This window comes from Scyliorhinus canicula, chromosome 2 (genome assembly GCF_902713615.1).
Source record: "Scyliorhinus canicula chromosome 2, sScyCan1.1, whole genome shotgun sequence".
Classification (NCBI taxonomy): Eukaryota; Metazoa; Chordata; class Chondrichthyes; order Carcharhiniformes; family Scyliorhinidae; genus Scyliorhinus; species Scyliorhinus canicula.
This window is the reverse complement of record NC_052147.1, coordinates 141312747-141583535: the sequence shown is the minus strand read 5'-3', so window position 1 is coordinate 141583535 and position 270789 is coordinate 141312747. Positions and strand designations below refer to the sequence as shown.

At 49.1% G+C, this 270789-nt stretch overlaps 1 protein-coding gene across 2 annotated transcripts; it reads left to right on the top strand.

Moving 5' to 3' along the window:
- Positions 1–70767: 70767 nt before the first annotated feature.
- Positions 70768–212373, top strand: LOC119958718 (neuropilin-2-like). 2 transcript variants are annotated; one of them, XM_038787297.1, is made up of 17 exons: positions 70770–71690; positions 100971–101151; positions 111344–111525; positions 120497–120727; positions 122514–122669; positions 124357–124526; positions 126893–127048; positions 137603–137747; positions 141418–141776; positions 144795–144939; positions 164264–164380; positions 172408–172569; positions 174271–174533; positions 174647–174743; positions 177030–177077; positions 205066–205146; positions 208868–212373. In XM_038787297.1, the coding sequence occupies exons 1-17, from the start codon at positions 71612–71614 to the stop codon at positions 209191–209193; spliced, it is 2898 nt and encodes a 965-aa protein (XP_038643225.1). In that variant the 5' UTR covers positions 70770–71611; the 3' UTR covers positions 209194–212373. The 2 variants fall into 2 exon arrangements, with proteins under 2 accessions (XP_038643226.1, XP_038643225.1); XM_038787298.1 differs by lacking the exons at positions 205066–205146; positions 208868–212373 and adding an exon at positions 178266–179676 and having other exon boundaries at positions 70768–71690.
- The last annotated feature ends 58416 nt before the right edge of the window (positions 212374–270789 follow it).

Genomic DNA, 270789 nt, shown 5'->3' with positions numbered 1-270789 from the left:
TGACCATCCAATCACAGTATTCCTACAGTGCAGAAGGAGGCCGCTCAGCCCTCCCGAGTTTGCGCCACTTAGGCCCACCCCCGCGCCATAACCTCTTAACCCCACATAACCCACACATCTTTGGACACTTAAGGGCAATTTATCATGGCCAATCTACCTAACATGCACATCTTTGGACTGTGGGAGGCACCCGGAGGAAACTCAGACAACACCAGGGACCTGTGTTCAATTCCGACCTGTCCGAGGGAGTTGGGGCCGACTGAATACTTCACTGCGAAGATTTCCCAATTGATGAGTGCTTATGATGTATTTGCTGTGCTGGAACTCGACATGGCCAACAGAGCCTTGAGGTAGAAACTGCAACCGAATGAGCCACCTCGAGCGGCGATCATAGGGCTTCATAGTTTTCAGAAAAGGGAGCGGGTCCTGGAATGGGCCAAGAAAGCCCGTAACATTAACTGGGACGGCAACATGGTAAGGATTTACCAGGACATTGGCACAAATCTGGCGAAATGGCGGGCGGCCTTCAAAAAGGTGAAGACGATCCTGTTTAATCGAAGAGTGCCATTTGGGGTTGTGTGGCCAGCGAAATTAAGGGTAACGTTTGACTCAAAGGACTTCTATTTCAAAACTCCCGAGCAGGTGGAGGACTTTATCAAAGATCGGGGTCTAGCCACGGCTTGAAGGATGCGGGTGGTCGGTAGGGATGTTAATAGTTTACAGTTTTTATTAATCTAGTTCATATAGTTAAGTTGTTTGGATCGGGTTGTTTCCTCTTGTTTTTTTAACGATTATCCTTCTTTATGGGCTTAGTAGTTGCTGGGACGTCGGGGGATGGAGGTATCTTTCCTCAGTTTAAGGCCTTTGTTTATTATGGGTGTGAAAGAGGATCGGGGGGGAGAAGCGTGCTTGGGGCAGATATGAAGGTGATGGTTAAGGAATAGGTGGGACCTGGGGTGGGGCGGTCACCTTACTGTCATTGGAAAGTTAGCTCGTTAACGGAAGTCAAGTAAGGGATGGGTCTTCAACTTCACAGGCTAGTTTGGTTAAGCTCGATGGGTCAAGAGGGAGGGGAAGGGGAGGCGGTTAGAAGAGACTATAGGCAATCTGCTGACTGGAGGACATGGCTGGAGGGATGAAACTAACAGTGACGAGTTATCTTTTTCTACTCCACCATTTAGGTGGGGTAGGTCGCCAACTTAGGTGGGCCTGCAGTCTGGGAATCATCAGTGAAGCTATGACATTTCACAGTGGTAATAACTGACTCAAGGCTGGGGGATAGGTGGTCACCTGAAATGTGCAGGGCCTTGGGGGCCCGGTCAAAAGAGCACGGTGTGGTGATATACCTGTAAACAATATCATAGATGGATGGTGTGTGACCTCCAACCAGTAGGTGGCGATGCAGAGGCCCCATGCGGTCTCACACTTCCATATAAGTGGAGACACATCCGGCCATCGGCTGATAATTGTAGGAGTTGGTAGTAAGACATACAGATGAACAATCATGCTAGGTATAGTTCCAGTGGAGTACAAAGAAACTCCATGATAACTTGTTTTGCAACAGATCGCTATCTTACCACGTGTGATTCAAGAAAGATCCTGGTTTGGACCAGTCTAGATTACATAGATTACATAGAACATACAGTGCATAAGGAGGCCATTCGGCCCATCGAGTCTGCACCGACCCACTTAAGCCCTCACTTCCATCTTATCCCCATAACCCCTCCTAAACGTTTTGGATACTAAGGGCAATTCAGCATGGCCAAACCACCAAACCTGCACGTCTTTGGACTGGGGGAGGAAACCGGAGCACACGGAGGAAACCCACGCAGACACGGGGAGAACATGCAGACTCCACACAGACAGTGATCCAGCGGGGAATCGAACCTGGGACCCTGGCGCTGTGAAGCCACAATGCTATCAACTGTGCTGCCCTAGGTGGTTGGTGGATTCCTTTACAAGGTATGGAAGACCAAACACAACCTGGTACCACGAGTGCTGAAGATTTAAAGATAATGACGGCAGTGACAACATTAAGCATTCGTCTGACAGACTGATCTGGTGAACTGCAACCTGAGGTGACTCAACGCACTAGAAGATGAGAGAGTTCGAGTTGGACGGTATAAGGTGACCCCACCACCTCTGGTTCATGGGTAACAGAAAAAAATTGCCGTTTGTTTAAGCGGCAGTTCCAACTCTACCTTTTAGCCCTCGGCCTGCAGGCACAGCCTGTGACAGGCTTATTGCATTGCTGCTAGCGACAGCAGGTCCTCAAGAAGCAGAACTATATAATACATTTGCCTGTGTAACCAAAGAGTAGAACAGAAGATATGAATACTTTGAATGGTATTGTTCTATGAAAAATGGTGAAGCATGTAAACGTAATATAGTTAATACATGTATCCAGGAAGAAGATTTTCAATCAGACCACCACATTAAAATGTGTCTTGCGAACAAGGTGCCTGCACAGCAGAACAGCGGACTTCGCTCACATTATTTTGACACCATGTCAGGGAAGATGCCGCCGTCATCAGTGCTGTGACGCACATCATAAAGAAACTTGGGGCTTGCGGTGTCGACCATGGAGTGAGTGGTCACATACAGGGCAGCTCCTGCTTAAAGTCACAGAAAAGAACTCTTTTTACCCAATTTTGATGAAAAGACATAGGTGAATGTTGGAGGAGTACTTTCCCCTGGGAATGGTATGTCTGCTGGTTAGCAGACCCGGCAGAAAACAGTGAGAGATTAGGCTGAAAAGTTGGAGCAGACTTGTCCTGCAGCAACAGCCAGTTTAAACGTGGAGGCGGGAGAAGAGCTGATGCAAGCTGGAAGTCTTTAACTTGACTTGATGGCCTTTATTAAAGCTGAATTCCAGCAGCAGAGGGAACAAATGCAGGAGGATTGGGCAAAGGCCATTAAAGCAGCTGTGGCACTCCTGAAGAGTTCTTTGGAACGGGTACAGGAGTGTTTGGAGGTGCAGGTGTCTCAGATTCGGGAGACTAAGGAGTGATCTTGGACCACAGCGACCGTGGGGTGATGGGGCTCCTCAGAGACCTCTGTAAAGCAAAGGTTGAGAAGCAGCAGAATGCCTCGAGAAGGCAGAATTTGCGAATAGTGGGCCTGCCTGAAGGAGTGGAAGGTGTGAGTGCCACGAGGTACGTCTCGAAGATGCTGGTGGGGTTGGTGGCAGAAGGTTGGTGGCTAGATAAGGCTCCTGAAGTGGACTGAGCACATAGGTCCCTGAGGCAGAAGTCTAGAGCTGTGGAACCACCGCGGGCGGTGATCGTGAGGCTCCACAAATTTGAAGAGAAAGCGAAGATTCTGCGATGGACCAGGGAGAAGTGTACCTGCAACTGGGAGGGGAATGAGGTCCGAATTTACCAGGACATTAGAGCCAAATTAGCAAAGTGACGGGCAAGCTTCAACAAGGCCTAGGCAGTGATGTACCGGTGGCAGATCAGGTTTGGGGCTCTACCCGGCGAAATTATGGGTGACGTTCGGAGGCCGGGAGTATCATAAAGAAAAGTGGTCTCAGTGCGGGTGGCCATTATGAGCGCACCAATACGAAACAACAAAAGAAACGTGGTCTCCATGCGGTTGGCCATTTGGGTGACAAGCCCCTTCCGCCACCTCGTGCCAGAAGTGTGGCACTCGACATGGCCCACAGAAATGTCAGGCCTTTGAAAGAGTTTGTTGTAGGTGCGGCCATGATGGTTATTTGGTGAAACAGTGCTCCATGTGTTCTTCAGAAGCCCACGGTAGATCACTAGACCGGTTGCAGTCTATAAATGCAGCTAATGAGATGACCCTTGGTGACTTGTTTTTTGTGGATTCGATCTCGGCCACAGACAGTGAGTCCGACACTGGGTGAGACGGACATTTTAGTGACCGACTGTAATGACAATTATAGCTCTGCTTATACAATTGAAAACAGATGGACCGTTCCAAATGAGACAATGGTGAAGTGCAAACTTGACACGGGAGCGAAGGCAAACCACCTCAGCTTGCATGATCTGCACGGTTTGTGGGTGACACCGACAGTTGCAACTCGGCCGAGGATGCTACTCGACTACAACGGAAATGAGTTTGAGGCAATGGGGGAATGTGACCTAGAAGCGTGGATATACAATAAAAGGCATATTGTGGCCTTCGCCATTGTGAACACAAACCGTTAGTCCATCCTAGGAGCAGACGCGTGTGAATCCCTGAATTTTGTTGAGCGACTGTATCCCAGAGACGGCTGGCCAGCCGAATACTGCAGATCCCGAAAAGATATTACAGTGTGCACGGTTTATGTGGATTCGGAAGAAATCGAGGTGGAGGACAAAAAAATCAGATGAGGAGACGGAACATCCAGCGAGCATTCCGCAATTCTGGTTAAGTCTTCAAGAACGTGCATGTGCTCAGTGATCTGTTACAGGAGCATGACGAGCCCATATTAAAGCATCTGCAAGATCTGAGTGTTTAATGGACAGAGCATTAGAAGCCGTGGAGCTTCACTCTGGAGTTTAAATTCAAACCTAATGAGTATTTCACAAATGAGGTGATCACGAAAGTATATCAGCTGGATTCTCAGCTGCTCAAATCCTCCATTGATGAACCACAAATCAAAGGTTGCACAGGCTACAAAATTGACTGGAGGAGGGCAGAAATGTAACAATGAAAACCAAACCGTAGCACAAAGGTCGAAGCACTCGCAGAACAGTTACGAAAACTGTACCAATTGAACTGTTCTTTATTTTCTTCAGTCCTCCTGAAGTTCCACAGCATGAAATGTTAAACCTACATTCGGCAGCCAAACACAAGGCTGACTTTGAACTCAGCGGCCTACTGTGTGAACACATAATTCCATATGCAATATTATATTTTACAGAACGGATCATTGCAGACGATGCTGAATCTGATGATGACTACTACGAATATCTGCTTGAAGATTTTGACGATGATGCAGAAAGTGATGGCATGGAAGGTGAAACAGATGAAGACCAGAATGAACTACTTGTAGATCTGTTTCCCAGCAGCATAGACAGGTTTAATGACAAGACTCCAGAAGAACTACTCCGGTAGTCTGGAAGGAATGACGAGGTGGTCATGGGGGACGCCCAGGCCGAGCTGGACACTGAGAAGAGTGGGAGCTCGGAGATGGCACACTCAAGAATTAAAGTTGCAGCCACCACGGAGGATCAACCACTGAGGATCAGCCACTGACCGAGCCAGAGACGGAAGAAATCATCCCAATATTGGAGAAACTGGCCTCACAGATATGTGGTGACTGGATCCCAAACCATCAACAACACTGACTATGAATGAGAAGACATCAATGACGACTTCAATGACAGCAACTTGGATGTTGTTGTAGTAGGCAGCTTCTGCCTACAGTAGGAAAAGCTGTTGACAATCTCAATATGCACCTCCACAGATCACTCGCACATTCTTGAATTCAACCGAGATGACCCAATGCCTGAATCATCATGAACAGGGAGCATCGTAATCTCGAGTGATGAAGAACAAGTGAGCGATGCTCCTTCGAGCTAAGAAGGAGCGGAACCTATTGCCCCAGTTCCACCCTTTACCCAGGCACCAGAGACCGAGGCGCTCCAACATGTCGGAGAAGCCGCAGAAGTTGGCGTGGTCACACTACCCAAAGATGACGCGACGTCCCATCACGGTCCACCTGAAACTCTGCAGACCTCTGAGCACAGGGTAAAAACCAGCACCATACCAGAGGCTGCTAAGCCAAAACACAAAAGCAAGAAATACAAGAAACTATATCGTCATGTTCTCAAAATAAAGAGGAAAAGACTGGGAGAGCTAGCTCATCCGACTAACAAACCAGCAATGGAAACAACAAGAAGCAGCAAACAGCGTTGTGGCAGGAAGCACAAAAGAAAGAGACTGGTGATGCAAACATGGCAGTCATGGATACAGGCCTTCCAAATGCACAGAGCAAAGAGGAAAAGAAGCAAGAGGCTGGCACGTAAACCAGTCTTCGATGAGGCTGGCAACAGCTCGAATTATCACAGAGATAATCCAGTGAGGGATGCAATGATCTGTGCAAAAGAGACAGCCACTGGCCAGGCATATCATGTTTATGGACACCCCAAGTAAAACTCATTCACGCTGTTAGATAAATACCATGATTGTATAAAATTAAAAGATCAGTATTGCTTGTAAACAAATCTTAATGTTTTCTGAGGAAGGGGATGTAATAATAATAATAATAATCACTTATTGTCACGAGTAGGCTTCAATTAAGTTACTGTGAAAAGCCCTGAGTCGCAACATTCCGGCGCCTGATCGGGGAGGCCGGTACGGGAATTGAACCCGCTCTGCTTGCATTGTTCTGTATTAGAAGCCAGCTATTTAGCCCACTGTGCTAAACCAGCCCCTAATGATGTGGTGTGGTGATATGCCTGTAAACAATATCACAGATGGATGGTGTGCGACCTCCAACCAGTAGGTGGCGATGCATATACATCATGCGGTTTCAAGACCGTGGTCATGTGACCACAGACTTCCTTATAAGTGGAGTCACATCCGACTATTAGCAGATGATTGTAGGATTTGGTAGTAAGACGTACAGGTGAACAATTGTGCTAGGGTGAACAGTCGTGCTAGGTGTAGTTCCAGAGGAGTACAAAGAAACTCCATGATAACTTGCTCTGTAACAGATCGCTATCTTACCACATGTGATTCAATAAAGATCCTGGTTTGGACAAGGCTAGGTGGTTGGTGGATTCCTTTGCAAGGTATAGAAGACCAAACACAACACGCGGGATTTGCGCATTTAAAATAATCTGGGAGCCGATGTGACACTCCTCCAGGAGACCAACATGCGCGATTGAGATCAGGTGTGGCTTTGGAAGGCTTGAGTGAGCCATGTTTTCCATTCGGGATTTGACAGCAAGGCCTGGGGGTGGGTATCCTTATTAATAAAAGGGTCTGGTTTCGTTCAGAGAAAGTATTAGCAGCCGTGGGAGGGATGTATGTTATAATAAAGGGGGTGTTAGAAAGGATACCATTGGTGTTAGTGAATGTTTACACCCTGAATTGGGATGATACAATGTTCATGAAACGGCTGCTGGCAAGGATACCGGATCAAGATGCCTATCAACGTATGGGAGGAGACATGAATTGTGTGCTAGACCCGAGGATAGTTCATTTTAGCCAAGGTCGCTGGCCTTCGAGGAGCATGGAAAAGGCATTAATTGCTTTTATGGAAGAAACGGGAGGAACAGACCCTTGGCGGTTCGGTCACCCAGGGGGAAAAGAGTTCTTGTTCTTCTGCTCAATATGCAATGTCTTTTCCAGGATTGACTATTTTGTGACAAGCCGAGCGCTATGGTAGGTGTGAAGAAATCGGAGTATTCGGTGGTGACCATTTCTGACCATGCCCCACATTGGATGGACCTTGAGTTGGGGGTAGTTAAGGGCATCAAAAGGGGCGGTGGCTGCATGTGGGTCTGCTCACAGACATTAGGGTCTGTGCAAGGATCTCAGGGGTTATCCAGGATTATATATTGAACAATGACAATGGGAGGTCTCTCCCTAAACACTACGGGAAGCATTGAAGTTTGTAGTTATGGGAGGAATTATGGGCGCGATTCTCCACCCCCCCACGACGGGTCAGAGAATAGCGGGAGGGCCTTCCCGACATTTTTCCCGCCCTCCCGCGATTCTCCCCCCCCCCCCCCCCAACTCCCGACACGAATCGCTGCTGCCGTTTTTTTACGGCCGGCAGCGATTCTCAGCTGATAGATGGGCCGAAGTCCCAGCCCTTTACGCTGTTTTTACGAACGGCAAACAGACCTGGTCTGGCCATTCGTACAAAAGGCCGTAAAAACTCGCATTTTATAACCATGGCACCGATTGGCACGGCAGTACCACGGCCGTGCCAAGGGTGCCATGGGCCCGCGATCGGTGGGCACCGATCGCGGGCAGCGGGCCCGATGCCCGCGCACTATTTCTCCTTCCGCCGCCCCGCAGTATCCATTCGCGGGGCGGCTGAGGGGCATCCCGGCCCGCGCATGCGCGGGTTTCGCGCAAATACGCGATGACGTCATCCGCGCATGCGCGGGTTGGAGTCTTCCAATCCGCGCATGCGCGGGTGACGTCATATGACGCGTCAGCCGGCGCTAACTCCGGCAAGCGGGCTTAACGAAATTCGTTAAGCCCGTGATGCCGGAGCTTACGGCGTCGGGCTGCTAGCCCCGACCGGGGACCAGAATCGGTTCCCGGTCGGGAAGGGGGGGCGCTGGCGTCAAACCCACCCGGGTTTGACACCAGCCTTACGATTTCTCCCGTTTTGGGAGAATCGCGCCCAAGATCTTTTGTTTTTAATGCTTTTATTAAGGCATTTATATACATATATCAAACACAAGCAAAACCAAAGAGAGAACAAACAGGAAATCGACGAACAAATAAGTAACTAACTCCCCACCACTCCACCCTCCTTGCCGTTCCCTCCACCCACCCTGCCTCCATTCTTTTTGGTCCAAGACCAAAATTGCCAAGACTCCAAGCCGACCACCCCACCAGCAGAGTCTTATACATCACAAAGTAATCGATCCGTGAGTACACCCTATGCACATGGGAGAAGTACAAAAATTCCTTTGCATTCAGCCTCCCAAACTTCATGGGTCCACCCCACACATGCACACCCTGAACCCATTCGGTTACTTCGTCACCGCCGGCACCGCAGATTCAACCGGTCCTATCTCTGCTCAATAACAATATTAAAATCCCCCCCGCCCCATAATTGCCAGTGTGACTTCAAGTCTGAGATCTTCCCAAATAACCACCTCATGAATTCAACGTCATCCCAGTTTGGGGCATAAACATTCACCAGGACCACTGGCATCCCCTCCCATTTCCCACTCACCATCACAAACCTTCACCCCAAATCTGCTACTATATTCCCCACCTCAAACACTACCCACTTATTTATTAGCAGCGCCACCCCACGTGTCTTCATATCTAACCCTGAGTGAAAGACCTGGCCCACACCCTTTCCTTAACCTAATCTGGTCCCCAGTCTTCAAATACGTTTCCTGTAAAAATGCCACATCCGCCTTTAAGCTCCTCAAGTGCGCGACCGCGCACAACCATTTGACTGACCCATTCAGCCCTCTCAAATTCCATGTGATCAGCTTGATCGGGGGTGGCCCCCCCCCCCCCCCTCCCCACTCCTCCCATTCAGCCATAGCCCCTCTTGGGCCAGCCCGCATCACACAACCCTCCAGCCGCGTCTGATGTCCACCGTCATCAACCGCCTCCTTATCGCACTTCAACAGCCACACAGGCAGAGGGGGGGTCAGCAGTTCCCCCCCCCCCCCCACCTCCACCCTGAGCAACACAACAATCCTAACACCCCCAACCTCCCCCACCCAGCACTCTAACCACCTGCTCTCCCCCCCCCCCCCCAACTGCGCTCCTGTGAACTAGCTCGCCCAGTGTGTCCAATGTAGCACCTTAAACTGAATTAGGCTCAGCCATGCACATGAGGACGTGGAATTGACCCTGTAAGGGGCCTCTCTCCATGTTCACTCTCCCATTTCGCCCTCACCCCGTCTAGTGGGGAGGATCAGATGAGGGAATGTGGCAATATAGGTCTGAGATAGGCCCCTCCCAGGCTGAGCCAAGCATAGAATCCTCTTCAGCAAGAAGGACGATGGAGCCAATGGAAAGGAAGGGAAAGCCGTACGGGAGAAATCACAAACTTGAAAGTAGCGAAAAAGACTAGAGTTGTGCAGCTGAAATTTGTCTGCTAATTCAATAAAACTGGCAAACGTCCCCCGATGATCAGGTCACCAAAGTGCACAATTCCCTTTAGGTTCCATGAATTAAATGTTGGGTCCAGCCCAGAAGGTAAGAAAAGGTGATTATTACAGATAGGGGCCAGTGACGACAGAGCACAGAGTTTAAAATGTTGTTGAAACTTTTTCCAGATTCTAAGAGAGGAGACCACCATTGAGTTAGAAGAAAATGAAGCAGGAGCAAAGGGAAATGACACAGTAACTATGGCTAGGAGAGCGCGTGTAGTGCACGAGCGAGCCTCCATTTGGCCCCAGATTGAATCTGGATCACTGATCCACAATAAGCGCCAGAACCGTAGCGAGCAACTTAACATCCGCATTTCAATGATCGAGATGGGTCGGTAAGAACCACACTCGGTCAGGTCCTTGTCCCTCTTAAGGAGCAAAGAAATAGAGGGTTATGCAAAGGTCGAAGGCAATGAACCACAGGATGTGGAGTCAATAACCGTATTTAAAAACAAAGAGCTGTTCCGAGGATGCCTTTTAAAATTCAATCGGCAAGCCATCTGGGCCAAAGGCCTTACCAGCTTGCATCAGCCCAATGCATTTTAAAATCTCGTCAGTGAGTAACTCAAAATTCTTGTCTGCCTCAACAGTTGGGATGGACAGGCCACCCAGAATATCAGACTTGATCGACTCACCCTCAGGAGGCCCTGATTTATCTCGGTCGTTATAAAAGAATTTAAAGCTGCATTGACCTGAGAAGGAACGGATAAAAGGTTACTGCCTTGGTTGAATATCTGGGGGATCTGACAGGAGGCCGCCTGGTGTTTAAGGTGGTGAGCCAGGGCAGCATGATTACGCAGTGGTTAGCGCTGCTGCCTCAAGGCGCCAATGTCCCGGGTCTGATCTAGGCCCCGGGTCACTGTTCGTGTGGAGTTTGCACATTCTCCCCGTGTCTGCATGGGTCTCACCCCCATAACCCAAAAAGATGTGCAGTTGTGTCAATTGTCCACTCTAAATTGCCCCTTAATCGGAAAAAAAAGAATTGGGTACTTTAATTTTTTTTTTAACTGGTGAGCCAGAAGACAACTGGCCTTCTCTCCGTATTCGTACAAAATATCCCTGGAGCGCTGGCGTATTATCTTATTGGTGGTCAGTAGTTCAAATTGGGTCTGCAACATTTTTCTGCTTACGTATAGCCCTGGAGTGGGATCGAGTACTGGTGGCCCACCTCGGAAATGGAGTCCACCACCTCTGGTGCTCCAACTTCTTCTTTAGTATATGTCCGTTATAAGAAATAATTTCCCCCTAAGGATGGCCTTAAGAACCTCCTGCAATGGGGAAAGGGAGATTGAATCAAACCTATTTGATTTGATGTAGTTGTTAGTGGAGGTGGACAGGCCCTTGCAAAAAATTTTTGTGGTCAACAAAGCCGTATCCAATCTCCAGAGGGAGATGGGGCGGGACTCCAGCAACAATTCAACAAAATGTGGGACGTGGTCAGAAATTACAATTGCTGAGTACAGCTGCCACTACCGAATGGAGGAGAACCCTATCCAAAATGAAAAATGATGTGGAGATGCCGGTGCTGGCCTGGGGTGGGCACAGTAAGAAGTCTTACCAGGTTAAAGTCTAACAGGTTTATATGGAATCACTAGCTTTCGGAGCACAGCTCCTTCACCAGGTGAGTGAAGAAGTAGATTACACAAACACAGCATATAAAGACAAAACCAATGATGCAAGATGATACAAGGCTTTGCAGGTAATCAACTCTTTACAGGTCCAGAAGGTGCAACTGGAGAGAGGGATAAACACAGGTTAAAGAGGTGTGAACTGTCTCAAGCCAGGACAGTTGGCAGGATTTTGCAAGCCCAGGCCAGATGGTGGGGGGGGGGGGGGGGTAAATGTAATTAAATGTAGTGAGACATGAATCCAAGATCCTGATTGAGGACTTGCTCAAGCGTGCGGAACTTGGCAATGTGGGAATACGCATGGTGAACATGAGAAAAAAAGGTACAATCCCTGTCGTTCCGGTGCACAAAATGGTAGCAGACACCGTCATCAAACTAAAACTAAAGCCGGAATGTGGTGACTAGGGGCTTTTCACAGTAACTTCATTTGAAACCTACTTGTGACAAGAAGCGATTTTCAGTTCATTTAATTTCATATAAGAAAAAACAGCAGAAATCTCTCAAATACATCCAAAGCCAGAAAGAATACCCTCAAACAACGAACATAAAAATAAACCAAATTCAAAGTGCCTGTTCACAGAGCTGAATAACAGATCAAACAGAGCACATCTTGGGCTTTGGACAAAGGAGTCCGCATCATCTGGCTAGTTGGAAAAATAGTCCTTTTACTTAGAATGTAACTGGCAGGTGAGCTGCCAGTTACGTTCATCCCTAACTTGACTCCACTCTTGTACAGGGTGGATTTCACTCTATTAAAGGCGGCTCTTTTCTTCGCTAGGCCCACACTCATGTCCTGGTACTGCCCAGTAGAGTGTCCTTCCCACACAAAGTTTTGGTGCTCCCTTTCCCACTGAATCACCAACTCCTTGGCCAGGATTCTCCATTTCAGAGACTAAGTGTTGATGCCAGGACTGAATTGGTGGACTTCTACGACCACGGAATCGGCGTTGGTCCCAACCAATTTAGGATCCATTAATGGGCTACCACCAGTGCCACGAGGAACGAGGAACTCAAGTGATTCCAATGACAAACGATGGTCGATTCGCCGGGGTCGGGATTGCTACTTAAGATGCTGACAAGCCGCAGATGCATACTAGCACTCCGCTCCCCACACATACTCATCCAAGTCAACAAGATGGCAGCAAGAAGAGTGGCACCCGATTCGCAGATGCAGAGATAGAGACCCTGTTGGACGCCATGTAGGAGAGGCAGGCCATCCTGTTCCCAGGGTGGGAAGGAGGCTGCCACCTGCTGCCGCCGTACACTGGGCCTGGGTGAAGAGGGCAGAGGTCATGAACGTTGTGGGCCTCACCTCAAGGACTGGCCAGCAGTGCCGGAAGAAGCTGCACGACCTTCCCAGGATGCACAGGGTCAGTAGGCAGCACCGTGCACCTAGTATCAACCCTCGTCCTACACGCCCATAACCTCCGCCCACTAAGAGGGCCACCGAACCCGACCCAATGGCAGTCTGCTTGCACCACATGCCAACACCCATACCCCCGCCACAGCCAGTTCAAAAGGCCACCAGCGGCCCACCCCTGTGCCACACGCGTCCGACTGCTTAACTCTATGCACTTCCTGTAACCCCCCATCCCCCCGCCGCAAGGAGAAAGTGGTGCATAACCGCAGGGAGAGAGAAGACTGGAAGGGGACCTGCGGCTCCTCACCATCGTGGAGCAGCGGGCACAGAACCTGGTCGATGGACCTGGAGAGAGGGCAGTCGGCGAGGCTGAGGTCGGCATCGGGCAAGCAAGTGAGCCCCCCCCCCCCCAGAGTTGTGGGAATCCCTAAGGCACGAGTGGCACAATCCCCCACATCACCCCACTACTCACTCACTACCCGACAACCCCCACTACCGCCACACCACACCACTACCCCACACCACACCACAACCCCACTACCCCACACCACCCCACTACCCCCCACACCATCCCACTACCGCCACACCACCCCACTACCCCCCACACCACCCCACTACCCCCCACACCACACCACTGCCCCACACCACACCACTACCCCACACCACACCACTACCCCACTACCCCCCACACCATCCCACTACCGCCACACCACACCACTACCCCCACACCACCCCACTACCGCCACACCACACCACTACCCCACACCACATCACTACCCCACACCACACCACTACCCCACACCACACCACTACCCCACTACCCCCACACCACCCCACTACCCCCCACACCACCCCACTACTGCCACACTACCCCACTACCCCCACTACCCCCCACACCACCCCACTACCGCCACACTACCCCACTACCCCCACAACACCCCACTAACCCCAAACTACCCCACTACCCCCACATCACCCCACTACTCCCTCACTACCCGACAACCCCCACAACCACCACACCACACCACTGCCCCACACCACACCACTACCCCACACCACACCACTACCCCACTACCCCCACACCACCCCACTACCCCCCACATCACCCCACTACTCACTCACTACCCGACAACCCCCACTACCGCCACACCACACCACTGCCCCACACCACACCACTACCCCACACCACACCACTACCCCACTACCCCCACACCACCCCACTACCCCCCACACCACCCCACTACTGCCACACTACCCCACTACCCCCACACCACCCCACTACCCCCCACACCACCCCACTACCCCCCACACCACCCCACTACCCCCACACCACCCCACTACTCCCTCACTACCCGACAACCGCCACACCACACCACTACCCCACACCACCCCACTACCCCCCACACCACCCCACTACCACCACACCACCCCACTACCCCCCACACCACCCCACTACCCCCCACACCACACCACTGCCCCCCACACCATCCCACTAAGCCCACAACACCCCACTACCTCACTACCCGACAACACCCACAACCGCCACACCACTACCACACATCACACCACAACCCCACTACCCCCACAACACCCCACTAACCCCAAACTACCCCACTACCCCCACATCACCCCACTACTCCCTCACTACCCGACAACCGCCACACCACACCACTACCCCACACCACACCACAACCCCACTACCCCCCACACCATCCCACTACCGCCACACCACACCACTACCCCACTACCCCCACACCACCCCACTACCCCCCACACCACCCCACTACCCCCCACACCACCCCACTACCCCCACATCACCCCACTACTCCCTCACTACCCGACAACCGCCACACCACACCACTACCCCACACCACACCACAACCCCACTACCCCACACCACCCCACTACCCCCACACCATCCCACTACCGCCACACCACACCACTACCCCACTACCCCCACACCATCCCACTACCGCCACACCACACCACTACCCCACTACCCCCACACCACCCCACTACCCCCCACACCACCCCACTACCCCCACACTACCCCACTACCCCCACACTACCCGACAACCCCCACAACCGCCACACCACACCACTACCCCACACCACACCACAACCCCACTACCCCACACCACCCCACTAGCCCCACACCACCCCAGTACCCCCCACACCACCCCAGTACCGCCACACTACCCCACTACCCCCACACCACCCCACTACCCCCCACACTACCCCACTACCCCCACACTACCCCACTACCCCCACACCACCCCACTACCCCCACACCACCCCACTACCCCCACACCACCCCACTACTCCCTCACTACACGACAACCCCCACTACTGCCACACCACACCACTACCCCACTACCGCCACACTACCCCATTACCCCCACACCACCCCACTACTGCCACACCACACCACTGCCCCACACCACCCACTACCCCACACCACACCACACTACAACCCCACTACCCCATACCACCCCACTACCCCCCACACCATCCCACTACCGCCACACCACACCACTACCCCAATACCCCCACACCACCCCACTACCCCCCACACCACCCCACTACCGCCACAATACCCCACTACCCCCACACCACCCCACTACCCCCCACACCACCCCACTACCCCCCACACCACCCCACTACCCCCACATCACCCCACTACTCCCTCACTACCCGACAACCCCCACAACCGCCACACCACACCACTACCCCACACCACACCACAACCCCACTACCCCACACCACCCCACTACCCCCACACCACCCCACTACCCCCCACACCACCCCAGTACCGCCACACTACCCCACTACCCCCACACCACCCCACTACCCCCCACACTACCCCACTACCCCACACCACCCCACTACCCCCCCACACCACCCCACTACTCCCTCACTACCCGACAACCCCCACTACCACCACACCACACCACTGCCCCACTACCCCATACCACCCCACTACCCCCCACACCATCCCACTACCGCCACACCACACCACTACCCCAATACCCCCACACCACCCCACCAGCCCCCACACCACCCCACTACCGCCACACTACCCCACTACCCCCACACCACCCCACTACCCCCACACCACCCCACTACCCCATCCCACCCCACTACCCAATATCCCCACACCACCCCACTACCCCACACCACCCCACTACCCCACACCACACCACTACCCCACACCACACCACTACCCCACACCACACCACTACCCCACACCACCCCACTACCCCATACACCACCCCAGTACCACCATCCCACCCCACTACCGCCACACCACCCCACTAACCCACTACCCCCACACCACCCCACTACCCCATCCCACCCCACTACCCAATATCCCCACAACACCCCACTACCCCCACACTACCCCACTACCCCCCACAACACCCCACTACCCCATCCCACCCCATTACCCAATATCCCCACACCACCCCACTACCCCCACAATACCCCACTACCCCCAAACTACCCCACTACTTCCATACTACCCCACTACCCCCACACCACCCCACTAACCCCAAACTACCCCACTACTTCCACACTACCCCACTATCCCCACACCACCCCATTACCCCCACACCACCCCACTACCGCCACACCACACCACTATTGCCACACCACACCACACCACTACCCCAATACCCCCACACCACCCCACCCCACTACCCCCATCCCACCCCACTACCCAATATCCCCACACCACCCCACTACCCCCACAATACCCCACTACCCCCAAACTACCCCACTACTTTCACACTACCCCACTACTCCCACACCACCCCACTACCCCAACACTACCCCACTACTCCCACACTACCCCCACACTACACCACTACCCACCCACCACTACAGTACCCCACACCACCCCACTAGCCCCACACCAACCACACACCACCCACCACCCGCACACCACCCCAACCCACGATCCAGCCATGTGTTATATCTTGTGTTTTGCAGGATCACCTGGCGATGAGGCGGGCCCTACTGGTGACCATCTCCACCTCAGTATGTGGGGCGGCCAGCTCTCCGTCCTCACTGGCTGCCTCCTATTCCTCTGGGTATGTTCCTACCCGAGCAACTCCTGCTCATGCAGCCTCAGTGCATCCCCCAGGGCTGCGGCGATTAGGATGAAGACCACCATTCCTGGTTGGATTTCAAAATCCAATGTCTGCTGGGAATGAAGGCAGACATGTTGGCATGGTGCATACCCTCCGTACCTAACCAGCTCCAACAGGCTACACGGTGGCCCAGGCCTGCAGTGCAGCCCCTGCCCCCGGATGTCCATCTCCCCTACCCCCCTTCCTCCCCCATCTCCACATCCAACCCTGGCCATCTCCCCTGGCACTCTACCCTCCGCACCGCACCGCTGGCCCTGTCGGTGCCTTACACTGCGGGGGCCTCTGGCCCCAGCACCTGTCCCTGTCGGCAGAGGTACCGGTGGCCAGCGCTGCCCATGCCAGCGGTATGCTCTGTGGCCCAATCCAGTGCACTCCTGTAGGGACAACCATGGACGTTGCCTTTGGGTGGGTTGCGTGATGCCCTGCCGGAGGGTGGCATCCGCCTATGGGCGAGGAGGGGGTGCAGATTTGTGGGGTGGAGGGAGGGATTTAGAATGGGAGGGTTGGTGGTTGGTATCATCCATACGGCCGATGTCACTCTGCGCAACCACGGGCCACAGTGGGTGGTCAGTGGGGTGAGCAGCATGGCTGCTGCAATGGCAGTACGTGCCTGGACACCATCCCAATCCCAGGGGTTGTCCCAATGCCATGGCCCATCCCCTGGCCACCCATCGCTACTGCCTGCTATACCCCCTCTGGCCCTGGCAAATACCAGCCTGCCAGCTAACCAGGTCAGTGGCAGGACTGGCACAGTTGTGCCTCTGGAAGATGTCCAACCTCCTCTCTCCCTCAACAGCTATGGCACCCTGTTTCCCAATTATTAAAGCCACAAGTGGACTTTTGATAGTCTTTGTTCTGCTTTTCTGTTGTGTTCTTCTTTCTTGTTTTGGCTGTTTATCTTTATGTGTTTTTGTGTGAGGATGTTTGGGTTGGGGTGGTTTGGGGACATTGGTGGGGGATCTGTGGGGTTTTTGGGGATTAGTGACGTGGTGTACTGGATTGTGCTGGGAGTTTGGAAGGATAGGGTGTGGGGGGCAGTGACGTTGGTGTGTTTCTTTGGTGTGGGGGAGGGGTCTCTGGCAGGGGCTGCCACGCTAGCAAACGTAAATTGGCTGGTGAACGGGAGCAAGGTGGGCGGAGGAGCCACAGTCGTTGGAACCTGTGTGGGCAGGTTCAGATGGACTTGGCAGGTGTGAATGATGGGGGGATGGGGACGATACTGGGAGGGGTGGTTTCGAGAGGAGGTGGTGAGGGAGGTAATGGAAGGAGGGGTAGGGGATGGCGGCAACTAGTGTTAGGGCGGGGGTTTCGGGTGGCACCAGCCCACTTTAGGTATTTGGAAGTGCAGGTGACACTTTACACGTTTGGTGAGCAGTGCTTTTTTTTTAAATTTAGATTACCCAATTATTTTTTCCAATTAAGGGGCAATTTTAGCGTGGCCAATCCACCTACTCTGCACATTTTTGGGTTGTGGGGGCGAAACCCACGCAGACACGGGGAGAATGTGCAAACTCCACACGGACAGTGACCCAGAGCCGGGATCGAACCTGGGACCTCAGCGCCGTGAGGCGGTTGTGCTAACCACTAGGCCACCGTGCTGCCCTCGGTGGTGAGCAGTGTTAAGGAGGAGTTGCTGAGGTGGGATGGCCTCCCCCTATCACTGGCTAGCCGGGTACAGGTGGTCAAAATAAACATTTTGCCACGGTTCTTATTCTTGTTCCAGTGCCTGCTGTCTTTCTACCAAAGTCATTTTTTATGGGGGTGGAAAGGTTGATGGGTGGGTGAAGTGGCGAGGATTAGGAGGACGGTGGGTGGGTGAAGTGGCAAGGATTAGGAGGACGGTGGGTGGGTGAAGTGGCAAGGATTAGGAGGACGGTGGGTGGGTGAATTGGCAAGGATTAGGAGGACGGTGGGTGGGTGAGGTGGCGAGGATTAGGAGGACGGTGGGTGGGTGAAGTGGCGAGGATTAGGAGGACGGTGGGTGGGTGAGGGGGCGAGGATTAGGAGGACGGTGGGTGGGTGAAGTGGCAAGGATTAGGAGGACGGTGGGTGGGTGAAGTGGCAAGGATTAGGAGGACGGTGGGTGGGTGAAGTGGCAAGGATTAGGAGGACGGTGGGTGGGTGAAGTGGCAAGGATTAGGAGGACGGTGGGTGGGTGAAGGGGCAAGGATTAGGAGGACGGTGGGTGGGTGAAGTGGCAAGGATTAGGAGGACGGTGGGTGGGTGAAGTGGCAAGGATTAGGAGGACGGTGGGTGGGTGAAGTGGCAAGGATTAGGAGGACGGTGGGTGGGTGAGGTGGCAAGGATTAGGAGGATGGTGGGTGGGTGAGGTGGCAAGGATTAGGAGGACGGTGGGTGGGTGAGGTGGCAAGGATTAGGAGGACGGTGGGTGGGTGAGGTGGCAAGGATTAGGAGGACGGTGGGTGGGTGAGGTGGCAAGGGTTAGGAGGACGGTGGGTGGGTGAAGTGGCAAGGATTAGGAGGACGGTGGGTGGGTGAAGTGGCAAGGTTTAGGAGGACGGTGGGTGGGTGAAGTGGCAAGGATTAGGAGGACGGTGGGTGGGTGAAGTGGCAAGGATTAAGAGGACGGTGGGTGGGTGAAGTGGCAAGGATTAGGAGGACGGTGGGTGGGTGAAGTGGCAAGGATTAGGAGGACGGTGGGTGGGTGAAGTGGCAAGGATTAGGCGGACGGTGGGTGGGTGAAGTGGCAAGGATTAGGAGGACGGTGGGTGGGGTGAAGTGGCAAGGATTAGGAGGACGGTGGGTGGGTGAAGTGGCAAGGATTAGGAGGACGGTGGGTGGGTGAAGTGGCAAGGATTAGGAGGACGGTGGGTGGGTGAAGTGGCAAGGATTAGGAGGACGGTGGGTGGGTGAAGTGGCAAGGATTAGGAGGGCGGTGGGTGGGTGAGGTGGCAAGGATTAGGAGGACGGTGGGTGGGTGAGGTGGCAAGGATTAGGAGGACGGTGGGTGGGTGAAGTGGCAAGGGTTAGGAGGACGGTGGGTGGGTGAAGTGGCAAGGATTAGGAGGACGGTGGGTGGGTGAGGTGGCAAGGATTAGGAGGACGGTGGGTGGGTGAGGTGGCAAGGATTAGGAGGACGGTGGGTGGGTGAGGTGGCAAGGATTAGGAGGACGGTGGGTGGGTGAGGTGGCAAGGGTTAGGAGGACGGTGGGTGGGTGAAGTGGCAAGGATTAGGAGGACGGTGGGTGGGTGAAGTGGCAAGGATTAGGAGGACGGTGGGTGGGTGAAGTGGCAAGGATTAGGAGGACGGTGGGTGGGTGAAGTGGCAAGGATTAGGAGGACGGTGGGTGGGTGAAGTGGCAAGGATTAGGAGGACGGTGGGTGGGTGAAGTGGCAAGGATTAGGAGGACGGTGGGTGGGTGAAGTGGCAAGGATTAGGAGGACGGTGGGTGGGTGAAGTGGCAAGGATTAGGAGGACGGTGGGTGGGTGAGGTGGCAAGGATTAGGAGGACGGTGGGTGGGTGAAGTGGCAAGGATTAGGAGGACGGTGGGTGGGTGAAGTGGCAAGGATTAGGAGGACGGTGGGTGGGTGAGTTGGCAAGGATTAGGAGGACGGTGGGTGGGTGAAGTGGCAAGGATTAGGAGGACGGTGGGTGGGTGAAGTGGCAAGGATTAGGAGGACGGTGGGTGGGTGAAGTGGCAAGGATTAGGAGGACGGTGGGTGGGTGAAATGGCAAGGATTAGGAGGACGGTGGGTGGGTGAAGTGGCAAGGATTAGGAGGACGGTGGGTGGGTGAAGTGGCAAGGATTAGGAGGACGGTGGGTGGGTGAAGTGGCAAGGATTAGGAGGATGGTGGGTGGGTGAGGTGGCAAGGATTAGGAGGACGGTGGGTGGGTGAGGTGGCAAAGATTAGGAGGACGGTGGGTGGGTGAGGTGGCAAGGATTAGGAGGACGGTGGGTGGGTGAGGTGGCAAGGGTTAGGAGGACGGTGGGTGGGTGAAGTGGCAAGGATTAGGAGGACGGTGGGTGGGTGAAGTGGCAAGGATTAGGAGGACGGTGGGTGGGTGAAGTGGCAAGGATTAGGAGGACGGTGGGTGGGTGAAGTGGCAAGGATTAGGAGGACGGTGGGTGGGTGAAGTGGCAAGGATTAGGAGGACGGTGGGTGGGTGAAGTGGCAAGGATTAGGAGGACGGTGGGTGGGTGAAGTGGCAAGGATTAGGAGGACGGTGGGTGGGTGAAGTGGCAAGGATTAGGAGGACGGTGGGTGGGTGAAGTGGCAAGGATTAGGAGGACGGTGGGTGGGTGAAGTGGCAAGGATTAGGAGGACGGTGGGTGGGTGAAGTGGCAAGGATTAGGAGGACGGTGGGTGGGTGAAGTGGCAAGGATTAGGAGGACGGTGGGTGGGTGAAGTGGCAAGGATTAGGAGGGCGGTGGGTGGGTGAGGTGGCAAGGATTAGGAGGACGGTGGGTGGGTGAGGTGGCAAGGATTAGGAGGACGGTGGGTGGGTGAAGTGGCAAGGGTTAGGAGGACGGTGGGTGGGTGAAGTGGCAAGGATTAGGAGGACGGTGGGTGGGTGAGGTGGCAAGGATTAGGAGGACGGTGGGTGGGTGAGGTGGCAAGGATTAGGAGGACGGTGGGTGGGTGAGGTGGCAAGGATTAGGAGGACGGTGGGTGGGTGAGGTGGCAAGGGTTAGGAGGACGGTGGGTGGGTGAAGTGGCAAGGATTAGGAGGACGGTGGGTGGGTGAAGTGGCAAGGATTAGGAGGACGGTGGGTGGGTGAAGTGGCAAGGATTAGGAGGACGGTGGGTGGGTGAAGTGGCAAGGATTAGGAGGACGGTGGGTGGGTGAAGTGGCAAGGATTAGGAGGACGGTGGGTGGGTGAAGTGGCAAGGATTAGGAGGACGGTGCTCCAGAGAGGGCGACAGTCGGGAGGTTTGGCCCTCAGAAATTGCGATGTTAATACTTGGCGGTGAACGATGAGAAGGTCCAGTGTTGGAGTATGGAGTCAGTGATGTCGTGGGTGAAGTTGGAGGCTGGTTTCTTTTTCTTTATAAATTTAGAGTACCCAATTATTTTATTTCAATTAAGGGGTAATTTAGCATGGCCAACCCACCTACCCTGCACATCTTTGGGTTGTGGGGGTGAGACCCACGCAAACACGGGGAGAATGTGCAAACTCCACACGGGCAGTGACCCGAGCCAGGATCGAACCTGGGACCTCAGCGTGTGAGGCAGCAGTGCTAACCACTGCGCCACCGTGCTGCCTAGAGGCTGGTTTCTGTCAGGGGTTGGGGTTGTGGGCACTGGCAACGGTGCCGCTCACGTTTACCCAGGGAAGGTAGCGTGGTTGGGGTGGGGGGGGGGGGGGCATGTTGAAAATATGGAGGCAGTTTTGGCAGCACTTTAAAGTGGGGGCGGGGTCGAAGATGATGCCGATCCGAGGGAACCATGCATTCGAGCCTGGGAGAATGGACGCAAGGTTTCAGGCTTGGATGGAATGAGGGCTGGAGGAAGTAAAAGATTTGTTTTCAGAAAGCCGATTTGTGACCTTGGAGCCGCTGGAGGTTCTCGGGGGGAGGGTTCAGGTATTTGCAGGCGCAGGGTTTTGTTAAAAAGGTCTGCCCGATCTTCACGGTGGCACCGCCCTCCTCGTTGTTGGAGGGGGTGTTGTCGGTGGAGGGGATGGGGGGGGAAGGGGGTTGTCTCGGCAATCTATGGGAGGATATTGGAGGAGAATGGGGAGTATCAGGAAGGGGTCAAAGTCAAGTTGGAGGAGGAGTTGGGAATGGAGCTGGAGGAGGGATTGTGGGATGAGGTGCAGGAAGGGTAAATGTCTCAACCTCGTGTGTGAGGCTGGGGTTGGTTCTGTTAAAAGTGGTACTTAGAGCAGCCCTGACGCAGTCAAGGATGACTTGGTTGTTTGAAGGGGTGGAGGATGTGTGTGAGCAGTGCGGGAGGGGCACAGCCAATTTTGTGCATATGTTCTGATCCTACCCGAAGTTAGCGAAGTTTTGGGGGGCGTTCTTTAGCACCATGTCGGTGATCTTACATGTGGACCTGGAGCCCGATTCCCTGGGGGTCATATTCGGGATGTCGGAGCTGCCGGAGTTGCAGACGGGGGCAGATGCACAAGTCTTTGCCTCGCTGATCACTTGCAGACGGGTCCTATTGGTCAGCTTCTCCACTCTCTGCCCCGGTGTGGATGGGGGATTTAATGGAGCTCCTGGATTTGGAAAAAGTTAAATTTACCTTGAGGGGGCAAATGAGAGGTTCCACAAGAGATGGGGCCTGTTTATATTACATTTTGGAGAGCTAGTTGTCGCTAATGAGCAGGGGGGAGGGGTGGATGGATTTGTAGGGTTGCTTCGGGGTTATTTCAGTTGTAAATGTTGTGTTGTGTGCTTGTTAAAATGTTAAAATATGAGTGCATCATGGTGGCGCAGTGGGTTAGCACTGCTGCCTCATGGCACTGAGGAGCCAGGTTCGATCCCGGCTCTGGGTCACTGTCCGTGTGGAGTTTGCACATTCTCCCCGTGGTTGCGTGGATTTCACACCACAACCCAAAGATGTGCAGGGTAGGTGGATTGGCGAAGGCTAAATTGCCCCTTAATTGGGAAAAATGAATTGGGTACTCTAAATTTATTTTTTTAAATGTTGAAATTTGAATAAAATATATATTTTTTAAAAGATCTGTCGACGAGCTTTGTTGGTGCTTATTGAACTCTTATCGCCAAAGAAAGTGCTTTAGCCATTAGTGGAGTGCCTGGAGAAGAAGGTTGGAGACTCTGCCACCTTACCACCAGTTGATCCCTCAGAGGCTTCAGATTGTGTTGACGAGATTCAAACCAACTCCTTTTTGGTTTTGCCTCTTGTTATAACCACAATCCTATGGGCGTATGAGCTTCCCCAATGAGGGGGGCAGAGAAATCATTAGCAGACTCCCTGCATAAATAGAGCTGGCCAGTTTGGAATCAGCAGAGAGAGAGGAGTGAGCAGCAAGGGAAGTTGCTGCTGCTGCTGCATATCCTGAAAACTCGTGCTGGATTTGTCGTGGCCCTCACAAAACTGGCGACGAGGATGGGATGTTATAACCTGCCTGCTTACCATTGGCTGGGGACTAATGACAATCCCACAATCCTGTGGGAGTATGAGCTTCTCCAATGAGGGGGGCAGAGAAATCATTAGCAGACTCAATGCATAAATAGAGCTGGCCAGTTTGGAACCAGCAGAGAGAGAGGAGTGAGCAGCAAGGGAAGTTGCTGCTGCTGTTGTATATATATGTTTTTGTAAATAAATGTTATTTCTTTGTAACCTGAAAACTCGTGCTGGATTCTTCGTGGCCCTCACAAAACCTCTCTTGGGCATTTCAGTGAAGAGAGAATTCTACATAATCAAATTTCAGGATTTTTCCCAAGAGGTTGGAGACCCGCTGCTCCGGGAAAAAGAGTAAAAAGGTCAGGTTTCCAGCAGGAGCCACCTTTTACACATCATCCCCTCACATCGTCTGTTGCAAAATGAACTGATTTCTAGCAGATCTGGTCTCAAAATTCTACTAATTTAGTAATAAATCGGCAATCTCCCTGTGTAAGGCTGCAAAGGGGATTGAGATGTCCCCAGGTGGACTGGAAGATACCTGGGCTGAAGTTAATTTCCTGGTGTCTTTCTCCATACCTAACCATGTCATACCAAACTAGAAGAATTTGATGACACTCAGTGCCCAGAATTGTGCTAAATTTGACACTCAGCTCCCCAACACAAATTGCAATGATAGCACTGATAGCAAAATGGACAAGGATTTGCACAGAACACTGGGAGTGCCAGCCTGTACACTTTGTGCTCAAGTCTCTGGAGTGGGACATGAACCCTCAACCTTCTAATTCAGAGGAAACAATGCTACCAATGATCTGGCAAGTTTACATTGGGGCCAGCAGCAGCAATCCCCTGAAGGTCGGGGCAAAAAGCAGCTTAAAAACGAGGGCCGACTGCACGCAAACCCAGTTAGTCACGGTTTAATTTTAGGAATGCGATACATCAAAGCGAGTTTGTGTCGTTTCAAGAAAAATGAGTCTGACTTGAGATGCCCTGTAGTCAAAGCTTGAAATATTGAGCTACGGGAAGACTTCAAATACCCACAAGATGTTCAGAGGGTGATATTGTTCCTTTTCACAAAGCTCGGAGAGGAAGAAAATGCCTGACGCCAGTACAGAGGCAGTGTCGGCACATGGTGTCTGAGTAATTACTTTGGAAATGTTCTCTGTTCCCCTTATCCAGTTGCTGATCAGAATTTCCTTGCTGGAGACAGCTGACTTCTTAATCCAGTTCAGCCTGTGTGTCAAAAATAAAGTGTAGCAGTCCACACCTGGGAGGGGGGATTACAGTTAAAACCAGGTGTCTGCAGGAGATGGTGGCAGAACAGGATTGTGTCTCCTGGGGCTGGAGGTTTGAGTCACAGCATTTATTGATATCATAGAAAAAAAAGTTGCTGTGGGGAATTCCTTGTAAGCAGTAACCTACTCACACTGTCTATAAATCTCAGTCCCCTATATTTTTGTGATATTATGCCCATATTACACTTATCATTTCTAGTTTCTTCTTCCTTCTTCATCAGAGGCCCATTGTTTATCAGTCACCCCATATCTGCCTCTTCACAAAAATCACCTACTTCCACCTCCGAGATTTGCCAATTGCCACCCCTATCTCAACTCAACTGTTGCTGAAACCTTCATCCACTCCTTTGTTACTTAGAGGCACACTTGACATATCCCAATGCTTTCCTGGCCAATCTCCAAGCTTCCTGCCTCCATAATCTTGAGGTCATCCAAACTTTTTCTGCTCGCGTGCAAACTTGCGCCATATCTCGTTTACCCATCATCCTTATACTCACTGATCTACATTGGCTCTCGGTCCATCTCGATTTTAAAATTTTCTTCCATGTGTTCAAATCCCTCCACGGCTTTAATCCGTTCTCTCTATCGCAGTCAGCTCCTCCAAGCCTATAACCCTCAGAGATCTCGGCACTTCTTCAATTCTGGCATCTTGATCATCCCTGACCTCTGTTGCCCCACCATCGACAGCCGTGCTTTCATGTGCGCAGGGGATTCCCTCCCGAAACCTCTCCCACCTATGACTTTTTATTGTGTCTGATGATACCTCGGGATGTTTTACCATGATAAGGCTGTTTAGCACAGGGCTAAATCGCTGGCTTTGAAAGCAGACCAAGCAGGCCAGCAGCACGGTTCGATTCCCGTAACAGCCTCCCTGAACAGGCGCCGGAAGGTGGCGACTAGGGGCTTTTTTACAGTAACTTCATTTGAAGCCTACTCGTGACAATAAGCGATTTTCATTTCATTCATTTTCATATAAATACACATTATTGGTGTTGTTCAGACGTTTTTTGCAATGACATTGCTGTTTTGCAAGTACAAGAATACATTTTAACACCCTATATTTCCCAAATTTTGATTAGCCCTGTCAATTAAAAAAACATTCTCGGGATGTGCGTGGCAATGTCAGGGAAGCATTTATTTCCCAGCCCGAGGCAATGTCCTTTTCCCTTCAGTTTTCTCAAATCCCCCTGAAAGAAGGGAACACCATAGTCTACAATCCGGAATCATCCCAGATTTTAGTCGAGAAAATGTATCCCATGGACGGAATAGGTCAGTGCCAGAATTAAAAGAATATTAATATAAAGATCGTTGCACATCCTCTTCTTTAAATAATTGTAAATATATCTCTAAAATAATTGCATTTTGAGACGCCCTCAATTACAACTCGAGAGAGATGATTGGTAATACCAAGGCTTTAATTAGCAGAGAACCAGACAGCTACCGAGAAGTGTGCTGATTGCACACGGCCCACTGAACATTACCTTATATATGGCTCCCTGGGGGGGGGGAGCCAGAGGCGGAGTCCCCCAGGGTTCCAAACCCAGTCTTAAAGGGATCATTACATTAAAGGTGCAGTAATCATTCATCACATTCACTCCCTGTTTTAAAAGAAAACACAGAGTCCGTCGGGGGTGAAGTGGAATTACATGTCCAGTCTTTTGGGTGGTCTGATTGTCCTTGTTGACCTTCTCAGCTCCAGCGATGGTGAGGCGGACACGGGCATCTTCAGTGGGAGTATATCCGGGAGCATGGTGGTCTGAGCCTTTGCCCGTGTTGGAGCAGGGGGGGTATCCGGGGTGACTAGGGTGATTGGTGCCGGCGCCGGCGGGGGGAGGGGGCGCTAGAGGGGGGGGCGCTGCCGGAGCCGGCAGCTGGTGCGGGGAGGGGAGCGCCGGTAGAGGGGGGGCGTCAGTGGGGGAGCCAGCAGGTGCCAGGTCTCACAGGGAAACTGTGTCTTGCCTTCCGTCGAGGTGCTCGACGTAGGCATATTGGGGGTTCGCATGCAGCAGCTGGACCCTCTCGACTAGAGGGTCCGTCTTATGGCTCCTCACGTGCCTACGGAGGAGAACTGGTCCCGGAGACGTCAACCAACGTGGAAGCGAGACCCCAGAGGTGGACTTCCAGGGGAAGACAATCAAGCCATTGTGAGGGGTCTCGATCGTGGCCGTGCAGAGAAGCGACCTAATGGAATGTAGGGCATTGGGTAGGACCTTCTGCCAGCGGGTGGTTGGGAGACTTCTTGACCATAGAGCTAGAAGTACAGCCTTCCAAACTGTCGCGTTCGCTCCACCTGCCCGTTTCCCCGCGGGTTATAGCTGGTCGTTCTCCTCGAGGCGATGCCCTTGTTGAGCAGATACTGACGCAGCTCATCGCTCATGAACGATGTACCCCGGTCGCTGTGGATATAGGCGGGGAAACCAAACAGGGTGAAGGTGCTGTGCAGTGCCTTGATTACAGTGGCCGAGGTCATATCGGAGCAGGGGACAGCAAATGGGAAGAGGGAGAATTCGTCGATGACAGTGAGGAAATAGATGTTGCCGTTGGTGGACGGGAGGGGTCCTTTGAAGTCCACGCTTAGTCGCTCAAAGGGCCCAGAGGCTTTCACCAGGCGGGCCTTGTCTGGTCGGTAGAAGTGCGGTTTGCAGTCCGCACAGATCTGGCAAGCCTTGGTCATGGCCTTAACCTCCTCGGTGGAGTAAGGTAGATTGCGGGACCTGATGAAATGAGCAAGCTGGGTGACCCCAGAGTGACACAGGTCATCATGGATGGCCCGCAGACGGTCTTTCTGCACGTTGGCGCACGTGCCGCAGGGCGGGGCATCTGGGGACTCATTGAGCTTCCCCGGATGATATGTAATATCGTACGCGTAGGTGGAGAGTTCGATCCTCCACCTCAAAAAGTTATCATTTTTTATTTTGCCCCGTTGTGCGTTATCAAACATGAAGCCTACCGACCGTTGGTCGTTGACGAGGGCGAACCTCCTACCGGCTAGGTAGTGCCTCCAGTGCCGCACGGCCTCCACTATGGCTTGTGCCTCCTTCTCGACTGCAGAGTGCCGAATTTCCGAGACGGTGAGGGTTCAGGAGAAAAATGCTACTGGTCTGCCTGCCTGGTTGTTGGTAGCAGCCAGGGCGACGTCTGATGCATCGCTTTCTACCTGGAAGGGGATGGTTTCGTCCACGTGCATGGCGGCCTTGATGATATCGGCCTTAATACGGCTGAAAGCCGACTGGGCCTCAGCCTTCAGGGGGAAAACCGTGGTCTTAATGAGTGGTCGGGCTTTGTCCGCATATCTGGGGACCCACTGGGCGTAATAGGAAAAGAGCCCCAAGCACCGTTTGAGTGCCTTGAGGCTACGGGGGAGGGGAAGTTCCTTTAGGGGGCGCATGTGGTCGGGGTCTGGGTCTAGGACCCCGTTTTCCACGACGTAACCGAGGATGGCTGATGTGACCATCAATTTACTCGAGACATGATAGGAAGTAAACTCTGGCTTTAATAGACTTACAACTGAGCCTGCCTGCAACCAGAAGAACTGAGGGCAGACTCACAAGGCTGCAGCACTTATACTTCCGGTAGTGGGAGGGGCCATGGGCGGAGTCATGGGCGGAGCCGAGGGTGAAGCCCTGTACAAGCTCCTCATCTCCCCCTGTGGGCAGAGCCGCACAATGGCTTACAAACAGAGCCCACAAGGACACAATGCTATACAGTGTGAATTACATGATGTACATTCACCACAATGGCTAGTCGGGTTGTGTGGAAAACGCATTTCTCTTTGTTGTAGGTCAGATTGAGGGCCCGGGCGGTCTGGAGGAACTTTTTCAGGTTTGAGTCGTGGTCCTGCTGATGGTGACATTGTCCAAGTACGGGTAAGTAGCCCATAAGCCGAACTGGTCCACCATTTGATCCATTGCCCTTTGAAAAACGGAGACTCCATTTGCGATGCCAAAAGGGACCCTTAGGAAGTGAAAAAGGCGACTGGCTGCTTCTAAGATCGTGTAGGGGCGGTCCACCTGGCGGATAGGGAGCTGATGGTAGGCAGATTTTAGGTCAACCGTGGAGAATACCCGGTACTGGACGATCTGGCTAACCATTTCTGCTATGCGGGGAAGGGGGTACGGCATCGAGTTGCGTAAAATGGTTTATGGTCTGACTAGAGTCCACCACCATCCGTGTCTTTTCCCCAGACCGGACTACCAATACTTGTGCTCTCCAGGGGCTGTTGCTCGCCTCTATGACCCCTTTCAGCAACCGCTGAACCTCTGACTTGATAAAAGTCATATCTTGGGCACTGTACCGTTGACTCCTGGTGGCGACGGGCTTACAGTCGGGGGTTAGGTTCGTGAAGAGGGGGGGTGGTGCAACTTTAAGTGTTGCCAGGCTACATACTGTGAGTGGGGGCAGAGGTCTGCCGAACTTCAGTGTCAGGCTTCGGTGGCTACACTAAAAGTCCAGACCGAGCAGCAGGGGGGCACAGAGGTGAGGGAGGATATAAAGTTTGAAACGGGCGTATTCGGTGCCTTGGATCGAGAGATCCGCGATACAATACCCCGTGATTTCAACCGAGTGGGACCCGGACGCGAGGGCAATAGTTTGGGAGGCGGGATAGGTGCGCAGGGAGCAGCGACTTACCGTTTCTGGGTGAATTAAGCTCTCCGTGCTCCCGGAGTCGAAGAGGCAGGGGGTGTCGCGTCCGTTGAATTGGACCTGAATCATGGAGTTCCTTAGGTGTTTCGGCCGTGATTGATCGAGGGTGACCGCTCCCAGTTGTGGGTAGTCAGAGTCCTCAGCTGAGTCGGGCTCACAAAACGGCCGCCCAGAGTCACAAAATGGTCGCCGCCGTCAGTTGCCCATGTCGGATTTTAAAGATTGCCGCTGCCAAGATGGCCGCCCCCATGACTCGCACAAGGCCGATGACGCATCAGAAGGGGGCGTGTCCGGCCGGCGCGCAGCTGCGGTGCGGGGTCTGTGGACCTGGGAGCTCGATGTTTGGGCCTGATCAGACTTTTGTTTCTGAACCTTGGGTCCAGCTAGGCAGACCTTTGCGAAATGCCCCTTCTTTACGCAGTCGTTGCAGATAGCAGAGCGGGCTGGGCAACGCTGACATGGGTGCTGGCCTTGCCCACAGAAATAGCACAGTGTGCCCCCGGTGTGAGCGGGTCGGCGCATGGCGCAGGCCTCTAGTGTGGCCGAGTCTGGAGGGGACCGAGAGGGGCTCGCAAGGTCCGCGGAGTATGTGCGGAGATTATGGTGGGCCACTTCCAGAGAGGAGGCGAGCATTACCGTGCCTTGGAGGTCTTTTGCTCCGTCTTCGAGGAGTCGCTGCCTGATGTATGTGGATCGTATACCGGACACGAAAGCATCTCGGATGTGCAAGTTAATATGGACTTCTGCCATCACCTCCTTGTGGTCGCAGTTCCTAGCGAGCGCAGTGAGTCTTTCCACGTACTCGTCTAACATTTCCCCGGAGCGCTGCCAGCAGGTCGAGAGCAAATGCCGGACGTGTACTTCATTTATTGGCTTAACGAAGCGCTTCCGCAGGATTTCGACCGCCGTCTCGTACGTGGTGGCCTTTCGATCGCGGTGGAGAGTCTGTGGCCCACCCGGGCGTGTAGTAAGCTCAGTTTGCGAGGTCCGTCGACTGGAGTTTCTGCGGAGTTCAGGTAGGCCTCAAAACACCGAAGCCAGTATTTAAACATTTCTGCGGCCTCCGGCGACCGAGCGTCCAAATTGAGCTTCTCCGGTTTTAGACCGCTGTCCGTCTCGATGTAATCTGCTAATTAAATTGAGATGCCTTCAATTACAACTCGAGAGAGATGATTGGTAAAACAAAGGCTTTAATTAGCAGAGAACCAAACAGCTACCGAGAAGTGTGCTCACTGCACACGGCCCACTGAACATTACCTTATATATGGCTCCCTGGGGGGGGGGGGGGGTCGAGCCGGAGGTGGAGTCCCCTAGGGTTCCAAACCCGGTCTTAAAGGGATCATTACATTAAAGGTGCAGTAATCATTCATCACACATTTGAAAGTCACCTTTCATGATCTTAGGAGGCCTCTAGTGTGGCCGAGAATGCACTGAGAAGATGTGGGAGACAGATCTGATCATTCCTGATCCGCTGTGGTGGGATTCAAACCTGGGCCCCCAGAGCATTACCCTGGGTCTCTGGATTACTAGTCCCGTGAAACTACCACAAAGCCACTACCTTCCCTGAGGAGGGACTTATTTTCAGGAGAGCCTGCTATCTCCAGCTGGGTGGTGCTATTTTGTTTTGATTTGTTCACAGGTTTGGGTGTCGCTTTTATTGTCCATCCCTAATTTCAGAGGCATTTAAGTGTCGACCACATTTGCTGTGGGTCTGGGGTCACACGGAGGCTGATTTCCTCCCCTAAGGGACATTAGTGAACCAGATGGGTTTTTACGACAATGGTTTAATTCAACATTTAATTCAACATTACTGCACTGTAATGTTCGTTGTTCTAATGTTCTATGTTCTATGTTAATTCCAGATTTTTAGTGAATTCAAATTTCACCATCTGCAGGTCCCCAGAGCATTAAAACTGTGTCACTAGATTACTAGTAGCAGTGATGATACCACGACACGGGTGGCACAGTGGCACAGATGTTAGCACTGCTGCCTCACAGCTCCAGGGATCCAGGTTCAATTCCGGCCACGGGTGACTTTCTGTGTGGAGTTTGTACTTTTCCCAGTGTCTGCGTGGGATTCCTCTGGGTGCTCCATTTTCCTCCCAGAGTCCAAAGATGTGCAGGGTAGGTGGATTGGCCATGCTAAATTCCCCTTAGTGTCCGAAAGGTTAGGTGGGGCTACTGGGTTACGGGGATAGGGTGGAGGTGTGGGCTTAAGTAGGGTGCCCTTCCAAGGGCTGGTGCAGAGTCGATGGGCCTTATGGCCTCCTTCTACACTGTACATTCCATGGTTCAAACAGCTTGGTAAATGGCTTGCTAATCCTTCTCAGAGGGGAGAAATATGTGCAGAGAGATGAAGCAAACAATTAAGGATTTGTGTCCTCCTCCTCTCCCCCCCCCCCCCCCCCCCCCCCCTCTCCCTCCACTTGGATTTGAGGCCATAAGACGAAGTGGCAGAACGAGGCCATTCAACCCATTAAGTCTGCTCTGCCATCCAATGATTAAGGGTGGTATGGTAGCACAATGGTTAGCACTGCTGCCTCACAGCACCAGGGACCCGAGTTCAATTCTGACCCTGACCTTGGGTGACTGTGTGGAGTTTACACATTCTCCCCATTTTTGCATGGGTTTCCTCCGGGTGCTCCAGTTTCCTCCCGCAATCCAAAATGTGCAGGTTAAGTGGATTGGCCATGCTAAATTGCACCTTATTGGGGCGGCACAGTGGTTTAGTGGTTAGCACTGCTGCCTACGGCGTTGAAGACCTGGGTGCGAACCTGGCCCCGGGTCACTGCCTGTGTGGAGTTTGCACATTCTCCCTGTATCTGCGTGGGTTTCACCCCTACAATCCAGGTTAGGTGAACTGGCCACGCTAAATTGTCCCTTAATTGGAAAAAAATAATTGGGTACTCTAAATTTATTTTTTAAATAATAAATAAATTGCCCCTTACTGTCCAAAAAGGTAGGTGGGGTTACTGGGTTTACGAGGATAGGGTGGGGCCACAGGCCTAGGTCCTTACTGGCCCACCTCTTTTGGTGGGCCAGTAAAGACTTAATAGTCTTAATAGCCTCTCGGCCAATTGGCGAGCAGTCACATGACTGACCTCAGCCAATTGGCAGAGAGACACATGACCTGCCTGAGCCAATGGGCAGCGAGCCCTCTGCACCAATGGCAGCACTACTCTGAGGTACCGTAAACCTCCTAGTCATACCACCACACGTACGTTTTAAGTCTGCAACATAAACATGTCATGTTCATTTCCTTCTTGCATAATACTGAAGGAATATACTACGTACAGAGTTCTATATATATATATATTATCCTCCTCTTCTATTGAGTAGGCAGGATGAAATGAAATTCTGAAAAAGAAACGGTTTCTTTTAACAGTCTGCACACACCTGTGCTCAAACAATATAAATTCATGAAGCAATAGTGCTATCTTCTCGCTGGAACAACGACTCGCAGGAACTGAAGAGCTTTCCCCAGACTGTCCAGTCAACTTTCACACATACTTAAAGTACCTCAAGCATGACTAATGGCGCATAGTAAAGAATGAGAGTCATCACCTTTCGCGACCTCACAACATCCCGAAGGTTTACCAATGGAACACTTTTCGGAGTGCAGTCACTGTGGCAATGTAGGAAAATGGCAGCCTTTTAAGCACAGAATGATCCCACAAACAGGGTGACAGGAATACGTCAGCAGCCCCTCAAGCCTGTGGCATAATTGAACTAGATTGTGACTATCCTGTGTCTCAATTTTATCCACCTGCCTTGCTTGATTCCATAACTCTTTAGACCTGTACATAATAAAAATTAATCAATCTCAATTTCGAAATTTTCCATTTCTCCCCTCCCCCTGACTCCAGCCACAATCTTTTGAGAGTGTGTTTCAGATTTCCACTGCCCTCCTGTGTAATGTGATAATGGCCAGTTTATTTTCTTTTCTGTGATGTTGGCTGAGGGATAAAGATTGATATGACACGAGACACAAGTGCATGTTTGAAAGGGTATAAAACATACATACATATATACAGAGCAGAAGGAGGACATTCGGCCCATTGAGTCTGCACTGACCCACTTAAGCCCTCACTTCCACCCTATCCCCGTAACCCAATAACCCCTCCTAACCTTTTTGGATACTAAGGGCAATTTAGCATGGCCAATCCACCTAACATGTCTTTGGACTGTGGGAGGAAACCGGAGCACCCGGAGTAAACCCACACAGACATGTGGAGAACGTGCAGACTCCACTCAGACAGTGACCAACAGGGAATCGAACCAGGGACCTTGGCGCTGTGAAGTCACAGTGCTAGCCACATGTGCTACCGTGCTGTGTAGTGAGACCTTTCGAGCCGGCGGTTGTCTGGGCATCAGTTTAACATCACATCTGAAATGTGGCATTTCTAACAGTGCAGCACTCCCTCAGTGCTGTGCTGCAGATTCGATTTCACGCTCAAGCCTCTGACATGAGACTTAAACCCACTACATTCAAAGTGATGTGAATGCTGCCCACTGAGCTAGGGCTGACACTGGGCTATATATAGCTATATTGCAGGAATTTCTAAATCACCGGTTGATCCAAAACTGGAGTATTGTAACCCAATCTGGGCAACACATTACAAATGGGGTAGTGGAAATTCACTTGAAAGATACCAGCACTTTAGTGATATGGAGAGATGAATGAAGGTGGCATTTTTCAGAGAAGGTTAAGGAGGGATTGAGTCGCAGTATTTGAAGATATGAAGTGTTTTGACAGAATAAATAAGGATCAACTAAATCCACTGGCAGGAGGTCAGTATTCAGATGAAGGAGATTTAAGGTAATGAGTGAAATAACCAGTGCTGCGGGTGGGGGGGGGGGGGGGGGGGGGGGGGGGAGGGGGGGGGGGTGGAGAGGAGGGGGTGGCGGCGAGTGAGAGAGGGGAGGAGAAATTATTTCACACAGTGAGTCCTTATGTGGAATACATGACCAAAATGGATGGTGGAAGCAGATTCAATGGTAACATTCAAATGGAAAACAATATATACTTGCAAAAAGAGAGTGGGGAAAGAAAGGTGAATGAGTCTAATTGTATCTCTCTCTCAAAGAGGTGGCAACCACATGATGAACCAAATGGCTTTCTTCTGTGCTGTACGAATCTCCAGTTCTATGAATTGCGATTACTGGCATGCAGATCAACGGCACTGCTTCGCTGGAGAGAAGCTTCCCTTCCGACCTCGGTGTTCAGGGCTGTGGTGTTTGACTTGACCCCTCTACATTAGAAATGCGAGAAAACCACTGGACATCACTTGCAGAAAATTGCACAATGGGTGTTAACAGTATCAAATCCATTAGCTTAGTCTGAGAGTCCTGACCTTTCATTGCTACGCTTTGAGAGATTACTTTTCTTAGTGTACGTAATGTACTGTATTCAGTACCTCCTAGTGTGAACTCTTAGCCACGCTGGACAGGAAAAGCAGTTTTCATACAACTAAGTGCTTATTGGTGGGGGAGGGGGTGGAATTGGTTGAGATGGCAGGGGCAGAGCTGGTGGTGTTGGTTGGAAGTGGTTACATTTTTCTTCTGATTGATGGGAAAGGTTAATATTTAGAAGAAACGAGAGCAGTAGGGTTGCAAAATGAGATAAGAATTTGCCTGATTCTCTCCCTCCCTAATTGCGTAGATGTTAAAGAGAGTGGCAAAAGGCAGTAAGAAGGGGTTAAAAATTTAAGAAAGCTTAGGCGAATGAGAAAATTTAATTCTGAAGATATAAAAATCAATTGTCAAATATTCTGCAGACACATGAATAACAAAAGGGAATCCGGGATAGGGATGGGGGACACTAATGGATACAACAGTAAACTCACATGTAATGACAGAAAACAGCAGAAATATTGAATGGTTGCCTTGTCATAGTTACCAGGGTGACTAACAAGTTGGGTATGACATGAGAAGAAGAGAACAAAAAATATGTCAAAATATAGAAGATAGAAAGGGGGAAGATAATTGATAAACGAATCAAACTTAGAGAAGATAAAACTGCTGGTTTGGATGGATTACATATGCACATACTAAAGCAGTCAGGGAAGAGATAACAGAGGGGATTATTGTCAATTGGACTGAGGAACAACTAATGTTCTTCCTATATTTAAAAAGAACAATCAAATTGTAGGAGGGTCTCGGGGTAGTTATGTAGGTCTTATTATGTATTCGTAGTCTTAGATAGTTCAACAATAAGTATTAACTACTGTTACCACACCCTGGGTTAGTGCCTGGTCAATTCCAGCCCCACTTGACCCGGAGTCACAATACAATTGAAATTAATTATTAATTTTTAGAAAACACCCAAAGTCCCTGGTCTTTGCCTGCCCAATAATTACAGTCACCAGGTTTGCAATTTAAACACACTTACTTTTCATTAATAACAACAACTATAATTAATTAGGCAGTAAATACAACTCGTTAACTATTATCTAATTCCTTACTCCTCCCACCCCCGTTCTTTAACTCGCCTCACCTTCTACACACACACATAAGACAGACACACAGAGTAAAGAGGGGGTAAAGCAAAACGAATTATGCAAGAGTAAAAGAATAAAAGTCTCTGTTTCAGGTGGGCATCTTCCAATTAGATTCTTTTTAGCCCAGGCCGTCAGTTGGGTGTTCCTACTTTCAGTCTGTAATGGTTTTCACTATAGATTCATCAGGATCTCAAGACTTCAGAAACAGGAAGACAGGAAACCTTTTTTTGGTGAAAGAGCAAGAGAGCAACTCACAGCTTCTTCTCTCAGCATCCAGTCATGTTTTGTGTCCTGGGTTGCCAGTCAGAGTATGGTCTTTGACTAATCCATTGGCCACCAGCCAACCAATTGAACCAAATCCCTCCAATCCCTCAGGTGCCAGAAAGTCTCAGTTCTTCTGTTCAAAATCTAAATCTTCATAGCACAGTGTACCTCTTGCAACTTTTGAGTTCCTCATTTCCTTTACTCAGCTTAAAGATATATGGCCATTAAATATCCATGATCAAAAATGATAATGACAAAGTAAAAGAAATGGGAAATAAGGAATCAATAGAAAGGCTCCATACACTAGTAGAGATTTTATACATCGGTACAGTAAAGACAAAGGGCTGTCTCCATGCTGGCTTCTACACATGGCTCTGTCCAACACTTCACAGACCCCTAGGTGCGGCTCATGTGTTCTCTTACATTATTGTGTGGCCAGTATTGTACTCAGTCCCATGTTAACCCTTTATGAGCCAGACTTCAGACAACGCCTTCCCCTAGTCTTTCTCCAATGTATTTACAAGTTTTCCCAGTTTATCCCATGTATTTACATTATTACTACCACTCCATCTCTGCCCCACACCCCAAAACTCTGAGTTCATAGATTCAGGTGGATTTGGAAGCCATGTAACCTTTCCATATCTTATTCTCACTACTATCAGAATGAGATGGGCTCTGTCGCTGTAGATGAACTTTATTGAATCGGAGATTGTTCCAGCACGTTGGTATATTTTCATCCTCATTTTCCTTTCTTTGTCATTGAATCGTTCTTTGTCAAAACCCTGATAGTAGTGATAGATGTTGATTGTTTTTATCGTTCTTTACAGGATGGACGATCATTGGGCATTGTCTCGCCAATGTATTTTCCTCTACTTCCATTCTGCAGCTCACCGTGATGCACGCTGGGGTCTTCCTGTTGTTAGGGTGCAACTTGGTTGTCAGCTCACCTTTGTGTTCGGCTGTGTGGTGTGCTGTCATCAATGAATGACTCCGACTGGGTTCCAGCATCATCTGTGGCACTGTCATGCTGGCTGGGGTTTGCAGCATCTTCTCTGTTGTCTCAGGGCTTATCTCTCCAACTGGTGTTGGAGACAGAGGTTGAGCCTCTTGTTGCTAGTTCCTCTCTTGACTGTCATCTACTCGAGGTGCCATGCTAACCAGCACAGTGGTTGGCTGGTCTGACCTAGGAGAGGCTTCTGGCACCTGTGAGGAAATTGGACAAAATTGCTATGCAAGGAGAGAAGACAATTCAGGACCTCAGCAGAGGCACCTGAGCACGGTCTCCGTAACGTTCCTAGCCAGGGTCGAGGGGCTCCTGATATGGCTGGGGGTGAGTGTGCAGAGCAAGGTTTTCTAGCACAACCGACTCACTGGATGTCACTCTGAGAGAAAGCGGGACACGTAATGGTGGGGGAGGCTTGGGAGATTTGAGGGTCCCGGGAGGAAGCCCTAACTGATTGTCAGTCTCTCTCGTTCTACAATCCCGTCCAGATCAAACAATCTGGCTGGTGCTGTCAGTCCCGCAGAGGCTGCCCTCGCAGTACCCGGGAGCCCAGGTGGCCAGACGCCGGAGAAGGTGGCAGCAGCGTTGATACAGGATGTATGCGGTACCCAATGTGCAGGGGGCCTCCCCGTTCCCTGAAGACCCAACCACCAATCAGGCCGAGTGGGAACCCAGAGGGAACGCCAGCGACAGGCCAAGGTGTACAGGCATCATTGGTCTTTTGAGGAGATGACAGACTGCATTTGCCACAGGAGACTCCATCTCAACAAAGAGACAGTGCAGCACCTGCACCATGTCCTCATGGACATGTCACCCCATGGAGGGGAAAGACACCCGTTCCTAGTGTGAAGTTCATCGCAGCCCTGAACTATTATGCAACCAGTTCATTCCAGGGCTGGAGCGGGGTCTTGTGCGGCAGATCACAAGCTACAGCGAACAAGTGCATCCGCAGGGCCACGTATGCCCTGCATACCCTGGCATCAGACTATATTCATTTTGATCTGGACCAAGCCCATCAAGATGCCTGGTTAGCAGGATTCTCCACCACTGCCGGTCCAGGGGGTAATTGATGGCATGCATGGCACGGTGCCTTGCGCTCACCAGGACATCAGGGAGTGCCGTTCATTAACAGGAAGGGGTTCCACTCCCTGAATATTCAACTCATGTGCAACCAACACCTCCAGATCATGCACATGTGTGTAAACTTCTCAGGGAGCGTACATGACAGCTACATCCTGGAATGCTCGAAGATCCTCGGCGTCTTCGAGGACCATACCAGGATGACGACTTGGTTCTTGGGGCATAAGGGGTACCTGCTGGTGTCCTGGTTGATGATGCCAGTGTGGAGGCTGGAGACAGAGGCAGAGACCCGATATAACAATGCCCATGTTGTCACCCATGCTTTAATTGAGAGGTGCATCAGACTGCTCAAAATGTGGTTCCGATGCCTGAACCGCTCCGGTGGTGCCCTGCAGTACACACTCCCAGAGGGTCGCCCGCTTTGTGGTGGTCTGCTGCGCCCTCCAAAACCTGGCACAGCAGCAGGGCGACATGTTGCAGGATGAGGACGGACATGCAACCTCATGTGAGAAGGTGGAGAAGGAGAGGCCGGACCAGGAGGGGATGGTGGACGAGCCCGGGGAAGATCTGTAGGTGAGGCTGGAGGATGGAGGAGAGGTGGTGGCGAGGATCCGGCAAGCCTGGAGGACCAGGGAGGCACTTATCCTCACCCGCTTCTCATGGGACAAGGCTTTGTCCGTCACCTCACACCCCTCTCCCCAATCCCTCCTTCCCCCCATTTCCCTCCTTGCCCCCTCCTTCCAGTCCCCTCCTTCCCCCTCTCCCCCATTCCCCTCCTTCCCCCTTTCCCCCAATTCCCTGACCGTTCCCCTCCACCCTCTCGACTACGCTGTTCCACCCTCCAAGGGTCTGTTTAAATCACTCCAGGGCGATGAGTTTGTGTCAGGACTGTCAGCTAGTCACTATGCAAGGCAGGAGAGTGATGATAACTCACTTTGAGGAAAGCTCTGGTGCTCCTCAGTTTATGCCAAAGTCTGACTCCTGTCTTTCTACTGACAGCGCACTCATATCCATACTCTGAACAGGGTCTGCATTGGGGGTATTTGATCTTGGGTCACTGTGCCCAGGGGTGGAGGGGTTGTGGTTGTGTGTTGACTGGAGTGAGTGGTGAGGGAACATTTAAAAGCAGACCCACCTTGTTAATGGCAAGAGATAGAGGCACCAGTCCAGCGAATCAGACGGCGAACAGCCCGTGAAGCTCTGGCACTAAGTGCCATTAGAAACACGCCACGATCACGCCAGCGTGGCCATTGAAAAACACCCCAACAGTCATGCCCAAAATGACACTTAAAATTGGTTCTGTTAAACCGCGCCCCAGAAGTGCAAGTCAAAATCTGAGAATGGCATCAAACTGGTGGGGGGTGAGGGGGGCGGGGGAGGGGGTGCAGGGTCTTGTTATTACTAAAGGAAACTGGCAAAATACAAGAAGACTTTAATAAATTTGCAAGATGGGCATGTAATTGACAAAATAATTTAATGTAGCTAAGTGTGAGGTGGTGTCTTTTCGTAGGAGGAATAAAGAGGCCACATATTCCTTGGAAAAGGGAGCCTCAATGTGGTGGAGGAGTTAAGAGTATAAGGATACAGACTAAAGGATCATTAAAAGTTGTAATTTTATTTTGAGAAGAATTGAATTGAAAAGCAGGACGTTATGTTAAAATTACATAGAACCTTTTTTGGGAATACTCAGAGGACTATATACAGTTCTGCTCTCCATATTACAAAGAGGATATATAGGCATTGTAGATAGGAAATGGATTTACTATAATCCCGGAGATTATAAGGTTTAAGAAAGACTGAATAGGTTGGGTCTCTTCTCGAGACGAGAGAAGGTTGAGGGGCTGGGCTGATCAAGGTTGGGGGTTAACCTCCGAACCCTTGACTCATCTCTCTAGGCATGAACCCCCCTCCCGCCCACACACACACACACACACACACCCTGCCCGGGCACATTGCGTGCAGGTGATGGGTGTGAGTGAGCACACAGCAGACAGGCAGGGGTCAGACAATGGTATAGATTGAGGAGCACGAGCACTCAGCTCTCTGGTTTATCATCACCTCCCTGCCCTAGACAGTGACCCGCTGACAGTGCTGAAACACTCCCAGCACTCTGGAGTGATGTGGCACAGAGCCTCGAAGGGTGGGGTGGGAGGGTAACGTTGACAGACCAAGCAACGTCCTATGTGAAGTGGGAGAGTATGAGGGCCTCCCTGGCCCTCCGGGCTTGCCAGACTGGTTTAGCGCAGTGGGCTAAACAGCTGACTTGTAAACCAGAACAAGGCGCGCGTTCAGTTCCCGTACCAGACTCCCCGAACAGGCGCCGGAATGTGGCGACTAGGGGATTTTCACAGTAACTTCATTTGAAGCCTACTTGTGACAATAAGCGATTTTCATTTCATTTCAGACTCTCACCACTTCCGCATGTCACGCAGCCTCCAATTGGTCCTCCCTAGGATCTTCTCTAGCCCCTGCTTGCCTGGCACCTCATCATCATCCTCGTCCTCCTCCGCCTCCTCAGAGGTGGCCACATGCTCCTCATCCCCCACCTCTAGCACGTCACCTCGCTGCTGTGGCAAGTTGTGGAGGACACAGCAGACCACCACAAAGCGGGCGACCCTCCAGGGGGTGTACTGCAGGGCACCACCAGAGTGGTCTTGGCATTGGACCCACATTTTGAACAGTCTGATGCACCACTCAATGACAGCTCGAGTGGTTACACAGTCCTCGTATTGGGTCTTCACATCGGTCACTGGCCTCTGTACTGGCGTCATTCGCCAGGTCCTGAGTGGATACCCCTTATCCCCCAAGAGCCAGTCGGCCATCCTGGGGTAGTCCTCGAAGAGGCCAGGGATGACCGACTGCCCCAGGATGTAACCATCGTGCACACTCCCCGGGATGCGTGCACACACGTGCATGACCTTCATGTGGTGGGCGCAACACGAGCTGGATATTTAAGTAGTGGAACCCCTTCCTGTTAATGTAAGGTGTCCTGGTGCGCACAAGGTGACATGCATGCAGGGCCGGTGCTAGGAATTGCGGGCCCAATTAGAAAAGTGATGGCGGGGCCCCGACTCTACAAAAGTAAAAATTTATGTATGTTTATATTTTGTGTAGTATGCTCGTCTTTAACCAAAAAAACCCATTAAATGCTTGATATACTAAAATTTTGAAACTTACTTACCCGGGCGGAAGGATTTGGCGGCGCAGGGCTGAAGGATTTGTCGACGGTAATGCGGTGCGTTCCCCAAAAGTAAAAACTACCCTATAGTTCCTCTTAGAATACAGAAAAGGCTTCAAACGGTAACTCTGTCGCCGCTGGCACGGGGCCCCCTTAAGGTGTGGGGCCCAATTTGATGAAATTGGTCAAAAAGGCTTAAAACCGGCCCTGCATGCATGCAGTCTATCACCCCCCCCCTAACCTGGGGCATACAATGATGGCGGAGAATCCTGCTGCCCAGACATCTTGATGGGCTTGGTCCAAGTCAAAATATATATTGTTTTCTGTCTGGGCAAACAGGGCATCTGTAACCTGTCGGATGCACTTGTGTCTGCAGCCTGCGAGAGACCACACAGGTCCCTGCTCGAGCCCTGGAAGGATCCGAAGCGTAAAGTTTCAGGGCTGCGGTGACCTTTACAGCCACAGAGAGCGGTATCCTCCTCCGCCACTTCCTCCTGTAATGATATGTATATGTGTATATAACTAAAGTATTAATTATAACATCTAGCTGTAACACTACCACCAGAAGGCAACACTAGATCCCAGTATAAGTATCAGTTCCTTGAGGATCTTGGTCTCTTTCAACCCAGGAGTGTTTAGTAAGCAGTAGTGTATTTGCACAGCTCTCAGTATAGTTAGTATTTACAGTTGTGAATCAGTTAACACATCAATATTTAATTACTTGATTTCTAGAGATAGTTCTGGTGAGTGTCAAACTCAAATATAATTAATTGTTACTTAATAAATTAGTTTGCTTTAAGGTGAAGACTCGTGGTTTGTTCAGGATCACACCATCAAACCATTTGCATCAACAGCAACTAGTAACGGTATATATTACTGGATCCTGTAATATAACATGTACTAGGATTGGCTGCAGAAACTACCTGGAATAGAATAGTAAGATTAGAAAAGAAGAAAATAATTTTGCAGCTACTCGACAACAGAAGCATCACCTTCCGAAAAAACTTTGATGATTCCCAGCTCGATGGACAGAACACAAGCTCCTCGACACCTCAGAATCACTGGTAACTTGAAAATAAACTGGCTTTTGTTTAAACAACAATTTCAGCTTTAATTAGAAGCTTCTGACTTAAATAATGCCACAGATGCTCGTAAAATAGTTCTGTTACTAACTATGGCTGGTCCACACGCGATAGAGATCGACAATTCATTTCAATACACTGCAGTTCAAGACAAAACAAAGTTTAAAGTAATCCTTGAAAAATCTGATAGCTATTGTAAGATTCAAACCAATGAAACATTTGAGCGCTACATGTTTAAGAAGAGATTTCAAGGAAAAGATGAATCCTTTAACAGCTTTGTAACAGATCTCAGGCTACTAGTACAGTCCAAATAGGGCTTAGCATCACTGATGAACATCATTTAAAGGAAAGGTTACTAAGGCAAAAAGAATTGACTTTAGAAGTCACGCTAGAAATGTGTATGGTTCATCAACGGTCAAAAAATTAGTACCAAGAATATTTTCTCCAGGGCACAAAAATTCCCCATGAGGCAGAGTGTGTAAAGGCAGTGATGCAGATGAAGAAGATGCATGTTTTGAACAGCAGCCATCTTGCGCGCACGCATCCTAGCCCCATACATGTGCACTTCGCTCAGAAATACGAGACGGCTGAAAACCGATCTGCGCATGCGCGAAGAAGTGTTGTGCTTCATGACGTCAATGCAATGATATGTTCAAGGTGTGGAATCTCCCACTTTAAGAAAAAATGCCCTGCCAGAGGAAAACAATTCTCACAGTGTGGCAGACTAAATCATTATGCACAGTGCAGATCTACACTCGCACTTAGATCTTACAAACCGATTTCAAGGCAGATTAAGGTTCGAAGTGTACAATCAAAAGAAGAAGATGTTTCGATAGATTCAGATAGTTAATCCCTGGAAAATACATTCTTTGTAGGGGTCATTGAAAAATATGAAAACTTCACTGAAGTAACTTTGCCTACCAAGTCAATTAATTCCATTACTTCAGATACTGAATGGAACACAGTGCTCAAAGTAAATGAATGCCTAATCAATTTTAAATTGGATACAGGCGCACCAGCTAACTTGTTATCCAAGCTCGACCTCTCAAGGCTCAAGCAAACTCCTAAAATTCTCCCAGCTGCCTGTAAACTAACAGACTACAACGGCAATGCTATCTCGTCAATGGGATCATGCTATTTAGTTGTTTCCAACAAGGATATTGAAACAAAACTAAGATTTGAGATTGTCACGTCAGATAAATCGTCACTCTTAGGTGTACAAGCCTGCAAGGAGCTATGCCTCATACAGCGCATTTATTCTGCAACCTTGTCTCATCCTAATCTACAAAAGGATATCCAAAGAGTCCTTGATTAATATCCAGATGTATTCAAAAGCATGGGCACACTACCATTTAAGTACAAGATTTTACTTTGATCGAATGCTAAACCTGTAGTACATCCAGCAAGGAGAATTCCTGCTCCCCTACGAGAAAGTTGGAATTAGAAAGGCTACAACAGCAAGCTATAATATCAAGAGTCACTGAACTGACTGGATCAGTTCGATGGTTTGTGTGAAGAAACCATCAGGTGATCTGCGGCTATGTATCGATCCCAAGGATCTCAATGAGAACATCATGAGAGAACACTATCCCATCCAAAAATGAGAGGAAATCATCAGCGAATGCTCGCATCTTCACCAAGTTAGATGCATCGCAAGGTTTCTGGCAAATTCAATTGGAAGACTCGAGCAGAAAGCTCTGCACTTTTAATACACCTTTTGGCAGATTTTGCGATAATAGGATGCCTTTCGGAATTATCTGTGTCTGAAATATTCCACTGCATTATGGAACAGATGACTGAGGGAGTAGACGGTGGTCATCAACACCAGAAGAACATGTCTTCAGATTGAGATAAATATTTCAACGCATACATGAGTATGGCCTCAAGCTGAATCAAACCAAATGTAGTTTTGGCGCTTCTACAGTCAAGTTCCTAGGTGACCAAATTTCAGAAAAAGGTGTGTGACCGGACACTGACAAAATCGCAGCCATTCAAGGAATGAAAGTCCCTGAGGACAAAAAAGCAGTTCTTCGTTTTCTTGGCGTTGACAACTTCCCAGGCAAATTCATCCCTAATTTGTCCAACTGAACAACAGCTCTGAGAAACCTGATTGAGAAATCAACCCAGTTTGAATCGACGAAGGATCATCAACAAGAGTGGCTTGACTTGAAATCGCAACTCACCACTGCACCAATATTAGCATTCTTCGATCCAAGTAGGGAGACAAAAACTGATGCAAGTCAGGACAGAATTGAGCAGTTTTGTTGCAGAAAGCCGACAGCTCGTCTTGGAGTCCTGGTCGTGTATGCATGAGAGCGATGACACCAACAGAATGTCTCTACGCTCAAATCGAAAAAAAATGTTTGAGTCTACTAACCGGAATATTAAAGTTCCATGACCAATAATAATAATCTTTATTGTCACAAGTGGGCTTACATTAACACTGCAATGAAGTTACTGTGAAAAGCCCCTAGTCACCACATTCCGGCGTCTGTTCGGGTATACGTCTATGGACTACCCACTTTTACTGTGGAGACCGGCCACAGACCATTGGTGCATATTATTCAGAAGGATCTCAACGACATGACTCCACAACTCCAAAGAATTCTAATGAAACTCCGACGATACGATTTCGACCTCCTCTACACACCTGGAAACGATCTGATAACAGCAAATGCGTTATGAGACTCTATCACTTCACAAAGTGAACCACTGGAATTAATTGAACACATTGAATCTCAGGTACAGAGGTGTGCAGACAACATTCCAGCATGGGATGAAAAAATCAACTTAATAAGAGAGGAGACTAAAAAGGATGCATTGCTACAACGTGTCATTCACAACATCAATAATGGGTGGCCGAAAGGGTAGTGTCCCCAGTTTCGCAATGTTCAAGCAGATTTGGCGGTGATAAATGGTCTACCTCTGAGACTCGGCAGGATAGTCATTCCACTGCGTCTCAGGCCCATGATACTAAGTCAGATACATGAAGGACACCTCGGGATTGAAAAGTGTAAGAGACGGGCTGGACAAGCTGTCTACTGGCCAGGCATAAACCGGGACATCACTGACATGGTTTTGGGATGTGAGACGTATCAAACCTTCCAGCCTGCGCAATGCAAGGAGGCTTTACAGCAACACGAGTTGGAAACCTCTCCTTGGGCCAAAGTAGGTATTGACCTATTTCATTCCAATGGTCATGTCTACGTGCTCATTATCAACTATTACTCAAACGATCCAGAGGTATTGAAGCAACCTGATCTGACCTCCAAATCTGTGATAAAAGCGAGCAAAGAAACCTTTTCCCGACATGGAATACCAACCACTGTGATGAAAGACAATGGACCGTGTTTCGTTAGAAATGACTAGAGTTTGCAAGACTCTACAAAAAACACATAACATCTAGTCCACATTACCCACAGTCAAACGGGAAAGTAGAAAAAGGAGTACATATTGTAACACAACTGATTAATAAAGCTCTGAATTCTGCATCAGACATCCATCTTGCGCTGTTATCCTACCTTGCAACTCCATTATCCACAGGTCTGTCACCAGCACAAATGGTAATGAATAGAGATCCGAGAACAACGTTACCTGCGTTGCAGTTTCCAAATCCTGATCATCTTCCAGTGCTGCAAGAAATGAAACAGCTACGTGATCGTCAAAGATTATATTATGATATGCAGGCTACCGCTCTGGACTCATTATCTCCAGGTGATACCGTTAGGGTCAAAATTCCTGATGGAGGTTGATCTGCTCCTGCACAGATCATCAGACAAGCAGCTCCCAGATCATACATAATCAAAACAACTGAAGGCAACTTTCTGCATAGAAATCATAGACAACTCAAGAAGATTCAACCACAGAAGGTTTTCCCAAATCGACAAGCCCGTACCAGCCTCCCCGAACAGGTGCCGGAATGTGGTGACTAGGGGCTTTTCACAGTGACTTCATTTGAAACCTACTTGTGACAATAAGTGATTTCCATTTAATTTTTCATTTTCAACTACCTTTCAAGATACGCTAACCAACAATCAAAGCACCACTGACATGCAAAGAACTGTCAAGAAATCAGACTGACCACCTCGTCCACTAATAAGATCTATGATAAGAAGAAAGAAACCTAATCGACTGAACTTATAAATACTTCACAATTTGTGTAATCATTACTCATTTTTCTCTGTACAAAGTTATACATACCATAGGCGAGATTCTCCCGCAATCAGCGGGGTGGCCAACGCCAAGAGCGGCGTGAACCACTCCAGCGTCGGGACGCCCGGAAGTTGCGGAATCCGACGCACTTCCAGGGGCTAGGCCGGCGCTGGAGGGGTTGGCGCCAAGCCAACCGGTGCTGAACAGCCTCCGCCGGCCGGCGCGAGTTGGCGCATGCGCAGGACCGCCAGCGTGTTTCCTGCGCATGCGCAGGGGGTTTCTTCTCCGCGCCGGCCATGGCGGAGCCTTACAGAGGCCGGCGCGGAGGGAAAGAGTGCCCCCATGGCACAGGCCCGCCCGCAAATTGGTGGGTCCCGATCGTGGGCCAGGCCACCATGGGGGCACCCCCCCGGGGCCCCGGATCACCCCGAGGACCCCGCTAACCGCCCTCCAAGCCAGGTCCCGCCGGGATGGACCATGTCTAATCCACTCTGGCGGGACTGGCCGAAAACGGGCGGTCGCTTGGCTCATTGGGGCCCGGATAATTGCTGAGGGGGAGGGGGGGTGCCGTCCGGCGCGGTGCGTTCCCCGCCCCCGCCCAAAAACCGGCGGCAGAGAATTTATAGCTGTGAATCAGTTAATACATCAATATTTATTTACTTTATTTCTAGAGTTTGTTCTGTAGAGTGTCGAACTCAAATATAATTAATTGTTCCTTAATAAATTAGGTTGCAATAAGTTGAAGACTCGTGGTTTCTTTAGGATCACACCATCAAACCATCTGCACCAACAGCAACTAGTAATGATATATATTACTAGACCCAGTAATATAAAAGTGCCAAGTCCGCAAGGACATGGCACAGGTGCCACGCTATCTCCTTGTTTCGTTGAAAATAAAAATTTTCCGATGAAGGGGCAATTTAGCATGGTCAATCCACCTACTCTGCACATTTTTTGGGTTGTGAGGGTGAGACCCACGCAAACACGGGAAGAAGGTGCAAACTCCACATGGACCAGGGCCGGGATCGAACCTGGGTCCTCAGCTCCGTGATGCAACAGTGCTAACCATTGCACCACCATGCTGCCATCACCGTCTCTTTGTTGAGGCGGACACTCTATCATCTGCTCAAATGACCAGCTACGCTTGTACCATGGGGCATTGTGGGCCTCCCCCCGGTCTCACACTGCCCTGATGGGCGGCAGGAACCTCAGGGTGAGAGGCGGGGTCTGGCACATGGGCAGACGCTGCTGCTGGCGCCGTCTCAGGTGTATGGCCGCCTTGCCTACCTGCAGCATCACTAAAGCCTGTTCTGTGGGGTCCAAAATATCATCCATACTGTTCGATATCTGTAAGGAATTGGGTGAGGGTGTTAGACTGACAAACAGCAGTGGCTCCCACTCTGGGACCCTCCATTCCCCCATTGATCTCCCCCTTTCCCCATCCCTCCCTCACCCACACCAGGCATGCACAGTCCACGCACCCCCACCCCCTCCTCCCCACTCACTGGACCCACCCTCTGTATCCTGACACTCCCATATAACATTACCTGGACTGGGCGCTAGTCCTCTCCCCGTTGCACTCACCTACCCTCCGGCTGTGGACATCTTCCCGGTGCTGAGGTCCATTCTCTGGGTGTTCAGATCTCGGCTGCTGTGTGTGTGTGTGTGTGTGCCTCCCACAGTGCGCGATCCCTGTGAGTGAAGATGGCTACATACATCCTCGGCTCCCTGCAGAAGCCCTATGCCAGGTTCACGTTTTTAAAAAGGAGTACTAATCGGCACCAGTGTGACAACTTGCTAGAGAGACGGCTGGATCAGGGGAGGCTATGATCCAAGTGGTGATTATTGGCTTCTTGCCGATTTGGATCCCGATTTCGCCTATGGGATTAGGCCGGTTGCATTGAAGACGCTTTGGCACCTGGCGCGGTTCTCATTTTTTGGCTTCTCCTGCTATTCACCGGTCTCATCGCTCTCTCGCTCGAGAGCAACGAGGCCACTGAATCACACCCTTAGTCAATCGGATTCCTAATATCAACTTCACTGTGATATATGGCGAGGCTCACATTAGTTGTATGAACCAGGGATGTACTTCTGAGGCGGTATAAGGCTCTGGTAAGACCTCATTTGGAGTATTGTGAGCAATTTTGGGCCCCGTGTCGAAGAAAAGATGTACTGGCCTTGGAAAGGGTCCAGAGGAGGTTCACAAGAATGATCCCTGGAATGAACAGCTTGTCGTATGAGGAACGGTTGAGGACTCTGTGTCTGGACACGTTAGAGTTGAGAAGGATGAGAGGGGATCTTATTGAAACTTCTGGGCCGTATTGGCAGCTAGAGCTGTGAGCTCTACGCCGGCTCCCTGCTAAGCTAGCCCCCAGCAAAATGGGAAATCGGTGGCCATTTTGCCCCACTTTTCCTGGTGTAAAAGACCACCGATTTCACGCCAGCGTGGGGACTTAGTCTCCCAAACGGAGAATCTAGCCCATGATTTTGGTTATTTCTGCAGCTGCCAGTGTGTCACGAAAGCTTTGTAAATAAATTGACAAATGGCATGCAGTTTATGGGCACTTGTAGGGAGCTGAGGCTCTGGGGTGAAAGCAATTCAAAAAGCTCAGTCCCTGAGTTTATTGGAACCAGTAGGAGTTGCCTTTTGAATTAGCCTTCGAACAGCACACTGGAATGTTCATGCTCCACAACTTACTCTTGTAAACAATGACTGTCCTACCTCAAAGATAAGGGCCAGGTGGGTGATAGACCTTAACACCAGTACTATCAATACTTAACTCAGCTTGCTCCAGTTAGCTCAATGCCTCAAAGGAAGCCTTCACACTGTTCGCATTGTTGACCTATTGCAAGACAGCGGCATTATATATGCACAGTTACACTGCATTTCTGTATCAATGGGAAGCAGTATGAAACATGTATTCATGTGAGTGTGTAGCATCAGGTCCTGTCTGCATTGTACCTTGGATAATGCCATCCCACTCAGCCAGAAGTTTTCCTATATCAGTTTCAGCTTGCAAGTATAACTTAAACCTGTTTTGGGGTTTTATACAATTCCCCTCCCCTTGGTTCACTGTGGCTGAAAGGTCTTAGACAGCGACTTTTCCCCATTGCACCATTGCAGCACTACCCCAAGCTTTAGTACATCCCTCAGCATGTAGTCCTGGACTTTAGAATGTGCAAGTCTGCAGTACTCCATCGGGAACACCTCTTTGCACTGGAAGACCAACAGGATTCGGGCAGACCAAAGAGCATCGTTCATTGAGCTGATGATCCACCAGCAGCAGCTGATGTTTACCTCGGTGTGTGTGTCTGGGAATAAGGTCCTCAGTGCCGTGAGGCAGCAGTGCTAACCACTGCGGTGTGTGTCCCTGGGAACAAGGTCCTCGGTGACATGAGGCAGCAGTGCTAACCACTGCAATCTGTGTCCCTGGGAACACAGAGCCATGTGCTCTATGATTCGCATTGAATGTATACAGTGAAGATTACATGTATCACAATTGTATTGAATCATCTCAGAATGCAACATGATCTAGGTAGACAACCTAAATGCCATTACACTTTTTGTAATGACCATTTTGAAATGTCTGTAATGTTCTTTTGATTTTATTGAAGCACCTCAGAGTGCAACATGATCTAGGTAGAAAACTTGAATAAAATTGCACATTTTAGGATGGTTATTTTGAAATGTTTGTGATGTTCTTTCAGATATTTTACGAATAAAGTATATTTTTACAAAAAAACTTACATGAGTTTTGAAGCCATATATTTTTATATATTTTTTAAAATTCCAATTAAGGGGCCATATAGCGTGGCCAATCCACCTACCTTGCACATTTTTGGGTTGTGGGGGTGAGACCCTCGCAGACATGGGGGCAATGTGCAAACTCCACACGGACAGTGACCCGGGGGCGGGATCGACCTGGGGTCCTTGGTGTGTGTGCAGCAGTGCTAACCACTGTGCCGCCCTCTGTAGCCATATTATATTGAAAAATGGACGTCTGCTGCTGGCATAAGGTTTTGCTCATTTACAACGACTTGCATTTATACAGCATCTTTAATTAGTAATGCATCCCAACATGCTTCACAACAGCATTAGCAGATAACATTTAAGCTACATAATGACATAGTAGGGCAGGTGACAAAAAACGATCAAAAGAGTGAGGCTTTAAGGGAAATCTTAAAGGAAACGAGAGGTAGAGAGGCTCAGAGGTTTAGGAAAGGAATTCCCAAACTTAGGGCTCAGGCACCTAAAGGTATGGCCACCAATGGTGTTTCAATGTAAATGGGGAGTGCGCAGGAGGTAAGAGGAGCACAAAGATCTCGGAGCAATTTAGGACTGGAGGAGGTAACAGATAGAGGGAGGCGAGCTATGGAGGGATTCAAACACAAGAATGAAAATTCTATCTTCGAGGTACTGCCAATATTGGTCAGTGAGCACAAGGGTGATAGATGAACAAGATTTAAGATTAACTTCATGGAGAATGCACAGTGAGAGGGCATCTGTGTCTTTGCTGACTGTGAAATGAGGCAGTTTATAATTCAAACCAAGTTTCTCCTCAGCCTGGCCACATTCAGAGAAATTAAGCAATTAAATGATTGGATATCCTCCCTGATTATAGCACTGGATATTTTATGCATTTCTGTGAAGAATGTTTCTTTCTGATATCATGTAACAAAGTCGGCTCCATTCAAAATCACCTTCTCTATTTTATCTGAATGGTGTTGGAGATGGATTGTTTTTTAATAAATTCAGAGTACCCAATTATTTTTTTCCCAATTAAGGGGCAATTTAGTGTGGCCAATCCACCTAACCGGCACATCTTTGGGTTGTGGGGGTGAAACCCACCCAGACATGGGGAGAATGTGCAAAGTCCACTCGGACAGTGACCCAGGGCTGGGATTCGAATCCGGGTCCTCAGCGTCGTAGTCCCAGTGCTAACCACAGCGCCACATGTAGTCCCGGAGATGGATTGTTTTTTGTCATTTGAATTGTACCTTCAATATTTTGTATGTATTGCTTTGATCGTAATTTCCTGGCCTTGTTTAAAAAGGTGTAAGACAAGATTCACAACCCTCTGCATAAAGAAATTTCTCTTCCATTCAGTCCGAAATGGCCTTATCCAGAGACCTTAGTTTAAACTTTGAACAGAAGTAACAAAGAATAGGGAAAGAACTTGAATTTATATCGCACCTTTCACAACCTCAAGAATGCCAAAGCGCTCTGCAGACCATTGAGTATTTTAGAAGTGTAGTCATTATTGTCACATAGAAAATGTGGCCATCAATTTAAGCACAGCAAGGTCCCACAAATGGCATTGAGGCAATGACTATATTATCTGTTTGGGAGCTGTTAATTAAGGCACCAATAATGGCGTAGAACTTCCCTGCCCTTCTTCGAAATAGTGATGTAGACCTTTTACATAGATATCTGTGGCAGTCCCAAATTTACAAGAGACATTTTTTAAAATCCTAATTTAGAGTTGTGCATAGTTATTATCTACAACCCCTGCAAGCTTTCAACCAATGCTTAGGTTGCTTTTACAATGCAGGAGAACAAGCTTAAGTGATCCTTTCTCTAACTGGCATCCTAGTTTTATAACGTCCTCCTGTGAATCAGCAACATTGTGGGAAATGTTGGAAATGAATGTACATAATTGGTTGTAAAGTTTACAGAGGTCACGAAACACACGGAGAAGTCTTTTTTGCTTTTTATTTGCGCGCAGGCTGGCATGGACACTTTGGTCAATGCTGACGTGTGAAGCAGCCATGTCATGACATGAAAATAATGAAATATTTTTATATGAGAACTCCATGAGATGATTGTCAAAATGCATTTTCCAGAAAGACAACGGGAAGGCACAATGTAAACAGGCCACCATTACTGATGGTTTCACTCAACTTGGATCTAGTAGGCGCGATTTAACGTCAGTGTTGCGCTCAGCATGAATCCGTTCAAGCCAGTTAAATCGCAGGAGAGGCCGAAATCGGGATCCTTGCCTGCTCACAATCTAACTAGCTTGTTCCCATTGACAGGTTCTGTATTCCGCCCAGATGTGGCAAGAAACCAATTGAGACCAAATAAGAGCAATGTGCATCTCATTAGCGAGATGTAAGTCCAATCTACAGGAGCTCCGGGGACTAACTAATTCCAGAGCGAGAGATCACACAAGCGCCATTTAGCACTGATCACACAAACGTGGACCAGGCGTAACAGCATTTGGGGGAGTCTCCCAGGCAATTGGAGACACCTTGATGGTCAAGGACAAGGCAGTATGGTACCTTGGCTCTCCTTCTGGGACCCAGACACCTAGGCACTGCCAGGCTAGCAGGGGCACTGTCAAGGTGTCACTGCCAAGGTTCTCAGGTGGCATCACCAGGTTGGCAGGGGCACTGCCTAGGTGGCAGTACCATGGTGCCGGCTGCCACGTTGGCACTGTCAAGGCCTGAAAATGGGAGGACCCTCAGTGACCCCATAGCCGTGTTTCCTCACTTTGGGGGGTTTATAGGGAACTTGGGGGGATCCTCAAGCTCACTTAGTGACTTTGGCACCCTTTCAAAATGGCGGCCTGAGCTCTGCGGAGCCTATCTCACCATCCAGTTAGCTTACTGCTGCGGAAAAATCTTCGAGGGCTGGACCGGGAATAAAATTCTCTAAGTGTGGGTCAATACTGGAGTGGATCTCACCAAAAGAGCGGGTGGGAAGCACTCCACCAAACATGCCCGAAATGACACTTAAGGCTTTTCCGCTAAATTGCGCCCATATGTCTCTCCTGTGGGCATCGTGAATTGGATTCAATTTGAATTGGTTTTCACAGCAAGCAGGGACATGGATTAAAGATTTGCCCCGTCTACTCTGGGCACCGGCTTTATAATTCTGAGAAAGGAATAACATTTTTAAAAGTTTATACTGACTGTGGGAAACCTAAGCTATCGAAACCAACTGTAGAGTGGGGACAAAACTCGCATTTACCTGTTGCATCCTCAGGACATCAAGCACACTGACATGCAATGACAAAGCAATTTACAGAAATTCAAGTACCTTAGTTGTAATGTCAAACACTACAAAAGAAACAGAGTTTCCAATATTTTAGTGACTCATGGTGATAAATTGATAAATAGTTGTAATTCTGGCATAGTTAAAGGATCTGCTTCCATACTGGGATTGTCCAACACTTTCATAGGGTGTCTGGTGAAGAAAATCTTCACTTAGCTGCAATTGATCCCATGCTCTCCCACTACATACAATCTGTCCTTTTGGCATTTCCTTCCTCTCTGGCTCCTGAACCCTGAATCCCCACCTGATGCACTGTATGTGGTTGCTGTTCAGATCAGTAGAGTTTATTTTAGCTACTGTTCAAGGGGCACCATTGTTGAACAAAAAACATAATGTTCTTTTAATCCTTCCACATCGGTTTGTCAAAACAAATGGAGAATGGAGCCATAGTTTGCCTTGTAAACCAAGGGTGGATTAACCCTAAATTGCCCGTTAGCATCCAAAAGGTTAGATGGGATAGGGCAGGGGAAGGGCTTAAGTATTGGGTGTTACGTCGGAGGGTTGGCGCAGACTCAATGGGCCGAATAGCCTCCTTCTGCACTGTAGGAATTCTATGATTCTATGAATGTGCTGTCTGAAAGGCAGGTGGAAGCAGATGATATCGCCACTTCTGAAAGGGTTTGGATCAACACTTTTCAGGGAGGATGGCACGGTGGTGCAGTGGCTAGTACGCCTGTCTCATGGCTCCGAGGATCAATCCCGGTTCCGGGTTACTGTCCATGTGGAGTTTGCACATTCTCCCAGTGTCTGCATGGGTCTCACCCCAACAACCCAAAGATGTGCAGGTTAGGTGGACTGACACGCTAAACTGCCCCTCAATTGGAAAAAGAAATGGGTACTCTAAATTTATATTAAAAACACACTTTGCAGGGCTATGGAGAAACAACAGGGGCATGGAACTCACGGGTTTGCGCTTTCACAAAGCTAGCACAGGCAGAATGGATCTAATGTCCTGCCTTCTGCAATGTATGATTCCGTGAATGACACCAGATGGGCATGGGGCAAGAGCGAGGATGATTAATAGGAGACGCCACTCTGAAATCCAATACCAACACAGTGGCCAAGGACACGCAGCATGTTTGAAAATGTACAGTATCATGTAGCCTTTCCCTACATCATACTGTCTTATGCACATACTGTTACTAACACCAGATATGTTTGTAATTGCATAATGCAAAAATATAATTAAAGGGGTAAACTCTTAACCTTGCCTCTATGAGAAGTGTCGCAGTTAACATTGCGACTATAGCTCATGTTTACTGCATAATATTGAAATTTTACACAAGGATAATAAGGGAAAGGATTTAAATGGAGTGGGGACTGGAACATTGAGGAGATTTAGTGTTGAATTGGGTTGGCTATGAAGTGCCTGTTGATATTATTCTAATGCCCCACGTCCACCCCGCCGCCCCCACCACCACTCCATTTGTACTGAATAACACACAATTCTTTAACTGACAGATGGAGAGACATGACAAAATAATATGACAAAGTAAATACGATAGATCTACTCAGTTAAATTGGGCCTTCTTTGGAGCAAGTTTGTTGAGAAAGAAGCATGGGATCTGCCTCCTGTACAGATGGTGATAGACTGCACTCTTTCTCTGTCTCTCTCTCAGGAAGCGGAAAGGTGTTTGATGGTGACTTGTGTCTTATCTGATCATCCAGAGATATGGCCTACAAAGGAAGCCTCTTGTTCCCTCTCAGTCAGCGGAGTGTGATAAGAGTGGGTAAGGGTATATTGTGACATTGTCTCATCACACCACATTAAAGCCAGAGTGCCTTCCAAATAATTCCTTTACAACGCTCCTTTTGTTAAGAAGAACTGCTCCCCATTCTGACCTGAGATAAGGGCCCGAACTGCAATCTTACTTATTCTGAATAAAGGAACATGGGCGGGTTAACCCTTGGTTTAACCCAACACACCAACAGTGTAAATGAAAAGAGCTAAAATATTAGTAACAATAGCGCCCCAATTAATCTCACTAAGTAGTGGAAGTTCAAACAGTTTATAGGTGATAATGGACTCCTGTATTTGAGCATGAACAGGAAGACTAAGTATTCATAATCTTAATTCACATATCAAAAGGCCTGAAATAATCCTCCACACTATTGGAAAAGTTCTGCTTCCACATACCCTTGCTCTTTCCTGTCCGATTTTGAAACACTTCCAGCTTATTTCTGAGTTAGAATTGGTCCATCAGTTCTAAACCCAGTCCCACACCTGGGAAAAGAACTGACCAAGCCATCATTGTGAGTTCCATATGGACCTGTTACCGGCAAGTTGCTTCCCTAATGACAGTGGTTCTTAAGATAAAAAGATCATACTCCAATGTTTCCTGTACCCAATTGATCAGATCCCTTCGATTGGATTCTCTTTCTCCTTCTGGTTCTCCCTCAAAGTGAAGGAAAATATTTGTCACTGAGTGCCGCTTGATTGGGTTCATTGACATTCAGAGACATCCACTATTCTCCACATAAAATATCCAGAAGGCCAGCTTTGAAACTGGAGCAATGAAATGCAGCAAAGGACATCTTTGAGATCCTGTGTTCCCTCTAGGTCCCACCTAGGGGGAGGATGCCATATATCTGCCTCCTTATGTTTGCTAAAACCAGCCCCCTTATCCCAAGACTAGGTACACATTTGCAAGCCGGATCCCAAAGCCTGACGCTAGACAATTGTCACATCTGATAGTATCTTTGCCATGAGCTTACTGATGCTGTAACAGTCCCCCCAGTGATATCTAAAAAACATAGAAAGACCTGCATTTTGACAGCTCCTGTCATGACTTCAGGCTATCCCAAAGTGTTGCACAAACAATTAAGTACTTGTTGAACTGTAAACACTGTTGCATCTTTCCAAAATATTTGTACTCATCAAGATCCCCCCCCCCCCCCCCAAACATTGGGACAATGGTCAGCTAATCTGTTTTGAGTGATATTGATCACAGGATAAATATTGGCCAGGAAAAACTGAACAACAACAAAGACATCAACAACTTGCATTTATATAGCGCCCATAATGTAATAAACTGTCCCCAGGTGCTTCACAGGTGTATTATGAAGCAACGTTTGACACCGATTCATAGCTTTTTCATAGAATTTACAGTGCAGAATGAGGCCATTCGGCCCATCGAGTCTGCACCAGCTCTTGGAAAGAGCACCCTACCCAAGGTCAACACCTCACCCTAGCCCATAACCCAGTAACGCCACCCAACACTAAGGGCAATTTTGACACCAAGGGCAATTTATCATGGCCAATCCACCTAACCTGCACATCTTTGGACTGTGGGAGGAAACCGGAGCACCCGGAGGAAACCCACGCACACACGGGGAGGATGTGCAACTAAGGAAATACCCAAGCAGATGACCATAAGCTGGCCTAAAGAGATAGGCCTTGAAAGAGGAAAGCAAGGGATTGCAGTGGAGAGGTTTCGGGAGGGAATTCCAGAGTTAAGGCCCTCAGCACCTGAAGGCATGGGGACAATGGTGAAATTATTAAAATCCAGCATGTGCAAGAGGCTAAAATTAGAGGAGCGCAGTTATCTCAGAGGGTTTCGGGGAGACAGAGAAAGGGAAGGATGAGGCTATGGAGAGATTTGAAGACAAGATCAAGATCTTTAAAATTGAGACGTTGCTGAGCTGGGAGCCAATGTTGGTCAGCAAGCAGCACTAGGATAATGGGTGAGCGAGCGCGACTCGGTGTGATTTAGGATACGCGCAGCAGAGTTGACAAAAACGTACATCTTTGGAGGGTAAAAGATAACAGTCTGGCTAGGGTTGCTTTGGAATAATCAGGTCAACAGGTAACAAATGCATGAATAAAAGATTCAGCAGCAGATATGCTGAGAGAGGAGCAGAGTCAGGCTCTGTATTTAATTTTGGGGTGAGGTCAATTGGCTTAACAGCCAATAAAAACCAATGATTGAAAGGATCAGGTTTTGTTCAGATAATATTTCACTTCCTGCGGTACTTTAGTTTCTGCGAAGTTTATTTTAGCTGGTGCATGATATTTATAAATCAATCTGAGCAATGCACTTCTCATTGCTCTGAAGGGATTGTAGGACTGAAGCCCAGTCCTTGCACATTCTGATGGACGGACGATATGAATTGACACAAGGACATTTGTTTCCTCTCGGTAAAGTGAAATCTTTGATCCATTGGGATCAAATGTAATCTTTGGGCCCACAATAGCTGATAAATCCACAGATGTCCAAAGAAATGTGCAGGTTAGGTGGATTGGCCATGCTAAATTGCCCCTTAGTGTCCAAAGGATTAGGTGGGGTTACTGGAATCCAGGGATAGGGTGGAGGCGTGGGCCCCGTTAGGGTACTCTTTTGGACAGTCGGTGCACATTTGATGGGCTCAACTGCCTCTTTCTGCAACTAAAGTGATTCTATGATTCTTACAAAATAATCAGCTGGAAATCTTTAAAAATGGATGATGCTGGAAATGCGTAGCCAACCTCTGTGTGGGGATCTGGAGAAATTTCAATCCATTTCCAGTCGTTACTTAACTTGCCTCCTATTTTCAGTGTTTTTCTGTTTTTTTTAATGTATTTTATTACAAAGATGTATCAAAACAAAAAGGTACAGCACATAAACAACCCGGGACTGTCACTGGCCCTCCATTCCAGGTTCCTCCTCAGCCTGATGGGCGGCCGGGTCTTCAGGCTGTGCGACAGCCTCCTGCACATGAGGTGCCACCTACATTGTCACTGTTGCCTTCTACAGCATCTGCCCACCTTGGCTGCCACAAGCAATGCAAGGGCAGTCTCCTCGGGATCAGCTCCAGCAAGCATTGTTTTATCTGGAAGGAATTGGCGAAGGAGAGAGCTAGACAATCAGTTGGGGCTTCCATTCCGGGATCCTTAAATCCCCAGGCCACCCCCACCCTTACCATGATTCTTACCAGAGTGCCAGCCAGTGTGCCAGTTGTGCTGACAATCTTTGCTCTGCACACTCAATCCTGGCCACATCAGTTGCCCCTAAATTCCAGACCCCAGACCTCTGCTGGGGTATTAGGGAGATTGTGCCCAGCTGCCCTCCGCTCATCCATGCACTTGCCCTTTTTCGCGAGAGGATTCTGAAGCTCTGCTATTTAGTGTTGGCAGCTGCTTCTACAATGCTGCGCCCTAGAGTACTGGCACACTGTTCAGGCATCAAAGGTTGCTGGACATGCAGTGCACTAATCACCTTCTGAGACATGGCACGTGTGCACTCGAGGATGCACTTGAGAGTTGAGCAGCGTGAGATGCTCTCACAGCCAACAAGGCCTAGTCCTCATTTGATATATGCTTCAGCTGTGAAGCTAGAGGCTGTTCACAGTCAAAGGGAGTGAATTTCAGGATAGAAGCCACAGCAGGGCTCTGTCCTGGAAGTGTCTGGTAGTACAGACAGGCTGCAGTTGTGGTTGCCCCTGTTGTGGGTCTCTGCAATGTTTACAGATGGCTTTAATGCCTCACAGACGACCCCCGACCTGGAACACTTCAGGTCCCTGACCAGACCCAAGCCCCTGAGGAGTGTTCCCACTCCCCCGTCCTTCTATCCGAGCACTGGGGCAGCAGCTCCGGTGTCCTTGAGCTGCATGACAGAAAATGGAAATAGCTAGCCATCTCCTCACATCCCCTCAGTAGCCAGTGAACCGTGTTCCCATTTTTGAAAAGGACTACTGAACGACATGATTCCTGCTGGGGAGTTGGCTAATTCCCGGGAGGCTGCTGCATCCTGTCAACAAGATCTTGTTCTTTCTTTTAAACAGACAATGCTATTGTTATTGATTCTTTTAAAGTAATTTTTAATTTTATTTTTATGAGTGTTTATAGGTGGACATGTTATTTGTTTTAAAACTGTGAAACTATTTTAATGTACACTATATTATAATATAACTCTACGTGTGGCATGCTTTAAAATGTTTGTATGTTTTAATTTAGAATATGGCAACTGAAAATTTAGTTGAGAAGAAGTCAGAACTCCTCGGACCATTAACAATGAAGATTCTTCGGGCAGCACGGTTGCCTAGTGGTTAGCACAACCGCCTCACGGCGCTGAGGTCCCAGGTTCGATCCCGGCTCTGGGTCACTGTCTGTGTGGAGTTTGCACATTCTCCCCGTGTCTGCGTGGGTTTCGCCCCCACAACCCAAAAAAATGTGCAGAGTAGGTGGATTGGCCACGCTAAATTGCCCCTTAATTGGAAAAAATAATTGGGTAATCTAAATTTATTAAAAAAAACAAAAAAACAATGAAGATTCTTGAAGCAGGACAAAATGTAAATTAGGCCCTCTCCTTACAGGGGTCATAAAATGCTGTTACAAGATGGTTCTAACCTGGTCATAATATTGAAAAAATGTCCCCCAGGGATTTTTCCTTTGAGCTGTCACTATTATTGTAACATCTGATTTGTTTTATTTGTGTTTGTCATCTTTATATTTCTGCGTTGTTTACTTCAATTATCTTATTCATTTATAATTATGTCATAATTAAATGTGTTTTGATGTTTCAATAAGATATTTGTAGAAGTTCATAAAGTTTAATGGAAAACATTTATTAACAAAAATAATGTTCTGAATAAAAAACTTTATACCATGTGATATCTGCTGTATAGTTTAATAACCACCTTGATTTTTCCAATTTTTTTGCAATAAAATATATCTTTTCACTTCAACACAACAATCAATAAAATGTATTGTTTTACTTGAACACAATGGTTCTGTTATCTTTCTGTAACTGGGGGGGGGGGGGGGGGGGGAAGGAGAGCGAGGGGGAGGGGAGGGAAGAAGAGAAGGGTAGGGGTGAGGTGGGGGAGGGAGGCGAGGGGAAGGGGAAGAGGGAAGGTTCAATGTCCAAAAGCAGCATCTGCCAGGCAAACTTGAACTGTCCTTGCGTCACCAGGAGCCCGGGCTTGCACACCTCCACCTAGAGGTATGTCTGCATCAGGATCCATATTGCCCTCTTCCAGGTCCTCCACTTCTTGTGGTTCGTTATCTGAGGGTGAATGCTCAGTCCATGCTAAAGGGCAAAGTTGTGCAACTCACTACAATTGTCGAGAGTATCATCTTCACTGATCAGGCAGTGCACCAGTTAGACTTTGGCTTCAGGTCTGCCTACCCACCCTGGCTGCCCTGAGGAGGTTGTGCAGTGTTTTCCATCACGGCTGGCCGGTCTGGACGGTTTTGCCCACTGTGCTCACCGCCTCTGCCACCTTCACCCAGGCACGGTGAATGGCGGTGGCTGGCAGCCTCCTTCCCGGGCCGGGGTACAGTGTAAGGTGCCTCTCCTCCACCGTATCCAGGAGGGTCTCCAGCTCGGTGTCAGTGAATCTTGGGGCCACCTTGTTGGCTGGGATGGTGTGTGTGGGGGGTGAAGTGTGTCTATGCAGCTGCAGCTTGTCAGCCTCCTCAGTATCAATCATGGAAGCGGTGAATCCGGCACCATTTCTCATTAGAATCAATTGGGTTCCACGTGGTGCAGGTGCTAGCCCCTTAACAGTAGCAGAATCCGTCCAGCCTGTTTTGCTGTCGTGGAACTCCACGAATTCTGCATTGGCATCAACACTTCGGGCGGGTTTCTCCATTTGCTTACGCCGATTTCGTAATCGGCGATTGGGCGGAGAATCCTTTTTACGACCGATCAGGGGCAGCGCCAGTTTTCAGATGCTCTGCACCCTGCAAAACAGCGTCATGGGGGAGTACGCCGCATGCCATTGGGGTGGCCTCAGGACGTTATCTGAAGGCCCTCCCCTGATCCTCCACCCCCAATGGGCCAGCTTCCCGATGGCGCGGGACACATGTGCTCTCTGTTTTTGGGAACCCGGCGTGGTGGCTGCGGACTGCACCACCAGAGTCGGGGGGAGCCATGCCACTGGCCAGGGGAGCTTCGGCGAGGGCTGGGGAGACTGGTGGGGAATGGCCCAGGGGTGACGAGGGGGTGTCCAAGGGGGCCACTATCTGGCAGGTCGGGTCCGCATGCGGCCGGCACCGTGTTGCACAGCGTGACCGCTGCAGGTCGTTGACGTGCGAATGCGCGGCCACGGACCCGCTAATTCTCCGGACGTTTATTTCGTGAGGGCCGTGTGTTTTATATGGCATGGCTTCTAGCCCCTCACAGAGTGGAGGGTCAGTGCTGGGGCCTCGACAATTTTTTCATCGTAGTATGTCACAGTTAAATCGCAATGTGTATTACAGGTAAATCACAGGTTATATCAAAGTTAAATCAGAGTGATATGTCACAGGTAAATCTGAGTGTTCTTTCACAGGTAAATCATGGTACTATATTACATGGAAGCACAATATTATGCGACAGGAAAATCACAACATTATATCACAGGTAAATCACAATGTTATAGAATTGATAAATCAGGGCGTTACATTAAAGGTAAATTGCTGGATACGATTCAGCGGACTTAAAACAAAATCTGCATCGGGCACTTCAATGGGATGCTTCTCAGTGGGTGCATCATTGAAAAACACCCGCTATTCAACGGCACTTTGCCTTTTATTTTGGCCTGAGGGTTGAGGGGGGGGGAGGGGGGGGGGTGTTCTTCTTGACGAGGCTGCACTTAAAAAGATTCCTGCTGGCAAGCTGATCTTGCCAGCCGGAAAGGCTGTTTTCAGATCAGGGCGTGGTTTTGTCCGGAAGCCCCGATCTCCACCCCATTTCAGACCCCCCCCCCCCCCCCCCCTGCTTTCACCCACTCAACATTCCCAGGGCACCCGGGAATACCACCCGCGTGGTAAGGCCCCCTGCAAACCTGTCACCTGAGCACCCTGGCACTGCCAGGTAGCAGCCTGGCATGCCCCCTGGCAGTGCCACTTGGTACCTTGGCAGGGCATCCTGTCAGTGCCAGGGTGGCAATGCTTGGGTGCTAGGCTGGCAGTGCTAAGGTGCCCAGGTGCCAGTGAGAATGCCAGGGTGCCACGCTGCACTGAAAATGGCCTGAGAGGCCCCATCAAGTGCCGTTACAACTGGTCCACATTTGTGAATGGCATCATGGCGAAGTCTCCTAGGCCGGGCCAGTGAGCACCACGCGCCAGGTGAATGTCTAGGTATTTAAATGAGCCAATGGGGCTCATTTAAATATTCAGATCTGGATTTCGACCAGCGAGGGTGAGATCCAGACTACGCCTGGCGAAGCAAGTCGAGTGAATCGCGTTCAGCCTGATGCCCGGCACGTAGTCCAATTTGGGGCTCTCGCGTGATTCCCCCATTGTGGCAGGCGCTGCGCCAGGAGCAACGGGTCGCAGAATCACTGTGTTGTTTAACAGGTAAATTACAGTGTTATATCACAGTAAAATCACTGTGTTAAATCACAGGCAATCATGATGCTTTGGAACAGGTAAATCACAATGTAAGGTCACAGGTAAATCCGGGTTTTAAATTACAACTAAATCCGGGTGTTATATCACAATTAAATCCAGATGTTATATTACAAGTAAATCCGGGTGTTATATCACAAGTAAATCCGGATGTTATATCACAAATAAATAATGTCAGGGTGTTATATCTCAAGTACGTCAGAGTGTAATAGCACAGGTCAATCACTGTGTTATATCAGAGGAAAATCATAAGTAACTAGAGTGTTAAATCACAATGTTATATCTCAGGAACATCAAGGTGTTACATGGCAGGAACATCACAGTGTTACATCACAGGTAAATCAGTTTTATATCACAGGAAAATTATGGTGATACACGGGTAAATCAGCTTGTTACAACATAGGTAAATCACGGTCTTATATCACAGTTAAATGACAATGTATATTACAAATAATTCAGAGTGTTATATCACAGTTAAATCAGGGTGTTAATACATCTGTAAATCAGGGTGTTATATCACAAATATTATATCACAGGAAAATCAAAATGCTATAATATTGGTCAAGTGTTATATCACAGGCAACGCATGGTATTATATCACAGATAAATCACTGCGTTAGATCACAGGTACATCACAGCGTATGATTCAGCGACCCCAGCAGGAATTCCCTTTAACTGCGGCCTCGGCAGGAAGAAACGGTGAAGTGCCGCTGAATAGCAGGGTGATTCCCGGTGCTGCAGCTGCCGAAAATCACCCCTCCAAATGCACACGAAAGCATACTTAGTTTAAAGTCTGCTGAATCGCGCCCTCAGTGGTGTATCACAGGTAAATCATGTTGTTATAACGCAGGTGAATCACAGTGTTATATCACAGGTAAATCACGTTGTTATAGGTCCAATAACAACAATCTCTCCCTCAATATCAGCAAAAATAAAGAGCTGGTCATTGATTTCAGGAAGCAAACTATCATACACACCGCTGTCTGCATCAGTGGTGGCGAGGTGGAGATGATTGACAGCTTCAAATTCCTAGCTGTTCACATCACCAACAATCTGTCCTGGTCCACCCACATCGCGCTACGACCAAGAAACCACACCAGTGTCTATACTTCCTCTGGAAACTAAGGAAATTCGGCTTGTCTGCTCAACTTTGGAGAGACCAAAAGCAGACATTGAGTAAATTTGTGGAGAAAGACAGATTTTTAATTAGTAATGGGTTGAAGGGTTACAGAGAATAGGCGGGAAAGTGGAGTTGAGGCCAAGATGTCACGAACGTATTGAATGGTGGAGCAGGATCGGGGGGATGAATTACCTAACCCTGCTCCTAGTTCTTAAGTTCGATAACATCAATCCAAAGAAATTACTTCCTCCTGTGTGAGAATCCAGGAGACATGGGTGGCATGGTGGCAGGGTGGTTAGCACTGTTGCTTCACAGTGCCAGGGACCCAAAAACATCCTATCTGGCTGCATCACAGCCTGATATTAGGGGTTGGTTTAGCACAGTGGGCTAAATCGCTGGCTTTTAAAGCAGACCAAGGCAGGCCAGCAGCACGGTTCAATTCCTGTACCAGCCTCCCAAACAGATGCCGGAATGTGGCGACTAGGGGCTTTTCACAGTAACTTCATTGAAGCCTACTTGTGACAATAAGCGATTTTCATTTCATTTCATATGGCAATTGCTCAGCCCAAGACCGTAAGAAACTACAGAGAGTCATGAACACAGCCCAGTCCATCATGCGAACCTGCCTCCTATCCATTGACACCGTTAACGCCTCCCACTGCCTTGGAAAGTGGGCAGCATAATCAAAGACCACTCCCACCCAGTTATTCTCTCTTGTAAACTCCTCCATCGGGCAGAAGATACAAAAGTCTGAGAACACGCACTAACTGATTCAAAAACAGCTTCTTCCCTGCAGTTACCAGACTCCTATTTTAAATTAAGGGAAAATTTTGCATGGCCAATTAACCTCCATGCACATCTTTGGGTTGTGGGGTGAGACCCATGCAGACACGGGGAGAACACCACACGGACAGTGACCTGTGGCCAGGATCAAACCCGGGTCCTCAGTGACGTGAGGCAGCAATGCTAACCACTGTGCCACCCTTTACCAGACTCCTGAATTACCCTTTTATGGACTGAACTCATCTTCTCTCCTGTTGAGGCACTATACTCCATGTGCTTGACCCGATGTCCATGTCCATGTATTTACATTGTGTATTTATCATACTACCTATGTTTTTTCATGTATAGAACGATCAGCCTGGACTGTATGCAGAATAATACTGTACCTCAGTACATCTGATAATAAATCTAAATTTAATGCAAAATCTAATATCCGAGATAAATCATAGTGTTACATCAGTGTTCTATCACAGGTAAATAATGGTGTTATAGCACAGGTAAATCAGGATGCTTTATCACAGGTAAACCACTTTGTTACATCACAGGCAAATCATGCTGTTATATCACAGATAAATCACAGTGTTATGTCACAGGAACATCAGGGTGTTATATTCCTGGTGCCATTGAATAGCAGGGTAATTCTTGGTGCTGCATCCCCCATGGAGAATCACGTTGCCAAACATGCATGAAAGCGGACTTAGTTTTAAGTCTCCTGAATCACGCTGTCAGTGTTATATCACAGATAAATCACAGTGTTGTATCACAGGTAAATCATGCTGTTATATCACAGGTAAATCACAGTGTTGTATCACAGGTAAATCATGCTGTTATATCACAGGTAAATCACAGTGTTGTATCACAGGTAAATCATGCTGTTTTATCACAGGTAAATTACAGTGTCACTCTACTTAAACCCACGTTTCCATCTTATCCCCGGTAACCCCACCTAATGTTTTGGACACTAAAGGACAATTTTGCATGGCCAATCCACCATGAGCGGCATGGTGTTATATCACAGATAAATCATAATGGGTGGGATTCTCCATCCTGCCATACCCATTTTCTTGTGCGGCGTGCCCCCACTAGCAGTGGGATTCTCCATCCCGGCAGCTGCCCAATGGGGTTTCCCATTGTGGGCACGCCCACACCGTCAGGAAACCCATAGCATGAGCTGCCGGAGAAACGGAGGATCCTGCCAACGGAGAATCCAACCCTGTGTTATATCACACGTAAATCACGGTTATATCACAGGTAAATCTGGGTGCTATATCACAAAAAAATCACAGTGTTATACCAGAGGTAAGTCAGAATGTTATGTCACACGTAAATCACAATTTTATATCACAGTAAATCATTGTATTAATCATAATAATCTTTATTGTCACAAGTAGGCTTACATTAACACTGCAATGAAGTTACTGTGAAAAGCCCCTCGTCGCCATATTCTGGCGCCTGTTCGGGTACACGGAGGGAGAATTCAGAATGTCGAAATTACCTAAGAGCACGTCTTTCGAGACTTGTGGAAGGAAACCAGAGCACCCAGAGGAAACCCACCCAGGCATAGGGAGAATGTGCAGACTCCGCACAGACAGTGGCCCAAGCCGGCAATCAAACCTGGGACTCTGGCGCTGTGAAGCAACAGTGCTAACCACTGGTTAGATCTCTGTTAACTCTGGGTGTTATTTTGCAGATAAGTCAAAGTGTGATATCACTGAAAAATCAGGGTGCTGCAGCACAGGTAATCCACTGTTAAAGCACAATGTTGCAGCACATAGTGTTATATCACAGGTAAAGCACAGTGTTATATCAAAGATAAAGCATGGTGTTACATCGCAGATCCATTACAGTGTAATACCATAGGTAACTCAAGATGTTATATCACAGGTAAATCACTGTGTTATATCAGCACTGTAAATCGCACTGTTATATCACAGTTTGTTACATCACTTGTAAAACATCATTTTATATCACAGATAAATTACACGTTCTATTATAGCTAAATCAGGGTGCTATATGACAAGCTAAGTACAGTGTGATATCACAGGCAAACACATTGTTATGACACAGGTAAATCACACTGTTATATCACAGATAAATCAGTGTGTTATATCAATGTTGTATCACAGTGTTATATCATAGGTAAAACACAGTGTTGTGTAACAGATAAATTATGGTGTTGTATCACTGTGTTATATCCCAGGTAAATAACAATCACTTATTGTCACAAGTAGACTTCAATGAAGTTACTGTGAAAAGCCTGTAGTTGCCACATTCCAGTGCCTGTTCGGGGAGGCTGGAACAGGAATTGAACCCGCTCTGCTAATCTTATTCTGCTTTACAAGCCAGCTGTCTTAGCCCACTGTGCTAAACCAGCCCCTCACAGTGTTGTATCAATTTTATATCACGGGTAGATATCATAGGTAGATAGCACAGTGGTTAGCACTGTTGCTTCACAGCGCCAGTGACCAAATTCGATTGGGTCACTGTCTGAGCGGATTCGGTACGTTCTGCCCATGTCTGTGTGGATTTCCTCCAGGCACTCCAGTTTCCCCCCACAAGTTCCAAAAGAAGTGCTTGTTAGGTGAATTGGACATTCTGAATTCTCCCTCAAATGTACCCGAACAGGCGCCAGAGTGAGGCGACTAGGGGGTTTTCACAGTAAATTAATTGCAGTGTTATGTAATCATACGTCTGACACTAAGTTTTTAAAAATAAATTTAGAGAACCCAATTCTTTTTCAAGAACAAAATAAGGATCAATGTACCTGCAACCTTTGGGTTGTGGGGGTGAAATCCAGGCAGACACCTGGCGAATGTGGAAACTCCACACGGACAGTGATCCAGAGCCAGGATCGAACGGGGATCCGCACGGTGAGGCAGCAGTGCTAACCACTGCCCCACCTTGCCGCCTACTCGTGATACTAGTAAAGATTATTATTATTATATCACGGTGTTGTATCACACGTAAATCACAGGGTTGTATCGCAGGTAAATCGTGGTGTTATATCAGTCTTAAATCAGAGTATTATATCGCACGTAAATCACAATATTATATAACAGGTAAATCACGATCTCACATGTAATGGTCTTGTATTTCAGTGTTTCTATCTCAGATATACCAGTGTTTTATCACAGGTATATGATGGTGTTGTATTCCATATGTATCATAGAGTTCTGTCACAAGTTTGTACTGAGGCTGTCTTCTGGCTACATTACAGTGTTACGGAGTTCTGTAGAGACTTTGCAATGTTATATCCCCGGCGCATCATGGTGCCAGATCAGGGATCATAATGAATCTGCTGCCCCAATCCAGCAGCAAAGGAATCGGTTTCACAGCAGTTTATATCTGCACAGCGGCACCCGTTCACACAGAAACTTTAGTGTTTTTCCGTTGTAAATTACCCACGGTGGAATGAATGCCCCTCTGAGACTCCGGAGGCTCCCTCGGTGAGCCCTGCAGAGTCAGTGGTGGCGGGAATCTTGTCAAGTGCGCGCGGACCAGTTATTAACATTGGTCCAGTTGAAATAAACCATCGCGGTGGCGAAATCGGAAATTATTGAGAACACATAAACAGACATGCTTGGAGAGGGGGGAGGGGGGGGGGGGCATGTTGCTGCATTAAACATGTATGTGGGAGCGGACTCAGTGTAGGATTGTCAGCTGTAGGATTGTGATGCCTCCCGTGGTCAACCTGCCCTGGGCACAGACGGGGAGGGCCAGCTGGTTAAAGTGCACACAGGCATCGCATCGGACTCACCACTTCCAACTTTATCGCCAGCAGTAGATGTGGAGCACGTTTTGCAATCTCCCCCCACCCCACCGACATGTAGCGGCCGTTTGCTCAAAGGAGCGGGCTGTGCTGCTCAGATAATAAGTTCACTATCGGTGAATAGCTGTGTTCGCGGTGAAGAAATGGCACCAAAAAAACCCGATCCTTGTGAACACACAAACACACAAACAATCCAAAACAACGTGTTGCGCAAAATAACACGTCAGTGTTCGCGCGTCCTTACTGAAGTGAGGAACATTTTTGTAGCTGATTCTGGGCCAGGTTTATTTAAAACAGGGTTAGCGTCTGGCGAGTCCCCAGTGAGTGTGTGTGTGTGTGTGTGTGGGGGGGGGGGGGGGGGGGCGGTCGGAGTGTGAGGGGGTGCGGAGTGTGTGACGGGGGGGGTGCGGAGTGTGTGGGGGTGCGGAATGTGTGAGGGGGGACGGAGTGTGTGAGGGGTGCGGAGTGTGTGAGGGGGGTGCGGAATGTGTGGCGGAGTGTGTGAGGGGGGTCGGAGTGTGTGAGGGGTGCGGAGTGTGTGAGGGGGGTGCGGAATGTGTGGCGGAGTGTGTGAGGGGGGTGCGGAGTGTGTGAGGGGGTGCGGAGTGTGTGACGGGGGTGTGGAGTGTGTGAGGTGGGGTGTGGATTGTGTGAGGGGGGTGCGGAGTGTGAGGGGGGTGCGGAGTGTGTGACGGGGTGTGGAGTGTGTGTGAGGGGGGGTCGGAGTGTGTGAGGTGGGGTGCGGAGTGTGTGAGGGGGGGTGGTCCGGAGTGTGTGTGAGGGGGAGGTGGTGTGTGAGAGGGGGGTGCAGAGTGTGTGTGAGGAGGGGGGTGGTGTGTGTGAGGGGGTGGGGAGTGTGTGTGAGGGGGATGCGAAGTGTGTGAGGGGGTAGGGGAGTGTGTGTGAGGGGGTGCGGAGTGTGTGTGAGGGGGTGCGGAGTGTGTGTGAGGGGGAGGTGGTGTGTGTGAGGGGGTGCGGAGTGTGTGTGAGGAGGGGGGGTGTGTGTGAGGGGGTGCGGAGTGTGTGAGGAGGGGGGTGGTGTGTGAGAGGGGGGTGCGGAGTGTGTGTGAGGGGGTAGGTGGTGTGTGTGAGGGGGTGCGGAGTGTGTGTGAGGGGTGCGGAGTGTGTGTGAGGGAGGAGTGTATGTGAGTGTGTGTGTGAGGGGGTGCGGAGTGTGTGTGAGGAGGGGGTGGCGTGTGAGGGGGGGTGCGGAGTGTGTGTGAGGAGGGGGGTGCGGAGTGTGTGTGAGGAGGAGGGTGGTGTGTGAGAGGGGGGTGCGGAGTGTGTGTGAGGGGGTAGGTGGTGTGTGTGAGGGGGTGCGGAGTGTTTGTGAGGGGTGCGGAGTGTGTGTGAGGGAGGAGTGTATGTGAGTGTGTGTGTGAGGGGGTGCGGAGTATGTGTGAAGGGGTGGAGTGTGTGAGGGGGAGTGTCCGGACTGTGTGTGAGGGGTGATACCCGGGCTGCCTTTCCTTGCTGTTCTGGGGGGGTGGGGGGCGTGTAATGTGAGCGCACTTTTCCTTAATGCTTTCGCCATCCTCGTGCGTGTAGAGCAGTCGGAGAGGCAGAGAGATGCAGAAAGAGCTCACTCACTCACACTCACTCTCTGCTCTCTCTTACACACAGGAAGGAGATCAGAGGCGCCGCAACCCTTAAGACACAGGAGTAGGGGAGGAGAAACCGCACTTTCCGAGCTTCCTCCTTCAACTTGTGCCTATTTCGTGTGTCGGGGCGAAGTTGGAAGGAGAGGTGTTGGTGCGGGAGGTAGAGCGAGCTTGTGTCGCCTTTTTGACCGAGGTGTGATTTGAACAGCAAGCGGTCAGTCTGCCTGCCACTTGCCGAGCCAGGCGCCCGCCCCCAGCTGAGGAGAACCCTGTGTGTGAGAGTGGGAGTGTTTATTTTGCTCCCCACCTTCTCTCTCGGTATGTGGACCGCGGTTTATCTGGTGTTAGTCCATCCCTAAGGATGTAACAGAGAAGAGAGAGAGAGAGGAAACCTTGGAACCGGCTATCGGAGAGGAAGTGACACCATCTCAAGCTTAAAGAGGACGCAATTTTCGGACTGTTAATTGTGGTTTGTTTTGGAGAGAAAGAGAGATAGAAACTGTCGTCCGGGGAAGTAAGCCGAGGAGAGCGGGAGAGGGAATTGTGTTAGTGCCCGCTGCCCCTGTCCGTGTGTCAGGGAGATAGGATCGCAGAGCCCAGCAGCCAGAGGCAGCCAGCCCCTCCTGAGCAGCCAGGATATAACGGGGCATCAGGACAGAAGTGGATTATACAAACACACACACGCACACAAACTGCCCCTCCGGGGGTGGGGGGGGGAGAGAGAGAATACAGACAGGCGGCTTTGCGAGGAGAGATGTTGGCGAGAATGGCATCGGCCGCACTCCTGTGGATCACTTGCTGTTGCGTCTTCAAACTTGGCATTGCACAGAACGGTAGGAAATTTCTCCCAGTGAACTTTCGCCGCGACTGTTAAAGAGCCCGTTCCTCCAGGGGAACGGACTTAATGCTTCATTCTACTCCTTCTGGGCGCGCTTTTAATACCCACCACCGATTCAGTGCCACTGAATTGTTGCTCCACACATTCTATCAGGTGTTTCCAGTGGAGTTGCTACAGATTGCCGCATTGTAATGTGTTTTTAAACTAATAGCAGTATTTTCTATTCCCCCCTCCCTGCTGACAGATGTGGAATTTGGCGGGTGTTTAAGGGCACATCTGGATTAAATAAAGCGTTTAAAAAAAAACAAAGAGAGAGAGCTGAGAAGGAAAGGTTGAGAATAAGACGAATGGTTTTGCGGAGATCGGGCAGCTCGGTGGGTTCTGGCTGCCCTCCCAGGCCCAGGGCAGTTTGGTTCCCACTGCAGGAGAAGCACGGGGCACCGTGTCTCTCCCACAGGGGAAAACATTCAATTGAGCAGGACTTGATTTTGGGGGTTAAATGGGTGGTAAAGATGTGAGCGGGACTTCCAGCATCTCTCTCTCCCTCTCTCTATCCCTGCCTTTCGCTCTATCCCTCTGCTCTCTCTCTCTATCCCGGCCTTTCGCTCTATCCCTCTGCTCTCTCTCTCTCTATCCCTGCCTTTCGCTCTATCCCTCTGCTCTCTCTCTCTATCCCTGCCTTTCGCTCTATCCCTCTGCTCTCTCTCTCTCTATCCCTGCCTTTCGCTCTATCCCTCTGCTCTCTCTCACTATCCCTGCCTTTCGCTCTATCCCTCTGCTCTCTCTCTCTATCCCTGCCTTTCGCTCTATCCCTCTGCTCTCTCTCTCCCTCTGCTCTCTCTCTCTCTCTGTGGCCCTCAGTTCTCTCGCTATCCCTGCCTACCTTTCTATCCCTCTGCTCTCTGTTTCCATCTGCGCGCTTTCTCTCTGCTGTCTGTGTGTCTCTCTCTGTTCCTCTGCTGTCTCTCGCTCTCTGACCCTCTCTCCCGCTCTGTCACTACAACTCTCTCTATCCCTCTGCTGCCTCTCACTGCCTATCCCTCTTTCCCTAGCTCTGCATTTCGCTCTGTCCCGCTGCTGCGCCTGCCTCCCTCTACCTCTATTTCTCTCTATTTGTCCCTCTGCTGCGTGTATATGTGTCTCTCCCCATCTCACTCTCTATCTGCCCCTTTCTGTCTGCTCCATTGGGTATCTCTCCCTCTCTCTCACACACACACTGCGGTTCTCCCAGATTTCCCAGCCCCCTTTACGGAGAGCACTCTGGGGATGTATTTCACACGGGAATTCCAGCCTCTTCAAGCGGTTCCACAGAGTCCTTGGCTGTTCAGGGAGTGATGTTGAATCCGGCTCGAAACCTTCTCTCACCCCCATGTTGGCGGGACAGACACCCGCTCCAGACTGCTTCAACATAAAGCTGCCGACTGCGGCCACTTCCAGTCTGTTCCCCTTTCTCCTCTCTCCCTTTCTCACTCTCTCTCTCCCTTTCTCCCTCTCTCCCCCTTTCGCCCTCTCTCTCCCGTTCTCCTTCTCTCCCTCTCTCTCCCTCCCTTTCTCCAGCCCGCTCTGACTCTCCCCCATTTCTCCGTCTCTCTGCCTATCTCTACCTTCCTCAATCTCTCTGCCGCTCTCAATGCTGATGTCGCAGCGCCCCTTCCGAATCCGCCAACTCCCAGCCTGTTAGAGAGGAAACAACACCCGGACTGGGGATTAACCCGGGAGAGTGGGGCACCCGGACCGGGGGTTAACCCGGGAGAGTGAGAACCTGGACAGGGGGTTAACCCAGGATAGTGAGGACCTGGACAGGGGATTAACCCGGGATAGTGAGGACCCGGACAGGGGATTAACCCGGGATAGTGAGGTCCCGGACAGGGGATTAACCCGGGATAGTGAGAACCTGGACTGGGGATTAACCCGGGAGAGTGAGAACCTGGACCGGGGTTAACCCGGGAGAGTGAGGACCTGGACAGGGGGTTAACCCGGGATAGTGAGGACCTGGACTGGGGATTAACCCGGGAGAGTGAGGACCTGGACAGGGGGTTAACCCGGGATAGTGAGGACCTGGACTGGGGATTAACCCGGGATAGTGAGAACCTGGACAGGGGGTTAACCCGGGAGAGTGAGAACCTGGACAGGGGGTTAACCCGGGATAGTAAGGACCCGGACAGGGGATTAACCCGGGATAGTGAGGACCCGGACAGGGGATTAACCCGGGAGAGTGAGAACCTGGACCGGGGATTAACCCGGGATAGTGAGAACCTGGACCGGGGATTAACCCGGGATAGTGAGGACCCGGACAGGGGATTAACCTGGGATAGTGAGAACCTGGACAGGGGATTAACCCGGGATAGTGAGAACCTGGACAGGGGGTTAACCCGGGAGAGTGAGAACCTGGACAGGGGGTTAACCCGGGAGAGTGAGAACCTGGACAGGGGGTTAACCCGGGAGGGTGAGAACCTGGACAGGGGATTAACCCGGGAGAGTGAGAACCTGGACAGGGGATTAACCCGGGATAGTGAGAACCTGGACAGGGGATTAACCCGGGATAGTGAGAACCTGGACAGGGGGTTAACCCGGGAGAGTGAGAACCTGGACAGGGGGTTAACCCGGGAGAGTGAGAACCTGGACAGGGGGTTAACCCAGGAGGGTGAGAACCTGGACAGGGGATTAACCCGGGAGAGTGAGAACCTGGACAGGGGATTAACCCGGGATAGTGAGAACCTGGACAGGGAATTAACCCGGGAGAGTGAGGAACCAGACCGGGTGTTAACCTGGGAGAGTGGGGCACCCGGACAGGAGGTTAACCCGGGACAGTGAGGACCCAGACCGGGGGTTAACCCGGGACAGTGAGGACCCAGACCGGGGGTTAACCCGGGAGAGTGAGGATCCAGACCGAGGGTTAACCCGGGAGAGTGAGGACCCAGACAGAGAGTTAACCCAGGACAGTGAGGACCTGGACAGGGAATTAACCCGGGAGAGTGAGGACCCAGACTGGGGGTTAACCCGGGGGAGTGAGGACCCAGACCGGGGGTTAACCCGGGACAGTGAGGACCCAGACCGGGGGTTAACCCAGGAGAGTGAACACCCAGACCGAGAGTTAACCCGGGACAGTGAGGACCCAGACCAGGGGTTAACCCGGGACAGTGAGGACCCAGACCGGGGGTTAACCCGGGACAGTGAGGACCCAGACCGGGGGTTAACCCGGGACAGTGAGGACCCAGACCGGGGGTTAACCCGGGAGAGTGAGCACCCAGACGGAGAGTTAACCCGGGAGAGTGAGGACCCAGACCGGGGGTTAACCCGGGAGAGTGAGCACCCAGACAGAGAGTTAACCCGGGAGAGTGAGGACCCAGACAGCGAGTTAACCCGGGAGAGTGAGGACCCAGACCGGGGGTTAACCCGGGATAGTGAGGACCCAGACCGGGGGTTAACCCGGGACAGTGAGGACCCAGACAGAGAGTTAACCCGGGACAGTGAGGACCCAGACAGAGAGTTAACCCGGGACAATGAGGACCTGGACAGGGAATTAACCCGGGAGAGTGAGGACCCAGACAGAGAGTTAACCCAGGACAGTGAGGACCTGGACAGGGAATTAACCCGGGACAGTGAGGACCCAGACAGAGAGTTAACCCAGGACAGTGAGGACCTGGACAGGGAATTAACCCGGGAGAGTGAGCACCCAGACAGAGGGTTAACCCGGGACAGTGAGGACCTGGACAGGGAATTAACCCGGGATAGTGAGAACCTGGACAGGGAATTAACCCGGGAGAGTGAGGACCTGGACAGGGGATTAACCTGGGATAGTGAGAACCTGGACAGGGGATTAACCCGGGATAGTGAGAACCTGGACAGGGGATTAACCCGGGATAGTGAGAACCTGGACAGGGGATTAACCCGGGATAGTGAGAATCTGGACAGGGAATTAACCCGGGATAGTGAGAACCTGGACAGGGAATTAACCCGGGAGAGTGAGGACCCAGACCGGGGGTTAACTTGGGAGAGTGCGCATCCGGATGGGGAATTAACCCGGTTTAACTGGCCTCCAGCCCCTGCCGGTCCACATGGATCTTGGACCTGGGTCGGTCTGCGCCGCTGCTTTGAAACCACTTCTCATTTGAATACAGTGAACATTCCCAATCCCTGTCTCTGGAAACCTGCGGCAGTTTGCAATCTTAACAAAACTTCAGTGGCCTCTGGGAATTTGGATTTAATTACTTAACCCCGCGTTCCCAGAAAACAGAAAATATCTCAGCTTCGAGAGAGGAACATTCTTCCCCCTCTCCATCAGGGCAGGGGGCAAACAGGCTCTCGCTCACCCTTTCCCTCCTTCCCTGCCTCTCCCTCTCTCTCTTTCTGCCATTGCAAACTCCTATCTGCAGCCATCAATCCCTGTGAACTGATCAACCTTTTCAAGTCAAAGTCACAGAAGCTCTTTGATGGCCAGCTTGAGTTATTCACAGGAACGCAAACTTCAGAAGCCAGTGTGGAAAAGTTGGCATTCGAAACCTACTGTGAGAATTTTAAATTTAAAAAAAGCTTGTAAATAATGACAATGAAACTGGTCATAAGATATTGGGGTGCGGCTCAGAACTACCAAATAGTTTATTAATACCCTTTAGTTAAGGAAACCTGTTGCCCATATGGCCGTTATTAAATGCATGTATTGTGCATGGAGGTGGTGGAATTGTCACTGGATCAGTAATCCAGAGACCCAGTGGGTCTGGGTTGAATCCCACCATTGTAGATGGTGAAATTTGAATTCAATTAACATCTGGAATCAAAAGTCTAATGATGGCTATGAAACCCATCTGGTGCTTGTTCTCTCCTTTATGGGTGGAAGTCTGCTCTCCCTCACCTGGCCTGGCCTACATGTGACTCCACAGACAGTTTATAGAACATAGAACATAGAACAGTACAGCACAGAACAGGCCCTTCGGCCCTCAATGTTGTGCCGAGCATGATCACCCTACTCAAACCCACGTATCCACCCTATACCCGTAACCCAACAACCCCCCCCTTACCTTACTTTTATTAGGACACTACGGGCAATTTATCATGGCCAATCCACCTAACCCGCACATCTTTGGACTGTGGGAGGAAACCGGAGCACCCGGAGGAAACCCACGCACACAGGGGGAGGACGTGCAGACTCCACACAGACAGTGACCCAGCTGGGAATCGAACCTGGGACCCTGGAGCTGTGAAGCATTTATGCTAACCACCATGCTACCCTGCTGCCCACAGAGTTTATGTGGTTGACTCTTAAAATGCCCCAGCAAGCCTGTCAGTTCAAGGGCAATTAGGGATGCACCATACACGCTGGCGCAGCCAACAACACCCACATCCCCTGAATGAATTAGAAATTAGTAACGTCTATTATGGGCTGACCTTATGGATGAAGTTTGTGGAGGAGATGGTTAAAATAGAGGATATGGCAACAGTGGAGTTAAATTAATTGGGAGAAGCCTAGTTGGCTCTTGCATTCAAAGGCTGTTTCCAATAGCAGTCACTGGAGATGAAAACCCAGTAGACTTTCCTCTCTCTGGCACTGTGGGGGGGTGCCACCAACTGCAGCACCTCTCACAGTGCAAGTTACAAATTTAGCTCATCACACCCCAGTGATCTACACCAGTGATCTACCCTGACACCTTCTGGCCAGTATGGCTCAGTTACTCTGTGACTTAATCACTGGGATATTTGTGCATGTGTGCACTGTATCAGCGATGGGGATGCGCTAAATTTTTTTTTAATGTAAATTTAAAGTATCCCAATTTTTTTTCCAATTAAGGAGCAATTTAGCGTGGTCAATCCACCTACCCTGCACATCTTTGGGTTGTGAGGGTGAGACCCACACAAACAAGGGGAGAATGTACAAACTCCACACGGACAGTGACCCAGGGCCAGGATCGAACCTGGGACCTCAGCACCATAGACTGCACTACCGTGCCGCCCGGAATTCTCTTTTATTTATGTGATTTTTAAAAAAATCTTTATTGAGATGGGGACTTCACTGGCTAGGCCAGCATTTAATGCCCATCACTAACTACCCTTAATCTGAGGACTTGCTAAGCTATTTCAGAGGGCATTTAAGAGTCAACCACATTGCTGAGGATCAGGAGTCCCGTGTAGGCTGGACCAGGTAAGGATGGCAGATTTTCTTTTTTTTTAGAAAATATTTTAGTGAAGCATTTGTAATTTTCACAGTTTAACACATTAACCTTTCGTAAACAACCGTGTGGGCCGACACATGCAAAACACCTAAAAGACAACAAACAGTAAACAACGTCCCCCTACTACCCCTGCCCTATCCCCTAATTACCCGTATACTAAGTTCCCTGTCCTTATCTAACATTGCCATGCCTCCTGTTTCCTGTGAGTCCAGACATTATTCTCACTGAGGTGTGAGTCTAGACATTATTCTCAAGGGGGGAATCTTCCTGCCCCTCCCTCCATCAGGGTTTCCCAATCCCATTGAAGTAAATTGACTTTTCAACAGCTTGATGCATTGTACGCCACTGCTGATTTGGGGCCGTAACGTTCTACTCCCAAGTCTCTGGAGTGGGACACAAACTCAAAAAAAAAACCCTGGAGCGCTCAGGCATGTTGTTGCCTCTGATCTTCAGTACAGCAATAAACTTGTTATCATCAGTATCAGTGCACCTCCCTCACCTCTTCCCAACTCTACCAGTGGCAGATGTTGAAGGAAGATTGGTGTCGTATTTTTGTTTCCTGGTGTAACATTGCTGTGTTTTAAAACAAGCTGTGAAGCAAGATAGATTTTATTTCTAATTCCACATGATCCATTATTACCCAGAGGATGGCGAGGGTCTGGGATGCACTGCCTAGGAGGGTGGTAGAGGGGTTGCCTGACATCCTTTAAAAAGTACTTGGATGAGCACTTGGCCATCGTAAAATTTAAGCCTAGGGGCCATGTGCTGGTAAATGGGATTAGGTAGGCAGGTCAGCTTTGTTTCACGTGTTGGTGCACATCTGATGGGCCGAAGGGCCTCTTCTGCACTGTGTGATTCAAAAAGAAATTCGGAAAGAACCATTAAAGGTTCTACTACTGTTTTGGGTCTGTGTTTGGTTTCTGAAGGACATGTTTGAGGCTGCTTAGAGATATTTTGGTGCAGGACCAGTCATTAGTTGGGAGCTCTGCCTAAGTGAGTGTATTCCAGGCATAGGATCAGCGTATTGCTTTTAAAACTATCTTTTGCCCATCATAATGAGACATTTCCCTCCCAGTGTCAGCACCAAATTCTCTCGGGTCTGCTACACCACAGGCCAGGCACAGACTAATGGCCATTCTAATGCTGCCCTAACAAATAACCAGAAAGGTAGAATTGTGTTCAGACAGTAACCTTTGTAACAATCAGGACATCCTAAAGCGCTCAGCTACCAATTAAGTGCATTAAAGGTGTGCTCATTGGGGCGGCATGTGGCGCAGTGGTTAGCACTGGGATTGCGGCGCTGAGGACCCAGGTCCGGAACCCGGCCCTGGGTCACTGTCCATGTGGAGTTTGCAAATTCTCCCCTTGTCTGCCTGGGTCTCACCCCCATAACCCAAAGATGTGCAGGATAGGTGGGTTGGCAATGTTAAATTGCCCCTTAATTGGAAAAAAATAATTGGCTACTCTAAATTTTTTTAAAAGAGGGGAAAAGGGGAAAAAAAGTGTGCTCCTTGTTGTAATGAAAGAAAGCCAACACACAAGCTCAAGGCCAAATAACCTGTTGGGCTCAAGGCCAAGTAACCTGAGTAATGTTGGTTTTGGGATAATATGCAGCTGTGTGTTTACGATACATGTGCGGTGCTGTTTGATCGGCAGTGACAAAATCTTGATCTCACAACATTGAAAAAACAGGGATATGTGTCCAGGTCGTGGTGTCGGGTGTCTTGAAGGGCAAACTGGAGGCAAGGGACACTCACTGCCTCTGTTTTTCTTGTTTGCAGAGTAACTTCATTTTGTAAGCCTTGGGGAGCTGCTATTGTGCCTCCTGGAGACGGTACACCCTGCGGTTATATTGTCCCAATCGAATTTGGAGGGATGAATGTTGAATCATAGAATCATAGAATTTACAGTTCAGAAGGAGGCCATTTGGCCCATCAAGTCTGCATCAGCCCTTGGAAAGAGCAACCTACTTATGCCCATTCCTCCATCCTATCCCCGTAACCCGGTAACCCCACCTAACCTTTTTCTTTTGGACACTAAGGGCAATTTAGCATGACCAATCCACCTAACCTGCGCATCTTTATAGGTTATGGATGGGTGGCCGATCGGGCGGGGTTGCTTTGTCCTGGGTGGTGTCAATCTTCTGGTTTTGGAGCTGCACTCGTCCAGGCAAGTGGAGTGCAGTATACGGCCAATCTGCTTTTTATGCGTTGGTTGAGGGATAAATGAGACATGAGAAGTGGGAAAATGGATGGTGCGAGCCATTTATTTTAGGAATAAATAATTTTCATAAATTAGACCCAGTACATTCCAAGGCTAAATTTAATTAGTTACATTGATACAGGTGTAATCTTGCATTTGGACCAACCCCCATAATAAGCTCACATCAAAGGACATTAAATAATAACTTGAAAATAGGCTGCACCCGAGCACAAACAGATGAGGCCTCTATATGAGTAAATAGGGTATGTAAAGGCACTGATGGTTCTGCTTTTAAATCTATATGACTCAGAAAGCCGGTTAATAACAGATCCTGAGCAAATGAACTATAATCAGGATGGTATAAACTGTCTGATTCCAATTGCTTCTTCCTCTCCCTATTCACTCTGCACCCACACACACAACCAGCTGTTGCGATCACGCTCTGTGTCAGATGGTCATTTGATAGTGTGTGAGACAGTGTAACCACTGGAGAGACTGGAATCAGCAAATCATTTGCTTATTTAAAACTTTAGCCAACCTGTCTGCAGTTTTAGGAATCCTATTGTGGCCACAAGACTCCTTGCCAGAGCCACATCTTAGCATCTTCCCAGCTTGTGTCAAAGGCAAACATCTCTTGCTTCCTCTCCCACACAACCATCCCCTGCCCTCTCCACTATCTGCCCAACAGTCCATGCATCCACCCCTTTGCCACTCAGGTGCAGCAAGCTACCACTGCAAAACTCATTTATTCATTCTCCATGCAGATTAAATGGCATCTGTGGTCCCCCACACTTGCCTTTTGGTCAGAAGGTTCTGGGTTCATAGATGCACCCCATAGACCTTGGGATGATACTGTCAGAGCAAACCGAGGGAGTGCTGTACAGTCAGAGGTTCTGTTTTCAGAGGAAATGCTAAACTCTCTGGTGGACACAATAGATCCCACTAGATTGAAAGGGAATAGGGGATCTTTCCCAGTTTCCTGTCCAATAATATCCCTCAATCAACATCACTAGAATAGAATATCTGCTCATTCATCTCATTGATGTTTGTGGGAGCTTGCTGTGCATAAATTGGCTGCTGTCTTCCCTGTGTTAAGTCAGTAAATACTCTTCAAATCAGTAAATACTCTTCAAAAGTCTTGAGCTCGTTAGTGGATTTTTTTCCTTTTGTGGGATGCGGACATCCCTGGTAAGACCAGTATTGGTTGCCCAACATTAATTGCCCTTGTAATGAGTGGCTTGCTAGGCAGTTAAGAGAGCAGTTAAGAGTCAACCACATTTGTTTGGTCTGGAGTCACAGGTCCAGTTTCAATTCTCTTCCCATAACTAGAGTGCAGTAAGACAGACTTTTGTCTGGCTCCATAGCTCGTAATTCCTGGAACAGGTCGCTAGTCTGTCGCCAGGGGCTTATAGCTTGAGGAAGGGCCACTCCACTTTAAGCATGGCTGACCAGCAATCTCTCCTGTCCTTACCACCAGCCATCGGTGCGTCGCAAGGATTTGCAGGTTGACACTCAAAGTGTTTGACCATGTTATGAACGCACCTTCCTTGGCCATCAAGGCCTGGGGCGGGACTCGAACCCAGAGCTTCTGGCTCAGAGACAGGGACACTACCCACTGAGACACAAGGACCTCCAGAGTCACAGGTATGCCAACAGATTCACTTCCCTAAAGAACACTGACAATCGTCAATTCTAGATTTCTTTAATTGAATTTAAATTCCATCAGCTGCGGTGGTGGGATTTAAATCCATGTCCCCAGAACATTAGTCTGAGCCTGTGGATTACTAGCCCAGTGACCTTACCTCTATGCCACTGTCTGCCTTGTCAACATATCAATGCCAGTCGTTTGGTCCTTAGATACAAGCTCAGGTGGTAAGTGTTGGCAGGATTTTCTTACTTCGACCCTGCTCCACAACTCTATGCCATTTGTGGAGCAGGAATCACCAGTGAAAGCAGGAAAAACCCCTGCACTTTGGGAAGTCCTTTGTAACTCAACGAAGGGGTTACATCCTCACACAGAAGGTAGTGGAGATGTGGGACCCTCTTCCCAATGGCATATCAAAGCTTGGGGAAGAAATTGAACATTTCAAAACTGGCACTGATAGATTTTATTTGGTCTAAGGGATAACCCTGCCAACAGAGATATGAAATTAAAGTGGATAAGGTGGAATGGAGATGCAGATTAGGCATGATGTAACTAAATATTGTAACAGGCTCACAGGGCTGAATGGCTTCCTGCTGTCCACATGATCTGAGGGTAGAACAGATCCCCATTTAAAAGATCAGATCACCGGGTCTCCAAGAAGTAATTGGCAATCAGCTGCAATAAATAGAGAAGTTGTTATCTTTTGAGTCTAAACAATGTTGCCATGGGAACAGGACCTGCTTAACATATTATTTGGTAGAAGGGCTATGCCAGACCAATGTTATTCCTGGTCAAGTATAGTGCCAAATATGGAAGGGAAGTGAGTTTATTATGTTTGGCTTTGTACTTCGCACTATGGAAACCAGGAAATCAGGTGACCTGCAGGGGAAGGGAAGTTGTCCTGCTGAATGAACGGGTTTTGTGTCCTCGGCTTTGAGTCAAATTCATCCAATAAAGTGGGAGGGGATTCCTTTGGCCATGTTTAAAATAAAGCTTCTTCTTTTAACTGTTGATTGCAATGCCAACATCCATCTTCGGTTACTACAGGAATCCAACACTGAGTGGAGCTTGACCATCTTCTCTCCCTCCTTCCCCCCCAGGGACTTGCCCAATTCAAAAGGGACCGGCTACTGTCTGATAGTTTAGCTGAATACGAACATATGTATGAACAGGAACAGGAGTTGGCCACTCGGCATCTTGTTCACCGTCCAATAAGATCATGGCTGATCTGGACCGGAGTTCCCCAGCAGTTGGGATTCCCTGTCTCCGCCAACAGTACAGCCCTGCCGCAGGTTTCCTGGCGACTTGGGATGGCTTCAATAGAAATCCCATTGACAAGCGGCGGGAAGAAAGAATCCCCTGCCAGCAAACAGCGCGCCGCCAAGAAACACAACGGCTGGGGAAGCGGAGAATACACCCCCTGATTTCTCCAAATTCCCGTCTACCCCTATATAACCTTTCACCCCCCCCCCCCCCCCCCCCCCCCTTGTTTATCAAGAATCTTTTCTGGTTCTGCCTTAAAAATATTCAAAGATTCTGCCTCCACTGCCTTTTGAGGAAGAGAGTTCCAGAGACTCGTGCCCTTCTGAGAGTAAAATAAATCTCCTAATATCAGTCTTAGCTATGTGATTCTTTATTTTCAAGCAGTGTCGCGTAGTTCTAGATTCTCCCACAGGAGGAAACATCCCCTCCACAGTGTCCGCTATTTGTGACTGAATGTTGAGAATGAGCATTAAGACCTGTCAGGTGTGGCGGCATCATAGCCTGTTGAATCAACTGGTTAACCAGTACGCTCACAGTTCTAAGTGTCATCCAGTGGCCTTCAAGAACAGGAACACTGGATGTGTCCTCCCTTCTTCCACCATGCCCCCCCCCCCCCACTCCTCACCAAGTTTAACTATACTGAGATATTGACGCCCATTGCAGCAACAACTCCATCCAAATCACGTATGACCAAACCAGCACAAATCCCCCGATGGACTCACTCCCTCACATCTCTGTAACCTCCATCATCCAAGATCACAGCTCCATAACTCTGGCCTCTTACATATCGTCCATTTACTTCACTCCGCCATCAGTGGCTGTGCCTTCGGCCGTCCAGGCCCCTAAGATCTGGAATTACCTCCCTAACCCTCTGCACCTCTGTGCCTCTCCCACCTTGACGTCCCTTCTGAAAATCTACTTCCTCGGCCAAGTTTTTGATCATGTTTTCCAATATGTCCTTGGGAGCTAAACCTTGTCTGATAATTTCCCTGCTGAAGCACCCTGGTGTGATTGCCTCGATTAGAGGCACTACATTAATGCAAGTTGCTGTTGTAATTCAAAGTTATATTTAAATAATTGGTGGCGCATTTTCTGATCGCTTAGCTAATATATTCGCTGCACTATACGGTGCTGACTCATACATATCTAGAATCAATTCGCAGTCTGTGATGAGCCAACTGAGGGAACAGCCAAATTTGGCACAGCAAGATCCCACAAACAACGATGTTATTGGGATCATATAATTGCTTGTGATTTGGGTTGAGGGATGAATATGGTCCAGAACACAGAAGGAGAACTCTCTTTTTCAAAATGTGCCATGGGATCTCTTATGCCCACCTTGGAAGGCAGACAATGGGCGCGATTTTCCTCACCCTCTGTGGCAGTGCCAGAGGACAGCTCACCAGTGGCCAGCGGCAGGATCTTGTGTCCCACCATTGTCAATGGGGTTTCCCGTTGAACCCAACCCATGCCGCTGTGAAACCCGCCAGCGGGAATGGCCAGAAAATCCCGCCCAAAGTCTCAGAAAATCTCATTCAAATGATAGCACCACCACCAGTGCAGCACTCCCTCAGCCCTGCACAGAGGGGTACCATCTGAGATAATGGTCCAGATCATCTGTTTCACTATGGGTCGTACCCTGCAAGGACCCCAGAAGATGCACTGGGGCACCGCTTGGGAAGTCCCCCAGACAAGGAGTGCACGGGAATTTCACGGGAAGTTTCGCTGTCAACTGGGCAATTATCCTGCGCCTGGAATCATCTGAAACTCCGATTTAAAGTCTGCAACTTCGGCTGATTCCGATTCCTTTAGCAGAATAATTACCATGGAAAAGTTTGAAGGATTGAAACCAGTTCTAACTCCTTGCAACCTACACTACTGACTCTTCACAATGGAAGCCTCTCTCAGGCCAGATCCACCTCCCGCCTTCCTGCAGTCAATCCATTAACAAACCACAGCATTATACGTTGAAGTTTTCTTGATAAGTCTTGGAGTTTCCATAGGATCATAGAGCATCGCACCACACAAAAGGAGACTATTCGGCCCACCGGGTGTGTGTGTCATCTCTCTGAAAGAATTATCTGATCAGCGCTACTCTCCTGCCCTTCCCCAACAGCCTTGGAAATGTTTCCACTTTAAGTATATCTAGCTTAGGTTTTTTCTTTCTCTTTCACTCTGAATCATACTCTTTCCCTGCCTCTGGCAGCAGGAGACTGTTGAGCATAGAAGTGGGCAAAGCAAGCATAAAACGAGGGAAAGAAGGAGGGTGCGAGTGAGTCTGAGAGCGAGAGAAAGTAGAGAGAGAGAGGATGCTGAAGCAGGCAGCAGAAAGGTTGGTGAATGGGAGGCAGTGTGAGCTCGCAGAGCAAGAGCAGCCTCTGCTGGCAAGCAGCCAAATACTTCAACCTTCCTGAGGAAAAAAAGAAAAACACTCTTCATTCTACCAGCTGCTGCAGTCTGTCTGCAGCCTGTGCGATGTCAGTCGAAATCTTGTTTGGGGAAAACTGCCTCGAAAAACTTACTTATCAATTGCCAACTTGGAAAGAGTCCCCTTTCTGTCTCATCCGGGCTCCCCTGATGGTGTGACACAGACCTAGAAGGCCGAGGATTGGAGTTGGATGCCCATCTCATGGCTGAATATCTTGCAAACATTCAGTAACCAACCAATGAAACCAACATTTAGTTTGATGGGGAGGGTGGTGGTGAGGCGGGAGGTTGTGAAAATCCTACCAGAGTCCTTTGACAGAATGTTTAACTCATATTTCGGAGCAGGGAGGAAATTTACATCCCGACTTCTTTTAGTTATTGGTGTTGGCTGTATCTGTTTGTTTCCTGGCCCAGCAGATGACAGGTCTGAGAGGCAGGAACAGGGGGTAGGGAGTGGCTGTGAGCTGAAGGAAGGCGCTGGCTACACTGTCCTGGAAACAAGGCCAGGATCTTTACAGCCTCGCCACAGCATGTTTCCCAATCCTTGGTGGATGTTTAAATCGCCGCTTATTTCAGCAGGAATATCCTGCCAGATCGAAGGGGCTGTAAATTCCTGATCCATGAGTTAGGAACAGGCTCAATCGTTCATTCCCGACCCTAATTTTCTGAATTTGTAAACTATCAATGCAAATTCATTCAGCAGGCGATTCAGCTCATCCCACACCCCCCCAAGTTTATTCCCCCCCTCCCTACCCGCCTTTTCAAGTATTTACTCCCATCCTCCTTGATAAGTTACTGTTGAATCTGTTTCTGGCAGAACATTACAGATCACGTCAGCTCTCTGTGCAATTTTCCTTCCTCACGCCGCCCCCCCCCCCCCCCCCCCCCCCACCCTTATTCCCCACCCCCACATCATTGATTATGATTGATTTGAACACATTAGCGGATGGTTCTCCAACTCCAGCTTCTTAAGTTAAAATCCCTGTCTTTTTTTTCAATAAATTTCTGCTGAAATGTTTTTGGCATTCCCAGAGCAGCATCCTTTTCCAGATCCTAATGAATCCAACAGCACAGGGAATGAACTTGCTGGTTGAGTGAGTGGAAACAGATATTTTGTTCAAAGTGTTTCTCCGTCTTGTTCACTCCTGTGTTCGTTCCAGAGGGCCCCCCCCCCCCCCCCCCCCCCCCCACCCACCGCCCCCGCCACATTTATTTTGTGGATGCAACAATATCCAACTATTTCTGCTTGGTTTATAAAACGCCAGCTTGTTAGTGCCCTGCGTGCGACTCATAGCGATAGGAACGCAGCTAGATCCTTAAAAAAAAAGAATAATAATAATTGGCTGAGCATGGTGCAAAGCTACTTAACCCTATAATTAACCACTGTTAACCACTGGCCTCTTGTCAATCACCCTATCCCTTTCTTTGCTCCACCATTGGCATCTGCTCTTTCTGAAGAATTCTGCTTTGTACACATGGACATAGAATTTACAGTGCAGGAGGAGGCTATTTGGCCCATCGAGTCTGCACCAGAAAGAGCGCCCTACCTAAGACCACACCCCCACCCTATACCTGTAACCCCACCTTTTTGGACACTAAGGGCAATTTAGCATGGCCAATCCACCTAACCTACACATTTTTTGGACTGCGGGAGGAAACCGGAACACCCGGAAGAAACCCAGGCAGACACAGGGAGAAAGTGTAAACTCCACACAGACAGTGACCCAAGCCGGGAATAAAACCTGGGACCCTGAGGCTGTGAGGCAACTGTGCTAACTACTATGCTACCGTAGACCGTATGCTACCATAGACTCATGTAGTCTCTACAGTGCAGAAGGAGGCCATTCAGCCCATTGAGTCTGCACCACCTCTCTGAAAGAGCACCCTACCTAGGGCCACCCCATCCCCATAACCCCATCCGTTGATCACTAAGGGAAAATTTAGCATGGCCAATCCACCTAACCTGCGGGTGGAAACCGGAACACCCGGAGGAAGCCCAAGCAAACACGAGGAGAATGTGCAGACTCCGCACAGTCAACCGAGGCTGAAATTGAACCTGGGTCCCTGGCGCTGTGAGTCAGAGTGCCAACCACTGTGCCACCCATGAAGCAGGTTTCGCAGCCTTGAGTATATTATTATCAGCAAGTCTTTATTAACAATTGGGTACAAGTATGGAGCTGACTCCATCCTGCATCTTTCCATATCTTTGTCCATTTCCAGACTGGCCCTGGCTCTGGGTCATGTGCCCTCTTGCACCACTGTGTGGCCAGCGCTGTACAGATTCCCAGATTAATCCTGTATGTACCATAGCCTACAACTAAACCTTCAGCCATGTAGGTCCTAAAGCTCTGGAATGTTCTCCTTAAATCGCTCCATCTCAACACACTCCTCCCTCTTTGGCCCAACTTTCTCTGGACACTTGTCTTAATGTTTCCTGCTTTGGGTCAGTATTTTATTCGTTTCCACTCCTATGAGGTGTTGTGGGACGCTTTGGGCATCTTAGAACATAGAACATAGAACAGTACAGCACAGAACAGGCCCTTCGGCCCTCAATGTTGTGCCGAGCCATGATCACCCTACTCAAACCCATGTATCCACCCTATACCCGTAACCCAACAACCCCCCCATTAACCTTACTTTTTTAGGACACTACGGGCAATTTAGCATGGCCAATCCACCTAACCCGCACATCTTTGGACTGTGGGAGGAAACCGGAGCACCCGGAGGAAACCCACGCACACAGGGGGAGGACGTGCAAACTCCACACAGACAGTGACCCAGCCGGGAATCGAACCTGGGACCCTGGAGCTGTGAAGCATTTATGCTAACCACCATGCTACCCTGCTGCCTCTTAATGGTGCTAGATCAATGTGAGTCATTGTCACTGAATGAATACGTGCTCCCTTTGCGCAGAGCCCTTCACCTCCAGTCAACTACTTGCTCTAATGTTCTTGTGTGACGCCTGCACTCCAGGTTGTTGAGAAAATAAGGGCAGGCTGCAAGGCGGAACCATCTGAAATCATTTATATATTTTTGTCAAATCTTCCATCGCAGTTATGAGCGAAGCGGGCCAGCCGAGTGCAAGAAAATTCGTGCAAACATTTTACCATTTCCTGTGGCGTGAATAACATGTGTGGGGCAGGGTTTGACTGCAGCAATCATGTTAAAAACAACTTAACCTCTATATATTTAGCAGACGGAAGCACATGTGATTACTCTGATCAAATACATCTTTCTAGAAATTCAGCGATGTGGAGAGACCTCAGAAGCTAAGGTGGCTCTCCCGGAATGAAGATTGAATAATTGTGTTCCAGAATGATGAGAGGTTTTGATAACGTACCCGGGAGAAACTGTGCGCACTAGCAGATGGGTGGGTTATCAGAGGACATAGCGTTGTGGTAATTGTCAATTGAGCGGGGAATCTGAAGTATATTTGTCTTTGCACAATGACGCCAGTTAGAAGACAAAAAGACTTGTTACCCAATTGGATGATGCCTGACCATCAGCCTTCAACATCCCCCCCCCCCCCCCCTCCACCCCAACACCTCCTTCCAATCAATTTCAATACTTTTTATCTCTCCTAAAGAGAACATTTGAAAAAAACATTAACACCAAGAAGGATCCAAATGTCCTAATGATATTTCTCCAGGGTTGCACACAGCAGTGCCCTGGAGACTGATCTTCCAAATCCTGGAAACTATGGGCCCGCCCCTGGAGGGGTTCGCATATGGGTGAGGGGACAGTTGGGTGGGAGGGGGGTGGGTGACTAAGGTGCAATAGTCCCAGTGCTCTGTGCTGTTGATGTTCATGCTGTTCCATGAATTATAAGCAATAGCTCTGGTACCTGATGTACGTTTGTAGAAGGACAGAAGCCAGGCTTCCTTTGAGGAGATTTTTAAACAGATGGGTTTTCCAGATGTGGAGACTGTATAGTCACCTGACGCAAATGTGCTGCTTCAGCAACATCTGAAAAAATATTTACAATTGGCATTTTGATTAATCTCAAATTAAACCCAACCATTTCATTTGAAATATGCATATATAAAGCATCATAAATCACTCTTAATATGGTGCTATCTTCCTTTACCATTCGTCCACAAACACAGTTCTGAGCAGGAGCCTCGCTTCTCTTTGTTTTAAGTGTGAGAATGCAAACGGCCTGATCAGAAATCAAAAGGCAGAAAGATTTGCATTTCCAGAGCGTGTTTAATAAAGTCAGGACATCCTGAAGCACTTTTCAGCCAGGAGACGATCTGCTGTTGGATGCTACCCTTTCTTTTTCTTCTTACAGTGCAGAAGGAGGCCATTCAGCCCATCAGGTCTGCACCGGCCCTCCAAAAGAACACCCTACCTTGGCCCAAACCTTCCCCATAACCCCACCCTGTCCACTCATCTCAGGGGCAATTTATGATGGCCAATCCACCTAACCTGCACATCTTTGGACTGTGGGAGGAAACCGGAGCACCCGGAGGAAACCCATGCAGACACCACACAGGCAGTGACCCAAGGCTAGAATTGAACCTGTATCCCTAACGTGGTGAGGAAGCAGTGCTAATTACTGTTCCGCCCTGCTGCTGGGAGGTGGGAAAATATTGTATTCGTCCACCCAGTCCTGACAGGGATCACTTCCAAGAACTGGGAAATTGCAAGGATCAGAGCTGGGAGGGAGGCAGGCAGGAGACCAAGAGGGTAAAGGAAACCTGGGCTTGGTCCAGTTGAGGCAAATGAGACAAAGAGGGTGGGGGTGTATATGGTGGGTCATGGGGGGAGGGAGGGGTAGAATGTGTGTGTTGGGAGGGAGGGGGAATACCTCTAGTTCAGCCAATCAATGAGTAAAGATGAGAGCAGGGGTTTTAATGAAGCCAATCAAAATGGATTAAAGAATGGGTGGGGAATGGAGGTGGTAGTGGAGGAGGGGTTGGGTGTGGGGGGAGGGGGGGGAATGCTGTATTCCAGCCAATCAAAGAGCAGGGAGGGGGACTCAATTCTGCCCAATGGTGGGGTAGAGAGGAAGGTCAGAACTCTATTCCAGCAAATCAAAGAAGGGGGATGAGAAGCGGGGGAGTCTCTAATATAACCAATCAAAGAGTGAGAGGCCTTTAATACAACCAATCATGAGACAAAGAGGAGGTGAGGTGTGAACTATACTCCAGCCAATCATGAAGCAGAGAAGCAGGCCTTGGTGCCATTATTTTTGTTTAATAACGCTCCTATGAAAGGTTGTGCAATGTTTGAGGTGGTATATAAATGGTGTTGAGTGAGCATAAACTAATCGCCAGGAGAATTGGTCCCCAGGAATAGAAGGGTGATGCAGAAGAAGGAAACAAGCTCTCTCTGAACAATGTGGTGCTTTAATGAGCTGATGGTGTCTGCCTTGCCTGAACCTTCTCCACTCTGGCACTGACTGCAGCAAACTTATCCCTCCATCAAGACAGCTCACTGAGGACAGGAGGCCTTTAGTGTTTAAAGGACATTGTTTAGCACATAAATGCTTCCTGTCATCGCTCGACTCCCTTATCCATGAAGCTGATGCAGAGATAGGCTGGTTTGCATTCAGCTAAGACGTACAGCGTTATCAGCATCGTAAATAAAATGCTGTCACATTGATCATGGAGATTAGGGAAGAAATGTGCTTTTCAAAAGATCTTTCTTTCTATATCTTTATTTTCTGACTTGTTTTTCTAGAGGTTTGTGTGTGAATGTGTGTATTACTGAGATAAGGGATGAGACATTTCCATTTTTCACACCCAGTGCCAGCATCCATACTCTCAAACCAGGTGCTGTGCCGGTCGAGATGTACGCAGAAGCTAGACCAGTTACTCAGATAAAAGGCTGGACTTCTGCTGTTGCAGCGGGAAGTTACACATGTCCCACCCTGGAGACTTGAGTGGGTGATCCAAACTGGCACCAGCCCAGCACTGAGGGAGTTGCCATTTTCTGGATGGGACGTTAAACCAAAGCCCCGAATGCCCTCCCTAAAGGTGGGTGTAAGACATCACGTGGCACTATTCCGAAAAAGAGCTTCACTATGGGGTCCTGGCCAATATCCTTCAAAGGACATCACACACACAAAACCCTGCTTATCTGATCATTGTTGTTCTAGGGTCTTGCTGTGCACAGGTTGGCTATAACCCCCACCACTCCACCGCACCCCACCCCACATTGTCTACATTACAACAGCGACTGCACTTCAGAAACACTTCATTGGTTGTAAAGAGCTTTGAGAGTGTCTCGTGGTTGTGAAGGTTGCTATATAAATGCAGCTTTTCCTTTACTGTGGGAGCCATGATGTGGAGATGCCGGTGTTGGACTGGGGTGGGCACGTTAAGAAGTCTTACAATACCAGTTTAACGTCCACCAGGTTTATTTGGAATCAGCTTTCGACTCACTTGATGAAGGGGCTGCGTTACGAAAGCTAGTGATTCAAAGCAAACCTGTTGGACGTTAACCTGGTGTTGCAAGACTTCTTACTTTACTATGGGAGTGCCGCACTGACTGAGGTGGCACCTTTCAGGTGTCACGTTAAAGAAGACTCCCATCCATCCTCTCCGTTAGCTAAGCATAAAAGATCTGAAGATGGACAGTGGGGCAGGGTTCTACCCAATATTTCTCCCTCAATCAAACAGATTGTCTGGTCATTTATTTTATTGCAGTTTTGTCAATTTGTGCACTGCACACATCAGCGACTGCGTTTCCCCTTATGACAGCGGTGACAAGTCATTGCCCATACACCTCTTTGACATGCATTCATATTGTGAAAGATTGGATATAAATGCAAGTTCCTTTTTACCGGGAGAGCCATATGCTGAGTTCATGTTGTTTAACAGTTCCCCAGCACACATTAACAAATCAATAGAATTGTGAGTTAGACTTGGAGTGAAGGTCACTCTGCACTGAGTGGCACAGAGTATTGTTCTGCGTGTGGCCCACGCATTCTAATTTTTACTTCTGATCTTCTTTGAAATGTTAGAATTGCTGGAAATGCGGTTGTTCACAGCACCACGACCAGTGGAAAGATTTCCCACATGTCTGGTCGTCACACACCTGGAATGATGTAGGGTGGGATTCTCCGAACCTCTGCGCCGGAATCGCGCCCGGCGCGGGGGCGGAGAATAGCCGTTCACGCCGGAAATCCGGCGTGACGGCGCTTCCGCGATTCTCCGCAGACCCACCAGTCACACGTGCGGCCGACACTGTGCCGGTCGGGGGCCATTGGGACAGGCCCCCGCGGCGTTTCTCCGCGGTTCGACCGGCCAAACTCCTGCCGGCATGGTTTACATCTAGTACCACCCAGCGGGAGCTCGGACATACGGGCCACTTCCTGCCCAGGTGAGCTGGCTATCCTAATAACTCCCTCATCGGGCTTTACCCCGGACACCTGGGAAAATCCCGCCACAGGAATCTGGAGACAGCACAAACCATGAGGTGTCTTGCAAGAAAAAGAAGCATGGGAACGTGTGACAGTCGTGTTTTCAATAGGATGTCGTTCCCAAATTAACTCAGCATATTCATCCAGCCAGCAGCTGATGCTGATTTGGGTTGCCAACTCTGGCTGGATGTACTCCTGGAGGTTTTATCATATGCCCATTCTCCCTGCTTCCAATATTTTGATACCAAATAAATGGAAGTGTTCAAAGTAAATAAACACAGCCCTCACCCTATTTTTGTTAAATCACTTACGACTTGTCTGCCAGGTTTTTGTTTCCGGTGGGTTAATCTTTAATTTTTAGTCTCTGTGGCAATCTTGTCAAATAGACTGGAGAGCCTACAAGGATCAGAACCTGACCTGCATTGAACTAGGCTTGTAAACAACACTCAATCCAAAAGATCCCACACTGCTGTTGCTATTGGTCCATGTGTGAACTCTGACATTGAGTTACCAGAGGACAATGAACTGTAAGAAAAATGTGGCACATATTCAGCTCTTTCCACCGAGACCAGTTAGGAAAGGGTCTGCTCTTCATTGCGACAAGTCAAGACTTGCATTTTTTTACAGACTTTTTCACTCAGGAACATCTCAAAGTGCTTTAAAGCCAATTAAGTTGGTTAATCTTATCGGAAGTACAGAAACCAAGTTGTGTGCAGTAAGGTCTCATTAATAACAATGACCAGATACTCACGTTTATTGATGACTTTAGTTGAGGGGCAAATATTAGCCAGGATACTGGGGAGAAGTCTCTTGCCCTTCCTCAAAAAAGCATCAGGATGTTTTATATCGCCAGAGAGGGCAAACATGTCATCTGAAGCATCTCTGACAGTGCAGCACTCCCTCAGTACTACAGAGTGTTAGCCTGGATTACAGGCTCAAGTCCTTGGAGTGAGACCTCTGACTGGGAGGTGAGAGGGATACCCAAAGAGCCATGGGCTGGCAGAACAGCATTTACCAAGCCTTATTGGAGGAGGGTGCATCAATGTACCAGGTAAAGGTGAGACCCTCCACCCCCCTGTACTCAAGCCCACTGACATTTATTGCCTATTTTCACATGCCAGTGACACCAATCTGGCGCAGGATCATTGGGGGAACCGGCATGGTTGCCAAGATGGCATGAGGGAAACCAGCGAACAATGCCCACCACATCATGGCTCTTTGTAAGTGATAACAATAATATGCATTTGTGTAGCATCTTTGATATTGCAAAACATCCCAAAGTGCTTTACAATAGCATAATCACACAAATTTAACATCAAGTCACCTATTGTGACAAGTAACCAAACCTTTGGTGAAAAAGGTCAGTTTTAAAGACCATCTTAAAGTAGGACAGAGGCAAGGTAATCTAGGGAGGGAATTCCAGAACTCAGGGAGTTTGGGAAATTGAAGACTGATGGGACAATGAAAATTGGATATGTACCAGCTGCCAAATTGGAGGAGGGCGGTGATCTCGGAGAAATGAAAATGAAAGGAGGACTTCCGGTGGCGGCTGTGAAGGAGTAAGTTGCACATTTGGTGGCTCACGCTCTGGTCGGACTTTTGGACCTTTCCCCCCGATCTTCTACTAGACGTGAATTGTAAAACTGATGACAGAGGCAATTGTGTACTGAATTCCCACATCGGTACATGGAGGGAAGGACTAGAAGTGCTCGTAAAGGCAGAAACAGAAAGACAGAGAAGGCTTGGGCTGAAGCTGCAGCAGGAGACAGCATGGCGGAGGACCGGAGCTCTGGTTTGTCGACCCAGCGGTCAACGGAGCAGCTGATGCAAGTTATTCAGGAAGGCTTCGCTAAGCAGAAACGGGACTGCTTGGACCCGATTAAAGAGTTAATTGAGCGGCTGAAGCGTAGATTGGATGCCCAAGATCGGGCGATCCAGAAGGTGGATAAGGCGCTGGCTGAGCAGGAGGAACATCAAACTGCGGTGGAGTTGGAGGTGGGGATGCTGGTGACCAGCAGAAAAGGTTCCTGGAGAAGGTGGAGGACCTAGAGAATAGGTCCCGCCGCAGAACTTGAGAATCATTGGGGTCCCGGAGGGGTCCAAAGGAGTGGACGCAGGGGCATACAGAGCGGTATGTTTGAGAAGCCGCTGGGGGATGGGCATTCTCCCGACCTTTGGAGGTGGACAGGGCTCACAGAACGCTCACGAGGAAGCCGCAAATGGGAGACCCCCGAGGGCAATGGTGGTGAGATTCCACAGGTACTTGGATAAGGAGCACATTTTACAGTGGGCCAAGCAGACAGGGAGCTGTAAATGGGACAATAGTATCCTGCGGGTTTACCAAGACCTGAGTGTGGAGGTGGCCAGGAGAAGAGTAGGCTTCAACCAGATTAGCGCGATGCTTTTCAAAAAAAAAGGTGAAGTTCGGACTGTTGTATACGGCCCGTCTCTGGGTCACGCACGAGGAACAGCACTTTTATTTCGAGACACCTGAGGACGCGCTGGACTTCACGAAAAGGAATGGACTGGTGCTGGACTGAGAACTTTTGAACTTTGCTGCAGCGTTCTTGTTTTTCTTTTTGTTTTTATGTTCTTTTTTTTTAAAAGTTTCTCGTTTTTCGTTTTGTGGAAGCTGTTTGTAGTGCCTTCTGTATTGATTTGGGACCAGCGGTAGAGCTGAGTGAGTTAAGGTTTTCATTTGCACTATTGGGGGTTGAAGGTGTGCTTGTTTAGATCTTGATGTTTTTCTGTCGGGCAATTGTGTGGGGATTATTTGATGTTTGAGTATGTTTGTATGAGCGAGGGGGAGGGTGGGGAAGGAACAATAGGTGGGAGACTATCCGGCACCAGGGATGGGGGCTACCAAGCTAGCTGGGCGGGCTAGCTCACGGAAGCACAGTGGGGTGTGTGTTCGGTTTATTAAAGGGGTTGGGTTACAGAGTGATGTTACGGGGGGGAGGGGGGGTAAATGTTCTGCTGACAAGGGAGGGACTTGGGCTAAGGGACAGAGAGGAGGTTGGGGGGCGGACGCTGCCTGGGGGCGGGCCGGTGGAGGCACGGAACATGGGCTGGAGGCGGGCCCAAAAAAGAGAATGGCTGATCGGCGAGGGGGCGGGCAATGAGCCCCCCAACTAGGCTGATCACCTGGAATGTTCGAGGGTTAAATGGGCCGGTCAAGATGGCATGTGTGTTCACGCATCTTAGGGGACTGAAGGCGGACGTGGTAATGTTGCAGGAGACGCACCTTGGAGTAACTGACCAGATTAGATTTAGGAAAGGCTGGGTCAGTCAGGTCTTTCACTTGGGACTGGATTCAAAGACTAGAGGGGTCGCGATCCTGATGAAGAAGTGGGTGGTGTTTGAAGCGGGTAGAATAGTTTTGGATCTGGGAGGTCGGTACATTATAGTCAGTGGGAAACTGGAGGAGGTGCAGGTGGTATTAGTATATGTGTATGTGCCAAATTGGGATGATGTGGAGTTTATAAAGAGGATGCTGGGGAAGATACCGGACCTGGACTCGTACAGGTTGGTCATGAGAGGGGACTTCAACACAGTTATTGGCCCTGGCTTGGACCGGTCAAGCTCAAAATCAGGCAGAGTGCCAGCAAGGCAAAGGAACTAAAAGGGTTCATGGAGCAGGTTTGGTTGGGGGGTGGGGGGGGGTGGGGGGGGGGGGGGGGGGGGGGGGTGGATCCATGGAGATTTGGGCATCCGAAGGTGAAGGAGTTCTCCTTCTACTCGCACATGAATTAAGTGTACTCCCGGATTGATCTCTTTATTTTGAGCAGTGCCATACTGGCAGGGGTGGTGGACACGGGGTACTCGGCGATCACAATCTCAGACCATGCTTCGCACTAGGTTGACCTGCAGGTTAGTAAAGACAGTAACCAGCGCCCGCAATGGAGGTTAGATGTGGGACTTTTGGCTGACGAAGGAGTGTGCGAGTGGCTAAGGAAATGTATTCAGAATTACCTGCAGGTCAACGACACGGAGGAAATTTCAGCAGCGATGGTCTGGGAAGCACTGAAGGCGGTGGTCAGAGGGGAGCTGATCTCGATACAGGCCCCATAGGTAGAAGGTGGACAGGGCAGAGATGGACTGACTGGTAAAGGAGATACTACAGATCGATAGGAGGAGATATGCGGAGACCCCAGAGGCAGGGCTTTTAAGGGAACGGCGGAGGCTACAGGCGGAGTTCGGCTTGTTAACCACAGGGAGGGCGGTGGAGCAGCTGAGAAAGGCGAGGGGGGCGATTTATGAGTTTGGAGAGAAGGCCAGCAGAAAGCTTGCACAGCAGCTTAGAAAGAGGGAGGCAGCCAGGGAAATAGGGAAAGTAAATGACGGAGATGAGAACCTGGTTGGAGATTCAGCAGGGGTGAATAAAGTGTTTAGGGATTTCTACAGTAGGCTGTACAGGTCGGAACCCCCGATGGGGCCGGAGGGGATGAGGCACTTCTTGGGGGGGCTGAATTTCCCAAAGGTGGACAGGGAGCTGGTAGAAGGGCTGGGAACCCCGACCAGGTTGGAAGAGATAGTGGCGAGTCTGAAGGCCATGCAGTCGGGTAAAGCCGCGGGGCCGGATGGGTACCCAGTGGTGTTATATAAAAAGTTCTGTGGGATATTGGGGCCGCTGTTGATGAGGATGTTCAATGAGACAAGGGAAAGAGGGGTGCTGTCCCCGACGATGTCACAGGCCACGATTTCACTGATTCTGAAGCGGGACAAGAACCTGGAGCTGTGTGGGTCCTACAGGCCGATATCCCTGTTGAATGCGGATGCCAAATTGCTGGCAAAAATGTTGTCCTCCAGCATTGAGGATTGTGTTCTGGACATTATTGGGGAGGACCAGACGGGGTTTGTTAAGGGTAGGCAGTTGGTGGCCAATGTAAGAAGGTTGTTAAATGTGATCATGATGCCCCAGAAGGTAGGGAGGTGGAGGTAGTGATCGCAATGGATGCAGAAAAGGCTTTTGATCGGGTAGAATGGGACTATCTGTGGGAGGTACTGGGACAGTTCGGACGGGGCTTTATTGACTGGGTCAGTGGCAAGCGTACGGGCGAATAGGACAACATCAGGCTATTTTAGACTGCACCGGGGGATGGGACAAGGATGCCCTCTCTCCCAACTGTTGTTCGCGCTAGCTATAGAACCGTTGGCAATTGCACTAAGAGCCTCAAGGAGCTGGTCCAGGGGTGGGGGGGGGGGGGGGGGGGGGGGCGGGGGGGCGGGTGGAGCACAGAGTCTCGCTCTATGCAGACGACCTGCTTCTGTATGTATCGGGCCCAATAGAGGGGATGGAAGAAATCATGAGGATTCTAGGGGAATTTGGCCGGTTTTCAGGATATAAGCTAAATATGGGGAAAAGCGAGATGTTTGCGGTCCAGGCGAGGGGATAGGAGAGGCGATTGGGGGAGCTGCTGTTTAGATTAGTAGGGGGAAGTTTTAGGTACCTTGGCATTCAAGTGGCACGAGAATGGGACCAGCTGCATAAATCAAATCTGGCCTGACTAGTAGACCAAATGAAGGACGATTTTCGGAGATGGGACATGCTTCCGTTGTCATTAGCTGGGAGGGTGCAGACGGTGAAGATGACGGTCCTCCTGAGATTCCTGTTTGTATTTCAGTGTCTCCACATCTTTATTCCGCGGTCCTTTTTTAAACGGGTCAACAAAGTGTTCAGTGGCTTTGTTTGGGCGGGCAAGACCCCGCGAGTAAGGAAGGTAATACTTGAGCGGAGTCGGGGAGAGGGTGGGCTGGCGCTGCCAGATTTTGGTAACTATTACTGGACGGCGAATATAGCCATGATCAGGATGTGGGTGGTGGGGTAGGAGTCGGTATGGGAGCGTCTGGAGGTGGCTTCATGCAAGGGCACCATCTGGGTCATTGGTAACTGCATCTCTGCCGTTCCCGCCGGCACGGTACTCCACCAGCCCCGTAATGGTGGCGGCCCTGAGAGTCTGGGAGCAATGGAGGAGACATGTGGGAGCAGAGGGAGCATCGGTCTGGTCCCCAATCTGTAATAATCACCAGTTTGCCCCGGGAGGTATGGATGGGGGTTCCGGATATGGCGGAGAGCAGGGATTGAGAGGATGGGGGATATGTTTATAGACGGGAGCTTTCCGAGTATGAGGGCGCTGGAGGAAAAGTTTGGGTTGGCGAGGGGAAACAAATTCAGGTATCTGCAGGTGCGGGACTTCCTACGTAAACAGGTGTCAACCTTCCCGCTCCTATCAGTAAGGGGGATTCAGGACAGGGTAGGTTCCAGAGGGTGGGTAGGAGAAGGGAGCGTCTCTGACATTTACAAGGAACTTATGGGGTCAGAGGAGACGCAGACCGAGGAGCTGAAGCGCATGTGGGAGGAGGATCTGGGAGGAGAGATAGAGGATGGTCTATGGGCGGACGCGTTGAGTAGAGTCAACGCGTCCGCAACATGTGCCAGGCTCAGCCTGATACAATTTAAAGCCGTTCACAGGGCTCACATGACAGTGGCCCGGATAACAGATTCTTTGGGGTGGAAGGCAGGTGTGCAAAATGTGCGGGAGGGTCAGCGAACCATGTCCATATGTTCTGGGCATGCCCGAAGCTTAGGGGATTTTGGCAGGGTTTTCACAGATGTCATGTCCACGGTGTTAAAAACAAGGGTGGTGCTGAGTCCAGAGAATGCAATTTTCGGGGTGTTGGAAGACCCGGGAATCCAGGAGGGGAAAGAGGCAGACGTTCTGGCCTTTGCTTCCCTGGTAGCCCGGAGACGGATACTATTAGCTTGGAGGGACTCAAAGTCCCCGAAGTCGAAGACCTGGCTGTCGGACATGGCTAGCTTTCTCTGTTTGGAGAAAATCAAGTTCGCCTTGAGAGGGTCAATGTTAGGGTTCGCCCGGAGGTATCAACTGTTTGTCGACCTCTTCACGGAAAATTAATCGTCAGCAGAAGGGGGGGAGGGTTAGCTTAGCTGAGAGTAGGTGGTTAATAAAGGTGGGACCTGTAAGGGAGGGAGACTGCTTTTGCACTATGTTTATAGTTTCATGTACATTGTTTATTTTGTTGTTGTTACAATACCAAAAATACCTCAATAAAATGTTTCTTAAAAAAAAAGAAAATGAAAGGAGACAGTAACCAGTGTGCCGACGCCGTGATGTCATCACATCGCCAAACTTGTCACGCCATCATCCTTCCGCGTATAAACTTGGCGTGATGTCTTGTGAGAGAGGCATTGCTAAGGCAACGTGCCCTTTAAGGAACACAGGAGTGTGACCTTTACACAGGCTGCAGCAGGGCTGCTAATGAATAATGAGGTGTTAACATTGACACAGGCAGAGACCCTCACTGTAGGGATTAGCATTTGCAAAGGTGAACACAGGCTCCATTCAATCTGGATTGCTTTTAAAAGAAAATCTATTGTTTCTGAGGGAAGACTTTGTGGAAAAAGTCAGCCTTGGCCTTTCGCGTAGGAAGCTGTTTTCAAAAAACATTCTGTCTTTTGTGTTCTTCTGTTCCGGGTATACTGGGACCCTCTATTCTCATCTCCATTTCCTAGGTTTGTAGTCAATGACTGGTTTCATTGGACCTAATATGATAAGATTGCTATACATGGGTCTTTGCTTGGTTCCAATTACAGGAGAACAGATCTGTTTGTTGGTTCCCTGTATTAGCCTATGGCCTCATCCTCTCCGATCTGATCGGCCTATTGTTCCTGATAGGACTTTGCCCATTCCTCCGGCTTTGGTGCATCAGCCTTTCAAATTCCTTTCTGCCTTCCCCCAAAAGTGCAATCAATTCCACTTGTGAGGAACACTTGGTTTCATATCCCGCCTTTCTCAGCCTCAAAGTGTTGCACTGAATAAGAAGTATAGTCGCTGTTGGAAATGCTCCTCAGTACCACACTAGGATTGCCAGCACAGACCCTGTACTCAAATCTCCAGAGTGGGACTTGAACCCTCAACTTTCTGACTCAGCGACAATAGAGCACCAACAGAGCCATGGCTGAAATCTATGTTATAGTTGGAGGGGCTTTCAGTCTTCCTACTCTGAAATTCTTCCTCCCCTTCCTGTGCCTGCCCCCGACCCCCAGCTCCTCAACAGTTCTGCCTATAAAGTTCTACCTAATATGCTTTTTCATATGATGCCCTGAGCCACCTCGTCTCCAACAACATTGACAACTCCCTTCACATTGCCCTCAATAGGTAATCATTGTTTCTTTTGCAGGAGAGGTACGATGTGGGGAACGTTTAAGCGCAAGAGAAGCGGGTTACATCACCTCACCTGGATACCCACACGACTACACAGCGCACCAGCGGTGTGAATGGGTCATCTACGCACCTGAAAGCCACCAGAAGATTCTGCTGAACTTTAACCCGCACTTTGAACTTGAGAAACATGACTGCAGGTAACCATTCACAAACACAATGTGGAATTGTGTTTGATTGAGAAAGGATGTAATGCAAATATCGATAGGTACAGTTCTTTGAACATTGTTCATCTTATATCCAGCTGCATTGTATAGCATATTGAATGAGCAGAATGCTCTCGGTAGATGTGTAGAGCCCTTGGAGGAGGCATGGTAACCCCCCCCCCCCCCCCCCCCCCCCCCCCCCCCCCCCCCCCCCCCCCACCCACCCACCCACTGGATGTACACTAGTGATGGGGCAGAGAGGGGTCCTCCACACTTGTCATTGTGAAGTGGTCAACCTTACTGAAATAGAACTCAGAGGAAATTTTCATTCCCCTGTTGTACAGTTCCTGAAATTTGTAGTCCTAGGGTCCTCATTCTCAGCGACACCTCTTGGCCAAGATGCACACCTCACATGTTGATGCAGAGCTGCCTTCCCCAAGAACAGGAGGAGGCCACTCAGCACCTACGGCTGGTTCCACCATTCAATTCGATCATAACTGACAGGTGTCTCAACTCCATCTATGCATCTTTGTTCTGTTTCCCTTCTTACATAATACCCTTACCTAACAAAATCTATTCATCACAGTTTGGAAATATTCGCTGGACCACCCCATCTCACGCTGCCCCTCAGCATCAGGAGCTTTTTTAGAGGGGAGGGAATTCCAGATTTCTATTTTGTGAGAACAAGTGCTTCCTTTGCAACTTTAAAGTTTGGTCTTATTGTTCTGGACTCTCCCGTCAGAGGAAGCAGCTTCACTCTCTCAACCTTACCAATTTGTTCAACCGTCCTCTCAAACTTGTGGATGTTCCCTCAGCCAACATCACAAAGACAGATTATCTGGTCATTAGATCACATTGCCGGTTGTGGAAGCTTGCCATGTATCAATTGGCTGCCATGTGTCTTACATTATGACAGTCCCTACATTTCAAAAGAAAATGACTTTGGAGACTGCAAAACACTTTATGAGGTGTCCCAATGTTGTCCCGAAAGCCGCTATGAACATGCAAAATCTTTTCTCCCTCCATGTACCCGAAACGGCGCCGGAATGCGGCGACTAGGGGCGGTTCGCAATAACTTAATTACAGTGTTAATGTAAGCCTACTTGTGACAATAAAGATTATTCTATTCTGTCCCCTTGTGTTTTACTCCTGAATTCTGGATCAACGTGAATGTCAAATTCTAATCAGGAGTGCACACTTACATTTCGGTGGGGCATGCTCACCGCCAAGAGCCATTGGCTTGAGAACGGCCACTGCCCTTGCCCCAGCTGTGTTTCCAAACCAGGAGACCACTCCCCCTCCCCACCCCACCACCACTCGGGGATGTGGATCATTGGATGTGCGCATCACATGATGGGCTGCCAGTGCTAGCTGACTCGGTTCATCACCTGCACTACCACAATCAAGTTTCAATGAAGACAAACGTAGGGCTACATTGCATTTCCTACGTTCTCTGAAAGACCCCCCACCCTGCCATGCCAATGAAGTATTTCATCACAGTGTAGTCACTTGTAACGTAGGTAGATCTGCGGAAGATTACGCTCAGAAAGAGCCCATGAACCGCAACAGGATGATGATCATATAATGTGTTCCAGTGATGTGGGTCGAGGGATAATTGCTGGCTGGGATACCGGGGAGAACTGGCCCACCCTTGCATAGAAATGGCCTCCTTAAGTGCTTCACTATCCTGAAATTTCTGTGATTCAGCACAGTTGGATTTGTCAGCGTTTATGTTCCACACAATCCTCCTCTCATCCTGTTTTGTCTCACCCTGTTACCAAATCCTTCTATTCTTTTCACCTTTGTACGTGTAGCTGCTGTCTCCTTAAATGAATCAACTCTATTCACCTCACCCACCTCAGGTTCTTACAGCTCTCAGAATGGGATACTGTGGGATCTTGCTATTGTATGTTAGAAATGACGACAGTCATTCAGGGACTCAAATATGGCATCTTGGCCACACACTGAATGTATTTTTGTCATAACAGCAAGTGCTGCATGATTTATCAAGCAAGGCTAAAACTGCCTTCAGTGCTTTCAGTTGAACCTCCCTCCCAGACAAATTCAAATATTTTTCTTCAACTTGCATTTATTTAGTGTTCTGCCATCCACTGCACTCTGGGGTGGAGAATTCCATGACCCTTTGAGTGGAGTAATGCCTCCTCATTTCTGTTTTAAATCTGTCACCCTTTAGCCTAAATTTAAGGCCTCCCATTCTAGAATGTTCAACAAGGGGAAACATCTGCTCTATGTCTATCCTGTCAATCCCCTTTAGCATCGTATATACCTCAATTAGATCTCCTCTCATTCTTCTAAACTCCAGCGACTATAGACCTAAACTGCTCAATGTCTCTTCATAAGACAAGTCAGCCTTCCTTACTTGGTCTGGCCTACATGCAATACCAGATCCACAAGAAGGTGGCTGCCTCTTAAATGTTCTTCGAAATGGCTGACTAAACCGCTCAGTTCAAGGGTAATTAGGGGTGGGCAATAATTGCTGGCTCAGCCAGCGACCCACACATTCTATAACTGAATAAAAAAAGGAGAGCCACATAAAAGAGATACAAGCTCAGTAAAAGAGGTTAGACTTAAGATGCATCTTTTAAGAAGAATAGAAAAAGACGCAGGGTGGTTTAGGAGGGGGAATTTTGCAGCTTAATCATAGAATTTACAGTGCAGAAGGAGGCCATTCGGCCCATCGAGTCTGCACCGGCTCTTGGAAAGAGCACCCTACCCAAGGTCAACACCTCCACCCTATCCCCATAACCCAGTAACCCCACCCAACACTAAGCAATTTTGGACGCTAAGGGCAATTTATCATGGCCAATCCACCTAACCTGCACATCTTTGGACTGTGGGAGGAAACCGGAGCACCCGGAGGAAACCCACGTACACACGGGGAGGTTGTGCAGACTCCGCACAGACAGTGACCCAAGCCGGAATCGAACCTGGAATCCTGGAGCTGTGAAGCGATTGTGCTATCCACAATGCTACCGTGCTGCCCCTAAGGTAGGTCCGAGGCAGCTGAAAGCACAGCCACCAATCTTGCAGAGATGCGTAAGAATCTGGAATTACAATTAGGGTAGAAGTCTCAGGGAGTGGATGGCTGGAGATTACAGCGATCGAGAGGGATGCGTCTTTGCAGGGATTGAAAACAAGCATATGAATTTTAAAGTCAAGGATTCGCTCAGCTGGGAGCTTAATGTAGGTCAATGAGCACAAATGTGATTCAGAGAATCGTAGAATCCCTACAGTGCTTATGGAGGCCATTCAGCCCATCGAGTCTACATCGACACTCGGAAAGAGCACCCTACCCCACTCTATCCCTTTACTGAGGGTCAATTTAGCATGGCCAATCCACCTAACCTGCACATCTTCGGACTGTGGGAGGAAACTGGAGCATCCAGAGGGAATCCACGCTGACACCTGATGTCATAATTGAACCTGGGTCCCTGGCGCTGTGAGGTAGCAGTGCTAATCGCTGAGCCACCCATGATTGGTGCATGCAACTTGGTGAAAGTTCGGGTGCAGGCAGCAGTGTTGGAAGAGCTGAAATTTATGTTGGGGGTGGGAGAGGAGAATGTTGGGATAGTTAAGTTGGGAGATAATAAAGGCTGTCAGAGATAATGACGGATGAGGGTGTCAGCAGCAGATGAGCTGAGGCAGGGGAGGATTTGGACGATGCTACAGAATATGATGTAGGCAGTGTTGGTGGAGGCGTGGGCAGAAGGATGGAAGCTCATAGAAACATAGAATACCTACAGTGCAGAAGGAGGCCATTTGGCCCATCAAGTCTGCATTGACCCTTTGAAAGAGCACCCTATCGAGTCCTACACTCCCACCAGGGCCGGCTCAAGGTACCGGCAACTCGGGCAGTCGCCCGGGGCGCCATGTGCTAGGGGCGCCGCGTAAAAGACTCGGGTCCCGCGCATGCGCAGTTGGGCCGGTGCCAACCAGCGCATGCGCGGTGGCCGCCCTCCCTCAGGCTGCCCCGCACAAACATGGCAGATGGATCCAGGCTCGCCGGTGGTCACTCCGGCGCCCCCCCCCCTCGGGCTCACTCCGGCCCCCCCGCCCCCCCCCCCCTCCGGGCCCCCCTCCCTCCGTTCCCCCCCCCTCCGGCCCCCTCGGGCCCCCCCCCTCCGGCCCCCCTCTGCCCCCCCCCCCCGCCCCCCCCCCCCCTCCGGCCCCCTCCGCCCCCCCCCTCGGCCCCCCTCCGCCCCCCCCCCCCCCCCCCCCCCCCCCGGCCCCGTCCCCGCCCCCCCGAAGGGCGCCGAAGTTCAGCTTGCCCGGGGCGCCAGCAACCCTAGGGCCGGCGCTGACTCCCACCGTATCCCCGTAACCCAGTTACCCCACCTAATCTTTTTAGATACTAAGGGGTAATTTAGCATGGCCAATCCACCTAACCTGCACATCTTTGGACTTTGGAAGAAACCAGAGATCCCAGAGGAAACCCACGCAGATATGTGGAGAACGTGCAAACTCCACGGCTGGAATTGAACGCAGGTCCCTGGCACTGTGAGGCAGCAGTGCTAACCACTCTGCCTGTCACATGATCAAATACAATATGGAACTTTGCAGATGGTTAAGGCTCAGACAGTTGCCAGTGAGAGGGATAGATTGGGTGATTGGAAAACAGGCTTGTGACGGGGGATAAGGTTGTGGGGGAGGGGGGCAAGAGCAATAATTTCAACCTGCCCAACATACATCTGGAGAAAATCTGAGTTTTTCTGGCACTGGATGTTGGCCCAAGTGGTCTGACAGTTCTGAGGCAGTGGAGGGGTTGAGAAAGTTGGTGATCTGGCAGAACCAGGTGTCATCAGTGTACATGTGGAACCTAATGTTGTGTTTTTGAAAGATGTTGGGCATTTGAGGAAATTTGGCTCGATGGGCAAGGGCTAAGGATAAAAGTGGCAGAGGCAGCTGATCGATTAAAGTTAGAAGACGCTGAGCTCCTCACGCTGATTATTGACAGTGAGGGAGGAAGGAGCTGGAGTTTTAGAAGACAATTTGTCGTAGTCAGAATAAGTTTTCCTTATCTTTGCATTCCAGAATATTCCTAAAATAGGGAATAGTTGTATCAGAGGAGATCAGGACCTAATCGTGCGTTTTGTGGCCGAGCCAGACTTGGCACATAAGACTTAATCAAGAGAAACTGTTCATTTTTACTATATATGGGGACAATTTTTAAAAATCGAGTTCTGCAGCATAATGAAGTTTGCACCAGCACATCATTCACTTTACAACATGTGTAGTTTGTGCAAAACTCTGCTGCCCATGTCCAAGCTCGCACCTCTGCCCCCGTGACGAGCCACAGACCTGCCTCTATGTATTGTCAGAGGTAAGTGGGGAAAATTAGTCTACACTGCATGGCTGCACAGCACACTTGGGCTTCCTGAAGGCGCGGAAGGCGCCATATGAACCGAGTCTCATATCTGAGAGGTTGGCAAAGGTGTTCTGTTTGACGTTGAAGGTTCTGTGTGATCTTTGATGGTCACCTGAGAGAACAATGCCTAAGTTTTAACCTCTCATTGAAAGATGGCACCTTCAGCAGTGCAGCGTTCCCTCAGAACTACACTCGGAGTGTCAGCCAATGTTTGGTGCACAAATGTCTGGTGCTGGTGCGTGGTTTGAACCAATCATCTTATGATTCATGAGCCACGTGCATGACCAACTGAGCCATGGCTGGTGGTTTAAAAAAAATAAAGAAATTAGTTTCAAAACTGTTGGGCCAAGTGAGTAGGAATGTCAGCCACGGTCTTCGTTCTTGATCTTGATCCTGCAAATTCCGCAGTGTCTGGATAAGATATTAGCTCAGTACAGGATCGGGTATGTTTGGGGCAGCCTCCTGGGTTGAATGGTGAACCCTTTCATCGTCCCAAACTGCTTTATTAGTACATATAGGACATGCATTTCTAACAGTGTTAAATGGTGAAGTCACAGCATTGTCTTTGCCGCCCTCTGCTGGTGGGAGTCGGGAATTACACCTCAGGCTGCCTGTGATTCCCGGGCCAGCGAGAGACCATCTGAAGTGCCCCCGGCAATTGTCACCCTGCGTTTATGTAGTGCCTTCCACGTCCTTGGTACGTCCTAAGGCAAGTCAAATGTTTTTACAAAGCGTTACTACTGTTGTAATGTAGGAAACAGGCAGTTGATTAGTGCATAGCGAGGTCCCATAATAGCAATGTGATAATGAACAGGTAACCCACTTTAATGATGTTGGTTGAGGGGTAAGTATTAGTCAGGACACCAGGGAGAACTCTCCTGCTCTTCTTTAAAATAATGCCATGATACCTTTTCATGTCCACTTGTAAGGTCAGCCTGTTTAACATCTCATCCAAAAGGTGACAGCTCCGACAATGCAGCACGCCCTCAGTTACACTGCTTCATTTTGCTAACCATGCAAAACTCTTTTCTTGATTCTGTCTTATGTTATGGGCCAGAGTTTAAAGAACCCTAAAGTGTATCATTGAGTTCACCTGACCCACAACTTTTAATAGATTGTGGTAGGGCAGCACGGTGGCGCAGTGGTTAGCATTGCTGCCTACGGCGCTGAGGACCTGGGTTCGAATCCCGGCCCTGGGTCACTGTCCGTGTGGAGTTTGCACATTCTCCCTGTGTTTGCATGGGTTTCACCCCCACAACCCAAAAATGTGCAGGGTAGGTGGATTGGCCACGCTAAATTGCCCCTTAATTGGAAAAAATAATTGGGTACTCTAAATTTATTAAAATTTAAAAAAAGATTGTGGTATAGGGAGCACACGGCCCACTCTACAGGTGTGGTACAGCAGAAATGGAAAAGTATTTTTTAAAGCAGAACAATGTTTATGCTATGAACTCAAGTTAACCTTTTTAAAACATGCAGTGAACATTTTAGCAACCATCAATTCAAATACAACCCCCAAAGAATACAACATTAAGTAATCCTTAATAACTTCCCAAACAACATCCAGAAGACAAAATAAACCTTTTAACAGAAGCACATCAGGTTTATATTCACTACTGAAAACATTTATAATTCTGAATTCACCAAATGATCAAGAGATAGTCTTTTCATGGCAGAGAGAACAGCAGTACACCTGCTTTGTCTGGCTTCAGCTCCAACATTGAAAACGAAACCAAAAAGACAGACACACCCAAGCTTTTCTCAAAGTGAAACTAAAAAGCAGAGCCAAAGGTCAGCACCACCCACACTCTGACATCACTATAGTAACATGAGCAGCCAAACATTTCTTAAAGCGACATTCTCATGACACTTAGTACTCTTAGCTTGCCAAAAAAGATGCAGTATTGATCTACCTAGATGCATCAGGGTTACAACCCTTTTCCTGAATTTGTTTTTAAGTAAATCAGCTTTTTTCTACCATTGCTTTCCCTTGTCTCAGGACTCTCTTCTAAAGTTGCCCAGCTGTCCTGCCAACTCATATACAATTAAGAATGAAGCAATGCTCTGGGGATCCAAGTTTGAATCTCACCTTGCCAGATGGTGAAATTTGAATGGAATACAAATCTAGGATTAAAAGCCTAATGGTGACCATGAAGCCATTGTCGATTGTCGTAAATGTTTGGTTCACTCATGTCCTTTAAGGAAGGAAATCTGCCGTCATTACCTGGTCAGGCCTACTTGTGACTCCAGACCCACATAAATGTGGTTGACTCTTAACTGCCCTCTGAAATGGCTGAGCAAACCACTCAGTTCAAGGGCAGTTAGGGGTGGGTAACAAATGCTGGCCCAGCTAGGGACACCCAAATCCCATGAACAAATTTTTTAAAAAGCTTCTTTATCATGTGACAGGGCAGTTAGCGCTCGGGTGGGACAGCAGGGTTAGTGCTGCGTGCTTGTACTTGAAAATAACCTGTTGCAACTTGCATTTATATAGCGTCTTTACCGACACCAAACTGTTACATTCTGGTGTGTTGCAATGATTGAGTCAGAGCACCAGAGATCTACGTCATGACCAGTTAAAGATTTATTAATTACAGTAACGTGGGAATGAAAACATTACTAATATTACTAAACTACAAACTGTTAATAACTAGAGTATGAGAGCTAACACTAAACACGACTATCCACGACCACCTCTAAACCCAGACTCCTCGAGGCTGCAGTATTACGTGGTACATCTCTACTGCCACCTGCTGGTTGGAGGTCTGACTTGTTAACATACAGAATTGCTTATGCACATCATTACATAAACCTCACAAGAAAACATTAGCGCAGGTGTCCAAAAGGCTGGTGTTAAAGTAAGAGAGAGAATAGCAAAGAGGAGAGGCTTAGGGAGAGAATTGCACAGCTTCGGGCCTAAACAGCTGAAGACACGGTTGACATTGGTAGAGAGAAGGAACTCGGGGATGCGCCTAGGCGCCGAAATTGAAGGAGTGTAGAGTTCTTAGAAGGGTATACAGGCGAAGGAGATTACAGGGAGGAGGGACGCCAGGGAGGAATTTGAATACAAGATTGGACGTAGAATAGAAAAAGGACTCGCTCTGAAATTCAGCACATTTATTGTGTTTCACTCATTAGATATTGAGGCAAACATTTAGTAGGTATCAGTTTCTAAAATACGGGTGGTCAATATCTAAATCTGGAAAATAAACTAAATTGTCTGCCTTTCCTCCTTCCCCTTTTTTCCCCAAGGTTCCTGAATCTTAACTAAGGGTTTGCTGCCATGGGAACAGTCCTCAAGCAAGAGTCCTTTACATGTGAGAAAGAAAGGAGAAACGAGTCTTGCACCTTTCATGACCTCAGGATATCCTGAAATACTTTTACACCTAATGAAATAATGTTAAAGTGTAATTTGGCAATACAGCAACCAAATTGCGTACAGCAAGCTCCCACATTGTGATGATGACCAGATCATCTCTTTCTCGTGATACTGGTTCAGTGATAAATATTGGCCAGAACACCAGAGAGAATTTCCCTGAACTAGTGCACCACGGTTCTTATAGATCCAACTGAGACGGCCTTACTTTGAGGTCTCACCTACAGTGCTGCATCTCCGAGAGTGCAGCCTAGGTTTTGGGCTTAAGTCTCTAGGGTAGAACTTGAACCCACAATCTTCTGCTTCAGAGGGCTACCAGCTGGTGCCACAGTCAATATTTGCTCCTTAGCAGTGTTGTGTGGCCAAGCCACTACACAACCGCGATCCCTTGCAATCTGTATGTGAATTCTCCAACAGGGGTCGGTGATCCAGAGGTTAATTTCGATCTTGCTCATCCAGAAACCCTTGAAGCCATTTGCGGCCTTCACAGCTCTCCCATCGGTACAGGCAGGAACTGGTATTTGTCGCTACATAAACCACAATATAGATAGAACAGTACAGCACAGAACAGGCCCTTCGGCCCTCGATGTTGTGTCGAGCAATGATCACCCTACTTAAACTCACGTAACCCGTATACCCGTAACCCAACAATCCCCCCATTAACCTTACACTACGGGCAATTTAGCATGGCCAATCCACCTAACCCGCACATCTTTGGACTGTGGGAGGAAACCGGAGCACCCGGAGGAAACCCACGCACACACAGGGAGGACGTGCAGACTCCACACAGACAGTGACCCAGCCGGGAATCGAACCTGGGACCCTGGAGCTGTGAAGCATTGATGCTAACCACCATGCTACCGTGAGGCCCCTATATGTGGCATAATGGGACACTGCACAGTAATGGAAACCAGACCCACAATCTTAATAGTCAAAACAAAATCAACTCTCCACATATATAGCTAGACACTTCCCCAATCTGCAACCTCTAGTGCCTAGAAGGCCAAGTTGTCCAAGTTGCCTTCCAAGTCGTACAGCACCCTGGTTTGGAACTACATGGCACTTGGTCAAAATGAAGGAATACCCTCCGCAACAGATGCACCTCAAGGGCAATTGGGGATGGACACCACATGGAAATTAGCATGTTGCGGGGAGCAGGAGAGGAGGGGTTCAGACTTTGGGTAGCGGGAGATATTGGATCAGTTGCCCTTCACACACTTTTTTTGTTCCTAATTTGCATTTCATTGAGCCGATAGAAAGGAGGGTTTGAGATGTACTGAATCTGCAATCCACAACCAGCCCCCCCATAGCACTGCCCGGGTTCAAAATGGCCACCATTGTGTTTCCAATGAGAGAATTTGCGCACAATGCCAGCCAGCTCCCTCTATGTGTGACTTACTGTGCTCTGCTTGGCTTTTCCTAAGGTACGACTACATTGAAATCCGTGACGGAGAGGAGGAGAGTGCGGACCTGCTGGGTAAACACTGCGGGAATATTGCCCCATCATCCATTGTCTCCTCGGGCGCCGCGCTGTACATCAAATTTGTGTCTGACTATGCACACCAGGGAGCAGGGTTCTCGCTGCGTTATGAAATCTTCAGAACAGGTTAGTCTTGCATCCGTTTCATGTTTGTAAAGTATGTAATGTGAATGTATAAGTATGTTGGGCGTGAATCTTGGTTTGCCGATGCTGAAATCGCGTTTGGCGATTGGCCGGAGGATAACCGTTTCCGACCAAATCGGGGCGGAGCCGCGTTTGCAATGCTCCGTCCCCTCCAAAGCAGCATACTCTAGGAGTACACCACGTGCCGTATTGACGGCCTCAGGACGTTGCCTGAGGCCCACCTCCTGATGCTCCGCACCCGACCGGCCGAGTTCCCGACGTGAGGGTCTTTCATGGTCTTACCTGTCGGGAAAACAGCGTGGTGGCTGCGGACTTAGTCCAGCGCAGCCACAGTCAGGGGGGGGGGGATCCACGGGAAGGGGGGACTTTGTCAGGATTGGGGGCACTTGTGGGGGGTGGTCAAGGGCTCGTGAGCCGGCCAAAGGGGAGGGCACTATTTTGCAGGCCAGGTCTGTGCGCGGCCGGCACCGTGTTGCAGGGCACGGCCGCTGCAGGCCACCGCCATGCGCATGCGCGGCCACGGACCCGGCAATTCTCTGGGCCGTATCGGTAGCTAGAGCCGGGTGCTCTACGCTGCTCGGCTGCTAGCCCCCAGCCAGACGGAGGATTGATGGCCGTTTTGGGCCGAATTTTCGGAGGTAAAACCCGACCGTTCCCACACTGGCGTGAGGACATAGCCTCAAAAACGGAGAATCCAGCCCATTGTCTATACAATTTCTCTGAACTTTGTGTTTGTTATGCCTATTTCCAGAGGCATTTTATGGCAGACACCATTTTGAATAAGCAACACGCTCTTGGTAGAATCCCACAGAATTGTAAATTGTAAATCCTCTAGCTGTATGTGGACATACACTGTCAGCCGTAACACATTTGTTAGCATGCTAACTTTCCGCTGAAGCACGTGGTCCGGGTTCAAGTCCCACTCCAGGGCTTAAGCACAAAGATCAAAGCTGAGATTCCAGTGCAGTACTGAGGGAGCACAGCACCATTGCTGGTGCCGTCTTTCAGATGAGATATTAAACCCAGGCCCATGCTGCCTGCTCAGATGGATGATTTTCGAAGAAGAACACTGGAGTTTTCCCCATGTCCCAAATGCAGCACTAGTAGTAAACATGATTTGGCCGTCATTACTGTTTGTGGGAGTTTGCTGTGTGCAAATTGGCTGCTGCATTTCCAGCAATATAAAGCGATTGCATGTCAAAAGTACTTCATCGTTTGTAAAATGCTTTGAAAAGCGCTACGTATATCCCAAGTCTTTTTTTCTTTAAACACAGGGGTGGGTAAGGCGCGCCTCAGTGTCAATCATAGTGAAATGGTGAATCCCACATGTATAAGCCTGAGAGAATGAGAGAGCAGGTGGCCCACGCTATGGAGGCTGTACCCTTAGGTTGCCAACTCTGCTTTGGTGCATTCCAGGAGGTTTTACTGCATGACCTCATGCCATGAACCGCGCTCCCCACCCTACTGTAATTGGTCCATCCTCTGGGCAGTCTGCAGGCCTGCTGAAGAAGCCCCCCGCGCATGCGCGGGTTGGCGCGGCCAACTACGCATGCGTGGGTTGTCGTGGCGCCCATTTGGCGCCGGGAAGGAAGGTTGGAGCGGCGTGAACTGCTCCAGTGCCATGCTGGCCCGCTGTGGGGCCAGAATCGGTCGTCCCCATGCCCATTTCACGCCATCGTGAAACGCGACGGCGTTCACGACGGCGCGAACACTTAGTCTCCATTTTGGAGAATTAGGGTTAGGGTTAGTTGTTGCCCAATTAGATTCATTGTGACTGCCAAGCAGCCTTTCAATGTGCCCCCACCTCTCACCAACCATCTGAAATATTTTACAATTAATAACTGTAACAATTTACATAAAATAAGGGGGAAATCACAATTTTTGTTTATTGATTTTTGTTCCTGGAGATTAATCTCCAATTCTGGGAGATACCAAGACAATATGGGGAAAAGGCAGGGGAATGGCACTAAGCCATTGTGGGCAGCACAGTAGCACAGTGGTTAGCACTTCACAGCACCAGGGTCCCAGGTTCGATTCCCGGCTTGGGCCACTGTCTGTGCGAGTCTGCACATTCTCCCAGTGTTTTGGGTGGGTTTCCTCCGGTTTCCTCCCACAAGTCCCGAAAGACATGCTGTTAGGTAATTTGGACATTCTGAATTCTCCCCCTGTGTACTCGAACAGGCGCCGGAATGTGCCGACTAGGGTCTTTTCACAGAAACTTCATTGCAGTAATAATGTAAGATTATTATTATTGTTCCAGTAGACACCAAGATGACGGTTTGAACAGATTTATCCTAAGCTCAAAAGTAAAGCCTCGTGCACAGCGCACATCACAAGTGTCCCAACCAGAATGGACAGAATGCCTGGTCCGGGTCTCGGATGGCATTTAAAGGGCTCGGTAACGAGTCCCTGCTGGGTGGGCTTCTGCCTGTTTCCATGGGAACTCGTACTCTACGAGCCTCACAGGGAGATCGATGAGTAGTTCACTGTGGTCCCCGCGAGGGTTATCACAGCCATGATACTCACTTGGAGAGCCAGTGCAGACACGATGGGCTAAATGGCCTCTTTCTGCATCATAGCAATTCTGTGATTCTGTGAAACCTGGAGGGTTGGCAATCCTACTGTAAAGAGTGAGCACTGCTGGGACAGGGAGACAGGGGAGGAAGAAGAAATGGGGTTGGGGCTGGGGCAAGGTCAATAATTGACAAAATAAACTTTTGGGAAGCTCAGCATATTGTTCGCCTATTGCGAGAGGCGATAACCAACTGGAGTGGCCTTGAGGATTTTACAGAGGCCTGGACTTTACTGGTTGGCTTGTTGACTGTTTGATCAGGAGCCAAGAATGAAGCTGCTGTTTATTTAGCAGTGGAGCTGAGAGCTGAGAGGGCGGATGATTTGTGACCTGTCCCACCTCCTGCTTCTCCCTCTTACAACTCCTTGCGCTTCTGTGTTTACATTCTGCGAGCAGTCAGCAGCCAAGAAATATGAATAGATGTTTACTTCTAAACTTTCCTCTGCTCCCGATTCAATGCAAAAGACCAAGGATTGGATAGAGAGAGAGAGGCAGAGAGAGAGAGAGAGAGCTGGAAAAACAGAGCGGAAGAGGGACAGGAAGACAGGGAGAAAGGCAAATAGGGAACAACAGAAAGACTACAAAGGATATATAGAACATAGAACAGTACAGCACAGAACAGACCCTTCGGCCCTTAATGTTGTGCCGAGCCATGATCACCCTACTCAAACCCACGTATCCACCCTATACCCGTAAGCCAGCCCCCCCCCTCCCCCCTCGTAACCTTACTTTTTAGGACACTACGGGCAATTTAGCATGGCCAATCCACCTAACCCGCACATCTTTGGGCTGTGGGAGGAAACCGGAGCACCCGGAGGAAACCCACGCACACACGGGGAGGACGTGCAGACTCCGCACAGACAGTGACCTAGCGGGGAATCGAACCTGGGACCCTGGAGCTGTGAAGCATTTATGCTAACCACCATGCTACCGTGCTGCCCCTGGAGATTCAGAAAGATTTGAAAAAGAGAATGAGAGACAGAGGATAAACTGATATTGAGACACAAATAGAGAAAGAGAGAGAGAAAGATTTAGAGAGACATAAACAGAGGCCGAGGAGAGATCACACATTCTGAGACATCTTCAAAGTTCTTAGCACCTTTCAGACAAAATCCACATTTTATTTTGTGACAATGTATGAGAGGATTGTGATGTAAACTCTGCTTTCTCCCTCCACCCCCAGTCTCCTCTGCTTAGCGCCCGAGGATGCTGATTCTCGCTGGAGAACATTCTCGGGGTTACCAGAAACTCTTCCCCCTCTCACTCCCCCCAACATCCCTCTGGAAGTGCTCAGCTAAGGGCGCCTATTTTCAAGTGTGAAGCTACACGATGAATGGCAGCAGGCTGTTCACGTGTGCTAAATGTCAGAACCCTGGCTAATCCTATCCTAACTCACGCCACGTCCCATTCATCCAGCACCCCTTTGCTGCTGGCTGACATTCACTTCTCGTCTGGCACATCTGAAATTTAAGTTTCCAGTCTTTTGGTGTTTAAATCCTTCCCTATCTTTGTAGCCTCCTCTGGACTGACAATTCACTGAGGACCTCTATGTTTCTCAAGTTCTGCCCTCTTGCGTGTTGCTGATTTCCATCACCCCCGTCAGTGGTGACTATGCCCAGCTGCCCAGGCCTAAACTCTGGAATTCACCTCACTTTAAACCTCTCCATGCCTCGGCCACTTTCTCCTCCTTTAAGACACTCCATCCAACCTGACTCGAGGAGCGTGGCCACTTGTCCTAGTATCTCCTTATGTGGCTCAGTGTGAAATGTTATCCGATAAAGTGGGATTCAGAGTGAGGAGCCTTGGAATGATTTACTGCGCTGAAGGTACCATATCAAATCCTGTTGTTGCTCTCATCCACAGCCCACACAAAAACACTTCCCACTAAGGGGCAGTGGATATGGATCAGTAGCATGAACCCTGACAGATTTTGTGTCACTGCCCCCATCGAACTCCCCAACCCACAAGTTAATAATTCTCTTAAAAAGGAAGTTTCATTTTGCTTGTTTACATTACAAAATTGCTCCTTATACTGTGGCTGCACGCGAACACAGTTAACCCAAATGTTGTGAATGCAAATACCTCAGTTTCTGGCCTTAGGCCTTCTCTGCAGTCAATGGGGCAGCCACACATTCTTGGCGGTCTGTAACGTGATGCAAGTTGCTGACTCAATCCACACTGAGTGTAGTTACAAATCCTTGGATCTGCTCTGGTCTCAGTTTAAGAGAGGTCGCTCAGGATTCCGGACTTCCCAAACTTCCAGCTGATGCGTGTGGTCCCCTAAACAGGACTAGACCTATTCAGCCCTTCCAACCTGTTGTTCCTGGTCAGTCTGTGCCTCTACCGCCCTGAGCCAGGCTAGCGGAAGGTGATGGGGGTGGTGGGGGGTTTGGGGAGCGCTGGCAGTAGTGGGGTGGGGAATGCCAGGTACAGTTTCTTGTGTAATCATCTTCTCCGCATTGCTGGTAGTGTTGCCAACTCTGGTTGGACATATGTTCCTGCAGGTTTCACAACATGACCACAAATCATCCTGCTGCCCCTTTCCTGCCCACTCCTGCTAATTGGTCGACCAGCGCATACATCTTCAAGGGGCTCCACCTTCCTCTGACTGAATGGTAAATGAACATAGCCAATTAGATGATTCTTGAGTATCTGTCAGACTTTTCACCCCATTTTCCCATATTTTCAGCAACAAACTAATAAACAGCAGCATTCAAAGAAAAAGAAAATATTTATCAATATTCCTAGAAATGGGGCAGCACGGTAGCACAAGTGAATAGCACTGTGGCTTCACAGCGCCAGGGTCCCAGGTTCGATTCCCCAATCGGTCACTGTCTGTGCGGAGTCTGCATGTTCTCCCCGTGTCTGCGTGGGCTTCCTCCGGGTGCTCCGGTTTCCTCCCACAGTCCAAAGACGTACATGTTAGGTGGATTGGCCATGATAAATTGTTCCTCCGTGTCCAAAAAGGTTAGATGGGGTTATTGGGTTACGGGGACAGGGTGGAAGTGAGGGCTTGAGTGAGTCGGTGCAGACTCGATGGGCCGAATGGCCTCCTTCTGCACTGTATATTCCATGTTCTATGTTCCTATAATTATTCTGGTCACTATGCTTTAGGAAGTATGTGAAGATCCTTGTGAGGATACAGAGAAGATTTACCAAAATCCTTCCAGGGATGGGGAATTTCAGCTGCAAGATTATCTGGAGAAGCTGGGGTTGTTCTCCTTAGAGCAAAGGACATTGAGGTGTACGAGATTATGAGAGGTTTAGAAATGGCAGACAAATTAAATCTGCTCCTATTTGCTGCTCAGACAAGGAGTAAGGAACACGGATTTTAGACTTTGGGCAAGACATACTGGGATGTGTGGAAGATCTTTTTTCCGTGCCAGATGTAATGACTTGGGAGTCAGTGCCTATGAGGGTGATGGAACAGGATGCGATCGATGATGTCCAAATGGAATTGAGTAGTCACTTCAGGAATTGGACCTTTAGGGCTACAGGGATAGAGCAGGAGGGGAGCGCAGTTGACTGGATTGTTCTACAGAGAGCTGGTATGGACTCGATGGGGCGAATGGTCTCCTTCTGTGCAGTAATGACTGTTCTATTATTCCCTGGACGGGCTGCTTGCAAACATGCTCTGAGGATGAATCTGTCATTCCTAAAGACTCCAGGGGACTTTGGGATGGTTCGGGTGACCCTGAATGCTAGAACGGCACCATCTGGTGTACAGGCTGAGTCAGTATCCATGCATTTCTATGGATATAGCACTGGCCATTCCAGAGAGCTGGGATGAATCCAGACAATGAGGGCATGTTGAGTGAGCTCAATCAGTATTACTTCTGACTTTGCCTCAATGATTGAACAAAACCAGTGGAGATTAAACAGTCTGTGCATGCAGTTTGAAGGCATGGCTTCGGAGTGTGCAGACCAACAGCAGGCCTGCAGTTCATTTCAGAGGCAATCAAGAGGGCCTGCCAAGAAGAAAAACAAAAGTTTGTCAAACGGCATCCAAGGCTTCAGCCTGAAACATGAGATGGTTTATATGTCATCTACACCATTAAGAGATTGCTTTGCTCCTTGTATCGCATGATCCAAGCCAGTTGCTGTTATTTATGATGTGTCCAGCTGCTTTTGTTCTATGCGATTGTTCAACTCAAACTCACTTAACTGTATGTCCCGAGGGGGTCAGTGGCAATTACAGCGAGACAGTGTGACACTGGGACAGGCTCTGTGTGTTGTTAGCAGTCTGAGAGACACAGCATTGCAGAGTAGGAAGAGGCTGTCAGACAGATGGATTTTAATGTAATGCATGTGAACGGGTGGCAAGGAAATTAAACGGGCCAGATCTTGCTGGAAGCTAATTGTATGTGAGCGATGTTCGGTGCTATTAATGAAGCAACCGGTCAGCAAATTGAGACAATTATGAGATACGCTGTAAGCTGCCAATTTCCAGAACTCCCTGGTCGATTTACGCTGCTTAGACAATCGGCACTTCGCCCTTAGCCTCTCCGTTATTTTGAAGAACATGTTGGATTTCCATATGGATTTCTCATTAAACTTGCCACTGAAAGAAAATGTTGCTAATTCATAGCGTAACTGCTCATTTAATAATGTGGCAATTGGTAATGCAATCTGGCCCTCTGGCCCACAAAGCAAACAATTTAAACAGTTATCTCATTCTTGCATGTGGTAAATTGCTGTTAGAGATTTTCAAAATGTCAAATTTTAAATGTTATGTTTTTTTCTCCATCCAATTTCTTTCTCTTTCTTAATCCAACCTTTCTGTCCCTCTCATTAATTTCTCTTTCTGTACTTGATTGTCTCTAATTCGCTCTACTTCCTTCCCTGTCATTCCTCCGTATCTTTCCCAGTCCTTCACTCTTGTTGGTTAAGGAGATGGGCTGTTTTACCCATAGTCCACAGAGGTCCCAGATGCCCATTACCCCATTTACAGGTTGCATGGGGAGGCCAGGGTGTGGTGGTAATGTCAATGGGTTGGTAATCCAGAGAGCCAGTGGCTCTGGGGATGTGGGTTCGAATCCCATCACGGCAGATGGTGAAATTTAATTCAATGAAAATCTGGAATTGAAAGTCAAATGACCAAGAGACCTTTGCCGATTTCCATAAAAACCCATCTGGTTCACTGATGAACAAAATCTGCAAACAACACCGCTAAAGTCCAAATCTGTAACGTGACTCTTGACGGAATATGTTATCTCTTGCTGTTCATGACTGTGCGTGACTCCTGACCCAATACAATGTGGGTGACTCTTAAATGTCCTCTGAGACAGCCTAGCAACTAACACAGTTCAAGGGCAATTAGGAATGGGCAATAAATACTGACCCAGCCAGTGCCACCCACATCCCATGAAACAAATAGGTGGAAAAAAGTGGATAAAATGGGTTCTGAAGAAGAGTCATCTCTCGCTGCAGAGAGATTCAGATTTGCAGCATCTACTTTTAGTCTGATAAATACATTTTGTGGTGAAGGATGCAGAATAATATCAAAAAAGTAATGAACACCAAGAGATAACATATTCCGTCAAGATTCACGTTACAGATTTGGACTTTAGCGGTGTTGTTTGCTGATTCTGAGACAGCTATCGTGCTCGGCATTACTCAATGCACGATAAACTCAACCAGGCTGCCTGGTGGTGGTGGGGGTAGGGGATGGGGGAGGGAGAGGGCGGGGTGGGATGCTGGGTACCGTGAGCCTGTGGTTTGGTAATCCAAAGTGATGAGAAGTGGTTGGTTACTCAGGCCAATAGGCGATGGGAAAACTGCTTAATGCACTCCACATTCAGCTGCAAAATTGTGCCCGACACATTGAATCATAGAGAGATAGTACCGAAGGAGCTGCTTGGATAAAGGAATGAGGCACCTCTCACTTTCTGGCATTTTATACTTCAGGTGCACATCCTGGCACCTTTTAAATGAGATGGGGTTTTCTGCCCCGATCACCCTTTCAGGCAGTGATTTCCAGATCCCTCCATCTTCGGTGAGAAAAGTTATTTCCCTAATTTCTCCTCCATTCCTACTTCCTACTACCAATCACTTTAAATCTATGCCCCCGGTCACTGATCTCTCTGCTAAGGTAAATGGACCTTTTCGATGTATCTAGGTTCCTCACAATTTTGTATGTCTCAATCCCAAAATTTCCCCTCTGCCTCCTCTGTTCCAAGGAGAACACCCTGGGCCTATCCAACCTTTCCTAGTAGCTGCAATCTTACAGTCCTGGCAACATCCTCGCAAGTCTCCTCTGCACCCTCTCCAGCGCAATTATATCCTGAGGAGAAAGAGGAAGCCCATGAAAGCTGGTGGGAGGAGAAAGAAGGGTGCATTGCCATTCTGACTGGTTGCCTTATCACCTTTTCTTCTTTGCAGGGTCCGACGATTGCTCCAGGAACTTCACTGCCCCCAGTGGCACGATAGAGTCTCCCAAGTTTCCTGACAAATACCCTCACAATCTGTACTGCACTTACATCATTCAGGCACCACCCAGGTCAGAGGTGACGCTCACCATGCTGACCTTTGACCTGGAATATGACCCCCTGCAGACTGGACCAACAGACTGCAGATATGACCATCTCGATGTCTGGGACGGCCTTCCAGAAGGTAAGGGCAGCCATAGCGATTTGCAAAGTCGACCGTTTGTTGGGAGCTTTATGTATTTCTCACTCAAACCTCTTCATTTTCTTCTGTTAAATATTTAATGTTTAAGCATTTTGACCCAGTTAGCTCAGTGGCACTTTTTAATTGAACTATTTTCCAAGATTTAAGTTGGACATTGGTTTGGCCTGGCATAAATCACACTTACCAAGAAAGGGGGCATTTGCCAAGCTGAGAGACGGCCCAAGGCCTTTGGACAGTGGAAATTAAGACACAATCAGCCGTGAGCGTACTAGTCCCTCATTCAGTTGCTGCATTGCTCAGTGTTTTCCCAGATGGCAAGGAAGGAATGTCGGAGAAATTGCCCCGGGGCAATCCCACCCCAAGCTCTTGGGGTGCTGGGAGTGGAGGGCAAGTTGCGGGCCTTCTTTGGACCTACTGGTTTTTTTTTTCTGGGTCTGTCAAAGATGGCTATCGATCTGTAGGCCGGGGTGCTGGTGGGAGTGGTGGGGCCAGAGCTGGTGGCTACTTTGGCTGTCTGCCCCTCCCCATATTCTTGTGTGCATCCTGGTAGCCCCGGTACACTCGAGGCCTTCAACGACTTGTGGATAACAAAGACACTGGTCTGTATTGTAGATATCCAGAATCATGTTATTATTTAGTTTGGTATATTTTTCCTTTTTTTTTAAATAGTGGATAGTGATACCTATAGTGTCTTCTCATTGATTCTTTTGGATAAAGAATGTAGTGATTACATTTAAAAAACAATTTGGGGTACCCAAATTCCTTTTTTTTAAATTAAGAGGCAATATAGCATGGCCAATCCACCAACTCTGCACATCGTTGGGTTGTGGGGGGTGAGACCCACACAGACACAGGGAGAATGTGCAAACTCCATTTGGACAGTGGCCCGAGCTGGGATCAAATGCGGGTCCTTTGTGCTGTGAGACAGAAGCGCTAGCCACTGCACCACCGTGCTGCCCCTGTGATTACATTTTTTGAGTGGCACAGTGGTTAGAACTTCTGCCTCAAAGCAACAGGGGCCCAGATTTAATTCTGGCCTTGTGTGACTATGGAATTTGCACATGCTCCCTGTGTCTACGTGGGCTTCCTCCGGATGCTGCGGTTTCCTCCCATAGTCCAATGTGCTGGTTAGGTGGATTAGCCATGCTAAATTACCCCTTTTTAAAAGAAATTTAGAGTACCCAATTATTGTTTCCAATTAAGGGGCAATTTAGCATGGCCAGCCCACCTACCCTTAAATTACCCCTTGGTGTCCAAAGATGTGCAGATATAGTGGGTTGGCCATAATCAACGCGCAGGGTTATGAGGATAGGGTGGGGGAGAGGTCCTAGGTAGCGTATTGTTTCGGATGGTTGGTGCTGAGTCGAGGGGCCGAACGGCCTCCTTCTGCACTGTAGGAGTTCAATGGACTCTATTCTATGGAGTGGGTTAAGTATGTGACACTTAGAGAGCGCACAAAAGAAACAACATAGGAAATCAAATAAATTGCAAAAAAGGTTCACTTTAATTCCTTGATAAAATGTCCCTGTGTAATAATATCCTCATGCCTGTCAAACGCAAACTCTGATGAGAGATTAAAGTCTTAAGGTTGAGTTACCCTGAAGGATCCCACCTGAAATCTTAACCTACTTTCAGTTCAAACTTCTGTGTTTATGGCGCTTTTTAATTTTTATGGGAGGTTTCAAATTGGAAGGGAAAAGTTTCACAGAAAATGCTCCAGCTTTCAAACTCCTGTTTATTCCTCTACCCCACCAACCCCTCCTCACAGTGAGCCCTCTGATTGGACGCTATTGTGGTTCAAAGATCCCAACCGTGATCCGTTCCGACACTGGGATCATGTCGCTCACCTTCCACACGGATATGGCCGTGGCTAAAGATGGTTTCTCAGCCGAGTACAACATCACAACGAAAGACACTGTGGACTGTAAGTAGGGAATTGGAGCTTCGCAGGGGTTGGGCAACTCACAGAGGTTTCGGGGCTGACCTTTCACCTTCAGGAACTGGATTTAAATCAAGTTCAGATGGATTTAAGGATATAAGGATACCTATCGATACAAGAACCCCAATTAAATTGAGCACATAAAGAGGCTGGTCTTACCCAATGACCATCCCATCAACCTAATTGGACCATAAATTGTTGGCCTCACTTTGCTATTTCTGAAGACTGGCTGGTATGGGGAAGTTGTCATGTTGGTTTAATGGGGTAACTGTGCTGAGATGATTATGTCCCAGATACATACACACCCCATGCATCTTGTCTCAGTTGTAATTCTTGAATCAGTGGGGCAATGCTATTTTAGCATCCAGTCATTGAATCTCCTTCTGTTTCCCTGCCCCGCCCCTAGCCACTGTCCCATTACCTCCTCTTACCTATAGGCATATAAGACCTGCATCTAGTGAATGTCCATCACATCTCAGACATGTGTGTCAAAGGCTTTTTTTTAAATGTCAGTAATTTCATGGTGGCTTCTTCTTTTCTGGCACCAGTGATCCTTCACCCTTGGGGCAGAAACTCAAAGCGGATGGTGTAACCCAGCCATTATGTGTCCCACATAATATTTAATTCTGCTGAAGCAAATAGTCAGTCTGACACTGCCTGCTTTGTCCTGTGTCTCTTCACCCCGCCAAGCCAGATTTCGAACCCCCAGTGCCTGATCACACTGCAATGTCAGACACACCTTCAGTGTTGTCCGAATTATCCAGACTCCTTTATTGGAAGGTAATTTTGCTCCTTAAAAGGTTTATGAAGAGTAACACCAAAACAAATCTAGGATCCAACTGAAAACTATAAATAATGTTACCTAGTTCCGTTCTCCCCAGGTCCCCTTCACTCATCACCCATGTGCTCTTCACCTGTATCCGTCACCTGGTCCAACAACACCTAAATTTAAAAATTCTGAGCCTTGTATTCAAATCCTCAATGGTCTGTCTGTCCCTGTCGATGTCTGTGACCTCCTTCACCCTCCGAGATCTCTGGGATTCTCCAGATGAGGCCTTCTAAGTCTTCAGTCACTTCCCGGGAGGTGTGGCTCTAACTTCTAGGGCGGGGTCCTCCGGTCCTGCCAATGGTTCCCCAGCAGCAGGATGGGCGAGACGTACGAAACATTGTAGATTTCGGCGGAGCCAGAAGATCCTGCCGGTGGCCAATGGTGAGCTACCTCCACCGCCAGAAAACACGCTATGGTGGGGCCGTAAAATGCTGCCCCCTAGACCCTTCCCCTTAGTCCTTGGCTCCCCAACCAGCAGAAATGATTTATTTCTTCCTACCCAATTTGTTCCCCTTAACAGCTTGAAAACCTTGATCAAATGAGCCCTAAATCCTCTAAATTCCAGGGAATGCAACACTAACCTGCGTTACCTCTCCTCGGAATCTAACCTTTGGTGTCCTGGAAACATTCTGGCACATACATCGCTGGCAGAGGAGCAGGTACATGTATTCCCTTTGATCCTTGTATATCACTGTCAACCACCCGATATGCATCTTTAATTTACCAGTGGCCCTCCTCTATCCTTTCGACCGTTTAGACTAATCTTTGTAAAAGCCAAACTCCAACCAGACACACACTGAGTCAAAGGTTACATCACATTAATATGTTCAATTGTACTTCCAGCCTATCAATGCAACAGTCCGCTGGGAATGGAATCTGGTCAGATCAGTAATATGCAGATCACGGCTTCATCTTCCTATTCCTATGGAAACTGGGATGCTGCCCAAGGGCGGCTCAATTACCACATAAATGGTTGGACACCCAACGAGGACACCATCAGGGAATGGATCCAGGTATGTCAAAGGTTTCAAACCAGGAGGAGGATCCCAAAATATGGCCTGTAGGGTTCAGGTGCAGGGATGGATTGGGCTTGCTGGCCTGTGTCCAAGAGATCTGTATCCAGGACACCAGTTGGGGGTTAGGGTACGACCAGCAGCTATTAAAGGCCCTACCATTGGCTGGGTAGTGCTGCCAAAGGTATTTTGGAGGGTACAGGGGCAGCGTAGAATTGGTCATTGGTGGTCTCATCATAATGGAAATGAAAATAAAGATGGACTTACACAATGAAAGGCTTTTCCAGGATCACAATTTGTTATTGAGAACTCGCCATTATTGAGCAATTTCTCCATTTCACTCATCATAGAATTATATAGATGTTTTAACAGACCATTCGGCCGTCTACTCCATGCTGCCTCCACAGGCACCTTCTCACACCCCCTCTTCATCTTACTCTATCAACACATCCTTCTATTCCTTTTTCTCTCATGTGTTTATCCAGCTTCCTCTCAGATGCATCCATGCCTCAACCACTAAGTGTTAATGAACATTTGCAGAGAGTCTCTACTGAATTTCTCTCCAGCTGAAAGGGAATCTGTAGGACTGTGGGATGTTTTATCTATTAGACTGCACCTGAATTAACATTGATCCACTTTCATTAGCCAATGCTGCTCAGGAATGCCAGACAGTGGGCTCTGCACTAAATGGCAATGGATTGACGACAGCTTTTAACCTGAGTTCACCCTTCCATCGATTTTACTGTCATTCCAATCTCCTCAGGCTGGGTCAGGCTTAGTACCAGGTAGGCCTGATGCATCCAGATTCTCTCTGCTCTGCCTCTTGCCGTGACAGTTGCCAACACTTCAAGATTGCCCCCAAGAGCTCAGGAATTAATGATCAGCCTCCCACGACACCGCTGCAAGGGAAGGAGGAGAAATAAAATCAGTGGGGGCATTTAAAAAAAAACTTGCGATTTCAAAATACAATTTTCTCCAAGCACTTTAGTTCTATTAATTATAAATTTCTGAAATATGGAAAGAAGCCTATTAACTGACAGTCTAGAATCATCAAATCAGGAAATAATGTATCTGCTTGTTTTCCTATTGGCATCCACTCCCCTCACCACTTTAACCATCCACTCCACTCACCACTTTAACCATCCACTCCCCTCACTACCTTAACCATCCACTCCCCTCACTACCTTAACCATCCACTCCCCTCACCACTTTAACCATCCACTCCACTCACCACTTTAACCATCCAATCCCCTCACTATCTTAACCATCCACTCCCCTCACCACCTTAACCATCCACTCCCCTCACCACCTTAACCATCCACTCCCCTCACCACCTTAACCATCCACTCCCCTCACTACCTTAACCATCCACTCCCCTCACCACCTTAACCATCCACTCCCCTCACCACCTTAACCATCCACTCCCCTCGCAGAGCGGAGAATCAGCGCCATTGGCTCCGGCGTGGTTGACGCGGCGCCAGTCAGGGACCGCTCTGCACGGCCAGCCTGCCAATTCTCCGTCCGGGATGGGCCGAGCGGCCGTCATAAAAACGGCGTGTCCTGCCGGCGCCGTCCACACCAGCTCTCCGCCAGCGGGAACTCGGTGTGGAAGAGTCCGGGGGCAGCCGAGGGGGGGGAAGGGTGGTCCAACCCCGGAAGGGGCCACCGATGTGGCCTGGCTCGTGATCAGGGCCTACCGATCGGCAGGCCAGCCTCCCTGGCTGGGGGCCTCCTTTCTTCCGCGCCAGGCCCTGTAGCCCTGCACCATGTTGCATTGGGGCTGGCGCGTTGAAGGAAGCCACTGCGCATGAGCGCATTGGCGCCGGTGCCACTGTGCATGCGCGGATCCCACGGCGCCCATTTGACGCCGAAACAGCAGCTACAGCAGCGTGAACCGCTCCAGTGCCGTGCCTGTAAGGGCCAGAATTGCTGATCCTGAGGCCGTGTTGATGCCGTCAAGAAACGCGACGGCGTTTCCGACAGCGTCAATGCTTAGCTTCAGGATCACAGAATCCCGCCCAGGACATACAATAGATACACAGTGTAAATACACAGACATAGACATCGGGTGAAGCATACGGAGCTTTTGAAGAAATTACTTTGAAGATTTTAGTATTGGTTGGTTTCCCTAATCAGGGTTGGGGGAGGTTGGGACGGAGGCAAGAAAGACAAGTGATTCAGCATGTCCCTATTTGGATAAAGTGCAATGTTTGAGCAGAGCACTGTAACATGACTTCTTCACCCCCCCAACTCTCCCGAACGTTGACGTCAAGATAAGCCGGGGACTTCAACTGCATTTTTAGAGCAAAATGAATTTAGCTTGTGTATTTTTTCGTATAATGTCTTATCTACACCTTTTGTTCCAGGCTGACCTTGGGATCCTGAAGATCCTAACCGGCATTGCCACCCAGGGAGCCATCTCTGTAGATACATCCAAGGTTTATTTTGTTAGCAGCTACAAACTGGAGGTGAGCTCTAATGGAGAGGACTGGATGATTTATCGACAAGGCAAGAACCATAAGGTAAAGGCAACCAGATTTATACTGAGCAGATCTGAACCCAGGCGGGTAAAGGGAGTCGAGGTGCAGGCCACCCATGATTGCGATGGATGGTGGAATGGGCTCAAGGGGCTGAATGGTCTGTTCTGACAATGGGCATTTTTATTTTGCTGAATGGTTAGCATTAAGGGAAAGGGAATGGAACACATCTCCATTTCCTCCTAAAATCAGACTTGAGATATTTTTCCCAAGTAACTGTGTAAATGGGTAACCAATGTTTAATAGTTGTTCAGTTAGGAAACTGGACTCAACTGGTTGCAACAGGGATTGCGTGGGCTCCCATCTCAGCTGCGAAAACTGAACAAGCTCCTGTATTTTTATCAAGGCAGATATTAATCTATCATTTGTGACTATTGTCCTGTATAGACAGTGTCCTCGACTGCCTCACAGTAATCTCTCCTACCGACATGTGTTACTGATTATATTATAACTGATGTTAGCTCAGCTCTGTCACTCAATAACTCCTGAGCCTTGTGTGCTCCTGACTGTATATCCACTGATGCTTGACCAGCTCTGTCACAGACTCATTCAGAAATACCTCACCCAAAGCCCTGTGTTGCTGGCTGTATCTCTACTGATATTAGTCTGACTCCCTACACTGTCATTCGGTATCTCTGCCCTCCAGAAACTGTTAGTCAGAGCATCTCTGCTAATATGAATTCAGCTCCCTCACACTGTCACCCATGTAATAATCCTCGTGGGACCCACGGAGATGACCTGATTAATCGCCCGTGGGGCTCGTGGAATACGAGCTCCAACTTGGGCTCATGAAATCAACCCTTAAAAGCCGCTGGATTGGGACTGGCATAATCGGTAGTCCAGGTTGGGACCTATATGTGCTGTACTGCGGCCTATTCTTCTCATGGAATGGGCTCAAGGGGCTGAAATAAATCTCCACTTGAATCACCTTCTCAGCCCTCCTGAAGATTCTATACCCCACACCAGCAGATTTATAAAATAGTTTTATAAATCAAAAAAATAAATAGATAGACGGAGGTGAGAAGTTTGTTATAATGTTCCTACTCATTTTTTGAGTAAAATACTGATGACAAGACTTTCCCTTGGGTCTGAAGGAGCATAGATTATATTGCAAACATCGAAATTCAACAGAAATATGGAATCACAAGTTGATGCTGCTGATCTTTTGTCTAGACAAGGTGGATTTCCTTGCACAAATATAGCTCAATAAATAGTTTGAGGAATGTGAAATTTAGCACTTGCTTTGCATTAATCCTGTCAACATGCCACTCATTCATTTGCCTTCCCCTATTATTATCTGGGAGGCCCATGGATCAGCTCAAGGTCGGGCTACTTGTGGGAATTCAGAGAGGTTGGAAGGGAGTTTGCTGGGGGGGGGGGGTCACGGTGGGTGGGGTGCAGGCAGGAGGGGGAGGAAGGGACGAGAGGGAACAATGGGAAGGGGCTCGGCTCCAGGCTGCGTGTCAAAATGGTCTCTGATCAAGCGTAGCAGTTGGGTAGTTATTTCAATTATTTTGCTTTCTGCGTGTCACCAAGGGAAAACCAGCGTCATTTTTGATGTGCGGTTGTCAGATAGAGAGACAGCATCACAATGTTGTGACAACCCGGAACTTTGCAGGAATAAAAGAGCAAGCTTCAACTGCGAATGACAAGAAAAGCAGAGTTCCATTCCTGTAGCCTCGTTCATGTCCCACAATGGTTTACAGCAAAATTAAGTGCCTTTGAAGTCTGTCCTGTTGTCAAGAAATGCGGCAGCCAATTTCTGCACAGCAACTCCCACAAATAGCAATGTGATAATGATAAGATAATTAGTTTCCGTGATATTGTTTGAGCGAACATTTGGTTTAAAAAAATTTTTAAATACCCAATTAATTTTTTTTCCAATTGAGGGGCAATTTGGCGAGGCCAATCCACCTACTCGGCGCATTTTCCGGTTGTGGGGCTGAGACCCATGCAGCACGAGGAGAATGTGCAAACTCCACATGGAGAGTGACCCAGGGCCAGGATTGAACCCAGGTCCTTGGTGCCGTGAGGCAGCAGTGCTAACCACTGCGCCACTGTGCCTCCCCGAGAGAACATTTGTAAGAACATATGAAATATAAGCAGGATTAGTCCATTTGGCATATTGAAGATACCCTGCCTTTCAATGAGATTACGGCTCATTTCTACCTTAATTCCAACCTCCCCATCTATCCTATATCCCTTGATTCCCTTTGTTTCCAAGAACCTACTGATCTCAGCTTTGAATGTAATCAATGACTGATCTTCCAAAGTCCTCTGGGATAGAGAATTCCAAACAATCCCCTTAAGAGTGAAAAAAAATTCTCCACATCTCAGTTCTAAATAGTCGACCTCTTAACCTGAGATTCTGTTCCTAACCAGGAAAACATTCTCCCAGCATCTAACCTTCAAGCTCCTTAAGAACTTTGTATGTTTGAATTAGGTTGCCTCTAATTTTTTAAATTTCAGTGAATGTCAGCATAGTTACTCCACATTGGATAATCCCCGTATCCCAGCAATCAGTCTAGTGAGCCTTTGCTGCACTCCCTCTAAGGGAAGCATTTCTTTCCTTAGGTAACAAGATCAAAACTATATATACAGTACTCCAAGTGTAAGAGTGGCAAGGTGGCGCAGTGGTTAGCACTGCTGCCTAAGTTGCTAAGGACCCAGGTTCAATCCCAGTCCTGGGTCACTGTCCGTGTGGAGTTTGCACATTCTCCCCATGTCTGCGTGGGTTTCACCCCCACAGGCCAAAGATGTGCAGGTTAGGTGGATTGGCCATGCTAATTGCCCATTAATTGGAAAAAATAATTATTGGGTACCCTAAAAATAAAAAAAATAGTCCTCCAAGTGTGGCCTCACCAAGGCTCCATGCAATTGCAGTAAGACGTCTTCACTCCTATACTCAATCCCTTTGTGATGAAGGCGAACATACCATTTGCTTCTCTAATTGTTCTGGTGCCTGTGTGTGATTTTACTGTGATTCACGGACCAGCACACCAAGGGACTTCCGAATCCCAACATTTCTCAGACTTACACCTTGCAGAAAATGTTCTGCTTTTGTCTTTTTCCTATCAAATATCACTTAATATTTCTCCACATTATACTCCTTCTGCTGCCCTCTTGCCCGTTCACTTCTCCGCATTCTCTTTGGGTCCTCCTCACAACTTACATTTCCACCCAACGTTGTAGCACTAGTGAACACTCAGTCATCTCAGCTCAGATTGTAAATAGCTGAGACTGAAGTACTGATCCTGGTGTGAATTTTCATTCGTTGTAGCCTGCCAACCCAAAATTGCTTATTTATTTCTACTCTCTTTCTTCTGTCCATTAACCAATCTTTAATCCATGCTGATAACTTTCACCCAATCCCATGAACCCTAATTGTGTTTAATGGTCCCCTTGTGCAAGACCGTATGGTTATCTTTTGGAAAATCCAAATGTGCTACATCCATTGGTTCCTCCTCATCCTCCTTGCTAGCTACATACTCAAAAATCTTTGTAGATTCATCAAACATAATTTCACTTTCAAAATTCATATTGACTCTGCCCAATCACGTTATGATTGTCTATGTGTCCTGTTTCCATGTGTTTAATGCGTTCGCGTCACACGAGTGAGCTCCCTGCAGCTGTTAACTGCTGCAATCACACAATCTAAACATACTCCAATCAGCCCCTTGCATTACATCTTGAAATCAGCAACTCAAGATGGATTCTTGATGGTGTGGATGAAGGAGAGTGAACGGATGAGAGGAAAGAAAGGTAGACAGATGAAGGAAGAGAATGAAAGAAGAAACAATGTCCCTACCTTTCTTGTGGCTGTAATTGAAGATACGACCAACATTCCTTCCTGAGCCGTAACCACCAAGAGTGCATTGACTGGTCATTCATCGCGTTGCTGTTTATGGGATAGCGTTGACACAGAGTAACTGCTGTGTTTTCCTATCTGGAGACAATCAATGCAATCTTCTGAAAGCCGTTGATATGTTCCATATGCATTTAGGGGCCATTAAAAGAGAAATGTTGTCTTGCTTACTCATCTGAAGCGATCCACGGGAGTTAATTTAAGACCCGGTTGGAGAGATGTAGGAATGCTGTCGAGGGAAGAGATGACTCGAGAACTATCATCAGCTGGAGTGGAAAGCACTTTCCCTGGGGAAACCTGGCTGGAAACCAGCCAAGCTCCCTCGCAAACATGTTGGTGTAAACATGCGTTCTGGAGAGGCTTTTGAATCTGATGGTTTCTACCAGCTTTTCTGGTTCATATTCCGCTGTCCTCAATAAGATGAAAAGCATTTTCAACCTAATGCCCAGTGTGTTTGGTAATGCAAACTCCTGATCAGTAAGAACCTACCACCCAGCTTCTTGAGCCTTTGTGACTGATGCTTATGCTGCAGATCATGGGTGCAATAACATACTCAAGTAACCAAGCCCTGAAAGTAAATGTTGTCCACCTTGCTTTTTCAATTCATTTACAGGATGTCGGCGTTGCTGGTTAAGCTATTTGGACATGGACTGTTAGGAGGAAGGAACCAAACCTGTTTCTGACCTTGGCCAATGCCATCTTGAGCACACGCCTGACACTGGCCACACGGGGAGTCCACACCCGAGTTGTAATAAAAGAAATAAAGTTTTATTTAAACGGTTCAAGGTACAATGCTCCCAATGGTACCCAACTGGGTCTGAGATGGCCGATCCAGAACTGACTGACCTTATATGCAATGTTAATTGAGCTTTCCCTGGCCCCTTAACGGGAAGCCTGTATTTCACAAGGGACACAGGAAATACGATCGTTCCCACCCCGTAAGCCCCGTGCAGGTGCATGTTATGACAGACCCGATGCAGAAACTCTAATGAACTCTCCCATCCCAACCAAGAGGAAACTGCAGCACCTACTGTGCGAATCAGCAAACTCAAATCTGAGTCCATCCTGCTCTGGGCACCTCACAGTGGTTGGGGGGCTGGGGGGGAGGAGGGGGGTGGCAGGCTGGGGGAGGGAGAAGGCTCAGCTCTTCTGTGACGGAATTAATCAATCAAGATTAATTCTAGAAGTCTCTTCCACTTACATCTGTCGCTCTGCAGGGTGGGAGAGGAAGTGCTTCTAATCGGCAAGTCGCCTTGAGGCTTATTAATTCTTTATTTACACTGCTTCGAGTACAGAATTCCAATGTGCTGCTGCATTGTAAAGGGGACATTAAAATGTATCGGTAAAGCAGTTTTCCATTCATTACAATTAAATCGAACGCAGGGAGCTGCAATTGTTTCAGTAATGGAAACTATAGAATCCATAAATGATTATAAATAAGTATACAACCCAGAAATAAAAGGAAGGGAAGCAGAGTTAAATCCACAATCAGAATTAAGGGCGGCACAGTGGCAGAGTGGTTAGCACTGCTGCCTCATAGCTCCAGGGACCTGGGTTCAAATCCGGCCTCGGGTGACTGTCTGTGTGGAGTTTGTACATTCTCCCCGTGTCTGTGTGGGTTTCCTCCGGGTGCTGTGGTTTCCTCCCATAATCCAAAGATGTGTAGGTTAGGTGGATTGGCCATGATAAATTGCCCCTGAGTATCCAAAAAGTCACTTGGGGGTTACGTGGATAGGGTGGAGGCGTGGGCTTAAGTAGGGTGCTCTTTCCAAGGGCCGGTGTGCACTTAATGGGTTGAATGGCCTCTTTTGCACTGGGGATTCTTTGATCATCTGTGATCTTATTAAATGATGGAGCAGCTCAAGGGTCGAATGGCCGACTCCATCCATTTCTTATGATTTCTAACAACCAACCTGATGCACAGAGATCACAGTTGACTTCTGTTTCTGGTCAGGGTAGAATGTTCCTGAAGTCTGCCCAGTGGCAATGTTGGGGGAGAGTTGGGAGCCGATGTGTCCTGACAAATGAATACCACTGGCCTCTCAATACTCTGTGAGCATGGGGTAAACACTGGGTTGCCAACCTCTGATTGGGTATATTCCTGGGGATTCTGTCACTTGATCTCCCACCCGAATGCTCCCACCCCACCTACCCACCCCCTACACACTCCCAACATGTGCAGTCCATCCTCCAGCCGCACTGCCTTCCCATATCCAATCAGAAAGGGAATAGACACTTCAACACCTGACTGGATTAATCTTGACTGACAGTCAAACAGCAACACCCCACTCCCCCCCCCCCCCCCCCCCCAACCCCCAAACTCCCCGAGTCTCAATTTTTGCAACAAAATATGTGAAAGCGTTCAGGACAATGAAAATACATTTTAAAGCCTCTGAGCGCAATCCTCAGGCTTCGTTGCGCTCGAGTGAGAGTGCAAAAGAAATTATGCCACCTGAAATCCAAAAGCACACCATATTCTTATGTCTTGTTACAAAAGCTTACATTGCCCCTGCAAAAAAAATCAATGATTCTCTCCTTTTGTAATCATAGCAAAAATACTAAATACAAATTTTAAAGTGTGAAAATTTCTCACATTCGTCACACATGACAGCCATTGGTTAAGATAATTCTACAGGGCAGTATGGTGGCACAGTGGTTAGCATTGCTGCTTCATGGCGCCGAGTTCCCAGGTTCAATCCCGGCTCTGGGTCATTGTCTGTGTGGAGTTTGCACATTCTTTGTGTGGGTTTCGCCCCCACAACCTGTGGTGAATGTAATTCACACTGTAATATATATGATACCATATTATTGTAAGCGCAGTTGCGTTGCCCGACCACTAGGGAGAGTAGCACTGGGAATGCATAGGAGTTTGTACAGGGTTCCACCCTTGGCTCCGCCCACGGCTCCTCACCCTGGACTGCTGTATAAAGATCGATGCCCAGAGCCAGCCGACCAGTTCATCCAGGGTTCATCATGTTACAGGCTGGCTCTGTTGTAAGTAGATTAAAACCACTGTTCATATCTTAAAGCACGTGTCTCGTGAATTGATGGTCTCATCACAACCCAAAGATGTGCAGGTTAGGTGGATTGGTGACACTAAATTGCCCTTTAATTGGAAAAAATGAATTGAGTATTCTAAATTTATTTAAAAAAAGATAATTGTACCATTAACGACTCCCACTGAATCAGGAAGTGACAAATGAAAATAAAGGGGGAGTGCCGGGTGGGGCAACTGCACGTGGCACTACGTGCCAACCCCGGGATTATGTGTACCGATTCCGGGAGCAACCCTAGTTCCTGCCCGTCTGCCCCACCCATCACCCATAACCCCCACCGACTGCCGAGGCCTCATGCGGCTGAATTTGTAGCACATATGAGAGCATGGATAAAGTTCCTCTTGATCACAGTGGAATGTTTGGTTTGGCGCCCAGCTGTCTCCTTGAAAACTCTCCAACATTGATCACAATTCGCCAACATTGATCTCAATTTGGGTTCCCGATGGTGAGAGCAACACTCTAATAAGGCCCTGATGGTGAGAGCTTCCATCTTGGATCTCAGTAGTGAGCTTTCCCCTTGATATCGAGGACTACCATTGGCAATCCCTTTTCTCTTATCAATGGACTTCCTTATAACGGCCCCTCATCCCAGTCCATTCCCGCCCCACCACCATTCAAATCTTGAATTGAGTACCACTCTACTTCCCAGATACTTCCAGAGCTTATATAGCAGCAGCAGAAATCAATCAGCACCCACAGAGATCAGGGGCTGGATTCTCCTGTTCCCCAGACGCGTGTCTATAGGAATTCTGTACTTCCGCCGCTCGTCAATGAAATTTGCCAGCAAAGCCATCCCACACCTCTGGGAAAGCCAAGGGTGGTAATGCGCTGCTGACGGGAAAAGGGAATCCCAATGGCCGGAGAACTCCGGCTCAGATGTATCAGATAGGGTGGCCAATTGTGATGAAATGTATTCCGAGAGGTTTTATCACATGACGTGCCCCACCCCCATCAATTAGTTGGCCAACACAAACATCCTTGTATCGCGTGGCCTTCCTACCCTAATTGGAAAGCAAAAGACACATTTCCCAATGGACAATTCCCAAACCGATTGCTCCCCCCAACCATCTACTTTCAATGCTTTTATATCTGGTAAAGAGAAATGTTCAAAGAAAATTGAACAAAAACAATCTTTTTAAAAAATATCCCGATGATGTTTCTCCAGGGTTTGCGCACAAACACAGCAGGGTCCTGGAGACTGCTCTTCCTGGAGACTCCAGGCCTGTCCTGGAGGCCCCAGAGCTTTTGGTGGTCCTGAGCGGAGGAGGCAACTTATAACAGAAGCCAATGAGGAGGACAAAACTTGAGCAAGGCTTTTGTGCTTAAAGAGCAAACATGGGCCCCTCAGTGGAAAATTCCAGAATATCAACTTCTGGTTACATTTTAAACACAAAGAGAAAAATGCCAGTAAATTTCCTCACACTAAACCTCTGCTGCCGGGTAACTGCAGCCCTGTTCCAGTTTGAATAAGACTAATGTTCCACCAGATTTCCTCAAATTCTTTTCATCCCAGAGGTACTGTGTTGGAAAGGTTAGAGTTGTAAGTAAAATTCATCAGTTCCAGCAGCACTCAAATGCATAATTAGCCCATTTATATTCGCCTCGTCTGCTAGAATCCAGCCTAAATTAACTGCTCCTTCAAAGCAGATTGGGGTTTTTTTGTTAATGTTAGGACTGCGGGCTGTAATTTCCTCGCTTCGCCTCTGCAGTCATAATACAAGACAGCCAAAATAATACTCCAGCGGCACATTTCAGCGATGTGCTGGTGCTCTGACCTTCAGCCCGAAGAACGGCTGTGCATTCAACGGTGATTAAGGGTTTTCAATCAGTCCCTCGTGTGTAAATCCCACTGAGTGTCACCCCGAAGCCCCAGTTTGTATATGGGAGTGGAGGACGGTGGGAGGTGGGGAAGTGAGGTGGAATTTTAATTGGGGCCATGATGGGCCAAGAGGTAACATTGCAATTCGCTCCTGCTTGCCCTCCCGCATTGCCTCCTCGGTGAACACTGCTGCCGCTATCCTCACTGACACCGGTCCCGTTCACCCATCAAGGCACCCTTTATATTGTACAAGGTGTGATGGTGGCATTCATAGCCCACTCCTGAAATCTATGTTCTTGGATAGTTGCTCCCTGCAGAGGGCTGTGGGAGGGTGCTAAGCTTGGAAAGGGTCGGGATGGAGAGGAAGAGGGGGCGGGGGGGGGGGGGGGGGGGGGGGGGGGGGGGGATTCCCAGAGGAGTGGGTGCAGTTAAGCCTGGAGTGGGCCCGGGGGTTATGGTTAGGTCTGGAGAGGACCTGGGATGTGGGGGTTAAGCCTGCAGAAGGCCTGGGGTGTGTGGTTAAGCCTGGAGAGTGCCCAGGGGACTGGGTGGAATTAAATCTGCAGCGGGATTCTCCGATTCCCCCGCCGGGTAGGAGAATCCCCAGGGGGCGGCGTGAATCCTGCCCCGCCGCTCCGGCGCCAGCTGCCGTATTCTCCGGCGCTGGGTTCACGCTGGTAGGGGGTCGTTGCCAGCGGCCACCCGGCAATTCTCCGGGACCCGATGGGCTGAGCGGCCGTCGGTTTCTGGCCAGTCCTGCAGGTGTGAAATGGACATGGTCCCACACAGCGGGACCAGGCTGGTAGGCGAGCTGGTGCGGTCCTCCGGGGGGGCGTGAGGGTATTCGGCCCCGCGGGTGGGCCCCCACGATGGCCTGGCCTGCGATCGTGGCCCACCGATCTGCGGGCGGGCCTGTGCCGTGGGGGCACTCATTCCTTCCGCGTCGGCCTCTGTAGGGCTCCGCCATGGTCGGCGTGGAGAAGACACCCCCCCTGCGCGTGCGCAAGAATATGTCGGCTGGTCTGCGCATGTGTGGAACCATGTAACACCCCCGCGCATGCGCTAACTCGCGCTAGCCCTTCGGCGGCGGTTGGCGTGGCGTCAACCCTCAGCGTTAGGTCGGGAGAGGATGGGACACCCACGGGGCCAGATCCCCCCACGCCCCCCCTCCCCCCCCCCCCCCCCCCCCGAGGACCCCGGAAGCCGCCCGCGGAGCCAGGTCCCACCGGCAAATACCTGGTGTAACATACGCCGGCGGGACCAGCCGAAAACGGATGGCCACTCGGCCCATTGCGGGCCGAAGAATCGCCGGGGGGCCACTTCCAGCGGCCGCTGACCAGCGCAGTGCGATTCCCGCCCCCGCCAAATCCCCGGCGCCGGAGAATTTGGCAGCCGGCATGGCGGGATTCATGCCACCCCCCGGCGATTCTCCGACCCGGCGGCGGGTCGGAGAATCCCAACCCATGTGTTCAGGTGTCAAGAACTGTAGCTTGTGCAATCATTGAAATTAATTCTTAACCCACTTCTGTCAATTTTCTATTTTTTTACTTTACCTATTACCACCTGAAAGTCTGAAACTAGGATTGACGGCTCCTGGATAGAACGCGAAAAATCAGCCAGTCTGTCAGCTCCTGATCACTTTGAGCTGAACATTGCTTTATATATTTGTTTTTTGAGTAACAACACCACTTTGAAACTGGGAGTGAGGTGGGGGCTGTACCTAAGGGATAAGGAAAAGCAGCTTCAAATGAATCTGTACACACGTTAACTTGTACTAAAGCGCTTATTTCCTTCTCTAGTTGTTTCCAGCCAACACGGATGGTAACGAGGTGGTCCTGAACACACTGACCCCACCTGTCCTGGCTCGCTTTGTTCGCATTCGGCCTCAGGTGTGGACAAATGGAATATCGATGCGTTTTGAGCTCTACGGATGCCAGATTACAAGTAGGTCTTCCCCTTCCCCAACCTGCACCACCCACGTCTGTTCTACCGCTCTCCCACCCCTCCCCCCGCACACCCCCACGTCAACTATTTTTCCTCTTTTTATTATTTCATGGGGTGTGAGAGTCGCTGACTTTGCTGACTACCCTAATTGTCCTTGAATTGAACATTTCCAGAGGGCAGTTAAGAATCAACCACACACTGTGGGTCTGGAGTTAAGACTTGGTCATACTTTAAATCTGGAGTCACATGTGGGCCAGACCAGGTAAGGCAAAGGCAGATTTCCTTCCCTGAAGGACATTACTGAACCAAATGAGGTTTTATTGATAATTCTATGGTTACGATTACTGAGATTAGATTTGAGATTTATTAATTGAATTCAAACTCCATCAGCTGCTGTGGTGGAATTTGAGCCCATGTCCCCGGGGCAATAACCAGGGCCTCGGGATTACTAGTGCAGTGGAATTACCCCTATGCCGCCAGCTATCTCGCTCCCCCCCCAACCCCAATCCTTTCCAGAAGAGCACATGTCAAGATAATTGAACAGCCTTTGCTGTGTCTATTAGTTTTGTCTTCGATTCAAAGTGAACCCATGCCTTGGTTGAGATATTAAATCGAGCATGATTTTAATTTCCTGACAACGCCCACACTGCCTTCCTTCCACCCCTCTCCTGAACGTGTGGACCGGGATTTTCCGTTGCGGGTCTGCACCGCTGTCGCTGCTAGCGAGGACAGAGGATTTGGCGCTCAGCCAAATCTTGCATTCCCTGCAGCAGGATGGGAGAATCCCGCCAGTGTGAATGGACGGTGAATCCTACCCGTGGATTCCTTGAGGCTCAGCAGTGTACCTCACCCAAGTACCCATCACTGGCCTAAGACTCGGATGTACTTAATGGGCCTCACAGGAAAACCCAGTCCTGCCCTCGCTTGTCGTTCACGTGTGTACTTTTCCAACAATGACCTGGCCTTAAGAAAGAAGGAACTTGTATTTATATAGAGCATCTTTAATGTAACAAAAACGCAATCAAACATGTCACTGAGCCACATAAAGGGATATTAGGATCAAAAGCTTGCTCAAAGAGAAATGTTCGAAGACAGAGAAATAATTAGAGAAGCAGAGAAATATAGAGGGGGATTTTTTCTTTAAGATTAATTCTTCATTTGTAGGATTTATGCATTGCTGGCTCAGCCAGCATCTATTACCCATTCCCTAATTGCCTTTGAGAAGGTTGCGTTGAAGCACTTTCTTTTTTTTTAATAAACATTTTAGTGAGGTTTTTTTGGTATTATAACAAAACAATAAATAATGTACATGAAACTTTAAACATACTGCAAAAAGGCATCCCCCTCCCTTACAGGTCCCATCTTTACTAACCCCCTACTCTAAGCTAAACTAACAACACCCCCCCCCCTCCCCCCCCCCCCCTCCCCGCCTTCTGCTGATGATTAATTTTCCGCGAAGAAGTTGACGAACGGCTGCCACCTCCGGGTGAACCCTAACAGTGACCCTGTCAAGGCGAACTTGATTTTCTCCAAACAGAGAAAGCTAGCCATGTCCGATAGCCAGGTCTCTGACTTCGGGGACTTTGAGTCGCTCCAAGCTAATAGTATCCGTCTCCGGGCTACCAGGGAAGCAAAGGCCAGAACGTCTGCCTCTTTCTCCTCCTGGATTCCCGGGTCTTCCGAAACCCCGAGAATTGCCACCTCTGGACACAGCGCCACCCTTGTTTTTAACACCGTGGACATGACATTTGCAAACTTCTGCCAAATCCCCTAAGCTTCGGACATGCCCAGAACATGTGGACATGGTTCGCTGGTCCTCCCGCAGATTTTGCACACCTATCTTCCACCCCAAAGAATCTGCTCATCCGGGCCACTGTCATGTGAGCCCGGTGAACAACCTTAAATTGTATCAGGCTGAGCCTGGCACATGTTGCGGATGCGTTGACTCTACTCAACGCGTCAACCCATAGACCATCCTCTATCTCTCCTCCCAGCTCCTCCTCCCACTTACGCTTCAGCTCCTCTGTCTGCATCTCCTCTGACCCCATAAGTTCCTTGTAAATGTCCGAGACACTCCCTTCTCCTACCCACCCTCTGGAAACTATCCTGTCCTGAATTCTCCTTAGCGGTAGGAGCGGGAAGGTTGACACCTGTTTAAATAGGAAGTCCCGCACCTGCAGATACCTGAATTTGTTTCCCCTCACCAATCCAAACTTCTCCTCCAGCGCCCTCATACTCGGTGAGCTCCCCTCTATAGACATATCCCCCATCCTCTCAATCCCTGCTCTCCGCCATATCCGGAACCCCCCCATCCATGCTTCCCAGGGCAAACGGGTGATTATTACTGATTGGAGACCAGACCGATGCTCCCTCTACTCCCACATGTCTCCTCCATTGCCCCCAAACTCTCAGGGCTGCCACCACCACAGGGCTGATGGAGTACCGCGCCAGCGGGAACGGCAGAGGCGCAGTTACCAACGTCCCCAAACTGGTGTCCTTACATGAAGCTGCCTCCATACGCTCCCATGCGACTCCTCCCCCACCACCCACTTCCTGATCATGGCTATATTCGCCGCCCAGTAATAGTTACTAAAATTTGGCAGCGCCAGCCCGCGCTCTCCCCAACTCCGCTCAAGTATTACCTTCCTTATTCGCGGTGTTTTGCCCACCCAAACGAAGCCAGTGATCACTTTGTTGACCCGTTTAAAAAAGGACCGCGGAATAAAGATGGGGAGACATTGAAACACGAACAGGAATCTCGGGACGACCGTCATCTTCACCGTCTGCAGGGCAGCATGGTGGCGCAGTGGGTTCGCACTGCAGCCTCACGGCGCCGAGGCCCCAGGTGTGATCACGGCTCTAGGTCACTGTCTGTGTGGAGTTTGCACATTCTCCCCGTGTTTGCATGGGTTTCGCCCCCACAACCCAAAGATGTGCAGGGTAGGTGGATTGGCCACGCTAAATTGCCCCTTAATTGGAAAAAATGAATTGGGTACTCTAAATTTATTTTAAAAAAACAATCTTCACCGTCTGCACCCTTCCAGTTAATGATAATGGGAGTGTATTCCATCTCCGAAAATTGTCCTTCATTTGGTCTACTAGCCGGGCCAGATTTAATTTATGCAGCCGGTCCCATTACATTGAAGCACATTCTTGAACCGCTTCAGTCCGTCACAGATTTTTTAGTACAACTGAATGGTTTGTTAGGTCATTTCAGAGGGCAAGTTAGGAGTCTGTCATATTGCTTTGAACCTGAAGCCACAAAGAGGCCAGATAAGGTAAACCCAGCAGATTTCCTCCTCAAAAGGACGTGAGTGAACCAGTTGAGTTTTTAATGATGATCTAGTAGTTTCATAGTCACCATTACTGATTTGAACGCATATCTCTGGGTTAATAGTTCATCAATGCAACAACCATGATACCATTCCTAGTCACAGAGCTCAGGACCTGGTACAGCCACTAAATGTGAGCAAATGAGATTGAGGGTTCCTCAAGAGGCCAGATTTGAAAGAGCACAGAGATCTCAGAGGGTTTTAGGAGTAGAGAAAAGTATATAGGTAAGGAATTGTGAGAACAATAGGACATGATTAGAAATTATATAAATCTGTAGCTGGACGGAGAGGCCTGATGATTTGTTCCTTCCCCACAATGACTCCCTCCCTTTTAACAGATGCACCTTGCTCCGATATGCTGGGAATGCTTTCCGGACACATCCCTGACTCCCAGATCACGGCCTCCTCCACAAGGGACTACCATTGGTCATCGGGCAGCGCCCGGCTCGTCGCCAGCCGATCCGGATGGTACCCACGACAGCCGCACCCTCCACCTGGCACAGAATGGCTCCAAGTAGCCTTGCCCACCCCAAAGACCATCGGCGCCATCATTATCCAGGGGGCACGAGGAGCATCGGTGGTGGATGGTGGGACAGGAGGGGAAAATAAGGCTTTCGTGCGGAAATTTAAATTGGCTTACAGCATGAATGGAGTCAACTGGACATTTGTGAAGGAATCAGGAGGATCACGACACAAGGTAGGACCCCTCAATTTCTTCAATCTTTTGCAAAATGTTTGTGCGCAACAAAGTGAACCACTCCATATAATGATCCAGGAATTCAAACATTAATTACCTTAAACATTCAGTCCCTTCACCACTGAAGTACAGTGCCACAGCGTATATCATCTATAAGATGCACTGTGCAATTTGCCAAGGCTTCTTTGACAGCATCTTTCAAACACGCAACCTGGAAGGACAAGGGCAACAGATACATGGAAACACCACCAAGCCCCCACAAGCCGCACACCATCCTGACTTGGAGATGTATTGTCATTCATTCGCTGTCGCTGGATGAAAATCCTGAATCCCCTTCCTAATAGCACTGTGCATATACCTACACCACATGAACTACAGCGGTTCACGAAGGTGGCTCAGCATCAACTTCTCAAGAGCAATAAGGGATGGGCAGTAAATGCTGGCCCAACCAGGCTCCCACATCCCGTGAACACATTTTTTAAAGACCCAATCAGAATGGAGATGTTTGGGTCATTGCCCCACCAATCACATCTGGAGTTCACAACTGGGGTTTATTTTACATACTTAAATTGCATAACTATCCTCCACTCACGGCAACGTGCTGAAAAGATTATCCTACTTTTATTGGAACACTTTGTTGTAGTTTTGGTTGTGAGCAATCTCTTATTTCATTGAGAATGTAGGTACGATTCAGCAAGCACTTTGTGCCCGGCACAGATCCGGGTGAAATGGGTAAATCACACGCGAGGTTCAAATCAGGCTCCGCGTGGGTGATATTGAGGTCTGAATATTTAAATGAGCCTGCCCCCAGTAATCTCCGACCGTGCCTGCGAGACCTCACCAGGCTGCAGTTTAGCACTCGTCCGCACAAATGAGGTGTCTCCGAGGCCATTGGAGACCCCTGGCTTGTCAAGGAACGGAAAGGGTGCCACCCTGGCGCTTCCCCTGACACCTGGGTACCCTGGCATTGCGACTCTTATACTCTGGCAGTGCCACCTGGGCACCCTCGCATTGCCACCCTGGGTTCAGGGTGGCGTTGCCAGAGGCACTGCCAGAGTTCAGGCACAGGAGGAGGCCTTTGTCAATTAGAGGGGGAATTCTCGAGGGCCTCCCGGCAATTGGGGGAGGTTCAAAACAGGGGGGGGTGCTTGAAAAGCAGGGGGCAAGGCGCAAGGAAGAGCGGGCCTGCCAGACAAAATGGCGCCCCGATCTACGGACAGCCATTCTAAATCCTTCCAAGTGCGGCCTCAGCAGCGAGAAACTGCCCGAGGCCAACAAAAACAGCCAAGATCAGGCGCCGGAATGTGGCGACTAGGGGCTTTTCACAGTAACTTCATTTGAAGCCTACTTGTGGCAATTATCGATTTTCATTTCATTTCATTTCAAAAGTGGGCACTCTGGGTTAGGAAGGTCTTTGAGGCCTTCGAGAGGGTGTAGAGGAGATTTACCAGAATGGTAATCCTCAAAAATAAAAGCAAAAACATTTATCACATGGGGTTTCCCTCAGGCTCAAGTGATGTCAGGGGCCTGTGTCTGTCTAGCTTAAGGAGGCTGCACACGGACCCCAACATCGAGATCCAATCACAGATGGGGAACTGGGAACAACTTTTGGCGGCAAATTACATTTTCCTTTCCTCTGTATTATCTGCTGCAGTAAAATTGTGGGTGATTGCCCACATACTAAGCTCCTGCCACCAGCTGGAAAGGAGCAGCTAATGCATGCACCAGCTGCCACAGGTGCGCATGCACAAATCATCCTAGCCCTCTTTCTGGCTGGCGGCAGGAATTAGAGGGGATCTCAAAAATGCTGCCTGAAAGAGTGAGTGGAAGCAGGTTCAAAATTAATTTTATAAAGAGTATATACTCGAAGGGGGGAAATTTATCGGTCTATGAGGAAAGGGGTGCGGGGAATGGGACTAATTGAGGAGCCCTTTCCATGAGATAACAGAGGTACAATGGGCTGCATGGCCACCTTCTGTGCAACACCACTATGTGATTCCATTCTATGATTGAAGCTGCAGAACGCTAGACAAAAAGAACACAGCCGAGGAAGAAATGGACAGAAAATCAAATAGGAGGGAACAAAATGCCCTTTGTAGACGTTTTTCATTGTCAGAGAATGAGAGAAAAAGCTTCTTGCCTGTCTGGGTTTGCTAATTAATAATTTAGTGAATTTGTTTCCAGTTGACTTAATTTCCAATTTCTAGCTGAGGGCTACATGGCAAATAAAATATTCAGAGCAGTTTGTAACACTTACGTCTACTCCACAATCCAGAAAAGAAGATAGAGAAAAGAGAACAGCTCACATTTCCTTCATTGTCCTCAAGAAACAATGGTCACAGCTGCCATATGGGAAGTGTGGCAGCCAACTTGCACACAAGCTCCCATAAATAACATCGCGATATTGGGCAAAAATTGTGTTTTTTAGTGTTGATGATTGAGCGGTAGATGTAGGTCAGAACACGAGGGAGCGCTCCCCATTCCCCAGCAAACTGTTGCAGACTGACACTCCGCTGGTGTGTGTATAGGGTGGGTTGTAGAGTTGAAGGTGCCATCTTTCGAGTGAAACTGCAGTTTTGTCTGTCCTCTTGGGTGCACTTAGAAGATTCCATGACACTGCTTTGGTCCTGGCCAATATTTATTTATTTCATTTCTGTGTGTGGGAGCTCACTGTGTGCAAATTGGTTGCAGCACTTCTTACAGTAACTACGCTTCACTAAAATAAGTCTTACAACACTAGGTTAAAGTCCAACAGGTTTGTTTCAAACACTAGCTTTCGGAGCATTGCTGCTTCCTCAGGTCTACGCTTCACAAAAGCACACTGTGAGGCTGTAAATCATTTTTTGGATAGTTTATGGTTGAGAAAGGCGATAAAGAAATGCAAGTCTTTTCTTTGTTACAGCCAAAGGATTTAGCTATTGCCCTCTATAGTTCAAGAGGAGAGTCAGTTTGCAGTGCCCCCTGTGTTGTGGTTCTTTGGTTAGTTTTGCTCACCCTGTCTCTCCTCATGGCCCTCAGATGTTTGAAGGGAACATGAACTACGACATTCCTGAGATCCGGAGGTTTGATCCTGTGCCTGCACGGTTTGTCCGAGTGTATCCAGAGAGATGGTCTCCAGCCGGGATCGGAATGCGCTTTGAACTGCAGGGATGTGATTTACTGGGTAGGTGCATTCTGAAAACTGTTACTGGTGTGTGTGTGTCTGTGTGTATATATATATATATGTGTGTACAATGTGTGTGTCTGTGCTTGTGTCTTTGTGTGTGTTTGTGTGAGTGTGTGTACATGTGTGCAATGTGTGTGCCTGTGCTTGTGTGTTTATGTGTAAGTATATGTGTGTGTAGGGGAACATGATGGTGCAGTGATTAGTAATGTTGCCTCATGGCGCCGAGGACCCGGGTTAGATCCCGGCCTGCATCACTGTCCGTGTGGAGTTTCCACATTTTCCCCATGCCTGCGTGGGTTTCACCCCCACAACCGAAAGATGTGCAGGGTAGGTGGATTCGCCACACTAAATTGCCCCTTAATCGGAAAACAAGAATTGGGTACTCTAAATGTATTTGTTAAAAGTGTATGTGTGTGCTATGTGTGTGTATATGTGTGCTTGTGTGTGTGTGTGTATTTGTACAGTGTCTGTGCTTATGTGTTAGTGTGCCATGTGTGTCTGTGTTTGTGTATATATGTGTATCTATATGTGTGTACATGTGTGTCTGTTTTGTGTACATGTGTATATATGAGTGCAATGCATGTGCCTATGCTTGTGTGTTTGTGTCTGTTTGTGTATATGTGTGTGTGTACATGTGCAATGTCTGTTCATGCATGTATGTGTGCTGTGCTTGTGTGTTTGTGTGCCGTATATCCATCTGTGCTTGTGTGTGTACATGTGTGTGCGTTCATGTTTGTGTGTCTGTGTTAGTGTGTGAACATGATCTGTGTGAGTGTGCCTGTGTCTGTGTATACTCGTGCTCTGTGTGATTATGTGTGTATGACTGTGTTTGTGTGTGTGCACGCACATTTTCTGTGTATTTTCTGTCTACAACAGGCAAGGGATAGTTGTAATACTCTGGCAAAATAGCATTGTCGATACCAGTGACCACATATTTAGCTTCAAATTCCGTTTTGTAACTTTGACAGATTTTATCTCTATACAGTCTTGATCGATATCAGTCATGCATTCACAAAATCTCACCGACATTCATGTACTCTGACTCATATTCTTGTTTATTCTCAGGCTCACCCACTCAGACCAGCACTCTCATACACATTTCGCATACACACAATCTCAGTCATTCACTAACATACTCAAAAACTCACAATATCACAAATTCACGACAGTGCTCACACTTACTCACAATCTCATTCACTCTGGGACTCGTTCGCTCACAATCTCACTCACCCTGGGACATACTCACTCACTATTTCACTCACTCACTCACACTCTCACTCACCTGGGACTCACTCACCATCTCACTCACTCACAATCTTACTCACCCTGGGACTCACTCACCAACTCACTCACTCACTCACTATCTCACTCACCCTGGGACTCACTCACCATTTTACTCATTCACACACTCACTCACTCACAATCTCACTCATCCTGCAATTCAGACACCATTTCACTCACTCACTCACTCACAGTCTGGGACTCACTCACTCACAATCTCACTCATCCCGCAATTCAGACACCATTTCACTCACTCACTCACTCACTCTGGGACTCAGTAACTTACAATCTCACTCATTTGTGACTCACTCATTCACAATCTCACTCACTCTGGGACTCACTCATTCACAATCTCACTCAGTCTGGGATTCACTCATTCACAATCTCACTCACTCTGGGATTCACTCACACTCACAGTCTCACTCACTCTGGGAGTCACTAACCCACAATCTCACTTACTCTGGGACTCATTCATTTACAATCTCACTCACTCTTTGACTCACTAACTCACAATTGACTCACTCTGGGACTCACTCACTCACAATCTCACTCACTCTGGAGTTCACTTATACACAATCTCACTCACTCTGAGAATCACTCACTCACTAACTCAGTCTCATTCACTCTGGGACTCACTCACAGTCTCACTCTGGGACTCACTAACTCACTCAATCTCACTCACTCTGGGACTCACTCCTTCACAGTCTCATTCACTCTGGGACTCACTCAGCCTCACTCACCCTGGGATTCACTCACTCACAATCTCACTCACTGAGAATCACTCACACACCCCCAATCTCACTTACCCAGTGATTCCACTCACTGACTAGCGAGTACTATCTCATACTTGTACACTCTGGTCTCACTCTCTCACAGCCTCAGGAACGACAAGGAAAATGCTAGTGAAAAATACTTTGAAATGTTGAATAATGCTTAACAAATAAGCCAGATGTGAAGTTTATTTCTTGATAAATGTAGAGACTTCTCAAAGGGATTAATCTTTTGATAGTTTGAAATATGGCGGAGATGGACTCAGGGAGCAAGAGTGTGTCTTGGACTCGGTGATTTGTATTTGCCATTCAGCTAACCCCCCTTATGAATTGGTAATTGTCATTTTTTTTCTTAAAGTAAAGACATTTGTGCCTGAGGCTGTTCGCCAGATGTCTGGGTGTGGGGAAGTACTTACTGAAACCGCATCTCAAATACTCGGCCTCTCAGTTGCCCGTACAGGAAGCCGTCAAAGCTAAAGTTTCTGTTCTTAATCAGCCACGGAGGGGCAGAGTTAGCTACTCCACAAAGAAGCCCACTCTGGCATACCGCCCCCCCCCCCCCCCAACCCACATCCCCACCCCGTCACCTCTTCTTTCCCCCTTCCCAGTTTTCTCATTTCACAGCATGCAAAGTGAAGGAGCATACTGTGACATGGGCAGGTTTCCTTACAAGAACACAGTGCTGGAGAGGCTGGAAGGCCAGGTTGTTTATCCCAGTACACGGATGTGAGTGCAACACTACACGCAATGTGGGACTGCCTTGTGGTCTCCTTCAATTAGCCTTCAGCGTGAATCTCCCTTGCGGATTACAGCGCCCAACCACGACGAGAGTGGGAGACTCCCGATAATAACTCTTCAGATCTCGGAGTAATTTCCAGCTTTCATCTCTTCCCTTGTTGTTTTTTATTTATTTCTCTTTCCTCTTTCAGTCGTTCACATCTGCCTCTCCTTCTCCCTTCCCCCCCCACCCCACCTTCTCCATCACTCGAAGATCCCAATGATAATCAGTAAAGGACAGGTTTGCAGCTGCCTCCACGTTTATTGGGTACTGTTGATCAGGAGGTGACTATAGGAATTAAACTAGCTGGATTTTTCCCTTGCTCTCTCAAATCAAGATTAGACCTCTTCTCCGCGTAGATCTAAATACACTGGAGAGAGGGAAAAAGTCGATTTTACAGGAACGCTACCAGAACTGAGATGGCAAAGCTAATATGAAGGCTGCAGCAGCCAATATGTGAAGGCTGCTAATATGAAGGCTTTTATCTCTAAGAAATACAATGAAAGTTGCCACAGTCCCCAAGGACTGTTGGCTGTTCTCCCCATTTTTTGGAGAGGGAGAGGTGACTGGTGGTGATTTAACCTGAGGACCACCACACCTCAGGCAAGGGGTAAGGTTGAGAAGGCACGGCCTTCATGGATAACCACAGCTGGTACAGGAATTGAACCCATGCTGATGGTGTCTCCACATCATGAAGTAGAAAGCTCTAGCTTTCCTATGTCTGTTCTCTCTGCACCCCTGATACAAACTCCTCTTAGAAAGAGCGGGAAAGCTATTTATATAGGTCCTGATAGTGAGACATCTAGTGTTCAATTGCCTAGACTAGCTTTATATAGATTGATCATGTATATTGATATACAGAGATCACTACAAACAATTGACCAGTTGTAGTTTACTGGGAACTGTAACTCATTGTCTGGTTGTAGTTTAGTGGAAGCTGTGAGCGATTGTTCAGCTGTAGTTTAATGGAAGCTGTGACTAATTGTCTGCTGTAGTTTAATGGAAGCTCTGGGCGATTGTCCAGTTGTAGTTTGTGGAAGCAGTGAGTTACAGTCTGGTTGTAGTTTAATGGAAGCTGTGGCCGATTTTCCAGTTATAGTTTTATGGAAGCTGTGAATGATTGTCCGGTTGTAGTTTTATTAAAACTGTGAGCGATTGTCTGGTTTAGTTTAAAGGAAGCTGTGAGGGATTGTCCGGTTGTAGTTTTATGGAAGCTGTGAGCGATTGTCCAGTTGTACTTTTATGGAAGCTGTGAGCGATTGTCCGGTTGTAGTTTAATGGAAGCTGTGACTAATTGTCTGCTGTAGTTTAATGGAAGCTCTGGGCAATTGTCCAGTTGTAGTTTGTGGAAGCAGTGAGTTGTGGAAGCAGCCTGGTTGTAGTTTAATGGAAGTTGTGGGTGATTTTCCAGTTGCAGTTTATGGAAGTTGTGCTCGATTATCCAGTTGTAGTTTGTGGATGCTGTGAGAGATGGTCCAGTGGTAGCTTAATTGAAGCTGTGACCAATTGTCCAGTTGTACTTTTATGGAAGATGTGATCGATTGTCTGCTTTAGTTTAAGGAAGCTGTGAGCGATTGTCTGGTTTAGTTTAATGGAAGATGTGAACGATTGTCCGGTTTAGTTTAAGGAAGCTGTGAGCGATTGTCTGGTTTAGTTTAATGGAAGATGTGAACGATTGTCTGGTTTAGTTGAAGGAAGCTGTGACCAATTGTCCAGTTGTAGTTTTATGGAAGCTGTGAGCGATTGTCCGGTTGTAGTTTTATGGAATCTGTGAGCGATTGTCCGGTTGTAGTTTTATGGAAGCTGTGAGCGATTGTCCGGTTGTAGTTTTATGGAAGCTGTGAGTGATTGTCTGGTTTAGTTTAAGGAAGCTGTGAACGATTGTCCAGTTGTAATTTTATGGAAGCTGTGAGCAATTGTCCGGTTGTAGTTTTATGGAAACTGTGAGCGATTGTCCGGTTGTAGTTTTATGGAAACTGTGAGCGATTGACCGGTTGTAGTTTTATGGAAGCTGTGAGCGATTGTATGGTTTAGTTTAAGGAAGCTGTGAGCGATTGTCCGGTTGTAGTTTTATGGATGCTGTGAGCGATTGTCTGGTTTAGTTTAAGGAAGCTGTGACTGTCCGGTTGTAGTTTTATGGAAACTGAGTGATTGTCCGGTTGTAGTTTTATGGAAAATGTGAGCGATTGTCTAGTTGTCGTTTTATGGAAACTGTGAGCAATTGTCCAGTTGTTCTTTTATGGAAGCTGTAAGCGATTGTCTGGTTTAGTTTAAAGGAAGCTGTGAGCGATTATCCGGTTGTAGTTTTATGGAAACTGTGAGCAATTGTCCGGTTGTAGTTTTATGGAAGTTGTGAGCGATTGTCTGGTTTAGTTTAAGGAAGCTGTGAGCGATTGTCCGCTTGTAGTTTTATGGAAGCTGTGAGCGATTGTCCGGTTGTAGTTTTCTGGAAGCTGGGAGCGATTGTCCGGTTGTAGTTTTATGGAAGCTGTGAGCGATTGTCTAGTTGTAGTTTTATGGAAACTGTGAGCGAGTGTCCAGTTGTTCTTTTATGGAAGCTGTGAGCGATTGTCCAGTTGTTCCTTTATTGAAGCTGTAAGCGATTGTCTGGTTTAGTTTAAGGAAACTGTGAGCGATTGTCCGGTTTTAGTTTTATGGAAACTGCGAGCAATTGACCGGTTGTAGTTTTATGGAAGCTGTGAGCAATTGTCCGGTTGTAGTTTTATGGAAGCTGTGAGCGATTGTCCGGTTGTAGTTTTATGGAAGCTGTGAGCGATTGTCCGGTTGTTCTTTTATGGAAGCTGTGAGCGATTGTCTGGTTTAGTTTAAGGAAACTGTGAGCGATTGTCCGGCTGTAGTTTTATGGAAGCTGTGAGCGATTGTCCGGTTGTAGTTTTATGGAACCTATGAGCGATTGTTCAGTTGTAGTTTTATGGAAGCTGTGAATGATTTTCTGGTTTAGTTTAAGGGAAGCTGTGAGTGATTATCCAGTTGTAGTTTTATGGAAGCTGTGAGCGATTGTCCGGTTGTACTTTTATGGAAGCTGTGAGCGATTGTCCAGTTGTAGTTTTATTGAAACTGTGACCGATTGTCCGGTTGTACTTTTATGGAAGCTGTGAGCGATTGTCTGGTTGTACTTTTATGGAAGCTGTGAGCGATTGTCCAGTTGTAGTTTTATTGAAACTGTGAGCGATTGTCCGGTTGTACTTTTATGGAAGCTGTGAGAAATTGTCCGGTTGTAGTTTTATTGAAACTGTGAGCGATTGTCTAGTTGTACTTTTATGGAAGCTGTGAGCGATTGTCTGGTTGTAGTTTTATTGAAACTGTGAGCGATTGTCTAGTTGTACTTTTATGGAAGCTGTGAGCGATTGTCTGGTTGTAGTTTTATTGAAACATTGAGCGATTGTCCGATTGTACTTTTATGGAAGCTGTGAGCGATTGCCCAGTTGTAGTTTTATTGAAACTGTGAGCGATTATCTAGTTGTACTTTTATGGAAGCTGTGAGCGATGATCTGGTTTAGTTTAATAAAGCTGTGAGCGATTGTCCGGTTGTAGTTTTATGGAAGCTGTGAGCGATTGTCCGGTTGTAGTTTTATGGAACTATGAGCGAATGTCTGGTTGTAGTTTTATAGACGCTCCCTAACACCCGCCTCATAAAATCCACATGATTCCAATTCGGGGCATAGACGTTTACCAGAACCACGGGCAAAATCTCCAACTTTCCACCAACCATCACATATCTCCGCCCCAGAACGGCCACAATACTCCCCATCTTGAACGCAACCTGCTTATTAACCAATACCGTCATCCCCCTCCTCTTCATACCCAGACCTGAATGAAACATCTGCCCCACCCACCCCTTCCTCAACCTCGTCTAGTCATCCAGCTTCAGGTGTGTTCCTGAAAAAATGCCACGACCACCTTCAAACTCCTCAGGTGCATGAGCACACGCAACCATTTGACCGGTGCATTCAACCCCCTCTCATTCCATGTGACCATCCTGGTCGGGAGGCTCCCTGTCCCCTTCCCCTGCCAATCAGCCATATCCTTTTTTGAGCCAGCGTCTGGCCTGTGTCACCCTCCAGGCCCACATTCGGATGTCCACCCTCATCGACCTCTTCCCAACTGCGCCACACTGACCACACCCTTGTCAGCAACACACCCACCCACCTTCAAACAAAAACAAACTCCCTCCCCCTCTCCCACGCCTTCCTCCTGGCAACTCCCCCACTTTATTCCAGTTAACTAGCCTGCCCAGCTAGCATGATGGCCCCTGCCAAGGCCTCCAACCATCCCTCCTCCCTCCAGTTTCCCTCCCCAACCAACCCAACCATCTATCCCTGAAGAGTGACAAAAGGCGCACTCAACATCGTTGTTCCCTCATTAAAACCTGCCTCCGAAAAACCCACCACCAAACACTTTAAAGAGCACCCAAAATTTCTCCAAAGTTCAATGTCCTCACACTTCTCCAAGTCCACTGTCCTTCCCTTCATGAATTCCATCACCTCGTGTCAGGAGGCTGGGGGACCTGTTCATAGACGGGAAGTTTGCGAGCCTGGGTGAGCTGGAAGGGGAATTCAGGCTCCCCCGGGGAACACTTTTAGGTACATGCAAGTAAGGGCGTTTGTCAGGTGGCGGGGTTTCCCCTGCTGCCGCCACGTGGGGCCCAGGACAGGGTGCTCCTGGGGGGTATGGGTTGGAGAGGGGAGGATCTCGGAAGTGTACCAGGTGATGCAGGAGGTAGACGGGGCCTCGGTGGAGGAGCTGAAAGGTAAATGGGAGGAGGAGCTGGGTGAGGAGATTGAGGAGGGGACGTGGGCGGATGCCCTAGAAAGGGTGAACTCCTCCTCTTCGTGTGCGAGGCTTAGCCTCATACAGTTTAAGGTACTGCATAGGGCTCATATGACCGGGACAAGGATGAGCCAGTTTTTTGGGACCGAGGACAGGTGTATTAGGTGCTCAGGGAGCCCAGCAAACCATGTCCACATGTTCTGGGCATGCCCAGCGCTGGGGGAATTTTGGAAGGGTGTAGCAAGGACAGTATCGAGGGTGGTAGGATCCAGGGTTAATCCAGGCTGGGGACTCGCAATATTTGGGGTTGCAGTGGAGCCGGGAGTGCAGGAGGCGAAAGAGGCCGGTGTTCTGGCCTTTGCATCCCTAGTAGCCCGGCGGAGGATTTTTCTTCAGTGGAAGGATGCGAGGCCCCCAAGCGTGGAGGCCTGGGTCAATGATATGGCGGGGTTTATTAAATTGGAGAGGGTGAAATTTGCCCTAAGGGGGTCAGTGCAGGGGTTTTTCAGGAGATGGCAACCGTTCCTAGATCTCCTGGCAGAACGGTAAAAACAAAAGGTCAGCAGCAGGGGGGTTGTCTCTTTGTTTTTGTTTTGAGTTGAATATCTGTCTTTTGCCAATGACGGGCGATAATTTATTGTTTCTCTTTTGTATTTACGGCGGGGGGTTCTGTTTTTTTTTGTTCTTAGAATTTTCTGTTATTGTTTTCTTTTTTGTGAAAATGTGAAAATTTAAATAAAAATTATTTAAAAAAAAAAAAAAATTCCATCACCTCTTCTCGCTTCTGGAAAGTCAGCCACAGGCAGGTTGGGTATAGTACTCCAAACATCACCCTCTTTTTAAAGAGGACAACCTTAATCCAGGTAAATCCGGCCCTCCTCTTTGCCAGTTCTACACCCATGTCCTAGTACACCCACAGCTCGTTCCCTTCCCGGGTACATTTACTGGTCTGCCTCGCCCACTGAAGGATTTGTTCCTTGTCCAGAAAGCGGTGCGACTGCACCACCATCGCCCTCGATGGCTTTCCTGCCTACAGCCTCCTCCTCAGTGCCCCGTGCGCCCGGTCCACCTCCAGGGGCCTCCACACCCATCAATTTCTCCAGCATCTTTGCCATATACACCACGGCCTCCCCACCTTAATGCCTTCAGGCATCCCGACAATCCTGAGGTTTTGGCTTCTGGAGCGATTCTTCACATCCTCCACCTTCTCCCTCAACTTTCTCCAGCTCCCCCGCATCACTTCTGTCTTAGCTACCAATGAGGCCAACTGCTCCTCATGCTCCTCCACTTTCCGGATCGTAAGGCTCTGGGATTCTAGCCTCTGCTCAACCCGCTCGATCCTAGATCTCAGCAGCTCCATGACCTTTCCCAAGTCCTCCGAGGCCTCTTTCCTCTGCTGCTGAAACTTGTTATTCAAGAATTCCTCCAGTTGCTCCATCGATCACTGAGCAGGCAGCGCAACCCCTTTGCCCTCCGCCATCTTTACCTGTGGCATGCCACAAAAACTCTCCCGCTACAACTGCATTTCTTTCTCATGGCGCTTCTCATCCGCTCATCTATGCACCAGCCACACCAGAGGAGTATTTCCTTCCCCAGGTACTCCTGTACCTTCGGGTGGGGAAATGACCAAAAACATCCGCCTTGAGCGGCAGCCACCAAATGTGCGTCCGCTCACTCCATGACCACCAACAGAAGTCGCCGTTTGTTCATTAATAGAAGCTGTGATCGATTATCCAGTTGTAGTTTGGTGGAAAGTATAAGCAATTGTCCAGTTGTAGTTTAATGGAAGCTGTGACCAATTATTTGGTTGTAGTTTATTGGAATCTGTGACAGATTTGGCTAGTTGTAGTTTAATGGGAGCTGTGACTAATTGCCCAATTGTAGTGTTGTGTAAGCTGTGAGTGATTGTCATATTGTAGTTGATTTGAAGCTCTGACCGATTGCCCAGTTGTCATTGCCCCATTGTAGTTTACAGGAAGCTGTGACTGATTATCTAGCGTTTTGGCGGTAGCTGTGAGCGATTGTCCAGTTGTAATTTAGTGGACGCTGTGACCGATTCTCAAATTGCAGTTTACAGGAAGCTGTGACTGATTATCTAGCGTTTTGGCGGTAGCTGTGAGCGATTGTCCAGTTGTAATTTAGTGGACGCTGTGACCGATTGTCAAATTGTAGTTTACAGGAAGCTGTGACTGATGGTCGAATTATAGTTTAGTGGAAGCTGTGATCGATTGCTGATTTGTAGTTTAATGGAATGTGTGGCTGATTGTCGAATTGTAGTTCAGTGGAAGCTGTGGCCAATTGTCTAGTTGTAGTTTGCTAGATTGTCAGGTTGCATTTCTGTTATAACCCTCGTGGAGATCACAGTATAAGGACCATCAGATTCTCCGTGACCTCCATAGAATATGACCTTCCCCAATAACGGGGGCGGTGTTTCCCGCTTAACATGTGAAATCTCGCCAGTATATAAACCCAGACCTGCGTACAGGCTGGGGTGGAAGACCCTTCAGTAGGAGGAGGTTATTGTACATTGAAATAAACCCAGTTTTGTTTTCTGCCTGCTTGTCTGTGCGTGCTACTTTGACGGATCCTCCAATTTTGTTGAAGGTGTAACTGATTGTCCAATTGTAGTTTGGCGTAAAATGTGACCGACTGTGCAGTTGAAGTTTAGTGGAAGGTGAGACCAATTATCTGGTTGTTCTTTACTGGAGGCTGTGACCAATTGGCCAGTTGTAGTTTAATGGAAGTTGTGACTGATTGTCCGGTTGTGGTTTAGTGGAAGCTGTGGGCGATTGTCCAGATGTAGTTTAATCTAAGCTGTGAGCTATTATCCGGTTGTATGTTAACAGAAGCTATGAATGACTTTGTAGTTTAATGGAAGTTGTTACTGATTGTCTGGTTGTAGTTTAGTGGAGGGTGTGGCCGATTGTCCAGTTGTGGTTTACTGGAAGTTGTGAGCGATTGTCATTGTTGTTTACTGGTTGCAGTGACCGATTGTCTAGTCATTGTTTACTGGAAGCCCGACTGATTGTCTATTTGGAGTTGAATGGAAGCTGTGAGCGATTGTCAGGTTTTAGTTTAATGGAAGCTGTGACCAAGTGTCCATTAGTAGTTTAGTGGAAGCTGTGACCAATTGTTGAATTATAGTTTACTGGTCATCCATGGCCAGGCTGTATTTTGATGAATCTGTCTCTGATGGCCCAGTTATAAATTAATGGAAGCTGTGACCGATTGTCAAATTGTAGTTTTGTGGCAGCGGTGACCGATTGTCGAATTGTAGTTTTGTGGAAGCTGTGATCAATTGGCTAGTTGTAGCTTACTGGAGGCTGTCAACTTTTGTCAGGTTGTATTTCATTGAAGGTGTAACCGATTGTACAGTTACAGTTTAGCAGATGCGGTGTCCGACTGTCCAGTTGAAACTGTGAATGATTGTCCGGTTGTAGTGTAGTAGAAGCTGTGAGCGATTGTCCAGTTGTAGTGTAGTAGAAGCTGTGAGCGATTGTCCAGTTGTAGTGTAGTAGAAGCTGTGAGCGATTGTCCAGTTGTAGTGTAGTAGAAGCTGTGAGTGATTGTCCAGTTGTAGTGTAGTAGAAGCTGTGAGCGATTGTCCAGTTGTAGTGTAGTAGAAGCTGTGAGCGATTGTCCAGTTGTAGTGTAGTAGAAGCTGTGAGCGATTGTTCAGTTGTAGTGTAGTAGAAGCTGTGAGTGATTGTCCAGTTGTAGTGTAGTAGAAGCTGTGAGCGATTGTCCAGTTGTAGTGTAGTAGAAGCTGTGAGCGATTGTCCAGTTGTAGTGTAGTAGAAGCTGTGAACGATTGTCCGGTTGTAGTGTAGTAGAAGCTGTGAGTTATTGTCCGGTTGTAGTGTAGTAGAAGCTGTGAGCGATTGTCCAGTTGTAGTGTAGTAGAAGCTGTGAGTGATTGTCCAGTTGTAGTGTAGTAGAAGCTGTGAGTGATTGTCCAGTTGTAGTGTAGTAGAAGCTGGGAGTTATTGTCCAGTTGTAGTGTAGTAGAAGCTGTGAGTGATTGTCCAGTTGTAGTGTAGTAGAAGCTGTGAGTGATTGTCCGGTTGTAGTGTAGTAGAAGCTGTGAGCGATTGTCCGGTTGTAGTGTAGTAGAAGCTGTGAGTGATTGTCCAGTTGTAGTGTAGTAGAAGCTGTGAGTGATTGTCCAGTTGTAGTGTAGTAGAAGCTGTGAGTGATTGTCCAGTTGTAGTGTAGTAGAAGCTGTGAGTTATTGTCCAGTTGTAGTGTAGTAGAAGCTGTGAGTGATTGTCCAGTTGTAGTGTAGTAGAAGCTGTGAGTGATTGTCCGGTTGTAGTGTAGTAGAAGCTGTGAGTGATTGTCCAGTTGTAGTGTAGTAGAAGCTGTGAGTTATTGTCCAGTTGTAGTGTAGTAGAAGCTGTGAGTTATTGTCCAGTTGTAGTGTAGTAGAAGCTGTGAGTGATTGTCCAGTTGTAGTTTATTGAAAGCTGTATCCAATTGTCTAGTTGTATTGCGCTGAAGCTGTGGCTGATTGTCCAGTTGTAGTTTAATGGAAGCCTTAACCAATTGTTTGTTGTAGTTTAGTGGAAACTGTGACCAATTATCGATTGGTATTTAGTGGAAGCTGTGAGTGATTGGCAAATTGTGTTTTAATGGAAGGTGTGGCTGATTGACTTTCAATGAAGGCCATGGAGTGAGTGGTCGCACATTTGGCAGCTCCCGCTCAAGGATGTTTCTTCAGACATTTTCCCCGTTTGCTGGGCGGATGTTTTATGGAGAATAGGTGCAGGGGTGACTGGAGAAAGCTAAACTCCACTGGTGGGGCTGGTGAATGAATCCACGGACCAGAAGTCGGTCGAGAAGAAGGAAGCAGTTGGAGCAAGAGAATCTTCATGCAACACAGGTCAAGATGGCAGAAGGTAAAGGACCTGTCCTGCCTGCCCAATGGCCGACGGAGCACCTGGTGGACTTCTTAAATGAGAAGTTCAGCTAGCAGAGGAGGGAGGCCCAGGAGGACCTAAGTTAAAAGCAGAATTGACCGCGTGGAGCAGAGGCTGGAGTCCCAGAGCGAGTTAAATTTGGAAAGTGGAGGAGGTGGTGGGGGAGCACGAGGAGCAGCTCGCCTCCTGGTGGCTGAAGTGGGTCTGTTGCGAGAGACCCAGAAGCGTTTAAAGAAGGTGGAGGTCATGGAGAATCGCTCCCGGAGACAGAATTTAAGAATTGTGGGGATGCCGAGGGCGATGGTGGTGCGTTTTCACCGGTTCTTGGATAAGGAGAAGATATTGAGATGGGCAAGGCAGATGAGGAGGTGCACCTGGGAGGGGAGCGAGTTTCGGGTGTACCAGGACCCGGGTGCGGACGTGGCGAAGAGGTGAGCTGAGTTTAATTGGGTGAAAGGTGCCCTCTTTAAAAAGGGGGTAAACAAAGAACAAAAAACAAAGAAAAATTGCAGCACAGGAACAGGCCCTACGGCCCTCCAAGCCTGCGCTGATCCAGATCCTCTATCTAAAACTGTCGCCTATTTTCTAAGGATCTGTATCCCTCTGTTCCCTGCCCATTCATGTATCTGTCTAGATACATCTTAAATGATGCTATCGTGCCCGCCTCTACCACCTCGGCCGGCAATGCGTTCCAGGCACCCACCACCCTCTGCGTAAAGAACTTTCCATGCATATCTCCCTTAAACTTTTCCCCTCTCACCTTAAACTCGCGACCCCTAGTAATTGAGTCCCCCTCTCTGGGAAAAAGCTTCTTGCTAGCCACCCTGTCTATACCTCTCATGATTTTGTAGACCTCAATGAGGTGAAATTTGGGATGTTGTACCCGGCCCACCTCTGGGTGACTTTTGATAGCCGATTACATTATTTTGGAACACCAGGGAAGGCGATGGTATTTTTATGAGACAATGGACTGGCAGGAGAAGGAGGACACTGAACTGTGGAGGAGGTGTGAGGGTTTTGGTGCTCTTTCTGTCCATTTTCTCTTGTATATTTTTTCTCGTTTGTTGATTGTTGGAGAACTTTTCTCCTTCGAGATATTTTGTCGTGATGAGGGTGAGTTTTTTTTTGTTTTATTGTTGTTTGTCAGGTGTGCGAGCGGGAGAGGAATCAGCGGGGGATGGGAGGCATAGGCATCTTGGGCGGGGGCTACCAGGCAAAATGGGCGGGCTAGTTAAAGGGAACACAGTGGGGGGTGATCAGGTGGTTAGTGAAGCAAAGGGGGATGGAGTTATTGTTTTGTTCAGGGGAAAATGGGGGAAGGGGGGGTTGCTGACAAAGGTATTGTTGCTGTGGTGTAGTATGGGAGGGAGTGGTTACGGTGGACATCCAAGGGTGCACCTGAAGGGTTGCGTGGCATGGGCCGGGGACTGGCCTAAGAAGGGGTATGGATGAAGGGGGGGGGGTTTGGGTGCCTCCAAATGGAATGTGAGGGGGCTGAATGGGCCAATTAAATGGTCATGTGTCTTCATGCATCTGAGGAGCTTGAAGATAAACGTTGCCTTTTTACAAGAAACACACTTGAAGATCGGGGATCAGACAAGGCCAAGGAAAGGATGGGTAGGGCAAGTCTTCCATTTGGGATTAGACATGAAGCCACAAGGGGTGGCGGTGCTGATAAATCAGCGGGTGGCGTTTGAGGTTTGAAATATAGTAACAGATTCGGGGGGAAAGTTAGTGATAGTGAGTGGGAAGCTGGAAGGGATGCCTAAGGTCCTGGTAAATGTTTATGCCCCAGATTGGGACGATGTGGAGTTTATGAGGCAGGTACTGGGGAAGACCCCGCACCTGGACTCTCACTGGCTGATTATGTGGGGGGGGGGGGGGATTTTAACACAGTCATTGATCCAGGGCTGAACCAGTTGAGCCTGAGGTCGGGAAGGGTGTCGGCAGGGGCAAAGAAGCTGAAGAGGTTCATGGAATGTATGGGGGGGGGGGGAGAGAGACCTGTGGATGTTTGGGAGTCCGAGGGATAAGGAGTTTTCGTACTGCTCCCATGTGCACTGGGTGTACTCATGGATCGATTACTTTGTGATGGATAAGACTCTGCTGGCAGGGTGGTTGACTCGGGATATTCGGCGATCGTGGTTTTCAGACCACGCACCGCATTGTGTGGACTTGCAAGTGGATCGGGTGGAGGATGGATATGGGGTTGTTAGTGGATGAGGAGGTGTGAGTGGGTGAGGGCCGCTATCTGGCGGTAAATTAAACTGAATGATACAGGTGAGGACGCCACGCTGTGGGAGCCGCTCAAGGCAGTTGTTAAGGGGGGAATTCATATCGATCCGGGCGCATAGGGAGGAGAAGCGAGCAGAGATGGCAAGGTTGGTGGGTGAGGTTCTGCGGATGGACAGGGGGTATTCAGAGGCCCTGGAGGCAGGATTGTTGAAGGATAGGCAGGAGCTTCAGATAGAGTTTGGGCTGGTGTCCACAAGGAAGGCAGTAGGGCAGTTGCAGAGGGCCAGAGGGGCATTGTATGAGTACGGGGAGAAGGCTAGTAGGTAACATAGGAAGCAGGAAGCAGTGCGGGAGATCGAAAGGGCGAAGGACAGGAGGAGGAGAGTGGTAAAGAATGGTGGTGGGGGTAATCAGGGAATTTGGGGACTTTTACAGGACGTTTTATGAGTCGGAGCCCCCGACCAGGGGGGAGGGAATGTGACGATTCCTGGACAGGTTGGCGTTCCCCAGGGTGCAGGAGGACCTGCTAGAGGGGTTGGGAGCACCCATTGGACTGGTGGAGGTGATGGAGGGTATGGGGGCGATGCAGGCAGAGAAGGCCCTGGGCCCAGATAGCTTCCCGATCAAATTTTATAAAAGGTTTTTGGGAGACCAGGGGGCTCTGCTGGTAAGGACATTTAATAAAACAAGGGAGAAGGGGGTACTTTCCCCCAAGTTATCGCAGGCCTCAATATCTTTAATTTTGAAGAAGGATAAGGACCCGGAGCAATGTGGGTTCTACCAATCGCTATCACTGCTGAATGTGGACGCCAATTGTCCAGTTATATTTCTTTGAAGCTGTGACCGATTGACGGTTGTAGTTTACTGGAAGCTGTGACCAATTGTCCAATTGTTGTCTACTAGAAGCTGTGACTGAGTATCTAATTGTAGTTTCATGGAGGCTGTGACCAATTGTCCGGTTATATTTGTTTGAAGCTGTGACCGATTTTGTCCGCTTGTACTTTATTGGAAGCTATAATTGTTGCCTACTTGTAGTTTACTGGAAGCTGTGACTGATTATCTACTTGTATTTCTTTGAAGCTGTGACTGATTGTCCAGTTGTAGTTTACAGGAAGCTGTGACTGATTGTCCAGTTGTATTTCTTTGAAACTGTGACTGATTGTCCAGTTGTAGTTTACTGGAAGCTGTGACTGATTGTCCAGTTGTAGTTTACTGGAAGCTGTGACTGATTGTCCAGTTGTATTTCTTTGAAGCTGTGACTGATTGTCCAGTTGTATTTCTTTGAAGCTGTGACTGATTGTCCAGTTGTAGTTTACTGGAAGCTGTGACTGATTGTCCAGTTGTATTTCTTTGAAGCTGTGACTGATTGTCCAGTTGTAGTTTACTGGAAGCTGTGACTGATTGTCCAGTTGTAGTTTACTAGAAGCTGTGACTGATTGTCCAGTTGTAGTTTACTGGAAGCTGTGACTGATTGTCCAGTTGTATTTCTTTGAAGCTGTGATTGATTGTCCAGTTGTAGTTTACAGGAAGCTGTGACTGATTGTCCAGTTGTAGTTTACAGGAAGCTGTGACTGATTGTCCAGTTGTAGTTTACTGGAAGCTGTGACTGATTGTCCAGTTGTAGTTTACAGGAATCTGTGACTGATTGTCCAGTTGTAGTTTACTGGAAGCTGTGACTGATTGTCTGGTTGTACTTCATTGAAGCTGTGACTCATTGTCTGATTGTAGTTTAATGGAAGCTGTGATTGAGTGTCAGATTGTATTTCATTGAAGCTGTGACAATTTGTCGAGTTGCAGTTTCATAGGAGGTATTATGGATTGTATTTCTATTAACCTGTGATTTGTCTGGATATAGTTTAATGGAAGCTGTGGCCAATTGTCCAGTTGTATTTCATTGACACTGTGAGCAATTGTCCAGTTGTATTTTATGGAAGCTCTGATTCATTGCAGTTTTTTGGAAACTGTGACCGCTTATCCATTTGTAGTTTATTGGAAGATCTGATATATTGTCAAGTTGTATTGAGTTAGAATACTCTTTTTCATACAAAATGACCCTTTGTGGAAGGGCGCTTTTGTTAAACCTGTAAATTCCACCAGAGCTGATCAGTGCTTCGCCAACCAGAAATTTGAAAGAACAAAACTCCTCATGCTATTTAATATATATTTTAACTAATCTGTCAGTCAGAACAATGACTGTTTGCTCCTGGTGCTGTCAGTCAGACTGGTTTAAAAATAGACTATAGCAGTGGGATGTCACTTATGCTTTGGTCAAGTTTGTTGTCAATAGATACAGACTGTTGGACAAAGAAACATTCCCAGTGTTGTTTTTGTGAGTGTCTATCGCGGAAATACATCATTCTTGCACCTTTCACAGAACATCATAGGGTGTTCCACAGCCAATTAAGTTCTTTTTGAATTGTGGCCAGTCTCCTTACAGCATGTTCTGCAATTCAGCAGCCAATTTGTGCACAGCAAGGTCCCACAAAAAGCAATGCAATGATGGCCTGATAATCCGTTTTAGCGATGTTGGTTGAGGGATGAATGTTGGCCGGGGCACCAAGGTTGAATTCTCCTCCTGTTCCAGGTTTGGTGATGTAGGATCTGCCATAGCCACCTGAGAAGGTCAACAAATCACCTTGGTTTATCGGCTCACCTGAAAGATGGCATCTCTGAGATTGCAGCACTCTCTCAGTGCTGCAGTAAGGTGTCAGCCTGGATTATGCACTCCTTCAATCAGCTCCCGCATTGTATTTCCTATCCCATTACTTTATTAGGAAGTGTAATGTGTTGCTGAACCCAGATCATTTGGATCAGATATTCTGGGAAACTGTCAGCTTTTAGCAATTATTTAATGCAAAGCTTCTGAGGAATTTTAAAAAGCTATTGTGATCAAGAAAAGATTTGTGCGGACAATATTTGAAAGTGAGCCAAGTGGGACCAAGAAAGAAAGAAAGGAATTCATTCATCTTTATAATAACTGTATTCCAATATGAAGCTGTAAGCATTATCCAGAACACTAACTGTTCTCTTCATGTTTGAAGTTGGGACACAGGCCAGACATCATTTTTACAGGGCATTGTGTTCTAAATTGATCACAGATTTTGGTGTGTTGTGTGTGTGTTTGTGTCTGAGTGTTGTGTGTGTGTGTGTTTGAGTGTGTGTTGTGTGTGTTTTGTGTGTTTGTGTTATGTGTGTTTGTTGTGTATGTGTGAATGTTTGGTGTGCATTGTGTGTGTGTGAGTGTTTTGTTATGTGTTTGCATGTGTTGTGTGTATTTTTGTGTGTGTTGTGCATGTTCGTGTGTCTATGTGTGTTTGTAATTTTTTGTGTGCGTGTTTGTGTGTGTATTTATGGGTGTGTTGTGTGTGCCAAGGCCCATTTTCATAACTTGCAAATCTTGCTCAGTCTGAAAGTGAAGATAATTTGTCAATCCATTGGGGAATAGCTTATAATGTATTAATTATAAGATCTAGGCAAGGTTTATATGAAATGCATTCTCCGAAAGGTTAATCAAAATGAGAAGTCCTGGTCTGAGTTGGCAGGCAGCGATGCATTGATGTGCACTTTCTTCCAATGATGTAACCTCCGCCAGTCCTGCAGCCCTCTGAGATCTCTGTGAGCCTACAACTCCAGCCTCTTGCAGATCTCCTACCTCCTTCACCCCACTACAGGTAGTGATGTCTTCAACTGCCTAGGCCCCAAGCTCGAGGTTTTCCTCCCTAAACTCCTCTTTTTTACATCTCTCTCCTCCTTTAAGAAACTCTTTAAGGCCTGCCTTTTTGAACACGTTTTTGGTCACCTGTCGCCAACAGCTTCTAATATCTGTTAACAGATCCTCTGAAGTGCCTTGGGATTCTCTGCTACATTAAAGGTGCCATATAAATGCAAGTTGGCATATATTTTCAGTCTGGCTTAGCTCCTCCCTTTCTACCATGCACCTCGGGAGGTCCTTGTGGCGCAGTGGGTAGCATCCCTGCCACTGAGCCAGAAGCTCTAGGTTTGAGTCCCACCCCAGGTCTGGATGGCTAAGGAAGGTGCGTTCATAACTCGGCCAAACAGTTTGAGTATCAATCTGTAAAATCCTTCCAAACATGCCAATGGCTGGCGATACGAGTGGGAGAGACCCCTAGCAAGCCACACTTGCTGTGGAGTGGCGCCCCTCAAGCTACACCAGCCACTGGCGACAGACTAGCGACCTGTTCCAGGAATAGCTAGCTATGGAAAAGACAAAAGTCTGCCGTTAGTACCATTAGGTGTGGGAAGAGAATTGGAATTGCAACCATTCACCTCACCTCTTATCCAGCTGGTCCAGCCTGCAGCAAAAATAATTCACTGGTTGCAAATGACTTTGAGTTGAATGGAGGGAATGATGTGCCTCTGTATAATTGCAGCTTCTAACCCTCTCCAGCAGGTTGCCTGTTACAGCAAATCTTTTTAACTTTCGGCACACCAGATTTTAAACTCTTTGACGTGAAATAATATAAATAAAATAATATAAAATTGTCAATTTGTTACCTAACCTCCCTAGAATTGCTTTATTCTTTCAGCAACCACCACGTCTGCTGCGACCATTGTGTCCACACAGTGGGTTGGAGGAAATGCCACGGAGGCCCCGTGTATCAATGAGGATGATCCCTCCTGCAAAGCCAGCCCACATATTCTTGGTAAGTTCAGAGGCCTGTGAGCATTGCGGTAGTTTGCAGTAGTCTAATTGCACTTTAACATTTATTACAAATTTATCGATTTTCAACTATTCTCTGAAGGTGCCAGAAAATAAGTGAAGGAAAATAAGGAATGTAATTCCGTCACAATTAAATTAATTACTCTTGTATTTGCCGCAGCCTACAAAAATTGATTTTTGTTCAACATCAACACAGGGAAACAGTGGACCAACAATCCAGAGAAATACCGGGCCAATAACCACGGCAAACACTGGTCAATGGCCCGCTGAAACACAGACCAATAATCTAGAGAAACACTGGCCAATAATCCAGAGAAACAATGGATTATTGGCCAAGCTCTGGGCTGCATGCGCCGAGCCGTCAAACACTGTTGGTGTTTGCCCCCCACCATGACAAGGCCGTGCACAACTGCCGGGAGCGGGAGATGACCGGAGGGGAACCACCAGACCTGCGGCACCTCACCGTGACTGAGCAGAGGGCACTAGACATTGTCAGCGGGCCAGAGGAGAGGGAGGTCGCCGACGTGCCACAAGTGCGAGTCCTCTGCCTGGTTGCGAGCTCCATGCTCAACATCGTTTGACAATGTCTGACTCATGCCCCACAGTAGCACCTTCCACTGGGTGATCACTGCATGCGAACTGGCCAGTCCATCACTTGGCCCTGTTGAATAGCTGGGGACGGAGTGATGGAGACGGCCGGGGGAGAGGGGGGCGGGGGGGGTGCTGCACAGTCCACCCACTGGACCTCACTCGTCCACCACCCCTCACTTCCAATGGCCATCACTGACCGTCCCACCATCAGACAGAGCAAGGTGGTTCCCCAGACGGAACAGCAGGAGTGGAAGCAGACTGCTGTGACTCCTGCCCTTTGACGAGGGGAACCACCTTGGCGTAGTGTTAAGGCCCATGAGGCCAGAAAGTTAGACACCAGTTCAGTTGGCACGGGTGCAAAGTTATAGGGGCTAGGGAACAGACTGTATATAATTAATTGTTTGGAATAAACACATGTTCACACTGTTAAAACCAGCCTTGGTGCTCTGTCTGATGGGTGTGGGGGTGGGACGATGTTGAGCATGGAGCTCATCGCAGAGCGGGCTGTCACCCATGGACCAGACCCGCTGTCACTGGCAACCCAGTGCCCCCGACTCGTAGTGCCGCTGGTATATATAACGGAGGGGGTGTGCATGCGGGTGGTTTGGTGGTGTGGGGGATGAGGGTGGCCGGTGGTGGGAGATGGTATTGTTCGGTGGTGAAGGGGGGTGTTACTGTGGTGTCTGTGCCACTGCCTAGCAACCCCCCCCCCCCCGCCCCCACACTTGTTGGTGAAACGTGTCCCGATTAATGTGTCCCGTGCTCACTAGCCCTGGCGATGGCGTTGTGAGGCCTCCCGTGCCTGGTCAGACCCCATGTTCCGCTCATTGTCCCCCCCCCCTCATCATCCTCCTCGTCTGACGAGGCCTGCCTTGCGCCTCGCCCTCCTCCAGCACATCGCCCTCTGCTGGGCTATATTGAGGAGGATGCAGCAGACCACCACGATGCGGCCGACCCTCCTAGCCTCGTACTGGAGGGCCCCCTCCAGAGTTGTCCAGGCACCTGAAGCGCATTTTCAGGACCCCAAAGCAACTCGACAACACCCCTGGTCGCACAATGGGCATCATTGTAGTGGTGCTCAGCGTAGGTCTGTGGCCTCCGTATAGGCGTCATCAGCCATGACCGCAATGGGTAACCCCTGTCGCCCAGCAACCAGCCCCACAGCCGGGGTGGGGTGTGTCCCCCGAACATGTCGGGGATCACAGATTGTGCCAACACGAACGGGCCATGTACACTGCCCGGGTATCGGGCACAGAGGCGCAGGATCCTCATCTGATGGTCACAGACCGCCTGAACGTTCATGGAGTGGTACCCCTTTCGTTTGATGAACAGCGGCCTGTTATCCTTCGGTGCCGCAGGGCAACAAGCACCCCATCAATTACCCCCTGGACCCGAGGCATCCCAGCGACGGCAGCGAAACCCACTGCCTGGGCATCCTGGTGGGCGCGGTCCACTGGGTACTGGATGTACTGGTCCAGGGCATACAGGGCGCCCGTGCCAGCAAGGATGCACCTGTGCACCGATGTCTTGGAGATGCCAGACAGGTCCCCACTTGGCGAAAGGAAAGACCCCATCGCGCAGAGGTTAAGGGCCACCGTCACCTTGACGGCCACCAGTAGCGGATGTACTCCCCATTCCCATGTGATGCCAGGTGTGCCATCATGTGTCAGATGTGTCTCACTGTCTCCCTACTCATCTTCAGTCTCCTCCTGCATGCCCGGTCCAGGAGTTCCTCAAAGGACATGCGGTCATGGGATACGCCATCCAGCACCTCCTTGGCTCCATCTCCTTCTCATCCCCGTCCTCGTCCTGTTGGCTGGCCGGCCCTCCAGCCTGAGTGGTTGCCACCTGTCCCTCTGCAACCCGCTCCTCTGCCGCAGCCTCCGCCTCCTCTCTGAGCCACCCCCGCTCACAGATCTACAGAGCTGCATGCAGGGTAATGGCCGCCGCTACGGCGGTCAACATCGCTGGCTGATGACCGTACATGATTATCTGCAGGGGGTGAGGGGAACACGGGTCATCATAGCGCATACACCTGTGCACAACCAGGTACCATGGGCTGCATGGTGACCCCAGTTGTCACCGCGCACCCCAGCCACGTATGTCCCTCACCCTCGCACCCGACCCCATCGGTGACTCCAGTCCTGGCGCCCGTCCCTGCGGTTGGCCACCGTTTGATAACACTGCCCCCACTGGGGGCTGCTGTTGGTGTGGCTCTGGGTGGTTCCCCGGTGGGTGTTGCCGGTTGAGTGGGGTGGCCGGGGAAGCAGGCGGCACTGACCCATACGGCCATTTTCACGACGTCCACCCAGGGGCCGGGGTGGGTGGCTAGCAAAATGGCCGCCATAATGGCACTTGGTGCGTGGGCACCGCCCCTGTCCTGTCGGGGGCTCCCCGGCTGCTCGGCCTTTCCCCCCGCGTTCCCTTCCCCTCCCCCAGCCCTGGCAGGGCCCCCCCATGCAGAAAGTACGGTCGGTGTCCGATACGGGAGCCCACAGTTGCCCCCACGCCAACTCCTACCTCCTCTCGCAGCCGCCTCAGCCAGCACGCCAGCTTCACGATTTTATAGAGGATGTTAGAAACACGGCGTCGGGAAATCGGCCCATCTGGGGCGCAGAATCGCTGAGACCCCGGAGAATCGGTCGTCAGGGCAGATAATGAGATGCGTATTGTATTTCCGGGTCGCACGGCGAGCGCTGCGATTTTGTCGAGTTGGGGGGGGGGGGGGGGGGGGGGGGGGGGGGGGGGGGGCCAGAGAATTCCGAATCGGCCCGAAGCCGGCGTCAAGCCCGATTTCAGCGTCGGAGTCGATTCTCCGGCCGATTGTGTTTCGCAGTTTCGGCGTCACTGCACGGAGAATCCAGCCCATCATTTACATCCTGAATGACTCAATTGCTGCCAAGTGTACATTTTCTTGTACTGGCATCTAGGCCTCAATTGATGGCCTTTGGCTAGCTAACTGGAACTGCCAGTTTTAGTCAAGTAAAGTCGTGGCAGCACGGTAGCACAGTGGTTAGCACTGTTGCTTCACAGCGCCAGGTTCGATTCCCGGCTTGGATGACTGTCTATGAGGAGTCTGCACGTTTTCCCCGTATCTGCGTGGTTTTCTTCCAGGCGCTCCGGTTTCCTCCCACAGTCTAAAGATGTGCAGGTTAGGTGGACTGGACATGCTAAATTTCCCTGTAGTGTCCAAATGTTAGGTGGGATTGCAGGGTTATGGGTTAGGGTGGAGATGTGGGCTTAGATAGGGTGCTCCCTCAGAGGCCGTGTGACACGATGGGCCGAATGCACTGTAAATTCTATGATTCTATGATAAATAAAATCTAGGCTGGTGAATTCTGACCAATAAACAGATAACACTCAATTTCTATATGCCAGATTCAAAAACGCAGCTTTGAAGTTGCAAAACGGAACATAATGCACAACAGCAAAAGTGCACTGGTAAATAATGAGACCCATAAAGTTTGTTGAGTGAAATAAGTAACTGAAAGCATCGACAGCCAAGTACTATGGGCTAGATTCTCCATTAATGGGACTATGTCCCCACGCCGGCGCCAAAACGGTAGAGTTTTACTCCTGAAAATCCTGGATCAAAGGGACACGACTTCCCAGCCTTGCTGGGGGCTAGCAGGGACCCGGAATACATCTCGCAGCTTTTGCTGCAGATACGGGCCCCCGCACTTCCGAGTCAACCCCCGCACAAACATTCCCCGGCCGCCTATAAGGCCTCCCCTGGCCTCCAATCGGCCCGCCCCTGACCAGGGTGGCCGCGGACTGAGTCCCCATCTGCCACGCGAATATCCCAACTGGCTGGAGTACATTAGTTCCACGCCGTCGGGGCTTTGGCCAGTCGGGGGTGGAGGATGTCGGAGTGGGCTTCTGGCTGTGGCCCCAGGTGGCGCGGTGTACTCCCCAAGTACGCCACTTATCGGGGCCCGCAGAATCGGTGAACCGCTGCCGGTCCCGATTTCTTGTTGGAAAATGTATTCTCTGCTCGCGTGTCGGCCGCAATTTCGCCGCGAAGGTGTGGAGAATCCATCCCTATATATATAGTTTGCATTCTCCTGAGATATTCTGAAGTCCACAGTTATAAATAAACTCACGTGGAGTGTGTGAGAGGCACGGGTGACTCCATTATCCTGTTCTTTATTGGGCCAACTTGCCAAAGATTGATGGCATCCCCCCCATAACCAGCACAACATCCACTCATTTCATCTCTAAAATGGGGAAGGTGGGAGGGGTGGGGAGCTTTATTAACCTTTCCAACCTCTCCACATGGTAAGTGGGAGAAAGTCGGATCAGGAGGCATGAGTTAAACCTAACTCTGGAGGGGATGTTCTGCGGCAGAAGGTTTGCTCGGTGCATGGTGAGATGCATCCCCGCTCCTCCCGGTCCACAAGCAGTGCTGGAAAAGTGATTCCTTGCAATGGTCAGACCTCCCATGACCAGCCTTCCTACCTGCAATCTCTTCCTCCCTCCTCACTACCATGGACACACCTCCCTCCTGAGGATCTTCAGATTTCTCCCGCCACCCCCTACTGTGATCTTCAGGCGCCCTTATTCCCATTACCTTCAGAGCCCACTGTGATTTTCATGCACCCAAATGTCTTTCAATCCCACTTTGAACTGCAGACATCTGAATAGAAACTTCACAACCCTTGCAATTGCTGTACAACCTCTGTGATTTTCAGGCTATCCTCCGCCCCTTTGAGTTTCAGAGCCCCACTCCCCCACCCTGTGATTCATCAGACTCCTCTCCAGGTCCTCTCAGACCAGCCCAATATTATAAAATGTTCTCCCTCCCCCACCTCACATTCATCTACAAGCCCTGAGCCTCTCACCCCCCACACCCCCCAACCATTGAATACATTCTCAAGGTTCCTTGGCTCAGTCTTCTTCAGAGTTTCCCACTTGACCATGAGTCAGCTGTTTGTTTGGCCATTGTGTTGGCATAAAATACCAGCTGGGCCCCTGCGATGGAGTTTGTCAAAACCCCCGCACTCCCAGCATCTCCGGGATGTCGTCACTCAAACATCTCAAACATATACTGCACACTCCCTTCCCCATCCATAAATATAAGTGTTGTTGTCTAATGCCATTACAAATGTTGCAATGCTTTCAAAGGAAAGACGAGTGCCTGTGAAACAACAGTCAGCATGAATCGCTTTGCCCTCAGTGATGAAGAACAGGAAGGTAATGAAATGTTCGGGAGCAGGGTGGGGCAAGTGCAAAAACTGGGTGCGCGGCATTGCACTTTCTCCCTGCACATCTTCACTGGGAGCAAGACTTGGCGTGAACATTTGTCTCCCTCAGTTTACCCTCATGGGTTATGAGAACCGGATTTGCCCTCAGCTGGTGTGAAGAGACGATGTGTTGGCTTTAGTTCCTTGAGGCATTTTATTTTCTTCTGCTCTAACTCCCATCTCGCGCCACTTTCTCGTCTCGATTGCTGACTGAATGGAGGCCCTCCCCAGCTCGGGATCGCTCAGGTTCAGCTTCCCGTACCTCCATATTTGCCTTTCCTGTCCCTGTTTCCATGGTGACATCAGGAAGCACTGAGCCTTGCCATGGTTTCTCTCTCTCTCTCTCTCTCTCAGAATCCGTGAGTACTACTTCTCACATTATATTTCACACCTTTCTTGTCTTCCCGCCCATTTGCATCCTTTTTACTGCTGATTTTTGTTTTCCCCCCTCTCTCTCTTTCAACCCCCTCTTATACAAGCAACGAGAAAGTATTTTATTGACTCACACACAGTGCATGAGCTTGCACCTTGCTTATTTTCATCAGACTTGTATGCAATATTAAATTGATAATTGTTTCATTGCTTCTTGCATATTTAAATCAAATGTTAAAAGTTAAAGTATTTGCAAACATAAAGAAGGCATTGCGCATGCTGTAGCTATTAAGAAAAACAGGGGTTGACTGAACAGACACACTTTTGGGGAAATTAATTCCACCTGACCTCTCCACAAGAGGTAGCTTCAGCATAAAGGGATTACATTCCCTTTTCAAAGAGTCTTGTTACAAAGCCTGGTGCTTGATTAGGGCTCCTGATGAGGAGACTCACCACTTTGAAGTTTGATCATAAGACGAGCAGTAGGTTGATTCTTCATGTTACGTAGGGATTAACCATAAAACCACAAGGAGCTAATTGATGGGGGAAAGAGAAAGGTTATTGCGGATTTGTTATTTTGTGTTTTGAGATCTGCTTGCAAGGATTTTAAGGGTCCTATTTTCATCACTTTGGGCATCACCATCCAGTTCTGAGAGAACAGGACTGCCCACAGGACACAGCCAAACTGAATTTGGTGTGCTCGCTCCAAAGAACCACCAAGGTGACAGGTGTGAAAATGATATTTTTTCCCCTGAGGTTGGGCTAAATTACATTGCTGGAGTGGAGTACAGTTAGCTTTTACGCTCCAGTTGGTCACTGGTAGCGCCTCAAACATACACTGGGGACCGAGGTTTTGCTACCGAGACTGGTCACTCGGGTTGGGGAACCTCAGTTTAAAGGGCTCCGTTTGACCCAGTTTTGGCTCCGGTGAGTCGAGGGTGAGACCCGATTCCTGACCACTGAAACTGGAAGCAAATCCTAGGCAACCACACTGCTCTATTGCTGAGGTGGGCTGCTTGAAAGGCCCGACTTGGTTCTCTGGGACCTTGTTCTAGCCCTCACCCCTCCTTAGCCTCAAACCAACCCCTGTGCCAACCCTCAATGCCCCATCATACTCCCATGCCACCTCCATAGTCATTATCCATGATGGGTAGACCACAGGAGCCATGAGGAGATTTAAAAAATGTTGAATAATCCAACACAGTTCTCACTCCTACACACTTGATAAAACTGTCATTCATCGAACACATTCAAAGCTTTTAAATCTCCTGAGGTGGTTAATCCCTGATTAAAAGCAAACACACATCTATTCAGACCACTCATCAAATACAATTAATCCTTTAGTAGCCTCTTTAATCAACTAAACTGTGTGCTGCCTGCTAAGATAACTGTAGCTTTTGAAACTCAGCCAAGCATTCATAATGACATAATAATAATATCCCTTGTGGAAGTGTTAACCAAGAGCTCTCTTGAAACTGCATATTCTGATGGTAATCAGAGAATTTTCTAACCTATGCCAGATGGTCAAATCAAACAAGTCCGGCAGAGGTTTTTTAAAAACTCTCATTGACAGTTTCAGCTTATGTTTTTCATGTTTAAGAGCGGGGCATTTAAAACAATTCACATCCTGATAGTTACACATACCTCATCCGCCATTCAACAGCATTTATGCCGATTGCATCAGTTCGTGACTCCTAAACTGTGGCTGAAGGTGCTTGGACCTGCCAAGATGAAAGGTCTGTTTGAACTCAGTATGAATGAATGAATATGTCTCCTGATTGGACATTTATTTCTGTCTATGCAGAAATCCACCCCAGCATCGAAGGCTTCAACTGCAGTTTTGGGGACTCACGGGACAGTGAGCTCTGTGGATGGACACATGATCCATCAGCAACGTCCAAATGGGTGGTCCACTCTGGGAGATCTAAGTTTGAAGATCTAGGACTGAACCAGGACTACAGCCCAGGTAAGTCAATGTTAAATTGAGGCGGTGCCAATCTTCACCCAGAGCTCCATTCTCCACCCCCCTAACTCCCCATGTCCCATCCCACCACCATGGAGAGCTTTTCATTGGATTCCATTTATTGCTTAGTTTCATATTCATGGTGGAGAACAATTCAACTGGTGCTCGTTTCCCTCTGGGTTGACATTCTTGCAGTGAGTGATGGTTGGGTATTACACCAATGTTTGGGAAAAGGGGGGTGTGTGGAGTCACAAAAGCTGAGTTCAGTCCTGTGCTTGTTTGACTTTCATTGAAGAAGCAGTAGAATCATAGAATTCCTACAGTGCAGAAGGAGGCCATTTGGCCCATCGAGTCTGCACAGGCCCATGCTCTGATATAGCACCCTACCTCGGCCCAATCCTCCGCTCCTATCCCCGTAACCCCACCTAACCTTTTGAGCAATATTAGTACAGCCAATTCAACTAACGTGCACATTTTTGGACAGTGGGAGAAATCCAGAGCACCCAGAGGAAACCCATACAGACACGGGGAGAAAGTGCAAACTCCACACAGTCACCCGAGGTCAGAAATGAACCTAGGTCCCTGGAGCTCTGAGGCAGCTAACCACTGTGCTACCATGCCGCCCGTAGCAGTGGAATGAGAGCAGGAAGTCTGTCTGAATTGCCGCTCCCAAGCCCAGGAGTACTCAAGACCAATTTTAAAGCATGTCTCAATCATATTGAATCTAGTGCTGTGATGTGTTTTCAAGTCCCTCCATGGACTTACTCCTCACTATCTCTGTAGCCTCCCAGATCTTTGTGCTGCTCCAGTTCTGGACTCTGATGTTTGTCACCATCATTGCTGGTTGTGCTTCAGCTGCCTGGGTTCAAAGGCTTGGAATTTCATCCCTGAACCTTTCCACCTCTCTCTACTGCTCCTTCCTCCTTTAAGATGTTCCTTAAAACCTACCTCTATGGCTAAGCTTTAGGTCACCTTTCCTAATATCTTCTTTGGTGGCTCAGTATCAAATATTGTTCGATTACACTCGTGTGGTGCGCCATGGGATGTTTTACAAAGTAAAACGTGCCCCTTGACATTCAATGGGATTATCATTGCTATCACTATCAGTATTCTGGGGGTTACCATTGACCAGCAACTGAACTGGACCAGCCACATAAATACTGCGGCAATAAGAACAAGTCAGAGGTTAGGGATCCTGTGGTGAGTAGCTCACCTATTGACTCCCCAAAGCCTGTCCACCACTTACAAGGCACAATTCAGGATTGTGATGGAATATCCTTCACTTGGCCTGGTTGAGTGCAGCTCCAACAGCACTGAAAAAGATTGACACCATCCAAGACAAAACAGCCCGCTTGATTGGCACCCCTTCCACAAACATTTACTCCCTCCATCACTGACGCATAGCAGCAGCCATGTGTACCATCTACAAAACGAGCAAAGGCAGGAGTGGATGGTCTGGCCATTTAGAAGCAGCAAGTCATTTGACGAAACATCCAGGAATACGTCCAGCCAGAGATAGCAACCCGACAAACAAACCATTTATCCAATTGGCTTTATCCTCTGATGGATTGACATAAAAACTCCCATCCATGCTTCAGGAGATTCACAGGGGGCAAAAGGAGCAATGAGCCAAATAACAGTGGTTTCACTCGATATGAAAGAGAGTCTCCATCTCAGGAACACTTTATGTTTCTCCTTTTGTAGGTAAATGGAATTACCTGCACATCGAAGCTGCAAAGGTGGTTGAAGGACAGCGTGCCAGGCTGCTTAGTCCCATGGTGCCACCCATCAACAGCCATCGTTGCATGATGTTCTGGTACCACATGCACGGTGCCAACGTTGGTACCCTGAGAGTGCTGCTGAGGAAGAGGATGAACAATGTGACACTGTGGTCACTGAGTGGAGATCAAGGGGACAAATGGAAAGAGGGAAAGATCATCCTACCAGGATACAATGTTGACTATCAGGTACCTTGGCCCCCTTTACGTTCAGCTACAGCAATAGCAATACCTTTCTGCTTTAATGGTGAGTGTTCCTCTTTCTCTGACATTCCATTTTCCTGTTGACCCCCTGTTCCTAGGTCATCATTGAAGGTATCGCAGGAATTGGTGCTAGTGGGGACCTTGCAATTGATGATATTGCCATTGCATCACATGTGTCACTTGACCAATGTTTTCGTAAGTATCAAGTTCCCACTGTCACCAAGGAATTGTTTTGAAAGCTTTTAACAAGGTACCACAAAAAAGGTTGCTGCATAAGATAAAGATGCATGGCGTTAAGGGTAAAGTAGTAGCATGGATAGAGGATTGGTTAATTAATAGAAAGCAAAGAGTGGGGATTAATGGGTGTTTCTCTGGTTGGCAATCAGTAGCTAGTGGTGTCCCTGAGAGATCAGTGTTGGACCCACTATTGTTCATAATTTACACAGATGATTTGGAGTTGGGGACCAAGTGCAATGTGTCCAAGTTTGCAGATGACACTAAGATGAATGATGAAACAAAAAGTGCAGAGGATACTGGAAGTCTGCAGATGGTTTAAGTGAATGGGCTAGGGTCTGGCAGATGGAATACAATGTTGACAAATGTGAGGTTATCCATTTTGGTAGGAATAACAGAAAAAGGGATTATTATTTAAATGATAAAATATTAAAACATGCTGCTGTGCGGAGGGACCTGGGTGTGCTAGTGCATGAGTCACAATAAGTTAGTTTACAGGTGCAACAGATGATTAAGTAGGCAAATGGAGTCTTGTCCATCATTGCTAGAGGGATGGAGTTTAAGACTAGGAAGGTTATGCTGCAACTGTATAAGGTGTTAGTGAGGCCACACCTGGAGTATTGTGTTCAGTTTTGGTCTCCTTACCTGAGAAAGGATGTACTGGCACTGGAGGGTGGGCAGAGGAGATTCACTAGGTTAATCCCAGAGCTGAGAGGGTTGGATTACGAGAGGTTGAGTAGACTAGGACTGTACTCGTTGGAATTTAGAAGGATGCGGGGGGATCTTATAGAAACATATAAAGTTATGAAGGGAATAGATAGGATAGATGTGGGCAGGTTGTTTCCACTGGCGGGTGAAAGCAGAACTAGGGGGAATAGCCTCAAAATAAAGGGAAGTAGATTTAGGACTGAGTTTAGGAGGAACTATGGGATTCCCTCCCCAGTGAAGCAGTTAAGGCTCCTTCATTAAATATTTTCAAGATAATGATAGATAGTTTTTTGAAGAATAAAGGGATTAAGGGTTATGGTGTTCGGGTGGGAAAGTGGAGCTGAGTCCACAAAAGATCAGCTATGATCTTATTGAATGGCGGAATGTTACCTGTCAACCGTTGGCGAACAACGACACGTGAAGTACAATTAAAGAGAAGCTGAAGGAAATGTTGCAAGATTCTAAGAGAATAAGATCTAAGTGAACTCACTGAGAATCCCTTGACTTAATGACAATGAATTTGGTCTATTTCTTCACCCTTCCTGTCCTTGTCTCATCGGTACCACTTTTCTGAGTTATTTCCAGGAACTGTGTATCAGTTGATAAAATGTGCAGCTATCTCATGCACCATCTTTCCATCTCCATGATCTGATGGAGAGCACGTGTAACCTGCCATAATCAGGGGAGCCAGCTCTTTGGCAACCTGTGGCGATGCCAGCAAGCCTTAGGTTCAGTGTTGGCATATAAAGTGGTGTTTGGGGAGAGGAAGACATAGAAATGTGGAACACCAGCCGATATAGTAAATCAACACATCTCGGTGCATATAGGCCAGAGAATGGATTGCAGGGTCATTTGGCAGAAATTTCACATTGAAGAAAGAGTAGCCTCAGGATACCCCAGAGTGCTTTATAGTCAATTTTGAAGTGTAGTCATTACTGTATTGGCAGAAAAGCAGCAGACCTATCAAGCACATCAAGTTCCCACAGAGAACACCAACTAGACAATCTTTTTCAGTGTTCTTGATTGAGGGATAAATGTTGGCTTGGAAGCTGGCGATAGTTAGCCTGTTCTCCTCCAAAATGATTCAGTGTACTTGTTTACATCCACCTGAGAGGGTGGATAGGGCCTCGATTTTACATCTCAACTGAAAGATGCCACCCCCGGCAGTGAGCTTTCCTTCAGTACAGACCCTCTGACAGTGCAGCACTCCCTCAGTACTGCAGTGCAGGAGTCTGCTGACATTTTGAGCTCAGACCCTTCTTTTCTTGTAGTAACTGCAAAAACACCAGTGGGTTGTCTGTTCAAAAGATGTGGCTCCTTAAAATCCACCACTTTGACCGAGATGCCATAATATCTACCAGTTGGCACAGTGTTGATGACCCTCCTGTGAATCAGCTTTAACATGTCTTGCCACTTTAAAGATGCTAAGTAAACGCAAGTTATTGCTGGTGTTGTTGTTTGGAACAAAGAGAACAAGACTGTGCTGATGTGTTGCCTTGTAAATTCAGAGAGCTAACAGTTGGTATGTTTTATTTGCAGAACCCATCAGTGCCTTTCCAGGAATCCATGCAAGTGATACACCGACAGGTGAGTTGATGGTATTCTATCTGAGGCTGCAAGACAATTATTCAGATAAGTGGGTGTTTAGAAAGAAAGAACTATGTTGAATCGAGTAATGGTAATGCAAGGGTGATTTTCTCCGTCACTGAATGTTCTCACTGATTTCCAAGCTCTCGGCCTGGTCGAACTGTGATCATTCCAGCAAAATTTGGTCAATTAGTACGGGCTTTTACAAAGCCACGTTGATTTCGGGTTAAAGACACGAGTTGGAGCAAACCAATTTAAGCTCCAAAAACACTGAAAGAACCTTGAAACGCTGATTGAAAACCTTCACTGTGAGCGTCCTGCAATTTAAGTTAATGGTCACAATAATCTGGAGTTGCCATTTGTCTTGCATCAGATGTCTCGAGGATGGCTTGCCACAAAATTGAGAGTGCCAAAAGGAGATTGGAACTTTGAGGGCTGAGAAAGTACTCTGTGGGATGAGCACTTGATGCATTGGTCCAGAATTTCTCTCCTCGCTTATTTTTACAGGGGCGTTAACCTGTTTGTTAGAAACAGGATAACACCTCTGCAAAAGTGCTAGAGGGAGGACATTTGGAGAAGCACGCGCACGAGGTATGTCAAAGCATACTTTCAGCACTTTAGGTTTCATTTAGCATGCCGGGAGCAAATTGATTGGCATATATATTGCAGCGAATTTAATCTGATAAAGTGATCTCTAGATTGACTGCCATAAGTTTTCTGTTGATAAGTATTGCCGTTTTATTTTTAATAATGTCATTCATCACATCGCCCAGTTACAAAGAAGTAAAGCCACGGTGCATCATGGAATCCTGCTTGTCCCCCAGTTCCTGCTTTTGATTGTGTTGGATTCTGCCTCACAACAGGCCCCACCCTGGAAAGCAGGCCGGGTCCAGCGTGGCCATTTTGAATGATCAGATTGGCTTGGGTGGCATTTCTTGCCCTTGGGCACATCAGCGAGCGTGATCCGCCACAAAAGACCTGTGGGGTCAAAGATTACCGCAAATTAGCTGGAACACTTACTTCCAAATCTCTACCTGACACCTCTCCTTACAGTTCCACTGCAAAACCCGCCGGTAGTACAGGGATCCACTTGAGGGTGAAAGCGTGCTCCCATGATACACCGTGCGCGCTTAGCATGCTCTTGTCGATCAATGAGATTAGTCCCAGCGCTATTTTGTGTCTCTTCAGCAGGGGGACGCCCTGCGGGGAGCGAACCCACAGTGGAGTCTGTGTCAGCGCAGCCCATCCCCAATTACTGGTATTACATAATGGCTGGAGGAGGTGCTCTGATAGTGCTGCTCTGTATCTCTCTGGGCATGGTGCTGTATCGCCAACGCTACGGATTTGCAGCCAAGAAGAGCCTTCACTCGGTCAATTTCAAAAACGTCCAGTTTCCCAACGGCTATGTCACTGGAGTGGAGCCTGGGCTCACTATAAAAATTGGAAAGGAAGATTACACCTCAAACTGAGAGGACACACGGCTAGGAATTCTTTTTTTTAAAAAGCAAAACAAAACGGGAAACGTTAATCATATCGCTGGCTCTACTTGCACTCTCCACTACAATCGCCATGGGAACGCCTGCTTTTTCTATTTTCTCTACTCGACATCGCACCTGTGGATTATAAATAGAAAAGAAAAGAGCGACGATCTCACGCATCGTTTTATCTTTAATTTTCCCTCCCCCCCCCCCTTTTCTTCCGAGAAAATTGGTTGTGCGAGATCTCCTCAAGGTACTGTATGGGGCAAACTGGAAGATCAGCCAAGAATGGGGGGTCCTTCTGTGTTTCTCCGAGAAGCAATGGCTCGTGAAGACTTTTTTTATATTTTACGTAATTCAGTGGAAAAGAAATTGACAGTCATAATCTACGGCACACGTACAAAGAAAAATATTTTTTAAACAAAATGCAAGGAAGTGTGTCACGGTTCCCCATGAGGGAACTCCTCTGAGGGCAGACTGAAATTTCATTTGACAATGAACAGGCAAAATCGTTGCTTTAATGCGAAATATTTCTAGGCAGTACATGCTGGCTTCCATGTTTGTCTTGGTTTGTTCTCTCAATCTGTCTTAATTTTTCCCCAGCCTTCATGAACGACCGGCTTTGGCTTTACAACGGTGGTTCTTTTGACCTGAAAGGGCAAAAGCACCTCACTGTGGTCCTTGGTCTCCTGCCCAATGTGCCTCCCACATTCAACATAACAGATAGCCAGTTAACAGGTCATTGCTGTTTATGGAACCTTGCTGTGGCCGGCAAACCAATTGTCCCCGGGACTTCCGAGCAATTTGTTCTACTCAACGCATTGAGATAATTCACAGAGCACGGGGCAAGGTGGTTAAATGCCTCTCTCTTGCTGAAGGTTTCCCCTGTTCAAAGGAACTGTACTTCAGTTATTAAATTGACTTGCGGAATTTGAGATCCAGATCCTGTCGGGACAAATTGGTCATTGTACTAACCTGCTGTTGTCAGTTTTGAAATGGATCTTCAAGTAACTGACATAACGCACTTTAGTAAGACAACATGCTAAAAATAAAGTTAGGGACTGATTTTTCCTTAAAAAAATTTCCTTAAAAGTTTAAACCTTTACTGGTAAAGAAAAAAATGAAATTAGGCTTAAATTCAAAACACCTGGCTCCTGGTTGATAGGGACATTTTCATTTGTTGCTCACCCTTGGAGAGTATAGTAAACATGACACTGTTGTAAGGGACAGTAATTCATGTGTAATTGCCGTGAACATGAAAGAGCTTTTTTCATTTTCGAAAATAGGTCTATCTCACTCTTTATTGTTCCGAAAATTACACCTTTGAAAGGCAAATCAAGCTAAATTGCGCACTAATTGAGAAGCCGAATGAACACACCTGCCGCAAGTATCTCTGCCTTCTAGAACATTCTTAAAATAGGGCAGATGACATGTTTCGATGTTATTTTTTTACATGTGATGCTGAAAAAAGGTGCATCGCCTTCAACCACCTGCAGTGTGCCTTCATCAGACTGAAAAATGCATGCGTAAAGGCATAAAAGGAGAAAAGCCCATTCATCCATTGGAGCCTTGCTCCATCATGCAATCTCTCATTTATTTCCTTCACTAAAGTTCTCAGAGGGGGCTCAGCCAAATTATATATCAGGTAAAAATGTAATCTCTACAAACAAACATTAATAGAGAGCAGGATCCGATGAAGGTAGATGAAATTATTTCACCTCCTTGTTTCATGGTGTAGTACCTGCCATAAGCCAGGTTGATAGATTTTTATTGGGCTATGGGAGGAAGGTGAGTAAATCAGGTGAAGGCACAGAGCGGCCATGATGAATTGAGTGATGGAATGGGCTGCTGGAGTGGGGCCATCCCCGACTTGGACACACACGAACTGATAGTGGGGGGGACCCGAGGTTACGGGAGGGGGACAGGGATAAATTAGAAGGGGCGATAATGGAGCAGGAGCTAAAAGATGCGATTGGGAGGAAGCAGTCGGGGAGGTAGCAGGGCAGATGGGTTTCCGGTGGAATATTATAAAAAAATTCAAAGACAAGCTGGTACTGTTGATGGTGGGGATGTTTGAGGAGGCAATAGGGAAGGGGGTGTTACCACAAACTTTGGGGCTGGCATCAATTTCCCTATCACTTAAGAAAGATAAGGATCCGACGGAGTGTGGGTCATATAGGCCCTTATCATTTTTAAACGTGGACGCAAAGATATTGGTGAAGGTACTGGCAGGTAGGCAAGAGGAATGCCTCCCGAAGTTGATAGGTGAAGATCAGACGGGGTTTGTGAGAGGGAGGCAGGTCTTTTCGAACATTAGAAAGGTATTGAATGTGGTAAGGTACCAGCGGAGGGGAAGGAAACAGAGGTGGTTGTGGAATTGGACGCTGAGAAAGTGTTTGACCGGATAGAATGGGGGTACTTGATGGCAGTTCTGGAGCGGTTTGGGATTGGACGAAGATTTGTAAACTGGGTAAAGCTACTATATAAGGAGCCGAGGGCAAGTGTCTGCACAAATAACATCAACTCAGAATACGGGCGCGATTCTCCAACCCCCATGCCGGGTGGGAGAATCACGGGAGGGCTGGGAGAATCACGCCATGCCGCCCTGGCACCCCCACGCGATTCTCCCACCCCCCCCCCCAAATGGCGTGTCGCGTTTTGCGACAGGCTGCTCGGAGAATCGCCGCTCGCCGTTTCTAACGGTTACCGGCGATTCTCCGGCCCGGATGGGCCAAGCGGCCTGCCGAACCCGACCGGTTCACACCGGCGCCAATCACACCTGGGGCGGCATTCTCCCCTACCCGGCGTGACGGAGGGTGCTGGCGTAGGGGAGTGGCGCCAACCACTCAGGGGTCGCGCCTCCCCAAAGGTGGGGAATTCTCCCCACCTTTGGGGGCCAGCCCCGCGCCGGAGCAGTTTGCACCGGTAGACTGGCGCAAACACCCGGCGCCGTCGGAAGCGGGGCTGGCCGAAAGGCTTTCGGGGGTCGGCGCATGCGCCGGCAGTGACGTCAGCGGCCAGCTGCCGCTGACGTCACTGCCGGCGCATGCGCGATGCGGAGTTCTCCTCCGCGTCTGCCATGGAGGAGGCTGTGGCGGCGCGGAAGGAGAAAGAGTGCCCCCACGGCACTGCCCCGCAGAGTGAGCGGGGGGCCCCGATCGCGGGCCAGGCCTCCGTGGGGGCACCCCCCCGGGTCCGTTCGCCCCCCCCGCCCCCCCGGGGGCCCGCTCGCGCCGCTGAGCCCGCCGTTCCAGAGGTGGTTTAAACCTCGGCGGCGGGAGAAGGCCTCCCAGCGGCGGGACTTCGGCCCATCCGGGCCGGAGATTTAGGTAATTTTTTTAAAAAATGAAATCCCGCCGGCGCCAGCTGTTTTCACAGGCTGCCGACGGGATTTGCACAACGCCGGTTTTTGACCGGCGGCAGAATTCAAAAACCTGCGGGAGCGGAAATAACGCCGCTTCCCGCCGATTCTCCGACCCTGCGTGGGGTCGGAGAATCCCGGCCCTGGTCGCTGCCGGCGTGAACATCGCGCGACAGGTGCATGCGGGGCCTGTGGGGGGCAGAGGGAGGATCGAGCACCACGGGCGTGCTCAGGAGGTGTCTGGCCCGCGATCGGTGCCCACCGATCATCAGGCCAGCGTCTCTAAAAGACGCACTCTTTTCCCTCCGCCGCCCCGTAAGATCAAGCAGCCATGTCTTGCGGGGCAGCAGAGGGGAAGACAGCAACCACACATGCGCGTCATTCCGGGCGCGACGCTTTGATGCTAGCGTCAAGGCCCGGCGCGCGAAATTCACGCGCCGCCGCTCCTAGCTCCCTGGGGGGGGGGGGGACAATAGGGGGCGAGGAGTGGCCTCCGACGCCGGAGTGAAACACTCCGGGTTTCACTCCAGCGTCGGCTGTTTGTCTCCCTTTGGGAGAATTGCGCCATACTTTTCTCTCCATCGTGGGACTAGGCAGTGTAGTCCTATGTCCCCCCTGCTGTTTGCACTCGCGATTGAGCCATTGACCATCGTGTTAAGAAGTTCGGGGGTATGGAAAGCAATAGTGCGGGGGGGGGGGGGGGGGGGCGGGGATAGAGCATAGGGTGTCCTTATATGCCGATGACTTGTTGTCATACGCGTCGGAACCAAGTGTATCACTAGGGGGAATACTGGAGCTGCTTCAGGGTACAAATTAAATCTAGACAAGAGTGAATATTTAATGATGTCTAGGCCGGGGGTGGGGGCAGGGGTGGGGGGGCGGCTATTCCGTAGGGTAGGGACTCACATTAGATACCTGGGGGTGCAAGTTGCTCGCGATTGGCGGGGGGGGGGGGGGGGGGGGGGGGGGGGGGGGCTCGGCTCTGTAGGTACAACACTTCTAGTTTGGTAGGGAGGGTGAAAGCTGATCTGGCACGGTGGGATGGTCTCCCTCTGTCACTGGCAGGTCGGATACAGGGGGTTAAAATGAACGCGTTACCGTGATTCCTGTTTATTTTCCAATGCCTGCCGATTTTCCTGCTAAAGGCATTTTTTAGAGAGATTGAAGGGATGATTACCTCGTTCATATGGGGAGGGAAGGTGGCTAGAATTAGAAAGGTGCTACTACAGAGAGGAAGGCAGGCGGGGGGTTTGGGTCTTCCGAACCTGATGTATTATTACTGGGCGGCAAATGTGGAGAAGGTACAGAGCTGGGTCAGAGGGGTTGATTCCCAATGGGGCAGAATGGAGGAGAGTTTGTGTAGGGGGTCGGGATTGAAGGCACTAGCAACAGCGCCGCTCCCGATGGCCCCGGGGAGATACTCAGGGAGTCTGGTAATAATAGCTTCATTGAGAATTTGGAGGCAGTTTCGCCAGCACTTTGGTTTGGGGGCAGGGTCAAGGGGAATGCTGATTCGGGGAAACCATAGGTTTGAGCCAGGGAAGTGGGATGGACATTTTCGGAGATGGGAGGAGAAAGGAATTTGGATACTAAAAGATTTGTTTCTTGGGTGTCGGTTTGCAGGATTGAAGGAGCTGGGAGTGGAGTATAGGCTGGAGCAGGGGGAAATATACAGCTGAAGGCGGTATATAGAACGCACCTTACAAGGGCGAGGATGAGCCGGTTCTTTGAGGGGGTAAAGATGTGTGTGAAGTTTGCGGGAGGGGCCCCACAAATCACGTTCATATGTTTTGGTCCTGTCCAAAGCTGGAGGATTACTGGAAGGAGGTTTTTAGGGTAATCTCTAAAGTGGTGCATGTGAAATTGGACCCGGGCCCTCGGGAGGCCATATTCGGGGAGTTGGACCAGCCGGGGTTGGAAACGGGCGCAGAGGCAGATGTTGTAGCCTTCGCCTCATTGATCGCCCTGTTAGGGTGGAGATCAACCTCTATACCCTGTGCCCTGGCATGGTGGGGGGACCGGCTGGAATTCTTGACTCTTGAGAAGGTCAAATTTGAACTGAGGGGAAGGATGGAAGGGTTCTACAATTCGTGGGCGTTATTCATTATGCACTTTCGAGAATTGGATTACATCGAACGTTAGGGGGATTGGGGGTTGGGAGGGTTGGGGGGAGGGGGACTGTATGTGTTAATGGTGACTATAGGTGATTCCTGATTCCTTTTTTTCATTTGTTTATGTTAACATGTGGGCTAATGCCTGGTGTTTGGTGGGAGGATGGGTCGTTGTTATTGATATGGGGATCTACATTGCATTTGTTCCTGATTGTTGTTTATTGTTAAATTTGGGATAAAATGTGAAAAAGGAAGAGAATAAAAATATTTTTAGAAAAAGGAATGGGCTGCAGGGGTTTAATGGCCTCAGCCCGTTCCTCTGTTCCTCAGGGAGATAGGTTTTTGCTGGAGCAGGGACGTCTTAACCTTTAGAGTGTCTTCCTCACCTCAGTTGGTCTCGTGCTGAGCCAGAGATTGTGGGTTCAAGTATCACTCCAGTAGCTCGATCGCAAAAAAAGTCCTGGCTGACACTCTAGTAGAGTACCGAGGAGTGCTGCCCAGATGCAGGTGCTGTCTTTCTGATGAGATATTAATTAGAGGCCTTCTCAGCCCCATTAACTGCATCCAAAAAAAATCCCGTGGCTCTGTTTTGAAGAAGCTATCTCCAGGAACCCTGGCTAATATTTATCCCTCAATTAACATTACAAAAAACATACTATCTGGTCATTAACACATTGCTGTTTGAGGGATCGAGCTGTACACAAATTTGCTGCCATGTTTGGTCAATATTGCAACAGTGACTCTAATTCAGAAATGCTTCATGTTTCTGAATCAGGTGCACTTGATGCTGAGACTCTGTGCCTGAAATCAGAAAGTGTTTCAATTTCCCGTCAATGGCATTTCTCACCCTGATGAGTGGAAAGACGCCCACAGTGACACACACACAAAGACGTGCACATATAGACACTTAGACAAAGACATGCACGCGCACACAAACACACATGGACGGAAACACCGACATAAAATCCCTTCTCAAAGCAGCTGTTTCGTGCTCAGAGCTGCCGCAGTGACTTTTGTTTAGCACCCTTTTTGTCACCAGGTGATGATGTCACGCTGATTGCCACTTCTGACTGGAAATTGATGTCAACACGAAGAGGCCTTTGGAAAGATTTTGATTGTAACCGGATTTTGCCGGTGATTAGCCAGGAGAGGAGTTTGCTCCGTGCTAATGGTAATCACATACTCCGGGGAAAAGAGGAGAAGAAAAGAATTTAAAACGCTCACAGCTCCTCTTTTCCCATGTAATTTGAGTCTGCAGCGAGCAGCATGACATCGCCATCCAGTGACAAAAGGCTGTTAATGATTCTGCCCAGCAATCAATCATCACTCTCAGTAAGTGGATGATCTTTCACTCTGAGACATGCTTTCTGAAGCAGTCTTAATCCAAATGTCACATTTATTCATATACCCAGCGCTTAAACTCATTCTGCAATTGTCACGTAATCGTCAGCATTAGGAAAGGGAGATATTCTGTAAATTTGATCTAAACCTCAGTGTCAACCATGCCTCTGTGGGTAGCAATCATGCCTCTATGAGTAAGAAGGCTGTGAGATCCAGTTCCATGACAGACAGTGCAAAATCCTGGCAGATGCTCCAGTGCAGTACTAAAAGAGTACCGCACTGTGAGAGGTGCTGTTTTTCGCATGAGATATTAAACCTTTGCTTCCCTCTCTTTTTTTTAATAAACAATTTTATTGAGGTAGTTTTTGGCTTTATAAACAGTTACAGACATCATTAGAAAGAAAGCAAAAAAGGCAAAAATGTGCAAACATCCACGTACTTTCGATACTTCAATCGTAACATATTACACAAGCCCGCTCCCCTCCCACCGGTACTACCCGCCATATTTTCCCTCCTACTCTACTCTACCCCCCCCCCTCCCCCCCCCCCCCCCTCCCCCCCCCCCCCCCCCCCCCCCCCCCCCCCCCCCCCCCCCCTTTGCTTCCCTCTCTGATGGATGTAAGAAAAAGTCCATTCCAGGGAAGTCCTCCCAATGTCCTGGCCCATGTTTATCCTTCAATCAACCTCACTAAAATATAGATTATCTGGTCATTATCACATTGCTGTTTGTGGGACCTTGCAGTATGCAAACTGAAAGCAGCGTTTCCCTAGATTACCATAGTGACCCACTTCCAAAAGTATTTAATTGACTGTAAAGCACTTTGAGGCATCCTGAAGTTGTGAAAGGCTCTATATAAATGCAACTCGGTGACAGCTGTTGGCTATGTTGTGTTAACACAATGCTTTAGCTACTTCTGTTTCTTAGTTCTGAGAGAGGCAACTGTCTTCATGAAAATGTGTTTGGCAAGCCGTTTCTAGAGTACTATGCCCAGCTTTGATCTCCTTACTTGAGGAAGGATGTGGTGGAATCGGAGGCAGTTCAGAGGAGGTTCACCAGATTGATTCCGGGAATGAAAGGCTTGACGTATGAGGAGAGATTAAACAGTTTGGACTTATACTTGCTTGAGTTTAGAAGGTTGAGAGGGGATCTGATCGAGGTGTATACAATACTAAATGGGATTGATAAAGTAAACGTAGGCCAAATGTTCCCCCTTGTGGGGAAATCTAGAATGAGAGGTCACAGATATAGGTTGAGAGGCGGTAGATTTAGAACTGAGATGAGGAGGAACTACTTCTCGTAGAGGATGGCAAATTTGTGGAACTCGCTGCCCATGGTGCAGTGGAATCTGAGTCATTAAATGTTTTCAAGAAAGAGATGGGTATATTTTTGATTTTAAAAACAGGTTAAAGGGATATGGGCAACAGGTGGGGAGGTAGTTTTGAGACCAGGAAGGGATCAGCCATGATCTGATTGAATGGCGGAGCAGGCCCGAAGGGCTGAATTGCCCACTTCTGCTCCCAATTCCTATGTTCCTATTGTCAATTCATCACTCCTGAACTCAAAATAAATGCTTACCAGGGTGCTATTTCTAAATACACTCCCCCCTCCTTGCAAGTCTGCAACCATGGCCAACCCCTCCACCACACACACACTACTCCCTTTGAACCCCCACACGTTCCCACTTTCCCCCCCCCCCCGCCCCCTCCCCTCACAGTCTCCCCCACCACTCAAAATCTCCCATTCTCGAAATCTCACTAAACTCACTCGCTTAAAATCTTCAAGGCATTATTCGTCATCGCCTCATGCTGTTGCTGTTTGGCCTGTCCTCAGCCATGGCTGGGTCGAGTTGCCCTTGCCTACTTCCTTCACCAATAGTTGGCTACTGACCAGCTGGTTCACCTTGGCTTATGGCATTCAACTAGTGCCTTGCGCCTCATCTCTCTGTTGCTGGCTGGGCAACCTTCCTCAGCCCTGGGGGCCGATCAACTCTTACCTGCTCCCCTTGTTTCTCGACCACTGCTGACTCTAACTGCCTGGCTTGCCATCTCGTGATTTCACCTGGCCCTGGTGCCTCATGCCTCGCCTCACTGTTGCTGGCAGGCCTGCCCCCAACCCTGGGTCAAGAAGCCCTTTCTTCACAAAAGTAAAACAGAGGATGCGGGATTCTCCATCGCGCGAGACCCATTTTTGAGTGCGGCGCACCCCCACAGACAGCGGGATACTCCGTTCCCGCAGCTGGCCAATGGGGTTTCCCATTGTAGGCCACCCCACAACTTCGGAATCGCACGGGCATGGATGCGCTGCTGGTGGGGCAGAGGATCCAGCCGACGGAGAATCTCTGCCTCTGCCTCTCTCCCTCCTCACCTAGTCACCTCTCCTTCCTCACCCACACGAGCTTCACTGTTCGGACCAGTTCTCCCTGTTTCAGAAGACTCGACCAATCAGAGTCTCATGCCACTCTGCATTGACTGTTGATAGGTTCATTTGTATTTATTGAGTCCGTCAGCAAATATAGAGTGATGAATCATTGATTGGCCCCCACACGGGCCAGCTTGAACACCGCCCCCCCCCCCCCCCCACCCCGCCATGCGTTGGTCAGGGCCCTGTGTCTAGGCATGGCGTGTTTCACTAATCCGCCTTCGGACTTCAGAGCACCCCAATTACATCACAGCCTGCCAGTGACATCACAACCCTCACGGTTGTGCCACCTGGGGTGCCACCATGACATCAAGGCATCCTAATGATATCACAACATTCCACTGACATCCAATGACATTGCAGCATCCCAATGACATCACAGAACTTCAATTGCATCACAGCACCCCAATGAAATCAGAACACCCCAAATGGCATCACAGCATTCCAGTACCATCACAACACTCCAATGACATCACATCCCTCCAGTGACATAATACGATTCTGGTGATATCACACCTTTCAGTGACATTACTTGGCTCCAATTATATCACAAACCTCCAATGATATCACAACAGTCCAGTGACATCACAGTACTCCAGTGATAGTATTGCAGGAGCTGTGAGCTGCACTCATGATTCTGACAGTCACTGGAGATGGGTAGGATGGGACTAATCCTGGATTGCCTCTGATTAGCAGTTGTGAAGGCTTGAAGCATCCAAACAAAAAGTTTAAACAGCAGTAAGTATATTCCCAACAATATATTCCAAGACACGGTCCTCCTCATTTTTCTTTTCCGTCCTTCTAATCTCTTATTACTTTAACAACGGAGATCTTAACCAAGTAGAGCAATCAGTCTCTATCAATTTGCCCATAATTTCAAGGGAAACCCCTATATGAAGCATGGACCTCGAGTCACTTGTTCCTCCCATGCCTGCTACACATAAACCACATGTCACATCTCAAATTATTCATATACTGCATCTCAAAATATTTTCAGAAATGAATCTATGTTATTTGCATTTAAATGAATCAACTCAAACTGCTTATACAGTCTCCTTAGAAACTTGATTCTTACAGACTGACCACTCACTGAAATTCCCACAGGGTAGTTTTGAATGTTTCTCCCTTTAAATGGTGTCTGTTTCCTCTGTTTCAACTGATCCAGAAAAGGTGACCCAGTTTGCCATAGTCTACATTACTTTATTCCTTTAAAATCCTATTACCTCTCAGTCTTCACAAGAGGTCAGTTAATTCAGATATTAAAGTAGAGGTTTCAGTTATTTGGTGCCTGCTGTAAAGAACGAATGAAGACAACTACCGTGATGAGTTGCATCAAGAGTAATGAACGACTCTCTAATGAGCAGACTTTTATGTATGGAGAGAGTGAGTGCCTTCTCTATAATATGCTGATCCATGTTTCCTGTAGATGGCATGATTACCATCTTCCACTGTGAGGCGAGGTGTTGCTGAGTTCACAGTTCGCAACTTTTTTGTGTGTATTTTAATATCTTACATGTCCAGCAACTGTGCATCAAACCTCTCTGTTGGAATTACACTTTGTTCTTAATGCAGCATCCCAACATTGCCAACTCTGGTTGGAACTAATGCTGGATGATCCATCAAATGGCCTCCAAGACAGTCAAACAGTGTTTGCTTTTTGCTCACAACTCCAAAATTTAAGCAAAACCTTTCAAAAGGTTCTTTTTTTTAATGCCCTGAATAATTTTGTTTTTCTACACCCTTATCTTGAAGATTCATTTTTAATCCCTGCAGACTCCAGGGCATTCCCTGAGAGTTGACAACCGTACCCACAACTGGTTCGAGGATGGGGTGAAGGTGGGGGGAGTGGTGGCGGGTGGAGGCAAGTTATACTTGGAGCAGGGGGAGTGAGGCACCTTTGCTTCTTTATTTCTTCTCCTCACAAACACCCCCCCCCCCCCCCCCCCCCCCCCCCCCCCCCCCCCCCCCCCCCCCCCCCCCCTCCACACACACACACTTCACAGTGATATTACCTATTGTCAAGATGTTTTTGAGCCTTGATCAAAACACCAGCTTAGGAACTCACCCCAACCCTGGAGGGCAACTTTGAGTGACAGGCACATGGCTCTCTCATGAATCTTTGACCGCATTTTTGTTATCCCTTTTCCTTAAGGGGTCATTTCAAAATTATATTTTTTTGTTATTTTGATTTGCAGTCAGAGATGTGCGTTAACAGTGAGACAGAGGAGCAGTTGTGTAGTCACATACTGAAAAGGTGTGAAAAAAGCAGGATAGTTGTGATGGGTGACTAACTTCCCCCATATTGACTGGGAGTCCCTTATAGCCAGGGGCTCGGATGGAGAGCAGTTTGTTAGGTGTGTCCAGGAGGGCTTTTTGATACCGGATGTTGACAATCCAACCAGGGAGAGGACCATACTAGAATTGGTATTGGGAAATGAGCAAGGCCAGGTGATTGATGTTTCAGTGGGAGAGCATTTTGGGCTTGGCGACCATAATTCCATAAGATTTTGGGTAGTCTTGGATAAGGACAAGAGTGGCCTGCAGGTGAGAGTGCTTAATTTGGCGAAGGCCAATTACATCCAAATTAGACAGGAACTGAGGAATGTGGATTGGGAGCAGCTATTTGAGGACAAATCCACGTCTGACATGTGGGAGGCTTTTAAAGACCAGTTGATTGAACTGCAGGACAGGCATGGCACCACCAAAATGAAGGATAGAAATGGCAGAACTCGGGAAACATGGATCACAAGGGAAATTGTAAGATAAGTCAAAAGGAAAAAGGAAGCATACAATGGATTTAGGTGGCAAAAACTGACTGAGCACTTGACGAGTATAATGAAAGTAGGAAGGAACTTAAACGTGGAATTAAGAGGGTTGAAAAGGGGCATGAAATGTCTTTAGCAAACATGGTCAAGGAGAATCCCAAGGCTTTTTATGCATATATTAGGAGCAAGAGGGTAGCAACAAAAAAGAGTAGGCCCACTCAAGGACAATGGAGGAAGTTATTCATGGAACCACAAGAAAGGGTGAAATCCTTAATGAGTACTTTGTATCAGTATTCACCAGGTAGAGGGACATGACAGATATTGAGGTCAGGGATAGGTGTGTGAATGTACTTGAGAGCTGGATGAGATCTATCCCAGGTTACTGCGGGAGGCAAGGGGAGAAATAGATGGGGCCTTAACAGATATTTTTACATCCTCTTTGACCACAGGCGAGATTCCAGAGGACTGGCAAATAGCCAACATTGTTCCCTTGTTTAAGAAAGGAAGCAAGGATAATCCACCAAATTATAGGCCGGTGAGCCTGAAATCAGTGGTGGGGAAGCTTTTGGAAAGATGCTGAGAGACAGGATATATATACATTTGGAGGAAAATGGACTAGTTAGTGACGGACAGCATGGTTTTGTATGGGGAAGGTCATGTCTCACCAACTTGATTGAGTTTTTTGAAGAGATGACAAAGAAATTGATGAGGAAAGGTCTGTGGATGTAGTTATATGAACTTTAGTAAAGCGCTTGACAAGGTCCTCCCACAAGGCAGACTGATACAAAAACAATTTTGGGTGGGCTGGCTAGATAGATACATAACTGACTTGGTTATGGAAGACAGAGAGTAATGGTGGAGGGGTGTTTTTCAGAATGGAGATCTGTAGCTAGTGATGTTCTGCAGAGATCACTACTGGGACCTCTGTTATTTGTAGTATATACAAATGATCTAAAGGAAAATTTGGATGGTCTGATTAGTAAGTGTGCAGATGACACGAAGATTGGCGGATTTGCTGATAGTGCTGAGGATTGTCAGAGAATACAACAGGATATAGATAGATTGGCGACTTGGGCACAGAAATGACAGATGGAATTTAATCCGAACAAATGTGAGGTGATGCATTTTGGACGATCAAACCTAGGTATGAATTATACTGTAAATGACAGAACCCTTAGGAACATTAACATACAGAGGGATCTGGGTGTGCAGGTCCACAGTTCCCTAAAAGTGGCAACACAGGTGGCCAAGGTGATTATGAAGGCATATGGCATGCTTGCCTTCATCAGTTGGAGCATTGAGTACAGGAGTTGGGAAATCATGTTGCAGCTATTTAAAACCTTATTTAGGCCACATTTGGAGTATTGCGTACAGTTCTGGTCGCCACATTATCAGAAGGACATGGAAGTTTTGGAGAGAGTGCAAAAAAGGTTCATCAGGATGTTGCCTAGTCTCGAGAGTGTTGGCTTTGAGGAGAGGTTGAATAAACTAGGATTGTTTTGACTGGAAAGACGGAGGCAGGGGGGAGACTTGATAGAGGTCTACAAAAGTATAAGAGGCATAGACAGGGTAGATAGACAGAGGCTTTTTCCAAGAGTGGAAGTGTCAATTACAAGGGGGCATAGGTTCAAGATGAGAGGGGGAAACTTTAAGGGAGATGTGCAGGGTAGGTTTTAATGCAGAGAGTGGTGGGTGCCTGGAGCGTGCTGCCAGAGAATATGATGGAAGCAGTGTAGCGCTAACAATTATACTCAAAGCCGAGAGACTGGTTCAATAGAGGCTTTATTGTTGTACGATGTTGTCCCTCCATCTGCAACAGTAGACTAAGGGTCTGAGCAGCTCTCATACATTTATACATAAGCTCCCTGTGGGCGGAGCTAGCCGGCAGGGGCTTACCGGAGGAACCTGTATTACAGGTACAGGCATACATCCCCCTACTGCAGTACACATAACTACAGTGGTTATCTCACCACAAGCAGGCACATCAGCAACATTTAAGAGGCATCTGGACAGGTACTTAAATAGGAAATAGAGGGATACGGACCGAGTAAGGGCAAAAGGTTTTTCTTTTAGTTAGGGCTTCAAGATTGGCAGAGGCTTGGAGGGCCGAAGAGCCTGTTCCTGTGCTGTACTTTTATTTGTTCCTTGTTGTTTGTGACACCTGAACCTCTCCAGGACAGTTAAATCTTATTCTTAGCTTGCTCCTTGTATACTTATCACCAGTCAATGTTGTGCCTGGAAGAGTTGATGAGAGCACAAAGTAATTGGAGGAAAGAATTCCCGAAGACTGTACGCTGCGGGGAGCATTGGGAACTTGGTGTGTTGGGTCAAGGGTAGGTTAGAGAGGATGGAGACCAAGTAGCGCATGAGGTGAGTACTGGGTAATAAAATAAATGAAAGGCTTATCGATGCATTCGAGGGAGCATTAGATGATTAGTTGAATAGAAGCAATGTGCAGGGGTACGGGGAAAAGGCAGGAGAATGGCACAAAATCATAATGCTCGTTTGGAGAGCTGGTGCAGCCACGATGGGCCAAATGGCCTCCTTCTACACCTCAACAATTCTGTGATTATATAGAGCCTTTCAGGAAGTCCCAGAGCGTTCTACAGCCAATTAAGTACTTTTTGAAATAAAAACAGAAAATGTTGGAAATACTCAGCACCTGTGAAAAGGGCAGCAGATTGCAGTTTGATCAGAACTAAAAATGAAATGGAGACGTAACGGGTTTTAAGCAAACATGGGGTCAGGAATAGGGTGGAAGGTAAGAGAGATTAAATGACAAAGGTGGTGACGGTGCAAGATGACAGGAGATGGTCATGGGATAAGTAAAGAAACAACACCTTAGTCTGAGGGAAGGCATAAATGGCAGCTGCAGCATCACTACTGTCTGAAAAAATGGCAGTTAGGATTGCAATTTTAAAAAAATTTAAAATATCCAATTATTTTTTTCCCAATTAAGGGGCAATTTTAGAGTGGCCAATTCACACAGCCTGCATATCTTTTTGGGTTGTGGGGGTGAACCCCATGCAGACACGGGAGAATGTGCAAACTTCACACCGACAGTGACCCGGGGTCGGGATGGAACCCAGGTCCTCAGCGTTGTGAGGCAGCAGTGCCACCGTGCCACCCTCCCTCATGATTGGAAATTGTTGATGTCAATTGTTGAGTCTAAAAGACAGTGAAATGCTTAATTGAAAGGGGTGAGAGTAAAAGTGCAGGAAATAGTTTGGACAGGGCCGAAGGTGCTGCCAACCGAGGCAGAGGGCAATCCTTAATTGAGGATAAAGGAAGACATGTGGAAGGTCACATCGTCAGAACAGATGCATCAGAGGTGAAGAAATTGGGAGAATGGAACCAAGTCCTCGCAGGAAGTGGGGTGGGAGGAAGTGTAGTCAAGGTAACCGGGGGAATCCGTGTGCTTTCAGTGAATATTGGTCCACAGCCTGTCCCCATAGAGAAGTCGAGGAAGGGGAAGGAGCATGTGTAAGTGGAAGCAAAGATGATGAATTTTCCAGTTTGGGCTGAGTGCAGGAAACAGTCATCAATATGTCGGAAAAAGAGGTGAGAGAGGAGGCAGGAGTTGAAGTGGAACAAAGAATGTTTGAAGTATCCTGTGAGGATGCAGGCACAGCTAGGACTCATACCGGTTCCTCTTGACGTTTAGTCAATGTATTGTAGGATGCCCAGGAGCCAGTTTGCACGCAGCCAAGGTCTTGCCCAAAGCAATCTTTTTTTAATGGTGTTCATTGAGGAATAAGTATTGACCAGAACACCACAGCGTTTCTTCAAACAGTGCCTTGGGATCTTACACCCGCCTGAGAGCAGGACCTCGGTTCAACATCTGCAGAACAAAATCTCTGATAGTGCAGCACTGAAGCATAGGCCTAGATTTTACGCTTGTGTCTCAGCAGTGGGATTTGAATCCACAACCTTCTAACCTGTGTGCTGTCCATTGTCAGATAGCGTACAAATGGAAGCTGATCTCTGAATGACTGAGCAAACTGATGCTGTGATAGCGGCTGGATAAATCATGCACCTAACAAGGGTAGAGTGTAATTTTTATACCGTTTTATGCTGGTATGGGGTGAGCAGAGTTAATTAAAGCACCAGACTGCAGCATTCAATCTAGAAGGGGTTTATGCCACAGTGGGGGAAGCAAAATTTCTGATTGAATCACCAGAGGAGTGCCTGAACGCTCTCATTAATGCTGCAACCCCTAATTCCAACATGACGAATATTCGATCATTGTTGGTAGCCTGGAATTTACTCTTAGCATTCCCAATGGATGGTATTTAACACGTTCTTGTGACATTCTTATTGCTGCTATTTTAATGTGGCCTTTAAGCCATTTTGTTAAATTCTACTAAAAGGGCAGATGGAAGAATGTGCAAAGCACTTACCCAAACAGTAATTTTTAGATGTGTAATCTTATAATCAATTCTTCCCTCATACTGCCTCTTCCCTTGAGACTAAAAGAGTTAAATTAGAAGACTGGTTGCATAGATTAGACGCATGGCTTAAATATAGAAAATTAAGGGGTGATCTAATTGAATGGTTTAAGATAATTAGAGCATAAGGCATACAGGGAGAAACTATTTCCTCTGGTTGGGGTGTCCAGAACAAGGACATAACTTTCAAATTGAGATAATATCAGGAAGCGCTTCTTCACAGAAAGGGTAGTGGAATTCTGAAAAGTTCTCCCTCAAAGGGCTGTTGAAGCTGGGTGGTCGATTGAAAATTTCAGAACTGAGATTAATAGATTGCTGTTATGAATGGATATGTAACCCAAGCCGGTGAATGGCATTAAACTGTGGTGTAACTGAATGATGGAACTGGCTCGAGGGGCTGAATGGCCTCCTCCTGTTCCTATATTTTACCCCTGTCTTTTTATTACATCACTTCTGGCAACAATTTGTGTCAAGATAATGGGCAGGACTTTCCGGTTCTCCGTCACCCCCCCCCCCCCCCCCCCCCCCCCCCCCCCCCCCTACTCATCCTCGTCCCAGTCACGTGGGCCCTGTGCAGCATTGTCATTGGGATTTATCCACGCCGCTAGGAAAGGGTGCACTGCCGGTGAGAAAAGAGAATCCCAGCCGCGGGAGAATTCTGACCCATGTCCAATGATGTGTTTTCCATTAAAATGTCAGACTCCTTTCACCATGAAACTTGTAGCCCTTGAAAAACAGGAATAGCCACTCTGTACGTTTTGTTTTAGGTGAAGAGTTTTGTGCCTTCCTTTTCCTGTTGACATTTAAAATTAAATTTTGGGGCACTATTTAATGGAAATGAAATAACGTCCTGTTTAGGTGCGTTTAGCGGGGTGCTTCCCGGCACTAGCTACGCCGAGAACGATCCCGCTATTAAATGGGACTCTGCTTAATTCTTGGGCCTCGACGAGGAACACACGGCTGAGGCTGCACTTCGGCTCATTTTCTGCACTAACGAGCTCAGCTTGCCAGTGCAGGAAGAGATCACGGGACCCCGATCTCTGGACTCCCACCATGGCCTCCAGACCATCCCCCAACTTAGCAAATTAGCGGTCATCGAGCCCCCTGCACTCCACCTCAGAAGGGCATGCAACCCCGGGCCCAATCCCCAGCATAGGCAAGATGCCGCCTGGGCAGGTACCTTGGCACTGCCGGCCTGACACTGTCCCTGCCAGCCTGGCGTTGTGAAGGTGGTACCCAGGTGGCAGTGCCCGATCATCTGGGAGACTCCCCCAGTGCCGGGAAGCCTGGTCCTCGTTTATGGAATCCAGTGCTAAATGGCACCCGCTCGGGGTCTCCAAGACCAGGCTGTTAAATCCTGCGCCTTGGGTAACTCCGGCACAGACATAGGTAATTTAGACATTCTGAATACTTCTTCTGTGTACCTGAATAGGCGCCAGAGTGTGGCGAATAGGGGCTTTTCACAGTAACTTTATTGCAGTGTTAATGTAAGCCTACTTGTGACATAAGAACATAAGAACTAGGATCAGGAGTAGGCCATCTGGCCTCTCAAGCCTGCTCCGCCATTCAATGAGATCATGGTTGATCTTTTGTGGACTCAGCTCCACTTTCCGGCCCGAACACCATAACCCTTAATCCATTTATTCTTCAAAAAACTATCTATCTTTACCTTAAAAACATTGAATGAAGGAGCCTCAACTGTTTCACTGGGCAAGGAATTCCATAGATTCACAACCCTTTGGGTGAAGAAGTTTCTCCTAAACTCAGTCCTAAATCTACTTCCCTTTATTTTGAGGCTATGTCCCCTAGTTCTGCTTTCACCCGACAGTGGAAACAACCTGCCTACATCTATCCTATCTATTCCCTTCATAATTTTAAATGTTTCTATAAGATCCCCCCTCATCCTTCTAAATTCCAATGAGTACAGTCCCAGTCTACTCAACCTCTCCTCATAATCCAACTCCTTCAGCTCTGGGATTAACCTAGTGAATCTCCTCTGCACACCCTCCAGTGCCAGTATGTCCTTTCTCAAATAAGGAAACCAAAACTGAACACAATACTCCAGGTGTGGCCTCACTAACACCTTATACAATTGCAACATAATCTCCCTAGTCTTAAACTCCATCCCTCTAGCAATGAAGGACAAAATGCCATTTACCTTCTTAATCACCTGTTGCACCTGTAAACCAACTTTCTGTGACTCATGCACTGGCACACCCAGGTCTCCCTGCACAGCGGCATGCTTTAATATTTTATCGTTTAAATAATAATCCCTTTTTCTGTTATTCCTACCAAAATGGATAACCTCACATTTGTCAACATTGTATTCCATCTGCCAGACCCTAGCCCATTCACTTAACCTATCCAAATATTATTCTACTCTATTCAAGAGAGACTGACCCCTCACTTGAATATGAAAATCTGGATCTCGCTCATTAAGGGCGGGAGCCAGATCATGACACCTCGCAAAATCTTGTTAGATCTTGCGAGGTGTAACGAGCGTTATAAATCTCATGAGAGACCTCTCATGATATTTACCTTAGCGGCCTCATCATTCCGGTGTCTGGTGCGATGAGGCCTCTAGACCCGATCCTAGAACTTGCCTTTCTCGATTGTTGTAATATTTGGGAAGCAGAATTCTTCTTCATTCTGCAGGTTTGCTGATCCAAGATTGTAATAAAAAATTCAAGCTAGTCGTCCAATTAAAGACCTATCATCAGGTGGAATAACTACACTGGCCAGCCAATCAAACACCTTGGATTCTGCATAGCTAGTCACCTCATCCCCCACCCCGCAGACTCTTAACTAATTTATCCCCACCCCCTGTTCTGTCCTTTTCAATGTTCAGCCTTGTAAATAGTGCACATTAAGAGTTGGGGACTCTGGCAGTGGGTGGTGGGGGGTGGGTGTGAAAGAAACACAAGGGAAAGCTCCTTTATTTGCCCTTGCAACGCCCGCCCCCCATAAACAGCTCCGCTCTGGGGAGAATTTAGTCTGTTCTGTGGCCGCTTTTATCAACAGAAATAGTAGGTGGCGCACCCTGCGGTCCACACAAACCAATTACCTACAGACATTTCCTGTGCTCAGGAGTGTAGGCGTGAGAAGATGTAGCCCTCTCAGCACTGCTGCCTCACTGCTGATGAACCGGGTTCGACCCCGGCCCCGGGTCACTGTCCGTGTAGAGTTTGCACATTCTCCCCGTGGGTCTCACCCTCACATCCCAAAAAAGATGTGTAAGGTGGGTAGATTGGCCACACTAAATTGCCCCTTAATTTGAAAAAAAAATTGCATACTCTAAATTATTTTTTTTTTTAAAAAGGGGTGATTCTCTGAGACCCGCGCCGAGCCAGAGAATCGCTGCAACCTCATCACGATGCCCCAACGCCGGCGCGCAATTCTCCGAGGTGCACAGAATCGGCGTCATTTGACCTGCGCGTATGGCGCGGCGCGGCCATGGACCGCTGGAATTGGTGGAGCCGCCGATTCTCCGGCCCGGATGGGCCGAGCGGCCGCTCCGATACGACAGAGTCCCGCCGGCGCCATTCACCCCTGCTTCCTGCCGGCAGGAACTCTGCAGGAACAGTCGGGGGGGGGGGGGGGGGGGGCCTGTTGGGGGGGGGGGGGGCTGGAGGGGGGCTCCTTCACCGGTGGTGGCCTCCGATGGGGTCTGGCCCACGATTAGTGCCCACTGATTGGCGGGCCAGCCTCTTCCCCCCCCCCCCCCCCCCCCCTCCCCCCCAGGCCTACTTTCTGGCGTGGCTGGCCCCTGAACACCGACCCCATGTTGGTCGGGGCCGGGGCGCAAAAGAAGTCCCATGCGCATGATGGGGGTTGGCGCGGCACCCATTTGGCGCCGCATAAGAAGGCTGGCATGGCGTGAACTGCTCCAGCGCCGTGCTAGTCCCCAGAATCGTATGTAACCGGGCCCAGTTCGCGCCGTCATGAGACGCGACGGCATTCACGAAGACACAAACTCTTTGGGCCCAATATTTGACAATCACCCCCAAAGAGTTTGGAGCCTTTTCAGGATACAAACTCAACCAGAGCAAGAGTGAAGTCTTTCCGTTGAAACCGCCAGGGAGAGGGACAGAGCTGGAGGGATTCATTCTGAAGTGTAGCCACTGTTGTAATATGGGAAACAGGACAGCCAATCTGCACACAGCAATCTCCCACAAACAGCAAGGTGATAATGACTAGATAATCCATTTTATTGATGGTGGTTGAGGGGTGAATATTGATCAAGGCAAGGGCAAATCCACCTGCTCTTATTTCAAGTAGCACATCATTGTATTTTTCACATCCCTGAGAGGGCAGCCAGATGATATTTAAATGTTTTACCCTCCAGCAGAGCAGCACTTCTTTAGTACCGCATCCGAGTGTCAGTCTGGATTTTGTGCTCAAACATTCAGAGTGGGACTTGAACCCACAACCTGCTGGCCCAAAGAACCCCTTTCACATTTGGGCAGGCAAACATTTAAGAGGGGCAGCTTTGCTTTTTGTTTTGGTAAAGGGGCAAAAGATTGTTCCCTGTGTAATGGGTAGCTCGGAGTGCGGAGCATTATAAAACCCAAGGGCACAAAGCGCCCTTTTAATGTGGATCTTAGCTGTTTGGGATTTTGATTATGCCCCAAAATACGATTGGCATGCCAAACCCCCCCCACTGCATCCAACTCCCCTCATCCCCATCCTCTGTCCACCCTTGTGTCCATTGAAAGCATTGGGTCTTGCGTGGTTTGGCAGTTAATGTGCTTGTGAATGTGAATGTTACAGTGCGGTGGTCTATACACTGCGCTATGGCTCATGATGTACTTGGACTAGCTAACAACTGCTGAGGGAGCTGTCTGCTTCCTGTATTCTGAATGTAAATGCACTGCCCTGGAGATGTACTGTGTGGAATGGAATAAAGATGCTATTTTTTTATACAAGAGAGGTACCGTGTAAAATCTCTTTGCAATCGTGTGGCCAGGAAACCTTTCTGTGCTTGTCTGTCCCATCTGGTTAACATGTGCTCTTGAAGAATGGGCCTGGGTATCAGGAGGACATTGTATAATCTCACTCAGTCCACTCAGCGTAGAGACTCTTCTTACTGATTCATCCCAACTCTTTGGACAGAAATCCTGATCCAAGTGTACAATTTGAAGCTTGACCGCACTCTTTCCTCTTGATGTTGCCCTTCCAAAAAGAAAAGTTGCTTTCTAACTCCCTACCTTCCTCCAGTGAAGTAGCAGTGAAACAGGATCCACCTGGATAAACATCATGGACTCAGGAAACCCCAGTGTCCTGTTCCTGTCAGGAGCTTGCTACCTCCTGCCAAACGCCATCTGACTCATCCTCGCCTGTTAGTCCCAGAGATACAGAGCCACATTTCACAGGCTGTGTCCAGTGTCACGAACCTTGGGGATGCTCCTATTGTTCAATCGGCCATTTTGTAGCCATATTATTGTGTCTTCTTACCCTGGTGCCCCAGGTTTTTCATTACTTAAACACAAACTGCAGGTGCAGAATTTAAAATACATACTTTCCTCAACTCCACTCTGGTTCTTTTTCCTATTTTCTTAAATTTGTTCCTCAGGTTACCATTCCTCCTGTCAGTGGAAACAGTTTCTCCTTATCTATTCATTTGAACATTTTGATGAAATCTTCCCGTAACTCTCTCTGTTCAAAGTTAATCCTCGCTGCCTCAGTTGCCTGATTTAACCTGAGGCCTGTGTGCCTGGGATTCCCAGTTGCCCCATTTAACTTGAGACCTGTGTCCCATGAACTCCCTTTTGCCGCATTTAACTTGAGGCTTGTGTCCATGGAACCCCCAGTTGCTCCATTTAATTTGAGGCCTGTGTCCCTGGGACCACCAGTTGCTCCGTTTAGAACATAGAAAAATACAGCACAGAACAGGCCCTTCGGCCCACGATGTTGTGCCAAACTTTTGTCCTAGATTAAGAACAAATTAATCTACACCCCATCATTCTACCGTAATCCATATACCTATCCAATAGCCGCTTGAAGGTCCCTAATGTTTCCGATTCAACTACTTCCACAGGCAGTGCATTCCATGCCCCCACTACTCTCTGGGTAAAGAACCTACCTCTGACATCCCCCCTATATCTTCCACCATTCACCTTATATTTATGTCCCCTTGTAATGGTTTGTTCTACCCGGGGAAAAAGTCTCTGACTGTGTACTCTATCTATTCCCCTGATCATCTTATAAACCTCTATCAAGTCGCCCCTCATCCTTCTCCGTTCTAATGAGAAAAGGCTGAGCACCCTCAACCTTTCCTCATAAGACCAACTCTCCATTCCAGGCAACATCCTGGTAAATCTCCTTTGCACCTTTTCCAAAGCTTCCACATCCTTTCTAAAATGAGGTGACCAGAACTGCACACAGTACTCCAAATGTGGCCTGACCAAGGTTTTGTACAGCTGCATCATCACCTTACGGCTCATTAAATTCAATCCCTCTGCTAATGAACGCTAGCACACCATAGGCCTTCTTCACAGCTCTATCCACTTGAGTGGCAACTTTCAAAGATCTATGAACATGGACCCCAAGATCTCTCTGCTCCTCCACATTGCCAAGAACCCTACCATTAACCCTGAATTCTGCATTCATATTTGTCCTTCCAAAATGGACAACCTCACACTTTTCAGGGTTAAACTCCATCTGCCACTTCTCAGCCCAGCTCTGCATCCTATCTATGTTTCCCTGCAGCCGACAACAGCCCTCCCCACTATCCACAACACCACCAATCTTCGTATCGTCTGCAAATTTACTGACCCACCCTTCAACTCCCTCATCCAAGTCATTAATGAAAATCACAAACAGCAGAGGACCCAGAACTGATCCCTGCGGTACGCCACTGGTAACTGGGCTCCAGGCTGAATATTTGCCATCCACCACCACTCTCTGTCTTCTATCGGTTAGCCAGTTCGTTATCCAACTGGCCAAATTTCCCACTATCCCATGCCTCTGCATAAGCCTACCATGGGGAACCTTATTAAATGCCTTACTAAAATCAATGTACACCACATCCACTGCTTTACCTTCATCCACGTGCTTGGTCATCTCCTCAAAGAATTCAATAAGACTTGTGAGGCAAAACCTACCCCTCACAAATCCGTGCTGACTATCCCTAATCAAGCAGTGTCTTTCCAGATGCTCAGAAATCCTATCCCTCAGTACCCTTTCCATTACTTTGCCTACCACCTAAGTAAGACTAACTGGTCTGTAATTCCCAGGGTTATCCCTATTCCCTTTTTTGAACAGGGGCACGACATTCGCCACTGTCTAATCCCCTGGTATCACCCTTGTTGACAGTGAGGACGAAAAGATCATTGCCAACGGCTCTGCAATTTCATCTCTTCCCATAGAATCCTTGGATATATCCCGTCAGGCCCGGGGGACCTGTCTATCCTCAAGTTTTTCAAAATGCCCAACACATCTTCCTTCCTAACAAGTATCTCCTCGAGCTTACCAGTCTGTTTCACACTGTCCTCTCCAACAATATGGTTCCTCTCATTCGTAAATACTGAAGAAAAGTACTCATTCAAGACTTCTCCTATCTCTTCTGACTCAATACACAATCTCCCGCTACTGTCCTTGATCGGACCCACCCTCTCTCTAGTCATTCTCATATTTCTCACATATGTGTAAAAGGCCTTGGGGTTTTCCTTGATTCTACCTGACAAAGCTTTTTCATGCCCTCTCTTAGCTCTCCTATTCCCTTTTTTCAGTTCCCTCCTGGCTATCTTGTATCCCTCAAGCGCCCTGTCTGAACCTTGTTTCCTCAGCCTTACATAAGTATCCTTCTTCCTCTTAACAAGACATTAAACCTCTCTTGTCAACCATGGTTCCCTCACTCGACCATCTCTTCCCTGCCTGACAGGGACACGTAATATCTGTTCCTTGAACAAGTTCCACATTTCAATTGCGTCCTTCCCTGACAGCCTATGTTCCCAACTTATGCACTTCAGGTGTTGTCTGACAGCATCGTATTTACCCTTCCCCCAATTGTAAACCTTGCCCTGTTGCACGCACCTATCAAGTTTAACTTGAGGCCTGTATCCTTGGGACCCCCAGTTGCTCCATTTAACTTGAGGCCTGTATCCCTGGGACCCCCAGTTGCTCCATTTAATTTGAGACCTGTGTCCCTGGGACCCCTAGTTGCTCCAAGTAACTGCTGTGTCCCTGGGACTGTAAATCACTTTTGCACCCTCTCCAAAGTGTGGTGTCTAGCATTGGCACGATACTCCAGTTCTGGCCCAAGTTACTGGGCTATGTATGATCTCCTCTCACCTTTTTTCCCTAATTAAGCTTCTTGCAATAGTTACTATTCTCAAATACAAACAGAAAGTGCTCCAAAAGCTCAGCAGGTCTGGCAGGATCTGAGGAGAGTGAAAGCGAGTTAGCATTTTGACTCCAATAGACTTTCCAGCTCTGATGGTGAACTGAACATAGATCCACACCGATATCCTCAATACTGTCCACAGGAAGTGCAGTCTGAAATTTCCTTTTCTCCAAGGGAACTGACAGCTCAGTGTTACTCCATTTGATGTTATGAAAATCTTGGCTGAGAAGATTATAGAGACTGAGCCTTTATTTGTGGGTTTTTTGGAAAGGGTGGAAAAGGCAGGAATTGTGCAAATACAGGTGACCAGGCTGGGCTAGCATGCTGCATTATAATATTCGGAGGAAAAACCAGTTCAAATAGTCAAAGACTGGTGCTGCTGGTACCAGTACTACTGGAGTTCCATTTTCTAGTCTCCAGAACCAGTTCAGACAAGTTTTACCATTTACCAGTTTTACAGATCCTTACTCGGTGTGTTGGAGGATGTTCATGCAGGTATAGGTGTTTGATGGTGAAATGGAGAGTGTATTGGAATGACCCACCTCTTCAAAGGTTCCCCCCAGCACTGAATTGCTCCAATGCACATGACACGCAAGGCTTTGCATCCACTAATGGTAACCATGGTAATTCGCATATGCATGCTTCCAGTTCACTATGGCGTTAACAAGGGCAGTTATAAAAGATGGTGGAGAGACTGGACATGCGGTTGGACACAGATCAGAGTAGGTGACCCCCATAAGGCCTCGGGGTTCACACTAATCAATAACCTGAGAACACTACATTGGCTTGTACACAGACGGGCATTACTGCGGAAATAAGGAGCATCCCAGGCGGTCAGGGCCAATCAAACAGATGGACTGAAAAATGGAGCTTGGCTTATCAATGGTGGAAGTGTAGTGTTCTAAGCAGCTTGGATGAGTGTCCGCTAGCAAGGGGCCAAGATGGAAGATTACTGGTCAGTTAGTGAAGAGTTCCAGCCTATCAGAACCTGGTATCAACAATTCTAAACCGAGTCTCTGGGGTGATTTCTCAAGGGGAATGTGGCCATTAACGGGTGTAAACTATTCTGATCACATTTACTGTGTGGTTCTCAGTATGCCCCCTTCATGAGGATACCAGCAAAGGATTGAAAAAGGGATCGTCATAGAGGATTCCAGAACTTAGCAATGGGAATTATGAGAAAAGATGCAGTTTAGTTTGTTAAAGTATTGAGGGATGTTGCAACCAAGGCTGGTAAAATGGAGTTAAAATAGAGAAACTACCATGATCTAGACAAATAGTGGAACAGATTTGAGGGGTTGAGTGATCTCCTACTGTACAACCATTGAATGTCATTTTATTGGGGAATGGATTACAATTCAGTCTTCAAATTTGCTGAGGGTCACATATTAAAGATGGTTTATTTGGCTTGCACTCATCTTGTTTAAAATATAGGTCAATAGGTTTATATCAGCTAGTTAATGACTTCTGTGTTTATAAAATTGGCCAGGCATTACAAACACCATAAGACCATAAGACATAAGAGCAGAATTAGGCCACTCGGTCCATCGAGTCCGCTCTGCCATTTAATCATGGCTGATATTTTTTCTCATCCCCCATTCTCCTGCCTTCGCCCCATAAACCTTGATCCCCTTATTAATCAACACACCAGTCTCTTGATCTGTATGTGTGCTTGTATATGTTGGATTGGCCTTGATGGAATTTTCTCATTTCTATTACAGGGAGAGAAATGATCTCCAGTGATGCTGAAGGGGCCCAATTCGAGCCCAATGGGGAAGCTGACTCCTATATTTACAGCAAAGGTAAACTGGATTTGAGGGCCTCACCTGCGATAACTTTGCCCAATGGCAGTCAGCCAACTCACCTGATGGGACTTTGCGCAAGTGCCATTGAAAGGATCTCCCAAAAAGCTTGACAGTCAAATAATTATTTTTGAAGTGTTGTAATGCCAGGAAACGCAGCAATCAATTTATCCACAATAAGGTCCCACAAACAGCATTGAAATAAATGACCAGATCATCTAGTTTTAGTGCTGGTTGGTTGAGGAATAAATATTGACCAAGAGGCTGGGGAAGAGCACCCCTGAAAAAGAGTGACATGGGACCCTTTCCATTCACCTGAGAGGAGACAGGTGGGTGAGTTCTCCACCTCCCAAGCCGTATGTTTCTTGGCGGTGCGCCGTCACTGGCAGTGGGATTCTCCATTCCCGCCGCTGGCCAATGAGATTTTCCATTGTAGCCACCCCACACCGCTGGGAAACCCACAGGCAGGGGTGTACTGCCGGCGAAATGGAGAATTCCGCTGGCTAAGAATTCACCCCAGGACCTCAGTTTAGACATAGACATAGAACATACAGTGCAGAAGGAGGCCATTCAGCCCATCGAGTCTGCACCAACCCACTTAAGCCATCACTTCCACCCTATCCCCGTAACCCAATAACCCCTCCTAACCTTTTTGGACTATAAGGGGAAATTTAGCATGGCCAATCCACCTGACCTGCACGTCTTTGGACTGTGGGAGGAAACCGGAGCACCCGGAGGAACCCACGCAGACACGGGGAGAACGAACAGACTCCACACAGACAGTGACCGAGCGGGGAATCGAACCTGGGACCCTGGCGCTGTGAAGCCACAGTGCTATCCACTTGCACTACCATACTTCCCATGAGTTTAACATCTCATCCAAAAGGCAGCAAGCACCTCCAACAGTGCAGCAGTCTTTCAGTACTGACCAAAGAGAAACAGCCTGGATTTTATGTTCAGGTCCCGGAAGTAGGACCAGTGACCCCTGGTTGCAGGTTTATGTAGATGTTGCTTTCATCAGCTTTCTCTCGAATTTGTTCATTCTGAAGTACAAATGGAAATATTTGAAGTAAAATGAGGATCGAAAACTTTATTCACTCGTACAGGGTCATTTTCTTCCTCCATTTTGACCCTTCTTTCCTTCTCAATGCTGTCCATTACTCAAGGCGCACTGCTCCTGTGTAAACATAGGACTCCATAAATATGGAGACTATGGAGATACAACTACTTGCATACAGTAATAAGTACATAGGTAATTTATTCCCCTAATTTGTTGAGGCTCAGATGAACACAAGTGTTCAAGCCAGCCGATCTTTTGTTTGGACTCTACCAAAACACTCTTCAGAATTGCTATCTGAACCTTGAACTCCCAATTTGAATACATTTCAGGAAAATGACTGCATGGAATTGTCTACTTAAAATGTAGAGAAATAAACACTGAGGGAAATATAATAGGAGCACATTGCACTGCCTGTTTTCAGTTAAGGAAGCTCTTTATAAACTTCCACAGGGCATCTACTTGACCTCGTTAGCATCCCATTCTCAGTGGCACTGCAGACAATATCACCCATTTATGGCCATGCTTCCTGTTTGTTACTCCATGATTCTTTTCAACCATTTCAGCCATACTGGTGTCTTACTAAGCTACATCAAAATGGTTTGAAGCAGCAGTTGGCAATCTGCAGCTTGGGGCCACATGAGGCCCATCTGGGCTCTGAGTGTGGCCCATGAGACATAGAACAGTACAGCACAGAACAGGCCCTTCGGCCCTCAATGTTGTGCCGAGCCATGATCACCCTACTCAAACCCACGTATCCACCCTATACCCGTAACCCAACAACACCCCCCTTAACCTTACTTTCATTAGGACACTACGGGCAATTTAGCATGGCCAATCCACCTAACCCGCACATCTTTGGACTGTGGGAGGAAACCGGAGCACCCGGAGGAAACCCACGCACACAGGGGGAGGACGTGCAGACTCCACACAGACAGTGACCCAGCCGGGAATCGAACCTGGGACCCTGGAGCTGTGAAGCATTTATGCTAACCACCATGCTACCCTGCTGCCCCTCCATTTTATTGACCGTTGCATGTTGTCTATGCACAGCGTTTGCCACATTCCTCTGATTTACATCTATGTAGTTTTTGTTTTTCCTGGTGTGACTGAAGTGATTTGCATGTAAAGCCAGGGCTAGTGAAGTGAGGTGTTTGCTGATTGTTCACAACATTAACTGAGAGAGCCATGGGCTCCCTCTGCATCCAAAGTATAAATATTTCTTTTCATTTTTACCATTTGAAGTTAATGATAGCTCCAGTAAATGATTAAACATTTTCTATAACTCATTATGAAATATTTGGCATATATTAAATATATTTCATCTTATTCATTGGGCCATGATTCTATGGTTAGTGAACAAGCCTGATTTCAATCTTGCAGCCCACTGAGATGAAGGTGGGAACCACTCATGTGGCCCATTCACTAGACTAGGTTGCCCATCACTGGTTTAAAGGCGCACCAATAACCCTGCTAAATATGAATCTAGAACCTCTTATATGCTGCTTCTGTCACACGGGACACCACAATGAGGACCAATGGCTTGTCCCAAGGTTTAGTGCTCCACAGTCACTGCCTGGCTGAAGATCCTCTCGCTCAACAAAACCAGGGATCAGTCTTGGAGTTTTCCTAATCTAACTCTGGGCTCACATCTTCTTCACACCTACCCTATGAAACCCTTTCATAATCTCAAAAAACCTCTATCAGGTCGTTCCTCAATTTTCTCTATTCTTGAGAAAAGAGTCCCAGCCTGTTCAATCTTTTACGATTGATATAACTTTTCAGTTCTGGTATGAATCTAGTAAATCTTTTCTGCACCTTCTCCAATGTACACGCCCCCCCCCCCCCCCCCCCCCCCCCCCCACCTCCTTCCTTTTTATTGTATGGAGGCCGGAAGTGTTGGCTGTCCTCCAAGTGTGGCTTAACCAAGGTTCTACACACATTTATTTGGATCAACTAAATCTCAGCCTCAGTGGATTTTATAAAAAAGATATTCTGTTCATTCTCAAGATATGGGCGTTGTTGGCTAGACCAGCATTTAATGTGCGCCCTGCAATGCCCTTGAGAAGTAGCGGTGAACAGCTTTCTTGAACCTCTGCGGTGAAGATAAGCGTACAATGCTGCTGGATAGTAATGATGAAGAAACAGTGATAGATGTCCAAGTAAGGATGGTTTGGACTTTTTTTTTAAATAAATATATTTAGAGTACCCAATTCATTTTTTCCAATTAAGTGGCAATTTAGAGTGGCCAATCCACCTACCCTGCACATCTTTGGGTGGTGGGGGTGAGACCCACGCAAACACGGGGAGAATGTGCAAACTCGACACGGACAATGACCCAGAGCCGGGATTGAACCTGGGACCTCGTGCCGTGAGGCAGCTGTGCTACCCACTGCGCCACTGTGCTGCCTGGATGGTTTGGGCTTTTGGCTCCTATTTTGGGCTCCTACTTCCCTTGCCCTTCTAGGTGGCAGAGGTTGCAGGATTTGGAGGTTCTTTTGAAGGATCCTTTCCAAATTGCTGCAGTGCATCTTGTAAATAGACTATTGCATAATACACACAATTCAACATTACCGAAGTTGTACCAAAATTGGATATGTTCGCAGTTGGAAAGTAGTCTTATAAAAATGCAACAATTTAATAATTACTTCTGTTGTGTTGCAGATGTGGGATCTGACTTGAATGCGTGGAAAGATGGAGATTCGAGTACAGTAGTGCCCTCTGATGGGATGTCAGTTACCCCAACATCTGGAAAAGACAAGAACTGGCTCTACTCCCTGGACCCAATCCTGGTTACTATCATCGTCATGAGCTCAGTGGGGGTCCTTCTTGGTGCAGTCTGTGCTGGGCTCTTACTGTACTGCACTTGCTCCTATGCCGGCCTTTCGAGCCGGAGCTCCACCACACTGGAGAACTACAACTTCGAACTCTACGACGGGATCAAGCACAAAGTGAAGATGAACCAGCAGAAATGCTGCTCAGAGGCATGATCATAATGGGAGAGAGAAAGGCCTTTTTAAAAATTGTCAGTAACAAACAAGAGGATGCAGCAAGTAATCGTAATCATTTTCATTCAGAACCAGCCACACTTCTCCCTCCAAGTTAAATGAGGGGGGGTTATCAAGAACCTCTTGAAGTCAGCACTAAAAAGCCTTAACCTGACTATTTTCCCAAGGATATGAGCCATCATTACTCCCCTGACTGAGAACTTTGGGATGAAGTAAGAGTAGGCCGACTGAGGCCTCATTTTGGCATTACTTCTGGTGACCATGATGAGGTTTATTCTGTTTCGTGCTGTGAAGAGAAGCCTCATTTCCTTCAAACTAGCCACAATGCTGGCTTGCTGTGCCATATGTAGCTTTACCGTGTTTACTTCTTGTCCTTCTGCTGATCCAACAGTTGGAGCCTCCAACAGTTCGCTGGCTCTGAAACTGGAAGAGAATTCAAGATGGCTGACGCCTCAAACTAGTACCTTCGGGGGCCAGTGGCGCTGCTTGAAAGATGAGGCCCACAGTTTCCTCATCTGTTGGTGAGAGGCAAACTTCAACCATTTAAGCAGAGCTTAAAAGAAATTATGGACTATATGCAGAGTGCCTTTGGACAAGTGTAATCTATTAGCAGTGGCAGATTAGTATTCACATGCCTCCTGTCTGTGACAGGAGAATGTTTTATTGGGCACTATCTTTGATGCCTACACAGTGTCTGTTGATGTCAGAGGACTTTATCTATAATTATTTAATATACAGTGTATTGATTTTCCAGACACGGTTTTCTCCTGTCTTGGAAAGGGGGAGAGAGATGAGGGTAAAATACTTTTTTTTATTTCCAGGGGAGTGTCTTAGGGGCAGGAGATGTAAAGAAACACTGAATGACAATGGCTTTATTTGGAGGTGGTTGGGAGATTTTTTATTTTTTTTTAAATCCTGGCTAGAATTACAAGGAACAGTTTCTTGAGTGCTAAATACCACTGGGCTGCTTTGTAAGGTGAGCCAAGCTGTTTAAACCAACCCATCCATTACTAGAAACATCTGACAAGCCTAGAAAGGCTGAATCAGCCAGTAAAACTTTTTTTTGGAGAAAAAAAAGCAATGATTAAAAAAAGATGAGAATAAATGCTGACTTTTTGAATACTGGCTTTGTAATGGTGTTACTTGGCAGTGGTTCAGTTGATGCTATTCAGAGCTTTCAAAGGTTTTTTTTTTGTTGAACGTGAATTAGCATCAGATGATCCAGTATCCCCTCTTCCCTCCCCCCACCCCCACCTTCATTCTTACAATATTTCTTTTTGATCTTTCTTTGGGTACGCTGTTGGCAGTGAGCTCCCCTTCAGGTTTATCTGAAATCTGGCTCCCTTCGCCTCCTTCCCATTCTAGAGAGGTGAACCATACAGGTGTCCCCAGCTTGAGCTGCTGGACAGCAAACAGGAACTGGAGTCGGGGGCCATTTTTTTTCCTCCCCTACTGAACCCAGGCTTCAATTGACAAGTTATCAGCTGACTCCGTATGGCCAAGGTTTCAACAAGGGAGCTTCATAGTCTGTTTGCCGGGCGTAGACCAGGGAATGATCTCAACTCATTAGAGGGTTGGACAGTGCCAAAAGTATGTTACTTAAGGACCTTAACGTCAATACTCATTGCAGTATTGTAGGTGAACTTTGAGCCTACAAACTTTGTAGGTGAACTTTGAGCCAAGTCCCAGAGATGAAAGACCAATGTGACACCAAGCCCCTGTTCAGTTTACTATCACAAAACAGTGTAGGTAACGAGTCAGTTTGCTCCCTGACGTCACATGTGGTTTCTGCCACACTTCCAATGATGGAGGAGTAGCCACTCCAAGGAAGTTCCTGGCCAAGGTGTTTCAAATTTGTGGGGAGCATAAACTAGGGTCTGTTGGAAGAGGTACAGCACTGGGCACACTTCTTTCGATGGAATACGCGTTGTATTATATCATGTACATCTCATACACACACATATAAGTATATTTATGGTATTATGGTGTATATATGAGTGACTATGACACACGTAGACATTCATTGTGACCAACTCTTATCTAGGAGGTTCAGTTTATATCTGAAGTGGGTATTTCACGTCTGTCATGCAAGTTATGTGACTATGGTGGCCATATTATATCTTGTGGTACCCACTGTATGTAAAGTGCACATATCCCACTTGTGGTCTGTGGTGTCATTTTATTTTAACCTCACTGAAATCTTGTGGCGTAAGTGTATGTAACAATCTGGCCGTGGCACAGATCGATTCAAGAGATCCACTTGGCTCAGATGACATCTCCAACTGCTCGCCAAGTGGGAAAACGTAGGTATAGCCACACGGAGTGGTTGAGGTGTATAGCGTGGTCGGCTTTGAGGAGGAGCTGGATAAGCACCTGAGGCAAAAAAGGATGGAAGGATAGGATAACTGGGTGGGATGAAAAGCATGGGAGGAAGTTCATGTGAAGCACCAATACTGGCATAGACCAGCTGGCCCAAATACCCTGTTTCTGTGCTGTGCATTCTGTGTAGTTCTGCCACTTCTTGTATGCGTTAGCCGTACGTAATTTTTGTGATGCCATCTTGCGTTCAAGTGCTCACCTGCAGACTACATCCACACATAAAGATTCTTGTAAGCGTCTAATGGTTGTGCTGACAACAGTGTGTGTGTGTTTTTGAGGTAATTTTTAATCCGAACGGCTAGGAGGGCAGTGTCTAACCAGCAGCCCTGTGGATGTTGTGCGGTTGAGGGTTGGGGGGCAGCGGTGGGAGGAAGGAGCAGTTGTGGGGGTCCTGAGGGATGGGGCTGGGGAGGTGGTGGTCACTGTACTTGCCTGTTTTTTTTTGCGTGCGTCATTACTACTGACCCACTTCCCCTCCGGGAGGTGTTCGGCCCTCGGGCATAGATATACGTTGAGTAGAGGCTTTCTCTGAGTTGCGGTTGTCGACTGGTTTCCGTGGCTGGTGGTGAAGAGTACCACTGTCTCAACATACTGCTGGAGGCACGCACATCTCCTCGACTCCCGTGAGGACGCAAATGATTGTTTTCCTTGTAGATTTGAAATACTGTCCTAATAAAGTAATTGTAAAGGAACACTCTAGACTCTAGAAGCTGAATACATTACTGAAGAGCTATTGCCATATGATGAATGCCTCAATAAAAAAATTATCATAAAATATAGAAATGAGAAGATTTGCGCACTGAAGTGTTTTTTTTAACCACATTTAGATATTTATTGTGTGAACAATTAACAATTTGGGATCCTGCCAGTTTGCAGTTCCATTTACATGCTACACACGCACTAGTCTCTCTATAACTCTGTGGAGATGCACTTTAATTGTCAGCCTTGCATCAGTCACAGCATTCTTGTCTCGAAGTCAGGAGATCTGCCCCATTCCAGAGACCTGAGCACTAATCTTAGGCTGACACTCCCAGTGTGGTACTGAAGGAGTGCCACACTGTCGGCGATGCCATCTTTCAGATGAGACATTAAATGGAGGCCTCGCCTGCCCTCTCCCACTGGATGTAAAAAGATTCTGAAGTAGTGCCTGGGAGCTTTTCACGTTACCAGCCTTACTGGAGGCTTATGCCTCCAATCCCCTCTACCATCCGTCATCTTCGCCACTTAACTCCAACCCCTTAATTCCACCCTATACCTAGCCCACCCCAGATGACCCCCCTTCTCCGCCATTGACCATGTAATCTCTCAGCACCTGCCACGTAGCAACACCCTCCACCTTCCCCCCACTTGCTGGCCTTACCCTCCCCCACCCAAACAAAGACTTCTCCTGAACTACAGGCAGCCTCCACCAAAAGCAAACAAACAAATGCTAAACACAAACAGTCCCTTAAAACAGGAGGGGGGGAATGGGAACATCCATCCTCACGTAAACATTTTGCCCTTTACAATCCCAAGAGTAAACAGCAAACCCAAAAAAGGACTCCCTCTTAACGGAAATCTCCCAAGTCCACTACAAACATGTTCCCAACCATTATGAAGTTCCAGCACCATGGTTCCCAAACGTCCGCCCAGTTCTCCCCCAGTTTATGCTCCTGAATGAAGTCTTTGGCCACTTCTGGGGTCTCGAAATAATACTCCCAGCCTTCAAACGTCACCCATAATTTCGCCGGGGAAAGCACCTGGAACCTGATCAGCAACCAATACAGCACCACCTTGGCCTTGTTGAATCCTGCCCACCACTTCGCCAACTCTGCTCCGGTGTATTATAAATTCGGACATTGTTCCTCTCCCTGGCTTTTCCCTGGCCCAACGCAAGTTCTCTTTCTCCACAAATTTGTGGAGTCTCACGAACACCGCCCACGGCAGCTCCCCAGCTCTAGGCATCTGCCTCAGGCACCTGGGTGCTCGGTCCACTTCAGGCACCTTATCTAGCACCCTTTCCACCACAAGTCCCGCCAGTATCTTCAAGACGTACCTCGTGGCACTCACACTTTCCACTCCTTCAGGCAGACCCACTATTCACAAGTTCTGGCTTCTCGAAGTATTCTCCTGCTCCTCCACCTTTGCTGTCAACGTTTTGCAAAGGTCTCCTAGGAGCCCCTCCTCCGCCTCCAGAGCCACCACACGATCGCTGTGGTCCGAGATCTCTCCTTCAATCTCCCAAGTCTATGACCCCTGCACCTACAAAAACTTCACTACCCACCCATTCCATCAAATTCTTCAGGAGTGCCACAGCTCCTTCGATGGCCTTCGAGCGATCGTCCCCCATTTCCTTCCTCTGCTGGTGGAATTCCTCCTTAATGAAAGCTATCAACTGCTCCATCTGGGGCGTTCCAGCTTGCGCCAACCCTTCCCCCTCAGCCATCCTTACACTGGCTGCTGCACCACAGGTTTCCTCCAACTCTTTGGCCAAGTCTCTCACTGTCTTCTGCCAGGTTTGATAACCAGCGGACATGTCACTCCTGGGGGAAACTATTCCTTCAACTACCCCTTTTCATCAAAATTGCACCCAATTGCATCCTGTGCCTTCGAGCAGGAGTTGCCCTGGGTGCGACCACTCAAACCATGGCCATCACCGGATGTCTTTTACGTCTGTATTTAACAGCGATATGGGCCCGTATGACCCACATTGCAATGGATCCTTCCCCTTCTTTGATAGCAATGTGATCATTGCTTGCTTCGTCGACTCCGGCAGCTCCTCCCTCTCCAACACTATATTAAACGTCCCCAAGAAATGAGGTGCCAGGTCCGTCACAAACTCCTTATAGAATTCCGCTATCTAACCACCGAGCCCTGGAGCCTTCCACGACTTCATACCCCTTATACTGCCCAATACCTCCCTGAGCCCCAAGGGTTCCTCTAGTGCCTGCCTCTTCCTCCAAATGTGGAACCAATTAGGTCAAGATGCCTGGACACTGCATCTAAACACTGTGGGAGACAATACCATGAACGCAGTGGCCAACATCTGAATATCCAGGGGCTGGATATCAGCAGTGGGAGCATTTCGGCAAATGGAGGGTGGGCGTGTGCACCTGGGAGGGGACCAGCTCCTGGTCCAGGTAACATTATGTGCGGGTGACTCGGTATTGAGTATGGGGTCTGGTGAGCAGGGAGGAGCCCCGCTGCAGCCAGGGATGCATGGGCAGGGCGTATTGGATGGCAGGGGATGTGGGGGGTGGATGGAACAATGGGAAATGGGGCGAGGGGGATTAATGGGGAAATGGGGAGGAGGGAGCAAATGGAGGGTCCCAGGGTGGAAGACTCCACTGATTGTCTCACACTCTCTCCCAATTCCTTACAGATATTACATGGGATGGCTGATGTGTTGGACCCCGTGGAAGCTGCCCTCATGGTGCTGTTGGCAGGCTAAGTGGCCAGGCGTCAGAGGAGGCAGCAGCAGCATTGACAGAGGCTCGATGCAGCAGCCCATGTGCAGGGCCGCACCCCACACTCTGAGGACCAGGCTGCCCATCAGGCCTGGGAAGGACCCAGACGGGAAAGCCTGCAATGGTCCAAAGTATAAAGGCATCGTTGGTGCTGAGGGGGGGATGGGGAGGAGGGTGGTGGGGAGGGAGGGGGGGGCTATGATGGGCATCACTGCAACTAGCCAACAAAGGCTGCTAGTGAACGGGAGTGTGGTGGGGGCAGGGGCCGCGGTCATTGGAACCGGGGTGAGCACGTTTGACAGACCTGGGAAGTGTAAATGGTGGGGGAGGGGATCGAGACTGGGTGAGGTGTTTGCAAGAGGAAGTGAATGGGGGATTCTGGGAGGGGAGAGGGTGTGGATGGTAACAAAAGGATGGGGTAATGGTGATGGCGGATAGGAGGGGCAGGGAGGACCTCCTATCCAGTCAGAATGGCGACATGGAATGTGAGGGAGTTGGGGGGACTGGTGAAGAGAGTGAGAGTTATTGTGCAATTGAAGAGTTTAAAAGCCGATGTGATGCTGCAGAGACCCATCTGAGGGTGAAGGATCAAATGAGGCTTAGGAAGGGTTGGGGCAACCAGGTGGTGTGGTGGTGTGATTAGCATAGCTGCCTGCCATTGTTGCAGAACACCGGCTTACCATTGGCCCTGGTCGGTCATGTGCCTCTCGACCGGTTGGTTGAGACCAGTCATGTGACGGCTCCCTGATTGGTCGAGAGGCTGAGTTAACCCCGCCTCCAGGACGGGGTATAAATATCCAGTACTCCCGGCGGTCGTCCTTATACTGTAATCAACCGCAGGGCTAACATCTAGCTGATTAAAGCCATACTTTTGTCCAGCAACTCGTCTCGCGTTCAATTGATGTTACATCAGGTGGTTCATTCAGGGTTTGATAGTAGGGTTCCGGGGGTAACGACCTTGGTGGGCAAGTGGGTGAGATTCTACATGGAGGTGGTTGTGGCGGATCAGGGGGGCAGGTACGTGATAGTGACGAGTGCATTGGAGGAGAGGCTGGTGGCGCTGGTAAGCGTATATGCCTCCAATTGGGATGATGCGGGATTCGTGAAGAGAGCGATGGGTGCCATCCCAGATCGGGATACCCATGAGTTTATAATGGGGCGGATTGGAACACAGTGCATGAGCCAATTGTGGACAGGTCCCAACCGCACTTGCTGACCCCGTGGCATGGGAGGGGTGGGGGTGGCGGGGGGGGGGGGGGGGGAACAAAGGCGTGGGCAGGGCTCATGAGGGAGATGAGGGGGGGGGGGGGGGGGGGGGGGGGGACCGTGGAGATTTTTTACACCCAAGGGATCGGGAGTATTCATTTGTCACCCAATTCACAAGGATTGATTTTTTTGTAGTGGGAAAGGCGCTATTGGCCAGAGTTAAAATTGCAGAGTATTCGGGAATTGTGATCTTGGATCACGCTCCGCATTGGGTGGATGTTGTATTGTAGAAGGGGGCAGCCCAGAAGCCGGGGTGGAGGATGGATGTGGGGTTGTTGGCAGAGCGGAGCTTCTGCGCCAAGTTGGGAAGATGATTGAGGAATATGTGGGGTTCAACTGCATGGGGGAGGTTTCACCAGCGGTGGTTTGGGAGGCTCTGAAGGCAGTGGTGAGGGGGTGGTGATCACGTTTAAGGCCAAGGTGGAGAGGAAGAAGAGGGAGGAACGGCAATGACAGATGGAAAAGATTTTGGAGGTGGATGGGAGGTACGTGGAGGACCCGGAGCAGGGGCTCTTGGCAAAGAGCAAGAAGTTGCAGGCGAGGTTTGTCCTCTTGTCCACAGGGAAAGCAGTGCGTCTGTTGAGAGGGGCGAGGGGGGCTGTCTATGAGTACAGTGAGAAGGCAGGTCGCTTGCTGGCAGGTCAGCTACATTGAGAGGCCGCAGGAGGGGAATAGCTTGGGTGTGGAACAGGATGGGGGAGTTGGTGGTGGCTCCGGAACAGAAGATTATCAAAGTGCTTGAGGTGTTTTATAAGGACTTGTATAAGCCAGAGGATGAGCGGGAGATGAGGGAGTTCCTGTGTGGGTTAGAGTGCCTGAAGTTGGGTGAGGTGGATGAACCGATGGGGGTGGAGGAGGTGAACGTGGCAATCGAGAGGATGCAGGCAGGGAAGGCGGCGAGGCCAGATGGGTTCCCGGTCAAAATTAATAAAAGATTTAAGGATAGGCTGCGCTGTTGATGCTGGGGATGTTTGAGGACCCGATGGACAGGGGGGGGGGTCTTGCCGCAAATGATGGAGCAGGCTGTAATCTTGTTGTTGTTTAAGGAGGACAAGGATCCAATAGAGTGTGGGTTGTCCAGGCCCATATCTCTGCTGGATGTGGATGCCAAGATATTGGCAAAGGTGCTGGCGTTAAGGCTGGAGGGGTGCCTTCCAAAGGTTATTGGGGAGGATCCGACCGTCTTTGTAAAGGGAACACAGTTGTTCTTGAATGCGAGGAGGCTGTTGAATGTGGTGCTTTCTCCGGCAGTGGGAAAGGAGATAGAGGTGGTGGTGTTAGACACGGAGAAGGCGGTGATTTGATGGCAGTGTTGGAGAAATTTGGGATTGGGCCGAAGTTTGTAGCATGGGAACAGCTTTTTGCATTGGCTGTAGAGCCCTCGACCAATGCGCTGAGGAGTTCAGGGTTGTAGAAGAGGATAGTTGGAGGGGGGGGGGGGGGGGGGTGATGGAGCATAGGGTGCAAATATATATGCAGATGACTTGTATATTTTGGAGTTGAGCTCTTCGGTGGGGAGCATAATGGGATTTCTTCAAAGATTTGGGACGTTTTCAGGGTACAAATTGAATTTAGAGAAAAGTGAATACTTTATGCTCTCCTCTCCGGGAGTTTGAATTGATTGATTTAATTTGATTGATTTATTGTCGCATGTACCGAAGTACAGTGAAAAGTATTTTTCTGCTGCCAAGGGAACATATACAGTACGTGCATAATAGACAAAAAAATAATCAACAGAGAACATTGATAAATGGTATATCAACAAACAGTGATTGGTTACAATGCAGAACAAGGAGCCAAACAAAGCAAATACATGAGCAAGAGCAGCATAGGGTGTTGTGAATAGTGTTCTTACAGGGAACAGATCAGTCCAAGGGGGAGTCGTTGAGGAGTCATGTAGCTGTGGGGAAGAAGCTGTTCCTATGTCTGGATGTGTGGATCTTCAGACCTCTGTACATTCTGCCTAATGGAAGGGTCTGGAAGAAGGCAATGCCTGGGTGGGAGGGGTCTCTGATAATGCTGTCTGCCTTCCTGAGGCAGCGGGAGGTGTAGACAGAATCAATGGGAGGGTGGCAAGTCTGTGTGATGCGCTGGGCTGAGTTCACCACACTCTGCAGTTTCTTGCGATCATGGACCAAGCAGTTGCCATACCAGGCTGTGATGCAACCAGGTAGGATGCTCTCTATGGCACAGCTGCAGAAGTTTGTGAGATTTGATGCAGACATGCCAAATTTCTTTAGCTTCCGTAGGAAGTAGAGATGTTGTTGGGCTTTCTTGGCTGTTGCACCAATGTGACTGGACCAGGACAGACTGTTGGTGATGGTAACCCCCAGGAACATAAAGCTGTTGACCACCTCCAGCCATTTCGTCTGGCAGCATCTCATTTTAGTCATCAGGGGGTGCAGTTGGTCCAGGATTGGGCAGGGCTCTGGAAGTTCAATTTCACTAGTTAGGTGGGGAGAGTGAAGGCCGACTTGTTGAGGTGGGATGATCTCCCTCTGTTGTTGGCGGGCCAGGTACAGGCAATGAAGATGAACGTTTTGCCAGGTTTTTTGTTCTTGTTTCAATGCCTGTCGGTCTTTTTGCTCTGTTGTTTTCAGGGGGTTGGGCAGCCTGATCTCCTCATTTGATGGAGGGGAAGGTGATGCTGCAAGGGGGAAGGCAGGAGGGAGAGCTAGGCCTCCCAAATCTGATGTATTATTATTGGAAGGCAAATGCAGAGAAGATTCAGGGATGGAATAGGAAGTTGGAGGCTTTGTGGGTGAGGATGGAAGCGGGTTCTTGAAGGGGGTCGGGATTGTGGGTGCTGCAACGGCGCCGCTCCAGATGGCCACAGGACAGTATTCGGTGAGTCCAGTGGTAGTTGCCACATTGAAGATCTGGAGGCAGTTTCGGCAGCATTTTAGGTTGTGAGCTGGTTTAGGTGGGATGCCGATTCGGAGGAATAATGGGTTTGAGCCAGGGAGGATGAACGCAAGCTTCCAGCGATGAGAAAGGAGGGGGATCAAGGAAATGAAGGATTTGTTTCTGGGAGGGCAATTTGTGAGTGTGGAGGAGCTGGGCAAGAAGTTTGTGTTGGCGCGGGGGGGGAGTTCCCAGTACATGCAAGTGTGGGACTTTGCAAGAAAGGTCTTCCCAATCTTCCCGATAGAGCTTGCCTCCTCATTACTGGAGGCGGTTCTGTCAGCGGTGATGGTGGAGAGGGGGGGTCGTCTCAGCGATTTATGAGAGGATTTTGGAGAAGGACGGGGTGTTCCTGGAGGGGTTTAAGGCGAAGTTGGAGGAAGAGTTGGGGGCAGTACTGTAGAGGGTCTGTGGTGTGAGATGCTGCAAAGGGTGAACGCCTCGACTTTGTGTGCGAGGTTGGGGCTGATACAGCTGAAGGTATTGTACAGGGCGCTCCTTGCAAAATCAAGGATGAACCAGCCGTTTGAAAGCGTGGAGAATGTCTGTGAGAGATGTGGGAGGGGCCTGCGAACCATGTACACATGTTTTGGTCCTGCTCGAAGCTGGAAAGGTTTTGGAGGACGGTGTTCAGCACCATCTCCTGGGTCTTACATGTGGGTGTGTAGTCTGGTCCCCTAGAAGTCATATTTGGGGTGTCGGACTGGCCGGAGCTGCAAGCGGGTGCAGGAATAAATGTCTTAGTCTTCGCCTCGCTGATTGCTTGTAAGCGGGTCTTGTTGGGGTGGAGGTCAGCTTCTCCACCCTGTGCCTTAGCGTGGCAGTGGGAACCTGCTGGAATTTCTGGCGCCTGGAGAATATGAAATTTTCTCTCAGGGGGGCAAGTGAGTGGTTCTACAATAGTTGGGGGTTTGTTCATTTTACATTTTGGGGAGTTGATTACCATTGACTGCTGAGGGAGGGGTGGGGGGTACTTAGTGGGTTAGGGAGTTTGTGGGTTTGTTGTAAAGTGTAAAAATGTTGAAAATTTGTGGAATAAAAATACTTTTTTTTAAAAACTCTGCCACCTATAATCCAAAAGCACACCACATTCTTGTGTCGTGTTAAGAAGGCTTACATTGCCCCTACAAAAAATCAATGATTCTCTCCCTTTCTAATCGCAGCAAAAATACTAAATACAAACTTTACATTTCTCACATTCGTCACACATCACAGCCATTGGTTAAATTAATCCTACTATTAATGACTCCCACTGAATCAGGAAGCGACAACTGAAAATTAAAGAGTTTGATCCTCTTGTGCCTTCAGCATGGAGGAAGTCTGGAAAGGGGAAGGAAGGGGCAAATAATTAGCTCCTGGATAGAAATGTGAAAAATAAGAATAATATGAGTAAAATGTATCATGGGTTTTGACTCACTATGTCGGAGGGATGCATTTCTGTAAGCCAATCCTTATTCATTAACAAGGTCGATCTCTTTGGTCTAATTGAAACTCGCCCACACGGCATGATTGGAGAAATTGATTCAAGATTGTCCCAGAGGGATGTCATTTGCGAAACCAGTGTTAAATTGGAAGCGTGTTACAAAGCCAAACTGAGCTTTAGAATTTTTCCGATTTGCACTAATTAAAGTCACAGTGTGGTCATCGTGAAGGCGTTTAGTAGTTTACTCAACTGAGTCATTTCCAGGTTCTGCAAGGAGGATGCACCAGAATGTCATCCACTGTACACAGAATGATTCTCCTTGCCTCTCAATTACAATGGGGTAAACCCGGGAAAGAAGAGGGAGTAAGCAGCCAAATTCAGTCTGTGTAACTTTACGAAAACATCTTTGGACACATTGAGCTGCTGGAAGGGCCAACATTTATTGCCCATCTCTAGCTGTCCCTTGAGAAGGTGACAGTGAGCCACCCTCTTGAACTGCTGAAGTCCTTATTGGGAAGGTAAAGACACAGGGCTGTTAGAAAGGCAGTCCCAGGATTTTGACCCAGTGACAGTGAAGGAACATCGATATAGTTCTGGTGGGCAGTTAAAAGTGCCCACCCCCCCTTGACACAGTGAATGGGGAAAGAAACTATTTCCTCTGGTCGGCGGGTCCAGAACAAGGGGGTGTAACCTTAAAATTAGAGCTGGACCATTCAGGGGTGATGTCAGGAGGAACCTCTTCACTCAAAGGTAATAGAAATAGAAATGTCGCTGGGCTCGTAATCCAGAGGCCCAGACTAATACTCCAGAGACGTGGGTTCAAATCCCAACATGGCAGCTGGTGGAATTTGAGTTAATTTAATAAAATCTGAAATTTAAAACTAGTCTCAGTAATGATGACCATAACACTACCAATTGTCATAAAAACCCAACTGGTTCACCAAAGTCCCCGAGGGAAGAAAATCTGCCATCCTTACCCGGTCTGGCCTACATGGGGCTGATTTAGCACAGCGGGCTAAACAGCTAGCTTGTAATGCCGAACAAGGCAGCAGTGCGGGTTCATTTCCCATACCGGCCTCCCCGAACAGACGTCGGAATGTGGCAACTTTTCACAGTAACTTCATTGAAGCCTACTTGTGACAATAAGCGATTATTATTATTACATGTGACTCCAGACCCACAACAACATGGTTGACTCTTAACTGCCCCTCTGAAATGTCCGAACAAGCCACTTAGTCAAGGGTAATTCGGGATGGGCAGCAAATGCTGGCCTTGCCAGCGAAGCCCACATCCCCACATTCTACTAAAGAACAAAGAAAACAAAATCTGGAACTATCTTCTGCAAAATGTTCATGTTTGTTGGGTGAAGGTACTAAAGGGTATGGACAGGTAAATAGAGTCAAGGTACACATCACCCATGATCTAATTAAGTAGCAGAAGACGCTCAAGGGTCTGAATGGCCTACTCCTGCAGTTTTCTTATAAGTGTCTCTGCTAGGCATTTGAAACCTTTCTGCTCTTTGCAACCAGTGTTAATGTGATCACATGAAAAGCACCTCGAGACCAGGTAGAGCATGGGCTAAACATGGGATAACCCGTTTGCAACAACTATCTATCTGAATCTCAGAAAAATATCCCCTGCTGCATCACCTTTTTAACAGTCCCCATATTGCATATCCACCTGCTCTGGCAGCCTCTCTGAATCGTACGACCAATTTGACTCTAATTATTGCCAAATTTGGAGTTGCACAATCAGACGTTTGGATTGAGATTTGATTTATCAGACTGACAGTCAGTATTGAAACAAGAGGCTGACATCCCACTAAATGTGGGTTGGATTGGAACCAATTCACTACTGCACTAATTCCTTGTGCCAGCCACTTCCTACTGGTTAGCTCTTTGTGTTGGTTTTCCGACGAGTTGCGTTTTATAGGATGGCGTTGTAGAATCACAGTGGGAAACCAGTGGAACCCCTGAGGAATCTTCTCCCTTTCATGTCCTATGTTGTTTCCACTTTTGAAAATAGGCCCTCCAGTGTGTATGGGATGCACCCTTGGGAAGTAAGGGTTCAAATTGTGGCGGCTGTGACCACAATCTCCCAGGCCTATTTGGATTTGGAGATGGTGGCAGAGGACTGGAGGATTGCATTGTAACAAAAGCCATGTGTTTTTAGTGAGGAATAAAGAGTCCAATACCAACCGCTCGGGGATATCTCCTGTGCCCCCCTCGAGTCTGAAAAAGAACTGTTCATTACTGCCCACTGATTTCTGTCCCTGAGCCAGATTCCTATCAAAACTGCCACTGTCTCTTGCGTCCCTTGGGTTTTAACTATACTCGCAAATCGGTTCTATGGCAAAAAAAAACTGAATGCTAGAAATCTGAAACCAACCAAAAATAGTGGAAACACACAGCAGGCCAGGCAACATCTGTGGAAAGAGAAATAGAGTTAACAGCTGGACATTTCCAGCTCCCCTCCCTCTTCCTACCCCTGCGGTGGGGGGCTGGCCAGCCATCGAAATCTCTGTTCACATCAGCGGTACCGGAAGACCACATCGGCGTGAACGGCTGCGAACCATCGTCTCAGGCTGATAACCTTCCATTTGAACTGGGAAACGTGACAAATGTAATAGGTTGTAAGCAAGTCACATTTGGGGCGAGGGTGGAAAAAGAACACGGGGCGTGGAGGCTGCGATAAGCTTAAAGACAGGAGAGGTTAAATGACGAAAGAGTTGGTGGTGCTGGTCAAAGGGTGTGTTAATAGGTGCAAGTAAAGAAACAAAAGACATGTGTCGAGGAGCAGCTGTCCAGTAACAAAAGCAAGGGAACAACAAGCGTAAAATCAAAATATGCAAAGAGAAATGAAACAAAATCAAACATTTATGATCTGAAATTGCTGAACTCGGAGTTGAGAGGGTAAGGATGCAAAGTGCCTAATTGATAGGCAAGGTAGTGTTCCCAAGCTTGTCCTGAGCTTCGATGGAAAGGTGCAGCAGGCCAAGGACAGAGAGATCAGGGTTCTCCCCGTGTCTGGGTGGGTTTCCTCCGGGTGCTCCGGTTTCCTCCCACAGTCCAAAGACATGCAGGTTAGGTGGATTGGCCATGCTAAATTGCCGTGAGTGACCAAAAGGGTTAGGAGGGGTTATTAGGTTATGGGGATGGGATGGACGTGAGGGCTTAAGTGGGTCGGTGCAGACTCGATGGGCCGAATGGCCTCCTTCTGCACTGTATGTTCTATGTTTTATGAGAACAAGGTAGAGATTTAAAATGGCAGGTGATGGAAACGCCAGGGTATTGAGGGATTTTTACTAAAAAGGAATAAAGTCCCAAAACAAGAGTGTTTAGCCGCATGTTTCCCGGCGCTCGAAGCGCAGAGAAACATAATGGTATAAAATGCCACTTGCAGGGACAGCACGTGGCACAGTGGTTAGCACTGGGACTGTGGCGCTGAGGACCCGGGTTTGAATCCCGGCCCTGGGTCACTGCCCGTGTGGAGTTTGCACATTCTCCCCGTGTCTGCGGGGAGATGTGCAGGTTAGGTGCATTGGCCACACTAAATTGCCCCTTAATTGGAAAAAAGATAATTGGGTACTCCAAATTTCTTTTTTAAAATGCCACTCGCGTCAGATAGGGGGCCTCAGCAGGGAATGCGCAGCCGAGACCACACATGGCCCCATCTTGTGCACTGAGGAGATCTACTCACTGGAACTCCTCAATGTTGTGGGAGTTGTGGGCACCATTTTAAAATGACATCCCGATCACCGAGGCCACCAACACAATCCCCCACCCCCCAAGCACTATGAGAGTACCCCCAGACCCCCCCCCCCCCCAACACCTGGGCATGGCACCCCTGGCCCAATTGCCAACAGACAGAAAAATGTCAGCTTGGCAGTGCCAACCTGCACCCTGGCAGTGCCCTCACAGCACCACCTGGGCACCTTGACAGTGGCAGGCTAACACCCAGGTGGCACAGCCAGGGTGCCATGGCTATGATGCCAGGCTGGCACTGCCAGTGCATCCAGATGGCACCAGCAGTGACATGACAAGGTAACACCCTGCCCAGAAGTGGGCCTCCGATCCCCTGGGAGACCTCCACAAGTGCCATTCCACCCTGCCCCGTTTCTGGAGACCAGTAATGAACAGTGCTTGCCTGAGGTTTCCGAGGTGAAAGGGATTGATTCCAATCCTCGGATATCTCGGGGATCAGGGATCAATGATCAGGGAACAACCCCGTTATTGGAGAAAATCAATACGAACGATTGGGACATGGTCCAATTAATTGGGACCAAGTCCGGGGTCCGCCCAGAAGGGCGCAAAACCCTGGGGGCTATAAAACAGAGTCCCCAAGGTCAGTTCGCTCTCTGCGAAGCTCTTTGAAGCTCTTGGAAGCTCTTGGAAGAACTCTTACCTTGGCATTTGGCTCTCAGCGACGAGAGGCCGCCAAGCACCAGCCAAGTAAGTCTAAGGTCAACGCACGCTACGAGACAGACGCTCCTAGCTACTATTCTATACCAATTCGAAGCCAGCAGTATCAGAACCGGACAACGGCCATTGTTCCTCTGACTGAGTGGGCGCCCAAAGCTAAGTATAGGCTTTAGTAGTAGTTGTAGTTTAGCGAGTAGAGTTTATGCATGAGTAATAATTGACTGTGCGTGTAAATAAATGTGTATTGATTTCAAACTTACTAACTGGTGTATCGAGTCATTGATCAGTATTCGGCTTTGAACCCTGTGGTGGTATCAGAAAGATACCTGGCGACTCTTGAGCAAAGGTAATTAAAACAGAGCAAATTAAGGAAAAGCATTACGGGCAACATACCACATTCACCCCCTGTTAAGATTGAGTCCGGCGGGGGTGGTGGAGAACAATATACAGATAGACTTTTCAAAGTACAGAGAGCAAAAAAAATTGAGTCCAGCTGGGTGGAGGGGAAAATTATGTACAGAGGGATGGTGTTTTAAAAGTCCAGGTCATGTTACAGATTCAGTCGGTCCGGAGCCTTGATCTGCGTTGGGAGCGCCGCAGTGCTGGCGGTGATTCCGGTGTCGGTTTGGTCTTCGGTGACTCCGGGAGCGTGTCGAAATGCTCTTCATCCTCGGGTGTGCGCAAGGGGGGGAAGGATTGTCCCGGAGCGGCGGCTGTGGTGGGGTGAGCCGGGGAGGGGAGGGTGGCACCGGGTCGGAAGGGGGGTGTGTGAGGAACCAGCTGGTACCAGGTCCCTGAGGGTGACAGTATCTTGGTGGCCGTCGGGGTACGCTACGTAGGAGCACTGTTGGTTGGCGTGAAGTAGCTGTACCCTCTCAACCAACGAGTCCGCCTTGTGGAGTCATACGTGTTTACGGAGGAGTACGGGTCGTGGAGCTGCGAGCCAAGTCGGGAGCGACACCCCGGAGGTGGACTTCCTAGGGAAGGCAAAGAGACGTTCATGGGGTGTTTCATTAGTTGCGGTGCAGAGGAGCGACTGAATGGAGTGCAGGGCGTCGGGAAGGACCTCCTGCCAGCGGGAGGCCGGGGGATTTCTGGACCGTAGGGCCAGCTGGACGGCCCTCCAGACTGTCCCATTATCCCTCTCCACCAGTGCATTTCCCCGGGGGTTATAGCTGGCTGTCCTACTCGAGGCAATGTCCCTGTTGAGCAGGAATTGACACAGCTCAAAAAAAAATAAAAAATGAGGATCCCCTGTTGCTGTGGACATAGGCGGGGAAGCCGAACAGCCCGAAGATGGTGTTTAGGGCTTTGATGACTGTGGCAGACATCATGTTGGGGCATGGGATGGCGAAGGGGAATCTGGAATACTCATTGACCACACTGAGGAAATACGTGTTATGGTCGATAGAGGGTAGGGCCCTTTGAAGTCCACGCTGAGGCGTTCAAAGGAGCGGGAGGCCTTCACCAGGCGCGCACTTTCTGGCCAGTAGACGTGCGGTTTACACTCCGCGCGGACCTGGCAGTCTCTGGTGATAGCCCTGACTTCCTCGATGGAGTAGGGCAGATTGCGGGCCATTATGAAATGGTAATAATGGGTGACCCCCGGGTGACAGAGATTGTCGTGCAGGGTCTGGAGTCGGTCCACTTGTGCGCTGGCATATGTACCTCGGGATAGGGCATCGGGGGGCTCGTTGAGCTTACCGGGGCGATACAAAATCTCGTAGTTGTAGGTGGAGAGCTTGATCCTCCACTTCAAGATTTTATCATTTTTGATCTTGCCCCGCTGTGTGTTGTTGAACATGAAGGCTACCCACCGTTGGTCAGTGAGAAGGGTGAATCTCCTGCCGGCCAGGTAATGCTGCCAATGCAGCACAGCTTCAACGATGGCTTGGGCCTCTTTATCGACGGAGGAATGCCGAATTTCGGAGACGTGTAGGGTTCGTGAGAAAAATGCCATGGGCCTGCCTGCCTGGTTGAGGGTGGCAGCTGGAGCGAGGTCTGATGCGTCGCTCTCGACTTGAAATGGTAACGTCTCGTCGATTGCGATTGCGATGTCCGCCTTAATACGGTTGGAGGCCTGGTGAGCCTCGGCCGTCGGGGGAAACAGAGTGAATTGAATAAGTGGACGGTCCTTGTCCGCATAGTTTAGGACCCACTTGACGTAATAAGAGACGAACCCCAGGCATCGTTTGAGGGTCTTGGGGCAGTGGGGAAGGGGGAGTTCCATGAGGGGACGCATGCGGTCGGGATCGGGCCTCAGAACTCCGTTCTGGACCACATAGCCGAGGATGGCTTAGCGGTTCTTGCTGAACACGCACTTCTCCTTGTTATAAGTTAGGTTGAAGAGAATGGCGGTGTGGAGAAATTTGGCAAGGTTGGCGCCATGGTCCTGCTGATCGTGGCTACAGATGGTGACATTGTCCAGGTATGGGAAGGTGGCCCGCAGTCCATACCGGTCAACCATTCAGTCCATTTCCCGTTGGAAAACCGAGACCCCGTTGGTGACGCCAATGGGAACCCTGAGAAAGTGGTAAAGGCGGCCGTCTGCTTCGAAGGCAGTGTATGGGCGGTCCGCCTTGCAGATGGGAAGCTGGTGGTCGACAGATTTCAGGTCCACGGTCGAGAAGACCCGGTACGGTGCAATCTGATTGACCATATCAGATTTGCTTGGGAGGAGGTACGCGTCGAACTGCGTGTACATGTTGATGGGTCGTGAACCCGGGCTGTAGTCCACGACTATCCTGTGTTTCGCTCCAGGTTTCACCACTACCACTTGGGCTCTCCAGGGGCTGTTGCTGGCCTCGATAATGCCTACCCGAAGCAGCAGCTGGACTTCGGACCTGATGAAGGTCCTGTCCTGGGTGCTGTACCATCTGCTCCTGGTGGTGACGAGTTTGCAATCCGGACTTAAGTTTGCAAATATGGAAGGTGGGTCAACCTTTAGGGTCGCGAGGCCACACACAGTAAGGGGTGGTAGGGGCCCGCCGAATTTCAGTGTTAGGCTCTGGAGGTTGCACTGGAAGTCCAGGCCGAGTAGCAGGGCAGTGCAGAGGTTGGGGAGGACGTAGAGGCGGAAGCCGCTGAACTCCACGCCCTGGACGGTGAGAGTGGCTATGCAGTACCCCCGGATCGCCACGGAGTGGGATCCGGAGGCCAGGGAGATTCTCTGGCGGCGCGTACCGTGAGGGAGCAGCGCCTTACCATATCAGGATGAATGAAGCTCTCGGTGCTCCCGGAGACCAGCTGGTCTTCACGTTGGTGGAAGTAGTTGACAGGTTATGTGGGGGAGACTGGTCAATCGTGACCGAGGCAAGACGCGGATGGTCGTCGATGGTGGCAGGCGATGAGGTGCCCGGGGGGCATGGATCTGGGTAAGATGGCAACGCCCATGGGCTGCACGTGGTCCGAGGAGGGGAAGATGGCAGCGCCCACTGGTCGCACGTGGGGGGAGTCGGAACAATAGCGGCGACTGCGCAGGCCTGGCACACCGCAGCAAAGTGTCCCTTTTTGCCACAGGCCTTGCCACAGAAGTAACATTTGGGACCCCCGGGGTTGGTTGGCTGCCGCGCGGCACAGGCGTGGGGTTGGCTGAGGGGGGTCGCTGGTGAGGTCCACGATGGGGCGGCCGTCTGCGGAGTCCACGATGCGCAGGGGGAGTGAGCCGTGCAGCCGGGGGCGTAGGGCTGGATGTTGCGCGAAGCGACCGTAAGCGAGGGCACTAGCTTTTTGTCTCCGCGAGGTCGAGCGTGGCCCCTTCTAAGAGGCGCTGTCGGATGTAATCGGACCCTATCCCTGTAACAAAAGCGTCTCTCATGAGCAAGTTTGAGTGTTTCATGGCCGTGACGGCCTGACAGTCACAGTCTCTAACTAGGGGAATCAGGGCACGCCAGAAATCTTCCACTGACTCACCAGGAAGTTGACGACGAGTGGAGAGGATGTGCCTGGCGTAGAGCGTGTTAGTCCGCTGGGCGTAGTTTTCCTTCAGTAGTGCCATGGCGTCTGCTTAGGTCGGCACGTCCTGGATAAGTGGAATGAAGTTGGAACTCAGCCGCGTGTAGAGGATCTGAATCTTCTGAGCTTCTGGAATTTCGTCTGGCGCAGACCCAATGTTTGCTTCGAAACAGGCTAGGCAATGTTGAAAGTCCTTTTTGGCGTCGCTTGATTGCGGATCCAGCTGCAGGCAATCTGGCTTGATGCGGAGGTCCATCTTCTGAAAACTTGGTCAATAAATTGATGCACTATCAATTACACAAAGACGAGAGTTGGAGGCCACACACTAAGATGTGTGGCCTCCTACAGCAGCTTGCGAAGTGGCTGCTGTACTGGGAGCATACATATTTATACTCCACCTACTGGGCGGAGCCAGCGGGCAGGAAACTACCCCCGTACCAGTAGTACAGGGCCTTACCACAAAACACCTACACCGACATCCTCCATATACAATATGTACATCAGTGGTGACTACCACACACAGCAAGCTGTTTTTCAGGCAGAGTGGCCATAAAATCGCGCCAAATGTTTGCAACCTGAACAGAAGGGTTCAGCAAGGTGGCTACCCAATCGCCGATTGGTCTCTCCAACATACAGGAGGCTGCATTGAGAACAGCGAATGTAGTATGCGGAATTAAAAGAAGCACATAAAAGTCACTGTTGCACTGGGAAGGGGTATTAGGGGCACTGGGAGGAGATAAAAGGGTGAGTGCTGCATCTCCTGAGCTTGCATGCGAAAGGGAAGTGTGATGGGGATGATTAAGAAGTGGACCAGGATGTTGCGGCAGGACCCGCCCCTTTTGAATGCTCACCATGGAGGTGGGGGAAATGGTAGAGGATGTTTTGTTGAATACAGAGGCTGGCAGAGTGGAAGGTGACAAGGGGAGCCCCATCTTGGGTCTGGAAGGGAGGATAAAGAATGAGAGCAGAAATTTGGGAAACAGAACAGGCGCAATCAAGGGCTCTTTCAACCATAGTGGAGAGATCCATTGGCATGGAAGGCTGTATCATCAAAACAGTTGTAACAGGGATGGAAAAACTGGGAGAATGGAATGAGATCGAGATCCATACAGGTGGATGCTAGGTGCGACGAAATAGAGTCACGGTAGTTGTGCGAGTCCATGGACTTCTAATGAATATTCATTGATAGCTTATCCCCAGAAATGGAGACAGACAATTTGACGTAGGGAAGGGAAGTGTCAGAGGGGTGGAAATTGGAAACAAAATTCATGACATTTTCCAAATCAGGATGACCATAGGGAATGGCACTGATACAGCCATCAATCTCCCTGAAAAGAAGAAGGTCCATGAAGGATTAGAATGTTCCACATATGCCACAAAATGTCAAGCATAGCTCAGACCTGAGTGGTTATCCACAGCAATGCTTTTTATCTGGAGAAGGTAAGTGGAATTAAAGGAAGAGTTATTCAGAGCGGAAACAGGTCCTTCCAGGTGGAGGAGAATGCTGTCAATGGGGACTAGTTGGGCCACTGTTCAAGGAAGAAGTGGAGAGATTTCAGACCTTCCTGGTGGGAGATGGCAGTGCAGAGGGACTGGAGGCCCATGCTGCAGAGGAGACCATTAGGTCAAAGAAGTTAGAAGCCGTTACAGTGAGGGAGAGTGTCAGAAAAGTCACAGACATCGATGGGAAGAGTCTGAACATTGGAAGAAAAAATAGAGTCGAAATAAGAAGAAATCAGTTCAATGGTACAGGAACAGGCTGAAATGTTTGGTCCACCAGAGCAATCCTGGTTATGAATCGTGGGAAGGAGGTAGAAGCAAATATTTTGGCATTGGCATTATATAGTGCTTTGTCAAACACCTTTTGAAAGGTGATAGGTGGATTGGCCATGATAAATTGCCCTTGGTGTCCAAAATTGCCCTTAGTGTTGGGTGGGGTTACTGAGCTATGGGGATAGGGTGGCGGTGTTGACCTTGGGTAGGGTGCTCTTTCCCAGAGCCAGTGCAGACACGATGGGCCGAATGGCCTCCTTCTGCACTGTAAATTCTATGAAAAAAAATTCTATGAAAGTCCAGATACTTTACATTAATTTGCACTACCCTCATCAACCCTCTCCAAAGAACTTGTTCATACTAATCAAACAAATTTGCATTTAATAAATATGTGCTGACTTTCATTATTAGCCCATAACTTTTCCAAGGCCAATTAATTTTGTCACTAATCCTTAAAAAGTTCCCATTATCGACGTTAGGTTGACTGACCTGTAATTATTGGGTTTATCCTTCACCCTCATTTTGGCATCAGTAATCCTCCAGTCCTCTGCCACAATCCCCAAATGCAGGATTGGAAGATTGCAGTCACAGCCACTGCAATTTCAATCCTTACTTCCCTTAGCAACCAAGGGTGCATATGGTCCAGGTGACTTTCTTCTTTGAAGAGAATCAATCCATTAGGTACATATTCCCTGTTTTTATCCTATTCAATATCATTACTACTTCCTTTGTAACATTATGTTGGCAGCATCCTCTTCCCTCGTGAAGATACAAAGTATTAATTTAGTGCCCCCTGCCCCTTTTGGTTCCCAATCAACTCCACCCTTTCTTTGACTACCTTTTTGCTATTTACATGCTAACAAAATACTTATGAGCTCCCTTTTATGTTAGCCTCCATAATCAAGCTTAGTTCTTTACTATGTTATGAAACTTTCAGTTGTCTCCTTTGTCTGTCCCATATTAACCTGTACATATTCAATATTCCAGGGGCTCTAACTTTGGATGACCTTTGTTTCCTCCTCAGGGGAATGAATCTGTTCTGAACCTGAACTATCTCCTATTTGAAAGTCTATTGACTGTTTACCAATTTTTGACTGCAACTTGGATGAGACCCCTTTTCAATTTGATTAAATTATCCCTAATCTGATTAAGTACAGTTATGATTGATTATTTCTTTTTCTTTCCTGTAACTGTTCTAAATTTGATGATATTATGATCACTCTTTCCCAAATACTCCTCCATTGAAGCATTCGCCATAACCAGATCCTGCACTGTCTCTTTCTTCATTGGCTGAAAACACACTGGGCACGATTTAGTGGCTTAAAACTAGCCCACTTGCGGGCACGTTTGGTGGGGTGATTTTTGGGGGCCGGAGTGCCAAGAATCACTCCGCTAATCAACGGCACTTTTCCATTTTTTTTGGCCTTGGGAGTTTCTCCCCGTCAAGACTGCACAGAGAAATTTAATGATCTTGCTAGCAGGAATGGCTGCTCACAGATCAGGCGCCATCTTGATCGGCAGCCTCGATCTTTCCTCACCCTTTCAGGCTCCACCTGTTGTCTGGACACTCCCCCTTTCCCCCAACCTTGTCGAAGTCCCTGAGAAACCCCTCTACCCCCCTTCAAATTGGCAAGGCTTCCTGGGCCCAGGCCTGGACAGTGCCAACCTGGCACCTGGACACCCTGGCACTGCCAGCCTGGCACCCTGTATGTGCCCATGGCACCCTGTCAGTGTCAACTGGGCACCCTGGCAGTTCTAGAATGGTAGTGCCAAAGTGCAAGGCTAGCAGTGCCAGGATGTACTGGTGCCAGGAGGAATGGCAGGGTACCACCCTGCCCTGTCCTCAATCACCTGGGGTCTCCATTGGCCTGTGGGACACACTGAGGTGCGATTTAGTTCTGGTCCATGTTTGTGTGGACCAGTACTAAATGGTGAAGTCACCCAGGCATAGAAGTTGAGTCCCAGGCTCCAGGTGAATCCGGTGTCTGGGTATTTATATATAATAATAATAAATTGATTAGTGTCATAAGTAGGCTTACATTAACACTGCAATGAAGTTACTGAGAAAATCCCCTCGTCGCCACACTCCGGCGTGTGTTCGTGTACACTGAGGGAGAATTCAGAATGTCCAAATCACCTAACAAACACGTCTTTCGGGACTTGTGGGAGGAAACTGGAGCACCCGGAGGAAACCCACGCAGACATCGGGAGAGCATGCAGACTCCGCACAGATAGTGGCCCAAGCCGGGAATGGAACCTGGGACCCTGGCTCTGTGAAGGGTGGGATCCAGATTGTGCTGGATGAAGCAAGGTTGGTGACTCACAATTGACCCAGCGCCTGTGCGGAGCCTAATTTGGCGCTCTCACGCGATTCACCAATTGAAGCCGGATTGGCGCCCCACATCTCATCCCACATCTCCGAAATTGGAGGAGGCTGCACAGAGGCCACTGAAGGACGCAATGGGTGGTCGTCCTGTGCACCAATTTAGTGGTTTCACCAGCTCGCAATCTCACTCGCCCAGGCCTCGGTTAGTAACAAAGTTGTTCCGATTGGCTTATGCACATCACGCCGCCCCCTCAAACTGATCTACAACCTGACTATTGGTCAATGTGGGCATCAATCAAGTTCAGGGCGGGTTATCAGGTTAGTTTTCATGACAGCTCCTTTCTGACTCATTTTTGTGGGCACCATGTCTCCTGCAAATGACATCATTAGTTTTCTGCACATCCGTGGACAAGTGAGCATGCGCTGACAGGTATCAGTGGCCATCTTGCGTGGCTATCTTGCGTTAGCAACAGATACAGTGTTTTTAATGCTGCCAAACCTTCCCTCCATTTTGTCCTACGCTACCTTAGCCAAATACGCCGGTTATGGGTGGCACAATTGCATAGTGGTTAACACTGCTGCCTCACAGTGCCAGGGGCCCGGGTTTGATTCCGAACTTTGGCAACTGTTTGTGTGGAGCTTTCACCTTGTGTCTGAGTGGGTTTCCTCCGGGTGCTCCGGTTTCCTCCATGCTAAATTGTGCTTCGTGGCCAAAATGTTAGGTGGGGTTTCTGGGTTATGAGGATAGGGTGGGGCCTAGGTTGGGTGCTCTTTCGGAGGGTCAGTGCACACTTGATGGGCCAAATGGCCTCCTTCTGCACTATAGGAATTCTATGAACATATTTCAGGTATGTGAGTACCTTCAATATGTGACTATATGAAATTATGACCCCTAGTTTATATCTCTCTCGCAAGTGGAAACATAATCTCTACTAAACTGAATAATAACCTTAAAGAACTCTTTTTGATCACCTGCACTGGTAATGTCCACAGTAACATGCAGCAACAGAATGATTTAGGCTATTTGAAAACAGAATTGTTGCCAGCATTGTTGGGTAATATAGGGTTTTGGATTTTATTTCTTGGAGCATTGAATAGACGTACATGATGTTCGTTAAATCATGTATATAGGACTGTGCGCCGTTTTCAGCATCCTGCTGTAGATTGAATAGCAAATGCAGGAGAATGATGTTCAGGTGAAGGCGATGGTTACAATGATAGACATAAGAAACTCATTGTATTCACACGGTCGATAAGGTTGGAAGAAAGTGCCCGCATTTATTAAGGTGCTTGGGAGGATAAATAATGAAAGGTTATTTATACCGGTCAATAAATGATTAACAAGTGGAGGATTAACGCCAGAAACATGAGGGGGATGTTAAAAGAGTTCCTGCAGGTTTCTTAGGATGTGGAATGCATTGCTACAAGTGGTGATTAAAACTGATTCAATCGGAAAGAGCTAGGTAAACACTTGAGGAAATAAAAACTAAAGGTCATGGGGAAAGTGGCAGAAATTCGGATTGGAGAAAACGTGCGTCTAGTGGAAGGTGAGGGCAGGGTTGTCAATTCAGGATCAACCTGCTGGACTCTCTTGCAAGTGACCTGTGAGAAAAAAAAATTATGGGGGCATTTAAAAAAAACATGGGTGTAATTTCATTGGAGTTGAACCCTTTCATTTGCCAGCCATTTTGGGGATTGGAGAAAAGGCTGCTTGACTGGGCGGGGTAGTTTGAAGGTGAAAGGTCATGTGATGGAACCGCCGGGGATTTGACCAACCACAGTTGGCGGGGAAGGCAAAATCCCTTGGGGGCAGTTCTAAGAAATTCTTGGCTATCACCAATGTCAGCTGAGGGGTCCAATGGCGCTCCCCTCCACCAAGTTGCAACGTTTTCTGTGTTACAAATTTAGTTTAATACTAGACTTGCTAAATATTATATGGATATTCATTAGAGAGTTTAGTTTGCAGCAGAGATTACATATGTGCAATTTATCACTGTAAAAATTTACAAGACATTTTGTACAATGTTAAACATGATTAATATAATATCCATGGGTAACATTTAGTACAATTATATATGAACTCAGTGATGATCAGGAGTATATTTCACTTAGTATCAGGGAAAATTTGAAGTTCCCCGTGCCTGTGTGGGTCTCACCCCCACAACCCAAAAAAAGATGTGCAGGGTAGGTGAATTGGCCACGCTAAATTGCCCCTTATTTGGAAAAAGAAGAATTGGATACTCTAAATTTATTTTAAAAATGGAATTTGAAGCCTTTTCGGGATACAAACTCAACCTGAGCAAGTGTGATGTCTTCCCGGTGAACCCACAAGGGAGAGGGACAGAGCTGGAAGAACTACAGTTCAAACAAGCCCAAAACAAATTCCGCTACCTGGGGATCCAAATAGCCCACGACTGGAAACGCATCCACAAATGAAACCTGACAAGTCTGGTGGAGGAAGTCAAAAGGGACCTACATAGGTGGGTACATTCCCACTCTCGCTGGCGGGGAGAATGCAGACGATCAAAATAAATGTACTGCACAGATTCCTCTGCCTGTTCAGATCCCTCCCGATCTACATTCCCAAGGCCTTCTTTAAAATGGTAGCCCTGGACAATGACGGTCAGCGAGATGTACACAGATTAACGGCCCTGGAAGAACGTCTGGAGGTTCCAACTAACAAAAGGGAGCAAAATTAGGTATATACAGGTCAAGAACTTCCTCCCCAGACGCCAGAACACTTGCTAGTTGAGGAACTGCAGGACACGGGTGGCCTAAGGAAGAGGAACTGTGGGAACCTGTATGAACGACTGTTGGAAGAGGTATGCTCCACCTGAACTAGACAAGGGAAGAATGGGAGGAAGAGCTGGGCACAGTGGTTGGCGGCGGGACTCTGGATCGAAGCACTACACAGGTCAAACCCCACCTTCACATGCGCAGGGTTGAGCCTAATGCAGCTAAACGTGGTGCACAGAGTCCTCTCAACCAGAACCTGAATGAGCAGGTTCTTCCAGGAGGTGGAGGACAAATGCGAACGGTGCCAGGAAGGCACAGCCAACCACACCCACGTGTTCTGGGCCTGTCCCCAGTCTTATCTGGTTCTGGACAACCTTCTTTGAGGCAATTCCCAAGGTCATGGGAGTGAAGGTGGAGCCGTGCCCAAAAGTGGCGGTCTTCGGGGTTTCAGAACTCTTTTTGGAGAGGAGGGCCGATGCTTTCGCCTTTGCCTCCTGAATCGGCAGCCGGAAAATCCTGCTCGGCTGGCAATTAGCAGCACCACCCAAAGCTGCAGACTGGCTGTCCGACCTGTCAGAATTCCTCCAACTGGAGAAGATAAAATTTGCCATCCGTGGGGCAGAAGAGTTGTTCCATGACCTGTTCGTAGCCAGCAACCTGTAGACGTGAGGGGGAGAGGGGAAGGGGCGGGGGAGGGCACAGATGAGCCACAGATCACAAGGGAAGGGGAAAGGGGAGGGGCTAGGGAAGGGGGCAGGGAGAGGAGGGAACGGACCATGGGACACAAGGGTCATAGTCACAGGGGACAGGCCAAAGGGCAAACGGAGACCAGAGGGAGCAGCAATATGCAGGGAACTACGTACTAGAGCCAACATGAGGCAGGGCAACTGAAACAGAACTGGAGCCACAGAGGGGATGGAAACATGTAGGTGTAAATATTTATGGTGATCCTCGTTTGATTTTGTTTGTTTTTTTCACTCTTTGATCTATCACTCTTTTGTAATTTTAATTTTGCCTCGGTTGCTTTAGTTTTATATTATGCGCGATTTTGACACTTGTAATTTAACATACGGATTTTGGGGAGGATAAGGTATCTGTGGAGGGGATTAAAGCCAAGTGGGAGGAAGAGTTGGGGGAGGTTATGGAAGACAGTCTGTAGGGTAATCTCTAAAGTGGTGCATGTGAAACTGGCCCTGGGCCCTCGGGACGCCATATTTGGGATGTCGGACCAACCAGGGTTGGAAACGGGTGCGGAGACAGATGTTGTAGCCTTCGCCTCGTTGATCGCCTGAAGGCGGATCCTGTTGGGATGGAGAGCAGCCTCTACACCCTGTGCCTTGGCACGGTGGGGGGGACCTGTTAGAATTCTTCACTCTTGAGAAGGTCAAATTTGAACTGAGGGGAAGGATGGAGGGGTTCTACAATTTATGGGCGTTATTCATTCTGCACTTTCGAGAATTGGATTACATCGAACATTAGTGGGTGGAAGGGTTGGGGGGATGGGGACTGTATGTGTTAATGGTGACTATCGGTGATTCCTGATTCCTTTCTGTTATTTGTTTATATTAACATGCGGGCAGTTGTTTGGGGGATGGTGGGAGGATGGGATTGTTGTTGTTGATATGGGGATTAACATTATATTCGTTACTGCTTATTGTTTATTGTTGGTGGGTGTAAATTTGGGAGAAAATGTGAAAAAGGAGAATAAAAATATATATTTTTTTAATGGAAGACGGTCTGCAGTGTGAAGTGCTCCGGAGTGCAAACGCCTCAACTTCATGCGCAAGGTTGCAGCTTATACAGCTGAAGGTCATGTATAGGGCGCACCTCACAAGGGCGAGGATGCGTCGACCCCCATTTCGGGGTATCGGACCAGCAAATGTTTTAGCCTTCAACTTGCTGATTACTTGGAGGCCGGTCCTGCTTGGGTGGAGGTCAGCTTCTCCGGCCTGTGACTCGGCTGGTGGTGGGGACCTGCTGGAACTTTTGACAAGATTTGAACTGCTCGAAATGCCTCACGAGATTTAACAATATCTCGCAAGACATCGCGATCTGGATCTCGCCCTCATTGGGCGTCATCCAGATCAGCATATTTAAATGAGCGATTAGGCCAACCCCCCCCCCCCCCCTTCCCGGTCCCACAGTGAGGCCTCGATGTAGCGCCGTTTAGTACTGGTCCACACGAACATGGACCTCTTGTAACGGCATTTGGGGGGGGGGGGGTTCTCCCAGGCCATTGGAGATCCCTGGGTAGTCAGGCTCTGGGCGGGGTGGCTCCATGGCACTCCTGCTGGAACCCAGGCACCTTGGCACTGCCAGGGTGTCCAGGTGGCACTGCCAGGATGCCAGGCTGCCAGGTTGCACATGCTATGGATCATGCCCGGGGTGCCTTATCCTTAAGATGTAGGGTGAGAGGGGACCTCAGGGCCCCCGAAGAGGTATGTTAGGTGCAAGGGGGTGTCCAAAGGCTGCAGTGGGGATGCTGAGGTGGGTCAAAAAATAGGGGTTCCCTTTGAAATTGCACCCCAATCCACGAGTACTCTTTCTGCACTGGTGAGCTTAGCTCAATACGGCCTCGATGGGGTGTTCCCCGCCAAGGCCAAAAAAAACGGTTGAATAGCTGGGTGTTTCTCAGACTGCAGCCGCTGAAGTGTGGAGGAGGCAGGTTCAGTCGAGGCATTCAAGAGGGCATTAAAGGATTACTTTAATAGAAACAATGTGCAGGGGTGAGGGAAAAAGGCAAGAGAATGGCACTAAGTCATGAGACTCATTTGGAGAGCCAGGGCAGACACGATGGGCCGAATCGCTTCCTTCTACCGGGTAACAATTTGGTAATTCTGTGATACATGGAATTATACATCACATCCTGTCTCGTGGTGGTTAGTGATGGACAGCATTTAAGAAACGCACTCCCTTAAAGGTACATGTACATCACAACAAATGCACATGGTCTTCAGGGGTTCAAGAAGAAGGCTCATCTTCTGAAGGAGGTGTGTTGGAGGGGAACTTGCGGTTGATGGAGTTTCCCGTGCCTTCCCTGGTGAACATGATGTGGAGATGCCGGCGTTGGACTGGGGTGAGCACAGTAAGAAGTCTTACAACACCAGGTTAAAGTCCAACAGGTTTGTTTGAAACACGAGCTTTCGGAGCACAGCTCCTTCCTCAGGTGAAGGTAGTGCTCCGAAAGCTCGTGTTTGAAACAAACCTGTTGGACTTTAACCTGGTGTTGTAAGACTTCTTCCTGTTCCCTGGTGAAGGTTATGGATTTTGGGGGCGTTGTTCGAATCCTGTAGGTGATCCTGAGCTGTCTCAGCTGGAGGAAAGGAAAATCTTTAGGTGCTTTCAAAAACAAAAACTTATATTTATAGAGTATCTTTAACATAATGAAGGGACCCAGGGTGCTTCACAGCAGCATTGTGAAAGAAAAAATAGGGCACTGAGCCAAAAGAGGAGATTTGAGATCAGATGACAAAAAAGCTCAGACATGGAAGTAGGTTGTAAGAGGTGTTGTAAAAGAGGAAAGTGTGATAGAGAGGCAGAGAGGTGTAAGGAGGGCATTCCAGAGCTCGATACCAAGACAACTGAAGGAACTGCCACCAGTGGTGGAGAGATTCAAATTGGGAATGCTCAAGAGGTTAGAATTGGAGGAGCCTTGAAATGCGGAGGGCTGTTGACCTGGTGAGGTACAGAGATAAGGAGGGCCAAGGCCATGGGGGAATTTGAAAACACAGGTGAGGATTTTAAAAGCAAGCAATTGCCACGCCGACAGCCAATCCGGTTCCGTGAGAGTGTCAAAGGCAGATGAATTGAGACAGGGGTGAAGTCAGGCAGTGTTATGGAAGTGAAAATAGGCGGCCTTACTGGCAAAGGTGAACTCATTCAGATATTTTCTGATTCAATTGCTGCAGCACTCTTTTAAGCCACGATGCTTAGAATGCTGAGCAGTTCCTGGGAGTAGTTAGTATTCTGTGTACATTAGCCTGCTCGCAGTGTTTGCTACCTGCTTTAACAGTGAGCGTGTTAGAGCCCAATCTTGTTTCAGTACTCCTCTAATATAGTTGTTCACTGTCACCTGTCCTTTGGTACATTCCTTCACCATGATTGTGACTCCGTGAGGAGAACAACGCTGCACACCAAACCTTTTTCACCCAGGGAACAGTAGAACCTTTTCCTTTCTCTGCCAATTAAACCTGGTGTTTGAGGAACTGTGATGGGGGAAGCAAGGATGACGTTGCATTTTGTCTGATAAGGGCAAGCAATATCATAAGGCAAGGCCCACGGAGGTTGCGAAGATTAAAGGGGACCTTTGAACACAGTCCCCCAACAAAAGGTAGGCCTATCAAAGGTCTCTAGGGAATCCCCTCAAAGAGGGAGGCGGGTGACACCCAGGGCAGGACCATAGGCCCTGGAGAACATCGAGACCCCTTGATAGCCAATGAGGAACTTTTTTGCAGTATATATTTTTATTGCTTTATTCTTTCATGAGATATGGGCTTCGCTGGCAAGGCTGGCATTTGTTGCCCATTCTTAATTGCCCTTGAACTGAGTGGCTTTGCTCGGCTATTTCAGAGGGGCAGTTGTGAGTCAACCACATTGCTGTGGGTCTGGAGTTACCTGTGGGCCAGACCAGGGAAGGACGACAGTGTTTGTTCCCTAAAGGGGCATTGGTGAACCAGATGTGGGTTTTTTTACAGCAATCGATGATCGTTTCATGGTAACCATTAATGAGACGAGCTTTTATATTCCAGATTTTTTTTTAATGAATTTAAATTCCACCAGTTGCCTTGGTGGGATTTGAACCCTTAATTCCAGGGCATAAACCTGGGCCTCTGGATTACTAGTCCTGTGACGTACTATGCCACGAAAAAATAATTGGACAGTGTGGTAGTCGGTATTAGAGGTATTACGGTACCTAAGTTGATGCTGTAAGATTATTGGTGTGGGAGGTACCTGAGACAGTTAGATCATTGGTGAAGCCTGCCTGCTGGTTCTGCCCAGTAAGGCTGAGTATAAGAGTCTGTGTCTCCCGAGCTGCTGTATTCTGTACCTGCGCTACTGGGGGAAACATCTAGTCCAATAAAGCCTTCAATTGTCATCCAATCTCGCTTCGAGAATTATTGATCGTGCATCAATTTATTGGACTAGATTTTGAAGAATGGAGCTCCGAATCAAGCCGGAGTGTCTGCAACTGAGCCCCCATGCGGCAAACTCAGTGGCAACCTTCAAACACTGGCTGGCGTGCTTCAACGGGTACCTCAGGATGGCCACGACTACCAGAAACTGCAAGTTCTCCACTCGAGGGTGAGCCCAGAGATCTATACCCTCATCGAGGTTGCGGACGATTTTGAGGCCGCGATGGCCCTGTTGAAAGGATACTGTATTCGCCCAATAAACCAGGTTTACGCCCGACATCTGCTAGCGACAAGGCGACAAATCCCGGGGAATCGCTAGACGGATTCCACCGCGCATATCTGGTACTAGGTAGGAACTGTGACTGTCCGCATGTTTCAGCCAGCGACCACACAGAACTTTTAATCCGGGCGGCATTCGTTGCAGGTATGCTGTCCTCCCAAATCCGTCAGCTGCTGCTGGAGAAAGAGACACTCGGCCTCAAGGAGGCACGGGCCCTCGCTAGCTCCCTAGATGTGGCCTCCCGCAACGTCCACGCGTACGTCCCAGACCACGTGGCAGCCCCATGGGCAGCGTGGAACCCAACCACGGCTGACCCCGATGCATCCCCCATCCCCCCACAAGCTTGTGCCGCATGGCTGCCAGGCAACCCCAGGGGGTCCCGCTGCTATTTTTGCGGGCAAGCCAAGCACCCCCGGCAACACTGCCCGGGCCGCTCCTCCATTTGCAAAGGCTATGGCAAAAAGGGGCATTTCGTGGCGGTATGCCAGGCCCAGGCGGTCGCCGCTGTCTCCGGGGGTGAACCGGGGCCGCCGCCACAACTCTGTCCGCAGGCCACGTGCGGCCTGTGGGCGCCGCCATCTTCAAATTCCCGAGCCACGTGCGGGCCCCGGGCGCCACCATCTTGTTCCCCAGGGACCACGTGCGATGCGTGGGCGCCACCATCTTGTCCACCCCCTGCCATGTGCGACCCGTGGGCGCCACCATCTTGGCTGGAGTCTCAGGACCCCGATTCGGATGACTGCACACCGCCCGAGGAAAACCTTCAGCTTCTACCACGACTCGCCTCGGTGACCCTGGACCAGTCTCGGCCCCGAACTCTCTCAACCGCGACGACGACCGTGCTCATCAACGGACACAAAACATTCTGCCTGATCGACTCCGGGAGCACAGGGAGCTTCATACACCCCAACACAGTAAGGCGCTGTTCTCTTCCCATACACCCAGTTAATCAAAGAATCTCCCTGGCCTCCGGGTCACATTCTGTAGAGATCAAGGGGTTCTGCGTAGCTAACCTCACGGTCCAGGGAAGAGAATTTAAGAATTTCCGACTCTACATCTTCTCTCACCTCTGCGCTGCCACGCTCCTGGGATTGGACTTCCAATGCAACCTCCAGAGCTTAACCTTTAAATTCGGCGGCCCTATACCCCCTTCACTGTCTCAGCCTCGCGACCCTCAAGGTCGACCCGCCTTCCCTTTTTGCGAACCTCACCTCGGATTACAAACCCATCGCCACCAGGAGCAGACGGTACAGTGCCCAGGACCGGACCTTCATTAGGTCAGAAGTCCAGCGGCTACTGAAAGAAGGTATTATCGAGGCCAGCAACAGCCCCTGGAGAGCTCAGGTAGTGGTTGTAAAGACCGGGGAGAAGCACAGGATGGTCATCAATTATAGTCAGACCATCAACAGGTATACGCAACTCGGCGCCAACCCTCTCCCCTGCATATCTGATTTGGTCAATCAGATTGCACAATACAAGGTCTTTTCCACGGTGGACCTCAAATCCGCCTACCACCAGCTCCCCATCCGCCCAGACGACCGCAAGTACACTACATTCGAAGCAGATGGGCAGCTCTACCACTTCCTAAGGGTTCCCTTCGGTGTCACAAATGGAGTCTCGGTCTTCCAACGAGAGATGGACCGAATGGTTGACCGGTACGGTTTGCGGGCCATGTTTCCGTACCTCGACGTCACCACCTGCGGCCACAACCAGCAGGACCACGACACCAACCTCCAAAAATTCCTCCATACCGCAAAAATCCTTAACTTAACCGACAACAAGGACAAATGCGTGTTCAGCACCGACTGTCTAGCCATCCTTGGCTACGTAGTGCATGATGGAGTCATAGGCCCAGATCCAGAAAGCATGCGCCTCCTCATGGAGTTTCCCCTCCTCCACTGCTCCAAGGCCCTGCAACACTGCCTGGGATTCTTTCATATTATGCCCAGTGGGTCCCCAATTATGCGGACAAGGCCCTCCCACTAATCCAATCCACGGTTTTCCCCCTGTCGGCAGAGGCCCGCCAGGCCTTCAGTCGCATAAAGGTGGACATCGCAAAGGCCACAATGCACGCAATCAATGAATCCCATCGCTTCCTAGTCGAGAGCGACGCTTCCGACGTAGCTCTGGCGGCCACCCTCAACCAAACGGCAGGTCCATGGCCTTCTTCTCACGCACTCGCCATGCTTCAGAAATCCATCATTCCTCCGTTGAAAAGGAGGCCCAGGCCATAGTAGAAGCTGTGCGGCACTGGAGGCATTACCTGGCCGCCAGGAAGTCCACACTCCTCACTGACCAATGGTCGGTAGCTTTCATGTTCGATAATGCACGGCGGGGCAAGATAAAGAACGATAAGATTGTACGGTGGAGGATCGAGCTCTCCACCTACAACTACGAGATATTGTATCGTCCTGGGAAGCTAAACGAGCCTCCTGATGCCCTATCCCACGGCACATGTGCCAACGTGCAAGTGGACCGACTCCGGGCCCTCCATGAGGACCTCTGCCACCCAGGGGTCACTCGATTCTTCCACTTTATCAAGACCCGCAACCTGCCCTACTCCATCGAGGAGGTCAGGACCGGCACCAGTAACTGCCAAATCTGCGCGGAGTGCAAGCCGCACTTCTACAGGCCAGAGAAAGCACACCTGGTAAAAGCTTCCCGTCCCTTTGAACGCCTCAGTATGGACTTCAAAGGGCCCCTCCCATCCACCATCCGCAACACGTACTTCCTGAACGTGATTTGTTTTAAAAAATAATTTTTATTCAGATTTTTCAACAACAAATTTTATCCCAACAAAGAAAACAAAAAGAAAAAACAGAAACCCCTCCTCCCAATACAGAGCAATAAATTAACAACAAGAAAGAGTAATAAACATAGAACCGTAAGAACAAACCCCCATAACCGAGCCAAAGACCCCCCCCCCCACCCGGGTTGCTGCTGAGATTGACCACCCCCTAATACTCCGCCAGGAAATCAAGAAAGGGCTGCCACCGCCGAAAGAACCCTTGCACCGACCCCCTCAGGGCAAACTTGACCCTCTCCAGTTTAATGAACCCAGCCGTGTCACTAATCCAGGATTCCGTGCTCGGGGGCCTCGCGTCCTTCCACTGTAAAAGGATCCTGCGCCGGGCTACTAGGGATGCAAAGGCCAGGATACCGGCCTCTCTCGCCTCCTGCACTCCCAGCTCCGATGCCACCCCAAAAATAACGAGCCCCCAGCCCGGATCCACCCTGGAACCAACCACCCTGGACAAGGTCCCCGCCACCCCCTTCCAAAAACCCTCCAATGCCGGACATGCCCAGAACATGTGGGTGTGATTCGCTGGACTTCCCGAACACCTCCCACACCTGTCCTCACCTCCAAAGAACCGGCTCAGCCTGGTCCCAGTCATATGCGCCCTGTTCAGCACCTTCAGCTGAATTAAACTAAGCCGTGCGCAAGAAGAGGAAGAATTCACCCTCCCCAGGGCGTCTGCCCACGTCCCCGCGTCAATCGCCTCTCCCAGCTCCTCCTCCCACTTCGCTTTCAGCTCCTCCAACGAGGCCTCTTCTCCCTCCTGCATCACCTGATAAATTGCAGAGATCCTACCCTCACCAACCCACGTCCCCGAGAGCACCCTATCCTGCACCCACCTTGTCGGCAATAGCGGAAACTCCACCACCTGCCGCCTAACAAATGCCCGAATCTGCATATACCTAAAGGTATTCCTTGGGGGGAGACCGCACTTCCCCTCCAGCTTCTCTAGGGTCGCAAACTTCCTGTCGAGGAAGAGGTCCCCCATCCGCCTGATACCTGCCCTATGCCAGCTCAGAAACCCTCCATCTATCCTCCCTGGTACAAACCGGTGGTTCCCCCGTATCAGGAACCAAACTGAGGCCTTCACCTCCCCCCTATGACGTCTCCACTGACCCCAGATTTTGAGGGTAGCTACCACTACTGGACTCGTAGAGTACCTTGCCGGGGGGAGCGGCAACGGGGCCGTCACCAGTGCCTCCAAACTCGTGCCCACACAGGACGCTGCCTCCATCCTCTTCCATGCAGCTCCCTCCCCCTCCATCACCCACCTACGAATCATTGCCACATTCGCGGCCCAGTAATACCCACACAGGTTGGGCAACGCCAGCCCGCCCACCTCCCTGCCTCGCTCCAAGAATACCCTTCTCACTCTCGGGGTCTCCTGCGCCCACACGAACCCCAAAATGCTCCTATTAACCCTCCTAAAGAAAGCATTCGGAAACATGATGGGTAGACACTGGAAAAGAAACAAAAACCTCGAGAGCACCGTCAACCTAACCGACTGGACCCTGCCCGCTAGGGAGAGTGGCAACACATCCCACCTCTTAAACTCCTCCTCCGTCTGCTCCACCAGCCTCGTAAAGTTTAACCTATGCAAGGCCCCCCCAGCTCCTGGCTATCTGGACTCCCAAATACCTGAAGCTCCTCGCTGCCCTCTTCAACGGAAGCTCTCCTATCTCTCTCTCCTTGTCCCCCATGTGCACCACAAACAATTTACTCTTCCCCACATTGAGCTTATAGCCAGAGAAGTCACCAAACTCCCCCAGGATCCTCATCACCTCTGGCATCCCCCCCGCCAGATCCCCAATGTACAGCAATAAATCGTCCGCGTACAACGACAGCCGATGCTCCTCCTCCCCCCCCCCCCCCCCCCCCCCAGCACAATCGCCCTCCAGTTCCTCGATTCCCTCAGTGCCATGGCCAGGGGTTCAATCGCTCGCGCGAAAAGCATGGGAGACAAGGGGCACCCCTGCCTCGTCCCCAGGACAGCAGAAAGTCCTCCGACCTCCTCCCATTCGTCACCACGCTCGCCACCGGAGCACTGTACAGTAGCCTCACCCAACTAATGAACCCCTCACCAAACCCGAACCTCCTCAACACTTCCCACAGGTAGCTCCACTCCACCCTGTCAAAAGCTTTCTCCGCATCCATCGATGCTACTATTTCCGCCTCCCCAGCCGCCGACGCCATCATCATAACATTGAGAAGCCGCCGTACATTGACATTCAGCTGCCTCCCCTTCACAAACCCCGTTTGATCCTCGTGAATGACCTGCGGAACCACATCCTCCACCCTCCTGGACAGTATCTTGGCCAACAGCTTCGCGTCCACGTTGAGGAGCGAGATCGGCCTGTAAGACCCACACTGGACGGGGTCCTTATCCCGCTTCAAAATCAGAGAAATTAGTGCTCTGGACATCGTCGGGGGCAAAGCCACCCCTCCCTCACCTCATTCAGGGTCCTCACTAACAACGGGCCGAGCAGGTCCGAGAACTTGTAAAACTCCACCGGGAACCCGTCAGGCCCCCGTGCCTTCCCTGACTGCATGCTCCCCAACGCCTCGATCAGCTCCTCCAACTCGATTGGGGCCCCCAGACCCTCCACCCGCTCCTCCCCCACTCTCGGGAACTCCAGCTTATCCAGAAAGCGGTCCATCCCGCCCTCCTCCCCAGGGGGCACCGACTGGTACAACTCCTCATAGAAGGTCCTGAACACCCCATTGATGTCCCTTGCACTCCGCACCAGATTCCCTCCTACATTTCTAACTCCCCCTATCTCTCTCACTGCCTCCCGCTTCCGGAGCTGGTGGGCCAGCATCTGACTTGCCTTCTCCCCGTACTCATATACCACCCCCTGCGCCCTCCTCCACTGCACCTCCGCCTTCCGGGTGATCAATATATCAAACTCCACTTGGAGACTATGACACTTCCTCCAAAGCCCCTCTTCCGGGACATCCGCGTACCTCCTGTCTACCCTTACCATTTCTTCCACCAACCTCTCCATCTCAACCTTCTCCCCCTCTCCCTGTGTGCCCTAATAGATATCAGCTCCCCTCTAACCACCGCCTTTAACGCCTCCCAGACCACCCCTACTTGCACCTCCCCATTGTCATTAGCTTCCAAATACCCCTCTATGCACCTACGGACCCGTCCACATACTTCCTCCTCCAACAGAAGCCCCACATCTAACCTCCATAGCAGTCGTTAATCCTTCCCTTCCCCCAGCTCCAGGTCCACCCAATGCAGAGCATGGTCTGATATGGCTATCGCCGAGTACTCCGCCCCTACCACTCTCAGGATTAGCGCCCTGCTGAGGACAAAAAAATTGATCCGGGAATAAGCCTTGTGGACATGGGAGAAAAACGAGAACTCCCTACCTCCCGGCCTCAGAAACCTCCAAGGGTCCACCCCTCCCATCTGGTCCACAAACCCCCTCGGCACTGTGGCTGCCGCCGGCCTCCTGCCCGTCTTGGACCTCGAACGATCCAGAGCTGGGTCCAGCACAGTATTAAAATCTCCTCCCAATATCAAGCCCCCCGTCTCCAGGTCTGGAATCCGGCTCAGCATACGCCGCATGAAGCCTGCATCGTCCCAGTTGGGGGCGTACACATTGACCAGTACCACCCGCTCCCCTTGAAGCCTACCACTCATCATTACGTACCTGCCACAGCTATCCGCCACCACACTCGACGCCACAAACGACAAGCTCTTTCCAACCAAAATCGCCACCCCTCGATTCTTCGCATCTAGCCCCGAGTGGAACACCTGCCCAACCAAACCTCTTTTCAGCCTCACCTGATCCGCCACCTTAAGGTGCGTCTCCTGGAGCATGGCTACGTCTGCACCCAGCCCCTTCAAGTGCGCCAACACCCGGGCCCGCTTCACCGGTCCATTCAGCCCCCTCACATTCCATGTGACCAGCCGAATCAGGGAGGGTCCTCCCCCTCCCTCTGTGCCGGTCAGCCATAGCTCTCCCTCGGCTCACCACTTGCCCGCAGAACCCCCTAGGCCCGTTCACCACGGTGGCAGACCCCCTTCCCCAACCCCCCCATCACCAGCAGTTCCCCTTCGGCCCTTCCAGCAGTAACCCGGTACCATCCCCCCCCCCCCCCCCCAGCTATATCCCCCCCCAGCTGCGTAAACCCTTCCATCGTACTTCCCTAAGTCAGCCGACTCCTGCTGACCCCGGCTGCTCCCGCCACCCCAACTACCCTCCCCGGTGTAACACAACCACCACTCCCCCCGCCCGGTGCCGGCCCCTCCCACTCCACCTCCAGCGCGGGAAAGAAGCCCGCGCTTCCATCCCAAACCCCCCCCCCCCCCGGCCCAACACGCGGGAAAAAGACCCAACGGGCCCGCGAAACAGCTCCCCAGCCCTCCACCAGTTAAAAACAAAAAATAAATAAATAAATAAATAATTAAAGAGCCCCACAAAAACAAAAAAGCAAAAAGGAACCAACAAAACAGCAAACAGGAAAAAAGGATACCAGGGAGCACAATGCCTCCGGACAGTGAACATCAGTTCCCAGCCCCCCCCAGTCTTAGTTCGAGTCCAGCTTCTCTTCCTGGACGAAGGCCCAGGCATCCTCCGGGGAGTCAAAGTAGAGCTGGCGATCTTTATAAGTGACCCAGAGGCGTGCCGGCTGTAACAGGCCAAACTTCACCCCCTTCTTGTGGAGCACCACCTTCGTCCGATTAAAACCAGCCCTTCTCTTTGCCACCTCCGCACTCCAGTCCTGATAAATCCGGATCTCCGCATTCTTCCACCTGCTGCTCCTCTCCTTCTTCGCCCATCTCAGCACACACTCACGGTCAACAAAGCGGTGAAAACGGACCAGCACCGCCCTTAGCGGCTCGTTCGGCCTGGGCTTCCGCAGCAGCACTCGATGGCCACCCTCCAGCTCCAAGGGCCCTTGAAAGGACCCCGGGCCCATTAACGAGTTCAGCATCAAGGCCACATAGGCCCCCAAGTCCGAACCTTCCAGCCCCTCCATGAGGCCCAGGATCCGCACGTTCTTCCGGCGGGAGCGGTTCTCCATCTCCTCCATCCTCGCTTGCCATTTACATAGAACATAGAACACTACAGCACAGTACGGGCCCTCTGGCCCTCGATGTTGCGCCGACCTGTGAAACCATCTGAAGCCTATCTGATCTACACTATTCCATTTTCATCCATATGTTTATCCAGGGACCACTTAAATGCCCTTAAAGTTGGCGAGTCTACTACTGTTGCAGGCAGGGCGTTCCACACCCCTACTACTCTCTGAGTAAAGAAACTGCCTCTGATATCTGTCCTATATCTACCACCCCTCAATTTAAAGCTATGTCCCCTCGTGTTGGTCATCACCATCCGAGGAAAGAGACTCTCACTGTCAACCCTATCTAACCCTCTGACTATCTTATATGTCTCTATTAAGTCACCTCTCAGCCTTCTCCTCTCTAATGAAAACAACCTCAAGTCCCTGAGCCTTTCCTCGTAAGACCTTCCCTCCATACCAGGCAACATCTTAGTAAATCTCCTCTGAACCCTTTCCAAAGCTTCCACATCCTTCCTATAATGTGGTGACCAGAACTGCACGCAGTACTCCAGGAGTGGCCGCACCAGAGCTATGTACAGCTGCAGCATGACCTTGTGGCTCCGAAACTCAATCCCCCTACTGATAAAGGCTAGCACACCATATGCCTTCTTTTTTTTTTTTTAAATAATTTTTATTGAGAAATTTTGATTTTATACAACATTGACGCACCTTAGTAAAATACCGAAAATAACAATAATATTAACAATCATATACATTCGCCCCATCCCCATGAACAACCCAGCATTTTAACAACAACGCAAATTAACACACTATAAAGTTACAGAATAAACACTACAATAATGCACCCCCCCCCCCCCCCCCCCCCCCGGGTTGCTGCTGCTATTGACCCAGTTACCTATCTCTGAGCCAGGAAGTCCAGAAAAGGCTGCCATCGTTTATAGAACCCTTGTATTGATCCTCTCAGGGCAAATTTGACCTTTTCCAATTTTATAAATCCCGCCATGTCACTGATCCAGGTCTCCACATTTGGGGGCCTTGCATCCTTCCATTGTAACAGAATCCTTCGACGGGCTACTAGGGACGCAAAGGCCAGGACACCGACCTCTTTCGCCTCCTGCACTCCCGGCTCTACCGCAACTCCAAAAATCGCGAGTCCCCACCCTGGTTTGACCCTGGATCCAACCACCCTCGACACCGTCCCCGCCACCCCCTTCCAGAATTCTTCCAGTGCTGGGCATGCCCAGAACATATGGGTGTGGTTCGCAGGACTCCCCGAACATCTGGTGCACCTGTCCGCACCCCCGAAGAACCTACTCATCCTAGTCCCGGACATGTGGGCCCGGTGCAGCACCTTAAATTGGATGAGACTAAGCCTCGCACATGAGGAGGAAGAGTTGACTCTCTCCAAGGCATCCGCCCAAGTCCCGTCCTCTATCTGCTCCCCGAGTTCCTCCTCCCATTTAGCCTTCAGCTCCTCCACTGACGACTCCTCCACCTCCTGCATTACCTTATAGATGTCAGACACCTTCCCCTCTCCTACCCACACCCCCGAAAGCACTCTGTCCATCGCCCCCTGCGAGGGCAGCAAAGGGAATCCCTCTACCTGTCGCCTAGCAAACGCCTTTACCTGCAGGTATCTGAACATGTTCCCCTGGGGAAGGCCAAATTTATCTTCCAGTTCCCCCAGGCCCGCAAACCTCCCGCCAATAAACAGGTCCCTCAATTTGCTGATGCCCGCCCTTTGCCACCCCCTGAATCCCCCATCCGTGTTCCCCGGGATGAACCGATGGTTGCCACCCAGTGGAGCCTCCATCGAGCCCCCTGTTTCCCCCCGATGCCGTCTCCATTGTTCCCAGATTCTTAGGGTCGCTGCCACCACCGGGCTCGTGGTAAACCTCTCAGGGGAGAGCGGCAACGGTGCCGTTACCATGGCACCCAGGCTCGTACCTCTACATGATGCCATCTCCATTCTTTTCCACGCCGCCCCTCCCCCCTCCATCACCCATTTACGCACCATTGAGACATTGGCTGCCCAATAGTACCCCAGAAGGTTGGGCAGTGCCAGCCCACCTCCATCCCTTCCTCGCTCCAGGAACACCCTCCTCACTCTCGGAGTCCCATGTGCCCACACAAAACTCAGAATACTGCTAGTCACTCTCCTAAAGAAGGCCCTGGGGATAAATATGGGCAGGCACTGAAAAAGGAACAAGAACCTCGGAAGCACTGTCATTTTGACGGACTGCACCCTCCCCGCCAACGACAATGGCAGCATGTCCCACCTCCTGAACTCCTCCTCCATCTGATCTACCAGCCTGGTAAAGTTATGCTTGTGGAGAGTCCCCCAGTCCCTGGCCACTTGCACCCCCAGGTACCTAAAGCTCTCCCCTGCCCGCCTAAGCGGGAGCCTACCAATTCCTTCCTCCTGGTCTCCAGGGTGCACCACAAACACCTCGCTCTTGCCTAAGTTTAATTTATAACCTGAGAAGGTCCCAAACTCGGCTAGTAACTCCATCACTCCCGGCATCCCTCCCACCGGGTCCGCCACATACAGTAACAGGTCGTCGGCATACAACGACACCCTATGTTCCTCTCCACCTCGCACCAAGCCTCTCCACCTCTCTGAATCTCTCAATGCCATCGCCAGCGGCTCGATTGCCAGTGCAAACAACAAGGGGGACAGGGGGCAACCCTGCCTGGTCCCTCGGTAAAGCCGGAAGTACTCCGACCTCCTCCTATTCGTGGCCACGCACGCCATCGGGGCCTCATATAGCAGCCTCGCCCATCTAATAAACCCTTCACCAAATCCAAACCTCCCCAACACCTCCCATAGGTACCCCCACTCCACTCTATCGAAGGCCTTCTCCGCATCCAGTGCCACCACTATCTCAGCCTCCCCCTCAATCGCCGGCATCATGATGACATTCAGCAATCTCCGCACATTCGTGTTCAGCTGCCTTCCCTTCACAAAACCTGTCTGGTCCTCGTGCACAACCCCTGGCACACAGTCCTCTATCCTGGTGGCCAGGATTTTTGCCAGCACCTTAGCGTCCACGTTGAGGAGAGATATGGGCCTGTATGAACCACACTGCTGGGGGTCCTTGTCCTTCTTTAAAATTAACGAGATCAGCGCCCGTGACATCGTCGGGGGCAAAGTCCCCCCCTCCCACGCTTCATTGAGTGTTCGCACCAGCAAGGGGCCCACTAGATCCACAAACTTTTTATAAAATTCCACCGGGAACCCATCCGGCCCCAGTGCCTTCCCTGACTGCATCTGCCCGATCCCCTTAACTAGCTCCTCCAGCTCAATCGGCGCACCCAACCCCTCCACCTTCTCCTCCTGCACCTTCGGGAAAGAAAGCCCGTCCAGGAACCTCTCCATTCCCCTCCTCCCCCGTTGGCTCCGACCGGTACAGTTCCCCGTAAAAATCCTTGAAGACCTCATTCACCTCTACCCCCTTCCGCACCACATTCCCACTCTTATCTCTCACTCCAGCAATCTCCTTAGCCGCATCCCGCTTACGCAGCTGATGAGCCAGCATCCTACTCGCCTTTTCACCATGTTCGTACACTGCCCCTTGTGCCTTCCTCCACTGTGCCTCCGCCTTTCTAGTGGTCAGCAAATCAAATTTAGCCTGCAGGCTGCGCCTCTCCCCAACAGTCCCTCCTCTGGTGCCTCTGCATACCTCCTGTCCACCTCCAGCATCTTTCCCACCAGTCTATCCCTCTCACTCCTCTCGCTCCTCTCCCTGTGTGCCCGGATGGATATCAGCTCCCCACGAATTACTGCCTTCAGGGCTTCCCAGACCATCCCCACCTGAACCTCCCCCGTATCATTCACCTCAAGGTACCCCTCAATACTTGCCCGGACCCTCCTACACACCTCCTCCTCCGCCAACAACCCCACATCCAACCGCCACAACGGACGTTGGTCTCGCACCTCTCCCATCTCCAACTCTATCCAATGCGGAGCGTGGTCGGAGATTGCAATGGCCGAATACTCGGCCTCCTCCACTCTCAGAATCAGTCCCCTACTCACCACGAAGAAATCTATCCGAGAGTAGACCCTATGTACGTGGGAGAAGAAAGAGTACTCGCGTGCCCTCGGCCTCACAAACCTCCATGGATCCACTCCACCCATCTGATCCATAAACCCTCTCAGTACCTTGGCCGCCGCCGGCCTCCTACCCGTCCTAGAGCTGGACCGATCCAGTGAAGGATCCAACACCGTATTAAAGTCCCCCCCTATGATCAGACCTCCCGCCTCCAGATCCGGGATCCGTCCCAACATACGCCTCATAAAGCCCGCATCGTCCCAATTTGGGGCATACACACTAGCCAGTACCACCTTCTCTCCTTGTAGCCTGCCCCTAACCATCACATACCTACCCCCCTTATCCGCCACCACCTCCGATGCCTCAAACGACACATTTTTCCCCACCAGAATCGCCACTCCCCGGTTCCTCACATCCAACCCCGAGTGGAAAACCTGCCCCACCCATCCCTTCCTCAGGCGGACCTGGTCTGCCACCCTCAGGTGGGTCTCCTGAAGCATTGCCACATCCGCCTTTAGCCCCTTCAGGTGAGCCAGTACCCTCGACCGCTTCACCGGCCCATTCAACCCTCTCACATTCCAGGTGACCAACCGGATCAGAGGGCGTCCCGCCCCCCTCCCCCGTCGGCTAGCCATAGCCCGTTGACTGCCCGCCCCAGGCCAGCACCCCCTGCTCGACCCCGTCCCCATAGCGACAACCCCTCACCTCTGTCCCCCCAGCCCCCACCAGCTCCTTCTTGACCCTACCAGCAGCAACCCGGTATTCCCCTTTCCCCCCCTCCCTTCCCCCCCAGGCTAGGAACCCTCCCAGCCGCGAACCGTCCTCCATTGTACTTCCGTGGGTCAGCTAACTTCTGCTGACCCCGGAAACTCCCGCCAATAGCCCGACCCCTCCCGAAGTGGGATCATCCCCCAATCTATCCCTCCTCCTGGCACCGCTCCAGCGCGGGGAAGAACCAGTTAAGGCCCCGCCTCCCCCGTCACCATCTCCACCCCCCAGCCCCGCAGCGCGGGAAACCAGAGGAAAGCCCGCGCTTTCGCACTGCCCCACCACACCCTTCTGACGCAGCTCCCAAATATCAGCCCCACTCCATACCCCCACTCCGGCATAGAATACAACATACCCCCCCGACCCTCCCCTCAAGATACACAGCCCAAACAATGTCCCACAGCACAAAAACAAAAACATAGCAGAACAACCCCTCCGTAAATAACCATATCAAAATTGCAAAAGTACTTAAACAAGAAGAAAACAACAGAAGAAAAAGAGAACACAGCAACAGCAGAATCCAGCACTAATATCTTACAGCCGACCTCGCAACCCCCAACCCCTAGTTCAAGTCCAGTTTCTCCATCCGCACGAAGGCCCACGCCTCCTCCGGGGAATCAAAATAATAATGCCGGTCCGAATAAGTTACCCACAGGCGCGCGGGCGGCAACATTCCGAACTTTTTTCTATAAAGCACGTCTTTCGTCCGATTAAATCCGGACCGCCGCTTAGCCACCTCCGCACTCCAGTCCTGGTAGATCCGCACTATCCCATTCTCCCAATTGCTGCTCTTCACCCTCTTGGCCCAGCGCAGCACACACTCCCGATCACTGAACCGGTGGAACCTCACCAGCACCGCACGCGGGGGTTCATCTTCCTTGGGCCTCCTGGCCAGCACCCTGTGCGCTCCCTCCAGCTCCAAGGGCAGATGGAGAGATCCGGCCCCCACTAGCGAATTCAGCATTACAGCCACATAGGCTGTCAGGTCCGATCCCTGCAGCCCCTCTGCAAGGCCCAAGATCCGCAGGTTTTTCCGCCTCATGCGGTGATCCAGCTCCTCAAAGCGTTCCTGCCACTTCTTGTGGAGTGCTTCGTGCCCCTCCACCTTACTCACGAGGACCACGGCCTCCTCCTCTCGTTCAATGGCCTGCGTCTGCAACTTCTTGATGGCAGCACCCTGGGTGGACTGAATCTCTGACAGCCTTCTGTTTGTTTCCTGCAGAGAGCTCAGTACTTCATCCTTGAATTCTTTAAAGCAGCGCAGGAGATCAGTTTATTGTTTCTGGGCCCAGAGTCTCCACCCCTCTGGAGCTTTGTCAGTGGCCATCTTGGATCCCTTCCCCCGTTTTTTCTGAGGAACTGCTGCTGTTTTTTCCACCTTTCCACTCCGAGTTCGAGTCATGGACTACAGGGAAAGTCGTTCAGCACACCTTCCCCCACCGGGAGACGTCGAAAAATTTCCGTTTTGGGCTCTCAAAAGAGCCGAAAAATCTCTTTAAAACGGGAGCTTCCAAATGTGTGGCTTACTGATCCATCACAGCCACCGGAAGTCACCATATGCCTTCTTAACAGCCCTATTAACCTGGGTGGCAACTTTCAGGGATTTATGTACCTGGATGCCGAGATCTCTCTGTTCATCTACACTACCAAGAATCTTGCCATTAGCCCAGTACTCTGCATTCCTGTTACTCCTTCCAAAGTGAACCACCTCACACTTTTCCGCATTAAACTCCATCTGCCACCTCTCAGCCCAGCTCTGCAGCTTATCTATGTCCCTCTGTATCCTATAACATCCTTCAGCACTATCCACAACTCCACCGACCTTAGTGTCATCTGCAAATTTACTAACCCATCCTTCTACACCCTCTTCCAGGTCATTTATAAAAATGACAAAGAGCAGTGGCCCCAAAACAGATCCTTGCGGTACACCACTAGTAACTGAACTCCAGGATGAACATTTGCCATCAACAACCACCACCCTCTGTCTTCTTTCAGCTAGCCAATTACCGATCCAAACCGCTAAATCACCTTCAATTCCATACTTCCTTATTTTTTGCAATAGCCTACCGTGTGGAACCTTATCAAACGCCTTACTGAAATCCATATACACCACATCAACCACTTTACCCTCATCCACCTGTTTGGTCACCTTCTCAAAAAACTCAATAAGGTTTGTGAGGCATGACCTACCCTTCACAAAACCGTGTTGACTATCGCTAATCGCTAATGATTATAAAGCCTATCTCTTATAAACTTTTCCAACATTTTACCCACAACCGAAGTAAGGCTCACAGGTCTATAATTACCAGGGTTGTCTCTACTCCCCTTCTTGAACAAGGGGACAACATTTGCTATCCTCCAGTCTTCCGGCACTATTCCTGTCGACAAAGATGACATAAAGATCAAGGACAAAGGCTCTGCAATCTCCTCCCTGGCTTCCCAGAGAATCCTAGGATAAATCCCATCTGGCCCAGGGGATTTATCTATTTTTACACTTTCCAAAATTGCTAACACCTCCTCCTTGTGAACCTCAATTTCATCTAGCCTGGTCGACTGAACCTGAGTATTCTCCTCGACAACATTGTCTTTCTCCAGTGTAAACACTGACGAAAAATATCCATTTAACGCTTCCCCTATCTCCTCTGATTCCACACACAACTTTCCACTACTATCCTTGATTGGCCCTAATCTTACTCTAGTCATTCTTTTGTTCCTGATATACCTATAGAAAGCCTTAGGGTTTTCCTTGATCCTATCCACCAACGACTTTTCGTGTCCTCTCTTCGCTCTTCTTAACTCTCCCTTTAGGTCCTTCCTGGCTAACTTGTAACTCTCAAGTGCCCTAACTGAGCCTTCATGTTTCATCCTAACATAAGCCTTCTTCTTCCTCTTGACAAGTGCTTCAACTTCCTTAGTAAACCACGGTTCCCTTGCTCGACAACTTCCTCCCTGCCTGACAGGTACATACTTATCAAGGACACGCAGTAGCTGTTCCTTGAAAAAGCTCCACATTTCGATTGTACCCATCCCCTGCAGTTTCCTTGCCCATCCTATACATCCTAAATCTTGCCGAATAGCATCATAATTGCCTTTCCCCCAGCTATAATTCTTGCCTTCGGTATATACCTATCCCTGCCCATTGCTAAAGTAAACATAACCGAATTGTGCTCACTATCACCAAAGTGCTCACCTACATCTAAATCTAACACCTGGCCGGGTTCATTACCCAGTACCAAATCCAATGTGGCCTCACCCCTTGTTGGCCTGTCTACATACTGTGTCAGAAAACCCTCCTGCACACACTGCACAAAAACTGACCCATCTATAGTACTCGAACTATAGTATTTCCAGTCAATATTTGGAAAGTTAAAGTCCCCCATAACAACTACCCTGTTACTCTCGCTCCTGTCGAGAATCATCTTTGCAATCCTTTCCTCTACATCTCTGGAACTATTCGGAGGTCTATAGACAACTCCCAACAGGGTAACCTCTCCTCTCTTGTTCCTAACCTCGGCCCATACTACCTCAGTAGACGAGTCCTCAAACGTCCTTTCTACCGCCGTAATACTTTCCCTGATTAACAATGCCACACACCCCCCCCCCCCCCCCCCCCCCCCCTCTTTTACCATCTTCTCTGTTCTTACAGAAACATCTAAATCCTGGAACCTGCAACAACCATTCTTGTCCCTGCTCTACCCATGTGAAGCGCCTCGTGCGACTCCACCTTCACTGCCAGGCCTAGGATTTCATCCTCGTTCTCTGAGGCCTTTTGCCGTAACTCGCGGATCTCTGCCCCCTGAGCTGTCTGAGTCACCATAAGCTTGTCCAGTGAGGCCTTAAGCGGTTCCAGGAGCTCAGCTTTCAGCTCTCTGAAACAGCGCTGAAGCAGCTCCTGCTGCTCCTGCGCCCACTGCTGCCACGCTGCCGGTTCCCCGCTCGCTGCCATCTTGCTCTTCCTGCCTCGCACCTTTCTCTGCTCCAAAGCCGATTTTTTGACCGCCCCGCTCCTAGTCCAGTCCATCCACCGGCAGATGATCTCAGCAAATGTGTTCCCTCACCGGGAAAAGTCCAGCCAGCGCTGCTACGGGATCTTAAAAGAGCCCAAAAGACCAAAAAAAGCGGGAGCCACCGATCGTGCGGCTTAGCTCCGGATCACCGCAACCGGAAGTCCTTCCTGAACGTGATTGACGAGTACTCCCGGTTTCCATTCGTCATCCCCTGCCCCGACATGACCGCAGCCACCGTCATAAAAGCCCTCCACAGTATCTTTACCCTGTTCGGTTTCCCCGCCTACATACACAGCGATAGGAGGTCCTCCTTCATGAGCGACGAGCTGCATCAATTCCTGCTCAGCAAGGGCATTGCCTCAAGCAGGACGACCAGTTATAACCCCCGGGGTAACGAACAGGTAGAGAGGGAGAACGGAATGGTCTGGAAGACCATCCTACTAGCCCTACAGTCCAGGAATCTCCCAGTTTCCCGCTGGCAGGAGGTCCTGACCGATGCACTCCACTCCATCCGATCACTGCTGTGTACCACAACCAACGAGACGCCTCATGAACGTCTCCTTGTCTTCCCTATGAAGTTCTCCGGGACCTCGCTCCCAACCTGGCTGGCAACCCCTGGACCCATTCTGCTCCACAAACACGTGCGGACGCACAAGTCGGACCCATTGGTTGAGAGGAACCACCCCCTTCACACTAACCCTCAGTACGCCTATGTGGCGTACCCCGACGGCCGGCAGGATACGGTCTTCCTACGGGAACCGACGCCCGCTGGATCCCCCCCCCCAACCAACCCCACCCTCCCACCCACCGGCGCACCCCACGGCTGCCCCCTTCCCAGGTGGATCGGTTCTTCCACTGGTCTCACCCAGGGGTGATGAAGCTACTGAAGAAGCCAGAGTCACGCTCCCGGAGTCACGGATGCCCGAGCCGGCGCCTGCATCTCCGCCGAAACTGCGACGATCACAGAGGACGACCAGGGCCCCCGATCGACTAATTGCTTCATTTTGATATGTGCATGTAAATGAATACTGTAAATAGTTGTGACACGTAATAAGGCAAAACACTGTACCACCGACAGGTACCTCCATAACCTCTACCACTGTATAACGTGAAACCACCACCCCCGCCGGACTTTTTTTTACAGGGGGTGAATGTGGTAGTCGGTATTAGAGGTATTATCGTACCTAGGTTGATGCTGTAAGATCATCGGTGTGGGAGGTACCTGAGACAGTAAGATCATTGGTGAAGCCTGCCTGCTGGTTCCGCCCAGTAAGGTGGAGTATAAGAGACTGTGTCTCCCTAGCTGCTGCATTCTGTACCTGCCCTGCTGGGGGAAACATCTAGTCCAATAAAGGCTTCAATTGTACTCCAATCTCGCATCGAGAGTTATTTATCGTGCATCAGACAGCTAAATTATGCACAGCAGAATCTCACCAAGAGCAATGTGATAAATGACCAGTTAATCTCTTTTTGTGAGTTTGGTTTGGATGTTAAATATTGGCCAGGAGAACCCCCCCCCCCCCACCCCTCCTTCCCCCGGCTCCTCTTAAAAATTGTGCCTTGGCATCTTTTACATTCACGCAACTGAGAGAGGAGATCGGGCAATGGTCTAATGTCTCACCAAAAAGACCACCAGGAACATCAGTCTAGGCTTTGTGGTCAAATCCCTGGGGGTGAAAATTGAACCTCCAGTGCACTGACTCATAGATTAGAGTGAGAGCCACCAAGCCATGCTGATTCATCACCTCTGAGAAGGCACACATATCTCCGGAATGAGCTGCCATGGAAACGGAAGCCTGTATAAATAGCCCAGTCTTTGTGGCGAGTGAGATAGCGGGTCTTTGTTTGAAATGTTTACGTTACAAGCTGTGTCCACAGCTGTTAAACTGTGTTTAACTTTTATACCTCTGTTCGGAGGAAAAGGAGAAGTTTTGATTGGGCCACGCGGGGGCCTACGAGATTCTGTCGACTTTAGCACTGCTCCTCGCGACTGGAGTTGACAATGCCAGTCTTGTAATCATGTTTCTTTCGCTCTCTACTCTGCATCCATTTATGGCCATCAATCTGTTCCTGTAGCTTTTTGTTCCTTTCCCTCGGAGCTCTGGGAATGTTTACACTGTGTGTGTGTGTGTGTGTGGGGGGGGGGGGGGGGGCATGGAAGGAAAATAGCAGCGGGAGCAGGACTAACGGGATAGTGCTTTCAAAGAGACAGAACACAATGGGCCGAATGAACTCCTTCTGTGCTGTCAGCTTCCACAGGTTTTTAAAATGGCATTTTACTTGCTCTCATGCAGAGTGTCTGTACAAGTTGAATCAGCAGACCAAAGGAAAACCATTCACAGACATTTACAAACGGTTTGGAGGAGAATGGTACCCAGGATGAGTGTCTTCAGCAATGTGGAGAGACTGGAGAAGCTGAGTGAGACTGTTCTATTTGGGCAGTGAAGGTGAAGGGGAGATCTGAGGGGAGAGGCCCAAAATGATCTGATAAGTAAATCTGAAGGGGGTCATCGATTTAAGATATTTTATCAGCCGGGTTGAATTTTCTATCCAGCTGCCATTGGGAATGGGGACAGGCTGGGCCTGAAAACTGTGAGGTGGGCAGCTTTGCCGGCTTCCTGACCCCCATCTCGGCATTGGTCATTTGGCACCAGCAGATTTGGGGTTTGGGAAGGTTGCCCTTTGGGAAGCAGGTGCCCAGGGGCAGGCTGCAGTGCCAGTCAGTGCTATTGGTAGGTCGACAGGCCTTTGATGCCTGCCGAGATGAGGCAGCACCCAAACGTTGCCCTGAAGAGGGGCTCCACACTCCCAACTCCCCCCCCCCACCCCCACAACGGTTGTAACCTGGCTGCTTTCTCTGTGTTTCTCTTCATGTTTATAAGAAGTGGCTGAGAGGCCACCTACTTGTCGAAGTCACAAAAACAATGGGCGGGATTCTCCATTTCTGAGATTAAGTGTTGATGCCGACACAGAATTCGTCGACTTTCATGACAGCAAAACAGGCGCTGAACCTGATCGATTCAGCGACTGCCGAGGGGCTAGCACCGGCACCACGTGGAACACATTCGATTCCAATGAAAAACGGTGCGGAATTCACCGGATTGACACTCGGGAGGCTGACGACCTGCAACTGCACATACACATTACAATCCCCACACACACTCATCCCAGCCAACAGGGTGGCACTGGTTTGCTGGAGCACGCCCATACAGCTGATGGGTCGACTGGGGCCAGAGGGCACCTGGGGGGTGGCCTGGGGAGACACCTATACGACCCATGGCCTAAGTTCAAAGTGGGGTGTTAGCGGTGTGCGCAGCTGCATGGCTGCCTTGCCGGCTGCAGCAATGATGTTCCACTACCATCCACCGCGACTCCACAGCCCACCTCCTGGCCAAACCCCCCCCGCCCCGGCTGCTCCCCCAGCCCTAGCTGAAGACCAGTAACACAACTGTCAGGAAACTATGGCAATGTTGGACACTTTCCATACCCCCTCTCCCTCAGCAACCGCCATGCTGGTTTCATGATTTTTAAAAGCACACGTGAACTGTGCCGTTGGGAACTCGAACCATTAGAGGCGGAGGCCCCGGTGAATAATGGGTCGGGCCCACTAATAACATGCAAATAATGTTTACTGTGTGTGCATTCCAGACAGCATTGACACCGCTGTCAAGCTGACGGAGAATTGAGATTTGGCGTCAAATCGGCAACCGTCGTGATTTTAGCATGGGAACCTATTCTCTGCCCAATCGTGTTTTGCAATTTCGGCGTCAGCTGATGGAGAATCCCCCCGATGTTCTCACTGGGATAAGAAAGTGTCGCTGTACAACAAATCAGGTTGCTAGACACAACTGGAAACTTCCAGAAGCAATTAGATCCGATGTAGAGAAAACCCACAGTGAATAGAACATAATCAATTTTTTATTGATCTCATTTTTCCGGAGACCCTATGTTACCAACCGGCCAACCTTCGGGACCCACAGCAGCTAACCTTCGTGACCCACGCCACCCGAACTTCGCAACCCACCATTTTTGCTTACCAATAATGCGACAGCTGAACCTGCTTGGATCTCACAATCTCACTTGCTTCGTCATTTAATATTACATTTCTGTGTGGGTTGTTGATCAGAGGTCTTGGAGCTCCCACCAGCTCTGCTTTGTTTTGCTGCGGACTCTCCTGAGAAACTCTCTCCAGCAGATTGAGTTGTGAGATCCTGGCCTGTTTGTGTCTCGAGCGCGGGGCCTGCTCTCTGCCACCGCTTCTGGCGGGAATAATAATCGATTTAAAACAAAATGTGCTCCTGGAATAACACACTGACATATGGAGGAGGTGGTCTGCCTCGCTGGGCCCCGGGCCTGCACACTGCTACATCTGGCTGAGGGGAGACGCAAGCATGGGATTGGGATGGCTGGTATTCTTTGAAAGCTGGTTGCAGCCGGCACTTTTAAAAGCTGGGCGCGGCTGTTGGGCGCTTTGTCAGGCAATCGGGAACATGGCAACCGATCGCTCTGTGACCCTCCTGACACCCGGCCAGGACCCAACCCTGAGTTTGATCTATAGTATGGGAGGCAGATAACAATTATCAAGAAAATATAACATAATTAAGACTAAACCCAAGAAAGAGTGGTTAGAATTTAAAACTTGCTACCACATGTAGTAGTTCGAGCTAAATAGTTTTTTATATCATTCACAGGATGTGGGCATCGCTGGCTGGGCCAGCATTTATTACCAATCCCTAGTTGCCCTTCAGAAGGTTGTGGTGAGCTGCCTTCTTGAACCACTGCAGTCCATGAGGTGTAGGTGCACCCACTGTGTTGTTAGGGAGAGAGTTCCAGGATTGTAACCCAGCATTTTAACCCAGCAACAGTGAAGGAACGCCAATATATTTGCAAGTCAGGGTTGGTGAGTGGCTGGGAGGAGAACATCTAGATGGTAGTGTTTCCAAGTACCTGCTGCCCTTGTCCTTCTAGATGCTGATGTGCGTGGGTTTGGCAGGTGCTGCCAAAGGAACCTTGGTGAGTTGCTGTCATGCACCTTGTGGATGGTATACACAGCTGCTGCTGTTTGTCGGTGGTGGAAGATATGAATGTTTGTGGGAATGGGGAGCAATCAAGCGGTGGTGGTGTCCAGCTTCTTGAATGTTGTTGGAACTGCACTCATCCAGGCAAGTGGAGAATGCATTTAAGGGGAAGTTTGATAAATACATGAGGAAAAAAGGGATAGGAGTTTACACTGATAGGGTGAGATGAAGTGGGGTAGAGGATGCTCACAAGTAGGCTGACATTAACACTGCAATGAAGTTACTGTGAAAAGCCCTTAGTCGCCACACTCCGGCACCTGTTCGGGTACACAGAGGGAGAATTCAGAATGTCCAAATTACCTAAACTATACGTCTTTCAGGACTTGTGGGAGGAAAACAGAGCACCCGGAGGAAACCCACGCAGACACGGGGAGAACATGCAAACTCCACACAGACAGTGACCCAAGCCAGGAATCGAACCTGGGCCCCTTTAACTGTGAAGCAATGGTGCTACCCACTGTGCTACCGTGCTGCACTGTAGATTAAAGGATTACTTGAATGATAACTACTGGGCATGTGAGTATGGAGCTACGTCACAGGGATGTCACTCACTGAGAGAGAGGAGCTGAGTGTGAAGCAAGTCAGAGAGTAGCTCCAGCCGTGTCTCAACCTTATTAAACCTTTGTAAATAGTTAGCATTTAAATAAATGTGTTTGCAGAAAACACCATTGGCTCCAGCAAGATTTCTTCTGGAGTGGGAGGCCAATGAATCCCAAGGTAAACCCACAACTAACAGAAACACCATCAGTGACACATTGGGCTGAACGGCTTGTTTCTCTCTCTATGCAAGAGTTTTAGAAGCAGTTCCAGACTGTAGTCCCTTAGAATACAAAGTTCAGTTTCAGTGGCGTGCAGTGGGAAGTGAAAAGAAAAAAATGTAAGATGCTCTTAAATCCAATATTCCACTGAGAAAAGATGAAAAGTTAAAACGCCTGCAGATAATTTTTGAAGGAGCAAGTGATTGATATAGAGGCACTGATCTTGGAGCATCCCATAACCCTGGGAATTTTGATTTGCTCTCACGCTTTTCAACATTTTCCAGCAGTGTGAAGTGCAGTTTGATTCAGTGATGAATTCAAAGTCACTGATACTGGAATTGTCCACTCATCTTGGAATTGTTCACCGATCTTGGAATTGTCCACCGATCTTGGAATTGTCCACTGATCTTGGAATTGTTCACCGATCTTGGAATTGTCCACCGATCTTGGAATTGTCCACTGATCTTGGAATTGTCCACTGATCTTGGAATTGTCCACCGATCTTGGAATTGTCCACTGACCTTGGAATTAGAACATAGAACGATACAGCGCAGTACAGGCCCTTCAGCCCTCGATGTTGCACCGACTTGGAAAAAAAAACTAAAGGCCATCTAACCTACACTATGCCCTTATCATCCATATGATAATTGTCCACTGATCTTGGAATTGTCCATCAAACTCCTTTGCCATCTTGTTTGTCCCCAATGTAATGCATTACGGGGAGGCGGTGATGTAGTAGTATTGTCACTGGACTAGTGATCTTGAGAGCCAGGGCAATACTCTGAGCACCTGGATTCGAATCCCACCCCGGCAGATGGTGAAACTTTACAAAGTCAAAACATAATCATGAAACCATTGTCAAGTGGTTCAATAATGTCCTTTAGGGATGTAAACCTGCCATCCTTACCTGGTATGGCCTCCATGTGACCCCAGGCCCACCGACTTTGCCAGCGATGCCCACATCCCACAAAAGAATAAAGACCAGTCCGTTTCGCAACTTGATTTTCTTTTTTTAGAAAAATGTCCACATTATAGCTTGGGAGGCCTCCTCAGTCAGAGTAAAACCTCAAAGTATTCGCAAATAGCAAACTCTGTGGCCCGGGAGCTACTCCCTACTTCATTCCAGAATTCTACATTGACCCTTTACATTTGTTCCGAGCAGTCCTTGTGTGTTTGTTGTATCCTGATGTACAGAAATGTTGGAGCTTGCCAGGAGTCCTGTGAAGGATCTTCATTTGATGCCCATGCAGTGGGGCATAGTAGCACAGTGGGTAGCACTGTTGCTTCACAGTGCCAGGGTCCCAGGTTCGATTCCCGGCTTGGGTCACTGTCTGTGCGGAGTCTGCACTTTCACCCAGTGTCTGCATGGGTTTCCTCCGGGTGCTCCGGTTTCCTCCCACAAGAACTGAAAAATGTGCTTGTTAGGTGAATTGGACATTCTGAATTCTCCCTCCGTGTACCCGAACAGGCACCAGAGTGTGGCGACTAGGGGCTTTTCACAGTAACCTCATTGCAGTGTTAATGTAAGCCTACTTGTGACAATAATAGATTATTATTATTATTAGATATGTTCCTAATAGTAATCATTTTAAAATCCCGCGATTGACAGCGTAACATACTTCGGCTGGAACTTGGCTAGTCTGTGCGTGGGTTTTAATTGTGTGCAGCAAACCAATTAAAATGCACATTGCCAAATGGATGTTTTGTTCTGTTTATCATTGCCATGTGTGTTCTCAGTTAGAGGGAGGTCTGTCCCAGGCCCTCTGATGAAAAGGAATTGTCAACCACTGTGTGGTTTCTCAAAAATCCCACCATCCTGGCTTTCCAAAAAATAACATGCATTGGTATTTTTCCAAGCAACATAACATGCTATCGTTAAAAAAGAATAGTTACTTCACCCAGTTCTGAAGCTCCGTCATTGCCGAAGATTGTGTTTTTCTTCTTTGTAGTTTCAGCCTGGTTCCAATCCACATTACATAACAAAATCTGCTCGCGGTTCTGTGATTATAACCAGATATAACTTCTACAGCCATGAGGCTGTCATTTCCACTGCTCAAAGGCCGAACAGCAAGTAAACAGTAAAAGGAAAAACTTGCATTTATGCAACCTCCCTTTGTGGAATCAGCTTTGCAACCAATGAAGTGCTTTTGAAGTGTAGTCACTGTTGCAATGTAGGAAAAAGCATCAGCCAATATGTACACAAGGTTGCACAAACAACAATATGATCGTTTTTAAGTGATGTTGATTGAGGGTATGAAACCTCAGAAGGTACATGAAGGTCAACAAGATTTAGGGTGCGATTTTCCCAAAACATTTTGTAAGTGTGGTAGTGAGCAGACTCTGTTCCTCTATAAAATGTTAATGTGTCCACTTAAAGAGGTTCCACGGGCTTCACACTGCAAAGTATGGTCTGGCCGGCTGACTCGCCGGGGAGGTGCTCGTCAACCCCCCGCTAACAAGGGACAGCAACACAGCTTGCAGCCATGCCTCCGAGAAGATCAGTCTCACGATTCGATGATGCCAACCTGGGCAGATTACTGGACGTGGGCGAGGCCAGACGGGATACCCTGTTTCTCGGAGGGTCAGCACAGGGCAGCCAACGCTGCCTGGGACGCAGTGGCAGCACCTGTCAGCTCGGGGATGTGACCAGAAGGACCGGCACCGAGTGCCACAAGACAATCAATGACCTCCACCGGGCTGCACGAGTGAGTTGGCACCAGATCCCAGATGCTCCCTCCTCCCAATCCCACCCCCCCCCCCACCCAACACCCCCACATAGGGGTCCTCACCCGGCCCCCCCATGGGCCGCTCCAGAACATGACCCAGTCACTGAGGAGCATCGCCAAGGGCGTTGACACTGTGCTGCAGACATTGGGGAGCCGTCAGGGCTGGCAGAGCCAGTTGACCCGGGGCAGCCGGGGTTAAACCCAGAAATACCGCGTGCAATGGTGACGTCGGCCATACGCTCCCCCGAGACCCACCCCACTGACAACAGCGTGTCAGCACTGGGAACAGGACGGCAAGGTATGTGGCACCGGCAAGTGCGCCGTGGCCCTCCGGCCCCAGATGCCCAAGGGGCATTGAAGGCCACGAGATGCTGTAGGCAGCAGGCTGCCTCCACCTCTGATGTGCATCCTGGGGACATAACTAGGTGCAGCCATAGACCACGTTACACTAAGCAGGTTGAGGATCACTGAGAGGGGGTAGGCAGTTTGGGTGTGTTGTATGGGGATGGTGGGGATGGGGGCGGTGGCACCATTGGGAGATAGGGGCAGTTGGGGACATATTTATTAAATAATAAAAATCATTGACCTCAACCAATATGACGCCTCTGGCACTTTCTTCCAAATTGCAGGGCAAGCACGAATCCCATGCCCCATCTCCCCAGACACGGAGGTCTTGGATGGTGCCCTCCCAACCCTGCACGCCCTGTCCATGCACTCATGGCCGCATGGGGGGCCCCTGCTCACCAGATCCCAGACCCTTTATCGCAGACACCCACACATAAAGTTACCAGGACCAGGAGCTGGTCCCCTCCTCGGTGCATGAACCCACCCTCTGGTCGCAGTAATAGATACATAGATACATAGAACAGTACAGCACAGAACAGGCCCTTCGGCCCTCAATGTTGTGCCGAGCCATGATCACCCCACTCAAACCCACGTATCCACACTATACCCGTAACCCAACAACCCCCCCCCCCCCCCCCTGGTGGTACGGCCGTGCCAATCGGTGCCATAGTTCCCGAGAAAGGGACTTTACGGCCGTTTTTACGAACGGTCAGAGCAGGTGTGTTTTACGCTTGTAAAAACGGCCGTAAGAGAATCGCTGCTCGCCGTAAAAAAACGGCGGGCAGCGATTCGTGTCGGGAGGCGGGCGTGGGGGGGGGGGGGGGGGGGGGAGAATAGCGGGAGGGCGTCGGACCAGCGTGTCCGTAAAAATTTACGCCGCCCGCTATTCTCCGAATTTTCGTAAGAGCGGAGAATTGCGCCCCAAGTCTCCCAATGGCAAGAGGTCCTCCCAGACGCTCTACACGCAATCAGATCCCTCCTCTGTACAGCGACAAATCAAACCCCTCACGAGCGGCTCTTCATTTTTTCTAGGGGCACTACCACGGTGGTCTCACTTCCGGCGTGGCTGAGGACACCAGGCCCGGTTCTCCTGAGGAAGCACGTCAGGGGGCACAGAACTGACCCCCTTGTTGAATAGGTGCGCCTCCTCCATTCCAACCCCCAGTACGCATTCGTGGAGTTCCCGGACGGTCGCCAGGACACAGTATCCCTTCGGGACTTGGCACCCGCTGGATCTAGCCTCCCTTCCCCCACTGAGGAACCCCTTACCCCGTTCCCTATGCTGCCGCCCCCTCGCGCCCCCAATTCCGCAAGCTTGCCCCATCTGTTCCACGCGCCAGCACCAGCCCGCCCCCAGCGCCCCCAGTCCCCGGTCGAGCCAGAGGTGTATGAAGTTTGGGCGAGACCCGCCCCGGAGTCTGCCATCGTACCCCAGCTGTCAACACCCGCCCAGCCACCGCAAGAGGCTGCAACCCCGGTGCTCCGCAGATCGAAAAGAACAATTCATCCACCGGACAGACTAACTCTGTGAGCCACCACTCCCGCCGGACTCGATTTTTTTCACAGGGGTGAATTCGGTGAATGAGATTCACACGGTATTACAAGTTAGCAATGTCACTACAATGTTAGCAAATGTATCAATATTGTAGGTGCAGTTGCACTGCCTGACCACCAGGGGGAGTAGCTCTGGGAGTACTCGAGAGTTTGTACTGGGCTCCCCCTTGGCTCCGCCCAGAACTCCTCCCCCTGGACCTGCTGTATAAAGATCCGTGCCACAGAGTCAGCCGGCCAGTTCACCGAATGTTCAACGGCTAACAGGCTGGCTCTGTTCTAAGTATATTAAAACCGTTATTCTAATCCTACAAGCACGTGTCCGTAGAATTGATGGTTCCATCAATAACCACCATATGCTACATGGCACGCCGACCCATGGGGATCCACTTGGGATGTACGAAGTGCTCACTTAACTACGATTGTCAATTCCCAATTAGCGATAGCCTATAGCCGTGTGGCCAGAGGCTTACGCGGTCAGTGGGAGTTATGGGTGGTCGTGGAGCGGTAGGCAGGGGCTTGGCCACACGATCCAGGGGTTGGCATGGCGGACCTGCGAGTGGTGAGACACCCATCTCACCCACCCCACCCCCAGCCCAGCAGAGTCCATGGGGGGTTGGTTAACTCTCACCCCGATGGCAGATGCCCCCTGTCCCCCCCACCCCCCCCCCCCCCCCCCCCCCCCCCCACCCCAGGGCTCTCCCACTACTACTCCCTCTGAGCACCAGGTGGCAACCCCAACACTCCCCGGCTCTTTGCCTGTCAGTGAAGATGGCTACTCATCACCTCGGGTCCCCAAAGAAGCCCTTCTGCCAGCTTCACATTTTTTAAAAGGTCTACTAATTCACGCTAGATAGGGGATTGCTCCCTTTAATTGTATGGAGATTGGGGTTAAGTAATGATTATTGGTTTCTCGCCACGCTAAGACAGGGTCCTGATTTTGGCAACGGTAGCGGGCTCGTTAGATCGTAAACAGATCGACACCCAGGCGTTTCTCAACTTTGGACTCTCCTGCGATTTAACAGCCTCATCACATTCTTGCTAAAGCGCAACGCAGCCATCAAATCACACCCTTAATTCGTTAACATAAAGTAAAGGCTGCAATGTGGCTTCCAGCTCAAAGGTCTTATTCAGGACTACCGGGAATGCCAGCTTTTAAAGGGTGAATTTAGAAGCCCCAACTGAGCGAGCCTCCGCCCATTAGTGGGGAGTTTATAATCTACGATTCCCACGGGGAAAACAATCAATGTGTTCCCATGGGTCTCTTGAGGGTTATTAGAGAGGGATAATCATTGGCAAGGGCTAACCCCCACCTGCACTTTTTTGTAAGAGTTCATCAGACAGACAGTGCAGCACTTCCCCGGTACGACACTGAATTTTCAGTATTGTTTAACTCACTGAATTTTCAGCTCAGGTTCCGGGCGAGGGAGTATCAAATTCTGGAAAACAACCAGCACGTTCACTATCTCTGCAGCCACTTCCTTTAAGACCCTAGAATGGACGCCATTGGTTCCTGGAGACTTGTCAGCCTTTAATCCCATTAGTTTTCCTGGTACTTTTCCAACTACGATAGTAATTGTCTTAAGTTCCTCTTGACTTTCTGCTATTCTTCAGAGGATCACTCCCCCGGTACTGCACTAGGCTGTCAGCCTGGATTTCCAGTTCAGGCGTGGGAGTAACGTCCAATGAACAATCATAGAATCATAGAATCCCTACAGTGCAGAAGCAGGCCATTCAGCCCATTGAGTCTGCACCGACCCTTTAAAAGAGCACCCTACCTGGACCCACGCACCCCCCCCCCCCCCCACCCAACGCCCCTAACCCAGTAACGCCAACTAACCGTAACCTTTTGGACACTGAGGGGCAATTTTAGCATGGACAACCCACCTGCACATCCTTGGACTGTGGGAGGAAACTGGAGCATCTGGAGGAAACCCACGCGGACACGAGGAGAACGTGCACACAGACAGTCACCCGAGGTTGGACACGAAGCCGGGCCCCTGGCTCTGTGAGGCAGCAGTGCTAATCACTGTGCCACTGTATCGCCCGGCTTCATCACTTCATCACTTGCAGTATGTAAAACACAAAGTGCCAGTCGGTGGCACCCTCACCTCTGAAGGTCGCTGTCGATTGAAACCCTGCCACAGAACTATGAGCGGACAATCCAGGCTGGCATTCCCAGTGCAGTACTGAGCAAGAGCCTCGCTGAAGGTGAGACATTAAACTGGGAATTAAAAATCCCAGGGCACTAGGTGGCAAGGAAAACATCATTCCTCCCTAGAATCGACATCACCCCCCCCCACCCCTCTCCAAAAAAAACCCGGATTTTTCAGAACATTCCTGCCTGTGGGATCCCACTGAATAGTTGCCACATTCATGGATCATTTGCATGCAGTCATGTCAAGGGAGAGGTGAT

Coding starts and splice junctions, on each gene's coding strand:
- LOC119958718 (XM_038787297.1), top strand. CDS start 71,612: ATGTTGGCGAGAATGGCATCGGCCGCACTCCTGTGGATCACTTGCTGT. Junction 71,691..100,970: donor ACTTGGCATTGCACAGAACG/GTAGGAAATTTC, acceptor TTTCTTTTGCAG/GAGAGGTACGATGTGGGGAA. Junction 111,526..120,496: donor TTATGAAATCTTCAGAACAG/GTTAGTCTTGCA, acceptor TCTTCTTTGCAG/GGTCCGACGATTGCTCCAGG.